Source organism: Pteronotus mesoamericanus, unplaced genomic scaffold, assembly GCF_021234165.1.
Source record: "Pteronotus mesoamericanus isolate MK-2021 breed Mesoamerican mustached bat unplaced genomic scaffold, CSHL_Meso_final contig_32, whole genome shotgun sequence".
In the NCBI taxonomy this organism is placed as follows: Eukaryota; Metazoa; Chordata; class Mammalia; order Chiroptera; family Mormoopidae; genus Pteronotus; species Pteronotus mesoamericanus.
Window position 1 is genome coordinate 15,062,326 of NW_026555134.1, and position 264,736 is coordinate 15,327,061.

The window sequence follows — 264,736 nt, forward strand, 5'->3', positions numbered from 1 at the left end:
GGGAGAGAAACATCAATATGTGGTTGCATTTCAAGCACCCACTGCTGGGAACCTGGCCTACAACCCAGGCACGTGTCCTGCACTGGGAATCGAAACAGCAACCCTTTGGTTTGCAGGCCAGCGCTCAATCCACTGAACCACACCAGCCAGGCTGGGTAGCCCATTTTGGGTGCCCACTTCCAGTGTGTAGCACAGGGAAGCATCCTCTCTGGGGTGCCCTGAACTCCAAATTTGTTTCTTCAACCCTGAGAAGTCAGCTGAAAGCTCCACTCACTTTCTTAGCTGTTTAGCCTCCACATGGATCAGTAACTGCTTCAAAGAAAAAGCTGTATTTCTTCTCCTTAGGGTCTTGCCCCTACAAATCATTGTCACTAATGGGTAAGTCACCAGTGACAATGACTTCAAAGAGCAGTTGTATGAGTGTGTTTCTGTTTTATTTTATAAGATTTTATTTGAGCTAAACTGATGACAATTGCTGTGAAGCAGGATCTCAAGTGCTCCTCTGTTTCATTTTACACTGAAACGGTGGGTGCAGGGGAGGTAGAAGAGGGATAAGAGGGATAAATGATAATGGGGAAAAGAGTACTAAAAAAAGAACTATTTAAAAAAATAAAATAAACCCTTATCTCCAATTTTATTCATTCTGAGCATCACACAAAAATCAGGTTTTCGAGTTGGAGGGTCCTCAAGAATAAATCTAATCTAATTAAAATCCCATCTACTTTTCTGTACATAGCTGGATATATCGTGCAGTTGAGAAGCTTAAAGGGAAAATAAGTAAACTTTCATGTGTTATGAATTCAGTGCTGTCAAAAATAACTGGTTTAAGCCAAAGAGTGCCAAATCCTTTTCTTAGGTTTTTCACGAGATTCAAATGATTGAGCTTGGGAATTCTATTCTTGTTTACTGGATTCTCTTAGAGGTATGAATGTTAAGTGACTTTCCCTAGGTTTCCCAGATGGTAGGTCACTAAGGATGGAGGCTGACCCAGGTGTAGGTGATCTAGTCCCGAACCCATATAGTTGCCACAGTCCCATGCAGCACCTCTGTAGATGACTTGGGTTTAGGTGATCAGTGGTGGCAGAGAGACATATCAGTGGTTGCATCAAGAGTGGCAGTGAGCAGGACCACAAGACAAACAGTAGCCTTTTCTACATGCAACAACATTTTCTCATCCCCAGGAACAAATAGGCACTTTAATGCCATGTCTACTTTCTAACCAAAAACAATTGCTGAGCTTGACTTCAACTACTCTGTGACCAGCTGGACATGGTGAACAGAGCTCCTCTGGACACCTGCAGCCTCTGGACACCTCTGGTCTCATAGGAAAGAATCATTCAGGACAGGAACAACAGTGAGATCTCAGTGCGCATCTGGCTCTCAGTGGAGAGACCTCACAGAGCCCAAATTCCTGAAGAAAACTCACCTCAGTCCAGTCCTTCATGCAGGACCCAGTGGCGGCTGAAGCAGCTCTGGCAGGCCTCCGGGCAGAAGTCAGCTGTCCCATCTGTCTGGATGACCTGAGAGACCCTGTCACCATCGAATGTGGGCACAACTTCTGTCGCTTCTGCATCCAACAGTCCTGGGCTGACCTGCGGGACAGGTTCCCGTGCCCTGTGTGCCGTCACCGGTGCCAAGAGAGGCACGTGAGGAGCAACACCCAGCTGGGAAGGATGATCGACATCGCCAGGCTCCTCCAGATCACCAGGAGCAAGAAGAAGCGGCAGGAAGACAGGCGCTTGTGCGAGAAGCACAACCAGGCCCTGACCCTCTTCTGTGAGGAGGACCTAGAGTTGTTGTGTTCCCTGTGCACTCAGCCCCCTGACCACCAGGGCCACCAGGTGAGGCCCGTGGATGAGGCCGCCGCTCATCACAGGCAAAAGCTCAGCAGTTACATCGAGCCCCTGAAGAAGCAGGTGGCAGACATTCAGAAACTAGTAACCACCCAAGACAGGAAACTGTTAGAGCTGAGAGAGAAAGTGCAAAACCGGAGAAGGAAGTTAGCCTCTGAATTTGAGCACCTGACACAGTCTGTAGAACGGGAGCAAGAGGCAGTTCTTTCAAGGTTAGCCGAAGAGGAGAAGAACATCCAACAGAAACTGAGTGCCAACACAACGGCGTTTGCCGACCACATTTCCAGCCTGAACAGCCTGCTGAAGGTGGTGGCAGAGAAGAGCGTGATGTCAGACGTGAAAATGCTGACGGGCATCCGGAGTGTCTTCCACAGCTGCGAGAGCCTGAAACCGCCGGCTGTGTATTGGTTCCAGCTCCGGAGAGAAGGGTGCTGCCTTCCTCCGCAGTGTTCGGCTCTGCAGAAGATCGTGCGGAAGTTTAGAGAAGAAGTCACCCTGGATGCTGAGACAGCGCATCCTAATCTGCTTGTGTCCAAGGATAAAAAGTCGGTGACATTTGTGAGGAAAAAGCAAAGGGTTTCTCGGAATCCAAAGAGATTCGCAGTCGACCCCGCTGTCCTGGGTTCGGAAGGGTTTGATGGTGGCCGACATTACTGGGAGGTCCAGGTGGATGACAAGCCTGAGTGGGCCGTGGGCGTTTGTAAAAGCTCCCTGACCAGGGAGAGGAAGCATCCCCCACCAGGGCACAACCGATGTTGGGCAATTCAGCTGCAGAATGGTGATTATGTGGCACGAGGGTCTGCCACCACCGCCCTTGTGCTGAAGGAAAAGCCCAGAGGGATTGGCATCTATCTGGACTATGAGTTGGGGCAGGTTTCGTTTTACAATTTGAATGACATGTCTCACATCCATTCTTTCATGGATAAATTTTCTGACGTGCTGAAGCCTTACTTCAGTACTGGGTATGATCCTAAACCTCTTACAATCTGTGCTGAAAGAGATTACGAAGGATGACCTGTGACTTTGCTTCACTGTCTTCCTGTGATTTATGGACAGTAGCTAGAATTTTATGCACCTATCAGTGAATCTAGCACCCATAAAAAAATTTTTAATGATTATTTGACACAACATACATGAAGAAAGCTTTTCGTATTTTGTTTTCTATTTTTAAAATTTTTCTTTCAATAGCCATAGAGATGTGGGAACTAACAAATGTAGGGGTTAATTGTATAAAGTGTTACCGAAATTTAACAATGAAGTATATAAATTGTACTTTCATGGCTACAATAAATTTGTAAACATTAACCTATTTCCTTTACCTATGCATTCAGTTGCTTCATAATCTCCTTACACTTTCCAGGTAGGAGAGAAAATAAGTGTGGGGAGACAGTTTTCAGTGGGTGTCCCGAGTCTCTGCTGTTTTGGGGGGAAGGAACCGAGTGCTCTAGACAATATTTCAAGGCACAATATTATATGAGAACAGCCTGGGAAGATAGAGATGGTGTCGTCATACAAAGCAAAGGGCAGATTTGTTTACTGTCCAGTATAATGAAGTAATGTCTCCCCAGGGCCAAGGTCAGGCAGAACTGCTGCCCTCTATAAAGGATGGAGTTTTGCTTATTACTCATGGGGTATCCCAATTTAAACTCTTGCCTGAAAAATAGAGGTTAATGTCTGTCACTCCAACTAATTATGAAGATCAGGTGAGGTGATTTATAGGTGTACTTTGTCACAACTGACAGAAAAATGTCCACCTTTTATTATATCTATCAGAAATAACAGATTGCCTTGGCTGGTTAATTCCGGGGCCTAATAGCTTTTATATTTTTGATTTGGAAAAGTCAGTAAGGAATTCCCATTTCTTTCCCACTGTTGGGGAAACTTGTTTCTACATCTTCACTAGGTTAAACTGGCTGCCACTTTTCTCTCCCTGGTTCTAACATTTAAACCTATTTCTGCTATTCCTGATTTACATTGGTTTTGACTATGGTGCATATATTATTTTTATGATGAAGAGAAGCTGTACATATCGAAAAAATGGATTAAAACAAGAACTAAAAGAAAAAAAGACAAAAATGGATTAAAACACATAGGTACAAGAATAACAAAATGAATCTCTGTATGTAAAACACGTAGATTAAGAAATAAAACATTACAGCAATGGCTTGTGTGGCTCAGTGGGTTGAGTGTGGCCTGTGAACGGAAAGGTCACTGGTTTGGTTTCCAGTCAGGACAACATGCCTGGGTTGCCGGCCAGGTCGGCCAGTTGGGGGCGTGAGAAAGGCAACCAGTCCATATATGCCTGGCAGACTGAAGTGTCTCTCCCTCCTATCCCTTCTCACTGAAAGAAAAGAAATAAAATCTTTAATTAAAAAAAAGAAATAAAATGCTACACAGTACTTAAGAGGCCCCTGTGGATACTTCCACTCTATACCACCCTCTTTTCCTTCACCCTTGAGTGGGCATCCAGTTTCCTTATTAACAATTCTCCTGATTTAAAATTTGTTTTTTTAAACAGCATGGTTCAATTTTGTAAATAAGATGTTATATATCATTTGTGTGCATGTAGTGTTACTGCCAGAGGGAATTCTTTCTCCCACCTTGAGAGACTTAATTTGATCTTGCTTCTCTGTCAGAGCACATTACTATTACTAAGACCACACTCATGTTTTTCAGAGAATTTCCTCCCTTATTCTTCTTTTTTCTTTCTTTTTTTCTTTTAAGATTTTACTTATTTACTTTTTAGAGAGAGGGGAAGGGAGGGAGATAGAGAGGGAAAGAAACATCATTGTGTGAGAGATACAAAGATCAGTGGCCTCTCACGCGCCACCGCCAGCGGGATAGCCTGGCCAGAGCACCCCCGCTCATTCTTGACCCCGACTTCCATTCTCTTCCTCACTTTGAGCACCCATTTGATTGCATTTCATATGTCTTTAAGAATGATGTGTAGATTCTTATAAAATAGGAAATACTGCTTTGTGTGTAAAAGTCTGCTGAATTTACTCTTATGTTCATGTTATATGCATATACTATGTAAGAATTTAACTTATTTTATGTTGGGCTTTGCCTTTTACTTACTGGCAGACACTTAAGAGTATTGGTGTTTGCCCTGACTGGTGAGGCTCAGTGGGTTGGGCATGGTCCCGCAAATTAGAAGGTTGCCAGTTCAATTCCTGGTCAGGGCACATGCCTGGGTTGCAGGTTAGGTCCCTGGTTAGGGGCATGCAAAAGGCAACCATTCAATGTTTCTCTCCCTCTCTCTCTCCCTCCCTCCCTTCCCCTCTCTCTAAAAATAAATAAAGTCTTTTTTAAAAAAGAATAATTGGTATTTGCTTTTCAGTAACATGTGAATGGTATTCATACTTTATTTTTCAGTAACTTTTTTTTTGCCTATAATCTACCAGCATTTACCAATAACAATATATTTCATTCTTTTATCAAGTTAGCTGATGAATACAAGATGTCTACAGTATTATTTCCTACAGGATTCCACTAAGTTATACTGGATTCACATGAACACAACAATGTTTTCAGCTACAAAACCTTTTTCCCTCCCACAGTTAAATCTTATTTTAATCTTGTTATGCAAATTTGAAAGTTTATGCAAAGTAGAGATAATAGGATAATGACACTCCCAGAGTCATCATCAGTTTAACAACTTAATCACTTTAAATTCTGTTCTATATGTATCAAATAAAAAGAACTGTTTATGTCTCCAGAATTTCCTTATAAAATCGGCTGGCATCTATGAACCACTGCTTGTTTCATATGGGCTCCCTCACTGTTCACTTTCTGTCAAGAAAACCGTTCAACAGGTAACCCAGCTGGGAGGTCTGGGTTGAAATCTTTTTGGCTTTCTCAACTTTCTCTGTTTCTTGGTTTGCTCATTTAAAAAAAAAGTAAATAACAGAAGCAGTCCTACGCGGTTATGATGAAGAAGATTCCAAAGTTCTGAGATCAGGGCCAAGGAAGTAAATAACAGAAGCAGTCCTACAGGGTTATGATGAAGAAGATTCCAAAGTTCTGAGATCAGGGCCAAGGACACGGAAGTGCTCACTGTCGTTACAGGAGCAACCCCCACCAGCCCTCTCCATCCCTTCCCCCCTCCTGCCCCGGCCATTTCCTGGAGGAGCTGGTCTTTGCTGGGTGGAGTCCTCACAGCCACACCCTCCCATCTATACTCAAGTTTGTGTTCTGTGTGTGGCTTCCTGCATTGATAGAGAATCTGTGGCAGAGTGTCCCTGTTCCGGAACTCCCCTGCTCCAGGTAAGCAGGGAGATGGGATGAAGTGGGTGCCGGAGGCTGGAGCATGGTAAGAGGCCTGGCCTCCTGAGGAGGTACTTGGTGTCCCAGAGAGATCATGCCTCACCAGGGAATCCAGGAGCCTTGTCCACAGCTGCCTGCAATGTTTGCTAAAAACACAGATCCCCAGCCCTGACCAGTATGGCTCAGTTGGTTGGGTGTTGTCCTCCAAAGAGAAAGGTTGCCAGTTTGATTCCAGTCAGGGCACATGCCTGGATGGCGGGTTTGGTCTCCAGTTGGTGTGCATGGAAGAGGCCATCAATTGATATGTCTCTCTCACATCAATGTTTCTCTCCCTCTCCCTTCCCATCTCTGTAAAAATAAATAAAGGAATCTTAAAAACAAAACAAAAAAGAACACAGATAACCAGATCTCACCCTTTCCTAAAGAGGAGCAATATCTGTGTGTTACTATGCGCTCAGTGGTGTTGGCCTGAGGCCAAGTATGAAATCCAGGACGTCTCTGTGAGAGAGGTTTGTGTAGGTTGGAGAAATGGAGGGATGAGAGCTATGGGGCTGCCCTCTCTGATTCTCAGGCCCCATATGGCCTTGACCAGCCTTACAGAGGGCTAACTAAGGCGTAGTTTGCTCTAAGCCACAGAGCTTATGGTGCACCGGGAATCTAATGCAACAAATATTTAATGAGTTCCTATTAGGTGTCAGGCCCTGAGCTCAATGCTTAAGGATCAATTATAACAAACAACGATACAGGCTCAATGTTTTGGTGGTTAGTGTGGAAGATCACTACAATGATTAACTTTTATAGAAACTGTATGTGTGAAACTAAACCTTACAATTGGACGTTGGGGGATGGGGCACATGAGCTCTGAAAGAAGAGGAGGAGCTAAGGAGGGAAACTGTTGGCAAAAGCTTTCCTGGGCTCCAGGTCAGCAGTATTCAAATGCCCTGGGGTCAATTACGTCTCAAAAAAAAAAAAAAAAGGGGGGGGTGGTACTTTCAAGCCTCCTGGAGAGAACAGGTTATATCAGTAAATAGAAGTTATACCTAGTTTATACTGTGTAGAGAAAAGTTTATGGACAATTGAAATAAAGTTCCTAACATCGTCCCATTGCTCCCCCGCCCAAAAAAAAACTCTGGGGCCAGAGGACGGTCAACCTGGAGAAAGTTTAGGAAGAACTGGGGCTGAAGCCAGCCTAGAGTGGGCTTGGTGCTAGATACGGGACAGACCACGAGGAGTCTCGTGGGCTTGGTGAAGGATCTGGGGAAGCCTGGGCACACCCTAGCCCTGTACCTTTGTACAGCCCTGTACCTGTGTACAGGCAGAAGCCTGGTGGACGCTCGTCCCGGGTCACAGGGTCATCCTGCAGAGCCCACGTGGCTGAAACCCGAACTGCTGTAAAACAGGTTTTTGATAAGTTTGGTGCAAGTGTATTTGGCAAAACATCACCTGACATGAAGATTTTTATAGTCTTTATTTGCCCCACTTGGTTTGAACACACACACATTCTCCTCCATAATTATTGTGTTCAATTGGGAAGAGCTTCCCTATGTCATTCCATGGATATTTACATAATATATGATCTATGTAGCACATTCATTTTCTAAAATACAAAATTCTAAATATTGTAGTCCAGTGGTCTAGGGGGAAGAGAGAATAGCTGGGCCTGGACTGGAGTGGAGTGAGAAGTAACCTGCTTTTTTCAATCTACAAAGTATTGTGTGCCTCTTTCTATATCAATACATTTGGCGCTACCAACTTTCTTTAAAATCTGCTTGTAGTCTCTTGAACAGAATGTGTTTAATGTGTTTGTAATGTAGTTTATTCAGCCACTAATGACAATTGATACTTCCAATATTTCTACTTTTTTGAAGTTTAAAACCATATGACGAGAATGTCTTCAAGTGCACTTTTTTTGTTGTTTTTTTGTATATATTTTTGAGTATTCAAGTTATGTATGTTTTATAAAACAAGGTTCAACTGAGTAAATTTTAGAGATTTTATTAGCTTTATTCATTGATTCAACGGGGCACCGTGCAATCAGTCTTGCAGAGAGAAAGGGGCTCCGAGGAGCTGCACAAAATGAAAGGCTTTTACAGGCAGAGGGCAACAGGAAGTTGGAGGCAAAGAAACCAGTCGGGTCAGTTATTTCAAGGCTCCTTTCCTTGAGATGGCATGGGTCTCTCCCACAGCTGACCTCGTGAGTGCTGATCAGGTGATTCCTGACTGACTGGTTTGAGACTCCATTTCTGGGAAACCTGAATCTAGTTAAGACTTGGTTTGATGACTTGGGGCTTAGCATAAGTAACTTATTTGGGGGTCTGTTTTCCTGTTCTTAACATGTGCTTTTTAGAATTAGTGTTAGTGGAATTACAAGGGCAAAGGAAAGATCTTTTTCAATTGCTGATGGATAGTTTAGCATTACTTCCTTAAGAAAAAAAGGTTTCTACTTCAATTGTCGACAGTGCTGGAATCACTACCATACAGAGCTAAAATGGGGCATTAACGATGTTTTCAGTCCTACCAATACAGTAAGCATAGCAAAAGGGGAAGATTTGTGATTCTTAGGTTATTAATAAGTTTCTGCATTTTTTTCCCCATAATTGTTTCTGCTTTTTCTTCATGGGAAGTTCAGTTTTTTGGCTTTCCCTTCTTGTCTTAAAGGTATTTATTTAGAGATGATATTTTACTAGTTAATACTGAAAATATTTTTCCCAGTTTTATGTTCAATTTGTATGATTTAAATGTTATTTCCTGGATTTCATTTCACAAATGAGATTTTGTGGCACTCTGTTTCATGGGAGCAGAATAAGTCTCTACATCAGGGTTATTTGGGACATAAGGATTATTTGGGGCTGGTTATTTTTGAAAGGTTGTTGATACTGAGAATCTCTGAAAACTCTGTAGAAGTTGTCTTTTTGTGAAGGAGATTTACATTTATAAGGGAAATCTCCATTTGTAAGTGTTCTTTACTCAGAAAGAGGATGACACAAAAGCTCTAGAAACTCTATCAATGGAGAAGGCACCGCCTTAAATCTGCCTATCAAGCTTACTTTTATTTACTCTGCTGGATAAGCTCCCATAACTGTCCCACCCCAACATCTTTTGTTTTCAGCTGAAGATAATATTTAAAACATGATGGTGTAGGCTATTTAAGGAAGTTCGTTTTCCTGAGTTTCTTTCTGTATAGGAGGTATGTATGTTATTCACAGAGATGTCTCAGTTAAGAACCTAGGAGGGTACAGGGAAAATTGAATTTCTGTATCCAGCACATGAAAAGGATTGAAACAAACCAACTAAATATGGTAAATGTAAATCCTGAGCCTTCATAAATTCTATGATTCAAGCCTCAGAATTGATAGGGGTTTCCTTAACTTCCATATTCTCATAAGACAAAAATGTATAGTGATATTCCTACATACCTGATTCTAAGAGTTTGGAAGTGTAGGGGAGGAAAAAATTTTCCTATCTACACTCCTAGGTCCTGTGGCTGATCTAAGAATTACATTGATGTAAAATAGATTAACAAGAGGTAAAAAACCCATTTTAATTACATTTTTTATATGCAGAAACTTCACAAAGATTTGAGATTCAAACGGTGGCCAGACAATTGAGGCTTCATCTTGAGGTGAGGGGAAGGGCTGGGCCTGGGGCTCGGGTTGGGGGAGGCACTGCACCTGAAGGTGAGAGGCGGAAGTCTTTAGTCAGCAAGCGTTCTGTTAAGCAGGTGTCTCGTAGGTGGAAAAGTTATCTCTGGTAAGAGCACTCTTCCTGCTAGAAAGGCCCCCTTTCTAATGTTACTTTTCTTTATAATTGCTGGTTCCCCCCCAAAGTGGGAAATTTTATACTTTTGGGGGGGCAGTTAAGGAGGAGTTAAGGAACTTTTCCTGAGTCCACTGGGTCTTGATTGCCTTCAGCTTAAAATAATCCACATCCAAAATGGCATATTTGGGGGCGGCATGTTCTAGACCCCTTTAGGATGTAAAATAAATTTTCCTAAGTTACATGGATAGGTTGCCAAGTGTGGGTTTTAATTTGGATGTGATACATCTATCTGTCCCAGAGCCTGTGCCCTTTCCACAGCCCCAGGTGGGGTGAAGGGAAAGTAGATGGGACAGGGGACAGTAGTTTCCAGAGGCCAGGAGTAGATAGGATGCAATGACAAAGGCACAAGGATGAAAGACTGGGGTTATGAGAGGATAATTGTGTTTGACTGGAATGTGGTAGTGGGACCCTTTGAAATAAACTCAGGGTGGTATTTTTTTTTCCTTTCTTTTTTAAATAAGAAATAACCTCATTCACAGCAACTAATGATTGGAGATAACAAATGACTGTTCTTCTGACCAAGAAGGCTGCTTAATTCCCTCTGAGCTTCCAAATTCTGGAGGAGCAGTTGTCCAGCCGCACTGTGACTGTCTGCAGGCTGAGGGAAGGCTCCTCTTGGCAGCTGGAGCCCTTAAAGGTCTGAAAGGACTTGAAAGGTCTGAAGACTCACAGGACTTTGTCGACTATCAGCCAAGTGAGGACTGAGATTTTCGGGTGTATCTACTTCTTGCTGCAGAGCCCCACTTCCTGAAGAAAACCCACCTTGATCCAGTCCTTCATACAGGGCCCAATGGCAGTCGAAGCAGCTCTGGCAGGCCTCCGGGCAGAAGTGAGCTGTCCCATCTGTCTGGATGACCTGAGAGACCCTGTCACCATCGAATGTGGGCACAACTTCTGTCGCTTCTGCATCCAACAGTCCTGGGCTGACCTGCGGGACAGGTTCCCGTGCCCTGTGTGCCGTCACCAGTGCCAAGAGAGGCACCTGAGGAGCAACACCCAGCTGGGAAGGATGATCGACATCGCCAGGCTCCTCCAGATCACCAGGAGCAAGAAGAAGCGGCAGGAAGACAGGCGCTTGTGCGAGAAGCACAACCAGGCCCTGACCCTCTTCTGTGAGGAAGACCTAGAGTTGTTGTGTTCCCTGTGCACTCAGCCCCCTGACCACCAGGGCCACCAGGTGAGGCCCGTGGATGAGGCCGCCGCTCATCACAGGCAAAAGCTCAGCAGTTACATCGAGCCCCTGAAGAAGCAGGTGGCAGACATTCAGAAATTAATAAGCATTCAAAGCAAAAAACCATTAGAATTGAGAGAGAAGGTGGAAAACCAAAGGCTGGAATTACTCTCTGAATTTGAGCATCTGCGGCAGTTTTTAGAACGTGATCAGGAATCAATTCTCTCAAGATTAGCTGATGAAGAAAAGGCTATTCAAAAGAAACTCAGCACTAATATAACTGCATTTTCAGAGTACAATTCCACGCTCAAAGGTCTACTAAATAAACTAGCAGAGAGCAGTGTGCTGCCGGAAGTAGAATTGCTATTACAAATTAAAAATTTCTACAAGAACTCTGAGGAGTTCAGCCCATCAGTCTTTTCAGTTCAGTTAAGGAGGGAAGGCTGCAGTTTTCCTTTCCAGTATTCTGCTTTGCAGAAAATTATAAAGAAATTTAGAGTAGATATAATTCTAGACCCTGAAACAGCACACCCTAACTTGATCGTCTCTGAGGATAAAAAATGTGTGAGATATACAAAGAGAAAACAAAACGTTCCAGATTTTCCAAAAAGATTTACAGTCAACACGGTTGTCCTGGGTTTTCCCTTTTTTCATTCTGGCAGGCATTTCTGGGAGGTAGAAGTGGGAGACAAAATCAAATGGGCTATCGGGGTTTGCAAAGACTCTCTTTCTACAAAGACGAGGAGGAGCCCATCGGCCTGTCAGGGATGCTGGACGATTCGGTGGCAGGGAGACAGTTATGATGCCCCAGGAGCTGGCACGACCCCTCTTCCGTCAGAAGTGAAACCCAAAGGCATCGGCATCTTCCTGGATTACGAGATGGGTGAGGTCTCATTTTACAACATGACCGACAAGTCTCACATCCACACTTTTACTGACACTTTTAATAGACCCCTTAGGCCTTATTTCTATGTGGGACCTGATTCAAATCCTCTCAGAATCTGCACAGGAACAGATTATGAATGAAAACTTTCTAACGGGCTGGATCAGTTTAATAATTTTTTTTTTTAATGGAAGGTGGGTATTTTTTTTAATTGAATTTACTGGGGGACATTGGTTAATAAAATTCATTGGTATATAAAATAAAATTATATAGGTTTCAGGGGTACAATTCTATAATACATCATGTCCTACGTACCTCGCCCCAGAAGGTGGGTATCAATATGACAGTAAACCAATCCCCTCTGAACAGCAGCACCACTCAAGAACAAAGTTGCATTTTGTTTCAACAACACAGGACAGGTAGCATCAAGACCCTCCAAGATCAGAGGCTGCCCACCTCTTCTCCCATGTCCTGCCATAGACTTGGTTCAAGCTATACACGGTGCTTGTGATGTTCCGTAGCTGTCCGCCTCTCTTCTTTACTCATGAATTTGCCTGGAGTTCCTACAGCCTCCGTCCCCTGCGGGGTACCCTGACCTCCTATAGTACCTTTGGGCTTACTGCCGTATTTCACTTAGCCCAGACACACTGGTCCTCTGTAAGCTACAAACCAGGGTCTTATCTCAGTAAATTGTTGTATCCATGGTGCTAGCACAGTATTTACCTGATGAACAGCATGCTTAACATTTTAAAAAATCATTTTATTTCTTTTTGAATTCATTGGGGTGACATTGGTTAATAAAATTCTATAGGTTTCAGGTGTACAGTTCTGTAACACACCATCTGTACATTGTATTGCGTGTTCATCACCCCAACTCATGTCTCCTTCCAACGCAATTTATTCCACATATACACATGCTCAACATTTAAATTGCTTTGGTCATTCTTTTGTTTCGCTAGTTCTAGTACTTAGTTTCATTTTCTTTTATTGTTTGAAATGTTCATTACTGGGTTCAAAGAGGGGTGGTGGTCACAGAGCTAGCACATTAGAACCTGAGTATCCTAATTTTTGAACTAACCCTTTTTCTCTGTAAACCAAAGTTCATTCTAGAAACCTTAGAAACAGACTAGATTCACATTGAATTTAAAAATAAATAAGAATTAATTATCTACCATCGGTGTTTTCCTTTTGAAAAAGAAAACAGCTGCCCTGGCTGGTGTGGCTCAGTGGATTGAGTGTTGCTGGTTTGATTCCAAGTCAGGGCACCTGCCTGAGTTGCAGGCCTTTCCTCAGTAGGGGGTGTGCGCAAGGCAACCACACACTGATGTTTCTTTCCCTCTCTCCCTCTCTTCCCCTTTCTAAAATAATAAAATCTTAAAAGGAAGAAAGAAAACAGCTGACAGCAAATCATAGAGACTGATTTCCAGAGAAGGCAATGGTTTTGAGACATACCAAGAAGGAAGGAAAGGAGAAAAGAAGGGAAGGGGAAGAGTCAGGAAACTTGGAGACAATCTAAATTTTAAAAATATGGTTTGGCTTTAGTCTGTGAATCTTGTCATTTTGGGGATTCAATGGTCTTGCCTGCAGGTGACACACCATCGCCTTTCCCTTAGTAGAAAACTAGAATGCCCCACAGGCTGCATCTAAAGGAAACAGGTGTTTGCCCTCCAACGGTGCATGTGACCAAATGGCTACATTCCTTGCCAGACAGTTGTGTCTAGTTAAGGGTTTTCAAACCAAACATTAGTTATTCAGCTAAATACCAAGGATAATAAAAATAAATTAGCAGCATACTTTATCCCCTCCCCTCATGTTACGCTTTCAAAAGAGTTTCTAAGGCAGCATGTTAAGGTGCCAATAGCAACTGATAAAAGGGGCACCCTAAGAAAACAGAAGTAATGCCATTTACTCATAAAAATGCTTCACTTTATCTGGAGAATGAGATATGTTTAATATCTGTGTAGTTGATAGGACATTTTATTCCCATCATAATTTTTAAGTTATAATGGAAATAAAATGACCAAGTCTAAGAGATGGGTCCTTTTTTCTTTTTAGACAAACTTAAAGCCACAGAAGATCCCTTTCCTATCACTGAACTTATTGCTACAGTGAAGGTATCGTTAATACTGAAACACATGGCATTGTCCTGAAGAAAGGGCAAAAATAAAGAGAAAGTTTAAGGTCTTCTAAGTTATTTCAGCTGTTGCCACCAGAAAGTGCTATAGATGTAACAGCAATGGTTAGTCTAACACTGGTCAGTCTGACATTGATCCAAGTAATCTTCATATCTCATTTCTGGAGAATGGAAAATTGTAGGACTTTGCATAGTAAATCACCTCGTGAGAACTTGATCCTACAGTGAAAAATTCTTTGTAAAAGCTACAACGGCCAAGCTGCCCTCCAGTACTACACAAGCATATGAAATATATGCCAAGGCTCCATGGAAAGAAACATTAACACAAGAAATGATTTCCCTGTCAGTTTAAAAGTGGGAAAAACTTATTTGATCAAATCCCTGTTTTAAATACATTGGCACGTCAGACTCCCTCTAAATAGCCAGATTACTATAAGACTCAGGTCACATGGAAGAAATGTTGGCCCAGAAGATGTTTAAACTTTGCTCCTGGGATAAACCAGGCAGTTAAGAAATTTCAAAATGTGCAAAACAGACATCCTCCTTTAGTTACCAAGACTACAAATCACCTTTCACACAATCCGTAAGCCCTATATATTAAACAGCCACACAGGTGAGAACCAAATTCAGGTTTCCAACAAAAATGATAAGCTGTTCCTTGGCAAAGCTGCAATTTGCTATGACAGTTTGTCAGGCATTCAGTCTTAAATTAGTCGGGATCCCTCTGCAATTGCTGTCTTGACCTTGAACTCTCACATTCTACTTGGATGAGAGCCTAGGTCAGAGGAAGTGGAAGCCAACAACCGCTTACTCAACAGGGCATTGTGTCGCTTCAGGTACACTATAATGTCTCCTTGCTTTTCAACAATTTCTTCTAGGCTTGAAGTAGTCCTACAAAGAATCAAGATATTAATAGGTTACATATATTCACCAATACTCATTAGTCTTTGCAAATGGGTCCTTATCAGTTGAAGACTGGTGAAAGTACAGCATAGTGTTTGTTATTTTTTCTTACATGTTATATAAGCCAAGGCAATATTCCAAAATGAGATTCTTTCATTTGACTAGGTTTCACCACAGTCAAAAGGAAGTACCGTCAAAATCTAATCCTAAAAGCTCATGTGCACAGTCATAATCCCCAAGCAGAATGGTTTCTAGATTGTGAGTGGAATAAAAACTCAATTCTCTTTCTCGACTATTACACCCTGCCCAAAGCTTACCTGAATCCAGTCTCTGAAGTAATACTGCTGGGGTAAGCATAGACTTTTTCTTCTTCAAGTATATCAGGCTGTGGTTTGGCTTTATTAAATTTTCGAATCTTCACTAAAATAATAAAGTCATTGTCAGGTTATCTATAAAAATTTTTCTATTTCCATTTATTCAAATTACATTAATTGGCTATTTTCAAAAACATTAATATGCATAAAAATGCTTCATAAAGAGAATAAACACATCTGCTTATTGATGCACTCAAACATTTGAAAGTCTACTGTGCGCCAAGTCTGCACCAAGCCCTGGGAACACAGTGATTATTGTCATTATTGATAATAATAACAGGTATCATTTTTTTGTGGACTAAAAACACAGAAGGCAGAGATGAACTGTTTTACATGGAACTCATTCAGTTCTCAGAACCATCCCAAGATGGGTGCTTTTATTTCTCTTTATTTTCTATAATCAAGTAAAGAGCAGCCCAAGGAAGCTAGACAAGTATCCAGGGCTCTAATCCAGGAAGCAGGACCCCAAAGACTGCTGTGCACACTACCCTATACAAAGAGCTACTAATCCAGGGAAAAATATAAATAAGCCTGCATTCCAAGACAGTACAAAAAGGACCGTAAATTGGAGCTTGCACAGGGGCTAAGACAGACCTGGAAAGCAGTCCCTTACTCAGCAGGAATGGGCCGGGGGTTGGGGAGGATCAGAGAGGAGGAAGTGGGTCGGGTTTGAGCCCAAGCTTGGCTGAAACCTGAATTAATCACAGGTAAGTGGAGTGGAGAAGATGATGTTTTAGGCGAAGAAGGGGCCAGGACAAATACTTAGGATTCTGAGAAGGGGAGAGAGGGAGCAAGTAAGGGTATGTGTGTGGCAGAGTATGTGTTTTCTAATGAATGATATATATTCAAAACTTACATTGGGACAATAGCTTTAACACAGAATAAGGTAGCTTTAGGAACATAAAACAAGCATCTTTACAACGTAATGTCTCAGGGCCCTAAATTTCCTACCTCTTCTGACTTAAAAAAAAGGCAGTCCAGATTATGCCTTCAATAGAGTAGGGACTTGGGCACTGCTAGTTTGGAAAAACTCACCGTATATCAGCTTGAACTAAAAATACTTACTTTACAAATAACTCCATGAGCACTAGCACAGGGTTCAAACACCTAGCAAGCATCACTTCTCAGGAGTATTATGCTGGAGGGTTAAGTTAACAAGTGCTCTATTGTGTGTCTGTCATTGTCAGACATTCAAAGTAATGCTCAGGTAGAGTAAGACAAAAGTCCAACAAAGCTAATCAGCAGTTCTTCGGCCATCTGAATTCTTTGAAGCAAAATGACTTTGTTATTGTGTTGTATCATTCAACTATGACCTGTTTTGTTTCCGGTGAGCAGGGGTGGGCACAGACAAGGGGTGAAGCCAGAAAGGTGGGCAGGGCAGATGTGAGTGGCTGGTGTGCTATGATAAGGCATTTGGATTTTATCCTGAGAGCAAATGGATCTCACCATCATCCCTGAAAAGCAGGGATGGGTAGGCGCCAGTTCACGGAAAGCCTTTTATGCCACACTAAGATTTCAGATTTTCTTCCTTAGGCCCTTAGAAAACTCTGAATAGGAAAGTTGTTAATGATTAGATTTACATATAAACACAATCACGTTGGCAAGAGTAATGAACTAAAGGACAATTTTACCAGCTACTAGATGGCTGATGGCTGAGTAGCCTTTATTGAATCTGCTTATTTTTAAATGCATGGAGAGCTCATCAAATTTAGTATCTCAGAACTGTTCAAGTTTTATTTTTCTAGCTTTCCTTATATAGGCAGTCAAGCAAATTAGTGCTAGATAAGAAGAGTCCATCTTGGTTTCTAGAGATTCAACTACTTGCAATGCAAATAAATTAGTCAAGGTCAGGTTAGAATTAGTGTATCAGAGAATCATGTCCTAAAGAGTTACTCTTAACATTTATCAAAACTAGCTATCTTTTGAAGTATAGAGAAGCAAGAAAAATTCATTTATCAGGAACCAAACTTAAATTTTCTGTGACATTGAACAAAAGCAGCATCTGTCTCCAGAAGCGACTCCCTAAATCTCTCCTGTCAGAGCCAAACAGTACATTTAAAAGAAGATTATAATTTAAAAAGTACGCCTATTACTGAGGGTGTGGTTGCACTTGAACCTTCTAAAGAAATTCAGTATTTGCAGAAACCCTAAACTAAGTAAATTTATGATTATAATAATTATAGAAAATCTATTTACAAGCCTGAATTACCAATTGTCACGTTTTCTTAAGTTAGGAAGTTTGTTAACTTGAGATCTAAAAGGACAATTTTTCATGGTGTATTCAGATAAAACATTCAAAATTTTATGTAAATTAAGATAAATTATGTTTCTAAGTCTTTGATTATACACCGAAGCAGTTCTTTCCAATTAGAAAGACAATGGATTCAAATACAAGGTAGCCCTGGCTGGTGAGGCTCAGTGCATAGAGCATCAGCCTGCAATCCGAAAGGTCGTCAGTTCAACTGCCAGTTGGGACGCATACCTGGGTTGCAGGCCAGGTCCCCAAATTAGGGCGTATGAGATGCAACCACACATTGACATTTCTCTCTCTCTCTCTCTCAAATAAATAAATAAATAAATAAATAAAATCTTTAAAATAAGTGGTACACAATAAAGGGAAATCCTCTTTTTTTGTTCAAGTTTAGGTGTCTTGTAGCTAGTATAACTGTGCCTCAAAATTAGTTCCTTTCAGAATTCTTGGGATATCTGCTTCCTTTGCCTGTTCTTAAGTGGTCTCAGGTTTTTGTCTTTTTGTTTTTAACACTACCTGTCTTGTTAATAGCACAATTAATTTTAAATGCTGCAGCAAATCCTTTAAAAACAGTACAGTAAATCCTAAGGAAATATATCTTAGACTACATTTTAACACTATTAATTTCCCCTTTTTAGATGATGCCACTCACATGATTTTTGAAATATTGTCACCTTCTATGTCATAGAACATTCTATATAGATATTACAGAAAATATTTGACCAAAGGCTTGCACCCCTTATAGTAAATAAAAGTTGAAGAGTTACTATAAAGTAACATGCTAATTGAATTCTATGCTCAGATCTAACTTATAACCCCATTAACAACACTTGACAGACATATGTCATAGAATGAAACTGATTAATCAAGATAATGCAAAGGTTCATTCTTTCACATGGATTACTTTCCTGAAATATTGAGCTGTTTCCTATATACTGAAAAATTAACCTTACTTTAAAATTAGTCTCATGCTTTTCTGTTAAATTAAGTGAGTGGTGTGCATTTCTTTTTTTAGTAAGGTTCAAATGTAACCTACCTAATATAGCCAATCATTAGCTGATAACGGCAGAAAAATTTGTTAAAGTCGATTAAGATGTGACACCACTCACATTTATAAGCTAGTTACTCCATTCCTATTCTAAATACGTTTCTCTGGGTCCTCAAGGAGATATACACACACACACACACACACACACACACACACACACACACAAATCAGTAAAATAAAACACAAGTTAAGACTCATGTGACTTATTCCTTCATAACTAGAGAAATGATTTCTTTCACAATGGACAGATAAGGTGTTTGTCACAAATGACTGTTGCTCAATGGCACAAAGTGAGCTACTGCTGTGGACAGATTTTGCTGCAAGTCAACATTGCAGCAGGAATGAAATCTAGATTTCTCCAGGGCTAGAACTTTTTTCTGTTAAAGCATCCTTTCATCTACTGCTCATATTAATATATCTGAAGCTTACTTTAATTTTACCACTGAGTTTTATTTTTATTTATATATATACTTTTAATCACTGAGAGTTTTAAAAGAGAAGAGACAGACAGATGGACAGACAGACCAACCCTCAGATAGCTCTATATTTGGAAAGAAGTGGGTTCTTAAATGATCTCTCCCAAAGCAATTTTGGGCTTACTGCAGTTTTTGCATGCATTATTTATTTACTTAATTTATAGCCTATTACTTTTAATTTGAAATGCCAGATCTACATTTCAGTTGCATTTGAGGAATCTAACATTTGTGAGCTTTTTGGAATTTTCTGTTTAAAATGGAAAGCCTTCACTTTACTTGACAAAAATCTTGTGGATGGCACAAAATTATAAATGTGACTCTCCATTATCTTCCTGTTGGTTTGAAATGAGAGGAGTTTGGATGTGGTCAGCAGTGACAGACACAGGTACTCAAAAGGTTCTCAGCCACGTAGAATATCTGAGAACAACCTCCTTGTGGCAAAGATAATGGGAGGGGCTTTAAGCCGGGCTTTGTCAGAACAGCTTTGTTGTATTTCTCACCTGTGTAGATGAGCAGACATGTCAGGGAACAGATCAGCTCCAGGGCCAGGATGGCCAGAATGAGGTCAAGGTACAACCTGCTGGGCTCCGGGAAGGAATGCTGTATGCACAGTATGAGGAGAAGCGCTGTGTTGCCTGAGAAGAAGGAACATCACCGCGGTGTTAGCCAGAGCCCAGCGTGATACCCCAGGGCCACACCCAGCCCCTTTTATGTGTGGCAGTGAAGGAAGATAAAGGATAAAACCCCCCAAATTGTTCATCTTTTGAGGGGAATAAAAACCAAAACAAAACATCAAAGAGTTAATGATGTCTCCTAATACAAATATATAAGAATCTGGACCCCTTAAAGACTAAGGAATGATTTTTTGCTTTAGAAAATTATTACGAATGACATTCCTTTCAGTCTTTTCTGAATTTAAACAAGGATGTGGTTTTTAGAAATTTGCATTATCCCAGTTCTTTTGGATCCACAGGCACTTGAGGACCGTCCTATGCTCGCGGCAGACCTGCCTGCCATGAGGGGCACTGTGGCGCTCCGGACACTTGGATGAAAATCCAGGACACACTGCTAAGCTTGGAAAAATGACTTACTACCTCTGCTCCTTGACCTTCTCATCTGAGAAATGGGGTTAACACTACCTTCCTCACAGTGCTGTTGTGAGGAATAAGTGAGCTAACGTGAAAAATATTTAGAATGGTTCCTGGACTGTAAGTATTCAATAAACATGACTCATTTCCCCACCTTGCTCAGAAGCCCATTATTTATTTTTCAAGATCATTTAAACCTCACTCGGCACTTTTATTCTGAAGACAGTCAAAGAAAAGTTTAGGGGTCAAAGTGATTCCTATAGCAACTTACCTTATGATTTCCTAAACCTTATTTAACATATTTATCTAAGTCGGATTATAGGGGAAGAAATGCTTATTTGATTTATCTTCTACTTCTTGGTACAAAAGAGATGATTGTGAGCCAAAGAGCCATGTTTGAATGACCTATCAGAAATCACTCTACACAAAGCTATGTTCTAATGAACCTCTCCCCTTACACTCACGAATGACCGGTTACAATATATTAGCATGTTGACAGATTGCTAAACTTATAAATTAGTTTTGTTAACAAGACAAATATAATTTTACAACATGGAGGGGATAAAAAACCTCTACACAGAAGCACACACAGTTTTCAGAGGATTTTTGACGTGATGCATCACCTGCGTGTCAGCAGCCTGGTGGGTCAGGAGGAATAATGGGGATCGCCACAGACACAAAGTTTGCAGCAAGGGGCACACTGTAAGAAAACATCCCCCCACAGGGCACATGCTATGGACATTATAAAAGCACCCCCCTGGGGGAGGCCCTGCCCAGCACAATATCAGGAGTTCACGCTAAGATCACCCTGCCTCTGGTTACTGCAGCAGCCTAATCATTTTTGTTCCAACCAAATGCACAATCCAGCTATAGCCTGACTTATCTTTCTAAATTACACAAACCTCAACTAGCCCCTCTCCTTCAAAGGCTCCCTCCCCTTCAGCATCCCTCAGGATCTGGCCCTGGCCAGCCTTTCCAGCCTCGCCTTTCACCGGTCACCCCATCCCAGCTCACATCTGCCGGCTGCTACTTGCTTACTCTGCCAGGACTCTACAAATACTTCCCACCTGACAACAATATACGATCAAGGTTTTCTTTGTTTTTTGGTTTTTTAAATCGTTTTATAATCACCGACATACACCTAGATATTTCTTTATTTCACTTGTCATTTAAAAAAGATTCTAAGAGTTACTGGAATACTTAATATTCATTCAAAACACCAGGAAGAAACAAGTTCCTAGGGGCAGGGGAGGTAGCACAGTGATGAGGTGCGGTGCGTGAGCTCTGAGAGCCTGGAGGTCCCGGCTCCAGTGACAGGTCTGCCACCTTTTATGAACTAAAGCCATTAATTCAGTCTGACCCCAGACTCCTCTTTAAATCTGGGGAAATAATACTTGTCACATGAACCCTGTTGTAGGAGGAAGTGAACTAACAATGCCGAAGTAGGTATTGCATTCGATAAATGGCAGATAATAAATGGTAGGTACTATTATTATAATAATTCTGGTTTTGTGAAACCTGTCCTAATTCCAGGCATATGCCATACGGTCTCTCCTCCAAAACAAGTCCCCATGGCTGACTCACAGTCTCAGGCCCCACTACGGTGAGACCCAGTCTGTTCTCACTTGTGTAACACGTATTTGATAGTTTAAAAATGTGTTTGGATCTAAGGAAGGAGGACAGATAAAATAAATATTTTCAACTGAATTTGGAAGCAAAGCCAAGCCCCAACTCCAAAAAATGAATGTAATTTCCTCTCTCTAGAGAATAACAAAAAGTATCAGGATGAAGCTAATCAATATCTAACAATACCCATCACATGTGATTTAAAAAATGGTTATACTCTTCATTAGCTGGAGGGTCTATGATTTACCTTCTTTTTCTTCAAGTAAGAAAACAATATACTTAAGAAAAATAAAAACAAGGTAAATACCTGCCCCAGCCTCTTTGATTTCTGGGTCCTTGTATGAATGACATACAAGTGATGCCATCTGTGATTAAACTAAGGGTCCAATTGTTTAGAAACAGATTATGGTCAAGAGCCACATGTTCAACAAGAATTTGAAAGACAGAGGAAAGATAAAGTGAGATACTCTTTTGATGGCCTCAAAAATTCGAGTCCTAAAAAAAATACTATCCCCAGAAAATCACTTAAGATTGAACATTATTTTGGTCATAAAGAACATAAGGTTTTTCAGTAGTTTAAAAATAGGCTTCTGTCTATTTTCTGCCCCCTGGCCTCCGGAAAGGTGATAGTGACATCTTATGGCCAAGAGACAGTGCTACACATCAAAAGTTGAACGAGTAAAATCACAGTTCCTCAGGGAGCAAGCAGTAAATGCCGCCCCCTTCTGGACGAGTAAAATTCAGCCATCTCTATAAAACGCTCTTTCTCCGCTATGGTATGGTCCTCCACCTTCCACTAAAAACCTCAGAGTGGATGAACTTGCAGTTTGCCCTTAAGGAAATGTACTAACAGAACACAGAAGAAAAATAAAAATAAAATTCTGTAGAGCTATTTTTTCCTGGTGAAAAATATTCATTTCTAATCTGGTTTAAAAATGTTAAATAAATTTATTCTGGACTCACATTCCAAGATGGTCTTTTAAAATGATAGAAACTTAGGCAAAACTACCTAAAGGAGTTCAGTTTAATTCCATTAAGCCTTTAACATGTACAACAGTAAAGAGAAGCAGGCACTCATGCATCCTAAATCCTGTGTGGACTTTCTGATCTTGCCCTCATAATTCGTTTTTTTCTTTTCATTTTGGATAATGCACTTTATTATTTAACAGTCTCTCTTATTACAAGACAAGTACTGAGCTTTACTTAAAATAGAAGGATTCCCTCTTCTTGTCTTACAAGTATAAATAGCAGCAGCATTTTTATCTCTTTAGATGAATAAGGAAAAGCGGGAAGGCATTTCTACATTTCACACAGGAACTCATGGACACCAGGATCATAAAAAGGGGAACAAAAACATGCCAACTCAAAATATAACTTATTAGCATAAGGATGATTTTAAGCTGGTTATTTTTAAGAAACAGCAGACACAGGAACATGTCTGAAAACAGAGAAGTTATCCATGCCTAAGACTGTCTCCCTCTCTGTACCAGGAAGAGAAGGATGACAAATAAATAAATAAATAAATAAATAAATAAATACTTTTTATTTTAAAAAAAGGATGACTCTAAATCTCAAGAAACTCTTATCAATGGAGAAGGCACCTACTTACATCTGCTTAACAACCTTACACTTGTTTACTGCACTTTTCTCGGCAACCTCCCATAACTGCCTCCGCACCCCCAGTATCTTCTTTTGTCTTTAGCTGGCAATGGTATTTAAGGTGGTTGCTTGGGCCATTTTGGGGAGTTACACAGATATCCTGGGTATCTCTCATGTATATAGGAGGCATACATGTTATTAAACTTGTTTGGTTTTCTCCTGTTAATCTGTCTTTTATTACAGTGGGGTCTCAGCTCAAAACCTGACAGGGTAGAGGGGAAAATGACATTTCATCGCCTAAATAATAAACACAGATTTCAAAGAAAAGTTAAACTTCAAGACATTCAGATGATCCGAACTTAGTGGCCACTATATATATCATTCTCACAAAAATGAGAAAAACCTACAGTAAGTTCTTATTTAACATTGTGAATAGGTTTCTGTGACTTTAAGCAAAAACAGCGTATAAAGAAACCAACCTGAACATAGGCTATTGATACAAACAAGAGTTAAGTTCCTATGTCATCCTATCACCATTTCAACAAAATGACATTGAATGAAATGACATTATTCAAGGCCCTGCTGTATTTGATTATAAAATCAGTCTTCACATTTTCTGCCTGCAGACTCTTTTGTTACTCAGCCACGCCACAAACAAGCTGAGAGAGACAACGGGGCTTACCAGTGGAGTGTATCGTTAACGCAAGTCTTTTAAGATGCCTTGTCGATCGGTAGATCATGTTATAGCCTCGGTTTCTTACTTTGCTGTGGTGATATTGAATGTAGCGTTCAAGAAGGAAATGCAGAATCCATAAAATGACTTTTCCGAGGATTATGACCGTTTGAACTTTTAGCGGGTTGGTGTAGTTTCCTGGGCACTTGTCCTCATTTGGATTAGGGTAAGAACAAAGCACACCTGTTAAAAATGCTAAAACAACAAACACAACCTGGTGGAAAGGAAAGCAGTAGGTTAAATATTTGATATTTGTATTTAAGAAACATTATCATCATCCCAGCATATACTCTTAAAACTATGACTCTTGCTATCCAATTTTTATAAATGAATTAAAAAAATATTTTTACAAACATTTAAAACAAAATTTGAAGAAAAATTTGCAGATAACTTGGAAAACAAATAAAATCACATGCACAAAAAAATCACTCCAAATCTGACCTTCACAGAAATAGGTACTGAATGTTAAACAGTTTTCTGCCTACTTCTCTTTTACTGAAGAAAGTAAAAACAGTTAATTTAGTGTCTTAAAGGTAACTAATAAAAAGCATGATTTAAAAAAGAAAATAGAAACTAAAAATAAAAAAGTTTATTTCTAGTTTCAGTGTTAAGAGAACAATAAAAACTATCCAATTAGATTGACAAAAATTTAAAAGACAGGTGCCAAAATACAGGCAAACAGACATTCTCATATAATACTGGCTGGTCTGAGAATTGCTGTTGAAAAATAATTGGAAATATCTTGACCCAGCTGGCTTACCTTAGGATCCCATCCCTCAGAATGAAAAGCACTAGTACCTAGTACACATGGATATGAATATTTACAGCAGTATTCCCCATATTTGCAAAACTTAAAAATTGCCCACTATGTGTCCATCCAGTGGAATGCTTGAATTACGGTATATCCACCCATATAACAGAACATTACTCAGCCATAAAAGAATTAACTAAATCTGTGTATTAATTTGGATGGATGTCTATGACATGTTAAGATTAATAAATCAATTGCACATTAGTAGTTTAAAGTGCGGTTTCCAGACCAGCAGCGCCCGCAGTACCAGCATCACCAGAGATCATGTTAGAGATGCAAATTTTCCGGCCCCAACCAATAGGGACTGAGTCAAAAGCTCTGGGATGTGGCAGGGCAATCTGTGGTTCAAGAAGCAGGACAGGAAGTCTGATCCATGCTGAAGTTTAAAAAACACTGCTGTAAAGTAAAAACTGAAGTATTATCCAGTTTTTGAAAGAAATCGGGTAATACTGCAAATAGGTCTACAATAAATTCTTTGAAGTAGAGATATGAATGAAAAAAGAGGGCACATTTTAAATGTTGATAAATATAACCAAACTGCCCTTCAAAGAGCTTGTATGTTTTTTAAGAACATCACCTCTAGATGGATCACTTTCTCCCTGCCAACTTACATGTACTAACAAGAGAAGATTTGCTATGATGACTGTAGGAAGAGGGTGGAACTTGGGTCTAAAATGAGCATGTAATGAATAATGTGGGTGATGCTGGGTGTCCAGAAGGGGGTCATCTTCAATACTTTGGGTTGGATCCAAGGAGCCCTGGGGTGCAGAAAAAAGAAGGCAAGCTGTAATTACCACTTTCTGGATTGTGTTTCTAAGACAAAGTAACTAAACTATAAAACTTTAGTAAGCATTATACAAGTTGCAGGCCAAAAAAAGCCATTATCCCTATCTAGAACCAATTTTGAAAATATACCACCTTGGCTGGTGTAGCCACACCAGTGGATTGAGTGCCGGCCTGTGAACTAAAAGTTCATCGGTTCAATTCCCAGTCAGGGAACATGTCTGGGTTGTGGACCAGGTCTCCATTTGGGGGTGTGCAAGAGGCAACCAATCAATGTATCTGTTGCACATCAGTGTTTCGCTCCTTCTCTTTCTCCTTCCTTCCCCTCCCTCTAAAAATAAGTGAATAAAATCTTTCTAAAAAATTAAAAAATGTTTATCTATCATAGGCCTCTAGATAACTAGTATACAAATCATAAAAACAACAGTTATTAGAACAGGTAGAGGACATCTTAATTCATTCATTGTGAAACAAGGTAATACATAATGAGATTAAAGCAAATAATTTTCCTCAAGCCACCAAAGCTTAGATTATTTATATTATCGATGAAACAGCTACATATGGTTGCAATTCTTCAACTATGTGTCTGTGTTTCATAAAATTTTGGAAAGTTTATTAAGAGGTCTTAAACTTTCAGTTACAATAGAAATATTTTAGAGTGCTCATAGAAACAGATCACCCTGATAGACCTTGGAGGAGACTTAGTTTATAGCTGTCAGATTCTCAATGAAAACAACTACTTGCGATGTCACTGAAGTAGTCGGCAAAAGTTCAGCTGCAACTTAAAAATCTAGTCATCACGTTTAAAGGTACTGTCTTGATAGAAACAGTACTTTCTCATCTCTGGTACATACAACAATCTCTTAATTTCAGATTCTTACAGAAAAATGTTATATATTAGGCACTTTGCCCAACAAAAAAGAACATAAGACACACTCCAAAAGGAGATTACATTTTCATTGGGGAGGTTTAAAGGCATGCAGGACTAAACAACGTACTAGAGAATATAGTACATGGGATACTATAAGGAAGTAATAATAAATTAGCAAATGACTAGCACAGACAATGCAACAGCTTAACTAGGTATACCAGAATGAAAGGAAAATGAAGCCTTAATGCTCAAAAGGGAAGCCTGAGAACAGGATCAGGAGACAGAGGATAAGGGTTTTTTATTTTGGAAGGGGTAAATGATAGTGCGACATGGCTCTTGGCCACTGGCATTACCTAGATGATTCAGTAATCTGAGCATAACCCAGATCCTTGATTTCCAATCTCAGGCCTGAAGAGCTGCTCTGCAATTGTTTAAAAAGATTTTATTTAATTTTTTAGAGAGAGGGGAAGGGAGGGAGAAAGAGAGGGAGAGAAACATCGATGTGAAACAGAAATACCAACCGGTTGCCTCCCACATATGCCCCAACTGGGTACCAAACCCACAACCCAGGCATGTGCCCTGATGGGGACGGAACTGGCAACCTTTCGCTTGGCAGAATGATGCCCAATCAACTGAGCCACGCGGCCAGGGCTGCAATTTTTTAAATTCAATGCCTGAACAGCTTCCTGTTTAGTTTGCCATAACTCATGGGGCAATTCTGAGTATTTCCAGTCCCTTTAAAGACTCCTTTTCCTCTAGCTCTCCCTCAGTCAGCAGATGTCCCAGCCTCTACAGCTCTTCCCTTAGCTAATGTTCCACCCTGACTTCCAGGCTCAGTTAGGGCTATTCCCACAGGGGGCCTTCCTGGGCAGCCAAGCATCTGGATCATGCCACCCCACCATGCCTTCCCATGCACTTGGTGCTCACCTCCTCTATCATACTCTCCTGTGATGGTCTTCTTCCTTATCTGTCTTGCCCAGTAGCCTTTACGAGACCCACCGTCTCCCCACTTCTTATGCCTTTGTAATGCTAGTGCCCAGCAGTGACTCAAGGTCGACACTCAGCCAACACATGATAAATGAATGAATGTTCCAGACCTGTCCTTGCAGTTCCCTAACTCGGTAATGCTATTGTCAGAATCAGGAGAGATTGTCAAGAGCTGTAGGAACAATCAGCTCTGACCAGAGGCAGTAAGTGCTGTGGCTAAGGGCAGGCTCCTAAGGCAAACTGCCTTGGCTCAAAACTTATGTTCTCTATAAAACTTGTCCAGCCAAGTGTTTTCTCTCTACTTTAAAACTCCTATAAAACACACTGCCCTTAATATTAATTTGGGATATTTCTTATGCTGCCTTGTATTGTCTTCCCTGACTACATCAAAGGGGCTGGGGCCCCCAGTACCGTTTCTTCTCTCTGTTACTCATTACATGTTCAGTAAATACAATGTTTTTAATGGCTATATCAAATATACTGCCCAATGGGTCCTACAGGAAATATGGCAAAACCATAAAAACAGTACCCCATCATTCTCCAACTTACCCCCTGCAAGTGAAAGGTGAAGGCAAGATGCCTCCTGAAGCCAAATAATTCCTTCATTTTCAGTATGAATAACTACATTACTACCTGTAGAAGATACCTGTTGTTTTTGTCCACAGCATATCTCTTCCCTCTTCTTTTGCAACAATAACTCTATTTCTTTGGGGACCCACCATCTGCCTCTGCATTAAGTCTCAATGGGAACATCTTTCAGTACTTTTCACCCTCCTCTGTCCTCAGGGTGGTGATTGAACCAAAGAGACTTGGGCAATCCAACTCTGTGAGCAGCAAAGCAAAGGGAGGCCATGATTGCGGCAGATTCACTCCAGGGCAGACCCCGAAAGGACTGGAGCTGCCCTTGTGTTTTTTCAGAGGCCTTGATGTTTATCCAGCCCGTTTCAAATAAATCCCTATCTTCCTTCAGTTAGCCAGAGTTGGTTCCACAGCTTGCAAACAATTAACCTTAACTCTCCTAAAAAAAGCCTTTGCCTCTTCCAAGTCACTGAAGTGTCTGGGCTTACGACACAGCAGATAATTTTGGGGTTTTTACTGAATGATAGAATTCATATCCACAAAATACCAAAGCAGCCAACTTGCTCAGGTTGAAAGTGATTTAACTAAGTAACTGTTGGTGAAACAGATTTCTAGGATTGTATTCGTTCTACAGCTAATAGTTGCAGATCCAAGAACCCTGGGGTAGCTTAGCATCAACCAAGAAACTAGTTTTTTCCATATATTGTCAGTTCATGAATCCCACCCTTAAAAATTTAGAAACAATCAATAAAAAAAAAATACATACGAGTCTCAAATCTACTTCCAGGTTTTAGTTAGTGTTCCATTTTCTCCACTGGGGGGAAAAGGGGGAATTTTTAGTCTTATTAGAAATTGTTTAGTCTTAGTCAAGATAATTTAACTATGGTCACTATTTACCAAAGAATCTAAGCTCTTGTAGGCCTGGAACTGTGTTTCATGTGTCTTGCCTGATGCACCTCATTCAGTGAATAGGATTACAGTAATATTTCTATTAATTCATTAATACAAATAAGTGGTTTAATGTAACCGTCGACTTTGCATTTAGCAAGGGCAATATTTTTATTTTGTTCCAATAGGGCAACCCAGTTAATTCTGGGCACATTACATTTCCCTAAAAGTTTTTTAATATACTTAAGCAAAGATTTTTGCAATTATGCTATCACTCCATACTATATACACTGTAAAATAGTGCACTGGTTTTTTATTAATCTCGTTTGGATCCATTAAAAAAGGAGGCTTAAAAATCCTTTCATTCCTACCAATCCTAGATTCAAAACATCAGGGCATTGTTTCTCTCCAGCGTTGCTTTCTGGGTGATGATAGCGACAGGTCTGGCCGGCGGCTGGCCTGCGTGTTGCAGCTGCTCCAGGTTCAGAGCCCTCTAGAGCCGAGGCTGGGGACCCGCAAGGAGGGGAGATTCGTCCCCTGTGCCCCAGGGGCGACAGAGCGGAGCCCAGAGGCCAGGCGCCCAGAGACACGCCCGGAGCCAGTGCTGTCAGGCCAGGAGCCAGTGCTGTCAGACCAGGCGCTCATCACGTGAAGCTCTCAGTTCCGGGATCAAAGATGCGCACCGCGCCTGGGCTGGGAGCCCGCCTGGGACCTCCCGCAGCAGCGCAGCCACCACCCAGCAGCCCAAACCGGAGCATCGCAACTCCACCCTGCCCTAGTGCCTTTTCTTTCAACACCACGCAAAGAGACAGCTTCGCGCAGGAAGCACCGCTTCCTGCCGTGGCCGCACAGGGTGGCTTCCCCGCGCAGTCTCCGCCCAGCGTGCCCAGCACAGGAAGAAGGAGATTCCTGGGCTAGCTGCCCGCCACTTTTGTAAACTCACATCCTCCAGTCGGGTCCTCGCCGCCATTTCCCGACGCTTGAGGCCGAAGCCCTGGCCAGCAGGCCTCTCCACCTGTTCCCCGGCGCCGAAGGCCCAGGAAATTCACCACTTAAAAGAATCTGCCTGCCCCAACTCCAGACACACCCACTCCTGTGCCCGCCCCGCCTCCGGCCCTCTCCGGGCCCCGCCTCCTTACTTCCGATTGGCGGAGGCAGAGGGAGTGGTGTGCCCTTCCCCAAGGCCCGACCTGTGGGCAGCTGCAGCGGCTGGGACCCGGTTCTTGGAGATTGCAGCCTTCCCCGCTCAGGTCTGCTATTGGCCAGAGACTTGGGCATTAAGTGATGTATTCAAAGTCCAATAATTTAACTATTTTCGGCCGCTACTTGCTTTTTAAAATGTTAACTTTTTTTCGGTCTTCCTCAGTTTTTGTTTGCAGGCATACCTCCATGCATGAGTAGAACCACCGGCAGAATTTTAGGGTTCCTATTTTTAGGTCAAAACATCAGTAGAGGGACACGGACAGAATAAAGATTCTAATTCCTATGACGTATTTATGGATTTCACCAATGCGCATGAGTAAAGAAACTAAATTAGAGGCCAGTCTCACAGACTGCTATTCAGTAGCTCCCTAATCTGGCTCTGATTTAGTTCTGAATAAGTAGACTTCACCCTCTTTCAGGAGATTCACTCTCCTGAGTCTGAGTCTTTGCTTGTATAACACGTCTAGGAGTAAAAAGGTTTTATCCTTTTTCAACTTGAACCTTATATTTCTTTTATATGTACTCGCCCGTTGATGGATTATTTAGTAAATGATGTTGGGAAAAACAGCTAGCCGTTTGGAAGAAAATGAAGTTGGATCACTCCCACATTCCTTAAGCCAAAACGAATTCCTAAATTCAAAGATTTAAACATAAAAATAAATCAACAGAAGTTCTAGAAAAAAAATCAGCATAGTTTTACAGCAAAAGCTTCATGCATGACCTCAAACTCCAAAGCACTAAAGAAAAAAGTGTAATAAATTTGACTGCATAAAAATATTGAAACTTTTTCTTGTACGCCAATTTACAATGATAAAAAAAGTTTGAAATTTCTACACGAGACAGAAAAGCAACATAAAGTTAAAATCTAAGTCCCAAATAACTGGAAGCAATGTAGCTATCCATTATTTGTGGAATAGTTAAGTAAACTATGGTATCCATACTAGGATATTATCCAGCAGTTTAAGAAAATGAGGTAGATCTATATATGTTGTTGGGAGGGGAAGCTCTACAATATAGGGTGTCATAAAAGCACGTTGCAAAATAATAGTCATGCTATAATTTTATTCATGAAAAAGAGTACACATAATGCAAAAAAACAAATATTTTGATATTTTGATATGCTAATGTATGCTATGAAAGTATACAGAACTAGAGAAATTAAGCAAGAAAAAGAAATAAGTCATTCAAACTGGAAAGAAAGAAGTAAAATTACTCACACAAGACATATCTTAAAGAAAATCTTAAAGAATGCACAAAAAAAGTCTTAGTGCTAATAAACAAATGAACAGCTAATAAAGAGTCTGGCAATTTTTCAAAAAGCTAAGCATAGAATGCCATAAGATCCCGCAATTCCAACCCTTGGTATACCTGTAGTGGTGATTGTTGCATAATATTATAAATGTAAATAATGCCACTGAATTGTACATTTAAAAATAGTTAACATAGCAAATATGTTATAAATATCTTACCACAATAAAAACACAGTTTGAAAAAAGTTTAGTATATACACAAAACCTGCTTATCATAGAATTATGAATCATACAATTATCTTAACTCTAACTCACATGATAAAGAAGTAATTTCATTATTACACAAAAAGCATATTCCCCTGCTTTTAAAAAATATATATTTTTTAAAAAAGACAAATGACAAAAGCAAGTAGTTCACAGAAATAGAAAGGCAAACAGCATAGAAAACGTATGTTTATCCTTACAATTTTAAAAATACAAATTAGAACAACAAAAGATGTCATCGTATCAGATTGACGAAGATGAAGAGTATTAGTGAGAGTGGGCATGCATACACTGTTAGAAAAGGTGTGAATTATTGAAATAATTTGAGGAAAATTTGGCCAAATCTGTCAAACCTACCAAATCAACATTTACTCAAGTTTTTAAGTACTTATCCTTTGACTGTAGGATTTTTCCTGCAGTTATACTAAAAAAAAGGGAGAAAGATATTTATCTATGATCATTTAACCTTATTTGTAAAAACTTTCTCTTTATCAAAAACAGTAACAATCTAAATACCTATCAACAGGAGACTAGCCAAATAAAATATTGTACCAATGAAAGTTGCCATTAAAAAGCATAAGGGTAGATCCATGTGCATGGATCTTTATGTACTACAGAATGACAGCCACGTAGAAACATTTCACTAAGAGTTTCATGTTTGTACCTTATCCCCACAACTAAACTGCAGACACTCTAAGATGTGACCCATCACACACAGCCCAGAAGCGCACATGTGTATGTAGCAAACGGTCACTGACTTGAACTCAATCAAAGAGAAATGAGGGGAAAGGTATAAAAATAAGATACTAATGGAAGGTGGGGGGTGAGATAAATAGAGCAAAAAAGCTATGATAGAAGGAGAGATATGAGGAGGAGGAGGAGAGATGAAAGAAATGGAGGAAGAACAGAAAAGAGCATGTGTAAAAATTGAGGAGAGAGATGTGAGGCCTGAGGGTCATTGGACTGGGCAGTCACACATGCTTTGTATTAATTAGATCAGGATATGGATAATAAGCCCTGGCTTGTGTGGCCCAGTTGGTTGGGTGTCATCCCGCAAAGCAAAGGGCGCCCATTTGATTCCTGGTCAGGGCAGCTGCTTAGGTTGCCGGTTTCGTCACCGGTCAAGGCACTTATGAGAGGCAACTGATCTATGTTTCTCTCTCACATCAGTGTTTCTCTCATTCTGTTTCTTCCCCCCTTCCCCTCTCTCTAAAAATACATTAAACACAATTTTTAAAAAAGATATAGTTAAGATGTATGTGGAAGACGAACAGGGCTCATAGAGGGCACAGGGGAATACATTCTGTAAGTTGTCTGAGGCAAGTGCAGGGGAGGCCTCAATCAAATCACACAGACATTACATGCGGACAGTGAGTGGCAGAGCTATACCAGCCACTGAGCAAATGGTGACATGGGTGACAGGATCCTCAGCTGGGTCTTCCCCACATTGCCTGGCCGCCAGGAGCAGTGGATATCTCATTTGAGCAGATTTCCCATTTGGGTAGGTGTGCTGTGGATACTGCCATAACCTTGCAGTGTTACTCCCAAAATGCCCCTGGGTCTGTGGTAGATTCACTGTCTGAAGTATAAGCTTTAAACCCCCAGGGCAATCAGAGAAGGCCTAAATGGGGTAAGTGGGGACAGGGGGAGAAAGAGGCAACTACTTCTCAGACCCCTGCTTTATGGGGCACCTCAAGCCTGAGATAATAACCAAAGTGTTTCATATCAAATTGGTCTGAATTAAAAAGCCTTTTTCAGAATATCTATAAGACATACTTCCTTTGATCCCAAGTTATACGACTTACATTCTCTGCCTTCCATTGCCAAATGCTTGGAAGCTGTCTTGCTGTTTTAAAGAGTTCCCTTTTTCCGAGCACCTTGCCCAAGTCAGACTGTCCTCCCAGAAGCAACATGCTGTAGGGCAAAGGGCCTTGGAACCAGAAAACTCAGCTCAAATTCTAGTTCTACAACTTACCGCTCACCAACATCCACCCCCCCTCACCCCCACGCCGCCGCCTCACTTTTCTTAACTATAAAATGATACTTCTCTCCTAAGGTGACCATAAGTATTAAATCACGTATCGAATCCCTACAGGAGACTTGGCACAAATGAGGAACTCGTGAAATTTTGGCTTCCTTCCTGTTTTCCCCTCCCCTCCCCCACCCCACGTCTCTAGCCTGAATCAAGTAGAGAGGAGGGGCCAGGTACACACAGTTCTCTCCGTGGGCACCAGCACAGCGCTGCATGTAATTAAGTACTTAATAAATGCTTTTTGATTAAGTTCAGCATCCTCATAGCAGGAGACAAGCACTTTGCTCAATCACTCTGATTAGATGTTTCTCCTTGGCAGAAATTCAGATGGCACCAATGCTAAATTCAGAGTGTTGTTTTGGAAAATCACATAATGATACTTCATTTTTCTGAAAGACGGAGTGATAATTCCCACACCTGCCTCACAACTTTGCTTTTATGCCGTTGGACAGTCAGATATCTAGAAATATGAGGGCCTGCTTTTTAGTTCATAACATAAATACTTCTTTAACAGAGAGGCAAAGAGATTGAGAAGCTAGGGCTAGTCAGAGAGACCGATGTAGCCATTTGTCACTTGTTACCGCCACCCACCCCTCCAAAGGAAAAGAGGGTCAGTTATGGAGCTGAGGCTCAAAAGAAACTCAGATGTTAACTGGGATCTCTTTATCTTCCTTCCCTTCACCGAGTTCTGTTGCAATACAAAAAGTCCATTTACACCAAGTGTTAATGAATTCTGTAGAATTTTCTGAGTTTTTGGGAAAGTGTAGAGCTTTCTGTTGTCCTACTGGCTCAGCCTTTTTCCTCTCCTCTGCTTTTCTCTCCTTCTCAGGTTTAAAAAAAAAAAGTTTCTCTTTGCTTCAGGCTTGAGCAGGCCCTTGATGCCCCACTCTCCTCCCCAAGCAGCTTGTGAAAGTATTTCTTCAAACAAACCCAGAAGTCTCCCTAGAAAATCTCCACCTCGTCATCACCTCTTCCCATTTCACTTCCACACCACACCCCCTACTCCACACTGGTTGCTGTTCCCTAGGAACATACAATGAGGTTTGGGCAGGACGGAGTGTCCGTCCCAGTGTTTTAGGGACTGCAAGCTATCCAGAAGCTTTAAGAAACTGACTTGTTTCACTATAGCTGAACAATTTGGTTTCAAGTTGCCCCAAACCACACTTGCATTTGGAGGTGCAGTTCTTATCTAGCCCACTGAGTAGTGCTGTTCCTCTATTAGTAAGATGGAGATCGTGTACTAGGAGGTACAATCTTTCTCATCAAAGGGGACAAATATTCAGTGAATCTGGCTAAGCATTTAAAGATAGATATTTGTTTCCTTTTAGTGACATGTATGAAGAGGCTCTTTAGTGGATACTAAATAAGTAGGCTATCATTTGGATAGCACCAGGCATTGTGCTTGCAGGTTGATGTGCCTGAATACCTAAAGACAGGATTTTTAAATGTGAGACCTTAAGTAACATGCCTCAGCTATCACCACGATCATCATTGCTGTCGTCATCATCATCATCATCATCCTCATCGTTAAGGTCAGACTCTTAAGTACTCCATTAAGCTGTCGCTGTATACCTGGATACTCCTTTGTGCAGGTGGCAGGAACATGAAGCCAGATAACATAACCAAAATTCTTGTGTATGTTTGCGTGTGTGTGTGTGTGTGTGTATCTGTTTTCCTTTAACAAAATGCTTTTCTAAATCCTTTTTTTGTGTGTGCATGTTTGTAAAATTCTTTAACTGTGAGTTTGAGAAGACACATTGAGTGTCTTGATTTTCCCTTTCTCAAGGAGGAGAGCAGAGAGAGGAGAATAATATTTATTAAATGCCCACTACATGTTAGGTATTATGTTGCTGTCTTAGAAAACTTATCTCATTAAATCACATAACCTTATGAGGGAAGTGGTATTATGGTCATTTTACAGAAAAGGAAACCACAGCTCAGACAGACCAGATGACTTGACCAAATTCACACAGCCACACCAAGATGTAAACTCAAGTATATGTGACACCAAAGTCATGATTTTCACCGTACAAACACACAACAACCACAACAAAGGAAAATGCAGATATTCTGATGGAAAACAATGTTTTCAGTTTTCTGAAATTATTTTAAAATCAAAAGATTAGGAAACTTGAATAAGGTTTCTATGTTGTCAAAAAATCAATGTTGCCTGTTTTTTTCTTTTTTTTAAAGTAATTTTCTCTGATATTATCTTTATAGAGTTCTTAGACAATTGAGGAATTTAAACTAAATGCAAAGAATATAAAACTTTTTCAATGCAGATTTTCAGTTCCAGTTCATTTTTCTAACTTTCAAGCAGATATCACATTCAAATGGACTCCATAAATTTTAGGGAGGTTACTTTTTTCTCTTGGGAGATGTTAAATGACCTTTACATGCTAACATATCTTAAGGATAGAGGAATCATAATTTTTGTTTCTCTGCATTAAGCTGTCTTAAGGTTATTGAGAAAGACAAGGTTAAAGAGGGAACAGAAGTTGTTTCATACAAAGAAATATGACTGATTGTTATTAAAATATTTCATTTTCCCCATTGTTTTCATGTTACATCTAGGTGCCTAAAGGACTTGTGGGTATTTGATGCATGTTACAGACATCCTTGGCAATTTGGGGGACTATTTTAAGTTACATATTTCTGCTAACTAAATAAGAGGGATGAAATCAATCAGAAGCAAAGCTAATGTAGAATACAGGTATTGCAAATATTCTCCTTTGCTTCAGAAGTTTCATAGTTTTACGTTATCCACCCAAACTAAACTTTAGACTTTGTAAGTTGCAATCCATCATATACAGCCCAGAACTGAACATGCAACAAGTGGTGGTCAAGTTGAACTCAGTGAAAGAGAAATAAGAGGAAATGTGTAAATATAAGACACTAATGAAAAGTGAAGAGCGGGATAAATACAATCAAGAAGGTTAGGAGGAGACATATGGGAAGGTGGGAAGGAGAAGGAGAGGTGAGAGGAATGGCATCAGGCATATGAATGAAACTATTTTGGATTTTCAGTCCCATTCAAGCGTCTAGACGGCTGCATCCAATGCCGCATGGAGAACCACCCAGGTAAGTCCACCCCAAAATGCAGAACTGTGAGCAACTAAATGGCCATTTTAAATCACCGAGTTTTGGATAGTTAGTTATAATAGCAACAGATAACTGAAACAGAGATCTATATAGAGAGTTTTATATTTCAGGTATGGCTAACTGATCAAACCACCTGCACATAACAGTTATAAACCCTGGGGAAAAAATTAAAAACAACTACCTGAGGACCATGGACACTGGACGAAAGCAGTAAATTTTTGGAGAAGAGCTCAAAGTTGGAAGAAGAGACTATGACAGGGTGACTTTTTATTTTCAACTCTGCCCTAAGTGCGGACCACAGTCGTAGCAGGGCACAGAGAAACTAAAGCTAAAAGAGAAATCTAACTATCTTTCTGATCTAGAACAAACTTGGTTGCAAGTTGGGGAAGCCAGAGCATGACAGGAGAGTTCCAGAGGGGAAAGTTAGAGAAGGGAGCCAAAAATTTAGTGTATAAACTTTGTCCAAGGTGCTAGCTGACTCCTGAACTATGTATGTGTGGTGTTAGACTGCAAGCAGCAAAGCTAAAGATAAAAGAGCTGCGTTTTGAGCTGCCACCCACTACAGGTGACATAAAGTTTGCATTGAGCCTAATGAAGTTGACTGTGTGCTCCGCAAAACTGTCAACATTGTTGAGGGAAATATATTAGAATCCGGAGTTTCTACAACATAACATCTGCAACATCCAGGATATAACAATGCTTGACCAGGAAAATAAGAGCTATTCTCAAGGGAAAGGCAATAAATAGAGGTCAACTAGGAGATGACCCAGATGTCAGAATTAAAAGGACTTTTTAGAGTAGCCAGAATAACTATGAGGTAAATGAAAATATGCTTAAAACAGAGATCGGAACGAGATTTGTACGCAGAAGAAAATAGGGGCAAAAGAGGGACAAATGACATACACACATAAGTTCTTCCCTTTTCTCTGTCGGGCTCACAGAAAACATTTGGTTATCCTTTCACCCTTGGCAAGGGTGAATATCTTGGCAAGGGAAGTGCATTCTTGAAAATGCTTCTATTGATAGAAAAGTTAACATTTCAAGGCAGAGAAAAATGGGTCAAATTTGAGTGGGTTGGGAGGAGGAAAAATGCAGAGAAGCAGCATGATATGGAATTGAGACTATAGCCTCGTTTAAAAGCATCAATTCTTTATATAATGTTAGGTATATCATTTAACTTTTTTGAGCCTCAAATTTTCTCATTCGCAAATGGGGATATTAATAACACTTGCTCCAAAGGGTTGCTGTAGAGATCAACCAGATAAATAAAGTGTGTGTAGTAAATTTTGTAAAGTATTGTCTTAGACATGTTAGTTAAACACAACTCTAAATGTAGTGCAAGGCATAATAAGTGTTTTTATTTTGAAGAACATTTGAGAATAACAAACAATAACATAAAAAGAAAATAAGTGTCCTGGCTGGTGTGGCTCAGTGGATTGAGCACCGGCCTGCAAATCAAAGTGCCTGTTCGATTCCCAGTCAGGGCACATGCCTGGGTTATGGGCCAGGTCTCAAGTACGGGGCGCTCAAGAGGCAACCACACATTGATGTTTCCCTCTCCCTCCCTTCCCCTCTCTAAAAATAAATACATAAAATCTTTAAAAAAGAAATAAAGAAAGAAAATAAAAGTGGTTCCAGCAATGTTTTCTGTCAGACCATTTTGGAGAAATTTCCCCCCCTTTTTTTTCCCCCACTACAAACCCAATTATAGAAATTTAATTTAGCTGTTGAGAAATATGATTAACTTTAAGTGTACTTTACAAAGAAAAGTTGTGGCTTTTTTGCTTGTAAAGAAATCTGACTTTAAAATACATTTTTTATTGTATTTTTCTCACACATTCTGATCTGGTGCTGTGAATTTTGTATCTTTATGTATTTCCTGATAAAGTTTCAGCATGTGAAAATATTAGCTACCTCTCTCCTTTATTCATGTTAAATAACTAATGTCATTCGATGAGCAAAAGGAAGTGAGTTTATTTTAAGCATGATTTTATCAACTATCTGTTTAAACTAAGAACATGTTTAATCCAAGAAATTTATTTTGGAAACTGGTAAATGTCAACTACTCATTGACATTTCTATAAGGGTGTCTGCTTCTTGAATATTAAGATTATCATAAAGACTGACTATTACACACTCTAAATACCTACTTACAAGGTACTATCCAAGCAGCACTTCGACACCCTTTTTATTCACTCCAAATTGGAGTAAGATGAATATTGGAAATTTTGCCTCCAGAAAAGGACATAACACTTTGTCCTTTATTGAAATTAAACTATTTCCAGTGGGAGGATATATAAAGTTTTCACCATAATTTGTAGCTTGATATGAGTTAAATCTTTGCCTGAGGACATGGTGAGAAGAGAAAAAAAAATCAAGGTGCCTCTCCTATAAATTACAGACTTGTGTATTTAAATACTTACCTCATATTGCCACTTAATGTCTAAAGGGCATGTCAAAGTTAAAATACCAAAAAAAAAAAAAAAGGAAGAAAGAAAGAAAAAGAACTCCTGATTTTCTACCCTTCTCCTTATGGACTTCTTCATATTATAAAATAGAAAAATATCTTTCAACCAGTTTTAAGGCCAAGAAACTTAGGGATAGCCCACAATAGAACCAACAGTAAAATCTAATGGTTTCTGTTGTAAAATATATTAAAAAAAATCTATTTCCTGCTACCTCCTCTACCACTCCCCTCATCCAAATAACTATTACTGCTCACCTGGACTATTTCAATGGCTTTCTAATTAATTTCTCTGTTTCAGTCCTTACCCTCATCCCAATCTATTTTTTAAGCATTAGCCAGAGTGATCTGTGAAAAGCAAAAATAATATCATGACACCGCTCTGTTCAAATGTTCAAACAGCTTGCCATCTCACTCTGAATAAAGTCAGGAGCCCTTCCCACGGTGTTTAGGCAACAAGAGCAAAGCATGAGAATTCACTTTAGTCTGGGAGATTCTAGATCTATACCCACAGAATTCACACAGAGTCATGATAATCCTAGGGCATCTGGGCAGGCATTAAGGCAACATGCCTCAGAATTGATATGATGAGACAAAACCCAGAACCTCCACATCCTAACATTAAAAGGAGAATTTCTAGAGAGAGGGAATAACTAACCAAACCCATTTGCTTCCTTGAATTTTTATTTAAAATTGGAACCTTCCTGCAATTTATTTAACTGCTGCTACCACCAGACTGGAACCTTAGGTTTTCTCCTTTTGTAAATGGAGACACTATTAGTCCCACCTCACAGCATTGTAATAAAACTATACGTGAGTTAGTATGTGTAAAATGCTTGGAACGAATCCTGGTGCACAGTAAATACTTAGTAAATTTTAGCTGTTATTATTACAACAATTCTATCTCAGTACATAACTCTTACAATTGCGTTCATGGAGTATAATTTTTTATCTCAAACAGTAGCTAACTCCATGTACCCGTCATGGCTCAGAAGCAGTTATTTCCATGAGCAAGGATAAGGGCTAGGACAAATTCATCCCAAAACATTTTGATGAGAAAGTAGCATGTTACCTGAACTCTATGCACATAATGAAGTACAAAATCATTGCTTAATCCTCCGCCTCTAAACTTACTTTAATATTGGATGGGAGCATTGATACCATTTTAATTAATTTTAAGAGATTAGTGAAAATCATTTTTAAAGAATTCTTTTTCCATTGTGTTTCCTTAAAAGAGTCTTTGAAATAGAGTCTGACATGGTGAAAACCTCAGCGCTGGGCTCTAGGTGCACCAAAGGCTCACCTGTCGCAATTCATTTAGGAAACCCCATCCTGTTGTTCTGCCACATGGCAAGAGCTCAAAAACTTCCTGTCCCACTTGGAGAACAAAGAGAAATGTAAGCTCTGTGATCAGCAGTTAACAAGCAAAGGAGAACGAGGGTGTTGTCAGAGAGATAAAAAGTCCATTTTGTTTCAGGGGCCCTTAATAATTTAGTTTTGTTCTAAGATTTGCCTTTGACATCGATTTCAATGGAAAGTGCTGAATTCTAGGATGGAAAGTTACAGGTTGGATACACTCTGGGCCAATCCTAAGGCAGGTGAAGTGTGGCTTAAATACTTTTCTATGCCCCTCTGAGAACTTCTGTCCTTTTTTTAACACCCCTCTTTCCTCTTCTTCCTTTTGTCTGTTCCTCAGTCTGATCCCCTATTACTCTATCATGACTCCAAACACTAATGCTACAATACTTTCTATAGTTGCTCAGGACCTAGTACCACATAGTCCACTCTTTGACCATTGCCGACCTTCTCACCACTATGCCTTCCCCCATCAACTGTCCACATTGAAAATAATTTACTCTTTTCCATCATATTTCATCTCCTCAAGTCTTGATGAGTGCCTGCTACTCAGTGCATAAGTTAACTAAAGGAGTGAATAGTCAATGCTGGGTTGTTTTTTTTTTGTTTTTTTTTTATACCCCTGTAAAATATATGTGTTTATTAATAGGGGTGTCCAGAATTGGCAATGATACAACTAAAGAACCAATTTCTCTAAAAATGGAATTATAAGAATTATAAGAACTATTATAAGAATTATAATAGTTGGGGAGAGATTTTTTTTCTGTATTGTATGATCAAGAAATTTAATTTTATTACATCATGTTCTAACTTGAACATGTATTACCAACTTTGGCCAGAATTTTGTTGTTGTTTTTACTAATTTTTATTGAGTTTTAATTCATATACCATTAAGTTCCCTATTTGAAGTGTATAATTCAGTGGTTTTAAAAATTATATTTATAAGGTTATACAACTATCACCATTATTGAATTCCAGAATGTTTTCATCACACTAAAAGGGAAAATATTTTTGAATAGGCAACTCTTTCAAGATATGTCTCTGAACATGCCTACTTTGCTTCATAAGACAGTGCCTAGAAAAATAATTAGTTTGAATGCTTTTAAGAAGATTTAGAATTCTTTTTTTTTGGATAAGTTTTTATTTTTTTTTAACTTTTAATTCATGTTTATTCTATTACAGTTGTCTCAATTTTTCCCCCTTTACCTCTCTCCACCCATCCCACCCCCCACTCCCACAGTCAATTCCTACTCTGTTGTCCATTTCCATGGGTCATTCATACATGTTCTTTGTCTAGTTCCTTCCCCTTCTTTCCACCATTGTCCTCTTTCCCCGTCCCCGCTGGTCACTTTCAGTTGGCTCCACGTTTCCATGACTGTGGTTTATTTTGTTCATTAGTTTATTTTGTTGAATATATTCCACTTATAGGTAGATCATATGGTATTTGTCTTTCACCAGCTGGCTTATTTCACTTAGCATAATATTCTCCAGTTCCATCCATGTTGTCACAAAAGGTAGGAGTTCCATCTTTTTTCCTTCCTTCCTTCCTTCCTTCCTTCCTTCCTTCCTTCCTTCCTTCCTTCCTTCCTTCTTTCCTTCCTTCCTTTCTTTCTTTCTTTTTTAAATGCATATTGATTTTATATATTTTTTAAATGTCAAAGTACATTATAAAATATTTAAAAATTTAAAACCATTATAAATTCTCAGCAATTAAAACAACATGACACCAGCACAGAAATAATCAAGTAGATCAATGAAATATAATGAGCACTCGAAGATTTAGAATTCTTTTGATTAAGAGGAATAGTCAAGGCAATCACACAATAATACCTTCCTACAATTAAACTGATTACATTTACTATTTGAATTGATTGCATTTACAATTAAATTTATTACATTTAAAAGAATACTGTGATGATAAGTTGCAAGTATTTTGCTTTGCTAAAGAAAAGCAAGCAGATCGGATAAGGGCAGAAGGGGAGAAAACATCCTTTCCTCACCAGTTTAAGATAATTAGCATGTTCTTTATTTTCAGGTAGGGTGGTGAAAAAGGGGAGGGGGGATTTGGGTTGTATCATTTAGAACTCTCTTGTCTGCAAGCAGTAGAAACCAATTTACCTTGAACAAAGACGAGAGATAGAAATGGAGAGGAAGCTGAAGAGGGAGAGGAAGAGGGAGAAGGAGAGAGAGAAATGGAGAAAATGAGAAAGAATATATTGTAAAGATATAGGCAGGGACACATGCTGGTGGACCAGAACTGGAGCCTGCAGCATCTTAATGAACCAAGGAAATAGTTTGTACCATTTCTCATCTGCTACCTTTACATGCTGACCAGCTTTCTCTGTTTCCACATGGCACAAACCTGGTTGCCAGAAACATCTCAAATTTGTAGTAGCCTGTAGGTCCAGCCACCTGGTGAGAGAGTTTTCCAATTCTCAAGCTTTGGGAATGGCCCAGTTTTGGGCCGTTGTCCCCAGCAGTGCCAGTCTGTTGGTGATAATTTAGATAGACTTCAGGAGTAAGAAGAGCAGGAAAGAGTTCCCAGAAGAGAAATGTGGGCAAATAGGTTTTCACTATAGCAAACTTCGTGTTCTCTAACTAGGGTGGTTTCTGTTGGAAATTCCTACAGTTGCCTACCTTTACCACCACTCACCTTGGGAAAAGAAATATACCCACTGCCTTGTTTGAAAATTAATTACAGTGCTCAATGTAATACTTCCAATGCTCAACGTCTTATCTCATGAAGAAAGTGGTGGCACTTAGTCATATGTAGTAGTAAAAAATGCAATGCAGAGTCTATTCGACTTAGCCTTTCGATGAACTGCTGTGAAGACTGACTAGGAAACAGCATTCAGGAGAAGATAACAAAGGCTCTGTTACTGACACAGTCTCAGATATCCATGTGAGTTTTCCATCCCGTCATTTAAATAATGAAGACCTATTTGGAGTTGAAGCCAATGCTTCTGATACCCAGCTATAAGCTTGAAAGGCACTAGAACAAGTCCTGTTAAGATTTTGCAGAAAGTATTCTTTCTGGGATTCTAGTAACAGTACTTGAAAAAAGACTTCTGTGATTGTCATATTTTGCCTTAAAAAGGGTATTTAAAAGTTCTATGAAAAACAAATGGCCAATAAGAAATTTATAAGTGTGCAACCTCAGCCATAATAAAGTCCATGAAAATGGAGCGAAAACCACTGGTTTCGTCAGCCGTTTGGCAATACATTTAAGAAAATGATCATTAGTCATTATTGATGCAGATGTGTTGAAATGGGCACTGTCAGGCTCTGCTGAGGGGATGAAAACTGGCACAAACTTCCTAGGTAAATTAGGCTGTCCCTGTTGAGTGTTTTTTTTTTTAAGTTTTAGAAAAGGGATTTATCCCCAACACACACACACACACACATATACAAATATTATGGCATTGTTTCAATAAACAGAGAGAATCAAATGTTTCAACCAAAGAGAAAGGAAAAAAGATCAAAATATCAAGTATGAAATGATTAAATGGCTGAGTGAATTAAGGCTTAGTAACACAACAGAATATTATGCCACTGTTTGATGACACGAAGGTATGAATACCACTCCCACTTCTGCTGATGCCCTGCTTGCTGACACCTTCAGTGCCTGCTGGATCCCTCCTGCCTGGCTGCAGTTCCCTTTTTGGCTACTACTGGGTGAACCTCTCTGGTGTGTCTTATGCCTGGGCAATTCTCTATTCTCCTGATTGTCATGACCACCTAACTAAATCAGCAGCTTTTAGATATAAAGGTCTAGCATTCATTTCTCACTTTTTCCAGATTTATACCACAAACTCCTTGTAACAGTTTCCCTTGACTATTGGCACTTGAAGCTTTACACATCAGTAATTGGCTGGGTCATCTTTACCCCACACTCCCAACATTTCCACTAGTGACTAGCATCATTATTGCCCTGGTATACTTGATATAAAATCTTGGTGTATATCTTTTGACTCATTATTCATTCTTCATTCATGGTCTGAATGCTTTTTCTTTCCAGGGCTTTGAGAATCTTCCTGTGCTTGATATTTCTAATTCTCATATTCTTTTGCTATATACAGCCCCACTCTCACTGTATTTGATACATCATTTTTCCACTTCCTTTTATGCTAAATTCTTCAAATGATTTCTCTTAAACACTATTTTCCTCATGGCTTTTCCCTTTCAGATTTCTACAGTGGCATTTGGTATGCTTAATCACAACAAATTAAAAAACCTCCAGCTAATCAAGACTGCTCATTCTCTTCCTTCTTTATGTGCTTCCCAAGCTTATTTTATATTATTTTCTATATTAGTTCTTGCACTCCATCCAAAACTACCTACTTTCTTTTTCCTGTGCTAATACTCAGATACTGTTCAAGGAGAGATGGAAGACATGAACGATCTCTGCCTGGGCGATCATATGGGAGCTCACGGGGGTCGGTAGTCATGGATTAGCATCCCAGTTAGTCCTTTGAGCTGTTTCCCCACTTAAAATCAGTAGAACCAGCCCTAGACTTCTCCTTGTGAAAGCCCTCAGATAATGCATAAGAAAGTGTTTTATAAACTGCTAGCTAATATGCAAGTATAAAGGAGCTCAATGACTTTGACAGCTAATCAGCCTCAAAGATGCTGTGGTCTCTCCTCGATGCGATCTGATTTTGAGTGAAGTAGCAGGTATCACATAATTTCTAATTTAAATATTTTAGAGATTTTTTAAAACTTCTTGGGAAAAAACCCAAAAACCTCTGATTTGCAGAGGTCCCTCTGCTTGGTCCCTGCCTTTAACTTGAGAATATGTTCTCTGTTCAGCATCTTGGTTCATTATGACAAGTAATGTTGGCTCCTTAAAAGTTGGCAAGCAAAACTCTTGTCTCTGAGTATATTTAAATCTTTCTTGGCTCATGGTCATTTCCTCTTGGGTGTTGAAATGAAACCATGCCTTCCAGCCTTTCTGAAATAGAGCTGTAAGAACGACTTGTGATGCTCCCATTTTGACAAAATGCTCTTCATAAATCACAGGTGTAATGGGCTGTGGTCATGGTCAACAGCTCTTCAAGGTCTCTCAGACCCCCTGCTTTAGTTTTAGATCCTAATTATTTAGATTGTTTTTCTACTTCTCTCTTCTTCTTCTTTCTTGGTGTTAATTAACTGAGGATATTTCCCTGACGTTTTTTTCTCTGTTACTTTCCTAATGCTTGCATTTTTTTCCTGATAGTTCTGACAGACCATCTGTCAAAATTTTGGTGGTTTCAGAGCAAATCCATGCTGTTTTTTTCCTCTCTCTCTCCTTTTATAATTGCACAAACAATACACAAGTACATTTTCATTATAAGTAGTCCACACAAAACAGAAGTTTAAAGAGTAATATAAACATACTTAAGAAAAAATAGTGAGAAAACAAAAGTAAAGCCAGCATCATTGCAGAGAAGGATGTATTTGTGTGTGTGTGTGTATGTGTGTGTGTGTGTGTGTGTGTGTGTATGTATCTGGACCTATTAGAAGTTCTGTGCATTTTCTGACCCACCTAGAACCTCTTTCCTGGAGCGCCTTGGGGCTGATCCGGGCTGCCCGCTGGGCCAACCCCAGGGAACTGGTGTGCAGAGGCGGAAGGAAAGCCAGCATTACTGTATAACTCTCAGAGTAAAAAACTGAAGCGAGAAAAGTGAATATCTAGTCTTGAACATGCAAACTTAATAAAATCAGAAACACAAAAACGTTTGTTTTATAGGTCTGGCTGCAGTATATTGACATTTCTATACAATATTTAGTAGACTCATGAAATGACTGGTTCTGCTACTCAATAACCATTATAATGATTCTCCAAACATTAAGACTGAGTTCAGTTTGATTAAGTCTTTTCCATGTAGTTCTAACCATTGTTTTCATTTTCACAACTACTGTCACCCACGTATTGCCATGTGAATATTAAATACCTAAGAGAAGTGCTGAGCAATTGTTTATGAACAATTGGTGAATAAAATGCATACTTGAAACCAATCAGTGTAAATTAGTGGCCATATTGTATTTTAGAAAATATATTTTTTCTCTCACAGTTGTTCCAGGGGGCTTGGTTTATCGGAACAATGCCCTGAGCCCTCCATTCTGTCTGTACATATGGTCTGAGGCAGTTATTGAAAGCGCAGTTGCAGGGTAGGCTTCATTGCAATTCGTAGGCTCTGTTCTCATTTGAAGGAATGCAAGCCAAACATAATTACTCCAATTCACTGGACTCTGGCTGGATTTCTTGCATAAAAAATAATAACAGAAGGCAATCAAACACATGAACAGACTGAGTAAAATTGTAGCGTGTTAACCCAGAAAGAGAACACACCTAAATACCACATTCATGATTGTGCTATTTCAGAACATGTCAGCTCTCAAAAAGTGTTGTGGATGTATTATCTTCAGGAAAACCTGGCTTAATTTCATAAACATATATAAATTGTCTATATATATATAAATTCCAACAATACATTCATGAAATTAAAGCAGTTTTTCCTTCTCACTTTCCTAATGAAGATACTGTTCCTTGTATTATTTTTGATTGTTGTTCACCAAGTAAAATCAGCAGAGATTTTGCCATTTTTAATTATCATGTAAAAAACTCACCTGGCTTTCAAAGCCAGGAAAATAACAGTGTAGATTAGAGTCACATGTTCATGTATATGTTTTAAAAAATGTTTTTTTGTTTATGGATTTTGAGAGAGAGAGAGAGAGGAAGGGAAAGAAAGAGAGGAAAACATCAATTTGTTATTCCATTTATTGATGTATTCATTGGTCGATTCTTGTATGTGTCCTGACCAGGGACTGAAGCTACAACCTTGGTATATTGGGATGACACTCTAACAAAGTGAGCTACTTGGCCACAGCTCATGTATATTTTAATCACAAAGTACCTGAACTCTAGTTTGTTGTATGAAAGTTAAGAGGCTTAGGACCCTGAAGGCTCAGAGGCCCAGAGATCAAGTCCATGTATGTTGGAAAACTGGGCAGAAACCAGACAGAATCATGTTTTCCATTGTGTCCACAAATTCTGCTCCTGTGCACGCCCGGCCTAGGCAGCTCAGTGCATATTCACTTCCAAACCCACCTAGGCTTTCTTTATGCTTGTTTTTCCTAATATGTAAGCTTGGTGACTAAATTTCTTACTTTTCCTGTACACCCATCTCTAAAACAAGACAAAAAGGCAAGTGGAATGAAAGGACTACATTGCCAACCTTCCATTTACGGAGAAAACTGGCAAATAATTATAGGGTACACACTTCATTTCAAATGCTGTAAATTGTCAATTCTCTCATTTTGGCTTTTGATACAAAACTAAAATACACTTAAAATACATTTGCCCACAACTGGTTTACCTCAAATGAGTTTCCTTTTATAAAACTGTTTTATGGAACTGGTATATGTTGTCAACACACCAACAAAGATCTTAAAGCACATATTTCACATGAATCATTTGTAGAGTAATTGTGTGCTTCATTGTGACTATCAAGACAGAAATAAATCTAACTTCAAAAATATTTAGAAGATGCCCTGCATGTTTATGATATTTCTCTTTCCAGACATTTTTTTTCTAGACAACATATAGGGAAATTAACAGGTAAGGATAGTAAGGGAGTGATGAGATATTCTACATTTGGAAACATTAATTTTTTCCTTTTGAAAGAAAGTATTGTTTCAGAGAGGAACTAAGATCTCTTAGAATTTGTAGAGCTGCTATAAATAGATTATTCAGTGCTACTTCTTTTGCCAAGTTAGTGCGATTTTCTTTTTTCCCCTGGGCTAGTTTCACCCCCATTTTCTACTTTTTCTTTTTGGTAAAAGTGGATTTTCTTCTTCAGGCACTAAAACCTTCCATTTTTTATTTTGAACTATCAGAGATTTGGTTTATAGAAATAATTTAAAAGATTTTATCAAAATTTTTTGATAGGGTAGTGGGGAACATTGCTCAAATATGTGATAAAGATAAATATTTTCAATGGGCAAATCATATTTTTTATAATGTAAACACTTGCTTTGACATTTCTATTCTCTAAATTCTGAGCAAGTAAAAAGGTTCTGAGAAGTTAAGCATTTATAGTTGGCAACAATAAGCACATTTATGGTAAGTATCACTCCATTAACAAAGATCTAGGTTTTACCAACCATTTGCGTCGCCAAACAAACCCATCAGCCTCAGCCATCCAAGGCAGACCCAGATCCAGTAGAAAATCAAATTTGGTCATCTTAAAATCTTTAAAAAAGTAGTAGATTCTATATTTCTAAAAAGTCTAAACTACATGTTTGGTTTTCTTAATGACTTTATGAGCACTAAATCCATCTTTTTACTGCAACACAATTAGAACTGTTAGAGGTGATTATGGATTTCCTGAGAATTCAAGTTGAGATTAAATACCTTTGACTCTTTTTTAATACCATTGCTTCCTCCTTTTTTCTTCCCAAGATCACCATCATATCCCATCTCACATTTGCTTGACACTTATGATATGCCAAGAACTACATAAATGACAAAATTTCTTCCCTTAAGATAAGAGCTTAGAGCAGCACCTTATTTTTGCTGTGGGTGTTTTGGGACCATTGTTCTCTACTGCATGTCAGTATTAGTAGGAAATACAGGAGCTGTATCCAGCGAAGCAGGGGACGTGTTATGTATGTGTTACACAGGCTGTTCTGAAAGGAATGGTGAGCAAGGGCTGTTCCCACCAGTGTCTGTAGTGTTGAACTTGAATCAGGTAAAACATTGGCAAAAATAAGAAGCGGGCTGGGGGATGACAGGATCATGGAAGCAAGAGGGGACAGAATAAGCATCTGATGTCTAAGAGTAAGAAAGACAAAAGCAACCCTTCACAGCTGGAAGCTGGCGGGGTACTGCAGCTGGACCTTAGAGTTGGTGGCACTCGCAGCAGTTGAGTATAGCGTCTCTCAGAGCACCAATGTTCGACAAGGTCACTCTGTACTGGTGATGAAGTAACTGAATCTGAGCTCAACAAAAACAAGGTCACTGTGAAATCATAAAAATGATCAAATGCCCTGTTTCCCAGCAGAGTTCCTTCTGGCTCTGTACCAATTGCAGCTTTAGCCCCACTTCATTTCTCCTGTCTTCTAGGTAAAAATAACTAAGATTTCCCCATCATAGAATTGCTCTGACTTCCCAACAGCACCCAATCTATGGCAAATACCTACTTTTTCTGAACCCTCCCTAAAAATATGTAACACAAGCCAAATTTCCATAGAAAGTTTCTTCTAACTCTCTCTTAATGAGATGTCCCGTAGTTCCCATGCAGTATGTGGTCTCTGTGGTTCCCATGAGCCTGGCCAATAAACCCACATTTGTTTGACCTACAGAGGTGTTACTGGTGTCTTTGGCTGCGGTGCATCACCAACAGGCAGACCTAGATTTAGAGATTCTATGTACTTGCTTTTCAAAATGAAGTCACTTGAGCCTGCTTTTAAAAATGAAGTTTCTTAGAGCCCCAGCCAGGTAGCTCAGTTGGTTAGAGCATTGACTTGATATGCCAAGGTTGTGGGTTCGATACTGGTTGGGCACATACAAGAAGCAACCAATGAAAGCATTAGTAAGTGGAGGAACAAATCGATCTCTCTCTCTCTCTCTCTCTCTCTCTCACATGCACTCACAATGTTTTAAAATTGTGGTAACAGATTTAACATAAAATTTAAGATTTTAACCATTTTAAGTGTACAATTCAGTGATATTAAGTACATTCACAATGTTGTGCAGCCATGAGCACAATTCATTCCCAGAAGTTTTTCATTGTTCCAAACAGAAGTGCTATATCTATTAAATAATAACACCTCATCTCCTCCTGTCCCAAGTCCTAACCTCGAATTTACTCACCGTCACTGTGATTTTGCCTATTCTAGGAAACTTATAGGAGTGAAATTATAAAATAGTTGTGCTTTTGTGTCTGGCTTATTTTACTTATAATATTTTCAAGTTTCATCTGTGTTAGAGCATATATCAGAATTTCATTCCTTGTTCCAGATCAATACTATTCCATTGCATGTATATAGCACATTTCTTTTATTCATTAAAATGAAGACTTGGGTGGTTTTTTTCTTTTTGTTTTTTTGTCAGTAATACTACTATAAACATTTGTATACAAATCTATGAGGTCTTTCTGGAAAAAGTCCACAGCCATTGTTGATATAATGAAAATGGATTGTGTGGCATTGATGTAACCTGGCAGCCAAGGAGAGTGGACTGGAATGCACATGCATGAACAATTATGACACTGTACTAGTCAGTGGGGGCAGAAGATGCCATTGAGGGAGCATGTGTACTGGGTGGTCGTCACGTTCAAATTGACTGAGCCAGTAGAGTAATGAATCTGCATCAGATTTTGCGTGAAGCTTGAACATTCCTCCATGGAAACTATTCAGATGATTGAAAAGGTTGCAGCAAAGGGCAACTGGTGACTGGCTGTTTTTCATCATGACAATGCACCTTCTCATGCATGACTTCTCGTGCAGAGCTTTTTGAGGAAACATCAAATCACCCAGGTGACTCAGACCCTGCAACCCAGAATTGGGGCCCTGTAACTTCTGGCTTTTCCCAAAACTAAAATCACCTTTGAAAGGGAAGAGATTTCAGACTGTCTATGAGAGTCAGGAAAATACAACAGGGCAGCTGATGGCGACTGGGAGAACTAGGTCAGGTCCCAAGGTACCTACTTTGAAGGGGACTGAGGTGCCACTGTCTTACGACCAGTGTTTCTTGTATCTTCTACAACAAATGTCTCTATTTTTCATATTACATGGATGGATAACTTTAGGACAGACTTCATATTTTTCGGTTCCTCTTTTCAATTCTTTTGCATATATACCTAAGTGGAATTGCTAGGTTGTGTGGTTATTCTAAGTTTAGTTTTTGAATAATTGTTAATACAGAAAAAAATCTTAAAATTTTTGCCCACTAATAATGAGTAAATAGTGATCTAACCTTTGATGACATATTTTATAACATTTTCCCCATGAGATACTTATTATAACATAATAAATACTCTAGCAACCCCTTATTAGATTGATAATCAGGAATCTTATCCCTCTTTTTAAAGTTTCAATAATAGATTCCAAGTGTATTTGGACAAGGACATATCTAGCCCTACATAAAATATTCTACTACTACCACTAGTAGTGGAAACATTAATGCTATAAAACTGTACTGTTAATAAAAAGCAAAAATTACCCATGCTTTATTTGTTTCTCAAAACATACATGTAATGCAGATAGCAGCCCTAACAACTATTAAATAATAAAACATTTTAAAATGGTATTTCAGTAATTAAATCCAAGTTTCTCAAAGACACACGGCTGCATCTACAGTGATTGCAGGTGAGGGCAAACACAGCGGTAGAATTTCTCCTGTGTGAGAATTTAAATCAGTGGTAGTGTACCCTATAGTACTGTAACTTCCAAATTAGCCGGTGTTCATTAACACCCTCTCCTGAATTGGGAATGAAGTATTAAACACGCACTTGATTACATTTTCCTGAAAGATCCCTAGACCAGATCTCGACTGAGTGATTGCACGAAGCAACATGAACCTTTTAGATAACAACAACGACGACAACAACAGTGAAAGCCTAACATGGGTCTTGATTGGAGTCTTTCAGGGGCTCAGTGAGGAGCCGGCACATCAGCCTGGTTCCAGCGTTTGAGGGTAGGACTGCAGCCTTTCCAAGAAGAGAATGAAGCCTGAAGAAAATCGTTATGGGTTAGAGCACCCTTCTCTAACAATCATGTCATGGTTCTCCCACACGCCTCCCTCCTTTTTACCCTTTGTACGTGCTTCCCACCCACCCGTCCACCTGCCAACCCACTCCAGATTTGTCATTACCTCTGTAGTAAGGGCAGAAAGACCCAGAAAGTCAGCTGGGTTTGTGCAAATGTGTTTAAAATGTATATCTTATCTTCTAAAATGTAAGGCCCTTTGTTAGCATAATTTTGTAGACCAAGACAATGAAACTATCTAAAATTAAACTACTACAGGTTTATTGTTGCATTAGTCAAGAGATATAGGCTTTGTTTCTCTTACAGTAAAGCAAGTTTTTAACAGGGGTTTTCAAAATGTCTAGGCTAGTCTTTGGAAAGAGGGAAAAAAAAGAATAAATCATAGTTTCTTATCTGTGGCTTTAATACTTTTCTCTCATATAATTAAAAAAACTTTATTGAGATATAATACACATATAATGAAATTCAGCTTTTTAAATCATACGATTCAATGATATCCAGCGTAATCACAGAGTTGTGCCACCATCTCCACTATCTAATTTCAGAACATTTTCATCGTTCTAGAAACCTTGTACCCCCCTAGCAGGCACTTCTTGTCTCCTACTTCTCCTAGTCCCTGGTAACCACTAATCTATTTTCTGTCTCTAGATCTGCTTATTCTGGACATTTCATACCAATGGAGTTATACAATATGTGACCTTTTGTGACTGGCATCTTACATTTAGTATAACATTTTTAAGATTTTTGTTTATGTTGTAAAATGTATCAGTGCTTCATTTCTTTTTATTTCTGAATAATATCCCATTGTATGGATATAACACATTTTGTTTATTCAGACATCAATTGGTGAACATTTGGGTTGTTTCCAGTTTGAAGTTATTATGAATAATGCTATGGACATTTGTGTACACTTTTTTGTGTGGCCATATGTTTCAATTCTCTTGGATATAAACTTATGGGTTTTTTAAAAAAGATTTCATTTATTTATTTATTTTTAGAGAGAAAGGAAAGAGAGAGGGAAACATCAAATGTGTGGTTGCATTTTGTGTACCCCCTGCTGGGGACCTGGCCTGAAACCCCGGCATGTGCCCCACACTGGGAATCGAACTAGCAACCATGTGCTTCTCAAGCCGGAGCTCAATCTACTGAGCCACACCAGCTAGGGCTATAAACTTATGACTTAAGATTTTAATGTTATTAAACTATTGTTTAAACAAATTCATATAGATTATTTCACTCTCTAGGGGTGAATTCTCATGTGATAGTATTTTCATTTTATAACACATACAATACCTTAAATTAATTAAATTTGAAATTACTGCTTGAAATAGGACTACAAAGAGGTGGGACTGTTAAGATACATCATTTACAATCAAATTACAAATGCAGAAAATAATCTTGTAGATCTTAAACAGAATCCAGAAGTACATTAAAAGACTGCTATTCCATGACTGAGTGGGATTTATGCCAGAAATGCAAATGTAGCTTATAGCTTTAAAAAAACTATTAATATAATTCACCATATGAATAAGTCAAAGGAGACTGTCTGATCATTTTGACCAATTGCAAAAATGCATTTAATAAAATTTAACATCCATTTCCAATGAAAACACTTAGTGCAGTAGAATTTGATGAATAGTTCCTCAATTCATTAAAGTCCAGAGTAAAATAGAGGTGCTGCTAATATATCAGGCCAAGAAGTCAAATGAGAGCTGGAATGGAGGATGAAAAAGTATCATTTTTGTAGGTTATTTAAAAATATATATACAAAATTAATAGTTGGCTTATAGACAGAAAATACCTAGTTATAAAATATACTGACAGAAATATCAATTTAAATAGCAACAAAAATTATAAATTACATAAGAGAACCTTAATAAGCAATGCTATATGAAGAAAATGATCAACCTCAATTGAGGTCTTACTCCAAGTACAATGCTTTAACCACAATGTTGGATATTAATCAATATGATAAAGATAACATTTCAAATAAGTGGTTTTAAAAAGAGATCATTCTGGAAGGGTTCAGGACAACAGGTCAGTCATCTGGAAAAACGAAACAGATCAAGATTTCATCTGCTTATATGCAAATACCTTCTAGATGAATAACAGATGTGAGTGTGACAGATGAAAAGTTGGAAATAGCAGAACAGAAAGAATAGACAATATTTTTCCCTCTGGAATATGGATGGCCTTTTAAAGCTATGCCAGAAAAATTCAGAAACCAAAAAGGATAAGGTTTATAACTTTGACTTTTAAACTTTTGTGTTGCAAACAACCAAACCAAAAGAAAAAAAAAGAACTTACAATTCACTGTAAAAAGAGGGAGGGCCCTGACCAGTGCGGCTCATTTCGTTGGGCATTGTTCTGCCAAGGAAAGGTGCCAGTTCAATTCCCAGTCAGGGCACACGCCTGGAATGTGGGTTCAGTCTCTGGTTGGTTGCCTCTTGATGTGTCTGTCTCACATAGATGTTTCTGTCTCTTTCTTTCTCTCTAACTTCTCTTCTCTCTAAAAATAAATTGATAAAATCTTTTAAAAAGAAGGGAAATGATACATGAGAAGCTGGAAAAATGTTTTTCAACATGACACAAAATAAAGAGCTAAAGTGAAAAAAATATATATTATATTTGTAGGGAGGAACACAAATTAAAGATTGCAAAAGGACATGAATGGGAAATTTACAAAAAGAAGAAATTCAAATGGTCAATAAGCATAGATGTTTAGCCTTATTAGAAATCAAAGACTAGCCAAATAAGATATCAATGAAGTATTATTTCATGGTTCAATTAACAAATATTAAAAAGGTTAAAAAAATTTGGAGCTGGGGATAGTTTCAAGAAATGGATAGTTTGTGCCCGTTTTGTGGGAATGTGAATTAGTACACTACTTCTAGAGGATAGTTTGGCAATATGTATAAAATGACCCCAAACCCCATATATAGGAATTTATCCAAAAGAAATAGACGAATAAGTGAGAACAGATGTAATTGAAGGATGCTCATTGTGATTTTGTTTATAATAGTAGAAATTCAAAAACAGCCTAGACAAGTAACTTATAGTGCATGGATTTAGTAGAATACACTGCAGCCTATGAAACAGGAAAGTAGCTCTGTATTGACAGGAATGGGAAGATGTCTGGGGCAAATAATTGACTGTAAAGAAACATGTTTCAGAATGGCATGCACCATGTGATCTTATTTATGTAAAATTGCAATTATCTACAAATGTGTAAGTGTGCATTGAAAAATGTGTGGAAGACATTCACCATACTGTAAAATGTTTTCTCTGGTGATAAGATTTTAGGTAAATTTTTATTTTTTTCTTTGTATTTTTCTGTTATGTGAGAATTTTGTTTCTCATGAATTTATATCATTTTAAAGAGAGTAATCTTGCTTTAATATATTGACCCTAGATGCAGCCCCTTTCAGCATGGCAATGCATATGTTAGCAGCCTGGCACAGATATAGGAGTAGCCATCATGTCAAGGACATTTCTTCCCTAAAACACCCTCAGTCCTGAAGAAAAATGTAAAACAGCTCAGTGGCTAGAGGCGGTATTAGAAGTATTTAGTACACTTGACACAACATGGTTCAGATAGAGTTGGATAACTCTACACCCAATAATATGGCCTCCAAAAGTTCACAGTGTTCAGGCACCCCTTTAAAACATGCTACCGGAGCTCTGACTGGGGCGGCTCAGTAGGCTGGGCCTCATCCCTCAAAATGAAAGGTCACTGCTTTGATTCCCGGTCAGGGCACATGGGAGAGGTAACTTGCTGATGTTTCTCTTTCACATTGATGTTTCTCTCCTCTTACTCCCTCCCTTCCCTGCTCTCTGAAAATTAAAATCTTTATTTATTTATTTACTTTTTAAATACATTTGTCTCTGCCTCCCTCCACCTCTTTCCCTTGCACCCTCCCTTCTTCCCTCCCTCAGCTCTTCCCCTTTGGTTTTTTCTATGAGTCCTTGCTATATGTTCCTTGACTTTCCCCTTCCCTTCCCTTTCCCTGCCCCCCGCTTCCCTCTTGTCTCTGTTGATGAAAATTAAAATCTTTAAAAAAGTTCTATCACCAAATTATTGCATTTATACTCGAAAGTTATATTCATTATTTAGAAACTTAAAAAACTTGCCCTAGCTGGTGTGGCTCAGTGAATTGAGCAGCGGCCTGCCAACCGAAGGGTCATCCTGTGTAGGGCAGATGCCTGGGTCGCAGGCCATGTCGCCAGCAGGGGGTGCCTGAAATGTAACCGTACATTGATGTTTCTCTCCCCCTCTTTCTCCCTCTCTTTCTCTCTCTAAAAATAAATAAATAAAATCTTTAAATAAAAAAAAAGAAACTTAAAAAACTTGAATTTGCACATATTCCATGGTAAAACATAAAAAAATGATGTATCACAAGGCCAGGAAAAACATCATTGTAAAACCCCATTGACTCCCATGAAGGAAACAAACATTTGCAGTCAGAGGCCAAAAAATTGTATCAGAGCAAAGCCAAATATTGCATACCATTGCCAGAAACATATTTCTGGCAAAGAAACAGGGATTAGAAATTGAACTATCAAATATAGTTCAAGAGGGTATTATGTTCCAGAGGGAATGGTTTAGAAATATATTTAGTCTTCCATTCCCTGACCTGAAGATTTCTGAACACCAGCAACTATTAGGCAAGATCCCCTAATAGTGGAAGCAATAAATGCATACTTTATATTTCTTATAAATAGTCACATATACTTATTTAGGAGTTATTTTATCATGTAATAATGCCAACAGGCATACTGTAAAGAAAATTTTGTCTTAAATCACCTTCCTTGACACTATATATAGTGTCAAATTTTATATTATACTAAAACTTGATTGAGAAATTTTAGACTCTACTGTCTTAAATTTTCTTTCCAGTTGCAGCACTGTTACACTGTTTACTTTGGACAAACTTCTTTACTTGTAGAAGATTTGGTCAGCCTAGTCGAGAGAGAGAGAGAGAGAGAAAGAGAAAACACATTACTCCATAGGGAGGAAGTAGGATTAATGAGATATTAATAAACCATATTTAAGAAAAAAAGGAAAAATACTGTGGAAATGCTTATCGCACACTGATAACTAAAAGGAAAAATATAATGCCACAAAAGAAAACCATGTGTAAACTAATATTTTCAATGTTTCACATTCATAGATGAATTCTACCTCTGTCTTGCTAAAGAAAAAAAGAAAGAAACAACAAGAAAATACCACTTACTTAGCTTTTGAAACACCAAAGTTCCCAAGGTCAGAGAAATGCTAACAGCGCAAGATCACCACATGATTCCCAATGTTGTTCAACCCTATCCATTCATTAGCCTCTAACTTCTGGATCTAATTTTTTTTTTTTTTAAGGAATGCATAAGCTAATTTAGTATAAAAGCTGAAATGCAGAATCACATATTTTGGAAAATGATTTGAAAATAGAAAGCTGATCAAACAGCTTTCTAAATTCTGTCTGGCATAATTCGAAGCACAAGATCATTGTGGGCTGCTAGTTTTTGTTACTTGAATAGATTATTGCAGTGTTCTAGTACCAACTGTAGAAGCTCTTAGAAACCTGGACATTTTCCCTAGGCATCAATTAATTCACTATTTATAGCCTAATTCATAATTTAATGCAATTTGAAATATCTAAAACAATAATGACTTACTCTTTAGAATTAAAAAAAATTTTTTTTTTGGCAGATTTACTAACAAACTCCAAGGAGCAGTACAGTTGGACCAGTGATTCTCAAAGAGGGCTGTGTGGGAGAGCAAAGAGCCAATCTCTGTCCCCATGATTCCTCACTCAGGGATGCATGACAACCTCTAGGTGTATGTGAGTGAAAAAGAACTCAGTATTAATATTGTATATCTGGGGGAAACATTCTGATTTTCGTGATAAAACTGTAGATGGTAAAAAATTAGGTGTATAGTTTAAAAAAGATTAAGAAGCACTAATAAACACTAAAAATTACTGTAAAGGAAGGAGTGTTAATAAAAGCTGAACATTTAGCTGGAAGCTTAAGAAAACTTTCTCGGTAAAAGAGGTGACAGAGGGACAGGGAGGATCATGCAGTACCCAGAGTGTTCCAGTTTCCTCCCCCATCCCATACTTGTCTAGTTCATGAGCAAGCTGTGAATTTGGAAGGCTTACTCTGTGACTTGATTAGTTTTATTAAAGGCCGAGTTAAGTTGAAATCTTTGGCATTGTGTTTCAGAACTGAAATAGATAAATATAATGCTTGCTAAGTGAAAATTCCAAAAGTTTTTTAACTGGGTTTAAGGTGATTGGAAAAGTTAAGAGAAGCCTTGGTAATAAGAACACTAAGAAAAATTCACTTGACTTTCAAGTTTGTGAAGAAACTCAGAATTGCTAACCGTAAATCATCATTGAATTGAAGGTATAGAAATAAATAAAAATGTCATTCACCACAATGAAGGGGATTTCACATTTTAAGGTAACAAATCGATTGCTGCCAGAAACAGGAAATACAAATAATGATAAAAAACATGTTATTTGGGGGCAAGTAGCACAGCAGGCACATGCACGTTTTCATACCCTGACCATTCACTACACAATAATTCATTGAACTGTTAGAGAAATACACTCTCTAAAGAACAAACAGGAAAATTCCACCTATATCCCACAGAGGAAGACATTTTAGCATATAAACAGAACCACTCCTGGAAGGATGATGCTCATTTTTTTGTGTTTCCCCTGATCTTTCTTTTCAGGCAGTGCGGTACAGTTGGGCCCCAGAATGGCACAATTTGGTCACTGTGCATGAGGTTTGTCTGATGACTTATCAGAGTTAAAATGTCCAAAGTAATTCTTCATTTGCTATCCCTCCTAAAATGCTGTGTTAAAAATTATTCGTAGGTGGGTAAAGAGTGCTTAACATAGTGAAAACTCTAATTTAGAATAATTACTTGAAAGACTCAAGTAAATTAAAGTCTGATTTATGAAGTTCTTTTTCAGATCTACAAGTTTGTATTTTAAAGTTTTCTTGGAATATGGGCTAATTTCCACCAAACTTTCAAGCAGAGCTTCTTTTTGGACCTGTTTTAACAAACAAACATCATTTAAATTTTTATTTATCATTTACATGCAAATAAATGTTGTCCCAGAATTTCAAGAGTGCTTGAAAGGACTTCCTGAGAAAGGTTGTTCCCGCTGGATTTTTTTTCATTAATAATTTATTTAGTAAACATTTGCATTAGAGAAAATACAAAGGTCATGATCTTGCCATGTTAGAATTTTCCCATCTTCTTAAATACTAGGTTTATTTAATGAGATATCACTAGAACCATCATCATTATTATTATCACACAAGAATTGGAATTGTGCCATATGTATAAACCTTGTGGAAGGCAGTCCAGACAGCAGTTCCTTATGGTTTGACTTTAGCTATTTCTAGAACATTCAATTCAACAAAAAACAAGACTCTGGAAAATTTTGTAGAGTTTGGGTTGATTTAACTAATTAGTGTTTATCTATAATTTTTTTCCATATAAGCAAGGTGTTGGGAGGTGGTGTAGACAAAGGTAAGGATCCAAAGCATTATTAGAAAGTGATAATGAGAATGAACCAGAGCCTACTAAGGTTAGAGGGTGAAGCAGATTCACTCAACAAAGTCCAAGCTGGAGCAGCTACCCCAGAAACCTATGAGCATGAGAATTATATCATGAGCCAGTAAACTGTGGTGTGGTTTATATGCACTTATGGCAATGGCTGATAAATATACTTATGTAAGCTGTGATCACTTCACTATTAGCTCAAAGAGAATAGCTGGGAGGAAATCGAGAAAGACAAAAAGAGGCATAGAAAAGGTGAGTGGGAAAGATCTTGATCAAGATCCATGCAAATATTGTATTAACTAAAGTTCAGTTGAAGTCTGTGTTGCATGTCACCTTCCAGATCCTCAAATCCTAATGTTATATTGGAAGATACTGGATCCCGGGGAGATGGAGTTACAAGCTGACACCATGGCAGAAGCAGCTTGCTATCTTTCCCCATTCACCATGTCTGCCATGAGAATCCTACTCAACCTTCAAGATTCAATTCAAAAGCCACCTCCTCGGTTTCCCTTTCCTTGTTTTTCCCAACTAAAATGGTCTCTTTCAGCTCTGAATTTCAACAGATTCTTGAACTCTGAATTAGAAAGAATGATAATGTGCTATTTCCTTTCCTTTTCTCTGGCTTATGTAAGAGAGGGAAAATTTCCCTTCTTCCTTTCTAGGTTCTTTGGCCGATCTAATAATTAAATTGACGTAAGACAGATTAACAGAAGAAAAACAAATTTAACTTTGTATGTGCAGAACCCATAAAAATATGAAAAAAAGAATCACAGAAGGTAGTTTTTATACCTTTTAGACAAAGAAACAATAAATTTGTGAAGAATTGACAAGACCTAGAAGTTTGGGCTTGGGGTAGTAAAGTATTGGAAGTAACATGTTTGTTTATACAGCCTTCTCCACCCTAAACCCCCTGATTCTGGTGATAAGGATGCCTCTACCTTCCTGCTTTCAGGGGGACAAAGGAGGATCAGAATGGTTTTCCTGCACCAGCTGTTTCTCAAGCAAATTTAATTCAAATTAATCAATACGCCAAAGTGGCTTATTTTGGGTTGGCATATTCTGCTCCCTTCACTTACTATTCTCTTTGTGTCCTGTGCTTGGGCTGCTTCACAGCAAAGGCTGCTTGAGCTTGAAGGGAGAGAGACTCACCCTGAAGAGCACAGCTGACGTGTATGCATGTCGGGAAGGGTGTTCTACTTAGAGTGTTCTTTCACTGGAGGGAAAAGAACAGGGGAAAAAACTACGTGCATTGGCATTATTCTTGCTTCCTTCTTTTCAATAAATGACCTTCATAAATTCTACTTGTTTTATTTCTCCCTGTTCCCATGAATCCAGACACTAAATTATTGAAAGTTTCCACCTCAGAGAGTTCTATTGGCTCCATGCTATGATTCAGAAAAAGAAAGAGAAATGCTGAGGACCAGTGGTAGACCAGAAAGCCAGGTGACTTCAGCTTTTCTGTTTCCTCTTTGAATGACAAATAGTAACAGATGTAACTGAAACCTGTTATTATGACATTGCTAGGTGACATTGCTAGGTGTCACAGAGCAAAGGTAGTCAGGTGCATAGCCAATAATTGATAAATTAAAAGCAAGAAAGAATGGATTTATAACTTGTGCTATTATTATTATGCTGAAGAGAACTTACTATGAAATTGTGTTTTAAAAGATGGTTTATACCTAAAGGACAAATTAACAGCTTGGAGAAAGAGATATATTCTCCTATCAGTGAGCTCTTGTGAATTCAAAAACCCTAAGGAGTGAGTCACTGAAAAGATCCCAACAGATAGCATATGGTTAATCTGTTTTTTTCTTCTTCTGGGAAATCAGATGTGAGAGACTTGAAGTAAAATATAAAGTCCAACACTCATCAAATATCTGGAGAAATTTGTGGTAGAAACAGCAAGAGACCACAACAAAATAAAGCAAGTAAGTGGGCCTAATTGCAAGAAATAGGGAGAATGTGTTTTAGTTGCTACAAAGCCCTGGAAGGCAAAGGCTGTGGTCAAGTTGTCAACTCCGTGAGAGCAGAAGTTGGGTTTTATTTACCGGTGCATTCTCTTTAGCACTCAGCAGTGCAGAGTTGGTGTTCATTGTTTGCTGCATTAAAAGCTTTAAGACCTACTTGGTCTGGACAAGGCAATCATGTGCCTATCTTCTGAGACTCTGCCAGTCTTTGGCGTTCTTTGCACTTCACGAAATTGGTGACAGGAAAGCAGATGCCCTCAATCTTTTGTACTCTCTGTTCTAAGCCTGGTTCTTAAAGCAATGTCTTTCCTTTTTTTTTTTTTCTGGTGAGGAAAAAAGTGATGACTTTTCGGTAAACAATGTAAGCCTCCTTTACCTCTAAAGATGACAAATCAAAAGGCCGCTAGGGCCCCTGCTTTACATGCCAAGAGTCTATTATAGGCATACTTTGGACATACCGCAGATTCAGTTCCAGATTACAAGTCATAATCTTTTTTGCTGGTACCTTAAATTTGTAGAAACACAATGTCTGTGAAGTGTAATAAAGTGAAACATGGTAAAACAAAGTATGACTGTACTGGCTGAAATTTGGCCCTAGAGTTTAATGATTTCATTCCCAAATCTTCAAGGCACAAGGCAATTTAGTCCCTCTGACTAAAGTGCCTGTCCCTCTTTTCCTTCTGTAATCTTTCTTGTGTTTCACAGTAACAGAGCCAGACAACTCTATCTAGAGAACCTATTTTTTTAAAGTAAAGTTTTTGCAATCATAAAAGCACTATAGTTTATTGTTAAGAGTAATGATGGAGAACTGTATGGAATAAAAAGGAAGAGTTCCAACCCTTTTCCATCCATTCACAATACATGTCTTGACCTTGAGAGATTCAGATAGTTTATGTCAGTACCAATATTTGAAAAAAAGAAAAACCTTACATTCAAAACAATTCTGTCTACAAGCCTTCCAATCATTCATGTTACAGTTTTGATAAAATGCTGGTCAGGTACTATAAAGGATGTTTAAGTTACTATGCGTAGCACACCCCATGTGTGGTAGAGACTGCCAAATGTACACCTTATATTCTTCTTCGTACATCCTGGATTCCTGGGCAGAGGGAGTATGACGTGGGCGTGTTTCGTGTGCTTGATATCTATAAATATACTCAGAGGCTGTTCAAAGCTGCTCACTGTTATTTCAGCTTATTCACTATTCCCAGTTTTTACATACACCCGCACCCTCACCAAAAAGGAGTAAAACTGAATTTTACTTCTGCTAAGATGACTATGATTCCAGATAAACTGTTATAAAACGAGACATATTTTTTTAGGTGTACCTCCCCTCAAAGATTCAAAGTTCACTTGTAGCTTGTCTGCAGCCAGGTGTACGACACTGTTTTCACTCCATTTTCTTGACCTCTGGTGTTGAGTTCCTGAGGCTGACATCTGTCTGTTTATGCCTCTACCTGCCTTCTGCAGTTTGGGTCAGAGTTTGCTTTCTCCCAGCCTATGACTCTGACGGCATTTCTTTTTGTTGCTGTTCCAAGTGCTATTTCATAACATCAATTTATTATAATACTAAAAACTGTTTTTTAAACATTGTTGGATAAACATTTTAAAAGATTTCCAAGAAAGGGAAGTTTGATAGCACAAATTTATTTGATCAGAGACATTGTCTATACAGGGAATCTAGGAGCTTTCTGTTTATAAAATGAATTTGGCATTATTTGTATTTTTCCCTTTGGGATATATAAATGAAGAAAAATGGTAGAAAAGATTCAGTACAGCAACCTTAAAAAGTTGTCACATTTAATCTATCAATTTTCGTGAGAAGACCCAAAGAGGTTTATAGGATGGGTGACTTAGATATGCCCCCAATCCAATATAAGGATTTAGGAAACTCAGCGAGCTGATGTCACATTCTTGACCACCTGTGGTCACCTGTGGTCAAACAGGCCGCACAGGGCATTAAGCAACTCCTGAAGCTCTCTCTGAAATCTAAACTTCAGGCAAAGCAGACTTTGTTTACGTCTTCTGACTCTATTTCTTGGCTAAGGCTTTTCTGTCTTCTTTTTCCAGGAATCCCAACCCACAAATCCTTCATCTTCAGCTGGCTGCTCTACTTACTGCTACAGTCTGTACTGACCTGGAGGACAGGACCTTGACAGTGTTTAAGGTCTGTCACTCACCCCTCTGTTCTCACTCACATGGCTTTTCCTCGTGTAGAGCTTAGTGGCTAAGAGCACAGTCGCTGGAGCCAAATTGGATCCAAATCTTGGCCTTGCCTTGTATAGATACATAGATACAGGTATAGATATACCTATAGGTATACGTATAGCAAGGAACTATTACCATGCAGAAACTTCATTTCTTTAAGCTGAGCTTTTCTCCTTCTTTCTTTTTGATTCAAAGTGGCCTTGTCCAGAGACTAGGGACATCCTGACTCACCTACCTCCCTCTCGCTTGCATGTCTCCTTCCTTAAACATAAAGCCCTCAGGGCGATGAGTTTCTGGTCAGTATCAAATGACCTTAGGAACAAAGCCTTGAGTCTGTTGACCACAGAGACAGAGTTTTAGTCAAACTAAAGATAACATCTAGGCTTCAGTTGTGTTTCGCTCCTAACCCAGAGAAGTTGAAAAACTCCACCGACCAACCACGCCCTTGAGAAACAAGACTGAGAGTTGCCATGGCTGACATCTTGACCAAATGCAGTGATTAACTACCCCCGACCCTAGCACTGACCAATCAATACTATACAACCCTAACTCCACTACGATTAATGATTTCCCCCCTATTTAACCCATCCCCTAGAAGCCATCAGGGAGCCAGATCTTAGAGTAACAATTCACCTGTGCTTCTGTGTTTGGTGCATTTCTTAAAAAAAAAAAACAACCTTTACTTTCTTTGCTGTAAATTCCTGTTCATGGTTGTTTGGGCTTTGATGTGTGCAGGCAAATGAGCTCCTTTCATTTGGTAGTTGAACTGGCTTATGCAGCTGTGTGGACTAGCTAGGCAAGTCCAAAATCCCCAGGGCAGGCTGTCAGGAGGCAGGCTAGAACTTGCCCACAAGAGCCAAGGCTGCAGTCCCTAGATGGAATTTCTGGTTCTTTAGGAAAGCCTTGGTTCTGTTCCTAGGGTCCTTGAACTGATGGACCCAGGTTTTCTAGGATAACATTGACAGCAACACCTAGATTAGTGTTTGCATAACTAAGGACTATAGCCCAGCCAACTGGCACATAAAATCAACCATCAACCTTCTAATATCTTAAATAATTTATAATTTTCTAATTGAGTATGTCCATTGTCTGTCTCCCCAACTAAAACATAAATTCCATGAAGACTGGAGGTCTTTGTTTTGTTCGCAGATATAGTCCATAGTTAAGCTTTCAGTAGATATTTTTTGAATTAAATAGCATCGCATCTCCAGTGAGTCTTCTCTGACAAACCATTGCCTCCCAACATACCCTACATACCCTAAGATAGCTGCTTCTCTTCTCATTTATTTCTTTAGTTAGCTAAGTCTGCCCACTTTAATCAGACTCGTCTATCCTCCTTACAAGAGATTAAGGAGAGCACCAGAAATAACTAAATATCTTGTGATTTTATTTATTCAACTTATTTCTTTGCTCACATTACCCTCTTATTTGCATCTTATTCCTTTAGCTTTTTCTTCTACTCTACTTTGACCAGCTGGCAAAAATAAAAGGAAGGATTGCTACGATTAAATTTACATATATAAAGAACACTTACACAAAAGGCCACAAGGCAGTGTTATTTGACATCTTCACCTGCAGAAACAGTCTTTCAATTTAGCAGCGTGCACCCGTAAAATCTCATCAGCTTTTATTAAGTACCAAATACGTCAATGTTGTGTAACATATTGAGGCCACAGAGAGGAAAGCCAAGGTCTCTGCCTTCAAATTGTTTTTACTCTAGTGTGGAATTATGAACTAATATCCTGGGGACCAAATCTAGTCTTTTATTCATTATTAAGCCAACCCACACATTGTTGATCTATGTAGTGTTTGATATTTAGATCAGGGATCAACAGTGGAAAATCAAAAGATTTCACGTAAAAATCTGAATTTTGGGCTTTCCTTGAAGTATCAGAAGATCTAGCAACATGGCCTGAATTTCTACATGGCACAAGCGGCTCAGATCTGAGGAGTAGCTCTTTCCTCCTCCTGGGCATGGGCTCTTCCTCTCAGTTCACCGTCTTCTCTACCCCAGTGTTCAGGTCAGACGCCAGTTGCTCTTATCATCTCACACCTGGCCCGATGGGTCATTCAAGTTACTTTTCTGGCCTCTTGTAGGCATTCGGTTGTTGAGTTCCTGGTCTAGTGGTTTGCATTTGATAATGCACTAATAAAAACACTTTTTAACTCTTCAAAAATAATTCTGCTTCTATGATATAATTTGATATTCGTAATAAATTGAAGAGACATGCAGGCTAAGTATTATTAGTTCTATTTTTCACATGAGGGAATGAAAAATTGGAATGACTAATTTCCTAGCCTGGGTGTAGAGATGGTTCTGGAATTCAAATTTCCTGATGAGCCATCTTAAACCTAAAGTGTACTGTGGAGGGGTCACAACTCCACCCTAACTTTCCCCATTACTAGATTTCAGACCGAAGTAGTCAAAGATTGGGGAGGGAAGAAAAATTAACACAAAGGTACATTTGAAATTTTACTATTACATAAGACTGAATTCTGGCTCTGACCTGGTAGCTCAGTTAGTTAGAGCATTGCCCTGATATGCCAAAGTTGCAGGTTCGATCCCTAGTCAGGGCACATACAAGAATCAACCAATGAATGTATAAATAAGTGGAGCAACAAATTGATGTTTCTCTCTCACTTTTTCTTTCTCTCTCGCTCTAAAATCAATAAATATCTTATAATGTAGCAATTGTAGTGGTTCCATAACAGTCCATTACATAGTGGTATAATAATATTTGGCCAGTGACTTATTGGTCAATTTAAATTCCCAATTTATTGTTATATAAATATACTTCGCATTAAATGTTCTGGGAGATGACTCATTGCATCTATGATTACTTCTTTAAGATAAATTCCTAGAAGTGAAATTGCTGTGTCATAAGGCACATCTATTTCTTAAAACTTTTGACACCACCTGGTCAGGGCATATACAAGATTAAGCAAGTGAAAACAAAAATAAGTGTAAGATCCCCTTCTCTCTTTCTCTGTCTCCATCTTCCTCTCTCTAAAATTAATTTTAAAAACTTCTGATGCGTGTGTAATGTCTCCTTAATCAATGCTCTTCCTTCTAAATTTTCCCAACTGCTAATTTGGTTTGTCTGCTTCAACCAGATAAATCTCACTAAAATAATGCTTGCATATTTTAGTTCCTTGTTAAAAAGCCTCAGTGTATGCTAGCTGATTACCATATTTTGCCATGTATAACGCACACCCATGTTTTTGGCTCAGACTTTCAGGAAAAAAATCTTTTGTTTTAACTTTTTAATTCAATTTTTTAAATATATTCATATTTATAAACAAAACCAATTCTCGTATTCCAGGTCATTATTTTGCATACCAGTATTGTTATTGCTATCTAGAATAATGCTTTTAATGTATAAGCATAAATAAAAGAAATAAAAACACTTATATAGATATAGAATTAGTACGACTCATAGTCAATGTGCATCCTTATTTTTCCCTCAAAAATTTGGGCAAAAAGTGCACATAATACATGGCAAAACACAGGTAATCAATTTCAAAACACTCTCATCTCGGCACTGGGAGTCTTCTAGGAAAACACCTTGACTCAGTGGTCCAACCTCATACTGCTTTTCAGCTCCAGTTAGGACAGACCCACAGTTTCTGCCAGGTCCACCGTTTATTTTTTTCCTTCCCTCTATGAGGAATCGTCTCCCCTTTCCTTCTCTACTAATCTAAATCCTGTTTGTTTCGTAAAACACAGATCAAATTACACCTCTTTCAGAAAATATTTCTGGGATAACCCAGTCTCAATTTATCATATCCCCCTACAATCTAGGTAGGTATATGTATAATTTCCTCAGGGTGGGCAAGCTGCTCCCAGGCAGGTTATTTTTTGAATCTTTCTCTAAAGCCAGCGCAGTGGTAGGTGCGAAGTCTTGAAAAGAACTGTAAAAGTGTGGGATGAGTTAGTGCAGAAAGTTCTGAAGCATGCCCTGGGCGCTTTTAGAATCAGTGATACTCCCATATGAAATCAAGTGAATGGACCCGGTAAGCTTCCACAGTGGCTTCAGCCATGCTTTTCTAATAATGTGATTATAACTTGTTATTGATGAAATATAAATCATTTCCAGCTTGTCCTTTGAAAGCCACCTCCACTTACTTGCAAAAATTATTTGGTAGGAAATTCAGTAGAAGAGGAGTATCTCTCAAAGGTGATTTAATCACCACAATTACCAAAGTAGTGGTGGCCACATGACATGGATTTTGAAAACCACTTTAGTGAGATTCCATTGTATAAAGATATTTTTGTTCACAGCTGATGTTATAAAATAGAACCAATGAATTTTAAAATTATCCTAGACACTGAACATTAAAGAAACTTCAGTTCATTTAAAAATACATAAATTATTTTTTCCCACCCCCCCAAAGTATGGTACTTCACAGATCCAAAAATACTACACATTCAAATAAACTGTAATTATGAACATATATAGCTTTCCAGGGTTAGAACTTTAAAAATGAATTGTGCTAAATAAAATGCATGTTACTGCAATATGTAAATATGCTTTAAAGTAAATCATTATAACTAGGCATGTAATACTATGATTTTAGGAAGGTTTAACCAGGAACTAAAATACAAAAGGGTAAAATTTCAGCAGCTTTTGACTAACATACGATGAACATATATCCACCACAACCCAGTTCTTCAAGATCTTCCTCACATCCTGAGGTTTAAAACGGAAGCCTTCTTCTCGGACAAGGTAACTGGAATGAAATATTGTGGAAAGGAAAAAGTACAAATTGAAACAAAAGGTGTGAAAAACAGAAAGAGAGGATCTATAAATACTAAGGATGTCTGGTCAGGTAAATCCATTTTTAAAGAACTAATTTTTGCGCTGGACTGTTTGACTTAGCTGGTTGAGTGTTGTCCCTGGTCCAGGCACATGATCTATGTTTCTCTCTTGCATTGATGTTTCTCTCCCTCTCATTCTCCCTCCCTTCCGAGAGAGAGAGAGAGAGAGAGAGAAGAGAGAGAGAGAGAGAGAGAGAGAGAGAGAGAGAGAGAGAGAGAGAATGAGAATATGAACCAATTTTTACTGGGAAAGTAGTGGCTTTGTCTCTTGCTCCCTAAGGATTAGAATAAAAATATGATTTCCAAAAGAGTGTGGTTTGGTGAGAGGAGAGGGAAAAATAGCATGTGGTACTAAGATGCACTGGAGTATCTATCTGGCAGGGTCATATTTAATCTGATGCGTCAGCCAAACTTCTGGTGTTCAAAACCTTCCCTGAAATTTGTATCAGCTAGGATCTTGGAGGTATTGGCAACTGGCAGCTGAGTTCTCCCTGCCTGGGTTCCCCATGGCTATAGCAAATTGGCAGCAAGGCTTCCTTAGCAGCTGCTAATGAGCTGAGGATACCCTACAGCATGATTCCACTTATGTAAAACAAATACAAACCCATGCATTGCTATATGTACCACATATGTATGTAACTGCATAGACAAATGTTTGAAAAGATGTACATAAAACGTGTTATCTCTTGGGATGGGGTTCAGGGGAGGTCCTTTCACTTTATGGTTTGAATTTTTTTTATTGTAAAAATATAATCATATATTATTTGTCTAATTTTAAAACTTAAAAGCAACACTGGGTGCCCACCTATGCACAGAGAAATGTGGAGATTACACAGGAGAGTTTATGTCTTAAAACAAAGTAGCTCACCACGGAAAGCTGCGTTACCAGTTTCTTCAGGGGTCAATAACTTCAGGAGCGATTCTATCTTTGTACAAAGTGTGCTTGTCCTGGTTTATTTACAACTTCCTGCTGGACATTTTATTTGCATATCTTGCTATCGCTGCAAACCCTGCAGGCCTAAAACCATACATATTGCCATGTATCCCATGTGACTTTCTTCTTTTTATTAATTCTATCACCATACCCTCAGGTTCAAAACTTTGGGATATTTAACTACCTCATCTTCCTTGCCCCCATATCAAATTAGTCATCAAGTCCTGTTTATTCCATCTTTGCCACTTGGCATTTCCATTTTCATTTATAGCACACTATAGTTGGCCCTTGAACAGCCAGCATTTTAACTGAGTGGGTCCACTTACACATAGATTTTTTTCCAATAAATATATACAGCACTGTAAATGTATTTTTCTTCTTTATGAGTTCTAAATAATATTTTCTCTAGCTTATTTTATTGTAAGAATACAGTATACAATATATATAACACACAAAATTTGTGTTAATTGAATGTTTATGTTATTGGTAATGTCAACAGTAAGCTACTAGTGAAGTTTTGGGGGGAGTCAAAAGTTATACAAGAAAAAAATAAATTACCGTATTTTGCTATGTATAATGCACACTCATGTTTTTGGCCCAAACTTTCAGGAAAAAAAAATCTTTTATTTTTATTTTTTAATTCAATTTTCCAATTGCTTTCCTAGCAAGTTCATCATAAGTTCAACAACACCAATTATCATATTCCAGGATATTATTTTGCATATGGATATTTTTATGGATATTTTAATGCATAAGCATAAATAAAAGAATTAAAAACATTTATATGGGAATGGAATTAGTACTACCCATGTATAATGCACACTCATATTTTTCCTCAGAAATTTGGGCAGAAAGGTGCACATTATGTACAAAAAAGTGCAGCAAAATACAATACCTGAGAACTGAAGGAGAAAAAAGTTACATGGAGTTTTGATTGCACATGAGATTGGTGCCCCTAACCCCTGCATTGTTCAAGGGTCAACTGTATTTCAAGTTTTATCATCTCACACATGAACTCTTGTAATAGTTTCCTAACTAATCTTCCTGTTTCCAGTCTCTCCCACCTGTCAATGATGTTGCACATCAATGCTAGATGAAAACTCTTGAGAGAAGAGTTTGTTTAACCTACCACCTGGCCAAGCACACACGCATGCACACATGCAGACACACTCCTTGCATACTTGTCTACTTACTTCATATAAAGCCTAACATCATCCAAGAATCCCTAGAATCTGACCTTAGCATTAACAAAGGGCTATATTTCTTTTTTTTTGGGGGGGGGCTATATTTCTTATTATCCCACTCTTGGAATCATTTATGTAAATCCTCTTTTACTATCCACCAAACATACTTTTTTTTCCCACTGTGAGCCTTTCTCTTTCTCAAGTGCTCAAGTCAGTATTTATTTGTGAAGACTCCGTTGTCTGCTATTTTTATTTAATTAATTTTATTGAACTCATTGGATTTATTTCTTGTGTCTGAAGTTGATTACAAGTTTCTTAAAGGCAGAATCTTTGCCTTAAGCTTTTCATTATTTCTACCTGTCCCGTACCATTCCCCATCTATTACAATGTATTCATCAAAGGGATCATTCAATGTTGGCTAATTGACTAAAATCAAAGAGACCTTCTCTTTGTCTGTGCCTTCCTTATTTCTGGGGAGCATTGATTTTATGCTTCTAAAAGTAAAATAAGAGTAAAAATTAATATAGAGATGTAGTGTATAGGTGTTAAAATACACATTGCATGAATTTGAGTTAGAACGTATGTTCCTGGAGGTAAATGTTTTGGTTGGTCTATACAATGAATTGTGCCAGCTGCTTCATTCGATAGTATTTGTTACATGCATATTATGTGTGAGTAATTTTCTAAGCCCTGGGTATATGGCAGTGACCAAACAGACTCAACCCCATGCCTTCATGGAGCTTACATTCCAAGGGAGAAGACAGACAATAAATGAAATACATAAGTAAAATACATAGTTTTTCAAGTTGTGGTAAGTGCTTTGAGGAAAAATAAACCAGAAAAGTAGTTTAGGGAGAGCTGATGGTACAGGGGGTTGTTGCAACTTAAAATAGGGCAATTTTTATTTTCCATATCTGGCGTAGAAAAAAGTTGATGTAATATTTACGTATAATGCAATTAAGATTGGCTTGAATCAGTTTGCCTCAGAAAATGTGACTAGGAATATTTTTCTCATGACTTAATTTTAGTTGGCTTTTAACAAAAACTTCAAAAATGGCAGCTTAGGTTCAATTTTAGTTCAATGAAGAATACTTCTCATACATATGCAGCCTGGTTTCAATTCTATTTCTTGGGTTGGATTATTACCAAGATCTTAACAAGGAAAATGAAGAAATATGGATGCCTGAGGAATTGACTAACCATTTATACCTGCATTAAACATGCTTCTCTGCATCCAGAAGCTGACTAAAACCAGATTAAGAACCAGAAAGGATTTCTTGGCAAAGGATCCTTACTTGCAAAAATAATTCCAAGGCTTGGGCTGAGCTCAAATTTTAGGATTTATGTGGATTTATCTTTTCATATTACCATGGGTATAATTTGAACAAATAACACAAACTCCCAGAGGTTTGGTCTCAAAAGGTCTAGAGTTTAAGAAGAATATTTTTCATCCCCTCTCTCAGCATTGTCCTTTATTATAGTAAATCACTTTTTCGTTAATAGTACAGTAATACTTTTATTAATGAAAATGACACATTTTAACATCACAATTTGTCATAAAAATGTTGTAATTAAAAATAACATACAAATCACTGGAATAGATTCTAGGAGGGAAGATAACAGGGGATAGGATATAAAGATTCTATTTGGCTAAAATAATACTGAGGGAAGTTACTCCATTATATTAAAGCCATTATATTAAAGTGCAATCCACTAATCATTCTGTTAACTGACAGTAGATAATTTCTAAGTCTGATTGAAAAGATAAATGGAGGACACCGAAGACCTTCAGATTGTGAGGGTTAAAGGTGATAAATTGATGCCAAAAAGAAAAAAACCGAAGACTGGGGAAAGTGACAATGCCAAAAAGCAAACATTTCACAGTTTCGCTTACAGTCCATGCTGTTAACAACTGTGATGGACAAATCCAAGCTGTGTGTTGAAGTGTGTGTGTGTGTGTGTGTGTGTGTGTTGTGTGTGTGTGTGTGTGTAGCTTGAGATGCATGACAACAAGCTAATAATGCTTCCATAATTTATCAAGAATTTTTAGTTGCTTTTATTCTTGCCCCTAGCATTGCTGACTGTGTAGAAAGACATTTAGTCCTAGATAATTCCATAATGAGGTATTACATCACCAGACTACATAAATAGATATCATATAACTGTATACAAGTAAAAATAGATTAAGTAAATTTCCTTTTAAAAAAAAAACACAGAGAAACTGCCTACCTGATATGCATTAGTGTGAGGTCTATTTTTGAATACTTCCTGTACTAATACTTCCAATACATGTTCACAGCAAACAACTTGCTTTCACTTCTCCAGGAATTTCTGATACAGGATAATGAGCAGGTGTGCTGGGCTGGAAGTAAGGTGGGTATCTTTTTTTTTGAAAGTAAAGTTTTTATTCACTCTCCAAGAAAGGAGGGGAGCATGGTGTGGAGAGACAACGCCAGCTAAGGTGGGTATCGTCAAGATAATGAAAACAAGGAAACAAGCATTTGTAGAGTAAACTGAACTCAAAGAAATGAAGGGCTCCTTCAATTAAAGATTTTCTATTTGTCTGGAGCAGAAGACTCCCATCACCTTTAACACCTCAAAACTTGTAATAAATACCTTAGTATATTGACACATCCGTTTGCTGGGTAGCACAGTCTCACAAGGATATTTTGAAATGCTTCATATTATGCACACTAAGCTGCTTCCAAATCAAAAGAATAAAAGCAAAAACCTTAATTTAAAATCAGAAAAACAACTCAAGTAATCCATTTTAGGCTAACTCTTTAGGATAGAAGACATTTTGGAAGGCCTCCACCTTCTCAAATACCCTATTTTTGAATGAGTGATGCTTTTCATACTTGCTATCTTTACACTGGAAGGGATTACAAAAACATGATCTTTTACAGTCTTTGGTAAAATTAAGTCCTTTCTTCACATGAGCAAGTCTCAGTTCCCAGATTCTTGCCATGTGTGTGTCTGTGCCTGCCATGTCATGCCATGCGGTTCTGTTGCAACATCTGATTTCGACGCAATCTGAGTAATTTTTGCCGCCAGCTACTGTCATGGACTTGTTCCTCTGTGTGGTTTGATCCTTTTTTAAAAAATGAATTTATTGGGGTGACATTGGTTATTAAAATTATATGCTTCAAGTGTACATTTGTATAACATATTCTCTATGTATTACATTGTGTATTCACGACCCCAAGTCAAATCTTCGTTCATCACCATTTATCCCCCCTTTTTACAAGTGATATTTTGGTTACTTACATTAGCTTTAAGCTATGGTTACTAACTTGGCTAAGGAATTCTTCTATTTTACAGTATAGAAAAAGATGGGCTTTTCTAAGATCTTATTCTGTGTTGGGGAGTGAAGGGCTCATCTAAAGAATCACCAGTGAGTCGATGGAGCTAATAATCTTAGCAGGAGATGTCAAACACCTGTACACGTCCAATGAGTTCGTATGCCAGGGGAAATAAAAATAAGTTTTTGGTGGTCTTGGGTATCAATTCCTAATCTTTCATGTTCTTTACTTGAGAAAATGGTGAAACTGACATACAGAGGTAGACATATTGAAAGATTTTCCCCCACAGGTGGATTTCTGTTCATCCTCACAATCATTGTTGTTGTGGGTGCTGAGACCAGAGGTAAGTGCTGAGGCTGCATCTGGCCGAGTACCAATTTTGTGAAGTTACTTGGCCCACACAAAGATGAAAATGGAAACCTTGGCCTTATAAATTGTTACAAATCTTAGGCAGGCCTGCTTATGTCTGAAAGCCAGGGGTTTTGTCACTGTCTTCTCAGAAAACAACAAAAACTCAGTATAGATTAATTAACATTTTGAAATTGCTTCAAGATTCTTGGATGAGATGGCTGATTAAATCCAAGCCTAGGCTACCAAGACACTTCAGATCCTCCTCTGGCTGCTCCTGTCTCCTTTGCTGAACCCCCACCATCTTACCACCTTAATGTCGGAGTGCCCTAGTGCTCACTTCTTGGTCCCTTTCTTTTCTCCAGTTGCATTATCCAGTTATCTCAACCAGTTCCATGGCTTTAAAAACCATCTATATGCTGACAATCTACACATTTCAGTCCACCCCAAATACATACATCTGTCTACACCTACCTTCACATGGATGTTCAACAGGCACCTCAAACTTGCCATGTCTCAATGAGAGTTTACACATACTCCTCTCCCCTACCAAATCTGTTTCTTCTCTATTTTCCCAGTCTCAGTAAATGTCAACTCCACTCTCCCAAGAGTCCAGACCAAAACCCTTGGGCTCATCTTTGACCTTGCTCTTTCTTTTATACTCACATCTAATCTATCAGCAATTCCTGTGTGCTTTATCTTTTAAATAGAGTCAGAATCTGACTGCTTCTCTCCATCACTCTGACTTTATTCCAGGCCTTCTGTGTTTTTCATCCCACTAGGCTAATCTCCTTGTTTGTTATCTTGCTTCACTACATATATTGCTCATATAGCAACCAGTCATCTTTAAAAAAATTATTATGAACCTTTTGAAACATACACATAAATACTCATAAATGGTGATCAGCATAATCCGGACTGTAACAGACCCCAGTGTTTCTGATTCAGTAGTTCTAAAGTGGGCTTGGAGAACTCGCATTTCTAACAAGTTCCCACATGCTATTGCTGTCCAGCGGGCATACTTGGAGAACCACCTGCTACATTGGTCCTCGCGTTCCTCAAGACAAGATTTTTGCGTAGGAGTCTCTGCACTGCTCTTCCCTGTGTCCTGAATCTCTTTGCATTACTCGAGATTCATTTTATGCCATCTCTGATGTTATCTTTTGAGAGGTCTTCCCTGACCACTCCATGCTATTTTAGATAGCATCCCATCCTTTCACCCTGAGCAATTTTCTTCATGGTAGGCATTGTTCCCTGACTCCCTAATCGGTCTAGGTGGACAGCTCCACACGCGCGCAGAACTGGTTTTGCTCTCTCTCGTATCCCTGGCACCAAAACCTTGCCGAGTACGTGCTCACTTCACTCGAACGGGTCATGTACTCGGGAAGGAGGCCCAGCTTCTTGCTTGGGACACTAGATAGGCAAATTCATTTCTTCTTGCCTCGATGTCCCCATTTGTAGAAGAATTGGTTGGTCATGCTTATCTTTCCCACCTTCCTGGGCATAGGCTCAAATCAAAATAATGTGAACAACCTGTGAAGCAGAGCAGCAAGTGAATAGCGAGCGCTATTACGCTGTGCTTTCGGGCGCCCTTTTCCTGCACAGACAACACCCCTGTTCAGTTTCCTAGCGCTCCCGCCCGGGCGACCCACAGACCCCACTGCAGGAGCCGTGGCCCCAGTCCCGCCCCGCGGGCCCGTGCCTCGGCACCCCCGCCCGATTCCAAGAGCAGCAGCCGCCGCAGCAGCAGCCGCCGCCGCCGCCGCAGCCGCCGCAGCAGCTCCAGCAGCAGCAGGAGGAAGGGGAGGCGCCGAGGGAGGGGTCCCGGGCCGCCGCGGGAGGCCGCCTCGCCGTCCCGTCACGGCGTCGGCGCCGGCGGGGCCGAACCCGGAAGTGGCCGAGCCCGCGCGCCCGCCCGTCTCGCTGTCGCCGCCGCCCCGCACTCGGGCGAGCGCGGTAGCCGCGCAATCAGACGGAGCGCGCCCGGCCGAGCGGGCCATGGCCGCGGGGGCCGCCGCCGCAGGTGGTGGCGCTCAGTGAGGCGGATGGAACGCGGCTCGGCGGGTGGGCAGTGCCGGCGTCCGCGGCTGGAATGGTGCTGGCGGCGGCGGTCGGTGCCTGCGTTCTGAAGCCCGAGAGGAGCCACAATGGAGACGCCGCCGTTGCCTCCCGCGTGAGTGATCGGGCGGGCGGGCTGTGCCGCTGCGGTGCAGCTAAGCGCGCCTCTGCGGCGCGTGTCGCTGGCCGCGAGCGCTGCTCGGGGACGGCAGCCCGGTGATCGCCGGCGTTGGACGCCGGCAGCCGCCGGGGAGCCGGGGGCGGCGGGAGGTGGGAGCTGCAGGGCGTGACGAGGCGCGGTTCCCGCAGTCCCGAGGCGGTCGCGGGAGGAAACTCAGCCTGGTCAGGCTGTGACTTAACACGCTGCCCAGAATTTCCTGGGAAGGGTCTTGCCGATCCCAGGCGAATAGGAGAATCGGGATGGGTCTGTGCCTGGGGACTCCCCATCCTGTGTATACCTCCGTGGAATGGACGGGCTGCTGGTGCCCAGCTGGCCGACCCCTTTCCAAGGGATGGAAATAGGATGCACGGGAGTCCGTTGAAAAAAAGGATACTGGAAAGTACCAGACGCCCGGCGTCTAAATGAATTGATCTTAGGTTGCTTGCTTCTCCAAATTTCTAGTAAAATTAATTGAGGAGCATTTACATTAGTGAATGATCCGCGGCTGTTCAGGGCATGTGACCTCTTTTACCTGGCACTGCAGAGAATTGTATCCAGAAATCAGAGCATCTTCTGTTTCCTTGGTACCCTGGGCAAATTAGTAGTGTAGCGACCTGCCAGGCACAGGTGTCTTTTTTCCGTGATACCCAAATACATTGAAGATTACCTGAAACAAAATTACTTTGCAGAAATAATAACAGCTGAACAATTACATGGAAGATACTGAAGGTACTGCATTATGGAGTACAAGATTTTTTAAAAACATTTTGGTACAAGTGAACTATATAAATCCCTGAGTTCTGAAATGTTCGATTTTGATTTGCTTTCCTTAGTTTAATCTTTATGAAGGAACAAAAGACTTTTGAATCTGACTTTTCAAACCGCAGAGACACCTCATTTTGAAGAAAGGCTTACCTTTTCGTGAGAGTCATTCATGGAGCCTTATCGTTTTTTACTGCACCCAGCCTCTGGCGGTTCTTTGGTAGCATTCCAGCTAAAGCATGGACATTAGGCTAGGGTTGAATAATGTTTTGATGTTTAGTCCTAATGTTGAGAGCTAATAGGATTCTGGAACTACAATCTCTAAAAGTACCTATGGAATTTTTAGCTTGAGTGGAACAGGTCATGGGGATCTAAGAAGCAGATAACTCTTGAATTAACCTTCCCGAACTGGTGGGAACGAGGGCTCGGTTGCTTCATGATCACTGTGGCTTTGAGGGCTTTGTGATCTGGTTTTGTTCTTTAGCAGGTTCAGGAAGGCTCCTGACTCCTAGGAAACATGATGGTGGACTGTTAACATCAGCAGCATGAGCACAGCACCAGCGTGAGTTGTGTCCAGGCTCAAGAGGCACCTTAAGGCAGGAAATGTTATCTGTAGCAGCAAGCCCCCTTTACATCAGTTCTCTGCAATCCCTTCTTAGTTCTTGAGCCGAGTGACCAAAAGGAAAGACCAGGGAGATCTCAGAATGCAGGTGAAAAAAGGGTGTGGAAAAGCAGGCTCTATAGGGAGGGAGTAGATACATAGACAATGATTTACATAGAAATAGTTTAAAATGCTGAGTGAGCACTTTGTCACGTGTATGACTGTCTAACCACTATGGTGTACACCTGAAAATAATACAAAAAACAATATTGAATGTAAATTGTAATTGAAAAACAGAGCAAAAGATGAAATATTTGTGTGCGTGCAGAGGTGGGTAAATGGAATCTAGGAAAGATCAACAATAGAGTTTTGGGGTCTAGCACAGTTCTTTGGTGTTGAGACTCCATCAGTAGCGCTGGAACAAACGGTAAGTGGAGAGGTAATGGAAAGCCCTGGAATGCCAGCAATGATGAAAGAATCGTTAAAAGTTCTTTTTACGACAGGTGGCCAAAGTTGGTGAGACTTTTGCATTGTTCATTTAATAATAAATACAAATAGGTTTTATTTTCACTTGGTCGGTCTGGGATTAATTCTCATTCCAGAGCTACTCAAGAGTGTTATTTACCTTTCTGCTTCCACTCCCACTAACTTGTTTTTTTCCTCCTACTCTGAATCATGGGTGCTGAACTTGAGAAATGCAGGCAGTGTCTTTGGGAAGTAGCTTCTTCGGGTTTCCCTGGGCTGGAGCTAGAGTAGGACAGGGGCCAGTGGAAATTATTGGGAGGGCTCAGTTTTTCATAAGGGTAGATTTGTAGCCTGAACTTAAAGGCGAAGCAAGATGTTTGACATGGACTTAAAGTTCCTTGGATGGTGTGTTAGGAAACTGGGACTCAGATCCTCTTTTGTGAGTGTCTGTTTATTAATTTGTTTGTTCTGCAGATATTTGAACGCCTGTCTCTCTGTCTGGCACTGTGTGTGATACTTTTGCTTATACTTCTCTTCTAGCAGTCAGTTTTACATTGATTTCAAATCTCACCTGTTCCCTTCTTGGAGGAATGGAGGCGACTGTGCCTCAGGTTCCCTTGTTCCTTCAGTGTGGGCTTGTTCATCTTAGGTTTTGATCTCTTCTCACCTTTCCACTCCTCATCTTTTTTAATTACCGTATAGATTGTCATTGGGCTTTAGTATCTCTGCTTACTGTTTTTTTGCCTCCTTGAGTATATGTGGTATTTAAGTGTGTTGCATTTTGAAGTCTGGGTGATGTTAAGGCCGTGGACATGTGCTTTTTGATCTGAAAGGTATGCAGCTAAAAATTCGATGTAATTAGTAAAGGAGTTTCAAGCCATAACTGAGATGTACAAAAGGAAATGTAAACTGATAAGCTCTGACCTCAGGAAATTTTTATATATTCCGGCTTTTGGAATTATTTTTAAAAGGCTTTTCATAACTGTTAGGTTAAGGGAAGACAAAGAGGTATAGGACAGAGTTCATCCTTTGACTGCCCCTCACTGAACCGTTTTCTTGGCCTTTGTTTTCCTCCTGGTTTCTCTTTCACAAGTTGACTTTCTACAGATTTTGCTTTTTAGCTTTTTCTTCTCAAAACTAAGCAGATATACTTCAGATACAACCATATTTTTTTTTTTTTCGGTTGAATCCACTTCACTGGAGACTTTTGAACTTCAGAGGTGTTCAAGCATGGGCTGAAAAACATCTTGTTGACCGTGTTCTCAGGGATTTAAACAGAAGATTGTTTGGGTTATAACAGAAGTTCTCAGATTTTTGAGTTTTACTGACTTTTAAAATTGAAGTCCAACATAGAATTGCTAAGTTTTTTGTTTTGCCAAGTAAAGAAATTATTGATAATAAACTAATTATCAACGGTCATATTTTGTAAAAGAAAGAACATTTTAGTGCCCCTTCCCAATTTAAAGGAGGACATAATCTCAGAGTAAAGAATAGTTCTTAAATGGCATAGATTTAGTTTTAGGAAAACTTTCTACATTGCCCTCATTTTATCACTGGCCAGTTTAAAGTTTATTGAAGCCTGACGTTTGTGATTCACTGGGCCAGGTGACCTTTAGTGCTCTTTCCAATTCTAAGATTCAATTCCTGTGGTTATCTCAGTATCCATTTTTTTTTTTTTATAGCCCATTGGTTATCAAGGTTGAACTAGTTTTTTGTTTATTTAGTCCTAAGTAAATTGGGCATCTCTCAAATCACAGGTGAACCTCCTCAATGATAGACAAGGACCTTTAAAATATTTAGGAGCAATAATGGTCCAGAAGAAAATGTTGAAAGAAGACATATGAATCCATGTGTATTGAAAGAAGTGTCATATATAAAGAAAATTTCAAACTGCATTTGGGAACTTGAGAAGTAGATTCTGGAATAGGTAGATTCACTTATGTAGTCTTAAAATTTTCTGATGCTGGGAAATCACTGTTTTCCCTCCCACGAAATACCCCCAAACCTCTTATTTCTAATTTATATTTTCTAATGCACTTAGTAGGTATTTAATAAATATTAGTAAGTATGCTTTTGTAAATGTGACTCTAAATTTACTCATCTGTGGCTGTTACGGAACCGCACCAGGAGTGTTTATGAAAATAATTCAACTTCTTTCTTAAGATCAAGGTGCTATGGAGAATGAAAATTGCCTTTCAGGTGCTTTTCTAGAGAATTCTGCTGAATTCTAAGTGTACCTACTGTTCATAAAGATGGAGGTCAGGTTTTTTGTTCATATTTATTAGGCATCTGTGATGGTCAGCTTTTGGAAATAATCTCAGAAAACAAAACGAAGTTCTTTTCCTCATGGTTGAAACTGACAGTAAACAAATGCATAACACAATTATTGTAGTGGATGGGTTAATATAATTTGTCTTATGGACTTTCTTCATTTCAGACTCTTGGCATTTGCCAAAGTATTTTTTGGACCACTTCTGTTCACTGATTCTGCCTTCAAAAACAAGCCTTTGCTTTCCATGACACTATTTGTTCTTGATTTTCTTCTCTAGTTTTTAGGTTGCTAAATGTGATTTATTTATTTTGTTACTTTATCTCTCTTAATCTTGTCAACGACCTACCTTATAGTATATGTCTCTTATGATTATCTTTTTTCAGAAGTTAAATTACTTTCCCAAGCTTACCATAGAGCTGCCAGGAGGAGCTGGGACTCTCTTGGTCACTTTTTTGTCTTCCATGGCTTTTCTTGTTACTGTTTGTTGGCAGTAGCTGTTTCTCACAGATGCAGGACTTGGCCAAGTCTTCTTTCCAATCAGCTGTTAACCACCAAGTTGTGGCTCCATCTGTATCTTAAGACCAGGCTCAAGAGCTGTGTTTCAGACTTGAATTTTGAGCTTCCTTCAGAACACCTAGTCTTAGCTCAGCTCATATCTCAGATTCAGCAGTTCTAAGACTGAGTTCATAATCTTTGTTCTCAAACTGATTTCTCTTTATAACATCACCACTTATTCAGTGGAATAATCGGTCTGCCCAAAGCCTTCGAATGGTCTTTGATTTCTCTCTTTCATCACCTTCCACATCTTATCAGCTCCCAGGTACTGTAGAGCCTTGGTTTCAAGTGTCTCCTCTGACTGCTACTATTTTGATTAACAGATTTCATCACTTGATACTTGGATTTTTTTTTCTGCTATTGAGTTTTGTTTTCTCTCCTCACCTTTCAGCCCACCTAGTATTTGATTCCCCAACATCTTAGAGTCACGTCAAATCACTTACCAAAACCAGCTATCTCAGCCAGGTAGTCAAAGCCCTCCATCATTTTGGCCATATCTTACATGTTCAAAATCTGCTTTATCACACGCTGGGAGTCTCCAGCCATTTTCCATCCTGCCTGCAGTTAAACCAACTTGGAGTTCTCCCAAGAGTTGGAGCCTCATATCCTTCACAAAGTCTTTCCTCTTTCCTTCAACTCATGCCAGCTCTCTTTGCATTCCCGTAGTATGTACAGTCAGTAGCCTGTCATCTTGCGCCTGTGTACTAACTTGTGCTCTTCCCCGGTGGTTTCAGATGTGCCTCCTCAGATGTAACTGAAGAAGGCTCCTGTGTTCAGCCTCCTTTATATCCCTCTCCTGCTTAGCAGGGCACGGAGTGGGCATCTAGGCAGTGTTTACCTACTTGATTTATTAACAGCGGTAGTTGTCTGTGGTATTAGTAATAATTTTAATTGACTGTTGCAATTAAAGATGAGGAAGGCCAAATCCATAAAAATAATCTCCATATTCAGTTTAGCTCCTAACTTCAACATTTTTCTTCTTAACTCTGTGTTTACATCTGTGCAATGTTTAGTATAGCTCCCTGAGGCAATGAGGTGAGGTGTTATTATCTTTGACTTTCATGTTACATTTTATATTGGACATATTTGTGGAATAACAAAACCTTGTTTTATAATTAAACAGTCCAAAGCCCAGAGAGGCTAAGTAACTAATCCAAGGTCAGTTGGTTAGTATTTGGCACAGGCAGGCGTACAATTCAGGTCATCCAGCTGATTCTGGTGCTCTTTTAGCACCTTTGCATCCAAGTGCTGGAAAATGGAGCCCAGTGGACAGAATTGCCTCGTCATATTGCCACCCTCTTTTACCAGCCAAGTGAGGGCAGTACTAGGAAAAGTGGCAAAAGGAAGGCCAAGTGATGGCAGTACTAGGAAAAGTGGCAAAAGGAAGGTCAGAAATATGACAACAGACATGGAAATGTTTGAAATGGATCATCAACCTCCTCTTTTAGCACCTTACAAATATCCCATTTGACAGTGCTTTGTTAATTGTTTATAACATATCCTTTAAAATAAGAATGATCTTGCATAAAGAATGCTTGTACCCTGGTCCCTTTCCTGGTAATAGTCACTGTCAGGGACAAAAAGTGCCTGATTATGCGCTGTTTGTCGTGTAGGTGGGAGGGAGAGAGCTGGAGCTGAACTGAAGTAGAGCTTTATACAGCTCTATTGTTCTACTATCTGAGAGCAATTATACTCCAACTTCCTTCAACCTCTCCACCTCAGACATCTCAACCACCTCCTCCTGCCAAAAGCTTTCTCACACATTTAACAGCCACATGGCCAAGTCCTAGGGGCCTGAGGAAGGATGGCATATAATATCTCAGTGCTCTGCTTTCATTGCTAATCCATTTTAGTAACGTTGGGCAGTTCCAGTTTTTCTAGATATCTCCTTTCCAGCTCTGGAAAATTGGAAACATAACTTTTAGCAATATATGTACTGTACTGATATATTCAGTGGCATCATTATGATGTTATGTGAAAGGTGTCCTGTGATTGGATAGGAGGTGTGTTTTAATCTCACAAGATTCTTCATATTCAGTTCTAAAACTACACACTGAAGGTACAATTCAAGTTCTTACATGTCTGTAGGGAAGACATTAACATTTTTAAGCTGTATTTATTTGGTAATATTATCATATGTTTATAGGTTACAGTTAGTCTACTGGTTCTGGACCTAATAAAAGTTTAAATTCTAAATAAACACTTGAAGAAAGTCTGTAGAGCATGTCTCTTTGTCTTTAGCTAATTGCAAAAATTGAAACCACAACTCTACCACAAACCAAGACATGTTTCCAATAGAGAAAGCCCTCTACTTATACAACCTCTAAGAAATATAGTGGTTATTCGGGTGAGAGGAGGGATATGAGAGTGCTTTGTTGGGGAACTCTAGAGTGACCTAACAAATATTAGTTATGTCATTTCCGATATCCCTGACTTGTATATGGGAGCAATGTTAGTATAATAACCAAGTTTTGCCAGGAAGACAATGAGCAAATTTAACTAGGAAGACAGCAGAGAAAATCAAAGTGGTATCATAAAACAATGGAGAAACTTCAGAGCCATACAGCATGGATGGTGACTTTGAAAACAACAGCTGCTGACGTGAACTTGGCAAAAATTTGTGAGTAATGGTGGGTGACTCATTGCAGGCAGGGGAGTCTCGCAGCTTTTGAGGTGGAGAGGCAGAAGGGAGAACAGAGATGGTGGCCACCAAGGGGCTCAGTATTGGTGTTCTGAATGGGAGAATGTCTGGTCCCCTGCTAAATTTTGCAGCTGTGTCATTCACATGAAGTATAGCATTGTTTCCACCAGAAAACATTAGAAACATAACCGGCCCATATTTTCTAGTGTTTGTTCTCAGTCTGAGATGATTGTCCTGGAGTGGGAGTTAAGTGGGCGGTGGGGTATATATTACATCACTTCAAAAAATTATGCAAGCCTCCTTTCACCCCTGCTCCTGGAGATGCTGTCATTCTGATACAGTCAGTACTATAAAAAGCGCTTGCCTGAATCTTCATGTGAAGAGGAATGGTTAAGTGTAGCTTGAAAAAATTGCTTGGGTCATCCTGATTCTTCTGTCTCCATTGGAATTCAGTGTTCTCAAGTGAATGATGTACATATAAAAAAACCTGGACCTAATTTTTAAGGTGTCCACAAAATTCTTGCGGTAGGTTTAAAACCTTTGCCTGGTTATGGAGTCCTGACTCTCTGAAGGAGACAACCCGGTCTCTGTTTGCTTCTTCGTAGAGAATTCAGTTATTTTCAGTAATGTGTTCTTAGCCAGAGTTAGACAGGTACCTGTTCTGTCCTAACAGGTGTCGCTCAGTTTCTTAGGCATCATCCCGCAAAGCAAAACATGGCAAGTTTGATTCCAGGTGAGGGCACATGCCAGAGTTGCGGGTTTGCCTCCCCCGCCCCCACATTGTGTAGTGTACGAGAGGCAGCTGATTGATGGTTTTCTCTCTCTTTCTCCTTCTCTTCCCCTCTCTCGAAAGAGAAATAAATAAAATCTTAAAAAAAGAAAAAGAAAGTTACCTGGCCCGAGAAGCCATCCTTGCCCACAGCTGGGAATTTGCAGAAGAGCCAGTCATTGAAAGAAGAGCCTTAGAATTATGTATTACAAAATATAGCAGTGGGCTGGGAACCAAGTCCTTGGATGCCTCAACTATTTTAGAGCAGGTTTTGTAACAAAAGGCCATTGGATAGTATTAAGACCCGGTATGGGATGTAGAGTTAAGGAAAGACTGAAAAGTGAAAAACCTTGGAAAAGTACCTTCTCCAGATATTTTAAAGACAGTTCTCAGAGTGAAGAGATTTTCGGGAAAAGGCCAGCTAGCTCTTTGCTTTAAAGGGAAGCAGGGACAAGATGTAACGCTGCACTTACAGTGGTATAACTTGAAGGGTTACCTTCCACTTAGATGCTTCCTAGTATATGTTCATTTTCCACATCTGTAGTTTTAGACATGACGTGTAATGTTCTGTTACTCATTTCTGCCTCTGAACGAGAGGCCATCTAACACAAAACCACATAGGCAGTGGAAAATTATGGAGAGGGCCTTTAGTGTTGCAAGTGTGTGGCAGGGAGCTGCCTTTGTGTGGGACCTGTGTGGCGGGGAGCTGTGTTTGTAAGTGGCTTTCAGTACGGAGAACACTTTAAAAAATTTTAGTGTTATTTCTTACTTATTTCTTTAAGCCTTTTAAGAAAAAAAAAAAGCCTTTTAATAAAGTCTTTTTTTTTTTTTGGCAGCGTTTCTGGAGCACATTAAAAAAAGTGGGAGCTGAAAGTAGCTATAAGGAAGCACCAACATAGACATTGAATGTTACATGGTAGCCGTCTTAAAGTTAATTCTCTAAATGCAAGAAGTTTTAATTTCTAATTTCTTAAGCAAATGTAAATATTCTTGACTCTTGATGATATTTGTTCTAGGGCAGAGTTGCTTTCTCTTCTATTCTGAGTGTTTTGTGGAAAGCCCTCTATGATAGTTTGCTAATCCTCAATGTTATATTTTCTGTCTACTGAATACTCTTAAGTTATTAGACTAGAAGCAGGTATAAACATTATTAAATTGCTTTATATATGTGGACCTTCAGTGTTACATGGTTGGTTTGTGTAGGTTACATGTATCTGCATAGTTCCCCCCTTTTCCTATTGTTTTCTTTATGCAAGAATGGTATGAAGTGGCATCATTAGAAGATGTCTTATACCATAAAGTATTTCCCCAGTCCACTCCACCAGATCTAGATGTTTGCCATCTTTTGATTTCTAGACTTACTAATTCTTTTTCTTAGGCCAGGTGTAACTCACCGCTCTATGCAGGCACACAGAGACACACAGACACAAGCACAGAAGCGAGAGGCCACCGGGAGCAGAGGACACTATGCTGTTCTCTCCAGCTGTGGGCTCATCTCCTGGAGGCAATGCCTTGCCCTAGGTCGTTTGTAAGGCCTATTTAAAAACTCTCAGGTGGCGGGGAAGCAGGACTGATGCTCACTTCCCCTAGGCAAGCTCTGGAATAATCAACTGTCTCAGTGTGGATGGGGAGGTGGTGTGGGTAGCCGGAAATAAGGAAGGTTACATTGGAGGTTACCTTAATATTTGGGTACCTGAGTTTCATGCCTTCATGTACCATCTAGGTCAGCAATTTTCAACCAGTGTGCCACAAGAATTTTAAAACATGCAGTACTCAACTATTTAGTCAGGGGCACTGACCTCGTTTCCCTTAGAGTGTCAGATAAAAAAATGAAAGCAGCCAACACAACAGTAGCTGTCCAGTGTGAATGAATCAGAATCATACTTATCTTTTTTGTCAGATCAGCAAAAAAAGATGTCTTTTGGTGTGCTGCGGAATTTTAGTAATTAGTTTGTGTGCCATGAGATGAAAACGGTTGAAAATCGCCGATCTAGGTAATGACTGATTTCCACATTGCTGTCTGTAGCTAGATTTTTCTCTCCAACTCTAGGCTCTAGTATCCATCTGATACCTTTTTTGACATCTTTATGTTGAGGTCTGGTATCTCAAAACCAACCTGTATAAAACTCAGCTCTTGATCTTCTTACCCCTAAACCAGTTCTGCATGCAGCCTTTCCCATTCAGTGAACAGACACTCCATCCTTCCAGTTGCTCGGACCAGAAACCGTGGAGTCATTCTTTCTTGGACATGCTACATGTGAGCAGAGCTCGCATTCTGTGAACAGATCTTGTTGTCACTACCTTTAAAATATGTCAGAACTGAGCCACTTCTCACCACTGCTCCTCTCTCCACTGCTCCTGCCCTGCTCTGAGAGACTGTCATCTCCTACTGCATCGCCCTCCCAAAGAGCTTCCCCGCTTTCATCTTTGACCCATATAGACTATTCCCAACCAGCAACCAGAGTGATCCTTTGAAGACATAAGGTGGATGGTGTCATTCTTCTGCAGCGCTTCCCTGTGTACCTCAGGGTAAAAGCCAAAGTCCTCCCAATGCTCTGCAAGGCCCTGCATGATCTGCACTGCCCTGTCCGTGCTGGTGCCAGCCCTGGTCTTGTTGCACACTCTTGACTCTCTTTACCTTGCCCCTTTCCTTTTCTTCCATAGCTCTTATCATTTTCTAACATGCCACCTACTTTAATGATTTGTTACGTATATTATCCTTCCACACACATACTAGATTGCAAGTTCTGTGAGGACAGGAATCTTTGTTTTGTTCATGGATATATTCCAAGTGCCTAGAATAGTGCTTGGTACATAGTTGGCACTCAGAAAAAATTGCTGGATGAATTAATGGAAGATGGTATTTAAAGTTTCCAGTTAGCAATCATTGTGCCTTGGATAAAACTCATTGGCTATGATACTGCCACTGTGCAAAGCTGAAAAGATAATACTTAAAAAATGAATCAGCCTTTCAGAAATGGGTCAGGAAAGGAAGAGGTATGAAGAGAAATGCAACAATAACTAATGATGTTTGCCTGTTCTTATGTGATGTATATATGAGTATGATCTTCAAAGGCTTAATTTGGTATCCTGATTTTTTAATTTAATGGATTTACTTAGGTATAATTTACATGCCATAAGTTTTACTCATATAATTGTATGATTAAGTGATTTTTAGTGAATTTCTAGAGTCATGAAACCACTTTCTCAAAGTTCCCTTGTGTTCATTAGCAGTTAATTCTACCTCCACACTTGGATCAGCCTCCAGGTGCCCTGATTTTATTTGCTGTTTTATGTTTCTCAAGTCTCAAAAGAATTTATGCAGTAATACCAATATAACCTTGTGCCCTTAAAAATTATAAATTTAAATATAAAATTAAATATCCAACGCTAAATGTAGGAAATGGTATGAACCTTAGTGAAAAGGATGAGCCTGAGCGTCCAACAGGCCTCTTACTCTATCATTTACCGAGCTACCCGAATTATTTTTGGCCTCAATCTCTTCATCTGTTAAATGGGGATAATAATAGTAATTAGCTTAGAGAGTTGTGAGGATTAAGCAAACAGTGAAAGAAAAATACTTACTATAGTCATTGCCCTACAGTCAATACTCACACTCTAGTTAACATGATTGATGTCTTCATAGAGTAGGTTGGAACTAGTATATGGGATAAGTAACCTTACGAATGGAGAGCAAAATTCAAATCAGATGCTAAGTTTCTGAAATTTGTGTAAAATATGATCCTGTTCCTGCTTGGTGTGTAAATACTGTGTAACTACAACAGATTGTAAAAACAGGTTAATTTCCAATGGAGGAGATCATTTCTTAGCATTTTTATTTGGAGGTATCCGCTGAACCACGTTTCCTGAGTTGTCAGTGCTCATGTTTGACGGAGCTTTGACACCAGGGAGGTAATTATCCACTTTCCTGGTAAAGTCATAGTGACCATCAGAACATGTTCTAAATTGTGTCTTAATCTTGCATTTGGATGTATTGTGAGGCTTTCTCTAAATAAGTGTGGCAGGGGCAGTCCTTGTGTCTCCTGCAGCCCAATAAGCCTGAACTAAATTATCTTTAATAAAGATTTTTTTCTGTTTTTCTGTTCTTTTCTTTTATGTACAGATGCACAAAGCAGGGTCATCAGAAGCCTCTCGATTCAAAAGATGATAATACTGAAAAACACTGCCCAGTGACAGTGAATCCTTGGCACATGAAGAAAGCTTTTAAAGTCATGAATGAATTACGAAGGTATCATTACATTAACCTGGAAACATGGGTGTCTTCCCTTTATTTTTTAGATGTTTACAGTAAATATACTCCCCTTGCCTCAGTATTGTTTTGTTTGATACAGAGAACATTAAAAGCTTTTTCTGCAAGTGTTTTAAAGGAAGAAAGAAAGCAAATAATTATCAGAAGTGGGAGTGGTGTAAGGCTACTCTGCTCAGTGTGGCAGCCACTAGCATGGTGGCAGTTGTGAGCTGAGATGTTCTGTAAGTTGAAAATACATAATGGATTTCCAAGAATTAGTACAAAAAAAAGAATGTAAAATACTTACTAATAAGCTTTTTAAATGTTGATTACATTTTAAATGATAATATTTTGGATAGTGCGGGTTAAATAGAATTCTTGCAATTTATTTCACTTGTTTCTTTTTTATTTTTTAAATGTAATTACTGGGAAATTGTGACTTGCAGTATATTTCTGTTGGACATTGGTGGTGCAGGGTTTCTAACTTGTTATTGCAAAGACTATGGAAAGAAAACTTTTAGATGGAGGACAATGTAACACTCTCCTTGGTGGTGGTGGTAGTAATTTTGGGGCCTGCCCATTATTTAGGGAATTCTCAAATGTGTTAAGAGTCACTGTAATGAAAAGAGTGATCTTTAAAGTGGATTGAAATATGAGTAGCTTTTCTTTTTTTAATTAAAAGACTAATGTATGTGTGAACAATATTGGTTTTGTTACCATTTTATGAAAGACATATTTTTTTCTCATCATTTCCTTTGGTAAAGTCCTCTACATGTATTTAAAAGCTTGGGCTAACAAGGGAGTGACTTAAACTTTCCCTTGATGTCCTTATGCTGTGTCTTCTTAAAAGTTCATCTTCAGGTCTATCATTTGTTTATTTGTTCTTTAAATTAAGGAGTCAATAAATAATTATCTGCCAGTGATGGGAAGACAGTGGTGAGCCAAAGCAGACACGGTTGCTGTCCTCATGAGGCTTATGGTTGACTGCAGGATGCAGGCATTAGTCAGTCAGAGAGTTTCACAGATAATTTCAGTGACAGTAAGTGCTTTAAGGGGGCCTGTGGAGGCAGATAGCAGAGGCCTATGAAGGAAGGCAGGCTTCCCTGAGGAGACTGGAATAATTGTGCTGAGATCTGAAAAAGAATAGCGGTAAAGCAGGGAAGTCCTTATGTGGTGGGAGAGATGAGAGAACAGTGTTCCAGCTGGGAATGGCAACGCTCAAGTCGCTGGGAGGGAGCTGGCCTCCCTGGAGGCCCGCTGGGTAGCTGCGGCGCAGGCGGTCAGAGAGTCACGGCAGGAGGGGAGGCTGTGTGGGTGGCTGAGGGCCAGTGTTCCTAGGGCCTTACGCGTTTTGGTCTGTCTTAGGAGTTAATCATGGGAGAAAGCCGTGGGAGAGTTTTCAGCAGGGTTATGAGATCAGATTTGTATTTTGAAAAGAACACACTGGCTTTTGGGTGCAGAGTAGATTGAAGAGAGAGAGACAAGAGTAAGTTAAACTGAATATTGGATGTTTGATTTGCTTCCTAGTCTTGCTCTGACATTTTCAATAAGTAGGTTTTCATTTAGCCTTTGTGAAAAAATATCGCTGGGATTACCCAGCACGTGTGGCCTTGCTGTTTGAATATTTTAATCTCATTGCAACAATAATTATTAGAATCTAAAATGCAGTGGTTACTAAGTGGAACTAAAAGAAAAGTTAAGAAAAATATTCAGGTTATTTTATGACTGAGATCTTTAGTGGCTTTCCTTTTTCTTTGAAAAGTTTAGAAAGACTGACTTTAAATAGTTGTACTCACATTTTGCCCCCCAATCCAGGCGGTGCAGTAGCTGCGACCTTCTGCTGCTGGTGTGTGAGCGTGTCTCTTCGAGCCTTAACTGTAAGGGGAGGGGAATGGACAGGATGAAGCCTAAGGTTCACTGCAGCGTGGGCATTCTCTGAGCCTAGGAGATGGTCTGCCTGCTTACCTGCAGGTCACGTGGTATTCTTGCCTTGCCCTAGGATTATTTAGCTGTAGCCTTCACTTACCTATTTGTTTCATTTTGGGTGTGAACTACATGGCTATGAAATAGTACTTTCTTGTTGCAGCTGACTTTCAAAATGAAGAATGGCCTTTGAATAGCTGGAGAGTGTTGGCTGCCAGATCTACAACTGGGATTGTTTTAACGAAGTCATCAACTGCTTGTGTTTTAAAAAATGAACCCTCTTTGGGATTCCTTAGAATCTTCCCCGCTCCCCTTTTTTTGTATTTAATACCATTCTCTTCTCTCTTACCCCTTAGAGTCAATTTGAATAATAAAAAAAAAAAAAAAGTCTTTGAAGAGGCCTACTCCTTGTGCAACTGAAAATCACTTCTTACACACTGTGCTTGCATCAGCCTCCTGCTGCCAGGAAAGGGTCGCTGAGAGTGACTTCCTGACTGCTAGGAAAGGGAACTTCCTTGTTCTCAGCGCCCTGCACTTGGGCTGTCCCTTCAACTTGGTACAATAACAGCTGTACGCCAGAGAGTATTTATGAGCTTTTAGCTGATGGAAGTGAAATTTAAGGAGTAAAAGTTACTTTTCTTCCAATTTTGGTTGGTAGAAAGTGTGGTCATGGGAGTGGGGAGACAGTTTTGTAAAATTTCAGTTATAGAATTAATATAGTTTATAGAAAAGAAATGTTACATTTTCTTTAAACTAGGTTTTTGTTTTGTTTTGTTTAAGACAGGAGGCTCAGATACAGCTCTCTGTCCCAGCTCAATGTAAGCTTGAATGACTTTAAATTATTTGGATTAGAAATCGTGCAGTCACTTCTAAGCAGTGTATTTAGCAGGTATTTGCATACACCAAGTTCCCCTTTAAGATCATCGAGCATGCCCAAAAGGCTGGGGGCCGAAAAACAGTGTCAGACTTGCCCGTGCCCTTGCAAGTGTCTTGATTGCTGCAGGAGATGCCAGAGAGGAGGATGAGGTGGTGGAAAACTGTTTGCAAGATGTGGGTGCTGCAAAGGATTCTCACAGGATAAATCCACAGCGATCCGCAAAGGTGGTGTCAGCTGGGCCTGGTGGGAGTGTAGTAGGGTTCATACAGAGGATGGGAGAGAAAAGGCAGTCCCTGGTCTGGATAGTTACACGAGCTAGGGAGGGGATAAACATAACCTGTTGGATAAAGTGAATCAAGAATTCGTACCGGGAAGTCTGTAGAAAAGGCTCGGAAGCAAGAGAAGCACAGTCCTGTGGCAGGTTTAAATGGTGTGGTGACTTGAGACCTAATCCTGTGGGTAGTAGGAATCAGTAAAGGTGTTTGAAAGGTAGTAGCATTGTAACATGAATGATGTCAGAGGAACAACCTGGCAGTGTAGTAAAAGGACAAGTCGAGCACAGCAACGTATCTCTGGTGGGAAATTCATTTCTTTAAATTTTCCAAACAGGGGTTGGGGGTGGGGGACGAGTTTTTCAAAACACTAGCATTTTCAAAATTAAGCCAATGCATCTTTACAGAGGGCTTATTATGCAACGCACTGTATTGGGTTGCTGAGGAGGCAGAGAAGCAGACTAAATCCCAGACCTAAGTTTTATTGAGAACCTTAGACTGTGAGTTTTTTGAGATGTCCAAAAAAAAAAAAAAAAAAAAGCTGTCAAAGGTAGCATTTTGCCTTTAAATAAATTTTAAATAAAACCCACTTCGATTTTCTAGGATATGGGATAAGACTGTATTGGAGCTTTAAAAATTTCAATGAGTATTAGTGGGGGCCAACCTATTGTTTAGAAGGAAAATAATTTTGATCCTTAAGTTATATTTAGGACTTCGAAGTTTTCAGTAGATAAGTCGTATGAGACAATTCAAATGTTCACTTACAGATAAGCCACAAGTATTTAGTTATTCAGTTATAACAGCAGATCTTACATTCTAGAAGATAATTTAAATGAAAGAGCTCTCTCTTAAAGGAGTGCTTGTTGTATTTTTCCCCCAGGACTTTTAGACATTGTGGCCCTAGATCACTACTAGGATAAAATTATCTGCTGTGCATCTGTGAAAAATTTGAGTTGTGGTTCTTTGGTTATTTGTATTTTGTTGCTTAGCTGGCAAATGAATTAAATAATAAACTTAAGTGGGCTTGCTTTTCTCCTCATAGCTTTATATCACTGTTTCTACAAGAGATTTTAGGAAATTATATAGGATATGAAATTTTTATTGCTCAAATGTGTATATTTTTCTATAGTAAGACACTGTCAGGTTCTTTTGTTTCTGTGTTGTGTTAGAGTAGAATATAAAACATTCCTTGAAGTACAGAAAAGTTGGAAAGAACCCCCGGATCAAGCGAGCTTGTTTAGAAAGTTGAAGAGATATTTTGAAGTTTACAGTCTCAGTGTAACTGGTAATCTTCTACAGTGATTTTTCAGCACTTGGGATTGATCTTTTTTTAAAATGGTGCTTATTGAGCATGGACAGAATCATTAAAAAATTTCAAAAATTGAAGAATGGATGGTAGGAAATGAATTGACTAACATAACTTCTACTTCCTGTTCTCTTCGTGTTGCTGAATATTTAGCATGTGTGAGACACTGTGCTGCTTCTGTTAGCCTCAGCATCCCATCCTAAGTCAGGAAACCAGGAAATCTTAGTTTGGCTTATTTTTTAAAAATTATTGAAGCTAAGAGTATCTACCTTGTGATTTATTTCACCAAGTTGAAAAAAACCCACTTTCAATGAGGACGTTCCCTTTGTACATATTCTGTGTTTTCTACCAGGTTGTGGAGCTTTTCACTCACACATTTAGAAACTCAGCTCTGCATTAGTTTTCCCTCAAATCTTTTAACTTCCTTCTCTCTACTGTGCTCCCTCCCCACCACCTTTTTTCTGTCCCTAATGCCTTCTTTTACTTTATTTCTATTTATTCTTTTCATCTGCTCTCAGTGGTGACCAAGTATTCTTGCAGGTCCTCAGATCAGGAGATCTTCCCTTCCCTTCCCTTCCCTTCCCTTCCTTTCCCTTCCCTTCCCTACAGACAGTAACATGCTTTCTGCCATGTCTTCCTGTGGCTCTGATTTGTCAGCTTTTACTGTTACTCTGCTGTCTTGAGTCTATCTGAAAAGATTCTCTCTTCTGGGGCCCCTTATTTAAAACAGTTTCTCAGTCACTTAAGTAGGTTTCCCTGCAGCTTTCTAAGTTGACTGTCACTGTTGCTTCTTCTTGTTTGAAAGTCTCAGTGGGTGCAGATCTGTTGAGGCTGTGCTGTTCTTCAGGACTATTAGTGTGGTGGATCTTACTACACCCAACATCTAGGTTTTCCTTGTGCTGAACTGCTACAGAAATTCAAATTGAAACCGTCATGATTTTAAAAAGAAAAAGAAGACAAACAGCAGTGGCCCTTGGCTTAGAGTTTTGTTGTTCTTTGATTTTATTGACATTTTAGCCAGGTTGCATCTGCCTTGCCTGTTAAATGACGTTGTCGATTCGAGGAAGTTTTGTTAAAATGACTAATTTAAGTCAGCCATCAGGTAGCCTTTTACCTTTGAAACAGCTCACCTCTCTACCCCACCTCCTTATGTGCCAGGGAGCCAGTACTCGGTGGTGCGGCTGTGTTCCAAACAGCAGCACCACATCTGGCTCACCCTGCTTCCTGACCAGCTTTTAATTTCCTTGGCTTTTGACCTCTTCCCCCCTGCCCCTCACTTTTTAAAAAAATGTCTTTCCTTGTTTCTTTGTCCTGACACCTGATGCTGTTCCAGTATGTCTTGGGGCACATTCCTAGGCTATGGTTTGTGTTTGCCCCATGGACTCTGACTAACGGTACATCTCGCCAGCCTGGCCCCTCAATTGTTACTTCACTTCCATGCCATGTGGTAGGAAGTGCCTCCAGATTTTCCCTGGCACCCGGGAAAGAAAGGCAGACAGATGCCATGTCATCTGCCTACCACCCCCACTTCCAGGAGAAAGTAAATTCTTGTTTCATGTGACTACTAATTATTTTTGATATCTCAGAGCCTGAAGGCACATTTTACCTTGAGAAGATAATATGCACAACAGTGATAGGTTTTCTAGTCCTAAGAATTCATTCATTTAAAACCAAATAATGTCTTGGCATGTTGAGGCATGTTTTATTAATTTTCAAAGCAGTTTTTTTCCTGAGAAGGGCCCATTCTCATGATGTCATTTCATTCAGGAGATGGAGCACCTTTCATTTTTCTGTGCCACCTGAGTCTTACGTAAGGTAACCCCTGTTCTTCAGATTTGAGCTTAGAAGCAACTTCTTCCCAAAGGCCCCGTGAAGTTGGGCTCGGTGGCTCCTGTGCACTCCCAAACACCAGATGCTTGCGTCATCTTAATAGTCATAGGTTCATTTTGTAATTACCGCTTAGCTTGTCTGTTTTCCCTGCGCGACTGTACATTCTTTGCTGTCATAGGCATTATCCTGTTTATTGTGGTAAACTGACATAGTGCTTGGCGCACAGTAGCCACTCTGGTTATTTGCTAAATGAGTGAATAAGTGCAAACTTTGCTGAATAACAACTTTATCTCATTCTGAAAGCTTTCTTTTCCTACAGTCCATTCCCTTATTAGATTTCAAGTAATAGGAACATAAACTCAAAAACGTACCCTGTAGACTGGTTTCAAACAAGTGTCTCTTATTTTTATTGCCAGACTTTTTGTTTGTAGCCTTTCTCTTCTCACCCCGTAGTAATTCAGTTCGTTGATTTGTAATGTGGCTCTTTGACTCCCTGTGACCTCACCCAAGGCGTGGCTGCATGTTACTAGTTTGGGAATGCTTTTTCCTTATTAGTTAACTAACATCAGCTAATAAGGCAGTAAGACCAAGCTAATTATGCAACACCCAGCAGGTATTACGCTACAAGGTCTGGATCAATGAGTAATTGTAATTGAAGCTGAATGGAATTGATGATGTGATTTTGAGGTGTTAAAGTATAATTCCACTCAAGTTCCATCTTGAAACTAGAGCAAGGAGAGGGATGACTGACAAAAGGAAAACCTACATTAAAGATGCCGTGGGCTGAGGTTTGATTTGAGTCCAGATCCCGTGGTCACGGTAGGAAGACGCAGATGCCCCTCTCGAGAGGCTTGTGCAGTGGCTCTGCCGACTGCCATCCCCTCCCCTCCTGCTTTGCTCACGCCCTCTTGTCTCTTCACACTTCTTGTTCCACAGGTCCCCACTGGACTTTGCTGCTTCAGGTCTCCATGCAACAGCACATTCTCTTCTGTCGCTTAGAGTTCTCCTGCTCCCTCTTCTTCCAGCTAACATTTACTTTTTTTTAGAACTCAGCTTAAGGTCAGTAGCGGCAGGAAGCCTTTTCTGATCACCAGTCTGATTTAGATGCTCCCCTATTCCCATAGCATTTTTACAACTTTTACATTTTACAGTTTTCCACTCTGTCCTGTAATCTTTGATTGTCAGTCCTTTTTCTGGTCTCCTTAAGCAGAGATGATCCTATAATGCCTTGTTGAATGAGCAAATAAACTTTGATTTTTCTAAATACTCTTGTAGAGTGGTGCTCAAAACCCACTAAAATCAGGCCTTTTATAAACTAGAACTATAAAAAAAAATAGTTCTTCGTATATAGTATGTCAAATAATAATTTGGTGTTATTTATAATTTATATTTTCTATTGCCTGTTTCATTAAAACTTTAACAGGTCTTAAAAACACAAATTCAGATGGTTTTGTGTAGCGGTTAGGAGACCTCTGGGGCTAGACTCTATGGGTTTGAATCCTGATATTGCCGCTAGTGGGGACTTTAGGCTCGTTACTCATCTTTAACCCTGGCTTCCATGGCTATACATTTTGGGAGTAAAAGTCCTAATTATACCTACCTCATAAGATTGTGGTGGGGTCTAAATGAGATACTACATGAAAGTGAAGCTTTTGTGTTGTACCCTCCTGAAAATACTGCTGACTTTTCTCACCCTAGTTATTTGTGAACCCATGGAATGGATAGAATTGAAGAGTGCTTTTCCATTCTCGGAGCAGATGGTAGACATTGTCAGATCCCGATGGAGGAATCACAAATTAGTGATGTGGAGGAATGACAGATGAGTGAACCATGGTGGCACCTTTCCTCACTGTAATGGAGGACCTGCCGGATGACTCATGCAGCATCGTGAGCCATCACGTCAGCACCACCCATGAGCGGTACCTCAGCCTAAAGGGCACAGGGGGCTCGTCGCCCGTGAGGCCCAGGACTGCAGCCGTCACCGGTGCAAGAGGGCGCTGCGCTTCTTACAGTTTCTCCTAGGCTGGAGGGAGGACAGGTGCCAGTAGGATCTCTGAAAAGTTTTGGTGTGAACTCCACAGAAACAAGTTTGTAAGCAGTGTGGGAAAGTGGAAAACTTCCAGGACTTGGTGAAAGTCTTGTGAAAATGTTACTTAGAAGACTAGAAACTCACAGAAGCAGGTGGGCCGCGCTTGGAGGATGTAGGAGGAATAGTAGAGGCAGGGCCACGCATGACCTATGGATGCTATAAACATAAATTCCATGCTCAGGTATTTGAGGTGTGTTGAAAGGATTTTTGATTTCACCACACCTGTTTCAGCCGTTGATGCCATGACTCTGAGTAAGGTCAGTTTTAGAGTTGGCGCCTTCTTGTTTGGAATAAACATCAGCAACGTTTTTTGCCGAAAAGACATTTTTATGGAGCTGGAGGATCTCACTGAGCAGCTTGCATAGTATGTAAAAAAATGTCTACCACTTGTTTGTGAATGAATTAAAGTGGATAGTTTAGAATTGGAGGTATGTTCACTAAATAATGGTTTGTTTAAGGAAAAATAATGGTTTAAGGTAACAAAATTCTTTTTAATTTTATAATAACCCAAGGTCATTTTAAATACGTATTTTTTTGGCCATCAACCCAGTTTAGTTTTCTACATGTTTTATCGTGTCTTCCTCTTAATGTCAGGCTGCCATCTGCCATTTCTGCTGATGCTGTTCTTAATTCAAACACGCACTTCTTAAACAATCCATTGATGGTTTGCCGCCAGTAATCAGTAATCAAGTGTGGAAATATTTCTCTGTTAAACAAAGGCAAGATTCTGAGTGAGGCCCAAGGCAAGTTGGCCTTTGTCATGACAGTTTTTGTGTACTTCCTGTGTGGGAATCCTCTTCTAAAGGATGGTAGTTTTCAGTCAGCCTCAACCTCAGGAAAGTGGGCTCTTACTGTAACATTTTTGCATAGAATGCTCAGGACACTTATAGATATGATTAAATTTTTTTCTCTTTGCTTTGCAAACAGTCAAAATTTGCTGTGTGATGTCACGATTGTGGCTGAAGACATGGAAATCCCTGCTCATCGAGTGGTGCTGGCCGCCTGCAGTCCTTATTTTCACGCCATGTTTACAGGTATGAAATATTTTAGCTACGGCTTGTTGTTTTAGATCTGGACAGTGTATGAGCACTTCCTGCCCCAGTGGCTCATTGTGCTGTTGGGGAGATGAGATGTGCACAGCTAAATACGTGACAGTGAGGGAAGGCCTGTGCGCCCAGAGCAGGGATGCAGAAGGGAGGGCTGTGACGGGCAGCATCGGGGGAGGGGGCTGCTGTTCCTTGAAAACAAATGGATATCAAGGGCTTACACAGAGGAGGACAAATGCAGAAGGCCACGCGGAGAGAAAGAACTTGGTGTTTGCGGAGCAGAGAGATTTGGAGGCTACCTCACTTTTCAGCCTGTTGCAGTCTTGCCGTCCCTGAACCGAGTGCAATAATCCAGGATGTAGGGAGGGCGGCAGAGGGGCTGTGGGCCAGGCTGGGATGGCGAGTTGGGAAGGCGCTTCCACTGGGTGCTTTGGCAAGGCAATACAATAAAGGGGGGGCTCGTCAAATTTTCGTGTCCTGGTGGGCCTTTCCGTCTCTGGTTTGCATCTTTCTTGTTACCCCTGCCCCTTCTAAGCAGAATCTCCAGGCTTGTAAGAGGAGGGCTCGATTTGAAATGTATTGGCTTCATTTAGGAATTCCCTAGTGAAGTGCTGTCTCTGTAAGTGGTCCTTCAGCTGACACTGCTATTGCCACTTCTGAATTCCTTGCTGGAATTGTGGACCTTTGGGATCATCAATCACTTCATCAGTCTGCGCTTTACTCAGTCACTTTATCAGTCTGTCCTTCAATTTACCCATCTGGGAAATTGGGAAAATAATAGTATCACTCAGTTCTTAGGGTTTTGCAAAAATGAGATTATGTATGAATTTCTTAGTACTTAGCACATAGAAAATATTTAATATTGGCAGTAATTATCATGGTTGTTATTATTAATATGTTTTACTCTCAATTCCTAAATGTCTTTATATTGTGTAAGAACAGAAGATTAAGAAAGCTTCGACTAGACTTTTTTTCTTCTTTTATGCACCTTCTATCATCGTTTTCACCCCTTCCCTCGTAGACTTCATGTCCCAGTATGTTTCATTGATTTGTTACTTTTTATTGCTGAATACATGCCATGGTATGAATATACCACATTTTGATTATTCATTCACCGGTTGATGGACATTCAGATTGTTTCTAGGTTTTGGCTATTATGAGTAGTGCTGCTGTGAACATTTGTGTATAGTTCTTTGTGTAGACAAATATTTTCATTTATCATGAGGGTAGGTAGATATCGAGTAGAATTGCTGGTTCATATGGTAAAATTATATTTAAATTTTTGCTATGCTGTTTTCCATAGTGACTGCACCAATTTATTTTCCCACCAGCAGTGCAGAAGGGTTCCCATTTCTCCAACTTTCTTGACAAAACTTGTTACTCTTTCTTTTTAAAAAAAATTGTAGTCATGGGTTTTCACTAATGAGTGTGAAATGGCATCTACTATAGTTTTATTTTGCACTTCCCTAATAACTAATGATGTTGCACATCATTTCATGTGCTCAGTAGGCTAGACTTTTATGGTTCTTCATTAACAGATGCTGTTTACCGATCTGGCAATCTTTGAACTTTTTCTTCTTCTGAATCCACTGAATAACAAACAGTTTGGCAGAGATTAGGTAAAGAAGATACAGAGATTTGGTCTAGGTGGTGTAGTTTACATACTATATTAATTTAAAATTTGCTAGAATATGAGTCCCTTTATTTCTTTTCTTGGTCTGTAACATTGTTAAAGTGTATTACAAAAAATATAACGAAGGTCAAGTAGACCTTACATATTTCCATTCTGTCATATGCCACGTGTTTATGTTCTCCTGCTTAATGGATAATAAGAAGTGTTTACAGTGGCACAGGGCGTCACCCTCCTTGTTTTGCTGTGACTCACCTCTTAGAAAATGGAGAATATGCAGATGATCCTTTTTGGCCCGTTTTTAATCTCCCATAAACTGTAGGTGAGTTTTTTGTTCAAACTATGTCACCTAAAAAGGAATCTTGTTACTCATCCTAGAGTTTTTGGATAGAGAAGGGAGGTGAAAAGTAATTCTGTGATATAGTTCCATATTTTTACTTTGAAGTATGGGTCTACTTAGAGCAAGGCCAAGTTAACTGTTTACTTAAGAAAGAATGTATCAAGCTCCTCTCTTTTTTAAAGTTACTTGTTTGTTACAAATGTGGAATTTAAAAAGCTGTTTCACTTACAAATGAGAGGCTAAAGTATCTAAAATGTAGTGGGGAAGTATTGAATTTTAATTTCTACCACTGGGCTTCATGAGTTCTGATTAAAAGTTTTTGAAATGGAAATGTTTCTATTCTCACTTACGTCTTTAAGCTTTTACAATTCGAAGGACGCGATTTCTTCTCTCAAACAAAGTAGAGATGGTTCAGTTCACTAGTGAAATTGCTTGGCTCCTCCAAGAATACTTGGTGGATGTCAATAAATGTTTGTTGATGAAATCCTTCATAGCTAGAATACCCGTGTTCAAGACTAATTTAAGTGTTATTAATTATGTTAAAATGCTACATCTTAAATTGGCACTTGTTTAACATTTCATTCTTCTAGTCATTCATTCATCCATCCAGTATTTACTGGGTATTTACCATATGTCAGCCATTATATGATACAGAGATAAGAAAGACATCGTCCCTCCTCTCCCGGAGCTTAAGAATTCAGGTGGGGAGAACTAGGTATCGTTATGATAGAGTGGCTTTGCAGAAGGTACCCACGCGTACTCAGGGTGAGAGCCTAGCACAGCCTTGGGTCACCGCCCAGTGAGGCTACCTGGAGAGATTCCGTAGGGATTAGACTGTGGAGTGAGGGGGGTGGGGAGATGAGGACCAAGCTCAACAGACACATCTTGGTAGGAAATCGCTCAGTGTACAGGGAAAAGGACAAAAAGCTCCTTCTTGGTGTATTTTAAGACTAGAAGTGGGAGAAAGAGAGGAGGCTGGATAGCAAAGCAGGGGTGGACGTGGAAGAGGCCTGCATGCCTGGGTGGGACCGTGAAGGCTTCTGGGTGCCACTGCCAGAGCTGTGGAGTCCGTTCCGGAGGGAGGGAAAGAACAAGGAGGCTCCTGCAGTGGCGTTGGCAGAGGTGAGGGGGAGCCCCAGCAGCTCCGTGGGCGAAGGGATGGAGAGGCGAGGGGGTTGATGTGAGAGCTGTCTGAGGTTAGTTCTGCAGGCTTCGGTGAGTGACGGCATGGATGGGTGGCTGAAGAAGGGAGAGTCCAGGGTGATCCTCAGGTTTTCAGTGATGGTGTCTGTGTGGATATCCTAGTGTAGCTTTTACATGTTCAAAAACACAGAAACCAACCTTCTAATCCAAGAGAGTGAGTACAGGAAGTTAAAAATGATACAAGATGAGCTCTGTACAGTATCACTGGCTATCTTTTAAAAAGGCATTTTCAAAAATAAATCTTGCAAAACCATACTGTTTAAAGATTTTCTTTATGAACATGGCAAAGGGCAATAACTAAGGTACTATGTTAAAATAACAGAAATAGCTTTCACAACTCTTTAGTATATGTTTTGATTCTTAGTGGTTACTAGAATTTTTTAAACTTACAATGCAATCTGTGGTTGTAAATATGAAAAATAAAGATTAAAATGTTTCTGAAGCTGTGTATGATTGGGGTTGAATTTGCCAAAAGTGGATATACATTTTCCTGGGGAGAGACAGTTTATATTAAAAATGATGTAAGGAATATATGAATTAGTAAAGTGCATCTTAGAGCAATGTTTTAAAAACTATAATATTTAAAATATTAAAATATTTAAAGTAATATTTAAAATATGCTTGGTAGGGGACTTGGTAGGTTTTTCAGTTATATTTGTAAATATTTTTCTCTAAGCTAAGTCATGCCTAAACCCTGAGGAGTGAATTCCTTCCTTGGTAAAGAGGTGCGGGCTTTATGTGCGCGCAGCCCCAGGCTGCGGACGGCTGTGCACATCACAGGGGCCCTATGGGTCAGTTGGATGTGGCTAATTCTAAAAGTCCATGTGGGAGCCCTGGTCAGTGCGGCTCAGTTGGTTGGAGCGTTGTCAGGTAATCGAAAGGTTGCAAGTTTGAAACCTGGTCAGGGCTTATACCTAGGTTGCGGGTTGGATTCCCGGCCCAGGGGCATACTATGTCCAGTCGGGGGCGTGCGTACAAGAGGCAGCCAATCAGTGTTTCTCATCCATGTTTCTCTCCCTCCCTTACTCTCTGTCTAAAAGCAATGAAAAAATATTCTTGGGTGAGGATAAAAAAATAAATCAATGAAAGTCCACATGGGAATCACCAAAATATCTTTACTTTTGGCACAAAAGAGCTTCTGGATGATACAAATCTAGTCTATCCACGAGACCCAGAAGGACAGTAGAAGATGCCTTGTATGCAGATAGAGAATGGTTTCCCTCTGTTCCTCAGTCCTCCTTTTTTCCCCTTTTTCTTTAAGGGGGGAAAAGAAATGCGCTTTAACAGGAGACACATAATCCAGTCTCCTATCTTCCTGCTATATAGACATAAGTACCCTTTTCTCTTAACTAGCTCCTTCCCTTGTGACACTGATGGATGTTCCCCCTACCCATCCCCCTCCTGGGAAGTAGGATAGTTTTTGAGATACTTTAGCTCTCAGGAGAACAGCTTCTTTCTGAGACCTTGTCAGAGATAATCCCCAGGGGAGCATGCAGTTAAATGCGCATCACTATTATTTCTTTTCTCCCAGGGTTTGTGTTTGCAAAGGAATTTTGTGTAATGATGGAGTCCCTTAGGCTTTTCTTTTTCTTTTTAAATTAAATTTATTGGGGTGACATTGGTTAATGAGACCATATAGGTTTCAGGTGTACATTTCTGTGATACCTGATATGTATATTGCATTGTGTGCCCATCATCAAAGTCAGGTCATCGTGTCACCATCTGTTTGGTCCCTTTTAGTATACCCTCCACCCCCTTTCCACTGGCAACCACCATACTGTTGTCTGTGTCTATGAGTTTTGATTTTATATCTCACATATGAGTGAATTTATATGGTTCTTAGCTTTCTGACTGACTTCTTTTGCTTAGTGTAATAGTCTCAGGGTCCATCCATGTTGTCACAAATGGCAGTGTTGAATCTTTTCCTGTGGCTGAGCAGTATTCCACTGTATATATGTACCACATCTTTATCAATTTATCTGTTGAAGGACGTCTTGGTTGTCTTCGTGTCTTGGCCACTGTGAATAATGCTGCAGTGATAGGCTTTTTGCTGACAGTGCACTGTATCTGAAAAAGAAATGAACTTTTAAGAAACCTAGAGGTCATCGTGTTCCTTTTGTAACAAAAGATGCCTGATTAAGGTGAGGGTGAAGGACACCAGCATCAGTTTTCATGCTGCTGCTTTTATCTTTAAAATCTGATGAGTTTTAGAAACCTGTCTTTCTGCTCTCGACACAGTTTTTAGACTGCCCTTGTCGTTTTTAGTTGAAGTTTTCTTTCCCCACCATTTCATTGCTTATGTCTGGCCATGTCAAGGGCCATTTTGCTGTCTACACATAAACCTGCTTCCTCTTCTCCTAAGTCCCTTTGGTTTAGGGACCATCCCTTCTCCTTTCTGCTTCCCTGTTTCTTTCCACAAGAGAGGATCTTATTTATGATCCCCGAATTCTTAATTAGTTCTGTGGGTTTTGGGAGAGAGGTCCTTTACCGCTTTCAGCAGGCAGTGATGTAGAAGGGTATCTGGCTTTCGTAATAAATTCTGGTATGGAAATGATTTCAGGATGAAGTTAGTCCCCTTTAGCACAGGGGACTAACGGGACTGGAACTTGGGCTAGAAGATCTTATAACGAGCATTTTCTGTCAACTAACCCTTCTGTGGTCCCTCTTTTGTCTTGCATTCCCGCAGCATCTTATGTAACCTCGTTCAGACTGTGTCCTGCATGACCGTTGTGCCCTCCCGATGATGGCAGAGCCTCTGCGCCCAGCGCAGACCGTGCACGGCCACGGCAGGCACTGGTGTGCTTGTTGAATGGATGCTGCTAACCAAATGGGTCCTTCTCAGCAACCGTTCATTGCTGTTCACAGCCAGGGGGTGACCCTGTGACTCTTCTGGTCATGAGCAGAAATGCAAAAAGAAAACAAAACTGCTCAGAAGAATGCGCAGTTTTCCCCCTCCCCTTTGCCCCCCCCCTGCAAAAATAAATAAATAAATAAACAACCAACCCATGGACAGCATCAGTTGCTGAATCTGTAAGGACACAGGTGTTATAGTTTATGCAGTTAGACATGTGGCACATTCATTATTGTGATGGGATTTTTTTCAGGTACAAGTGGTGACAAGAGTACATGTTATGGTTTGCTCAGGTGAGCCTGTAGGGGAGGTAGGGGAATGTTTTAGGCCTGCAAAAAGCGGCTGATAAGTTGCTTACTGAATACAGTGAGTGGCAAGAAAATAGATGAGTCTGTCTTGGCATTGATACTTCCTCAGCAGGATCCCGCCGCTGCGTCACTCTCACTCCTTTGTGTTTTAGGTGAGATGAGTGAGAGCCGAGCAAAGAGAGTCCGAATAAAAGAGGTAGATGGCTGGACCCTGAGGATGCTCATTGATTATGTTTACACTGCAGAAATCCAGGTTACAGAAGAAAATGTCCAGGTAAGATAAACACTGCATACCATTCAGTGCTTTATTACATGCCAGCTTTTTAAGTCAAAAGTACATACCACCCAGAATACATCTTGTACCAAAGTAATAGGATTCATTGTTAAAACTGTATTTTTCAGAGACATTTGGAATGATTTATGTCTTTTTAATAATATTTCTGATTTTAGTATTTTTTATATTCTTCAAGTTCTAAGAGGCAAATCCTTTTGTTCTCTGATTGACACGTGCTCTTTTATGAAAACACTGTCATGCTCACTTGTAACTGCTGATTGATGCTACCCACATTTGTCTTTATTCCCTTGAAGGTTAAAGTCACAAAGGATGTTTTTGACTACCAACAGCCTTTACTTCTTTTATTATTTTAGCATTCTCTTTAGATGCTTCTAGAGTTCAGCTAAAATTAGACATTACATCTTTTCTATAAAGATCAAATGTTTTATCTACATGATGTAAATGAATAATACAGATGTATGTGGAGTAGAAAATAAAAGTTTGTCTCTGAAATTGCCCTTCCCCTCATGCCAACCTCAACCCACTTACATTGACCCACTTTTCTTTCTTCAGATGATAGCCTCTGTTTGCTGTGCATTCTTTCAGACCATTTTCTATGCAGTTACACACACATGCGTACAATTTTCTTGACATAAATATGTTTTTACTATACCTGTTGTTGTGCGGCTTGCAATTTTCACTGAACAAATAAATTGTCTCGGAGTTCCTTACACATCCATACATATGGGTCTGGCTCATTCCTTTGTGTGGTACCCCAAATGTTAATCAGCAATATGATTTTTCACCTTTACAAAATGCTGTAGTGAATAACATTTTTGCACCTGCATCCAAAAATTTCTTGGGATAAATTCCTCAAAATGTAACTGGTGGGCCAAAGGGTACATGTGTATTTTAATTTTTGATAGATATGCCAAAATGCCATCTGTATAAAAGTTTATTTATTTATACTCCTTCCAACAGGTAAACTGTGTTCTGAGGGCCACAAGAAGAATTAGGTCTAATTACTTAAGAAATAATCTCTAAATTCTACTTGCACAAATAAGAAATTACGGATTCAATCTTTTGTCCCTTTGAACTTAGTTGAAATGTGCTATAAAATATTTGAATGTGGAGATTGATATCTTTGCACTTTAACTTGATAAGACTATTATTAGATCTGAAATATTAGATCTGAATACTTTTATTAGATCTGAAATATTGGCAGTCGATGGTGATCTTTCCCAGGTGGCCTCATCAACGTTTGCCTGGAAGTCTTGTCCGTGAGGTCAGGCGTTTTAAAAACCCTTGGCTGGTATTGAAGTCATGTAGAAAGCTGTGAATCCGGTGCTGAGTGAACTTTTTTTTTTAACGTGGCGGGGAGTGTTTGGTATATGTCATGTGATGACAGTCCAACATGCTATCTCATTCTGGTCTTTTTTGTACAGTTATGCTGTTTGCTGGATTCTGTGGCATTATTTTCAACGAGACCTTATCTAGGGTTTCTTTTTCTCCTCCTTTTAAATAATTTAAGTGCATGGGCCTCATTGTGTTTTATAGCTGACCTTCAGCAGATGAATTACTGATTGTTTTCTTGGATTCACACTATGCACCACGTGGGGGAAATTGGAAAAGATGGTGGAGGCCTAGGATACTAGACTGTGAGTTCAGCCTGGAACGCTGTTTGTAGTAGTTCTTGTGCTGGAGGACGCCGCTCCGGTTTCTTTTAATAAGTATCATGTTCTAGTCCTGAAGTTTTAGTCATCACAGCCTTTCAGAAAACCAAGTCTTGCCAGGCTAATTTGCCTTTCATGTATATTGTGTAGCTTTTACAGGAATACATTCAGAGTTGTATTTGACCTACTTATTAAATGCTTAACTTTCATATAGTTGCTTCGTGTGTGTGTGTGGGAAGAGGGATACCCCTTTTCAGCATAGAGGGTATCTTGGTATGTAAAGCCTTACTTTGTATTTCAATGAGAAACTTGTTTTGGAAAGGACAGTTTGGAAATAAAATCAGTTAAAATAAGCTCCCTTTTCCATACTTTTTTTCAATGAAATACAAGTAACGGTTTATCTATCATTATTTTTGTCTGCTTATATGTTTGTTGTTAAATCTTTCTTGTAAGTGCCGTTCGCACTAAGGAAAGGAGCAGTATGGTGGAAGGTGTTTGGTGTTCTTACTCATGCTCAGCTGAAGCTTGGAGTGTCCCCAGTGTAAGCTCTGCTCTGAGTGTTTCTGCCTTGAGAGTGGGAACAGAACTGTCTGTAATTCAAAGTCTTATTATTTTGGGCATATTTTCTCATTAGACTTAGAATCAAATGTCTTATCAGGTGTCCTCCCTTTTGTAAGATTCTGTTTTAGGAATAAAGTGAAGTGCAACATTAGGAGAGCAGGTAACTTAGTCTTTTACTTCGGGATTGCATGTTTTTATATAGGATTATAGTACCGCGGAACGCTGAGGTCCAGCTGTGTGCAGAGAGTCAGTGAGTGACAGAACAGGACCATAACCTTGCTTTCCGTGGTTCCTAGTGTAGGGTCCCTTCTGTGATACCTTACAGCTTCCTTATTGCACACAGTGAAAACACATACATAATAGCTGTTTGAAGTTAAGGTTGTTAACTTTGAATCAGAATGAAGGGGTGAAGTAATTTGAAAAATTAACTCCAAAGAAGGAACAATTGTTACTGTATTATACAAGTAATAGAGCTTTAATTCTTGGCTATTTAAGGTTTCCCTGTTTGTGTGTATGTTACTGTTTTTTGTTTGTTTGTTTTACATTTTTAAATTTTGGTTTTGAATTTGGGTATTTGATTTACAGTAAGGCTGGGAAATAATTTGAGCCAAGTAAATTAAAGTTTGTTTATTTTTTATAAGAGAAATAAAAGAATGTATACCATACCATGATCATGCTTTTAATTGAACTTTTTGTTGTGGTTGTTCTTGAGTAATTTAAAGTTAACTGGTGTCTAGAGTTCTCAGTTAAATTTTATAAACTTTATGAATCTGGGGACAGGCAGTAAAGCCAAAGGCTTTTAAACTTTTTGGGGTATGGTCTGCTTAGAGAATCAGATGAAAACCTGTGGATCCTTTCCCAAGTAAAGTGTACGTAAGCATATATGCACAAAGTTTTGCATACACTTTGGGAGAATTCATATACTTTGTTGTCTCTCTGCCTCCATCACTGTTAAGAATATTTGGCTTTATATACATATGAAGGGTGTCACATGAATTTATTTTCAGCTGTGCACTAGACAGTTTACATATTACTAGCAAATGAGATAGGTATTACTCCATTTTGTAAATGAGGAAGCTCAGGAAGGTTAATTAATTAGTTCAACACCACGCAGCAGCTATTAAGTTGTAATTGATTAGTGTTGCTTAAAAAGAGTTTGTAAGTTAAATAAAACTACTTTTATAACTGAAAAGTTTTTATTACCCAAAAACTATGGAAGATTTATTCTTCATTTTATCTGTTGATTATCATTTTTGGAAAGTCCTAAAGGAGCTTGAATTTCTAAAAACATTTACTTCATTGCTAAATTTGTGATTTTGTTACATACATTTTTACTTCTTAGCTTTTGGGTATTTGTTTCAGCTTGCTAAAGGTAGGTAAGAGTTTTTCACTTGATGTAAGTGTGAAAAGCAAAGGTAGGGATGTTAATAGTGACAAATATGAGTAAATTCTTTTATTCCCAACTATTGTGAGTGTTCAGCCAGCCACAAATCCTGTATACATTATAACTTTTATCATCTCAGAAGATTTTAATAAACATCTGATGATTTTGAATGGATGGGTTTTAAACGGCTCATGAAACTTAACATGTTGCATAAATTGAAATTATTTAATATAGAAAATTTCATCCTTTTAAAAAGGGAACAGTATTTATTTATGTATTTATGTATTTATTTATGGAACTGAATTTAAATGAGAGTGTTTCAAGAGACCTTTAAAATTTATTTATGGTAAGGAGCCACGAGAGTGTTTAACACAATCTCAGTACAGGAGAAAATTCAACATACTGTGTCCATTTTACTGGTGGTGTAGGGCAGGTTGGTTTTGTTTGTTTTAGAAAGGAAGTGACAGCAGTATATTGTTGTAGGGTGTTCCATCCATGAATCGTTCCTAAAAGGAGGCTGTCACTGGAAGGGCCTTCTTTTGCAGGAGGCCTGTGGATGTGGTTGACCGCTTAATCGAGAACAGCTGTTAAAGTGGAGCAACCATTAAGAAAGAATACATGTAGTGTATACTCTAGATGTTTCATTTTAATCCAAAACGCATAACTGTGCAATTGTATGCCGATTTTTTATTGTAAAACTAAGTATGGTCAGCTGCTTGGAGAGCCATGTGCTCTTTCTTGCACATACCACATCATAATGGTGCATCCATTCTCATCTTCCAGTTTTTTTTTAAGTACAGTGAGAACTGAGATGCTTGAAATGTCAGTGCAAAGTCATCTTCAAATTATACAATTTCTCTTTCATTCCTTCCATGTCTAATTTGATTAAAAAGTTTCTTTTTGCGTTACCACATTGGTCAAGTGGTTCTAAAGCAATCAACTTAGTCTTCATAGAAACAGCTCTTTTTACACTCACATTTTATTGGATTACACCTATTTATTTAGTAATAATTGCAGGTGTCATAAACAGACTTGGGAGCAAGCCCAACATGTATAAGTTGATAAAGTGCAACTCTGGTCGAGGGGCAGAAATGTGCAAGCATATCAGAGAGTATACTTTACAGAAGGGATGGGGAGATTCGGTTGCCAGCAGTCAGGTGCATAGGTGAGCAGAAGCTGGTAAAGAGTGCTTTCGCTGCATGCATTTCTGCATTGTTTAGATAAACATTGACATGAGATTCCCATGAGATGAATATTTATCTTAAAAATGGATTTTGAAGACACCCTATCAGTTAAATAGACATCGGTGGAGTATCTGCTAAGTCCTCGGTCTTATGCTAAATCCTGATGCTACAAAAAATTAACAAGGACAAAACAAAATAAATAGAGTATAGACTTAGACTGGATTTGAATTTTGGCTTTGCTAGTTAAACACCATGTGGCCTTGTCCCATGGTTATAACTGGTGTATGAGCAGGTGAGACATGCTGGGACTTACTAAATGCTTGGTTGGAATTGAGGTGTGAGTCAGAAATGAGTGGGGCCAGGAATAGAGGCGCTGATATAGGGGAGCGAGCACCCAATAAATATTTTTTAAACTAAGGGCAGCATGCAGTCCATGGTAAAAAGTTCAAGGTTGAGTGACAAATTAAGGTTTAAATAGGGTGCTGCAGGGTGGTGTTAATGGTAATAGTCCTCATAACTTTAATTAAACTATTTGATTAGAATATTCATTCTCCAGTCACACTAATGAAGTCTTTTACTCTCTATATAAGTTAGGAATACAGAACATATGAAAATAAAAAAAAACAAAAAATGACAACACATACCTGGACAACAGTGGGGAGATTGTGGGGGCGGGGGAGGGTGGATATAGAACATGGAAGGGGATAAATGGTGATGGAAAGATATAAAATTAAAAGATTAAAAATGAAAATAAATTTAGTATGGAGGAAGCCATTGAGGCCAGCCTGTTTGAGAAAATCTAGAGGCTTATTAAACTTGATGGACATCAAACTGGAAATAGTTTTTTAACTTTGTGTTTGGAGGTACTCTGGAAGCATTAGTAATTAAGCGACTTGTGGTTTTATATTGTATAAATAATATACAATATGTTGTATATTGGATGTATAATTTTGAAAATGTATGTCTACACAATTGAATCATTTTTGTAATTCGTGTTTTAAGCAGGTTCATGTGGTACATAAAAGGCATTATCCTGATGAACAAAAATATGACTCTATCTTGATTTATGACGTAGCATGTTATAGCAAGGTGGTAGTAATTGGAGCAGGGATGAGAAAAGTTGGAAATACACCGAAGTCCTTATTAGGTGGATTTTTTTCCCTGGCTCTTTGGTCTTTACCTCATGTTGTTTAGGTGCGGCACCTGAGTGGGATAGTGAGTTTGTATCAGACCTCTACTCAGTGGTCAGAGTACTCTTTTTTTCAAACTTGTTTATGTGGTGAGAGTCCAGCATTGTTAAGTAACCTGTGGTTCTGGCATATTTGCTTTGAGATCAGCCACAGTTTTTATAAACCCTAGCATTGTTGACAGACAATTTTTAAAAATATTACCTTTTGGACCTTGATGTCTTAATCCTTTTGTCAGGTTAGTAAAATTCATGTTTCTGAAGATCATCTGGTTTCAGGATACTTGTGCCTTTCTGTACGATACAGAATTTATGAAACCTTTATTTTTTTATTTTTAAAAAATGTTCCTTTTAAGAGATTTCATTTATTTGTTTTTAGAGAGAGGAAGGGAGGAAGAAAGAGAGGGAGAGAAACATCGATGTGTGAGAGAGACATTGATCACCCCTTGCGTGCCCTGAACTGAGGACTTGGCCCTCAGCCCAGGCATGTGCCCCAACTGGGAATCAAACTGGTGACCCCTCAGTCCTCAGGACAATGCCCAACCCACTTAGCAATACCAGTCAGGGCAAAACTTATTTTTTGTAAAAAAAATTCTGTAGCTATATAACATATATTGTTCTATAACATATTCACAAGCTGCTATTTTAAATTACCTTTATGAATACAACTGTAGAAATCTGGTCATGGAAATACATTTGATTTTGTTTACTTTTTTATTTTGGATTCTATCAGATAGGATTATTTCCTACTTAAAATATTATTTCCTAACATACAAAGGCCTTCCACTGCCTTCTAGTAAACCTGTTGGTGTGGGCTTAAAGCACTCATTTTTTTTTTCCCCTAGTGGGGTATAATTTACATACCATAGATCTTAACTGTTCTATTTACTAAGTTTTAATAAGTGCTTACACCCATTAACCCACACCTAAATCAAGATATTCAGCATTTATAAATTCAAACCTCTTCCCAATAAATCCCTCACCCCTGACCTCAGGCAGCCACTGATAATAATTTCTACTCTGATAGATTAGTTATGCGCTTTGTTGAACTTTTTACAAATGGGATCGTACAGAATGCATTCTTTTGATGCTTGCTTCTTTGGCACAGCATAACACTTGCAAAATTCACCTGTGTTGTGGCATTTTTCAGTAGTTTACTCCTCTTTATTGCCGAGGATTCTGTTGCACAGATTTATGTAGCATGTTGATGGACATGTGTTTAAGGTTTTTGGCTGTTAGGAATAAGACTTAAAGCGCTTTGCTGAGGATCATTGAGAACAACACATATTGTATAATTAAGCTCCATTTGGGGTCAGGGAGAGGCATCAGTAAGATGGATGAAGTAATTTAATTACCTGTTAAATGTGATTTTTTTTTAAATTATTTTGTTTATCCTGTGTTTTTCTATCATGTGTTTTCTCACTTTTTATTCTCCAACAATAATTTGATCTGATCTTATAATCTTTCTCTTTTTCATGTCAAGCATAGGCTTTGAGAAATAAAGGTGGGAGATAGTGTATAAATAGTTATTACAGACAGGGTTGGGAGGAGAGAATATAAAATACTATCTTGTGAGAAATAACATACAACTGAAAAGAAGCTGTTTGTCCAAGAAGTAAGAGTGTGTAATGTGTGTGTGTAGGCATGTCTATCTGAGTGCCTGTTTTGATGTAGCATAATATTTAAGAATACAAAAAATTTTTAAAAAATTATCTGCAGCCTCTTCAGTCTTGGGAAAAAACTTGGAATAAACTTGGTAATCTTTGGGGGCCTCTGAATAATATAAATCAATTGAGAAAGAAGATGAAAAAGGAGAGGTATGGAGGAAAAGGCAGGAGGGAGAGAGGGAAGAGAGGAGAGGAGGAGGAAAGAGAGAGGGAGGAGTTGCACGTAATAAACACAGGGCCCTGGAGCTGTTGGGATTACTTCCCTTGGTCTAGGGGGTGGCTGCCGCAAAAAGGAGACAATGAAGATAAATTATTTGAAACCGGTATTTGTCAGTTATTTCGGTAGCCATCATTCACAGTTATAAATACATCCACGCAGCACCTTTGAATAGCCAGACATGTCATTAGTCCCTCATAGTAACAGATTTACCTCTTAACCTCTGTTCTTTGAATTAACTAATAATCTCAGTCCCTTAAAAATGTACTTGCTTATTTTAATATTTTAAAAAATATTTTTGAAGCCCACTGAAGGTAATTGTTGGTCCCAGTTTTTTTTGCTTTAGACAGTGGGTTCCTGCCTCAATCTTAACATTCTTATTTAACCAGTTTAAATAGAATAGTCAATAAAATATACTTAAAAAAAAAGAAACAAACAAAAGGAACCAGCCTTAATGATGAATTCCTTTCCAGAAGTCCTAAAAGCCTCATTACAGAAGGAGATTGCATGACCTCAAAATAAAATTACTATACCAGTTCCAAAATCAAAAAAATAAGTAAACAAACTCTGTTTTCGGAAGGTGGATGTCGAGACAGTGATAGTCTGTTAGTCTGTTTTTTAATTATTCATGAAATTCTGAATTTGTGGAAAGAAAGAACCCTGGATGATCAAATGGAGATTCAGAAGGAAATTTTGATCTGTAGAAGTGAAATGCATGTTCGGTTAGTCGAGAGACTGTCAGTCTTTTTTTTTTTATTTTTTTATTTGTAGTAATTTTTGAGAGCAGGGACTAAAGGAGAAGAGATTAAAATGAATTAATTTAGATAAATGATAGTAGAAATAGAATAAAATATTTATTTGGGAAGAAGGGGCTGCCTACTTTCCATATTCCAGTCACTTTGCTAAGTACTGACCTTGTGTAGTTTATGTAATGTTCATGACAGAGGATTGATTTTTACAGATGAGAGAATTGCAGCTCAGAGGGGCTTAGTGATTTTCTAGGGTCACACCGCTAGCATGGAGCATATCAGCCTTCAAGGATAGAGTTCTTTGACTCTAGAGCCTGTGGTATGATTTCATTCTCCATTCTTTTCATACTAATTCTGTTCTGCTCCTGAGGCTAGGAACTCAGAGACAGATTCAGGGATAATGTTTACGGCTCCTGAGCCCTTCAGTGCTCGTGGACTTTGAGATCTGAAGGCCACTTTGAAGGGCAGGAGTGCTAGGACGGTGCACTCTGCACATATGTATACTAAGCGTAAGCACTAGCTGTTAGGACCTAGGTTCTAGGATGGCTGGTATATATATTCTGTTTTGTTCACTACCATATTCCTAGAACCTAGACTGGTGATTGGTATTTATTAAAGCTGAATAAATATTTGTCAGATAAATAGCAAGGGATTGCCCGTGAGAAGCGGCCAGCCCTGTTTGATTCATGGAAGCTGAGCCAGGGAGGAGGTCCTGGCAGGAATGGGACAGGAAGAGAAGAGCCTGGGAAGAAGCACTCTGCATCTTCTGGGCAGGAACCAAGGACAGAATTTCAGCCTCCGGGGAAACTGGTCAGTGCACAGCACAGTAGGGCTATGTTACTGATACCCATTGGATGGACCCTCATTAGAGGTAGCGAGGGGCATGTGGGCTTGAACTGGGTCTGGGGAACAGAGGATCACAATGCCCAAGGTCGTGTTAGGACTGGGTTAAGCTGCTTAAGTTAAGGCCCAGACATTCTCTCTAATTAGAGGCGGGATTGGATACAGATTCAGTGCTGCAGGCTGGGGAACCCTTGGATGAAAGGGCAGGGAGCCTTGCTGTCTTAGAAAGATCAGTGGACCGTTTTTTTCACTTTCTTATGTCTACTCTGTGTCAAAAAAGAAATCTTGTGGAAATGTTTAGTTGTTTGTTCTTTCTGTCTCTGTCAACATACTTATTTTTCAATTTCCTTGAAATTAAGAGAACTTGATGTCCATTAAGTTTTCCTAATATGATTAAAGCTGTGTGTCCATTTAATTTGATAATATGAATGTATATCACAAATATTTTAGAAATATTAGATTTATAAAAACCATTATTAGCCTTCATTGTCTGTCACTGTTTATAACTTTTCATCATGTGTATTCAACATAAGTTACTTAATTGTTGCCGTAAAGATTTAACATCTTCAGTTGTTTCTGGTTTTTTCCCCCCCTACTCTTATAAGTAATGCTAAAATAAAATTCATGGATTGTAACCTATTTCAGTTTTGTGAACTAGTTTCTCAGGGTAGGTTTCCAGAAACATACTTCCAGGGTTAAAGTCTAGTTTACAGTGATGATAAAAATGTGCTAGGGGCCAAGGCTTCCTGTGTATACCTTGACCTGAATGTATGTGTCGTTTAAAAAAAAAATGTGTCAATAGTGATAAAATGTGCCCTCTCATTATTTTAATTCGTGTTTATCTGACAATTAGTGAGGTATCAAATATTTTTCCCATGTTCGTATGCTGTGTCTGTTCTTTTCCAAATTGGCGCTGATTATATCTTTACTTTGGAAATATTTGGTTAAAAACGAAAGCAATCTTATGCTCATTGTGAATGGTCCAGATAGAATATCACCTTGTGAGGGAGAGAGGAAATCTGGTATTCCATGGTCATAGGGTTGACTGTTCAATTTAATTGAAGAAAAAAGTCCTTACATTAGAACTAATATACTACTTTGGTCATGTGCTAGGCACTGTATTGAATGGTTGACCATCTAATTTGACTTTTTCAACAACTCTACAAGATAGGTGCTGTTTTCATTATATATTTGAGCCACTGTTGAATAAGTTGGCCATTTAGAGAAACCTTGGGTTAAAAATAATGGAAAAAACATCTGTAAAAGGATAGTATAGGAGAGGTAGCTTTCGGGCAGGCCCCACAATTTTTTTTTCCCCAGACTACCTTTCCTTTTCCCCTTCATTTATTATACCATTGGAAATGACATTACTTACAGATGTATTCTGCTGAAGAGTTGGCCTGTTAAAACTTTAAATGCCTCTGGAAAGGATTTGTCCTGAAAGGTGATGCACTATTAACCATTAATCTGAGTGATTAATAAGATGGTTTTCCTTTTGACCCTGCTGGCAGTAGCTATCCCGAGGGATTGACGTTGGGGAAGGGTTAAGGGGGAGGGGAAGGGAACCTAGGTGTATTTAGAGGATGAAACACTTAGCAGTCAGGAAAAGCAGATCTGGGTAGAGAATCATAGCTGGGTGCACAGAGCAGAGGCCTGGCTCCTGGCGGCCGAGGTTTCGAGCTTTGAGATGTAGAAGTGCGGTTGAGGTGGCAGGATGCCAAGGGCAAGCACTTCCTGTTTTGAAACTGTACTGGGCCAGGCCTGCCTCCCAGAAAGAGGAAGGAAACTTCTTTCTTCTTCCCTGCACCCCATACCCTCTGAGGTCACAGCAGTAAGGCAGTAATATTATGTTCATTGATATTGTCGTGTGCAACTACTTTTAACACTGCTTTTGTGAGTAAAGGTTCAATGAGCATCAACAGCCAATTGAGAAAATAAATTTGTGAAACATGACTTATTCATAAACTGGGGATCTAATGCAGATCATAGAAGATGTATGTTATTGAAAGTTATCGGTTATATATCATAATGAGGCTCTTTTAGTTCAACGTCAGATAGCTTAAGTGTTGGGATAATTTCTTCCCTCTGCTCTTAGTCTTTGGACAGCTACTTCCTTGTTTCTTTTCACATCCTTTCTGGCATGCAAGTTCCTTCCATGTTAAACAAACAGGTGCTTCTGATATGAATATAAAATAGCTTGGAAATTAATAAAAATCTGCTTTTAGCAGTGCACTTACTGTAAATAGTGACTGAATTGTGAATTTCATGTCTGCGTTTTTTCATAGACATCTGGAAATCTTATATATGGAGCAATCAGACCCATTGGTCATATCTTCCCATAAACACACTGCTAATGGCTAAGGATTTAAGAGACTTACTATATAAATTATTTCCCCCAATGGAATAAATAAATACCAAAGCTGGGAATAAAGTACAGATCCTAATAGCCAAGCAGAAGGAATGTACTTGTCTAAGTGAAACAATTTTATGTGTAATTTGGCTTGTCAAACAACATGAAGTAGATGAAAGCATCTTACTTTAAAATGTGCAGCTGGTGTAAGAGTGTCATCTGGGTGCTAATTGTTTGGCTCGGCTGTCTTCCGTGTCTAGTGTTCTACTTGTCTTCGCTAATCAGCGGTAGCTTTCCCCCTACTTCTTTGCTTATTGCAGAAAACATCTCCACAGAATAAAATTTTTAGGCTTTTATGTGTCTTATGTTGGAAATCAACATCTAAATGAAAATATTTTTTTTCTATTTAACAAAATGATAGCATTCAAAGTTGTTTATTTAATTAGCTGGCCATGTTCTTTTACTCCATGTTTCTCCAAGCCCTTAAGATATTGCTGTTCACATGAACAAGAAGAGTGATGGGTAGAGCTTACTTATTGTATAAAACACGAGCTTGATGATCAAAGGCAGTTGAGACTCATTACTCAGAGGACAGGCCAAACTGAGGCACTCTCTGTTGAGTGGTGGGTGCTCGTCGCTAAATAAATAGCTCCGCTTACCCATTTCTGCACTGGCTAGAATTATAAAGACCCAGAAAGGAGCATTCCTTTATTCCTTCTTCTTGACTTTCATTTAAATAATTTGTGATCACAGAAATGGTATATATTCATTAAAGAAATTTTAGAAAATAAAAATAAAAAGAAACAGAAAGCCCTCATACTATCTCCAGAAATAATCCTTCTTAATAATTGTGGTATAGTCCTCTAATACTGTCTGTGTTTTTCTACATGTATGTTTACAAAAAAGGGGGTTCATACGGTATATTCTGTTTTGTAATTAGCTTTTTATACTAAATATATTGGGAACATTTTTCAAGTCTTAAATATTTGTCTACAGTATCTCAATACAAAGTTCAATTTTATTGATATTATAGAATTCATCTGTCTCTTGTTATTGGACATTAAGTTCTTTTCATTTTTAAAATTATTTTTTGGGAACATAGATGTTTATTGTATTTTCTTCATTACCACTTAGTCCCCTTACACAGCACTGTAATCTTATTTTTATAACTAAGTATATCTACATTCAAGTTTGTCCCATGGTTCCCCTGGAAGCAAGGCTTTTGGGTGGCTAGTTTATTGGGTAAGTGATCCAAGAGAGCAATAGTGAATGAATGGGGAATTTAAATTGGAAAAGAGGGAAAAGCAATTCAAAATGAGGTGTAGTTCTGGCCACGGCTAAATGTAGCATGTTTATTTTCACCAGGACCTTTTGAGGAGCCTTATGAAGTTTGTCTGAGAGCTTGGGGTGTAAAAAGGGGAAGTATTTATCCATCATCCTCCTTTGGACCATTGGTGATTGGTCAAGGGTGGTCCCATTTTTCCCTCTGAGATTCCAGATTCGGGAAGTGTAAGTCCCCAGTACTTTCCTGGATGGGAAGCCAGAGAGAGGTTTGGAAGAGGTTTGGTGACATCTTCATAAAGGTGATCAGTGTCCACTTGGACTTGGTAGCTGCAGTGGCATCCTGAGCAAGAGCGGGTTTGCAGTGGGATACAAGTGTTCCTTACCAGTTTGTGTTTCTGGGTGAAAGGACATCTAAAATTGTATCTCTTAAATGTTTACAAGAGTAACAAATTACTCTATATTCAGGTTGATTCATTTATTAGGCACCTGGATATTCTTCTAGTTCCTGAGGATACAACAGGAGGTAAAAGAGATGTTACCCTACTGTTAAAGAGTGGAGATTCTTTTTCAGGGAGAGACAGTACACATGGGAGCAAATTCATAAAATCATTTTTGACAGTGGTAAGTGTTATGAAGCAGATGAAATGGAGCAATGTTTTAGCAGTGAGCAGAAAAGGTCTGAGACCATGGTGAGAACAGCAGGGTCTAGTGGAGAAGCTTAGGGGCAATGGAGGAGACCTAAAGGAGAAGCATGTAGGGAGGAGCCTGCAGGAAGGAGAGTTGACCTGGGCCTCAAGACAAACTCCCTGCTTTACATTTTTTCTTAGGGCATGGAAGACCCAAGAGGTATGTTTAAGCTTCTGGAATGTGGCTCTTCCTTAGTGTATACACTATATGGGAATTAATCACTTTGATTTAGATTCTTAGACTATATCATTAACATTCAGAACATATAGCAAATATAATTACTTTTTCTTTGATGTTTTAGAAAACATTTCAAGATCTTAGAGTACCTTAAGGTTGTTTTCATCAGTCTCAGGGTTAATACCAGGAAAGCATATGAAAAAATGAAGCCAATGTAAATTTTCCGTTACATTATAATGTTTTGTGGCGGGGGGTTTATTGCATCAATGTAATTTACCTCATACAAGAAACAGTACTATTCAACTCTGTGTGCTCTACAGAGCTCAGAAAAATTTGGTTTAGAGATATAAATTTATTCTCCAGACCTCTTGTTTATTCTTCAGACCTCTTAGTTACAATGCCCAAGATATTTTTGTGACTTAAATAGGAAATTAAGAGACTACCTCTTTACATTGCCAGGTTTTTGTCACGTTTGTTACTAATCCTATAGTTTATCCACTTTGTAGAAAATAAGCAATGAGATATGCTAGCCCCAGATTAAAGCACATTCTTCCCAGAGACATCTGATCAAGATGGCAGCATAGGTAAACATGGCTAGCCTCCTTGCACAACCACATCAAAATTCCAACAAAATTATAAAACAACCATTACACAGAACTGTCAGAAATCCAGTTGAATAGAAGTCTGACAGCTACAGAATTTAAAAAAAACACATACATCCAGACTGGGAGGAGGGGCAGAGACAGAATGGGTTGGTACCACATCCATGTGTGGTGGATAAAAATTCAGGAGTGATATCTTGGGAGCAAGGCGTCCCAGCCCCACACCAAACCCTCCCAGCTCAGGTCCCAGTGCCAGGAAGCTAAGACCCTGTAACTTCTGGCTGCAAAAATCAGCAGGGATTGAGTCCGTGGAAGAAATTTTTGGAGTCCCAAGCAGTTTCTCTTAAAGAACCCACACACAGACTTACTCAGACTCACTCCCTCTGAGCTCCAGCACTGGAGTAGCAGCTTGAAACGCACCAGGGGCATACAGGAAGGAACTGAAATGTCTGACATCAAGGTGAGACCTGGGGGACAGCTTACTCACAGAGAGAAAGGCGGGCAGAGGCCATTGCCCCTTTTCTGAACCCTCTCCTCACAGAGCCACAGAGCCAGCAGACAGGTGCCATATCTGAGACTCTACCAACCTGGCTAACACTGGTTGCCCTGCCTGGAAGATCCCTTGAGGCTCCATCCCTCCCAACTTACAGGTTCACTCAAGCTGTTAAAAGTGGCTTTTCTCTATGAATGGTTGGTCTTGGCTTGTGCTTCACAACTTTCTAAATCCTCTCAAACAAGCAACAGCTGGCCACAGTGAGCCCCAAGCCCCCATACCTCTTGCTAAGTGGCCCCAGGTCTGGCACTAGCAGCAGCCAGCTTAGATTCACAGCTTGGCTTTGCCTGGGAATCTCCAAGCCTAGCACAAGTAGCAGCCATCTCAGATTGCTTTATAGCTCATTCAGGGTGGTCCTGGGCAGAACACAGTTTGGAGCTAACCTTGGCCTGCACCACCGGGAAACCCCAGGGCCAGCATACTTAGTGGACAGCTACAGACTATATTGGAGCACCACCACCCTGCCCCTGCCCCTGCCCAGCTGATCCTCCACGGAGGGCGGAGGTTGGTTGTCAGTGGTCACAGCCAGTCCTTGTAGCTGACTGGCCTGGGTAAATACCTCCCATTGACCTGCCAAAAGTAACCAAGGCTCAACTACAAGAGGAGGGTGTACTCAGCCCACACGAAGGCAGCACCTCGAGTACCCAGCTTGGGTGATACTGGAGGCTGTGCCACTGGACCCTACAGGACACCTACTGCATTAGGCCACACTACCAAGACACAGAGTCGAAGCAGCTCTATCTAATACATAGAAACAAACACAGGGAGGCTGCCAAAATGAGGAGACAAACATGGCCCAAATGAAAGGACAGATCAAAAGTCCAGAAAAAGAGCTAAACAAAATGGAGATAAGCAATCTATCAGATGCAGAGTTCAAAACACTGATTATAAGGATGCTCAGGGAACTTAGTGAGGACCTCAACAGCATAAAAAAGATCCAGTCAGAAATGAAGGATACATTGATTGACATAAAGAACAATTTACAGGGAAACAGCAGTAGAATGGAAGAAGCCAAGAATCAAGTCAATGATTTGGAACAGAAGGACGCAAAAAACCAATCAGGACAATCAGAATGCTTGGAGTTCCCATAAGACTGTCAGCTGATTTCTAAAAAGAAACTTTGCAGTTTAATGGGGATAATGAGGTATTATTACTTGCCAAGATTTTAGCACAGTGCCTGACATGGTAATTACTCAGGAAATGGAAACAACTCTTAAGAATGCATTGTTGAAATTATTATTATCTTTATTACTCTTACTGGAAGAATAATATTGGAGATTTAGAACTCAGATAAGCACATTCTGCACCTTGAAATGGGGCTCAAGATAATGGAATGGACAATAAACCAAAGAGTTGGTGAATTTGATTTTAGCTTCAGCTTTCCCCTGGCTAGCTATATGACTTGGTTAAGTCATTTGCCTCTCTTGAGGGTTTGGTTTCTTCATTAGACAAATAAGGAGGTTTGATTTGATTTGATTATCAAAGGCTGCCAGCTGTTTTGAGTGGTTCTGATTGTGGGATATGGGTCATCACAAATTTGGAGCATTTTTTATTTTGTTTGGTTTACCTGGCTATCCAAATAATACACAAAGTAATCTAGAATGTTGATGTGGCCATAGCTGCTTTCTTGTTTTCATCATGAGTGACTAATGGTCACCAGGGGCCATGTTAGTAAGCCTGGGACAATTTTGAACTGTTTTTGAAGCTATATGTAATTAATTTCTTAATTAGGAGCTGTTGATGTTTAGTGCTAGTAAAATTGCATCATAAAACTGAGGCATTTTTGAAGAATTTAGTGTCAAAAGGAAAAGATGAATAAACTTGTTTTATACATGTGACTAACATGTAAGGTATATTTCATATATGCTTGCCAAGCAGGGAGGCACTTGACTCATCATTGCCATCTATAAAAAATTCCTAAGAATTTCTAGCCGCATGGCCTACAATTAAAATAACTTTCATGTTCTTGATTTACTTGTTTTATTCTTTCCAGATCTGAGATTATATAGTTTTATGCATTTCAGTCTCTTGATAAGGTAGATCTGGATTTGGTAGTGATGAAGTTGAAATTAAGCAAGATAAGAATTTTAAAGCCTTTTATGGGTGCTTTTTAAAATGGATGCGTATATAAGTGTGAATGTATATGTGTATGCTGGTATAGCATGAGCCGATCACTAATTTTTTTCACTTAAGAAATTATCCCACTTGTACAGTTTTCTTATTCTTTTGAATGACTGCAGAGTAGTCCATTGAATAGATTCTTTTAAGTAACCAGTGTCTTTATGATAGACATTTAGGATTTTTTCTAACATCTACTATACCTACAATAATTCTCTAATGATTGCCTTGTACACATGAGAGTTTGTGCGTTAGTGTATCTGTAAGTTAAGTTGGGTCAGAGGATATGGGCATTTGTAATTTTGATTGAAATAGAAAATTACTCTTCATGGAAGTTGAACCAATACAGGATGGGCAAAAAGTAGGTTTACAAGTTATATGGAAAATAATACAATAATTAATAACCAATAATACAAGAATAAACTGTTTTGTGTTCTCACAACTGTAAGCCTCCTTTTGCCAATCTCTGTATACAGCCACAGTGCACGAGTGAGCCTGTTTCTGCGCAGTCACTTTTTTCCCTCTAAGTACCTCTGTCTTTCTGTACTATCAAGTAATTTGAATACTCCTGTACTACACTATGTTTTCTCTGGGAAAATGCTAATTAGATGGGTGCTCATTATGTGCAAATTTCACAGAGATTAAATCTTACACTGAAGACCACTTTCTTAACTCTACTTACGGCTGAATTAAATGGCTGCATTGTTAGGCAACTTGGAGTGTACTTTACGTTGCTTCAGAGCACAATTATACCAGTGTAGGAAATCCTTCAATATGCAAATTATCTCGACTAAAGTCTCCCATGGAGATTTATTCTCATAACATAAGGAAACACACTATGCATATTATATAGAAGGCTTGGCTATAAATAGCACTTTATTTTTTTTTTAATTCAGAAGGAAAAGGCATTATTTTTAGATACTGTTTTTATGTTATCAAAAAAATGAATATTAGTTGGTGGAGGCTGACTGAAACACAAGATATCCTCTTAGTCCTTTATTCATGAGCATTTGATTATGTACGTGGTGGCGCACACACACAGCCTGTAGATTTGACAGTTAAAGCTTCTGTGGATTCTTTAAGAAAACAGAGTGGGTCATGTTACAGAAAGACACGGTGCACTCTTTCTCTTCCACATTTAGGACTTTATACACAGATTTAAGAAAATTGTAAAAGATATTCAAAACTATTATTTTTTTTTTCTCTTTGGGCTGCATATTCGCTGATACGAAAGTCATTATTGAAATGAACAGACGTTTTATTTATTTTTTTTATGCTAATGCGGTCCTTTCTAAAATTGACCACTTTTCTAATACTGAGCTTTTTTCCCCTGTTTGCTTTTATAAAAGAACAGATGTTCAAGAACTTCTTTTTATGAAGTTTTCCTTCTGAGTTTGACTTTCAGATATCTTCCTTAACACATCACTGTAGTAATTCACTTATAAGGAAAAATGTTTTTATTACTGACCTATTTGAAAAGCAGCTGTAGTGTTAGATGTAATATTTACAGTGAAGATACTGGCTAAGTCCCATAGACTGCCCCATTAAAGAAAATTAATTAAAGAAAATTTCTTGGAGTTATTCAGATAAAAACACAAAATAAAAAGTTATTATTAAGCAATTAGCTTTTATGTTTTCTTTTTCAGCATATATGTTACCTTCTAGAAACACTATCTGCTTATAGCTAGACACTGTGGAATTTAAAGTTGTTCTAGCCCCTGAGGAAAGCTGTTCGCTGTGTTGTTCAGACAGTGGAAGGACAAAGTGAGGTTTTGTTTTGGTGCATGTTACTCTGGGCTCACCCCTGCTCCACAAATCACTGAAGCTCATGCCTGTTCAAGCTAAGGCAACAAAATAGTTTTCCCTGAACCATAGTACCCCCTAGCATCCTAACAACTTTACGTTTTTAAAACTCCAAGGAACATTTCGTTTATGCTTTTAAGAACAACTATTATATCTGGTATGGTCTAATTTCTATGTATTCTTAAGACTAAGAAGAGACCTTTGAAAGAGTCCGTAGACATTTTTGGGAATGTGAAGAAGCATCACTCTTTTTTTTTTGCAAATAATTGTTACATTACTTTTCTGTGTTTGTGTCTGGATGCAGATCATAAACTATGGCTAGACGTCTTGTGCTCTATGTAGAAATGATAGTGACAGGGTTTTTCCAGCCTATTGCCTAACCATGCTTAACTGTGTGTTGCAGGTGCTTCTCCCAGCCGCTGGCCTGTTACAGTTACAGGATGTGAAGAAGACTTGCTGTGAATTTTTGGAATCTCAACTTCACCCTGTCAACTGCTTAGGAATTCGGGCTTTTGCTGATATGCATGCGTGCACTGACCTCCTGAACAAGGCCAACACCTATGCAGGCAAGTCAAATAGACATCCGCTGAGTTAGAGACCAGGAAGAATCTGGTAATCTTGAGTTACGCAATTAATCTAGAGTGATTTCTGGAAAGTCATATCCCATTTCTGGATCTGGGCTTTATAAATATACATTAAAAAGGTTATAATGGTAGCACTGCATAATTGAAGCGTGCTCATAAAATTCTGAACTTAAAAAAAGAAAATCCCACCAGAAATTGGTATTCGGCCTAAGTAATAGAACAGCTAGTTTTATGCAAGTATTGAATCCTTGTGTGTTTTTCTTTCATATTTTTAAATACTCATATAAGAAAATATTTACATATGGAATGAAGTCATTTTATCTCTGTGGCTTTTGACACCCTCCTTTTGAATCCATTAAAACAATCTTGTGGCTTAAAAATCTTCAAAGCAATCAAAATAGATGCCTTTGGGTAGAGTAGAAAAGTAGATTCAATATAGGCAGCCTCTCTTAGACAGTGGTTTCCAGGATCTTGTATGTGTGGCAGAGGGAGGGCTCATTGCTGTTGTCAAGGAAGCCATAACTTGGTTGCTATGTAGGACCCTGAGATTCCCCCATCTCTTCAGCCAAGGGGGAGAAATTCTTGTTATGGCTTTGGATGCAACTAAAGTACACAGAAGTAACCAATAACTTATTTTTCTTTCAGTTTGTAAACTTAAAATATTTTAAAAGTGATTATTAGGAATTTTCTGTTTCTTTAACCATCTTTCTGGGAGGTATATCTTGTGGAAGTTATAGTCCACCATCAGTCCTCTGTATCTGTGAGATCTAGTAGGGTGAGTTACTATAGGACCTTCCATGACCACTGCCTCTTAGTGAGCTCTGTAACCCCTCCTTCTCCAGCCTTCAAACGTGAGAGCCCCTCTTCTAAACTATGCTTCACCGCGTTTACTCTGATGAGTAAGAGACATTTTGACACATAGACCTGGGGGGTGGGTGTGGGGGTGTGTGTGTGTGTCTGTGAGTGATGAGTAAGAGACATTTTGACACATAGACCTGGGGGGCGCGGGGAGGGTGGGGTGTGTGTGTGTGTGTGTGTGTGTGTGTGTGTGTGTGATGAGTAAGAGACATTTTGACACATAGACCTGGTGAGAGGGGTGTGGGTGTGTGTTGGGGGGGGGGGGTGTGCACACATGTGTGCACATGCAGGGCACTGGAAAGGCAAAGTATTTCCAGGTTTCCTGTTGCATTTATTGAAGAAATAATGGTATAAGGTAGTTAGTTGAAAACAAAAAAACAACGACAAGAAATGCTTCAGTAAAACACAATAGGTCTAGTAAATTTAGCTTTATAGATTTCTACTGGGTGGCCTGATTTAGCCTATCTACCCTTTGTAAAATTGTTTCAGTAGAAAAATGTGGTCCAAGTTCCACAAAGCTTATTTATGGATGAACTTTTAGGACACAACCCTTTTGTAAGTTGGGGAATACCTGTCATATTAATGATATTCACATAATCCTTTTGAGTGGGATGAGGCATTTTAAGAAAAATCAAGGACAAATTTGAATCCATTCGTGTGTTCCCATACAACCAATTCTGTTCTTCAGCAAATAGAAAATATTCCTTTTAAACTCGTAAGGTCCATTAGCTGCTACACATAATGTGCCTGTTTTAAGTAGTTTTTATTAGGAAAATCAAGGAAGCGTATATATTTTTTGATAGTTTTTTCCTGCATAAAGCAATCACTAACATATCTTTCTTGGGCTGCTAGTTGTCTCTAAAGTGCTTGATAAATGTTACTGACTCTTAAGAGATAGGAAGAGGGGCTGGGAAGAAAACAAATAAAGCAGGATTAATTGAAAAGATGTCCAGATATATGTTTTACATGATGTGCTAGAACTCATAGTTTTACTCTGTCAGACACAACTCATTTACTGTGCTTTCAGGAAATAGGTTTTTTAATTTCTTTTTTTAATTTAAAGTCTTATTATAGTATACTACAAAATATGAACAATTTTCCACCAAAATTAGAGCATCTCCATATTTTAGTTTGTAGAGTCCTTCTTTGTAATTATGCCAAGATTTTTTTGTGGAAAAGTTATTGTCACTTTCCGAAAAACTATAAAGAAAAATTGGGTTTTTGTCTTTTTAAAAAGATTTCATTTACTTTTAGAGAGAAGGGAAGGGAGGGAGAAAGAAGGAGAGAGAGAAACATTGATTGGTTTCCTCAACCGGGCCTGCAGCCCAGGCATGTGCCCTGACTGGGAATGGAACTGGCGACCTTTCGATTCGCAGGAACAATGCCCAACCCACCGAGCCACACCTGTCTGGGCCCATTCTCTTCTTGCTCCGAACTCTCATTAATCTGTTGATGCATCCCAGGCTTGTCCAGGCACCTCACACTGCTCTTTTCTTAGCCTTTCCTCTGTGCTTGCGCACTGGTCAGCTGTTTTGTATGTCCAGCTTTTACATGTGTGCCTTCTCTTCCATTGTCTTAAGTGAAGCTTTGCTTTCCCCCGACACTGCATGTTGGGGCAATCTTCTTTAAGGGACCATTCCCCTGACTCACTGGGGGTTTGTGTAGAAGGGTGTCTGTCTCCTGCAGACCATTGGTCTGTCATTGTCACCATGCTCAGTTCTGCACTGCTGGCTGGTTCTCATTCTGCAGCATTCTCTCTGTGGCCCATTTTCTCTCTGGGCCTTCGGGCATACTTCTGTCTTTGGCACTTAGGTTGTCTCTTCCCACTACTCTTGATTTTCCCTGCCACCAGCAACTTCCAAATACGTTCTGGCTCCTTTGAGACCCCCTTTCATCGTTCCTTGTGACTACCACCTGTCCTCCAGAAATCTGCTTGCCACGGTAGACCACAGTTCCAGAGCATGAAGTACCTTGTTGGTATTTGGAACTCCAAGGTCTCATCTTTTGTGCTGAACATGTTCCTACCTTTTCCTGTGCTTATGTTTCTTCATAAATATATACTCTCTGGTCCCAGTTTCCCCAGCTATCTCTTGGCTGCTCAGTTAAGACCCAGTGGTCAGTCACTTGAGAGCTACCTTCTTTATGTGCCTGGCACTGCCCAGACTGCTGAGGGTGACAGGCTCAGTACAATTGAATCTCTGCTTACAAGGAGTTTATAGGCCAGTAATAGTCAACTTACACCCAAATTTAGTGTATTCAGATTATGCTTCATTCTCTGTAAAAGCAGTTCTCATAACAGTTTCTTCTGCAATCACTCCACTTCAGTCGTTTGCCCACTTTTCTATAATTTAGGCTAGGAATCACTGCTTGGGGTAAACATCTGTCAAAATAGGTTCATGATTTTGGAAGCCGCCCTTTTGAAATGAAACTTGTGTTGAGACAGTGGTTTTAACAATAGTATTACTAGTTTTGAGACAGTGGTTTTAATAACGGTATTACTAGTTTTGACTATGTGATATGCATACCAAAGAACAGATGATGATTATTCAGGATCTATTGCAATGTTAATTGACTGATACAGAAGATTTTTTTCTTTGGAGAACTGTGAAAGCATTTGGTATATAGCAGTTTTTTAAAAAATCAAATTTACCATCTTAATAATTTTTTAAAAGATTTTATTTATTTATTTTTAGAGAGAGGGGAAGGGAGGGAGAAAAGGAGAGAAATATCAGTGTGTGTTTGCCTCTTGTGTCCCCTCTACCAGAGACCTGGCCTGCAACCCAGGCATGCACCCGACTGGGAATCGAACTGGCGACCCTTTGGTTCACAAGCCGGCACTCAGTCCACTGAGCCACACCAGCCAGGGCTGATGTACAGTACTTCTAGATTGAATTTATGCCAACTTAAATGACACTTCTTAAAAGAATGAACCATTTTTATATTCTTGCATTCATTATGGCCCTCATATATGCCCTAGCAAACTACATGCAGTCTCTGTGTTCTTCTTTATTGACAGTTTTTCCAGGTGAGATGAGAGAGCTGTTTTGAGGTTTCACCGGAAGTGTCTGCGTTAATGGAACTGCTGGAGATGTATATATGAATTTTTTTCCCTAGAAACTAATAGTATTCAGGATCAAAGAATTATAGAGTGTTAAAACTTGTAGGGAACCTTAGCATTTATTTCTCATCTCAGCTTTGTGACATGTATTAGGCTTCTGTTGACCAAACCAATTCAAAGATTTTAGGGTTTTAGTTGATAGTACAATATATTCAACAGAAATCAATAATGTAATTAATTGCATCCCAAAAGATGCAAAGTGATGATTACATTTTGTTCTGTCCAGATCAGACCATATTCATGAAATTGAGTTCATTTTCAGGTTACATTTTTTGGTAGAGGTTGAGGAACTGAATCCCAGAGAAAGCCTCAGAAGCTCAGAAGCAGGGCTGTTGGAAGGTATTTCTCTCCCAAAGGCAGTTAGTGAAGATTGGAGGAGGTGACCAGCACTTTAAATGCAAAGACAGCATTGCAAAACTCCAAGGAACATAAAAGTGAAGGACATATTACACCATAGAAGGATCATCATAATCTTCAAGTAACTGAACCCAAAGATATGAAAATCTATGATTTACCCAATAAAGCATTCAAATAGCTATTTTATGGAAACTCGGTGAGCTACAAGAAAACACAGAAAGACAGTTTAACAAAATTAGGAAAATAATACAACAAAGGGAGAAGTTTAACAAAGAGAAATCATAACCCACAGAAATTCTGGAGCTGAATAAGTCAATGAATGAAATAAAGAATGCATCAGTGAACATTGTTTGCAGACTGGATCAAGCAGAAGAATCATTTAGGTTGAAGAAAGAAATTTTGAAACTATCCAGTCAGAGGAGAACAAAGGAAAAAGATTGAAAAACAATAAGAAAGCCTCTAAGACCTATGGGATACCATCACAAGGACCAATCTGTGAAGCATTGGAGTTTCAGAAATAAAAAGGGGCACAAAGCTTATTGAAAGAAAGAATGATCGACAACTTCCCAAATCAGGGAAGAGATTTGGATGTTGAAGTTCATGGAGCTTATAGGTTACCAATAAAAATCAACTTAAGAACCCTTCTCCATTCTTTTTCATGTGGATATCCAGTTTTCCCAATATTATTTGTTGAACAGACTATCCATTTCCCATTGAGGGGTCTTGGAACCAATGTTGAGATCATTTGCCTGGAGGAAGTACAGCTCTGTTTTTCATTATTGGGTTAAATTAAGAATATATTAAAATGTATATATTCTTTTTTCCCCTGACCAATGTGGTTCAGTTTGTTAGGCATCATCCTGCAAAATGAAAGGTCGCTGGTTTGATTCCCAGTCAGGGCACATGCCTGGGTTGCCAGTTCAGTCCCAGGTTGGGGCACATGCTAGAGGCAACCAATCAACGTTTCTCTCTCAAATCATTGCTTCTCTCTCTCCCCTTATATCTTTCTTCCCTTCTCCTAAAAAATAAATTATTAAAAAGAAAAAGAGAAGCCTCTTCTTTTTTTTAAGCAGTTCAAAACTATGATAATGGAATGTTGGTGTTAATAGAGTTCCTTTTTAATCTCTAAACAGAGCAACATTTTGCAGATGTCGTACTTAGTGAAGAATTTCTTAATCTCGGCATTGAACAAGTGTGCAGCTTAATCTCAAGTGACAAACTTACCATATCTTCTGAAGAGAAGGTAAGTATATATTTCTTTTCCCCGTGTACAGTGATGTAGTACTTTTTTAAATTCCATTTTGTTTTGTAATTTTGTGATCCTGTATGTGTAATGCTGGCCAGTGATATTTGATCTGGAAGTGAAGAAACTCAGTTGACTTGATTGTCTGTGTAAATTACTGTGTTTCTTCACTCTTGAGGAGGTTTCCTAAACTGTTACACATTAGAATTTTGTACTTGACCTCTACAGCAAGAGCTTGCACATATGAAACTGTCTGAAAGAAGTGTCTTTTGGGAACCAGGTTTCTTCCCACAGCTAGATTCCTGTAAGAATGTGATCTAAATCTAGTATTTCTCAAACCAAAGTAATTTCACCATGATGTAAGTTGGAAGAAGTTTTCCTGGGTGGCACAGTTAAGCTGCTTCCAGACCAAACATCCTTGATCATGCTCTTCCTTTAGACTGGTCCCCTGTTACTCACACCTAGGCCTACCAGGGCTCTGCCCGCCCTCCCAGAGGACTGTAGCTGCTTCGTTGCTTGCAGCCTTCTGTCTCTCCATGTTTGGGGTTGCCTTTTTCAGCCACCTATGCCTTTCATATAGATGGAGGGAGTGGCTTCTCTTAGTGGGTTTTTTTCCTTTGGGTAGGTTTTATAGCTCATATGTGTCAGGGCATGAAAGTGTATGAACACATTATGTTTGGAGGAAGTAAAACTGGAGCCTTTCTTTTGTATACTTTGTATGTAAAGTTGTGTAAACTTTAATTCTATTCCTCAGGGGTATTCATTCCACCTGAGGCTAGAAAGACACATTTAACTCTAATATTTACCATATAAAAAATATCTGAAAATTGTTTGTGAGGTGTATAATCTTAGCACTCTAGAAATACAGAGAAGAAAAAGGCATTCCCATTCACATTTGATAGTCATGTATTGAGTGCCTACCGTGTGCCAGACACGGCCATAGAGACTTAGGTACAAGAAGATTAACAAAATAGAATTCTTTGCTCATAGGTTAGAGGGACAACCCGTGGGGAAAATGATGACAGAATGCTGGGTACTGAAGGAGATTTAATCATTCCTGTGATGGTGTTGGGAATGGGAGTTCAGCTTCGTGCAGATGTCTGATCCGAGTTTTTAAAAATGTGTTCGAGTTTGCCATGGAAATAAAGATGGGTGGGAATGGGAAGGGCATTCCGGGAGTGCGAACAGAACATGCAGGTGTGAAGATGTGTGAAAGAATAATTGCGTGTAGTTGCTTCAGTATGGTTAGAGTTTAGAGTATGTTTGGCAGAGTGGTAGGAGAAGGGATGGGAAGATGACGTAATAAAATGTATTCTCGGTCATATTAAAGAAAATTGACTTCATACTAGTAATGAAGAACCTGTAAGAGGTTTTAAGCAACAGGAGAATACTGTCAGCATACCTGCATTATAAAAGTGCCATGAAGACTCTTCTGGTTTTCTATTGCTGCATAACAAGCTACCCCAAAATGTAGTGACATAAAACAACCATCTTATGCTCACAATTCTGTAGGCAGAATTCATGCAGGGCATATAGGGATAGCTTGCCCTTTCTCTGCAGGGTTGGGGGAGTCAGCTGGGGTGGTTTGAATGACTGGAGGTTTCTGGAATGGTTCTGCTGGGGCTCTAGCCCTTTTGCACGTTCCATCTTGTGTCTGAAATATCCATGATGGCTCCTTCACTCACTTGTCTGGCTCTTGGGCTGGGGGTTCGTTGGTATCTCTCCTTCCCTTTCCCTCTCTCTTTTGCCCCTCCTTCTTTCTCTCTGTGGACAACTTCGGTTTTTCTTAGCTTAGTGATCTCAAGTAATCAGACTTCTTACATGACCTCTGGCTTCCCTCAAATGAGCATTTCAAGAGACCAGCGTGAAACCCAAAAGGCCATGACTCAGTGTTAGAAGTCCCACAGTGCCACTTCCACCACATTCTGTTGGTTGTACAAGGCTAGCTTACATTCCCTGTGGGCAGTTACCTCGTAAGGTGTGGATACCAGGAGATGTCTTTTATTAGGGGACCAGCTTTGGAGACTGACTATCGCAGTGGTAGTGTGCAGAATGGACTAAAAGTGGGGTGGGGGTTAGGTAGGAGGACGTTGAAGTCATATCCATGAGCAGTAGGATCTGATGGGGAATGGTAGAATTGGGTGGAGAAGAGAAGGCAGAGCTGAGAAACAGTAGATAGAATTGACAGGCCCCTCTTCTCTAGCACCTGGCACATAGAGGCACTAGATGGATTTGTTGACTGAATGAATTAAAGAGGCATGTTAATTACAATGTAGATTATTTTTAGTTTTTTGCTCTATTCCTGGATCAAAGTGACCTATTTTTTGCTTCCAATAACCCATTTACATATCAAACATTTTCTGCAACCTTTTAAAGATTACTGGGTTATATATTCAACAGTCTGCAAGGAAATTATGTAGTCTGATCCCATCTTCATATTAGTTTGTTAGCTTTTTCATAGGTATATATTGTAAGTTGTATGCCCTAATTTATTTTTAATTCAAAATACTACATTTTAATATATTCTATTGTGACAAAAGAGAGTTTTTATTTATTTTTCTTATCCTCACCTGAGGACATACTTACAGATTTTAGAGAGAGGGGAAGGGAGGGAAAGAGGGAGGGAGGGAGAGAAATACTGACATGAGAGAGAAACATGGATATGTTGCCTCTCATACACACCCCAGTCAGGGACCCAACCCTCAACCTAGGCATGTGCCCTGCAGAAATCAACCCTGCAGTCTTATGGTTTACGGTACACACTCCAGCCATTTGAGCCACACCAGCCAAGGCACAAAAGAGAGTTTTTATCTATTCTTCAGAATCTCAGTTTAGAAGTAGATGGTCCAACATTTGTTTGTAAATCTAGAGAAAAAGCCAAAGATAAGTTGGTTATAAGGACATGTGATTTTCATCCCAGAATGTCTTTGATTTATTATTTTGGTTGCTTTATTCCAAAGGGACTTGAGATTTAAATGTAGACAAATAGAACCAAATTCAATTTGGAAAGGTTATCAACAGTGAATTAGATTCTGTATCATCAGATTATCACAGCTACCACTCAAGTTCAAGATTTGATAATGGACTTGGTGAAATGCTTAATAAATACCAAATGAAAGGTACTCACTAAATATATAAAAGTACTATTAAAGTACTGATTAAATTAAAAGTAGAACTACCATATGATCTAGCAATCCCATTTCTGGGTATATGCCCAAAGGAAATGAAAACAGGATTTTGAAGAGGTATTTGCATTCCCATCCACGTTCATTGCAGCATTATCCACAATAGCCAAGGTAACGGAAACAACTTAGTGTCCATCAACAGATGACTAGATAGATGAAGAAGATCTGGTGTGTATATATACCGTAGAATATTGTTTAACCATGAGAAAAAAGGAAATGCCACTTTTTTTTAATCTGTCTAACAATGTAACATATGATTAAGTTGATATTTCAAATCAATGGGTAAAATAAGGCTTATTCAACAAATAAGGTGCATGGACCACTATTACCTGAAATAAAAGAAATAAAGAGCCCTGTTTCACACAGTATACAAGAAATATTCAGGTGAGTTAAAAATCAATATGTAGAATCTAAGGAATTTTAGGAGAAAATACAAACTAATATTTTTCTTACCCTGAAGTAAAATATTCAAACCCAGCTATAAAGTAAAATATTGTCTATGTTACTATATTAAGCACTTAAGGCTGTCCAGTAATATACATATAAAAAAAGTTAAAGGACAAGTATTAGAATAGGAAAGTATTTGCAGCACATCTAAAAAAGGGTTAATGATTTGTTTTATATTTTGTTTTAGGGAAAAAAATTCTACAAATATTGAATCAAAAAATGGATACAAATACCAAAAAGTCATTTAAAGCTTTATAAAAATAATAGAAATAAGCAAGAAATACAAAAAAACAGGTTTAGTTTCAACAAATAGTAAAGGAACAATTAAAATAACACATCATTGTCACAATCACAGTAATACATATTAAAAAATATTGGTAATATCAAGTATTGGCAACTGTGAAAGGAACTGAGTATTCATAGACTCTTTTTCCTCATCTTAAAACAGTTCTTTAGCATATTTTGCAGTGCTCGTTTGGTGGAGGTGTATTCTTTTAGTCTTCTTTTGTCTGCGAAACTCCTTATTTTGCCTTCCATTTGAATTGTGAGCCTTGCTGGGTAGAACAGTCTTGGTTGCAGGCCTTTGCTTTTCATTACTTGGAATATTTCTTGCCACTCCCTCTGGCTTGCAGTGTTTCTGTTGAGAAGTCAGCTGCTAGCCATACCGGGGCTCCCTTATATGTTACTACCTATTTCTCCTTTACTTCTTTTAGGATTCTCTGTTTGTCATTTGATATTTGTCATTTTAATGATGATGTGTGTTGGAGTGGGCCTACACTCCACTTGAGGTTCTTCTTGAGTGGGACCCTGTGTGCTTCCTGGACTTATGTGACTTTTTCTCTCCTCCATTTAGGGAAGTTTTCCATCATGACTTTTTCAAACAGGTTCTCTATGCCTTCTCCATCCTCTTCTCCTTCCGGTATCCCTATTATGTGGATATTACTACGTTTCAGGTTGTCCTGCATTTCCCTCAATGCTTCTCCATTCTTTTTGAGTCTTTTTTCATTTTCTTGCTCTTTCTGGGAGCTTTTTTCTACCTTGTCTTCCAGCTCGCTGATTCCATCCTCGGCTTCATCTATCCTGCTTTTGATTCCTTCGATTGTGTTCTTCAATTCAGAATTTGTATTCTCCATTTCCTCTTGTCTCTTATTGATAGTTTCTATGTCCTTTTTCATGCTGGTATAGTTTGCAGTAACTTCCTCATAGTTTCCCTGTAGTTTTTGGTAATTCTTTCTGAGCTTACTGAGCTCATTGAGCTTCCTTGGAACCGTTATTTGGAACTCAGTTTCTGATACTTGCCTCTATTTCATTTAGTTTTCTTTGTGGGGATTCCTCCTTTCCCTTTGAGTGGGGCACATTTCTTTGTCTTCCCATTATTTGTGAGACTCTTCTTTTTTGCTTCTGGTTCTTAAGTTGATCTGTCTTGATTTCCTGACTTTGTGGTGTGAATTTCTATGGTAGGAGACCATTGTTTTTACTTTCTGGATCTGCCTCTGATGATGTCCAGTTTCATCCCTGTCTGATTTTAGGCAGTCTGATCGAGACTTCCAAGAATCTACTGTTTGTGGCTGTCTCCTTCAGCTGTTAATCTAGTCACTCTGCAGCCAGCAGGCCGCCTTAGACAGCTCAGCGCGAGGCCGAGTTGCTCCTGGGGGCGGGGTTATTGGGTCCTCTCATGCTGCTGCCCTGTGTGGGAGGAGTCAGCTCTGGGATCCCACGGACTACTCTCTCCCTTCTCTCCCCAAAGCCTCCGTTGCCAGTCTCTCCTCCAGTGTCTCCAGACCGCTCTGTGCCCCCTTTATCCAGAGATCTACCATCTGTGGCCGTCACTCTGCATTCAGTAGGCCGGAAATACCACTTTTTGCAATGGCATGGACCTTGAGAGCATTATGCTAAGTGAAATAAGTCAGACAGAGACAAATACTGTATGATATCACTTGTATGTGAAATCCGAATAACTCATAGAAACAGGAGAGTGAAGGTTACAAGGGATTTGGGTTTTAGGGTAAATGGGGAGATGTTGGTCCAAGTGTACCAACTTCCAGTTATAAAAGATTAATAAATTCTGGGAACCTCATGTACAGCATGGTGATTATAGTTAATAATATTGTATTATATACTTAGAAGTTGCTGAGAGTAGATCTTAAATGTTCTCACCACAAAAAAAAATGGTAATTCTGTGACATGATGGAGGCGTATATTGGTAATCATTTTGCAATATATAAATATATCAGTATTTTAAGATTGTATGCTTTAAACTTACACAATATTATGTCAATTATGTCTCAAGAAATCTACAAAAGATAAAGTATTTACTAAATACCAAGTGAAAAGAAGAAATAAATTGAATGGCTTTTTAAGTATATCAAAAATCAGGATTTTGAAAAAAATTGAGCCATGAATTAAACTTTGATGTCTTAACAAAAGTTGTGTTATGCAGTGTAGTCTCATCATATTTTATTCCGTTGCTTTGGTACCTAACTCATTACTTCCCTTTTCTCCATGTTTTCTGTAAGGTATTTGAAGCAGTAATTGCTTGGGTGAACCATGACAAGGATGTAAGGCAAGAATTTATGGCTCGGCTGATGGAACACGTACGGTTACCTTTGCTCCCCCGGGAATATTTAGTTCAGGTAAAAGCATATGCAAAACATGTGAATACATGGAGCATTGTGGCACTGGGCTGACCACATGTAGATCTTTGTTACAAAATGGTAAGAGTTACAGGATACAGATCCATGGGGTGCAGGGCCTTAGCAGCTGCTCGCTCTCAGGCCATCCCCGTTCTTGGAATTTTGTCTCCCCTAGAGCTGATCAAGGTGGTATTGTGGTCACTTAGGCGCAAGTACACGAATGCACCCGTGGCTCTGCCGCCCTGCTCTGCATTTTCCTTTCAGTAGCCTCTTTTGATGGGCCTGCAGATGCAGAATTTCGGTCTTCTCTTCAAATACTGTTTAATTCTACTTCGGAATCTCGGAGTGGCACATATTTTAATTGCTATCTTTATTTCTAAGCTGAGGAAAACCAGATTGTTTAAAATAGATAGGTATAAATGGATCTTTAGTAGTCTCTAAACAGATTTTAAGTTTACTTTTTTATTATTAGTCTCTAAACAGATTTTAAGTTTACTTTTTTATTATTAACATCCTACTAGGAACATTTCAACATTTTTATAATTAAAACCATTTGAAGAAACATTTCTTTATTAAGAGATTAGATCTGAGCATTGTAGGATTTCTCAAAGCCTCATTATTTTTTATGATCTGTGTAATCATTGGCACTCTGCTGTTAAGAAAATAAACAGAAAAAAATCCTGTTCTGCCTTTGAGGTCAGAGATAGCAAGGACAAGACTTATTTATGGTGTAAGGACATTGTTATAAAGTATTTTGAATCCCTTTTCTGGATATTTTATTTGCCATCCTGAGTTTGAAAAAGGTTGTCTTTAACTTATCAGTTTTGCCTCCCCCACCTGAAGGATTCACCTAAATTTTTTTTCTTGTTTTTTGTACTGTTTGGCTTGATGTTTAAAGGTTAGAAATAGGTGGATATCGTATTATCTAAAGATTATTTTGTAGCTGATATTGAAGTATATAATTTTCATTGCAGTTCATTATTATTTATACATATTTTTTTCTGCGGACCAGTTATTTTAGCATTTTTTGGCTTCATTCATTTTTCTCAGTGACATTCTAACTATAACTTTTAGACTGAATTAGAGAGGATAGGTACTGCTTTTTTTTCTTCTCTTTACTTTTTTTTTGGTCAGTATTATCACGAAATAGCTGTCCCCTCTTGGGGTTGTGTGATTTCTTCTTACAGAGGGTAGAAGAGGAAGCATTGGTCAAGAACAGCAGTGCTTGCAAAGATTACCTCATTGAAGCCATGAAGTATCATTTGCTGCCCACAGAACAGCGTGTATTAATGAAGAGTGTGCGGACCCGACTGAGGACACCCATGAATCTTCCCAAAGTAGGAGCTATAATTCATACTTCTTATTACCTCATTTGAAAGGCTCTTAGTGAGGCTGCTAATATTTTTTACTCATCTGAATTTCCATGCTTTATTGTTTTTAATTTCCCTGCAACAGACAATGTATCTAGGAATTCCTTTCTGTGTATATAATTCAACCTCTCTATTATTTTTGTCTTTGGAAGGTGGGGATTGTTTGGTTCATTTAATTTTTATAAGCTGCATGATGTCACTCTTCTGGAATAAAGGCAGCTGGTTTTTGTCCCTTTTGAGTTTTATTAGTTCGAGTTATAGTAGAAGGGAAGATCACGTTAGGTAGAAAGATTTCTCTGTAAACCATGTGGGTTGGGTAATGACTGAAAACCAAGTAGTTTCACAGAATTGCATATTAGAGCTAAGGAGGGTAAAATAGCTTGTTTAGTTTATTTTTGGTTTATTCCCTGTTATATGCTATTTGATGGTTCATCCACACATCTTATGGAGCCATTTCAGTGTAGATTTCCTGTATGACTTTCCAGATCTCCAGTGTTCATATTTTCCTGTGTGGAAGTTTCCATATTCTACCTTTATATTTTTAGTTGAAGCCATTTGTGTTTTACTCTTTTAATTTTCCTTATGGAAAAACCCCTCATTTCTGTCTCTCTGTTTGCAGTTCCTTTTCTCTTTGCACGTTTACGGTACTAGAAGACCAACACTCTAAGCACCATTTTGTCTGTGGTCTAATCAGAATGATTCATGATATAATGCTTTTATCTGTGTATTAATTTTTAGCTCTTGTGTATGGTTGGGGCAGCGATGGATTAAGAAATAAGAATTACTCTGTTATTCATTGCTTTCTTACCTGATCTTTGGTTGTTAATCTATCCTTTCCATTAAATTATGTCTTTTAAATTCTTTTACTTTAATGCTCTTATTTAGTGTTTTTTCAAGTTTTATTTTTAGAATCTACATTTTTAATTGCTTCAAATCTGTATTGGTATGGTATTGTTTTTTTCTGCTTTACCTAGTGTTAACAACAGTTCTGGATTTAGAACTAACAGCATATTTTGCCAGTGTGCTATTTACTGCTTTTTCTAGATCATTAGTAAATAATTTAATTTAGAATGACCTCAACATTCTCCCTGGTGACACCACATTAAAAATACCCACTCACTGACATAGCCCCTTTTTAGAAAATTTCAGTCCATGTGCTTATATTTATTATCGAAGCCAAAAATAAGCGATTTGGCATATAATGTCTGATGAGATTCAGGGTGAAATAGATTCTAATTTGGCATGATTTTTAAAAATATCTCTCTGTGTGTTACTCAACATTTTGTTGGATCCTAGAAGTTTGAAAGCTTTTCTCAAAATATTCTACATTTTACTCACAGTTATCACTTTAAAGGTATTTACAAGGCATTCACATCCTACCCTATTTCAAAAAATTGGTATTTGCCTTTTTTAAATTTTCTGATCTCTCCTCAGTTCTCCAAGATTTTTCAAAAATAATTGTAAGTGGCTCAGTAAGTACCTTAGCTAGTTCCCTTAACACCTTAGTGTGCATGCCATCTGGGTCTGCTGATTTTATAATGTTTACATTTTCCAAATACCCTTCTACCTGCTTTTATAAGTAGCCATCTTTATAAGTCTTCATTATTTCATATTTGTCCATTTTATTTGGTGTCAGTTTTTGCTCTTACAAAAACAGATTTATAAAAATTGTTCGAAGTCTTAGATCATTTAAATGACCACTTCTTTTATGCTAGTCTTTTCAACGTCCTTTTAAAGTTCATTTTATCTTTAGTACTTTTTAAACAATTCATCGTTGTAAAAGATCTCTTTTAACTTGTATACTTCCTCTTCTGAATTCTTTAGTTTATATATCGTTAGCTATGCTGCAGAGACTTTGGGGATGAAAACGAATTCTTCAAGTATTTTATTTTCTTTTTTGTCACGTTGTGATCATCTGTTAAGTCGACATTGTTTCTTGTCTTCTCTGGCTGTAGCGTTGGAATAGTGCTTCCATCTGTATTGTATTTTTGGATCTCTCAGTTCTTCAGCTTTTATTTTGTGGTGGTCACACTGATCCATAGCGATTCTCTCTTTATTGTGCTCTGGCAGGGAGAGCAGCAGAAGTGGCAGAGTGAGATACATTGTTGCTTTGACTGTGCCTGTGCATGGTCCTTGTCAAAATTTATTCATCTACATGTTTTTTGAAAAGGTGCTTTTGTTAGAGGCTGTTTCAAAAGCATTGTTTGTCATTTCAGAGTGGTTATATTCAAGGTGAATTCTAAGTATGTAGGTAGGAATGAAACAAAGATTGATTTCTTATGCTCACATATTTCATCATAATGATGCATTATATCATAGTAATAAGTCACACCAGAGAAAATGTGGCATTAATGCTGAAGAAAGTATTGCATCGTTTTGATAACATTTCTACCACCACAGTGACTTAGTACTTTTTATATTAGGCTCTGATTCTGTGGACACATACTAATTTGCATGAATGATTCTTTTTATACCTCAAACATTAGTTTTGTATCTTCAGTAAACAGTATTGGGATTGTTTAAGGTACCTTGGACGTTGTAATAAAAAGCTGTATGTTTTGCTACTGTACTTTATTGTTAGTTTTTCCTCTTTGGAATCTATTTATAAATGCTATTATATTATTTCTTTGTATATATTTTTATGTTTTATTCAGGATATTTATTGATATTTGCAACTAGAAAATTATGGAACTTGTTTTTTTTTTTTTGTTTTTGTTTTTTTAGGGGGGCAGTTTTTAAACTAATATCTATTATGTGAAGAAAACAAATAAAGTTTAATTGACCTACATTTCAGGATAGTCACTTGAATTTAACTCCCTACCCCTTGCCTTTCTTAAGTATGTCACATTTAACTTTTCCATACATAAGGTCTTCCTGGTTTTCTAATTCTTTACATTAGTGTAATTAGTTTAGCGTTTTCAAATGAAATTGGGTGTCTTTTAGAAATAACTGGGGTGTCAGAGTTATGAGCACCTCTTCTGATGCAGTAGCGCAGTGGTCTTTAGCAGTTTTTTGATCTTATGCAAATCTCCCAGCTTTCTCGTCTTGCCATTAAACATTCTTTTTTTTTGTCCCTGTTGTCTCTGATTCCTGGACTCACAAGCCCTCGCCTCATTTTTCTTCTTTGGAATGTATAAAGGACAGGCACTACTACCACCCTCTGTACTCAGGAGCACGTTTTCCTTTTGGTCCTCATTTTGATGTTGCAAAAGTGAACTATTACATGGAATCCATGAGAGTCAAAGCTTGAGGAACAATCAGTATTGAGAAACAATATTCTCAAGGATTATTTTGAAAAGTATTTCAGTTGATCTTTAGCGCAGATGTTTACCAAGCCTCTGTCAACTATTGTCTAACTGTCAGGCAGAGTTTAGAAGTTTAAACACAGAGCTTATATAAATCCCTACATACAGGGTTCGTTGTACTGTATATTTTACTTCTGTGATTTTTTTTTTTCCCTTTGGTGATAGATGGGAGGGTATTGCAGATTTTTTTGTTTTGTTTTGTTCTTTCTTTTCTGTGTTTTTATTCAACACTAGAAGAGGGGCAGATCTGAAAAAAAAATTATGTAACTGGTCCGTGTTCAGTCTTCTTTTTAAGACCCATAACATTCCTTCTACTCTCCAGTTAATAAATTACTAAAATAGGCTTCATTTTGGAAACTTGGGGTTTACTCTGATTGAGGAATGATGTTTTCCATGTATGCATCTTCCTGTAGCTTTAAGTGCAGGTAGGTAGGTCATTGCTCAGTCAAGGTTGCAAACCTCCCCTTTTTGTATGTGTAAGTCATTCCGTCTTCCGTTTTTTTGATTTTGTTTTGTTTCTTTTGAACATCTGTTTTCTTTCTATCATCACCTCATCTTTCTCCCAAGGTCCTTTGTCATTCTTTTCAGTATTCCATACAAGACATCATTAACTTTAATGTTCTTCTGATTCGAAGGCTGTGTTTTTAGTGTTGCCAAAGTGTGCCTGTTTGCACTCATTGAAAGACAAACACATTAACTACTAAATTCCATCATTCGCACAAGGTTCCACCCCCTCCTGGAAGCTTTCACTGATCAGTAGCAATTAATGTCTACAGTAATCATACAGCTTTTTGGTCATATGTAATTGTATATTGTTCTACAATTACTTTATAGGTCTTAACTCCTTAGTGAGATCCATAAGCTCTTGAGGGGTAGAGACCATGTCTTAACATATCTTGTGTATAATACCTACCACAGTTCTGGACAAATACAGATGATATGCACTTAGTAAATAGTTGTTGGACTGAGTTAAATTGAAGAAATATATAGACCTCATTTATTCTCAGCCCGAGACTATTGTACATTCATTTATTCATTCATTATGAATCCTAGTTTCTCTGTTACTTGTCCTATTCATTTTTTTGTGGGGCATCAGAGGAGGTCTCTTTATTTGATATGCAGGGATCTGTGCTCTCTTATGAATTCCAGTTCAATTTCTCCTCCTTTTTCAATAGTTCCCCCCGACCTCTGCCCATCTCTCATCTCTCTTTTAATACCTTACTGTCTGTTTCACCTCACCTACCCACTAACATAAAGTTCACCTCTGTGTGCAGATGCCTAATCCCTGATCCTTACAAAGCCAGGATCTGACTACTAGCAAGCCCTATGACATACTGCAGCCTTGCCAGTGCTGCCTGCCTGCTGTTTTTCGGCTTAAATACTGCTTTTGCTTGAAGGATCAGAAACTTATCTTAGTTTCTGAAATCCTTATTTTTGACTAAATGTGCTACAGAATAGAATTGTATTCTAACCTGTGCCCCCTTTGTTGATGTTTATTAAATGTCGATTAGGTGGTTGTTTACCCCCGGCTCGCCCTCCCATCTTCATCCTAACACTCTCCACATCAGTGTCTTTGTTAGACATTTAACTCCCTGAATGCACAACGGTTGGTTGTTCAAGTGCTTTCATTTCTGCCCTTCCAGTTGATGGTGGTGGTTGGCGGCCAAGCCCCGAAGGCCATCAGAAGTGTGGAATGCTATGACTTTAAAGAAGAACGGTGGCACCAGGTAGCAGAGTTGCCTTCAAGGAGATGCAGGGCAGGTAAGCCATTCCCTCCTGCAGGGTCATTGGGAGCTTCTCTCTCAGGTTTTATTTTATGAATCAGAAGAATTTTCATTAGCAAAGCTTTGATAAACCGGTGGTTAAACAGTGGCTCAGGAGCCTCATACAGCTCATTGATGGGGATAGCTGCTCTGTTTTCATCTTTAACACATCTTCCTGATTCACTAGTATAAGGTGCAATAACTAGCAATTTGCTGGATATTTTCTTAATTGCTTTTGCTGACAGGTTGAGAAAGGATTCTTTAGGTTGGGACCTTTAGTTCTAGGAGATTCCCAACTTAGTTACAAGCCACAGTTGCCTTTATCCAGGCACCCATTTCATAAACATTTGTTAAACTAGACATTATATAGCAAACCTGCAGTCAGAAAAGGCAGTTGCCAACTCTGTGGATTCTTCCTGGAGCTCATACTTGGATCCATTGTTCCTAGCTCCCCTGGCAAAATGAGTTCCAAGTGTGATGGAACATTTCTTTCATGGTAGTGTACTTGAACAGCATATCTTGGAGACTGTTACATATCAGCGCGGAGTTACCTCATTTTTTAAGAGCTATAAAATAGTTTTTTTAGGGGGGAGTTCTGGATATAGTATGATTTTTACTGGTTTTTAATTGAACATTAAAATTGTTTTTAACATTATGCTATGAACAGGGCTACAGTGAATTGTCATATGTCATTGTGTACACATGCTAATATGGCAGAATAAAACTCTAGAACTGGAATTACTAAAAGGTATCCTAAAAGGATACCCCAGTTATACACTAACCTTAAAATATGAAGATGCCCTTTTCCCTATACTCCTAACAACACGTTGTAATTAAATATTTTGAGTTTTACCAGTCTGGTAGGTGAAAAATGTGATCTCATTTTACTTTGTACTTCTTTTATTATGAGGAAAGGTAACATTTCTCTGAATTGTCAGTTCATGATCTATGCTATTTTTTAATTGCTTTATTCATTTGACAGATGCATTTATATGTTAAGGAAAGTAGCCTTTTTGTCTGTCATATATGCTGTGAATATTTATATTAACCTTTCTCATTTGACTTTACTAAAGCTGTTTTTGCCATGTAGAAATTTTTCACCAGTATATGAAGTCCTGTACATCAGAGGTTTGTCTGTGGACTTAAGGATTTGTTTCGTGTGTAGGAAAACCTTACTCCAAAATTAGTTGTGTGTGTGTGTGTGTACATACACATGTTTTTTTTTAAAAAAATTTTATGTTGAAATAATTTTAACACAATTTTCAAGAATTCCGAAGGTAGTAAAATGAGTCCTAGTATACTCTCTTCCTATCTTACATAACTGTGAAATAGTTATCAAAAACTAAGAAATTAGTATTGCTACATTACTGGTAACCGTAGACTTCTCTGTGGAGTTTTGACTGGGGCTTGAAGAAAGCAGAAGGGGCGGTGAGAGGAGCTTCTCGGATGAGAACAACAGCATGAAAAAGCTCATAAAAGTGGGAAGGTGGTTGGAAACCTTAGGTCTAGCAACATGATTTCTCTGTCTGGGGATCACCTGACGCCTCATTGGCCTGGGGGTCGGCTCCCTTTTTCGTAGACAATTAGAGAGTAAGTTGTTCATGCTTTGTGGGTTATATGGTCTCTGTTACAGTTACTAAAATGCAACTGTAGTGCAAAAACAGCATAGACACTATATAAATGAATGGTTTGGGCTGTGTTCCAATAAAACTTTATTTATGGATGCTGAAATTTGAATTTTGTATAATTTTTTGTGTTACAAGCATTTTTTAAAATATTTTTAACCACTTAAATATGTAAAAACCATTTTTAGCTCATGGGTCCTACAAAAATAGCCTGCAGGATATAATTTATTGACTCCTGATTTAGCCCACTAACGTGACAAACTGGGAGCACGTTATACAAATTAAGTATAAACATATAGAGTAGAAGATTCAAAATTTAAGGCCATGGGAGATGTGCACAGATTAGAGGAGCTTGCTCATTATTTAAGTCTGTAAATAAGTCTTTGAAAATGCCAAGAGTCAAAATAGGATCTCAGCCCATCCCATTGCGTTTTTTAATAATCCTAGAAAGGAGGACAGTTTAGTCCTTACATATAGTCTTATTATTGAATAGCATTTCTTAGGACCTATTCAGTCAGGATTCTCTTCAGGATAACTTATATTCTGACAACACCTATAGACATATTGGAAAGCAGTCCTTAGGCAGTGGTGGTAGTTTGGTCACATATTCCTCATAAACTGCTTTCTTTCTTTTGCAGGGATGGTCTACATGGCTGGACTGGTCTTTGCTGTAGGTGGCTTTAATGGTTCCTTACGAGTCCGCACCGTAGATTCCTACGACCCTGTAAAAGATCAGTGGACCAGCGTGGCTAACATGCGAGACCGGAGAAGCACTTTGGGAGCTGCTGTATTAAATGGATTGTTATATGCTGTGGGAGGCTTTGATGGGAGTACAGGTGAGTTCCTTTTCAATTTTTTCACATTGCTGTTAGAATTAACATAGTGATCGTGTTTCTAGAACAAATCATGGCACAATTAGGAGATATCTGTTCTAGCAAGTATTGTTAAGTTTAAAAATTCCATCAAGAATTCCTTTGTGATATGAGTGGTAAGGATATAAATTTTCCTTCTTATACATCAGTATCAGTCATCTTACTAAGTTAAAAAGCTAAGTAGCTTGGGTATGAGCCCTCTGGAAAAGAAATTATTGCTGTTTATCACTTAATCAATATGTTTACACTCCATCATTTTTTTCTCTTTTAATTTTAGTCCAGTTTAACATATCTGAAGTATTGTTCCCTAACAATTTATCAATATATAAAGGAACAATCATGTTACATTTTTTTTCTGGAGGAGGAATGAAGAGCATTATGCTTTATTACAGGTTTATCGTCTGTGGAAGCATACAACATCAAGTCCAATGAGTGGTTTCACGTGGCTCCCATGAACACGAGGAGGAGCAGCGTTGGTGTCGGCGTTGTCGGAGGTAGGTGCTGCTGCTTCCTGCAGGTGAACATTTTCATGTACACGTGGCTTCTTGTTAGGAGTGGCTCTTCCAGTAATCTAAAAATCAGTCCTCTACACTGGACAAGCAAGTGGTCATTTCAACGGGGAACCTAGTAGCTCTTGTAAAATTTTAATTATTCTTTTAAATTAGCTTGTGTAAATAAACTAACCTCTATAAGGCCCTCCTTCTTCCACTCTAGCTTCCCTCTCCTCCACTCTCTTACTGTCTTCCTTCTTCTCTCCCTCTTTCTTTCCTCCTTTCTCTTTCTCTGTCTCTCTGCATATGTAACCTATATGGAACTGTTAACTGATGTTAATGCAATTGTTTGGGGAACAAATCAGACAGCATATATACAAAGAGCTGTTTAACATTTAAGGGGTGGGTTGCCACAATTATTTATTTATATTCTACTTTGTCCCCCCAATAAAATTTAAGAAAGGCTATAAGTATTTTTTTGGTGTGATTCTATCTATCTATCTATCTATCTATCTATCTATCTATCTATCTATCTATTTCTTGGGTAAATTTGTAGGTTGCTGTGCCCTCCCCACTGTGATTCTATCTATCTATCTATTTATTTATTTATCTATTTATTTATTTATTGGGTAAATTTGTAGGTTGCTGTGCCCTCCCCGCTGTGGGTATAGTTCTCTGCACTATTTTTTTAAACAGCTTTATTGAGAGATAAATTACATGCTGTACAATTCACCCACTTAAAGTGTGCGGTTCAGCATGCACCCATGACAGATCATTTTAGAACATTTTTATTTCCCCGAAAAGCAGCCCTACTCCCCGTAGATGCCACTCCCGTCTTCCGCAGCTGTCAGCAACCACTACTCTCCCTTCTGTCTATAAATTCCGCATTTCTGGACGTTTCATACTATTGAAATCATACAGTAAGTGGTCCTTTGTGACTGGCTACTTTGACTTAGCATAATGTTTTCAGGGTTCATTTGTGCTGTAGCATTTACTGGTATCTCATTTCTTTTGGTTTAATTTGTTTTTTAATTTACTAAGATGTCTTTGATATCTAATTCCCTTTTCTAGGGTGTTGCTCACTTAACAAATAGTGTTATCCAAAGACATAATGAGTGTGTTTTCTATTCTGTCAGATTATTGATGAAAGTGTTAAATTAATGTCATCATATATTATTGATGAAAATGTTAAATTAATGTCATCATATATACTCTGCAGATCTTCATAATGTGATTTGGTAACTCTATGTATCCCCGTTAGGCAAGATTTTTATAGTCCATAAAAATCAGTAACACTTTACAGGGAAAGCCTGTTACCATGGAGGAAAATATATTATCTTCTGACTTGAAAAAATAGCACTTTTGTGAACGTGGCTTTCTTTGTGATTCCGTGTTTAGGTTTGCTGTATGCTGTAGGGGGTTATGACGGAGCCTCCCGGCAGTGTCTGAGCACGGTAGAATGCTATAACGCCACAACAAACGAGTGGACCTACATAGCGGAAATGAGTACCAGACGGAGCGGGGCAGGTGAGAGGGAACCTCAGTTAGTAATTGAAGCATGAAAATGATGGAAAAAGAGTTAAACAAGTGAAATGATTCCTTGACATCTCTTTATGTTTTCAGAAAATGTATACTGATTCTAGTAACCTTTTTAGAATATGTTTTGAATTACACAAGTAGGGGTAGACAATTGCACTTAAATTTCACTTGGTAAAATTTCTGAATGCTATATCAAAGGTTTCTTTTCTGTTTCACTTAATTATTTATATTATTTGACATTCTTTTTAGTCTGTTGTTTTAGTGCTTATTGAGGAACTTGTTTAATAATCAAGTCTTTTCATAGTCATTTCTTACAAATTCTGTGTTTCAATACTTGTTACGTAAAATTTCCCGGGACTGAGAGACCAAAGAAAGAGGCTCACAACACCAACACTGCATTAGAGTTTAGTAAGGAACTTACATACAAGGTGCGTCTCGGGCTGCAGCGAGAGGACACGGGTATCCTCCCTGCTACCTGGCACGCGCTAAGTGGTTGTGACCCATGCCAGATAAGGAGAAAATGCCTTACGTGCTGCCCGTGGGGACAAAGACCTGTTCTGGGATCCAGCACTTTTGGGTTATAGGGGAGGCGTCAGTAGTCTCTGAGGGAATTCACGAGAAGGAATCTCTGTTCTGGGAACAGTCTCTCCTCCGCAATACTGGTTTGCTTTTATCATGAAAGTTGTTTTCAAAACGATGATGTAAATAGCCTTCCCTCTCTGTTCATCACCTGCCTACTATATTTATTCTATTCAGCGTGCCTCTTTTTTTTTAGAGTAATAGTTCTTATTGAGATTCTCATTTGTCTGTTCATTTCCCTTTCTTTGGTTGTATGCTTTAATATGTTTTCCTTTTTTTAAATATCCACTTACTTTTACTATGAATAATAATTTCAAAAGTTTGAGTTACAAGTTATTTGAATAAACCCAAATATGTTATAAATCTCTAGCCCCTTTTACTCTACTATAGTTTGGTTCTTTGTTTTGTAGGTGTTGGTGTGTTAAACAACTTACTGTATGCTGTAGGGGGTCATGATGGGCCTTTAGTACGAAAAAGTGTTGAAGTGTATGATCCCACCACCAATACATGGAGACAGGTTGCAGATATGAACATGTGCAGAAGAAATGCAGGTATCTGTCTAGTTTACAATTACACAATTTATATGAATTGTATTTATAGTTTTACTAGAACTTACCAGTATCACAGTGTATTTCCATTGTTTTTTTACTGAATCTGGGTTCTCTAATACACTAGCTCTTTAAAGGCAGGTCTTATGTAATAATCCTATCAGCATAGAGTAAATGCTTAGCATAGTGTATGGAACAAAAGCAGGTTGTTGTGATGCTTGAGTTAATTTAAAATTTCTCCTTGTTGCAATTTTTGATGATGAATGTAGAGACTAAATCAGAAGAAAAGCCCTCTTTATTTGATATTGGAATTCTTTATTCGATACTTTCATTCTCAGCACAAACATTTGTGCGTACTATATATCATGTACTAGATATGCCAGTTCTTAGGGAATTTAGTTTAGTTAAGTAAATATTTATAACAGATTAAAAGGCTAGTGTTTATCTGAATCTGGAGGGGAAGCCCAAAGAAGCAAACCCTGATATAATACAATTCAGGATTTCTAGGAAATGGAAAAGCTAAAACAACAACAAATAATTTTAGGAAAACTGAGGTCTTTAGGAAATTAAATACTTGAAAAGAAGATCCATGCAAGGGACATGGAAATGGAAAATAGATTTAGGGTGGCTAGACAGTCTTTCAGGAAATGCTTTTGTTCTTTAAAATGTCATTATCTTCATGCCATTTTCCATTGTCCAAAATAAGTTCTTGATGATTTTCAAACTCAGTGTACACCATTGGGTGATATTACAAGATGCACACCCCCAAAAATGCTCTTCTTAATTTCTCTTTAATTTAAATGTGATTATTATGGGAAATTAAATATGTGAGACTGCAAAGACTGTCAACAACAGAACAGAATTTATAATTAATTCTACATGAACTCGCACCTCATTCAATCATTTGTACTTGGTAAGGTCCTAGAAATCTCTCGGCTGTTGATAGTCTGGAAACATGGTAAGACCTACAAGTCTGGGCCCCAGGTAGAATGCGTGCTTGACCCCAGTGCATAGTTAAGTTAGAAAAAGTCACAGTAGTATGTGCATGTGCCTTCCCTGGATTAGGAAATTTATTTTTCCTAATTATTTGCAATTTGAACTTACTTCATTGTTTTCCTGGAGATTATTTGGAATAAACTTATTTTTCCTCCTACTCATGTTTCATTTTCAAATCAAAGTAAGCTCATTTCTGATGGCTAGAAGAGTAAGGAGATGATTTGTATATGTAGAGCAATCATTGCCCTGCTCTTGCTTTTCAAGTATTTGAACTACTTTAAAATGGTATGAATTTGCTTCCTGCCAAGAGACTGGAATAGTAACACAGTTGAGTTTGAGTAGGGAAGATCCGCTCTATTTGTACAGAAGATACTATTGCTAGTGCGCTTTGAAATGCTGTATATAGAGTGGGCTCATTGTTATGTTAAAAATCTGCAAGGACCTGTTAATTATGCCAGCAGAACTATCCAGGGTACTGCAGAGACTGGTGCAGCAGCATCCCTCTGGATCTTTTGATGTCTTCTAGTACCACTTCATGATAGCTCTGAATCTTGTTTAGAATGATTAAATATGCTTTATAAAAATAGGGAAATACAGGTGTTTATCTTTTAGCTAAGCAATTTTTTTGGTAAAAATTTATATTAAGAAAATTTATATTATATTACATAAGTATACAAAAAAGTATGCAGAGGGGTCCTTGTTCATTTTAACATCATTGATAAGAGCAAAAAACAATCCTAAAAATAATTTAATATCTATTAGTAAGAAAAATAATATTTATTTCAAAGACAATAAATTATGGTATTGTCATATATGGAATACTGTGCAGTCACTTATGTAGATCTATATTTATTAATATTAACTTGGGGACATGTCCAAGCTATGTTTGGTGGGAGTGGGTGAGTAATAAAGTAGAATGTATATTATGGCCTATTTGGGGGTTAAAAACTAAGTATCTGAGGATGTGTGTGCATGAGGAGGATTAAAATAAAGTAAGGGTATTTTGAAAATTAAGTAAAATAATACAAAAATAAAGCAAGTACTATATAAATGATACCAGTAGGAGCTAACGTGACATTAGACTCTCACGTATAAAAAGAATAAGAATTCTTTCTTGGTCACCATCTTCTTTTCTTGCCTCCTTCAAGGAAGTGTCTCTGGATCACCTCACCAAGCATGTGCAGGGATATTCATATTCATCCAAATTTTAAAAATAATTGCTTTCTTCTCTAATTTTTTTAAAGGCGTTTGTGCTGTCAATGGTCTGTTATATGTAGTTGGAGGAGACGATGGTTCCTGCAACTTGGCCTCGGTAGAATATTATAACCCAACGACTGACAAATGGACAGTCGTGTCATCTTGTATGAGCACAGGGAGAAGCTATGCTGGTAATAACTGTCTCATTTTCTGATAGTCTTCTATTACAGTACAAAAAAATACACCATTATGATTTTTGCATTAAGAATCTTATTCTGTTCTAAGAAGAAAGTCTTTTCTCAAAATGTATTTTAATTTGTTGTTCTTAAAATAATATTGGATACATATTTTCTGAAATCAAGCAGTATTTTGTCTTCCCACAGTCACTTGTATTTGAAATCACAGATCTTTCCATTGCAGGGGCATAAAATAATTAACATGGCTAGTATCTGTGTGCAGTGGAGTGGAACTCACTGTGTCAGATCCACAAGAAATACCACCCCTACAACACCCTGGCAGGTCTCCCTTGTGATGGTGTCACAGTGAGACTAGGGGGTAATTTTTCTTAAGCACAGCACGAGACAAACGATAAAATACCATTTTGTCCATCCTCTTAGTAAGACAAATTGTAATTATCTTTAATAAATATAATGAATCTTTAAAACTGTATGTTACATATTAATTATTCTGATGATTGATATTTATATTGCTTTAAATATTAGAATTTTTCAATAACATTCTAATATTGATCCAGTTGTGGAGAAAAAGGTTTATATTAATTAACCATCACAATTGTTTATGTATTATCCAAAACAATACCTAATAGAACATTGTACATAGGATCCCAGAATAGCACGCCTGTAAATTAGGAAAAAAAATTTTTTTAACACTTTTATTGAGATATAACTGATATTGAATAGCTTATATTTAGATGTACAATTTTATTAATTTTGACATACGTATATATCCACGAAATCATCACCACAATCAAGATAATGAAAATATTTATCATCCCTAAAAGTTTCTTTGTACCCCTTTGAATATTAGGTGGATTTTAGTATTTCCTGAACAAAATTATTCTTTCTTAATTGTAACTGCAAAGAGCAAAGGAGTAAATCTGGATTAAAAAGTCTGATGTTTTGATCTATAATTAAACAGATTTCACTGTCATTTAGATTGAAGTGATAGTACTTTTGATACACTATGCATTTGTTCAGTATCTGTGGCTTGAGTAATAAAATAAATTCAGTATTTTCTCAGACACACAGAATGCTGCCTATAACTTCTTGTTTATTTCTTTGTTCAGGGGTCACAGTTATTGATAAACCACTCTGAGCCTGAAGGACATTTTCAGCATATTTCTACATGAGAAGCAGACTTCAACAAGTATTTCTGAAGTGACTGAGAATCTAGCACTTCTCCACTTGCAGCTGCACTTTAAGTCTCTGCAGAAGATAAGATCGTCTGCCTTTATAGGCCTCAGATTCTGAAGATTATTTTTGGTAGAAGCACTGTGTAGGCTTTTTCTGCAATGAGCAGCAGCTGACTGAATTTTAATAAGACACATGGACTGCAGTACTTACTGTGTAGTCCTTAGACAACAGTTGCTTTCATAAAGACGAGTTATCAACCTTGAATAACTATGCGTTATTTTGTGAAGAAGGATAAAGTAATATGTGTGGTTGTAAAATTAAATTTTATCTTTCTTTATTTCCTTCTCCTGAAAATCTGTATACACAGGAACTGAAAATCTGAACAGGTATTAAATTGTATGTAAGTATACAAATTAGTTGAGGGATAAAACTGTTTGCTTTTATAAAATATCTTTGATTACATGAGTATACTAACTGGTGTGCATACAACTGTGTGTCTATATGCTTTCCTTTAAATATGTTTGAAAAGATGTTTGAAACTTGATTATACTATTTATAATTGGCACAGTACTTTGAATTATGCCAGTACTACATTGTAAAACAGAGTTGTATTTTTTGATATTTAACAATGCTTAACACTTTAAAATGCCACTTCTGAGGAATGAACATGGTGTAACACACTTGAATATGTGTGATGCCAAACTTTTTTAAATAAAATGTAAATTATGCTTATTTATTATTTTCTTTGGTTTAATCTTGGTCATGTTTTGGTGTGTATTTTTACTTTTTTTCTTAAAGTAACACTTTGGCATGATCATTATTGCAGGTTTTTGATGAATATAATGAATGTATGGAATTCAACTGAATTTGCATGGTCTTAAGAATTTTTTCTGTGTGTATAAATTTAGCTGCAATTAACAGAAGAGAGAACTTTCTGTGAGTAGCCATGTGTGTTGATAAGATACAGTTTTTCTGAGATCTTGAATTAATCTCACTTTAAAAATGACCAAAACACGTCTTTCTGGAATTATCTTTGAATAAAAGTTTGTATATTATTTGTTTCACATTGTCCTTGTTTTTATCATTTAGTTTGATATTAAGAAAGTCCCCTGTTTGGTTTTTCTATTTTTTTGTAAAATGTGCATTTTTTTTAACTTCACAATTCAGTATTTTTAATTTGTTGCCAAAGTAACCTCTAAGGCAGGTCTGTTAAATCAATAACTGTGAAGTCATTGAAAAATGTTCTCCAAGAAAAAGTTACCTCAACTGTCAAGGAAAAGGCTCTCAAGGATTGGTGAAATTTAAAGTTTTTATATTCCTTTGTTCCTAATATGGGCAGGACACAAGATACAGATAACACAGATAACACTGAACCAAACTCCTGAAGGGACTTAACCCAACTGTGTCAAAAGCTGCCTCACCTTTAACCAAGCCTAAACAGCCTGAACTGCATCCTGACGCCATAGTTGAGATTGCAAAAATTCTCTGCTTTGTTAATGACCTGGGACCACAAGAGGTATATAAAACCTGCTGTTAATCAGTTGCTTCAGAAATTAACAATCCAGTATCAAGTATGCCAAGACCCAAACCTCCATTTTCCACATACAAATTTCAGTAGCACTTACATAGAAAATACTAAATTCAATAGGTCAACTAATGTAATTATCTGAGGATACACACATGCACACACACATATAGCTGAGGTTATATATAGCTTTTAAAGTGGGTTTATTTTCTCCTTATAAAAGGAATACATACTTTAACTAGAAAGTACAAGAAAGTAGAATTTAATCATAATCCTACCACCTCAAATACAGTACATTAATTTTTTCCTTCAATTTTCTTTTTTATTTGTAGCATTTTAAAAAACTTTACAATAGCTTTAATGAGATATAAGTCACATACCATACAGTTCACCCATTTAAGGTGTATAGTTCAGTGGTTTTCATGTATTCACAGAACTGCAACCATCACTGCACAAGTAATTTTAGAACATTTTCAACATCCTCAAAGAAACCCCATATCCATTAGTACTCACTCCCTGTTTCCTCCAAACCAACAGCCCTAGGTTACCACTAATTTATTTATACTTAGGTGGATTTTTCATTGTAAGTGGAAATAAGATTAAGTTTATCAGAAAAAGAAAAAAGCCTATGCTCAACTTATGAAAACATGAATTTCTGCCATAGTGTGGCTCCAAGCCCATCCATCACCAACAAATGTGAGGGAGGGTTTAATGAACTTGGAGCGCTGCTAGCTGTTTCTGACAGTGGCAGCGAGAAAAATGTGTCATGTTATCTTTTCCTGATCACTTCCAAAGCACTAATGTTTCATGAAACTCTCCATGAATCTATCAATTAAAGATTTATCTAAACATTTTTAAGCTTTTTAAAAAATAGAATCTATTAGGGTAACAAAATCTGAAGTACTTAGCATGTCAAATACCTCTTTTTCTTTCTTTGAAGCTTTAATAGCTATGGAATAAAATAGTTTGCCAAGACTTGTCAATAGCTAGATTCATAATTATGATTTCAGGGCCTTTGAATATGTGCTCTTCCTAACACCAGCCTTTGCTGGTGTTTCCAGTTGGAAACACCTTAGTTTGGGTTTTTTTTAAAGGTACTTAAAAGCACTCCTTGCTTGTTTGGTTATTGCAAAAGAGAGGCCAGAGGTTAAGGCAGAGAGTTGTCTTAGACATCTTGCCAAGGAAGACAGCACGAGGTTTGAGCAGAGCTCAATGCTAGGTCCCAGGACCTGCATCATGAAGAAACTGCTGCCTATCAGGTGCTTGGTGTGACCTTAAACGCATTACTTAACTTCTGACCCTTATCTTGACTTCCGTAAAATAGCAACAGTAGTATGTATGTCACTTACCAAGTTAAGATATGATGTATACTAATGTACTTGAAATACAGAGGACCCTCGATAAATTACCGCTATTGTTGCTCTTCTCTGAACCTCCCATTTCTTCATTGTAGGGAAATAAGTGAGTGGAGCTGCCATATCTGTATTTCCTTTCAGCTCTGAATGACCCCCCCGCCCCACATACATATACCTGTTCTGATTAAATATACCTACTGTGATGGGATTCTAAGCCAGCATTTACTGAGCACTTCTTGTATTCCAGGTACTGTGCAAAGGGCCTTAATCCACGATCTCATTTAACTGTCATAACGCTCATTGAGGTGTAGGTATACTCATTTTTCAGAAGTAGCAGATAAGACTTCGAGAAGTATCTTACCCAGAAGCACACTGCTGACAAGTGACAAAGCCTGGTAAGTCTGGACCCACAGGGCATGCTGTTAACACTACTTGGCAGAGGGCAGAGGGATGGGGCAGAGGCAAAAGTGGGCTGCAGTGCAATCATACCCACAACCACCCCCAACTGGAGGGGAGCAGTGGACCTTGGAGCACAGTGGTCCTAATTTGGGGGAAGGGGCGGGGCCTTGACACTCCTGCAGCAGCCGGTCCCTGGACTCAGGCTGCACGCCTGCCAGTCCTTACGAAGGGGACCTGAGTGGTGCATCACGCCATTCCCTCCAGGACACTGCTCACCTTCCATGTGCACAGACCTTCTAAAGACAGGGCTCTGACTCTGAGCCCCCAAGGGACAGATTCCATTTCTCTTCATTTGCTCTGAGCTCTCTGTCGTGATACTTTACAAACAATGTGGCCATCAGAGTACATGGGACAAGTAAGAAGAGTAGTAAGTCACTGGACCTAAGGAGGGACATCCTTCCAGAGCGGACTTCTTCAAACAGGTAAAACACCTGAATTGATGGGTAAGGGAGACGGTTATTTCAGGCAGAAGAACCAGTTTGACCATACCGAGGGAGGAACAACAGCATTCTATTTCAGAAATTACTATATATATATATATATATATATATATATATATATATATATATATATATATATATATAGAAAGTGCTCTCAACTAGCCCAGATGGTGTCCTTGTGGGAATTGTTAAAAGACACTCTTAAGTGAAAGTGTAAATTCGTATATTATTACACCATCAGTGCATACTGCTCTTGTACCCTAGTACGCAGTATTTTAGTATTGAGAGGAGATTGAGATGAGGCTAGAGCTGTAGATAAAGTTTTAAGTTTCAACCCTCTGCCCAGCCCCTTGGCGCTCACCGTCCTCCACAGGTACGCAACCCCCGGATACAGGAGTAGCTACGTGCCATCTAGTACGTCAAATCATTTTCTAAACCTTTCTGAGCCTTGGGTTTGCTCATCTGCCATTTGGGCATAATAGTATTGCCGCAGGAGATACAATGTGTTTGAAATTCTCCGTTTTTCATATATAGGGGTTTATCAAAGGATACTTGGGCTGGGGCCACAAGAATTACCTAAATCCAGGGCAGACCAGAGGAAGGCGGGGTGTCCGCAAACAGAGTCAAAACAGATTTTAAAACTCATGCTATTCTCTCCCCGCGTTTTGGCCACGTGGCTGCTGCAAAGTTTACATCTCAACGCCGCAGGGACGGCGCTCTGGTACGCTCTCCCTGACGCGGAACCTGTGCCCACTACACTTCGCGCGGAACCTAAGTTGCCCTGGCGACGACTCCTCGCGTCCCGCACTTAGAAGCCTCTGTGCCCGCCCCCTCAGAACACTGCACACTACCGTGCTGCCCCGCCTCCAGGCGCGCTGCGGCACCAATCACTGACTGGGCGTCCCGGTCTCACTATCCTCACTCCATTCGGAGCGCCAATGGCTGGCACCGCCAGGGATTCGTTTGCGCGAGTCGCAGGAGGCCGGCAACCGTATAGACCAATCACAGCGTCGAGGAGGCGGGGCAGGAGCCTCGCAAGCCAATAACAACAAAAGGAGGAGCCGGCCTAACCCCTCAGCCAGAAGAAGCGAATTCCTGGTCCGGCACCAGACCGAATTTGGGTGGTGAAGGTGGTGGTCTCCGCGCGAGCGTCCAGGTAAGGGATCGGAAGAGAAGATCTTAAGTGAGGAAGCGGGGGCGTGCGGTCTCCGGGCCTGTGCACCGCGGGATTGACGGGGGGGTCGGGAACGAATGCACGCTCAGGGCCGGGTAGGGGCATCCTTACCCAATGTGAGGGCGGCGAGGGGCAGGAGGAAAAATGGTGTGAAATCCTTAAACGATGGTACTGGGCTGGGGCTTGTCACTTGCTCTGTGAAAGTCTACAGTCATCCCGAGACTGGACGTATTAGACGAGAGTTACAGCACAAGTTGACGGAGTGATTGAGGAAAGTTCTACAAAATAGAAGCATCACAGGCGGAGATTGGATGTGTCTTGTCTGTGCGATGCTTCTATTTTGTAAGACTCTCAATCCTCCTGTATAACTCTCGTCTAATACGTCCGGTCTCGGGATGACTATGGTTGAAACCTTGACCCCGCCATCGTTTAAGAATTTCACGCCATTTTCCTTGCCCCTCGCCGCCCTCCCCCTGGATGCCCTACCAGGTGCATTCCCGCCCCCCCCCCGTCAATCCGCCCGCACAGGCCGGGTTTAAGGTCTTGCTCAGGTCACCTGGACAATAAAAGGCCTTCACCACCCCAAATTCGTCTGAGTGCTGGACAAAATTCTGGCAGAGACAGGCCAGCTCTCCTGTTGTTGGCTTGCGGGCCTCTGCCCCGCCTCCTCGACCTTATGCGGGGTGCCGGCACTCCTGCGACTCCGCACAGCCTCGAATATGGAGTGAGAGTGGTTGCCAGGACATAGTCAGTGATTGGTGCCGCAGGCAACGCGGGAGGGCATGGGCACAGAAAAGACTCTAAGGCGGGACGCGAAGAGTCGTCTTGAAATCTCAGCAGGTTCCGCCTTAATGCTAATTAATTTCCACGTCAGGAAGCCTGCCAAACGCCGTCCTGCAGCGTGAATCTAAACACTGCAGCAACCCGCGTGAGTTTTTAAGACTGTTTTGTCTGTTTGGACCTTGCCTTTCTGGTCTGCCACTGGATTTAGGTAATTCTTGTGGCCCCCAGCAAGTATCGCTTTGATAGTATATATGAAAGGCGAATTTCCAAGGCGCATTGTATCTGCTGTCTGTGTACTTTGGCCTTTTGATGAACAATTTCAGAAAGGTTTGGAAAGTGATTTGACGTATATGGCGCGTAGCTACTCTGCTCGGGGTTGCATTGGAGGCGAGCGCTGGGGCAGAGAACAAGGCATATCTACAGCTCACAACCTCTCAGCCTCCTCAGCCTTGCGTACTGGGAATACAGGCGAGCCATGCACTGTTGAGTGTGACCAATATGCAGATTTACACTTTCGCAAGTCTTTTAACAATTCCCTGAGACACCATCTGGAAATTTGAGCACTCTATATATATATATATATATATATATATATATATATATATATATATATATATATATATATAATTTACAGTAAATATGTGTCCTCACGTATGGTCAAACTGGTTCTTCTGCCTGAAATCTTTGTCTCCTGCACCCCATCCAATTCTGTTTGAAAGAGTCACTCAGAAAGTCCCTCTGCGTCCAGTGACTGCTGCTCAGCATGTGTCTGATGGCCACATTGTTTGTAAGTATCCCGACAGAGCTCAGAGCAAATGAGAATGGATACGCTCACTTGAGGCTCAGGAGTCAGCCCTGTTTGCAGAGGTCTGTGCATGGAAGGTAGGCAGTGTCACCAGGGGAATGACGTGCACCCTCAGGTCACATGTGGATTGTGCGCCTGAGTCGGGACGACAACCTGGGCCTTTTCCCCCAGATTAGGACTTGCTGTCAGCTCAATCACTGCTCCCCTCCCAGTTGGGAGTGAGTTGTGGGTATGTTACTCTGTGCCACACACATGTTTATCCCTCTTTCTGCTTAGTGAACGAGCGTAGCTGAGTCCGGGCTACACTGCTGTGCGGTGTATGCTCTGGGCAGATATATAGGATAACCTCTGCTCGCTTCTGCCAAAATGGTATGTACGCCTCAGTGGGGCGTTACTTGTTGCAGTACCTGGGAGGCTAGGAGTGGCATCACCCGGCTGTTATATTTAATCAGAATAGAGATATGTGCTCCCACACAATGAATGGGGTCAGAGAGAGCAACGTAAGCACTCGGGAGTCGAGTTGCGCCAGTAGGCATACGTATCTTAGCTTGTAGTGACATACTGACCCGCTATTTTGCACTTGAGTCAGTAAGAGTCAGGAGGGTGCGTCACACCAAACACGCCTGATGGAGACAGGCGAGTTTTTCATTTCGTGATGCAGATCTGGGACCCCAAGCGTGAGCTCTGCTCAAACCCTCATTATATCTTTCCTTGGCCAAGATGAGCAGAGACTCTCTGCCTCCCAACCTTCCTCTAAGCGCAACCAACAAACAAACAGGGAGTGCTGAGACATACCTTTAAAAAAAACCCAAGGCTAGGTGACATTTCCCAACTGGAAACACCAGCAGAAACAATTGTTAGAAACATATTCCAAAGGCCCTAATCACTTCAATTAAATGAATCTAGTAATTGATAATTACAACCTTCAACAAAGCTTTCAAGAAGAAAGAGGTATTTGATGTGCTAAATTACTTCAGACACATTACCTAATAGATTCTATTTTAAAAACTTAAAATGTTTAGATAAATCTGAATTGATAGATGTGGAGGACTCATGGAGACATTGAGTGCAAGTGATCAGGAAAGAATAACATATTTTATTTTCTTCGCTGCCTGCTGTCAGAAACAGCTAGCGGCGCTCCAAGTTCCTCCCTCCCCTCACATTGTGTGATAGACAGGCTAGTACACTATAGCAGGAATTCATGTTTTTCATAAGTTGAGCATAAAACTCTTTTTCTGATAAGCAATCTTATTTCCACTTACAATGAAAATCCACCTAAATATAAATAAATTAGTAACCCTAAATTATTTAATTTTGGAAACAGGGAGTGAAGTACTTAATGGATATGGGAACTGAAAATGATTCTAAAATTAAATGCATTGATACACCAAAATTGCGAAATTTATACCTTAAATGGGTGAACTGCTATGTTGTGACTTATATCTCGACTATTGTAAAAGTTTTAAAATACTACAAATAAAGAAGGTGAAGGAAAATTAATATACTATATTTAGTGGTAAATTATGATTAAATTCTACTTTCTTATTACTTTCTAGTTAAGTGTATTCCTTTTTATAAGGAAAATAAACCCACTTTAAAATATATAACTCAGCTATATGTGTGATGCGTATTGTCCTCGAGATAATTTTATGTTATTTATTGAATTTATTATTATTTTCTATGTAAGTGCTACTGGAAATTTGTATGGAAGATGGGGTTTAGTCTTGGCATACTGAAGCTGCTGGATTGTTAATTTCTGAAACAACGATTGGCAGCAGGTTTTGCTGCACTCTTGTGTCCCGGAATAGATAACAAACGCGAGTCTTTTGCAGTCTCAACTATAAGCGTCGGGATCTGCATTCAGCTGTTTGGAAACTGGTTAAAGTGAGCAACTGGCTGATTGGGGGTAAATCCCTTCGAAGTTTGGTTCAGTGATCTTCTATCTTGTGTCTGTATTAGGAACAAAGGAATATAAAACTTTTAAAATTTCACCAATCCTGAGCCTTTTTCGCCAGTTGAGTAGCGTTTCTTGGAGAACATTTTTCAGTGACTCACGGTTGTGATTACGCCTTTTAGGTTACTTTGGCAACAAATTAATGCAATTGTGAAGTTAAAAAAAATGCACATTTACAAAGATAGAAAATTGCAAACGGAACTAACAATATCAAACTAAATGACAAAAACAGGACAATGAACAAATAATATACAAACTTTTATTCAAAGATAATTCCAGAAAGTGTTTTGGTCATTTTTAAAAAAAAAGTGAATTATTCAAGATCTCAGAAAAACTATGCAATATATCAACACACATGGTATTTTTCACGAAGTTCTCTCTTCTGTTAATTGCAGCTAAACTATACGCAGAAAATTCTTGAAGACCATGCAAAATTCACAGGGTCATACATTCATTATATTCATCAAAAACCTACAGTAATGATCTCATGCCAAAAATGTTACTTTTTTAAGAAAAAGAAATAAAAATACACGCAAAAAACATAATAATAAATAAGCACATAATTTTATTTAAAAAGGATTTGGCATCACACATATGATGACTAGTAATGTTACACCATGTTCATTCCTCGAAGTGGCATTTTAAAGTGGTAAGCGTATTTAAATATCAAAAATACAACTCTATTTTAATGTAATACTGGCATATTCAAAGTGCTATTGCCAATATAAATAGTATAATCAAGTTTCAAACATCTTTCAAACATATTTAAGAAACATATAATTTTTACACAGTTATATACACGCAGTGAAAATATACTCATGTAATCAAAAATATTTTATAAACAAACGATTTTATCCTCAACTAATTTGTATACTTACATATACAATTTAATACCTGTTCCGGAATTTTCGGTTCCACCTAGTAATATACAAATTTTCAGGAGAAGAAATAAAGAGATAAAATTTTAATTTTACAACCACACATGTGCTTTTATCCTTCTTCACAAAATGACGCATGAATTATTCAGGGTTGGCTCTTTCGTCTTTATGAAAACAGCTGTGGAACTACACGGTAAGTACTGCGGTCCATGTGATGTAAAATTCAGTCAGCTACTCATTGCGAAAACACTGCAATGCTTCTACCAAAAAATAATCTTCAGTCCCCGAAGACTATAAGGCGATCTTATCTTCTGCGAGACTAAGTCAACACTAGTGAAATTAACACTCAGTCACTTCAGAAAGTAAACTATTTGAGAGTCTGCTTCTCATGTAAACTATGCTCCTTCGAGCTCAGAGTGAATTTATCAATAATGTGACCTGAATGAAATAAACAAGTTATAGGCAGCATTCTGTAATGTCTGAAGCTGAATTTACTCAAATGCAGAGACTGAACAAATGCATAGTGTATCAAAGTACTATCACTTCGAAATCTAAATGACAGTGAGCTCTGACACAGTATAGATCAAAACATCAGATCAGATTTACTCTTACTCTTGCAGAGATTACAGTAGAGAAGAAAGGAATAATTTCAGGAAATACTAAAATCCACTGTGTAAGTACAAACTTTAGGGATGATAAATCCTTTTCATTATCTTGATTGTAAGTGATGACTACGTGGATATATAAGTAATAATGAAAATTAATAAGATTGTACATCTAAATAAAGCTATTCAATATCAGTTACTATCTCAATAAAGTGTTAAAAAATTTTTTTTCTAATTTACAGGCGTGTAATTCTGGGATCCTGTAACTGTGTTGCAATAGGTATTGTTTTGAATGAATACATAAACAATTGTGATAGTTAATTAATATAAACCTTTTTCTCCACAACTGAATCAATATTAGAATGTTATTGAAAAATTCCACAATATTTAAAGCAATATAAATATCAATCATCAGAATGTGTATATACGGTTTAAAGATTCATTATATTTATTAAAGATAATTACAATTTGACTACTAGAAAGGACAGACAAAAATCTTTAATTTTATCGTTAAAATCTTATTATATGTAAGAAAATTACCCTAGTCACTGTGACACCATCACAAGAAACCTGCCGGGGTGTTTAACTTGAGTGGCTGGATCTATTTTTTGGTGAGTTCCCATGCGCGTGCAATGAGATCTGTGTTTCAAATACGAAATTGTAATGAGGAAGACAAAAATATAGCGATTTCAGAAAATATGTATCAATATTATTTAAGAACAATAGGAAATTAAAATACATTTTGAGAAAGACTTCTTCTTAGGAGTAGAGCAGATTCTTAATGCAAAAATCATAATGTAGTATTTATACTGTAATAAACTTATCAAGAAAATGAGACAGTTATTACCAGCAACTCTCTATTATCATACAGATGACCGCGACTGTCGTTTGTCAGTGGATTCTTCTGCGAACCAAATTGCAGGGGCCATCGTCTCCTCAACTACAGCCATTGGCCTTTTTTAAGCCTTTAAAAATTAGAAGAAAGCAATTGGCTACAGAATTTGGATAGTATGAATATCACCGCATGCTTGAGGTGATCAGGAGCACTCCTTGAAGGAAGACAGAAAATTGTGACCAGAAGAAATTCTTATTCTTTATGCGTGAGTATCTAACGTTAAACTCTACTGTATCATTTATATAGTACTTGCTTTTATTTTTGTATTCCTTTAGCAATTTTCAAAGTATTTTGTCCTCATAAATGCGTCTCGAATACTGGTGCAATAGACATGATATACGTTGCCAGCGACTCCGCACTTTCCACCGAACATAGCGGACATGTCCTGAAGTTAATATTAATAAATATAGATCTACAAAAGTGACAAATATTTATGATGATATATAATTTGTATTAACTTTGAAATTAGTATTATTTTCTTACTAATAGATATTAAATTATTTTTAGGATTATTTTTACTCTTATCAATGATATTAAGAACGAGGACCCCTCTGCATACTTTAACTTCTTATGTAATATAATATAAAATTTTCTTAATAAATTTTTGCAAATTGCAGCTAAGATAAACCTGTATTTCCTATTTTTATAGAAATATGACTATTTCTAAAACCCAAGTTCAGAGTGAAGTGGTACTAGAAGACAAAAGATCAGAGGAGATGCTGCTACCGTCTGCAGTACACAGTTGTTCTAACAGCGCCAATTAACAGGTCCTTGCAGGTACAAACAATAGGCCCCTTCTCTGGCATTTCAAAACGCATAACAATAGTATCTTCTGTACCAAATAGGCGGATCTTTACTCAAAACTCGGCTGTGTTACTATTCGGTCTCTTTGGCAGAGAGCAAATTCATACCATTTACAAAATGGATTCAAATACTTGGCTGGAAGCAGAGGCAATGATTGCTCACTGCTAGGTACCTTCTTCAGCCTGCATCGAAATAATTTTGCTGATTTGAAAATGTAAAACAAGTTTGTCCCAAATAATCTCAGGAAAACAATGAGGAAACAAGTTCAAATTGCAAATAATTAGGAAGAATAGATTTCCCAATCAGGGAAGACACATGCACACTACTGTGACTTTTTCTAATAACATGCTGGGAGTCAAACAGCATTCTACCTGGGGCCCAGACTTGTAGGTCTTTACCATATTTCCAGACTATCAACAACTTAGTCTAGGGTTCTGGCCACAAATGATTAGATGAATGCGAGTTTGATAATTATAAATTCTGTTCTTGATTGTTGACGGTCTTTGCAGTCTCACATATTTCACAATCACATTTAAATTAAAGGAAAATTAAGGGTGTGCATCTTGTAATGTCCGCCCAGTAACTGAGTTTGAGAATCCATCAGAACTATTTTTGGACAATGGAAAATAATGAAAGATAATGACATTTTAAAAGAACAAGCATTTCAGACATACCGCCCTAAATCGGCCACCGACCATGTCCCTTGCATGGGTCTTTTCGAAGTATTTAATTTCCTAAAGATCTCGGTTTTCTAAAATTATTTGTTGTTGTTTTAGCTTTTCCATTTCTAGAATCCTGAATTATATTATATCGGGGTTAACTGAATTTACAATTTAAGATAGACACTAGCCTTTAATCTGTTATAAATATTTATACAACTAAACTAAAATTCAGAAGTAACTAGTACATGATATATAGTGGCAGCACAAATGTTTAACGAGAATGAAATATCGAATAGAAAATTTCAATATCAAATAAAGAGGAACTTTCTTCTGATTTAGTCTCTACATTCATCATCAAATTTGCAACAAGGAGAAATTTTAAATTAACTCAAGCAGCCCTGTAACTTGATTACCTATGCTAAGCATTTACTTTTCTAATGCTGATAGGATTATTACATAAAGACCTGCCTTCATAGTGTAACCAAGAACCCGAGATTCGATGAAAACAGTAAAATGATACTGGTAAAGTTCTAGTAAAACTATAAAATACAAAAATATAAATTGTGTAATTGTAAACTAGACAGATTACACCATTCCATACGCACATATTTGGCCTGTCTCAGTATTAGTGGTGGGATCATACACTTCAGCGGCACATGCTGAAACATCATGACCCACAACATACAGTAAGTATTTGCTTACGCAACACCTACAAAACAAAGAATTAGTAGAGTAAAAGAAGTAGAAGATTTATAATATTTGGGTTTATTTATTCAAATAACTTGTAATCCAAACTTTGAAATTATTATTCATAAGTAAGTGGATATTTAAAGAAACATATTAAAGCATGCAACCAAAGAAAGGAAATAGTGAACAAATAACAATAAAATTTGTATAAAAGAATTGCGTAGTAAATAGAATAAATATAGTAGGCAGGTGACGGAAGGGAGGCTGTTATCATGCGTTTTGAAAACAACTTTCATGATAAAAGCAAACCAATGTGCGGAGGAAGACTATTCCCAGAACAGAGATTCCTTCACCGTGGAATTCCACTCAGAAACTACTGAGCGCTCCCTTCTGTTTCTAAGGTGCTGGATCCCAGAACCTCTTGTCACCCGCGAAGCGTGGAACATTTTCTCCTTATCTGGCATGGGTCACAACCGCTAGCGTGCGCCGGGAGTAGCAGGGAGGATACCGATGTCTAAACTGCAATAGATACACCTTATGCGTAAGTTCATTACTAAACTCTAATGCGAAGTGTTGTCTTGTGAACTCTCTGGTCTCGCAGTCGAATTTCGTAGCAAAATATTGAAACACAGAATTTGTAAATGATATGAAAAAGACTGATTGACAAGGATTCTCAATAGCTTACTAAAAGGCTAACGAACTAAAAAAGAATGTCAAATATATAAATAATTAAATTGAAACAAGAAGAGGCCCCTTTGTGCATTCAGAAAATTTTACCAAGTGAAATTTAAGGTGCAATTATCTACCTATTATTAATAAATTCAAACATATTCTAAAAGGTTACTGGAGCAGTAGCATTTTCTGAAAGCATGGGAGATGTCGAAATCATTTCCTTGTTTAATTCTTTCGCTCATGCTATTACTAGCTGAGGTTCTTCACCCTGCCCTTTCCGTGAAGTACTACATGGAATTTTTTCGTTTGTTGTAGCGTTATGGACCCTTCTTATGACTAACCGAGTTTGCGAGCTCGATCATAACCCCCTACATATACAACAAACCTAAACGGAGATCTAAAAAGCCGCGTTCTAAGGGGTATTTTCAGATTCAGAGAAAGATATATTTTTATCCATGTACCCTGTAAAAGTGTTGCTGATTTTTATGGACTATAAATCTTACTTCTGAGATTATAGAGTTCAAATCACATTATGAATCCTGCAAGTATATGATGACATTAATTTAACATTTCATCAATAATATATGATGACATTAATTTAACATAAAATAAATAATCTGACAGAATAAAAACATATAGATCAATCTTTGGATAACACTATTTATTAAATTGAAGAAGCACCCTGAAGATTAGATATCAAAAACATCTTAATTAGATTAAAAAACAAATTAAACAAAAGAAATGAGATACTTATTAAATGCTACAGCAAGCCAAAAGCTGTTATGCTAGGTCAGGGTAGCCAGTCACAAAGAACACCACTGCATGATTCAATATGAAAGCGTCAATCTCGAATTTAGACAGAAGGAGGCAGTGGTTACTTGACAGCTCTTGGGAGGCGGATGAGCATCACGAGAATAAGTACTGAAATAAAATGTTCTAAAATGTCTGTCATGGGTATGCTGAACTTGCGCAAGTGGGTAGACTAGCTGCAACATGTAATTTATATCTCTCAATAAACTGTTTAAAAATAGTGCGAAGAATACTACCCACGGGCGGGGGGGCACGGCTATTACAAATTTGCAATAAATAAATAAATGAATAAATAAATAAATAGATGAATAGATAGAATCACAGTGGGGAGAACTGTAACTACAAAGTACCCAGAAAATAGATAGATAGATAGATAGATAGATAGATAAGAATAGATAGATAAGTCCACGCAAAAATATATAACCTTTCTTAGAATTTTATTGGGGGGGACAAATGAAGATAACAAATAAACAATTGTGGCAACCCACCCACCAAATATTGAAGCAGCTCTTTGTATATGCTGTCTGTTCCCCAAACTATTGCATTAACATCAGTTAACAGTTCCATATAGGTACATGCAGAGGGCAGAAGAAGAGGGAGAGAGGAAGAGAGACAATGAGAGTGGAGGAGGCAGAGTGAAGGAGGACGCAGGTGGTTATTGCACAGGCTAATTTAGATAATTAAAATTTACAAAACTACTAGATTCCCACGTTGGTGACCCTTGCTTGCCAGTGTAAGAGGACTGACCCACTCTAACAAACGCGTGTACCTGAAAATGTTCACCTGCAGGAGCAGCACCCTACCTCACGACAGCGCGACACCAACGCTGCTCTCACCAAGTATTCATGGAGTACTGTCAAACCACTCATTAGACGCGATGTGTATCTCCGCAGGCGTTTCAAACCTGTAAATAAAGCATAATGCTCTTCATTCCTCCTCAGAAAAATATAACATATTGTTCCTTTATATATTGATAAATTGTTAAGGAACAACTAAAAATGATATATTAAACTGAACTAAAATTAAAAGAGAAAAATGATAGGTGTGTAAACACCTTGATTAAGTGATAAACAGAATATTCAACAGCTACTTAACACAGCAGTAAAGATGATACTGATAAGAAGGAAATTTATATCATACCCTCATATCCTGAAATTCTTGATGAGACACAAACCTTGTACACAGCAAAACAGATATCTCTAATTATGCCATGATTTATTCTAGAGCTCACGATCTCCCATGTTAATTCTAACAGTATGAAAAAGTGAAAGGAATATAGTAGCCTCCACAGCTCCATTTAATCAAGCAGCTCCTTCTCGATCTCACCTATCTGCCGCTTCAATCCCTTGTCTTGCAGGGTGGGAGTAGCAAGAATCTCACGGTCTTGATTAATGAGAACCGTGTCACACCTACAGCAAAGGCCAGTCAGCCATAATAGACCATCCTACAAAAAAAGAAAGAGAGCAGTTTATGAGAATATGTGACCAAAACTACTCACCCTATACAAATTTACTCAATATAATCTAGGTGTTGTCAGATATAGGGTTATCCTGAGAATCTGACTGAGATAGATCACAAGAAATAACTGTTCTAACTGTAAAGACTATATGTGAGACTAAAACTGTCACTCCTTTCTAAGTTATTAAAAAGCATGGGCTGAGATCCCTATTTTGACTCTTGGCATTTTCAGGAACTATTTGCAGACCCAAATGGCGAGCTGAAACTCATACAATCTGTGCGCATCTCCCATGGCATAGAACTAGTCTTTTCTATATGTTTATAAAAACATTGATTCTTGTCACTCCCAGTTCCCAATTTGCGTTAATTGGGCCCCCAAAAATCAGGAGTCAATAAATTATATCATACCGAATATTTTGTGGGACCCCATGGTAAAAATGGTTTTACATATTTAAGTGGTTAAAATATTTTAAAAAATAAATACAAGAATATACAAAATCCAAATTTCAGCATCCATAAATAAGTTTTGTAAGAACACAGCCCAAACCATTCTCATTTATATAGTGTCTATGCTATTTTTGCACTACAGTGCATTTTTAATACAGCACAGAACCATGCAGCCCACAAAACATGAACAACTTACTCTCCTAATTGACTGCGAAAGAGGCCGACAGGTGATCCCCAGGCAGAGAATCATGTTGCTAGACAAGGTTTGGCCGCCTTCCCACTTTTATGAGCTTTCATCTTGTTGTTCTCATCAGCTCTCACCTTCTGTAAGCCCCAGTCAACTCCACTGAGAAAATGATTATAATAATGGCATCTAACTCTTGATTTTGACAACTATTCACAGTTATGAATAGGAAAGTATCTAGGACTCATTTACTACCTTCAGAATTCTTGAGAATTAATGTTAAGACAATACTAAACATAAAATTTTTTTAAAAAGCATGTGTATGTACACACACACACATACAACTATTTTTGGAGTAGGTACTCTACACCTTGAAACAAAATCATAAGTCCACGGGTCTCTGATGTACAGGGACTCATACTGGTGAAAATTTTACACATGGAGCAAAAACAGCTAACAAATCAAATGAAAAGTTAATATAAATATTCACAGCATATATGACAGACAAAAAGACTACTTTCATAACATATAATCATCTATCAAATAATTCAAACAGATGAGCTGACAATTCAAATCTTATATATAACAAAAAGTACAAAACAAATGAATCACATTTTCACCTACCCAGACTGGTAAAACTCAAAATATTTAATTACAGCGTGTTAGAATTATGAGAGCTTCATATTTTAGGTTGAATGTATAACAGGGTATCCTTTTAGATTTAGCACAATACAGTTCTAGGATTTCTTCACCATATTAACTATTTTTAATGACATATAATTAATTACTAGTAACCCTATTCCTTATAATGTAAAACAATTTTAACGTTCAGAAAAACCAGTAAAAAATATACTATATCCAGAACTCCTAAAAAACTGTTTTATCTTAAAATGAGGTAACTCAGCGTGGCAGTCTCCCAAGATAATGCTGTTCAAGATACACTACCATGAAAGAAATGTTCATCACACCCAGATTTTACCAGAGGCAAGATGTGGATCAAATGATATGAAACTCAGGAAAATCCACAGAAATTAGCAACTGCACCCCTGGCTACGAATTTTTGCTATATAATATCTAGTTTAACAAATGTTTATGAAAATAGGTACCAGACAAAGGAACGGCTATGCTGGCTAAGTTGGGAATCTCCTAAAACTGGGGTCCCAACTAAAAGTCCTTTCTCAACCTGTCAGCAAAAGCAATTGAAATATCCCGGCAAATTAACAGTTATTGCACCTTATACTAATTGAATCAGGAGAATAATGTTAAGATGAAAATAAGAGCAATATCCCATCAATGGCTGTATAATATAAATGTTACAACCCGCAGTTAATCAAAGCTTGTAATGAAAATTCTTCTATTATGGAAATAAAACTACGGAAACTGCAATGACCCTGCGGGAGAATGTACCATCTCCTTGAAAGCTCTTTATACCAGTGCGAATTATATATCAAAAATCAACATTAAACTACAAATAAACCCGTGACGCCACCGCAACTGGAAGGGCAGAAATGAAACGCTGAACAACCAGCGTTGTATTCGAGGGATTAAATGTCTAGCAAAGGCGCGGTAGTATTGAAGTGAATGGGAAAATGGCGAGTAAACAACCGCACAATCACGACATTTAATAAACATCAGCAAGGAGAGCACGAATTAGAATACAATTCTCTGCCTTTTATTTGAATAAAACAGGATTTCAAGAACTAGATAATTCTGATCTTAAAGCAAAAGCGATATTTAAACTTACGAAAAACAGCGAAGCAGCTTACTATTTTAAAGGCAAACGATATCATAGGGCTTGCTAATGATCGGATCACAACTGCTCAAGGTCGAGGTCGCCTCTACAAACTATGTTAGTGGAGTAGGTAATTGAAACAAGATATTAAAGGAAGTGAAGATGGGGCAAGTGAGAAATGAGGAGGAAAATTGACACAGGAAATTCATAAAACGAGATATCCCTGCATATCAAATAAAGGGGACCTCCTCTTGTGCCCCGCAAATAGGACAATTAACAGAGAAATTAGAGATTCATGTGAATGAATAAATGAATGTACAATAATCTCGGGCTGAAATAAATTCTATATATTTCTTCATTAACTCAATCCCAACAACTATTTATAAGTGCATATCATCTATATTTATAGAACAATAATGTAATATACACAAGATATGTTAAGACATGAAATATACCCCTCAAGCTTATGAAATCTCACTAAAAGACCTATAAAGCTAATTGTAAAGACAATAATACAATTATATGTATCAAAAAGCTGTATGATTACTTAGACATTAATTGCACTGATCAGTGAAAGCTTCAGGGGGGGAACCCTGTGCGAGATGATGGAATTTAGTTAGTTAATGTGTTTGTCTTTCATTGAGTGCAAACATGCACACCTTGGTAACACTAAAAATACAGCCTACAAACATTAAAGCTAATGACGCTTGTATGGAATACTGAAAAGAATGACAAAGGACAACGGAGAAAGATGAGGTGATGGAGTAGAAAGAAAACAGATGTTCAAAAGAAACAAAACAAAATCAAAAAAAAGACGGAAGGACCTTCCACATACAAAAAGGGGAGGTTTGCAACCCTTGACGAGCAATGACCTACCTACCACTTAAAGCTACAGAAGATACATGGAAAACATCATTCCTCAATCAGAAGTAAACCCCAAGTTTCCAAAAATGAAGCCTATTTTAGTAATTTATTAACTGGAGAGTAGAATGTTATGGGCTTAAAGAAGACTGAAGACGGACCAGTTACATAACAGATCTCGTCTCTTCTAGTGTTGAATAAACACAGAAAAGAAAGAACAAACAAAAACAAAAAATCTGCAATACCCTCCTACCGATCACCAAAGGAAAATCACAGAAGTAAAATATACAGTACAACGAACGTTGTAGGGATTTACATAAGCTCAGGCGTTTAAACTTTAAACTGCCTGACAGTTAGGACAACAGTTGCTGACAGAGTGCTTGAAATTGCTAAAGATCAACTGGAAATATCAAAATAATTCTTGAGAATATTGTTTCTTGAATACTGATTGTTCCTCAAGCTTTGACTCTTGGATCCATGTAATAGTTCACTTTTGCAACATCAAAAGAGACCAAAAAGGAAAATGCTCCTGAGCACAGAGGGTGGTGTAGTGCTGTCTTACATTCCAAAGAAGAAATGAGGGACAGGGTCAGTCCAGGAATCAGAGACAACAGGGAAAAAAAAAGAATGTTTAATGGCAAGGAAATGGGAGATTTGATAAGACAAAAAACTGCAAAATCCACGCGCTACATCAGAAGAGGTTGGTTACGTTATTTCTAAAAGACACCCAATTTCATTTGAAAACGCTAAACTAATTACACTAATGTAAAAGAATTAGAAAAACCAGGAAGAACTTATGTATGGAAAAGTTAAATGTGACATACTTAAGAAAGGCAAGCGGGGTAGGAGTTAAATTCAAGTGACTATCCAATGTAGGTCAATTAAACTTTATTTGTTTTCTTCACATAATAGATATTAGTTTAAAAACTGCCCCCCCTAAAAAACAAAAAAAAAAAAAAAAAACAAGTTCCATAATTTTCTAGTTGCAAATATCAATAAATATCCTGAATAAAACATAAAAATATATACAAAGAAATAATATAATAGCATTTATAAATAGATTCCAAAGAGGAAAAACTAACAATAAAGTACAGTAGCAAAACATACAGCTTTTTATTACAACGTCCAAGGTACCTTAAACAATCCCAATACTGTTTACTGAAGATACAAAACTAATGTTTGAGGTATAAAAAGAATCATTCATGCAAATTAGTATGTGTCCACAGAATCAGAGCCTAATATAAAAAGTACTAAGTCACTGTGGTGGTAGAAATGTTATCAAAACGATGCAATACTTTCTTCAGCATTAATGCCACATTTTTCTCTGGTGTGACTTAGTACTATGATATAATGCATCATTATGATGAAATATGTGAGCATAAGAAATCAATCTTTGTTTCATTCCTACCTACATACTTAGAATTCACCTTGAATATAACCACTCTGAAATGACAAACAATGCTTTTGAAACAGCCTCTAACAAAAGCACCTTTTCAAAAAACATGTAGATGAATAAATTTTGACAGGACCATGCACAGGCACAGTCAAAGCAACAATGTATCTCACTCTGCCACTTCTGCTGCTCTCCCTGCCAGAGCACAATAAAAGAGAGAATCGCTATGGATCAGTGTGACCACCACAAAATAAAAGCTGAAGAACTGAGAGATCCAAAAATACAATACAGATGGAAGCACTATTCCAACGCTACAGCCAGAGAAGACAAGAAACAATGTCGACTTAACAGATGATCACAACGTGACAAAAAGAAAATAAAATACTTGAAGAATTCGTTTTCATCCCCAAAGTCTCTGCAGCATAGCTAACGATATATAAACTAAAGAATTCGGAAGAGGAAGTATACAAGTTAAAAGAGATCTTTTACAACGATGAATTGTTTAAAAAGTACTAAAGATAAAATGAACTTTAAAAGGACGTTGAAAAGACTAGCATAAAAAGAAGTGGTCATTTAAATGATCTAAGACTTGAACAATTTTATAAATCTGTTTTTGTATGAGCAAAAACTGACACCAAATAAAATGGACAAATATGAAATAATGAAGACTTATAAAGATGGCTACTTATAAAAGCAGGTAGAAGGGTATTTGGAAAATGTAAACATTATAAAATCAGCAGACCCAGATGGCATGCACACTAAGGTGTTAAGGGAACTAGCTAAGGTACTTACTGAGCCACTTACAATTATTTTTGAAAAATCTTGGAGAACTGAGGAGAGATCAGAAAATTTAAAAAAGGCAAATACCAATTTTTTGAAATAGGGTAGGATGTGAATGCCTTGTAAATACCTTTAAAGTGATAACTGTGAGTAAAATGTAGAATATTTTGAGAAAAGCTTTCAAACTTCTAGGATCCAACAAAATGTTGAGTAACACACAGAGAGATATTTTTAAAAATCATGCCAAATTAGAATCTATTTCACCCTGAATCTCATCAGACATCATATGCCAAATCGCTTATTTTTGGCTTCGATAATAAATATAAGCACATGGACTGAAATTTTCTAAAAAGGGGCTATGTCAGTGAGTGGGTATTTTTAATGTGGTGTCACCAGGGAGAATGTTGAGGTCATTCTAAATTAAATTATTTACTAATGATCTAGAAAAAGCAGTAAATAGCACACTGGCAAAATATGCTGTTAGTTCTAAATCCAGAACTGTTGTTAACACTAGGTAAAGCAGAAAAAAACAATACCATACCAATACAGATTTGAAGCAATTAAAAATGTAGATTCTAAAAATAAAACTTGAAAAAACACTAAATAAGAGCATTAAAGTAAAAGAATTTAAAAGACATAATTTAATGGAAAGGATAGATTCACAACCAAAGATCAGGTAAGAAAGCAATGAATAACAGAGTAATTCTTATTTCTTAATCCATCGCTGCCCCAACCATACACAAGAGCTAAAAATTAATACACAGATAAAAGCATTATATCATGAATCATTCTGATTAGACCACAGACAAAATGGTGCTTAGAGTGTTGGTCTTCTAGTACCGTAAACGTGCAAAGAGAAAAGGAACTGCAAACAGAGAGACAGAAATGAGGGGTTTTTCCATAAGGAAAATTAAAAGAGTAAAACACAAATGGCTTCAACTAAAAATATAAAGGTAGAATATGGAAACTTCCACACAGGAAAATATGAACACTGGAGATCTGGAAAGTCATACAGGAAATCTACACTGAAAATGGCTCCATAAGATGTGTGGATGAACCATCAAATAGCATATAACAGGGAATAAACCAAAAAATAAACTAAACAAGCTATTTTACCCTCCTTAGCTCTAATATGCAATTCTGTGAAACTACTTGGTTTTCAGTCATTACCCAACCCACATGGTTTACAGAGAAATCTTTCTACCTAACGTGATCTTCCCTTCTACTATAACTCGAACTAATAAAACTCAAAAGGGACAAAAACCAGCTGCCTTTATTCCAGAAGAGTGACATCATGCAGCTTATAAAAATTAAATGAACCAAACAATCCCCACCTTCCAAAGACAAAAATAATAGAGAGGTTGAATTATATACACAGAAAGGAATTCCTAGATACATTGTCTGTTGCAGGGAAATTAAAAACAATAAAGCATGGAAATTCAGATGAGTAAAAAATATTAGCAGCCTCACTAAGAGCCTTTCAAATGAGGTAATAACAAGTATGAATTATAGCTCCTACTTTGGGAAGATTCATGGGTGTCCTCAGTCGGGTCCGCACCTCTTCATTAATACACGCTGTTCTGTGGGCAGCAAATGATACTTCATGGCTTCAATGAGGTAATCTTTGCAAGCACTGCTGTTCTTGACCAATGCTTCCTCTTCTACCCTCTGTAAGAAGAAATCACACAACCCCAAGAGGGGACAGCTATTTCGTGATAATACTGACCAAAAAAAAAGTAAAGAGAAGAAAAAAAGCAGTACCTATCCTCTCTAATTCAGTCTAAAAGTTATAGTTAGAATGTCACTGAGAAAAATGAATGAAGCCAAAAAAATGCTACAATAACTGGTCCGCGAAAAAAATATGTATAAGTAATAATGAACTGCAATGAAAATTATATACTTCAATATCAGCTACAAAATAATCTTTAGATAATACGATATCCACCTATTTCTAACCTTTAAACATCAAGCCAAACAGTACAAAAAACAAGAAAAAAATTTAGGTGAATCCTTCAGGTGGGGGAGGTAAAACTGATAAGTTAAAGACAACCTTTTTCAAACTCAGGGATGGCAAATAAAATATCCAGAAAAGGGATTCAAAATACTTTATAACAATGTCCTTACACCATAAATAAGTCTTGTCCTTGCTATCTCTGACCTCAAAGGCAGAACAGGATTTTTTTCTGTTTATTTTCTTAACAGCAGAGTGCCAATGATTACACAGATCATAAAAAATAATGAGGCTTTGAGAAATCCTACAATGCTCAGATCTAATCTCTTAATAAAGAAATGTTTCTTCAAATGGTTTTAATTATAAAAATGTTGAAATGTTCCTAGTAGGATGTTAATAATAAAAAAGTAAACTTAAAATCTGTTTAGAGACTAATAATAAAAAAATAAACTTAAAATCTGTTTAGAGACTACTAAAGATCCATTTATACCTATCTATTTTAAACAATCTGGTTTTCCTCAGCTTAGAAATAAAGATAGCAATTAAAATATGTGCCACTCCGAGATTCAGTAGAATTAAACAGTATTTGAAGAGAAGACCGAAATTCTGCATCTGCAGGCCCATCAAAAGAGGCTCCTGAAAGGAAAATGCAGAGCAGGGCGGCAGAGCCACGGGTGCATTCGTGTACTTGCGCCTAAGTGACCACAATACCACCTTGATCAGCTCTAGGGGAGACAAAATTCCAAGAACGGGGATGGCCTGAGAGTGAGCAGCTGCTAAGGCCCTGCACCCCATGGATCTGTATCCTGTAACTCTTACCATTTTGTAACAAAGATCTACATGTGGTCAGCCCAGTGCCACAATGCTCCATGTATTCACATGTTTTGCATATGCTTTTACCTGAACTAAATATTCCCGGGGGAGCAAAGGTAACCGTACGTGTTCCATCAGCCGAGCCACAAATTCTTGCCTTACATCCTTGTCATGGTTCACCCAAGCAATTACTGCTTCAAATACCTTACAGAAAACATGGAGAAAAGGGAAGTAATGAGTTAGGTACCAAAGCAACGGAATAAAATATAATGAGACTACACTGCATAACACAACTTTTGTTAAGACATCAAAGTTTAATTCATGGCTCAATTTTTTTCAAAATCCTGATTTTTGATATACTTAAAAAGCCATTCAATTTATTTCTTCTTTTCACTTGGTATTTAGTAAATACTTTATCTTTTGTAGATTTCTTGAGACATAATTGACATAATATTGTGTAAGTTTAAAGCATACAATCTTAAGATACTGATATATTTATATATTGCAAAATGATTACCAATATACACCTCCATCAGGTCACAGAATTACCATTTTTTTTTGTGGTGAGAACATTTAAGATCTACTCTCAGCAACTTCCAAGTATATAATACAATATTATTAACTATAATCACCATGCTGTACATGAGGTTCCCAGAATTTATTAATCTTTTATAACTGGAAGTTGGTACACTTGGACCAACATCTCCCCATTTACCCTAAAACCCAAATCCCTTGTAACCTTCACTCTCCTGTTTCTATGAGTTATTCGGATTTCACATACAAGTGATATCATACAGTATTTGTCTCTGTCTGACTTATTTCACTTAGCATAATGCTCTCAAGGTCCATGCCATTGCAAAAAGTGGTATTTCCGGCCTACTGAATGCAGAGTGACAGCCACAGATGGTAGATCTCTGGATAAAGGGGGCACAGAGCGGTCTGGAGACACTGGAGGAGAGACTGGCAACAGAGGCTTTGGGGAGAGAAGGGAGAGAGTAGTCCGTGGGATCCCAGAGCTGACTCCTCCCACACAGGGCAGCAGCATGAGAGGACCCAATAACCCCGCCCCCAGGAGCAACTCGGCCTCGCACTGAGCTGTCTAAGGCGGCCTGCTGGCTGCAGAGTGACTAGATTAACAGCTGAAGGAGACAGCCACAAACAGTAGATTCTTGGAAGTCTCGATCAGACTGCCTAAAATCAGACAGGGATGAAACTGGACATCCTCAGAGGCAGATCCAGAAAGTAAAAACAACGGTCTCCTACCATAGAAATTCACACCACAAAGTCAGGAAATCAAGACAGATCAACTTAAGAACCAGAAGCAAAAAAGAAGAGTCTCACAAATAATGGGAAGACAAAGAAATGTGCCCCACTCAAAGGGAAAGGAGGAATCCCCACAAAGAAAACTAAATGAAATAGAGGCAAGTATCAGAAACTGAGTTCCAAATAACGGTTCCAAGGAAGCTCAATGAGCTCAGTAAGCTCAGAAAGAATGACCAAAAACTACAGGGAAACTATGAGGAAGTTACTGCAAACTATACCAGCATGAAAAAGGACATAGAAACTATCAATAAGAGACAAGAGGAAATGGAGAATACAAATTCTGAATTGAAGAACACAATCGAAGGAATCAAAAGCAGGATAGATGAAGCCGAGGATGGAATCAGCGAGCTGGAAGACAAGGTAGAAAAAAGCTCCCAGAAAGAGCAAGAAAATGAAAAAAGACTCAAAAAGAATGGAGAGGCATTGAGGGAAATGCAGGACAGCCTGAAACGTAGTAATATCCACATAATAGGGATACCGGAAGGAGAAGAGGATGGAGAAGGCATAGAGAACCTGTTTGAAAAAGTCATGATGGAAAACTTCCCCAAATGGAGGAGAGAAAAAGTCACATAAGTCCAGGAAGCACACAGGGTCCCACTCAAGAAGAACCCAAATAGGCCCACTCCAACACACATCATCATTAAAGTGACAAATATCAAATGACAAACAGAGAATCCTAAAAGAAGTAAAGGAGAAATAGGTAGTAACATATAAGGGAGCCCCGGTATGGCTAGCAGCTGACTTCTCAACAGAAACACTGCAAGCCAGAGCGAGTGGCAAGAAATATTCCAAGGAATGAAAAGCAAAGGCCTGCAACCAAGACTGTTCTACCCAGCAAGGCTCACAATTCAAATGGAAGGCAAAATAAGGAGTTTCCCAGACAAAAGAAGACTAAAAGAATACACCTCCACCAAATGAGCACTGCAAAATATGCTAAAGAACTGTTTTAAGATGAGGAAAAAGAGTCTATGAATACTCAGTTCCTTTCACAGTTGCCAATACTTGATATTACCAATATTTTTTAATATGTATTACTGTGATTGTGACAATGATGTGTTATTTTAATTGTTCCTTTACTATTTGTTGAAACTAAACCTGTTTTTTTGTATTTCTTGCTTATTTCTATTATTTTTATAAAGCTTTAAATGACTTTTTGGTATTTGTATCCATTTTTTGATTCAATATTTGTAGAATTTTTTCCCTAAAACAAAATATAAAACAAATCATTAACCCTTTTTTAGATGTGCTGCAAATACTTTCCTATTCTAATACTTGTCCTTTAACTTTTTTTATATGTATATTACTGGACAGCCTTAAGTGCTTAATATAGTAACATAGACAATATTTTACTTTATAGCTGGGTTTGAATATTTTACTTCAGGGTAAGAAAAATATTAGTTTGTATTTTCTCCTAAAATTCCTTAGATTCTACATATTGATTTTTAACTCACCTGAATATTTCTTGTATACTGTGTGAAACAGGGCTCTTTATTTCTTTTATTTCAGGTAATAGTGGTCCATGCACCTTATTTGTTGAATAAGCCTTATTTTACCCATTGATTTGAAATATCAACTTAATCATATGTTACATTGTTAGACAGATTAAAAAAAAGTGGCATTTCCTTTTTTCTCATGGTTAAACAATATTCTACGGTATATATACACACCAGATCTTCTTCATCTATCTAGTCATCTGTTGATGGACACTAAGTTGTTTCCGTTACCTTGGCTATTGTGGATAATGCTGCAATGAGCGTGGATGGGAATGCAAATACCTCTTCAAAATCCTGTTTTCATTTCCTTTGGGCATATACCCAGAAATGGGATTGCTAGATCATATGGTAGTTCTACTTTTAATTTAATCAGTACTTTTATAGTACTTTTATGTATTTAGTGAGTACCTTTCATTTGGTATTTATTAAGCATTTCACCAAGTCCATTATCAAATCTTGAACTTGAGTGGTAGCTGTGATAATCTGATGATATAGAATCTAATTCACTGTTGATAACCTTTCCAAATTGAATTTGGTTCTATTTGTCTACATTTAAATCTCAAGTCCCTTTGGAATAAAGCAACCAAAATAATAAATCAAAGACATTCTGGGATGAAAATCACATGTCCTTATAATCAACTTATCTTTGGCTTTTTCTCTAGATTTACAAACAAATGTTGGACCATCTACTTCTAAACTGAGATTCTGAAGAATAGATAAAAACTCTCTTTTGTGCCTTGGCTGGTGTGGCTCAAATGGCTGGAGTGTGTACCGTAAACCATAAGACTGCAGGGTTGATTTCTGCAGGGCACATGCCTAGGTTGAGGGTTGGGTCCCTGACTGGGGTGTGTATGAGAGGCAACATATCCATGTTTCTCTCTCATGTCAGTATTTCTCTCCCTCCCTCCCTCTTTCCCTCCCCTTCCCCTCTCTCTAAAATCTGTAAGTATGTCCTCAGGTGAGGATAAGAAAAATAAATAAAAACTCTCTTTTGTCACAATAGAATATATTAAAATGTAGTATTTTGAATTAAAAATAAATTAGGGCATACAACTTACAATATATACCTATGAAAAAGCTAACAAACTAATATGAAGATGGGATCAGACTACATCATTTCCTTGCAGACTGTTGAATATATAACCCAGTAATCTTTAAAAGGTTGCAGAAAATGTTTGATATGTAAATGGGTTATTGGAAGCAAAAAAATAGGTCACTTTGATCCAGGAATAGAGCAAAAAACTAAAAATAATCTACATTGTAATTAACATGCCTCTTTAATTCATTCAGTCAACAAATCCATCTAGTGCCTCTATGTGCCAGGTGCTAGAGAAGAGGGGCCTGTCAATTCTATCTACTGTTTCTCAGCTCTGCCTTCTCTTCTCCACCCAATTCTACCATTCCCCATCAGATCCTACTGCTCATGGATATGACTTCAACGTCCTCCTACCTAACCCCCCACCCCACTTTTAGTCCATTCTGCACACTACCACTGTGATAGTCAGTCTCCAAAGCTGGTCCCCTAATAAAAGACATCTCCTGGTATCCACACCTTACGAGGTAACTGCCCACAGGGAATGTAAGCTAGCCTTGTACAACCAACAGAATGTGGTGGAAGTGGCACTGTGGGACTTCTAACACTGAGTCATGGCCTTTTCGGTTTCACGCTGGTCTCTTGAAATGCTCATTTGAGGGAAGCCAGAGGTCATGTAAGAAGTCTGATTACTTGAGATCACTAAGCTAAGAAAAACCGAAGTTGTCCACAGAGAGAAAGAAGGAGGGGCAAAAGAGAGAGGGAAAGGGAAGGAGAGATACCAACGAACCCCCTAGCCCAAGAGCCAGACAAGTGAGTGAAGGAGCCATCATGGATATTTCAGACACAAGATGGAACGTGCAAAAGGGCTAGAGCCCCAGCAGAACCATTCCAGAAACCTCCAGTCATTCAAACCACCCCAGCTGACTCCCCCAACCCTGCAGAGAAAGGGCAAGCTATCCCTATATGCCCTGCATGAATTCTGCCTACAGAATTGTGAGCATAAGATGGTTGTTTTATGTCACTACATTTTGGGGTAGCTTGTTATGCAGCAATAGAAAACCAGAAGAGTCTTCATGGCACTTTTATAATGCAGGTATGCTGACAGTATTCTCCTGTTGCTTAAAACCTCTTACAGGTTCTTCATTACTAGTATGAAGTCAATTTTCTTTAATATGACCGAGAATACATTTTATTACGTCATCTTCCCATCCCTTCTCCTACCACTCTGCCAAACATACTCTAAACCCTAACCATACTGAAGCAACTACACGCAATTATTCTTTCACACGTCTTCACACCTGCATGTTCTGTTCGCACTCCCGGAATGCCCTTCCCATTCCCACCCATCTTTATTTCCATGGCAAACTCGAACACATTTTTAAAAACTCGGATCAGACATCTGCACGAAGCTGAACTCCCATTCCCAACACCATCACAGGAATGATTAAATCTCCTTCAGTACCCAGCATTCTGTCATCATTTTCCCCACGGGTTGTCCCTCTAACCTATGAGCAAAGAATTCTATTTTGTTAATCTTCTTGTACCTAAGTCTCTATGGCCGTGTCTGGCACACGGTAGGCACTCAATACATGACTATCAAATGTGAATGGGAATGCCTTTTTCTTCTCTGTATTTCTAGAGTGCTAAGATTATACACCTCACAAACAATTTTCAGATATTTTTTATATGGTAAATATTAGAGTTAAATGTGTCTTTCTAGCCTCAGGTGGAATGAATACCCCTGAGGAATAGAATTAAAGTTTACACAACTTTACATACAAAGTATACAAAAGAAAGGCTCCAGTTTTACTTCCTCCAAACATAATGTGTTCATACACTTTCATGCCCTGACACATATGAGCTATAAAACCTACCCAAAGGAAAAAAACCCACTAAGAGAAGCCACTCCCTCCATCTATATGAAAGGCATAGGTGGCTGAAAAAGGCAACCCCAAACATGGAGAGACAGAAGGCTGCAAGCAACGAAGCAGCTACAGTCCTCTGGGAGGGCGGGCAGAGCCCTGGTAGGCCTAGGTGTGAGTAACAGGGGACCAGTCTAAAGGAAGAGCATGATCAAGGATGTTTGGTCTGGAAGCAGCTTAACTGTGCCACCCAGGAAAACTTCTTCCAACTTACATCATGGTGAAATTACTTTGGTTTGAGAAATACTAGATTTAGATCACATTCTTACAGGAATCTAGCTGTGGGAAGAAACCTGGTTCCCAAAAGACACTTCTTTCAGACAGTTTCATATGTGCAAGCTCTTGCTGTAGAGGTCAAGTACAAAATTCTAATGTGTAACAGTTTAGGAAACCTCCTCAAGAGTGAAGAAACACAGTAATTTACACAGACAATCAAGTCAACTGAGTTTCTTCACTTCCAGATCAAATATCACTGGCCAGCATTACACATACAGGATCACAAAATTACAAAACAAAATGGAATTTAAAAAAAGTACTACATCACTGTACACGGGGAAAAGAAATATATACTTACCTTCTCTTCAGAAGATATGGTAAGTTTGTCACTTGAGATTAAGCTGCACACTTGTTCAATGCCGAGATTAAGAAATTCTTCACTAAGTACGACATCTGCAAAATGTTGCTCTGTTTAGAGATTAAAAAGGAACTCTATTAACACCAACATTCCATTATCATAGTTTTGAACTGCTTAAAAAAAAGAAGAGGCTTCTCTTTTTCTTTTTAATAATTTATTTTTTAGGAGAAGGGAAGAAAGATATAAGGGGAGAGAGAGAAGCAATGATTTGAGAGAGAAACGATTGGTTGCCTCTAGCATGTGCCCCAACCTGGGACTGAACTGGCAACCCAGGCATGTGCCCTGACTGGGAATCAAACCAGCGACCTTTCATTTTGCAGGATGATGCCTAACAAACTGAACCACATTGGTCAGGGGAAAAAAGAATATATACATTTTAATATATTCTTAATTTAACCCAATAATGAAAAACAGAGCTGTACTTCCTCCAGGCAAATGATCTCAACATTGGTTCCAAGACCCCTCAATGGGAAATGGATAGTCTGTTCAACAAATAATATTGGGAAAACTGGATATCCACATGAAAAAGAATGGAGAAGGGTTCTTAAGTTGATTTTTATTGGTAACCTATAAGCTCCATGAACTTCAACATCCAAATCTCTTCCCTGATTTGGGAAGTTGTCGATCATTCTTTCTTTCAATAAGCTTTGTGCCCCTTTTTATTTCTGAAACTCCAATGCTTCACAGATTGGTCCTTGTGATGGTATCCCATAGGTCTTAGAGGCTTTCTTATTGTTTTTCAATCTTTTTCCTTTGTTCTCCTCTGACTGGATAGTTTCAAAATTTCTTTCTTCAACCTAAATGATTCTTCTGCTTGATCCAGTCTGCAAACAATGTTCACTGATGCATTCTTTATTTCATTCATTGACTTATTCAGCTCCAGAATTTCTGTGGGTTATGATTTCTCTTTGTTAAACTTCTCCCTTTGTTGTATTATTTTCCTAATTTTGTTAAACTGTCTTTCTGTGTTTTCTTGTAGCTCACCGAGTTTCCATAAAATAGCTATTTGAATGCTTTATTGGGTAAATCATAGATTTTCATATCTTTGGGTTCAGTTACTTGAAGATTATGATGATCCTTCTATGGTGTAATATGTCCTTCACTTTTATGTTCCTTGGAGTTTTGCAATGCTGTCTTTGCATTTAAAGTGCTGGTCACCTCCTCCAATCTTCACTAACTGCCTTTGGGAGAGAAATACCTTCCAACAGCCCTGCTTCTGAGCTTCTGAGGCTTTCTCTGGGATTCAGTTCCTCAATCTCTACCAAAAAATGTAACCTGAAAATGAACTCAATTTCATGAATATGGTCTGATCTGGACAGAACAAAATGTAATCATCACTTTGCATCTTTTGGGATGCAATTAATTACATTATTGATTTCTGTTGAATATATTGTACTATCAACTAAAACCCTAAAATCTTTGAATTGGTTTGGTCAACAGAAGCCTAATACATGTCACAAAGCTGAGATGAGAAATAAATGCTAAGGTTCCCTACAAGTTTTAACACTCTATAATTCTTTGATCCTGAATACTATTAGTTTCTAGGGAAAAAAATTCACATATACATCTCCAGCAGTTCCATTAACGCAGACACTTCCGGTGAAACCTCAAAACAGCTCTCTCATCTCACCTGGAAAAACTGTCAATAAAGAAGAACACAGAGACTGCATGTAGTTTGCTAGGGCATATATGAGGGCCATAATGAATGCAAGAATATAAAAATGGTTCATTCTTTTAAGAAGTGTCATTTAAGTTGGCATAAATTCAATCTAGAAGTACTGTACATCAGCCCTGGCTGGTGTGGCTCAGTGGACTGAGTGCCGGCTTGTGAACCAAAGGGTCGCCAGTTCGATTCCCAGTCGGGTGCATGCCTGGGTTGCAGGCCAGGTCTCTGGTAGAGGGGACACAAGAGGCAAACACACACTGATATTTCTCTCCTTTTCTCCCTCCCTTCCCCTCTCTCTAAAAATAAATAAATAAAATCTTTTAAAAAATTATTAAGATGGTAAATTTGATTTTTTAAAAAACTGCTATATACCAAATGCTTTCACAGTTCTCCAAAGAAAAAAATCTTCTGTATCAGTCAATTAACATTGCAATAGATCCTGAATAATCATCATCTGTTCTTTGGTATGCATATCACATAGTCAAAACTAGTAATACCGTTATTAAAACCACTGTCTCAAAACTAGTAATACTATTGTTAAAACCACTGTCTCAACACAAGTTTCATTTCAAAAGGGCGGCTTCCAAAATCATGAACCTATTTTGACAGATGTTTACCCCAAGCAGTGATTCCTAGCCTAAATTATAGAAAAGTGGGCAAACGACTGAAGTGGAGTGATTGCAGAAGAAACTGTTATGAGAACTGCTTTTACAGAGAATGAAGCATAATCTGAATACACTAAATTTGGGTGTAAGTTGACTATTACTGGCCTATAAACTCCTTGTAAGCAGAGATTCAATTGTACTGAGCCTGTCACCCTCAGCAGTCTGGGCAGTGCCAGGCACATAAAGAAGGTAGCTCTCAAGTGACTGACCACTGGGTCTTAACTGAGCAGCCAAGAGATAGCTGGGGAAACTGGGACCAGAGAGTATATATTTATGAAGAAACATAAGCACAGGAAAAGGTAGGAACATGTTCAGCACAAAAGATGAGACCTTGGAGTTCCAAATACCAACAAGGTACTTCATGCTCTGGAACTGTGGTCTACCGTGGCAAGCAGATTTCTGGAGGACAGGTGGTAGTCACAAGGAACGATGAAAGGGGGTCTCAAAGGAGCCAGAACGTATTTGGAAGTTGCTGGTGGCAGGGAAAATCAAGAGTAGTGGGAAGAGACAACCTAAGTGCCAAAGACAGAAGTATGCCCGAAGGCCCAGAGAGAAAATGGGCCACAGAGAGAATGCTGCAGAATGAGAACCAGCCAGCAGTGCAGAACTGAGCATGGTGACAATGACAGACCAATGGTCTGCAGGAGACAGACACCCTTCTACACAAACCCCCAGTGAGTCAGGGGAATGGTCCCTTAAAGAAGATTGCCCCAACATGCAGTGTCGGGGGAAAGCAAAGCTTCACTTAAGACAATGGAAGAGAAGGCACACATGTAAAAGCTGGACATACAAAACAGCTGACCAGTGCGCAAGCACAGAGGAAAGGCTAAGAAAAGAGCAGTGTGAGGTGCCTGGACAAGCCTGGGATGCATCAACAGATTAATGAGAGTTCGGAGCAAGAAGAGAATGGGCCCAGACAGGTGTGGCTCGGTGGGTTGGGCATTGTTCCTGCGAATCGAAAGGTCGCCAGTTCCATTCCCAGTCAGGGCACATGCCTGGGCTGCAGGCCCGGTTGAGGAAACCAATCAATGTTTCTCTCTCTCCTTCTTTCTCCCTCCCTTCCCTTCTCTCTAAAAGTAAATGAAATCTTTTTAAAAAGACAAAAACCCAATTTTTCTTTATAGTTTTTCGGAAAGTGACAATAACTTTTCCACAAAAAAATCTTGGCATAATTACAAAGAAGGACTCTACAAACTAAAATATGGAGATGCTCTAATTTTGGTGGAAAATTGTTCATATTTTGTAGTATACTATAATAAGACTTTAAATTAAAAAAAGAAATTAAAAAACCTATTTCCTGAAAGCACAGTAAATGAGTTGTGTCTGACAGAGTAAAACTATGAGTTCTAGCACATCATGTAAAACATATATCTGGACATCTTTTCAATTAATCCTGCTTTATTTGTTTTCTTCCCAGCCCCTCTTCCTATCTCTTAAGAGTCAGTAACATTTATCAAGCACTTTAGAGACAACTAGCAGCCCAAGAAAGATATGTTAGTGATTGCTTTATGCAGGAAAAAACTATCAAAAAATATATACGCTTCCTTGATTTTCCTAATAAAAACTACTTAAAACAGGCACATTATGTGTAGCAGCTAATGGACCTTACGAGTTTAAAAGGAATATTTTCTATTTGCTGAAGAACAGAATTGGTTGTATGGGAACACACGAATGGATTCAAATTTGTCCTTGATTTTTCTTAAAATGCCTCATCCCACTCAAAAGGATTATGTGAATATCATTAATATGACAGGTATTCCCCAACTTACAAAAGGGTTGTGTCCTAAAAGTTCATCCATAAATAAGCTTTGTGGAACTTGGACCACATTTTTCTACTGAAACAATTTTACAAAGGGTAGATAGGCTAAATCAGGCCACCCAGTAGAAATCTATAAAGCTAAATTTACTAGACCTATTGTGTTTTACTGAAGCATTTCTTGTCGTTGTTTTTTTGTTTTCAACTAACTACCTTATACCATTATTTCTTCAATAAATGCAACAGGAAACCTGGAAATACTTTGCCTTTCCAGTGCCCTGCATGTGCACACATGTGTGCACACCCCCCCCCCAACACACACCCACACCCCTCTCACCAGGTCTATGTGTCAAAATGTCTCTTACTCATCACACACACACACACACACACACACACACACACACACCCCACCCTCCCCCCGCCCCCCCAGGTCTATGTGTCAAAATGTCTCTTACTCATCACTCACAGACACACACACACACCCCCACACCCACCCCCCAGGTCTATGTGTCAAAATGTCTCTTACTCATCAGAGTAAACGCGGTGAAGCATAGTTTAGAAGAGGGGCTCTCACGTTTGAAGGCTGGAGAAGGAGGGGTTACAGAGCTCACTAAGAGGCAGTGGTCATGGAAGGTCCTATAGTAACTCACCCTACTAGATCTCACAGATACAGAGGACTGATGGTGGACTATAACTTCCACAAGATATACCTCCCAGAAAGATGGTTAAAGAAACAGAAAATTCCTAATAATCACTTTTAAAATATTTTAAGTTTACAAACTGAAAGAAAAATAAGTTATTGGTTACTTCTGTGTACTTTAGTTGCATCCAAAGCCATAACAAGAATTTCTCCCCCTTGGCTGAAGAGATCTCAGGGTCCTACATAGCAACCAAGTTATGGCTTCCTTGACAACAGCAATGAGCCCTCCCTCTGCCACACATACAAGATCCTGGAAACCACTGTCTAAGAGAGGCTGCCTATATTGAATCTACTTTTCTACTCTACCCAAAGGCATCTATTTTGATTGCTTTGAAGATTTTTAAGCCACAAGATTGTTTTAATGGATTCAAAAGGAGGGTGTCAAAAGCCACAGAGATAAAATGACTTCATTCCATATGTAAATATTTTCTTATATGAGTATTTAAAAATATGAAAGAAAAACACACAAGGATTCAATACTTGCATAAAACTAGCTGTTCTATTACTTAGGCCGAATACCAATTTCTGGTGGGATTTTCTTTTTTTAAGTTCAGAATTTTATGAGCACGCTTCAATTATGCAGTGCTACCATTATAACCTTTTTAATGTATATTTATAAAGCCCAGATCCAGAAATGGGATATGACTTTCCAGAAATCACTCTAGATTAATTGCGTAACTCAAGATTACCAGATTCTTCCTGGTCTCTAACTCAGCGGATGTCTATTTGACTTGCCTGCATAGGTGTTGGCCTTGTTCAGGAGGTCAGTGCACGCATGCATATCAGCAAAAGCCCGAATTCCTAAGCAGTTGACAGGGTGAAGTTGAGATTCCAAAAATTCACAGCAAGTCTTCTTCACATCCTGTAACTGTAACAGGCCAGCGGCTGGGAGAAGCACCTGCAACACACAGTTAAGCATGGTTAGGCAATAGGCTGGAAAAACCCTGTCACTATCATTTCTACATAGAGCACAAGACGTCTAGCCATAGTTTATGATCTGCATCCAGACACAAACACAGAAAAGTAATGTAACAATTATTTGCAAAAAAAAAAGAGTGATGCTTCTTCACATTCCCAAAAATGTCTATGGACTCTTTCAAAGGTCTCTTCTTAGTCTTAAGAATACATAGAAATTAGACCATACCAGATATAATAGTTGTTCTTAAAAGCATAAACGAAATGTTCCTTGGAGTTTTAAAAACGTAAAGTTGTTAGGATGCTAGGGGGTACTATGGTTCAGGGAAAACTATTTTGTTGCCTTAGCTTGAACAGGCATGAGCTTCAGTGATTTGTGGAGCAGGGGTGAGCCCAGAGTAACATGCACCAAAACAAAACCTCACTTTGTCCTTCCACTGTCTGAACAACACAGCGAACAGCTTTCCTCAGGGGCTAGAACAACTTTAAATTCCACAGTGTCTAGCTATAAGCAGATAGTGTTTCTAGAAGGTAACATATATGCTGAAAAAGAAAACATAAAAGCTAATTGCTTAATAATAACTTTTTATTTTGTGTTTTTATCTGAGTAACTCCAAGAAATTTTCTTTAATTAATTTTCTTTAATGGGGCAGTCTATGGGACTTAGCCAGTATCTTCACTGTAAATATTACATCTAACACTACAGCTGCTTTTCAAATAGGTCAGTAATAAAAACATTTTTCCTTATAAGTGAATTACTACAGTGATGTGTTAAGGAAGATATCTGAAAGTCAAACTCAGAAGGAAAACTTCATAAAAAAGAAGTTCTTGAACATCTGTTCTTTTATAAAAGCAAACAGGGGAAAAAAGCTCAGTATTAGAAAAGTGGTCAATTTTAGAAAGGACCACATTAGCATAAAAAAAATAAATAAAACGTCTGTTCATTTCAATAATGACTTTCGTATCAGCGAATATGCAGCCCAAAGAGAAAAAAGAAATAATAGTTTTGAATATCTTTTACAATTTTCTTAAATCTGTGTATAAAGTCCTAAATGTGGAAGAGAAAGAGTGCACCGTGTCTTTCTGTAACATGACCCACTCTGTTTTCTTAAAGAATCCACAGAAGCTTTAACTGTCAAATCTACAGGCTGTGTGTGTGCGCCACCACGTACATAATCAAATGCTCATGAATAAAGGACTAAGAGGATATCTTGTGTTTCAGTCAGCCTCCACCAACTAATATTCATTTTTTTGATAACATAAAAACAGTATCTAAAAATAATGCCTTTTCCTTCTGAATTAAAAAAAAATAAAGTGCTATTTATAGCCAAGCCTTCTATATAATATGCATAGTGTGTTTCCTTATGTTATGAGAATAAATCTCCATGGGAGACTTTAGTCGAGATAATTTGCATATTGAAGGATTTCCTACACTGGTATAATTGTGCTCTGAAGCAACGTAAAGTACACTCCAAGTTGCCTAACAATGCAGCCATTTAATTCAGCCGTAAGTAGAGTTAAGAAAGTGGTCTTCAGTGTAAGATTTAATCTCTGTGAAATTTGCACATAATGAGCACCCATCTAATTAGCATTTTCCCAGAGAAAACATAGTGTAGTACAGGAGTATTCAAATTACTTGATAGTACAGAAAGACAGAGGTACTTAGAGGGAAAAAAGTGACTGCGCAGAAACAGGCTCACTCGTGCACTGTGGCTGTATACAGAGATTGGCAAAAGGAGGCTTACAGTTGTGAGAACACAAAACAGTTTATTCTTGTATTATTGGTTATTAATTATTGTATTATTTTCCATATAACTTGTAAACCTACTTTTTGCCCATCCTGTATTGGTTCAACTTCCATGAAGAGTAATTTTCTATTTCAATCAAAATTACAAATGCCCATATCTTCTGACCCAACTTAACTTACAGATACACTAACGCACAAACTCTCATTTGTACAAGGCAATCATTAGAGAATTATTGTAGGTATAGTAGATGTTAGAAAAAATCCTAAATGTCCATCATAAAGACACTGGTTACTTAAAAGAATCTATTCAATGGACTACTCTGCAGTCATTCAAAAGAATAAGAAAACTGTACAAGTGGGATAATTTCTTAAGTGAAAAAAATTAGTGATCGGCTCATGCTATACCAGCATACACATATACATTCACACTTATATACGCATCCATTTTAAAAAGCACCCATAAAAGGCTTTAAAATTCTTATCTTGCTTAATTTCAACTTCATCACTACCAAATCCAGATCTACCTTATCAAGAGACTGAAATGCATAAAACTATATAATCTCAGATCTGGAAAGAATAAAACAAGTAAATCAAGAACATGAAAGTTATTTTAATTGTAGGCCATGCGGCTAGAAATTCTTAGGAATTTTTTATAGATGGCAATGATGAGTCAAGTGCCTCCCTGCTTGGCAAGCATATATGAAATATACCTTACATGTTAGTCACATGTATAAAACAAGTTTATTCATCTTTTCCTTTTGACACTAAATTCTTCAAAAATGCCTCAGTTTTATGATGCAATTTTACTAGCACTAAACATCAACAGCTCCTAATTAAGAAATTAATTACATATAGCTTCAAAAACAGTTCAAAATTGTCCCAGGCTTACTAACATGGCCCCTGGTGACCATTAGTCACTCATGATGAAAACAAGAAAGCAGCTATGGCCACATCAACATTCTAGATTACTTTGTGTATTATTTGGATAGCCAGGTAAACCAAACAAAATAAAAAATGCTCCAAATTTGTGATGACCCATATCCCACAATCAGAACCACTCAAAACAGCTGGCAGCCTTTGATAATCAAATCAAATCAAACCTCCTTATTTGTCTAATGAAGAAACCAAACCCTCAAGAGAGGCAAATGACTTAACCAAGTCATATAGCTAGCCAGGGGAAAGCTGAAGCTAAAATCAAATTCACCAACTCTTTGGTTTATTGTCCATTCCATTATCTTGAGCCCCATTTCAAGGTGCAGAATGTGCTTATCTGAGTTCTAAATCTCCAATATTATTCTTCCAGTAAGAGTAATAAAGATAATAATAATTTCAACAATGCATTCTTAAGAGTTGTTTCCATTTCCTGAGTAATTACCATGTCAGGCACTGTGCTAAAATCTTGGCAAGTAATAATACCTCATTATCCCCATTAAACTGCAAAGTTTCTTTTTAGAAATCAGCTGACAGTCTTATGGGAACTCCAAGCATTCTGATTGTCCTGATTGGTTTTTTGCGTCCTTCTGTTCCAAATCATTGACTTGATTCTTGGCTTCTTCCATTCTACTGCTGTTTCCCTGTAAATTGTTCTTTATGTCAATCAATGTATCCTTCATTTCTGACTGGATCTTTTTTTATGCTGTTGAGGTCCTCACTAAGTTCCCTGAGCATCCTTATAATCAGTGTTTTGAACTCTGCATCTGATAGATTGCTTATCTCCATTTTGTTTAGCTCTTTTTCTGGACTTTTGATCTGTCCTTTCATTTGGGCCATGTTTGTCTCCTCATTTTGGCAGCCTCCCTGTGTTTGTTTCTATGTATTAGATAGAGCTGCTTCGACTCTGTGTCTTGGTAGTGTGGCCTAATGCAGTAGGTGTCCTGTAGGGTCCAGTGGCACAGCCTCCAGTATCACCCAAGCTGGGTACTCGAGGTGCTGCCTTCGTGTGGGCTGAGTACACCCTCCTCTTGTAGTTGAGCCTTGGTTACTTTTGGCAGGTCAATGGGAGGTATTTACCCAGGCCAGTCAGCTACAAGGACTGGCTGTGACCACTGACAACCAACCTCCGCCCTCCGTGGAGGATCAGCTGGGCAGGGGCAGGGGCAGGGTGGTGGTGCTCCAATATAGTCTGTAGCTGTCCACTAAGTATGCTGGCCCTGGGGTTTCCCGGTGGTGCAGGCCAAGGTTAGCTCCAAACTGTGTTCTGCCCAGGACCACCCTGAATGAGCTATAAAGCAATCTGAGATGGCTGCTACTTGTGCTAGGCTTGGAGATTCCCAGGCAAAGCCAAGCTGTGAATCTAAGCTGGCTGCTGCTAGTGCCAGACCTGGGGCCACTTAGCAAGAGGTATGGGGGCTTGGGGCTCACTGTGGCCAGCTGTTGCTTGTTTGAGAGGATTTAGAAAGTTGTGAAGCACAAGCCAAGACCAACCATTCATAGAGAAAAGCCACTTTTAACAGCTTGAGTGAACCTGTAAGTTGGGAGGGATGGAGCCTCAAGGGATCTTCCAGGCAGGGCAACCAGTGTTAGCCAGGTTGGTAGAGTCTCAGATATGGCACCTGTCTGCTGGCTCTGTGGCTCTGTGAGGAGAGGGTTCAGAAAAGGGGCAATGGCCTCTGCCCGCCTTTCTCTCTGTGAGTAAGCTGTCCCCCAGGTCTCACCTTGATGTCAGACATTTCAGTTCCTTCCTGTATGCCCCTGGTGCGTTTCAAGCTGCTACTCCAGTGCTGGAGCTCAGAGGGAGTGAGTCTGAGTAAGTCTGTGTGTGGGTTCTTTAAGAGAAACTGCTTGGGACTCCAAAAATTTCTTCCACGGACTCAATCCCTGCTGATTTTTGCAGCCAGAAGTTACAGGGTCTTAGCTTCCTGGCACTGGGACCTGAGCTGGGAGGGTTTGGTGTGGGGCTGGGACGCCTTGCTCCCAAGATATCACTCCTGAATTTTTATCCACCACACATGGATGTGGTACCAACCCATTCTGTCTCTGCCCCTCCTCCCAGTCTGGATGTATGTGTTTTTTTAAAATTCTGTAGCTGTCAGACTTCTATTCAACTGGATTTCTGACAGTTCTGTGTAATGGTTGTTTTATAATTTTGTTGGAATTTTGATGTGGTTGTGCAAGGAGGCTAGCCATGTTTACCTATGCTGCCATCTTGATCAGATATCTCTGGGAAGAATGTGCTTTAATCTGGGGCTAGCATATCTCATTGCTTATTTTCTACAAAGTGGATAAACTATAGGATTAGTAACAAACGTGACAAAAACCTGGCAATGTAAAGAGGTAGTCTCTTAATTTCCTATTTAAGTCACAAAAATATCTTGGGCATTGTAACTAAGAGGTCTGAAGAATAAACAAGAGGTCTGGAGAATAAATTTATATCTCTAAACCAAATTTTTCTGAGCTCTGTAGAGCACACAGAGTTGAATAGTACTGTTTCTTGTATGAGGTAAATTACATTGATGCAATAAACCCCCCGCCACAAAACATAATGTAACGGAAAATTTACATTGGCTTCATTTTTTCATATGCTTTCCTGGTATTAACCCTGAGACTGATGAAAACAACCTTAAGGTACTCTAAGATCTTGAAATGTTTTCTAAAACATCAAAGAAAAAGTAATTATATTTGCTATATGTTCTGAATGTTAATGATATAGTCTAAGAATCTAAATCAAAGTGATTAATTCCCATATAGTGTATACACTAAGGAAGAGCCACATTCCAGAAGCTTAAACATACCTCTTGGGTCTTCCATGCCCTAAGAAAAAATGTAAAGCAGGGAGTTTGTCTTGAGGCCCAGGTCAACTCTCCTTCCTGCAGGCTCCTCCCTACATGCTTCTCCTTTAGGTCTCCTCCATTGCCCCTAAGCTTCTCCACTAGACCCTGCTGTTCTCACCATGGTCTCAGACCTTTTCTGCTCACTGCTAAAACATTGCTCCATTTCATCTGCTTCATAACACTTACCACTGTCAAAAATGATTTTATGAATTTGCTCCCATGTGTACTGTCTCTCCCTGAAAAAGAATCTCCACTCTTTAACAGTAGGGTAACATCTCTTTTACCTCCTGTTGTATCCTCAGGAACTAGAAGAATATCCAGGTGCCTAATAAATGAATCAACCTGAATATAGAGTAATTTGTTACTCTTGTAAACATTTAAGAGATACAATTTTAGATGTCCTTTCACCCAGAAACACAAACTGGTAAGGAACACTTGTATCCCACTGCAAACCCGCTCTTGCTCAGGATGCCACTGCAGCTACCAAGTCCAAGTGGACACTGATCACCTTTATGAAGATGTCACCAAACCTCTTCCAAACCTCTCTCTGGCTTCCCATCCAGGAAAGTACTGGGGACTTACACTTCCCGAATCTGGAATCTCAGAGGGAAAAATGGGACCACCCTTGACCAATCACCAATGGTCCAAAGGAGGATGATGGATAAATACTTCCCCTTTTTACACCCCAAGCTCTCAGACAAACTTCATAAGGCTCCTCAAAAGGTCCTAGTGAAAATAAACATGCTACATTTAGCCGTGGCCAGAACTACACCTCATTTTGAATTGCTTTTCCCTCTTTTCCAATTTAAATTCCCCATTCATTCACTATTGCTCTCTTGGATCACTTACCCAATAAACTAGCCACCCAAAAGCCTTGCTTCCAGGGGAACCATGGGACAAACTTGAATGTAGATATACTTAGTTATAAAAATAAGATTACAGTGCTGTGTAAGGGGACTAAGTGGTAATGAAGAAAATACAATAAACATCTATGTTCCCAAAAAATAATTTTAAAAATGAAAAGAACTTAATGTCCAATAACAAGAGACAGATGAATTCTATAATATCAATAAAATTGAACTTTGTATTGAGATACTGTAGACAAATATTTAAGACTTGAAAAATGTTCCCAATATATTTAGTATAAAAAGCTAATTACAAAACAGAATATACCGTATGAACCCCCCTTTTTTGTAAACATACATGTAGAAAAACACAGACAGTATTAGAGGACTATACCACAATTATTAAGAAGGATTATTTCTGGAGATAGTATGAGGGCTTTCTGTTTCTTTTTATTTTTATTTTCTAAAATTTCTTTAATGAATATATACCATTTCTGTGATCACAAATTATTTAAATGAAAGTCAAGAAGAAGGAATAAAGGAATGCTCCTTTCTGGGTCTTTATAATTCTAGCCAGTGCAGAAATGGGTAAGCGGAGCTATTTATTTAGCGACGAGCACCCACCACTCAACAGAGAGTGCCTCAGTTTGGCCTGTCCTCTGAGTAATGAGTCTCAACTGCCTTTGATCATCAAGCTAGTGTTTTATACAATAAGTAAGCTCTACCCATCACTCTTCTTGTTCATGTGAACAGCAATATCTTAAGGGCTTGGAGAAACATGGAGTAAAAGAACATGGCCAGCTAATTAAATAAACAACTTTGAATGCTATCATTTTGTTAAATAGAAAAAAAATATTTTCATTTAGATGTTGATTTCCAACATAAGACACATAAAAGCCTAAAAATTTTATTCTGTGGAGATGTTTTCTGCAATAAGCAAAGAAGTAGGGGGAAAGCTACCGCTGATTAGCGAAGACAAGTAGAACACTAGACACGGAAGACAGCCGAGCCAAACAATTAGCACCCAGATGACACTCTTACACCAGCTGCACATTTTAAAGTAAGATGCTTTCATCTACTTCATGTTGTTTGACAAGCCAAATTACACATAAAATTGTTTCACTTAGACAAGTACATTCCTTCTGCTTGGCTATTAGGATCTGTACTTTATTCCCAGCTTTGGTATTTATTTATTCCATTGGGGGAAATAATTTATATAGTAAGTCTCTTAAATCCTTAGCCATTAGCAGTGTGTTTATGGGAAGATATGACCAATGGGTCTGATTGCTCCATATATAAGATTTCCAGATGTCTATGAAAAAACGCAGACATGAAATTCACAATTCAGTCACTATTTACAGTAAGTGCACTGCTAAAAGCAGATTTTTATTAATTTCCAAGCTATTTTATATTCATATCAGAAGCACCTGTTTGTTTAACATGGAAGGAACTTGCATGCCAGAAAGGATGTGAAAAGAAACAAGGAAGTAGCTGTCCAAAGACTAAGAGCAGAGGGAAGAAATTATCCCAACACTTAAGCTATCTGACGTTGAACTAAAAGAGCCTCATTATGATATATAACCTATAACTTTCAATAACATACATCTTCTATGATCTGCATTAGATCCCCAGTTTATGAATAAGTCATGTTTCACAAATTTATTTTCTCAATTGGCTGTTGATGCTCATTGAACCTTTACTCACAAAAGCAGTGTTAAAAGTAGTTGCACACGACAATATCAATGAACATAATATTACTACCTTACTGCTGTGACCTCAGAGGGTATGGGGTGCAGGGAAGAAGAAAGAAGTTTCCTTCCTCTTTCTGGGAGGCAGGCCTGGCCCAGTACAGTTTCAAAACAGGAAGTGCTTGCCCTTGGCATCGTGCCACCTCAACCGCACTTCTACATCTCAAAGCTCGAAACCTCGGCCGCCAGGGGCCAGGCCTCTGCTCTGTGCACCCAGCTATGATTCTCTACCCAGATCTGCTTTTCCTGACTGCTAAGTGTTTCATCCTCTCAATACACCTAGGTTCCCTTCCCCTCCCCCTTAACCCTTCCCCAACGTCAATCCCTCGGGATAGCTACTGCCAGCAGGGTCAAAAGGAAAACCATCTTATTAATCACTCAGATTAATGGTTAATAGTGCATCACCTTTCAGGACAAATCCTTTCCAGAGGCATTTAAAGTTTTAACAGGCCAACTCTTCAGCAGAATACATCTGTAAGTAATGTCATTTCCAATGGTATAATAAATGAAGGGGAAAAGGAAAGGTAGTCTGGGGAAAAAAAAATTGCGGGGCCTGCCCGAAAGCTACCTCTCCTATACTATCCTTTTACAGATGTTTTTTCCATTATTTTTAACCCAAGGTTTCTCTAAATGGCCAACTTATTCAACAGTGGCTCAAATATATAATGAAAACAGCACCTATCTTGTAGAGTTGTTGAAAAAGTCAAATTAGATGGTCAACCATTCAATACAGTGCCTAGCACATGACCAAAGTAGTATATTAGTTCTAATGTAAGGACTTTTTTCTTCAATTAAATTGAACAGTCAACCCTATGACCATGGAATACCAGATTTCCTCTCTCCCTCACAAGGTGATATTCTATCTGGACCATTCACAATGAGCATAAGATTGCTTTCGTTTTTAACCAAATATTTCCAAAGTAAAGATATAATCAGCGCCAATTTGGAAAAGAACAAACACAGCATACGAGCATGGGAAAAATATTTGATACCTCACTAATTGTCAGATAAACACGAATTAAAATAATGAGAGGGCACATTTTATCACTATTGACACATTTTTTTTTTAAACGACACATACATTCAGGTCAAGGTATACACAGGAAGCCTTGGCCCCTAGCACATTTTTATCATCACTGTAAACTAGACTTTAACCCTGGAAGTATGTTTCTGGAAACCTACCCTGAGAAACTAGTTCACAAAACTGAAATAGGTTACAATCCATGAATTTTATTTTAGCATTACTTATAAGAGTAGGGGGGAAAAAACCAGAAACAACTGAAGATGTTAAATCTTTACGGCAACAATTAAGTAACTTATGTTGAATACACATGATGAAAAGTTATAAACAGTGACAGACAATGAAGGCTAATAATGGTTTTTATAAATCTAATATTTCTAAAATATTTGTGATATACATTCATATTATCAAATTAAATGGACACACAGCTTTAATCATATTAGGAAAACTTAATGGACATCAAGTTCTCTTAATTTCAAGGAAATTGAAAAATAAGTATGTTGACAGAGACAGAAAGAACAAACAACTAAACATTTCCACAAGATTTCTTTTTTGACACAGAGTAGACATAAGAAAGTGAAAAAAACGGTCCACTGATCTTTCTAAGACAGCAAGGCTCCCTGCCCTTTCATCCAAGGGTTCCCCAGCCTGCAGCACTGAATCTGCATCCAATCCCGCCTCTAATTAGAGAGAATGTCTGGGCCTTAACTTAAGCAGCTTAACCCAGTCCTAACACGACCTTGGGCATTGTGATCCTCTGTTCCCCAGACCCAGTTCAAGCCCACATGCCCCTCGCTACCTCTAATGAGGGTCCATCCAATGGGTATCAGTAACATAGCCCTACTGTGCTGTGCACTGACCAGTTTCCCCGGAGGCTGAAATTCTGTCCTTGGTTCCTGCCCAGAAGATGCAGAGTGCTTCTTCCCAGGCTCTTCTCTTCCTGTCCCATTCCTGCCAGGACCTCCTCCCTGGCTCAGCTTCCATGAATCAAACAGGGCTGGCCGCTTCTCACGGGCAATCCCTTGCTATTTATCTGACAAATATTTATTCAGCTTTAATAAATACCAATCACCAGTCTAGGTTCTAGGAATATGGTGGTGAACAAAACAGAATATATATACCAGCCATCCTAGAACCTAGGTCCTAACAGCTAGTGCTTACGCTTAGTATACATATGTGCAGAGTGCACCGTCCTAGCACCCCTGCCCTTCAAAGTGGCCTTCAGATCTCAAAGTCCACGAGCACTGAAGGGCTCAGGAGCCGTAAACATTATCCCTGAATCTGTCTCTGAGTTCCTAGCCTCAGGAGCAGAACAGAATTAGTATGAAAAGAATGGAGAGTGAAATCATACCACAGGCTCTAGAGTCAAAGAACTCTATCCTTGAAGGCTGATATGCTCCATGCTAGCGGTGTGACCCTAGAAAATCACTAAGCCCCTCTGAGCTGCAATTCTCTCATCTGTAAAAATCAATCCTCTGTCATGAACATTACATAAACTACACAAGGTCAGTACTTAGCAAAGTGACTGGAATATGGAAAGTAGGCAGCCCCTTCTTCCCAAATAAATATTTTATTCTATTTCTACTATCATTTATCTAAATTAATTCATTTTAATCTCTTCTCCTTTAGTCCCTGCTCTCAAAAATTACTACCAAAAAAAAAAAAAAAAAGACTGACAGTCTCTCGACTAACCGAACATGCATTTCACTTCTACAGATCAAAATTTCCTTCTGAATCTCCATTTGATCATCCAGGGTTCTTTCTTTCCACAAATTCAGAATTTCATGAATAATTAAAAAACAGACTAACAGACTATCACTGTCTCGACATCCACCTTCCGAAAACAGAGTTTGTTTACTTATTTTTTTGATTTTGGAACTGGTATAGTAATTTTATTTTGAGGTCATGCAATCTCCTTCTGTAATGAGGCTTTTAGGACTTCTGGAAAGGAATTCATCATTAAGGCTGGTTCCTTTTGTTTGTTTCTTTTTTTTAAGTATATTTTATTGACTATTCTATTTAAACTGGTTAAATAAGAATGTTAAGATTGAGGCAGGAACCCACTGTCTAAAGCAAAAAAAACTGGGACCAACAATTACCTTCAGTGGGCTTCAAAAATATTTTTTAAAATATTAAAAGAAGCAAGTACATTTTTAAGGGACTGAGATTATTAGTTAATTCAAAGAACAGAGGTTAAGAGGTAAATCTGTTACTATGAGGGACTAATGACATGTCTGGCTATTCAAAGGTGCTGCGTGGATGTATTTATAACTGTGAATGATGGCTACCGAAATAACTGACAAATACCGGTTTCAAATAATTTATCTTCATTGTCTCCTTTTTGCGGCAGCCACCCCCTAGACCAAGGGAAGTAATCCCAACAGCTCCAGGGCCCTGTGTTTATTACGTGCAACTCCTCCCTCTCTCTTTCCTCCTCCTCTCCTCTCTTCCCTCTCTCCCTCCTGCCTTTTCCTCCATACCTCTCCTTTTTCATCTTCTTTCTCAATTGATTTATATTATTCAGAGGCCCCCAAAGATTACCAAGTTTATTCCAAGTTTTTTCCCAAGACTGAAGAGGCTGCAGATAATTTTTTAAAAATTTTTTGTATTCTTAAATATTATGCTACATCAAAACAGGCACTCAGATAGACATGCCTACACACACACATTACACACTCTTACTTCTTGGACAAACAGCTTCTTTTCAGTTGTATGTTATTTCTCACAAGATAGTATTTTATATTCTCTCCTCCCAACCCTGTCTGTAATAACTATTTATACACTATCTCCCACCTTTATTTCTCAAAGCCTATGCTTGACATGAAAAAGAGAAAGATTATAAGATCAGATCAAATTATTGTTGGAGAATAAAAAGTGAGAAAACACATGATAGAAAAACACAGGATAAACAAAATAATTTAAAAAAAAATCACATTTAACAGGTAATTAAATTACTTCATCCATCTTACTGATGCCTCTCCCTGACCCCAAATGGAGCTTAATTATACAATATGTGTTGTTCTCAATGATCCTCAGCAAAGCGCTTTAAGTCTTATTCCTAACAGCCAAAAACCTTAAACACATGTCCATCAACATGCTACATAAATCTGTGCAACAGAATCCTCGGCAATAAAGAGGAGTAAACTACTGAAAAATGCCACAACACAGGTGAATTTTGCAAGTGTTATGCTGTGCCAAAGAAGCAAGCATCAAAAGAATGCATTCTGTACGATCCCATTTGTAAAAAGTTCAACAAAGCGCATAACTAATCTATCAGAGTAGAAATTATTATCAGTGGCTGCCTGAGGTCAGGGGTGAGGGATTTATTGGGAAGAGGTTTGAATTTATAAATGCTGAATATCTTGATTTAGGTGTGGGTTAATGGGTGTAAGCACTTATTAAAACTTAGTAAATAGAACAGTTAAGATCTATGGTATGTAAATTATACCCCACTAGGGGAAAAAAAAATGAGTGCTTTAAGCCCACACCAACAGGTTTACTAGAAGGCAGTGGAAGGCCTTTGTATGTTAGGAAATAATATTTTAAGTAGGAAATAATCCTATCTGATAGAATCCAAAATAAAAAAGTAAACAAAATCAAATGTATTTCCATGACCAGATTTCTACAGTTGTATTCATAAAGGTAATTTAAAATAGTAGCTTGTGAATATGTTATAGAACAATATATGTTATATAGCTACAGAATTTTTTTTACAAAAAATAAGTTTTGCCCTGACTGGTATTGCTAAGTGGGTTGGGCATTGTCCTGAGGACTGAGGGGTCACCAGTTTGATTCCCAGTTGGGGCACATGCCTGGGCTGAGGGCCAAGTCCTCAGTTCAGGGCACGCAAGGGGTGATCAATGTCTCTCTCACACATCGATGTTTCTCTCCCTCTCTTTCTTCCTCCCTTCCTCTCTCTAAAAACAAATAAATGAAATCTCTTAAAAGGAACATTTTTTAAAAATAAAAAAATAAAGGTTTCATAAATTCTGTATCGTACAGAAAGGCACAAGTATCCTGAAACCAGATGATCTTCAGAAACATGAATTTTACTAACCTGACAAAAGGATTAAGACATCAAGGTCCAAAAGGTAATATTTTTAAAAATTGTCTGTCAACAATGCTAGGGTTTATAAAAACTGTGGCTGATCTCAAAGCAAATATGCCAGAACCACAGGTTACTTAACAATGCTGGACTCTCACCACATAAACAAGTTTGAAAAAAAGAGTACTCTGACCACTGAGTAGAGGTCTGATACAAACTCACTATCCCACTCAGGTGCCGCACCTAAACAACATGAGGTAAAGACCAAAGAGCCAGGGAAAAAATCCACCTAATAAGGACTTCGGTGTATTTCCAACTTTTCTCATCCCTGCTCCGATTACTACCACCTTGCTATAACATGCTACGTCATAAATCAAGATAGAGTCATATTTTTGTTCATCAGGATAATGCCTTTTATGTACCACATGAACCTGCTTAAAACACGAATTACAAAAATGATTCAATTGTGTAGACATACATTTTCAAAATTATACATCCAATATACAACATATTGTATATTATTTATACAATATAAAACCACAAGTCGCTTAATTACTAATGCTTCCAGAGTACCTCCAAACACAAAGTTAAAAAACTATTTCCAGTTTGATGTCCATCAAGTTTAATAAGCCTCTAGATTTTCTCAAACAGGCTGGCCTCAATGGCTTCCTCCATACTAAATTTATTTTCATTTTTAATCTTTTAATTTTATATCTTTCCATCACCACTTATCCCCTTCCATGTTCTATATCCACCCTCCCCCGCCCCCACAATCTCCCCACTGTTGTCCAGGTATGTGTTGTCATTTTTTGTTTTTTTTTTATTTTCATATGTTTTGTATTCCTAACTTATATAGAGAGTAAAAGACTTCATTAGTGTGACTGGAGAATGAATATTCTAATCAAATAGTTTAATTAAAGTTATGAGGACTATTACCATTAACACCACCCTGCAGCACCCTATTTAAACCTTAATTTGTCACTCAACCTTGAACTTTTTACCATGGACTGCATGCTGCCCTTAGTTTAAAAAATATTTATTGGGTGCTCGCTCCCCTATATCAGCGCCTCTATTCCTGGCCCCACTCATTTCTGACTCACACCTCAATTCCAACCAAGCATTTAGTAAGTCCCAGCATGTCTCACCTGCTCATACACCAGTTATAACCATGGGACAAGGCCACATGGTGTTTAACTAGCAAAGCCAAAATTCAAATCCAGTCTAAGTCTATACTCTATTTATTTTGTTTTGTCCTTGTTAATTTTTTGTAGCATCAGGATTTAGCATAAGACCGAGGACTTAGCAGATACTCCACCGATGTCTATTTAACTGATAGGGTGTCTTCAAAATCCATTTTTAAGATAAATATTCATCTCATGGGAATCTCATGTCAATGTTTATCTAAACAATGCAGAAATGCATGCAGCGAAAGCACTCTTTACCAGCTTCTGCTCACCTATGCACCTGACTGCTGGCAACCGAATCTCCCCATCCCTTCTGTAAAGTATACTCTCTGATATGCTTGCACATTTCTGCCCCTCGACCAGAGTTGCACTTTATCAACTTATACATGTTGGGCTTGCTCCCAAGTCTGTTTATGACACCTGCAATTATTACTAAATAAATAGGTGTAATCCAATAAAATGTGAGTGTAAAAAGAGCTGTTTCTATGAAGACTAAGTTGATTGCTTTAGAACCACTTGACCAATGTGGTAACGCAAAAAGAAACTTTTTAATCAAATTAGACATGGAAGGAATGAAAGAGAAATTGTATAATTTGAAGATGACTTTGCACTGACATTTCAAGCATCTCAGTTCTCACTGTACTTAAAAAAAAACTGGAAGATGAGAATGGATGCACCATTATGATGTGGTATGTGCAAGAAAGAGCACATGGCTCTCCAAGCAGCTGACCATACTTAGTTTTACAATAAAAAATCGGCATACAATTGCACAGTTATGCGTTTTGGATTAAAATGAAACATCTAGAGTATACACTACATGTATTCTTTCTTAATGGTTGCTCCACTTTAACAGCTGTTCTCGATTAAGCGGTCAACCACATCCACAGGCCTCCTGCAAAAGAAGGCCCTTCCAGTGACAGCCTCCTTTTAGGAACGATTCATGGATGGAACACCCTACAACAATATACTGCTGTCACTTCCTTTCTAAAACAAACAAAACCAACCTGCCCTACACCACCAGTAAAATGGACACAGTATGTTGAATTTTCTCCTGTACTGAGATTGTGTTAAACACTCTCGTGGCTCCTTACCATAAATAAATTTTAAAGGTCTCTTGAAACACTCTCATTTAAATTCAGTTCCATAAATAAATACATAAATACATAAATAAATACTGTTCCCTTTTTAAAAGGATGAAATTTTCTATATTAAATAATTTCAATTTATGCAACATGTTAAGTTTCATGAGCCGTTTAAAACCCATCCATTCAAAATCATCAGATGTTTATTAAAATCTTCTGAGATGATAAAAGTTATAATGTATACAGGATTTGTGGCTGGCTGAACACTCACAATAGTTGGGAATAAAAGAATTTACTCATATTTGTCACTATTAACATCCCTACCTTTGCTTTTCACACTTACATCAAGTGAAAAACTCTTACCTACCTTTAGCAAGCTGAAACAAATACCCAAAAGCTAAGAAGTAAAAATGTATGTAACAAAATCACAAATTTAGCAATGAAGTAAATGTTTTTAGAAATTCAAGCTCCTTTAGGACTTTCCAAAAATGATAATCAACAGATAAAATGAAGAATAAATCTTCCATAGTTTTTGGGTAATAAAAACTTTTCAGTTATAAAAGTAGTTTTATTTAACTTACAAACTCTTTTTAAGCAACACTAATCAATTACAACTTAATAGCTGCTGCGTGGTGTTGAACTAATTAATTAACCTTCCTGAGCTTCCTCATTTACAAAATGGAGTAATACCTATCTCATTTGCTAGTAATATGTAAACTGTCTAGTGCACAGCTGAAAATAAATTCATGTGACACCCTTCATATGTATATAAAGCCAAATATTCTTAACAGTGATGGAGGCAGAGAGACAACAAAGTATATGAATTCTCCCAAAGTGTATGCAAAACTTTGTGCATATATGCTTACGTACACTTTACTTGGGAAAGGATCCACAGGTTTTCATCTGATTCTCTAAGCAGACCATACCCCAAAAAGTTTAAAAGCCTTTGGCTTTACTGCCTGTCCCCAGATTCATAAAGTTTATAAAATTTAACTGAGAACTCTAGACACCAGTTAACTTTAAATTACTCAAGAACAACCACAACAAAAAGTTCAATTAAAAGCATGATCATGGTATGGTATACATTCTTTTATTTCTCTTATAAAAAATAAACAAACTTTAATTTACTTGGCTCAAATTATTTCCCAGCCTTACTGTAAATCAAATACCCAAATTCAAAACCAAAATTTAAAAATGTAAAACAAACAAACAAAAAACAGTAACATACACACAAACAGGGAAACCTTAAATAGCCAAGAATTAAAGCTCTATTACTTGTATAATACAGTAACAATTGTTCCTTCTTTGGAGTTAATTTTTCAAATTACTTCACCCCTTCATTCTGATTCAAAGTTAACAACCTTAACTTCAAACAGCTATTATGTATGTGTTTTCACTGTGTGCAATAAGGAAGCTGTAAGGTATCACAGAAGGGACCCTACACTAGGAACCACGGAAAGCAAGGTTATGGTCCTGTTCTGTCACTCACTGACTCTCTGCACACAGCTGGACCTCAGCGTTCCGCGGTACTATAATCCTATATAAAAACATGCAATCCCGAAGTAAAAGACTAAGTTACCTGCTCTCCTAATGTTGCACTTCACTTTATTCCTAAAACAGAATCTTACAAAAGGGAGGACACCTGATAAGACATTTGATTCTAAGTCTAATGAGAAAATATGCCCAAAATAATAAGACTTTGAATTACAGACAGTTCTGTTCCCACTCTCAAGGCAGAAACACTCAGAGCAGAGCTTACACTGGGGACACTCCAAGCTTCAGCTGAGCATGAGTAAGAACACCAAACACCTTCCACCATACTGCTCCTTTCCTTAGTGCGAACAGCACTTACAAGAAAGATTTAACAACAAACATATAAGCAGACAAAAATAATGATAGATAAACCGTTACTTGTATTTCATTGAAAAAAAGTATGGAAAAGGGAGCTTATTTTAACTGATTTTATTTCCAAACTGTCCTTTCCAAAACAAGTTTCTCATTGAAATACAAAGTAAGGCTTTACATACCAAGATACCCTCTATGCTGAAAAGGGGTATCCCTCTTCCCACACACACACACGAAGCAACTATATGAAAGTTAAGCATTTAATAAGTAGGTCAAATACAACTCTGAATGTATTCCTGTAAAAGCTACACAATATACATGAAAGGCAAATTAGCCTGGCAAGACTTGGTTTTCTGAAAGGCTGTGATGACTAAAACTTCAGGACTAGAACATGATACTTATTAAAAGAAACTGGAGCGGCGTCCTCCAGCAAAAGAACTAGTACAAACAGCGTTCCAGGCTGAACTCACAGTCTAGTATCCTAGGCCTCCACCATCTTTTCCAATTTCCCCCACGTGGTGCATAGTGTGAATCCAAGAAAACAATCAGTAATTCATCTGCTGAAGGTCAGCTATAAAACACAATGAGGCCCATGCACTTAAATTATTTAAAAGGAGGAGAAAAAGAAACCCTAGATAAGGTCTCGTTGAAAATAATGCCACAGAATCCAGCAAACAGCATAACTGTACAAAAAAGACCAGAATGAGATAGCATGTTGGACTGTCATCACATGACATATACCAAACACTCCCCGCCACGTTAAAAAAAAGAAGTTCACTCAGCACCGGATTCACAGCTTTCTACATGACTTCAATACCAGCCAAGGGTTTTTAAAACGCCTGACCTCACGGACAAGACTTCCAGGCAAACGTTGATTAGGCCACCTGGGAAAGATCACCATCGACTGCCAATATTTCAGATCTAATAAAAGTATTCAGATCTAATATTTCAGATCTAATAATAGTCTTATCAAGTTAAAGTGCAAAGATATCAATCTCCACATTCAAATATTTTATAGCACATTTCAACTAAGTTCAAAGGGACAAAAGATTGAATCCGTAATTTCTTATTTGTGCAAGTAGAATTTAGAGATTATTTCTTAAGTAATTAGACCTAATTCTTCTTGTGGCCCTCAGAACACAGTTTACCTGTTGGAAGGAGTATAAATAAATAAACTTTTATACAGATGGCATTTTGGCATATCTATCAAAAATTAAAATACACATGTACCCTTTGGCCCACCAGTTACATTTTGAGGAATTTATCCCAAGAAATTTTTGGATGCAGGTGCAAAAATGTTATTCACTACAGCATTTTGTAAAGGTGAAAAATCATATTGCTGATTAACATTTGGGGTACCACACAAAGGAATGAGCCAGACCCATATGTATGGATGTGTAAGGAACTCCGAGACAATTTATTTGTTCAGTGAAAATTGCAAGCCGCACAACAACAGGTATAGTAAAAACATATTTATGTCAAGAAAATTGTACGCATGTGTGTGTAACTGCATAGAAAATGGTCTGAAAGAATGCACAGCAAACAGAGGCTATCATCTGAAGAAAGAAAAGTGGGTCAATGTAAGTGGGTTGAGGTTGGCATGAGGGGAAGGGCAATTTCAGAGACAAACTTTTATTTTCTACTCCACATACATCTGTATTATTCATTTACATCATGTAGATAAAACATTTGATCTTTATAGAAAAGATGTAATGTCTAATTTTAGCTGAACTCTAGAAGCATCTAAAGAGAATGCTAAAATAATAAAAGAAGTAAAGGCTGTTGGTAGTCAAAAACATCCTTTGTGACTTTAACCTTCAAGGGAATAAAGACAAATGTGGGTAGCATCAATCAGCAGTTACAAGTGAGCATGACAGTGTTTTCATAAAAGAGCACGTGTCAATCAGAGAACAAAAGGATTTGCCTCTTAGAACTTGAAGAATATAAAAAATACTAAAATCAGAAATATTATTAAAAAGACATAAATCATTCCAAATGTCTCTGAAAAATACAGTTTTAACAATGAATCCTATTACTTTGGTACAAGATGTATTCTGGGTGGTATGTACTTTTGACTTAAAAAGCTGGCATGTAATAAAGCACTGAATGGTATGCAGTGTTTATCTTACCTGGACATTTTCTTCTGTAACCTGGATTTCTGCAGTGTAAACATAATCAATGAGCATCCTCAGGGTCCAGCCATCTACCTCTTTTATTCGGACTCTCTTTGCTCGGCTCTCACTCATCTCACCTAAAACACAAAGGAGTGAGAGTGACGCAGCGGCGGGATCCTGCTGAGGAAGTATCAATGCCAAGACAGACTCATCTATTTTCTTGCCACTCACTGTATTCAGTAAGCAACTTATCAGCCGCTTTTTGCAGGCCTAAAACATTCCCCTACCTCCCCTACAGGCTCACCTGAGCAAACCATAACATGTACTCTTGTCACCACTTGTACCTGAAAAAAATCCCATCACAATAATGAATGTGCCACATGTCTAACTGCATAAACTATAACACCTGTGTCCTTACAGATTCAGCAACTGATGCTGTCCATGGGTTGGTTGTTTATTTATTTATTTATTTTTGCGGGGGGGGGGGGGGGCAAAGGGGAGGGGGAAAACTGCGCATTCTTCTGAGCAGTTTTGTTTTCTTTTTGCATTTCTACTCATGACCAGAAGAGTCACAGGGTCACCCCCTGGCTGTGAACAGCAATGAACGGTTGCTGAGAAGGACCCATTTGGTTAGCAGCATCCATTCAACAAGCACACCAGTGCCTGCCGTGGCCGTGCACGGTCTGCGCTGCGTGCAGAGGCTCTGCCATCATCGGGAGGGCACAACGGTCATGCAGGACACAGTCTGAACGAGGTTACATAAGATGCTGCGGGAATGCAAGACAAAAGAGGGACCACAGAAGGGTTAGTTGACAGAAAATGCTCGTTATAAGATCTTCTAGCCCAAGTTCCAGTCCCGTTAGTCCCCTGTGGTAACTTCATCCTGAAATCATTTCCATACCAGAATTTATTACGAAAGCCAGATACCCTTCTACATCACTGCCTGCTGAAAGCGGTAAAGGACCTCTCTCCCAAAACCCACAGAACTAATTAAGAATTCGGGGATCATAAATAAGATCCTCTCTTGTGGAAAGAAACAGGGAAGCAGAAAGGAGAAGGGATGGCCCCTAAACCAAAGGGACTTAGGAGAAGAGGAAGCAGGTTTATGTGTAGACAGCAAAATGGCCCTAGACATGGCCAGACATAAGCAATGAAATGGTGGGGAAAGAAAACTTCAACTAAAAACGACAAGGGCAGTCTAAAAACAGTGTCAAGAGCAGAAAGACAGATTTCTAAAACTCATCAGATTTTAAAGATAAAAGCAGCAGCATGAAAACTGATGCTGGTGTCCTTCACCCTCACCTTAATCAGGCATCTTTTGTTACAAAAGGAACACGATGACCTCTAGGTTTCTTAAAAGTTCATTTCTTTTTCAGATACAGTGCACTGTCAGCAAAAAGCCTATCACTGCAGCATTATTCACAGTGGCCAAGACACGAAGACAACCAAGACGTCCTTCAACAGATAAATTGATAAAGATGTGGTACATATATACAGTGGAATACTACTCAGCCACAGGAAAAGATTCAACACTGCCATTTGTGACAACATGGATGGACCTTGAGACTATTACACTAAGCAAAATAAGTCAGTCAGAAAGCTAAGAACCATATAAATTCACTCATATGTGAGATATAAAATCAAAACTCATAGACACAGACAACAGTATGGTGGTTGCCAGTGGAAAGGGGGGTGGAGGGTATACTAAAAGGGACCAAACAGATGGTGACACGATGACCTGACTTTGATGATGGGCACACAATGCAATATACATATCAGGTATCACAGAAATGTACACCTGAAACCTATATGGTCTCATTAACCAATGTCACCCCAATAAATTTAATTTAAAAAGAAAAAGAAAAGCCTAAGGGACTCCATCATTACACAAAATTCCTTTGCAAACACAAACCCTGGGAGAAAAGAAATAATAGTGATGCGCATTTAACTGCATGCTCCCCTGGGGATTATCTCTGACAAGGTCTCAGAAAGAAGCTGTTCTCCTGAGAGCTAAAGTATCTCAAAAACTATCCTACTTCCCAGGAGGGGGATGGGTAGGGGGAACATCCATCAGTGTCACAAGGGAAGGAGCTAGTTAAGAGAAAAGGGTACTTATGTCTATATAGCAGGAAGATAGGAGACTGGATTATGTGTCTCCTGTTAAAGCGCATTTCTTTTCCCCCCTTAAAGAAAAAGGGGAAAAAAGGAGGACTGAGGAACAGAGGGAAACCATTCTCTATCTGCATACAAGGCATCTTCTACTGTCCTTCTGGGTCTCGTGGATAGACTAGATTTGTATCATCCAGAAGCTCTTTTGTGCCAAAAGTAAAGATATTTTGGTGATTCCCATGTGGACTTTCATTGATTTATTTTTTTATCCTCACCCAAGAATATTTTTTCATTGCTTTTAGACAGAGAGTAAGGGAGGGAGAGAAACATGGATGAGAAACACTGATTGGCTGCCTCTTGTACACACGCCCCCAACTGGACATAGTATGCCCCTGGGCCGGGAATCCAACCCGCAACCTAGGTATAAGCCCTTGACCAGGTTTCAAACTTGCAACCTTTCGATTACCTGACAACGCTCCAACCAACTGAGCCGCACTGACCAGGGCTCCCACATGGACTTTTAGAATTAGCCACATCCAACTGACCCATAGGGCCCCTGTGATGTGCACAGCCGTCCGCAGCCTGGGGCTGCGCGCACATAAAGCCCGCACCTCTTTACCAAGGAAGGAATTCACTCCTCAGGGTTTAGGCATGACTTAGCTTAGAGAAAAATATTTACAAATATAACTGAAAAACCTACCAAGTCCCCTACCAAGCATATTTTAAATATTACTTTAAATATTTTAATATTTTAAATATTATAGTTTTTAAAACATTGCTCTAAGATGCACTTTACTAATTCATATATTCCTTACATCATTTTTAATATAAACTGTCTCTCCCCAGGAAAATGTATATCCACTTTTGGCAAATTCAACCCCAATCATACACAGCTTCAGAAACATTTTAATCTTTATTTTTCATATTTACAACCACAGATTGCATTGTAAGTTTAAAAAATTCTAGTAACCACTAAGAATCAAAACATATACTAAAGAGTTGTGAAAGCTATTTCTGTTATTTTAACATAGTACCTTAGTTATTGCCCTTTGCCACGTTCATAAAGAAAATCTTTAAACAGTATGGTTTTGCAAGATTTATTTTTGAAAATGCCTTTTTAAAAGATAGCCAGTGATACTGTACAGAGCTCATCTTGTATCATTTTTAACTTCCTGTACTCACTCTCTTGGATTAGAAGGTTGGTTTCTGTGTTTTTGAACATGTAAAAGCTACACTAGGATATCCACACAGACACCATCACTGAAAACCTGAGGATCACCCTGGACTCTCCCTTCTTCAGCCACCCATCCATGCCGTCACTCACCGAAGCCTGCAGAACTAACCTCAGACAGCTCTCACATCAACCCCCTCGCCTCTCCATCCCTTCGCCCACGGAGCTGCTGGGGCTCCCCTCACCTCTGCCAACGCCACTGCAGGAGCCTCCTTGTTCTTTCCCTCCCTCCGGAACGGACTCCACAGCTCTGGCAGTGGCACCCAGAAGCCTTCACGGTCCCACCCAGGCATGCAGGCCTCTTCCACGTCCACCCCTGCTTTGCTATCCAGCCTCCTCTCTTTCTCCCACTTCTAGTCTTAAAATACACCAAGAAGGAGCTTTTTGTCCTTTTCCCTGTACACTGAGCGATTTCCTACCAAGATGTGTCTGTTGAGCTTGGTCCTCATCTCCCCACCCCCTCACTCCACAGTCTAATCCCTACGGAATCTCTCCAGGTAGCCTCACCGGGCGGTGACCCAAGGCTGTGCTAGGCTCTCACCCTGAGTACGCGTGGGTACCTTCTGCAAAGCCACTCTATCATAACGATACCTAGTTCTCCCCACCTGAATTCTTAAGCTCCGGGAGAGGAGGGACGATGTCTTTCTTATCTCTGTATCATATAATGGCTGACATATGGTAAATACCCAGTAAATACTGGATGGATGAATGAATGACTAGAAGAATGAAATGTTAAACAAGTGCCAATTTAAGATGTAGCATTTTAACATAATTAATAACACTTAAATTAGTCTTGAACACGGGTATTCTAGCTATGAAGGATTTCATCAACAAACATTTATTGACATCCACCAAGTATTCTTGGAGAAGCCAAGCAATTTCACTAGTGAACTGAACCATCTCTACTTTGTTTGAGAGAAGAAATCGCGTCCTTCGAATTGTAAAAGCTTAAAGACGTAAGTGAGAATAGAAACATTTCCATTTCAAAAACTTTTAATCAGAACTCATGAAGCCCAGTGGTAGAAATTAAAATTCAATACTTCCCCACTACATTTTAGATACTTTAGCCTCTCATTTGTAAGTGAAACAGCTTTTTAAATTCCACATTTGTAACAAACAAGTAACTTTAAAAAAGAGAGGAGCTTGATACATTCTTTCTTAAGTAAACAGTTAACTTGGCCTTGCTCTAAGTAGACCCATACTTCAAAGTAAAAATATGGAACTATATCACAGAATTACTTTTCACCTCCCTTCTCTATCCAAAAACTCTAGGATGAGTAACAAGATTCCTTTTTAGGTGACATAGTTTGAACAAAAAACTCACCTACAGTTTATGGGAGATTAAAAACGGGCCAAAAAGGATCATCTGCATATTCTCCATTTTCTAAGAGGTGAGTCACAGCAAAACAAGGAGGGTGACGCCCTGTGCCACTGTAAACACTTCTTATTATCCATTAAGCAGGAGAACATAAACACGTGGCATATGACAGAATGGAAATATGTAAGGTCTACTTGACCTTCGTTATATTTTTTGTAATACACTTTAACAATGTTACAGACCAAGAAAAGAAATAAAGGGACTCATATTCTAGCAAATTTTAAATTAATATAGTATGTAAACTACACCACCTAGACCAAATCTCTGTATCTTCTTTACCTAATCTCTGCCAAACTGTTTGTTATTCAGTGGATTCAGAAGAAGAAAAAGTTCAAAGATTGCCAGATCGGTAAACAGCATCTGTTAATGAAGAACCATAAAAGTCTAGCCTACTGAGCACATGAAATGATGTGCAACATCATTAGTTATTAGGGAAGTGCAAAATAAAACTATAGTAGATGCCATTTCACACTCATTAGTGAACACCCATGACTACAATTTTTTTTTAAAAAGAAAGAGTAACAAGTTTTGTCAAGAAAGTTGGAGAAATGGGAACCCTTCTGCACTGCTGGTGGGAAAATAAATTGGTGCAGCCACTATGGAAAACAGCATAGCAAAAATTTAAATATAATTTTACCATATGAACCAGCAATTCTACTCGATATCTACCTACCCTCATGATAAATGAAAATATTTGTCTACACAAAGAACTATACACAAATGTTCACAGCACTACTCATAATAGCCAAAACCTAGAAACAATCTGAATGTCCATCAACCGGTGAATGAATAATCAAAATATGGTATATTCATACCATGGCATGTATTCAGCAATAAAAAGTAACAAATCAATGAAACATACTGGGACATGAAGTCTACGAGGGAAGGGGTGAAAACGATCATAGAAGGTGCATAAAAGAAGAAAAAAAGTCTAGTCGAAGCTTTCTTAATCTTCTGTTCTTACACAATATAAAGACATTTAGGAATTGAGAGTAAAACATATTAATAATAACAACCATGATAATTACTGCCAATATTAAATATTTTCTATGTGCTAAGTACTAAGAAATTCATACATAATCTCATTTTTGCAAAACCCCTAAGAACTGAGTGATACTATTATTTTCCCAATTTCCCAGATGGGTAAATTGAAGGACAGACTGATAAAGTGACTGAGTAAAGCGCAGACTGATGAAGTGATTGATGATCCCAAAGGTCCACAATTCCAGCAAGGAATTCAGAAGTGGCAATAGCAGTGTCAGCTGAAGGACCACTTACAGAGACAGCACTTCACTAGGGAATTCCTAAATGAAGCCAATACATTTCAAATCGAGCCCTCCTCTTACAAGCCTGGAGATTCTGCTTAGAAGGGGCAGGGGTAACAAGAAAGATGCAAACCAGAGACGGAAAGGCCCACCAGGACATGAAAATTTGACGAGCCCCCCTTTATTGTATTGCCTTGCCAAAGCACCCAGTGGAAGCGCCTTCCCAACTCGCCATCCCAGCCTGGCCCACAGCCCCTCTGCCGCCCTCCCTACATCCTGGATTATTGCACTCGGTTCAGGGACGGCAAGACTGCAACAGGCTGAAAAGTGAGGTAACCTCCAAATCTCTCTGCTCCGCAAACACCAAGTTCTTTCTCTCCGCGTGGCCTTCTGCATTTGGTCCTCCTCTGTGTAAGCCCTTGATATCCATTTGTTTTCAAGGAACAGCAGCCCCCTCCCCCGATGCTGCCCGTCACAGCCCTCCCTTCTGCACCCCTGCTCTGGGCGCACAGGCCTTCCCTCACTGTCACGTATTTAGCTGTGCACATCTCATCTCCCCAGTGGCACAATGAGCCACTGGGGCAGGAAGTGCTCATACACTGTCCAGATCTAAAACAACAAGCCGTAGCTAAAATATTTCATACCTGTAAACATGGCGTGAAAATAAGGACTGCAGGCGGCCAGCACCACTCGATGAGCAGGGATTTCCATGTCTTCAGCCACAATCGTGACATCACACAGCAAATTTTGACTGTTTGCAAAGCAAAGAGAAAAAAATTTAATCATATCTATAAGTGTCCTGAGCATTCTATGCAAAAATGTTACAGTAAGAGCCCACTTTCCTGAGGTTGAGGCTGACTGAAAACTACCATCCTTTAGAAGAGGATTCCCACACAGGAAGTACACAAAAACTGTCATGACAAAGGCCAACTTGCCTTGGGCCTCACTCAGAATCTTGCCTTTGTTTAACAGAGAAATATTTCCACACTTGATTACTGATTACTGGCGGCAAACCATCAATGGATTGTTTAAGAAGTGCGTGTTTGAATTAAGAACAGCATCAGCAGAAATGGCAGATGGCAGCCTGACATTAAGAGGAAGACACGATAAAACATGTAGAAAACTAAACTGGGTTGATGGCCAAAAAAATACGTATTTAAAATGACCTTGGGTTATTATAAAATTAAAAAGAATTTTGTTACCTTAAACCATTATTTTTCCTTAAACAAACCATTATTTAGTGAACATACCTCCAATTCTAAACTATCCACTTTAATTCATTCACAAACAAGTGGTAGACATTTTTTACATACTATGCAAGCTGCTCAGTGAGATCCTCCAGCTCCATAAAAATGTCTTTTCGGCAAAAAATGTTGCTGATGTTTATTCCAAACAAGAAGGCGCCAACTCTAAAACTGACCTTACTCAGAGTCATGGCATCAACGGCTGAAACAGGTGTGGTGAAATCAAAAATCCTTTCAACACACCTCAAATACCTGAGCATGGAATTTATGTTTATAGCATCCATAGGTCATGCGTGGCCCTGCCTCTACTATTCCTCCTACATCCTCCAAGCGCGGCCCACCTGCTTCTGTGAGTTTCTAGTCTTCTAAGTAACATTTTCACAAGACTTTCACCAAGTCCTGGAAGTTTTCCACTTTCCCACACTGCTTACAAACTTGTTTCTGTGGAGTTCACACCAAAACTTTTCAGAGATCCTACTGGCACCTGTCCTCCCTCCAGCCTAGGAGAAACTGTAAGAAGCGCAGCGCCCTCTTGCACCGGTGACGGCTGCAGTCCTGGGCCTCACGGGCGACGAGCCCCCTGTGCCCTTTAGGCTGAGGTACCGCTCATGGGTGGTGCTGACGTGATGGCTCATGATGCTGCATGAGTCATCCGGCAGGTCCTCCATTACAGTGAGGAAAGGTGTCACCATGGTTCACTCATCTGTCATTCCTCCACATCACTAATTTGTGATTCCTCCATCGGGATCTGACAATGTCTACCATCTGCTCCGAGAATAGAAAAGCACTCTTCAATTCTATCCATTCCATGGGTTCACAAATAACTAGGGTGAGAAAAGTCAGCAGTATTTTCAGGAGGGTACAACACAAGAGCTTCACTTTCATGTAGTATCTCATTTAGACCCCACCACAATCTTATGAGGTAGGTATAATTAGGACTTTTACTCCCAAAATGTATAGCCATGGAAGCCAGGGTTAAAGATGAGTAACCAGCCTAAAGTCCCCACTAGCGGCAATATCAGGATTCAAACCCATAGAGTCTAGCCCCAGAGGTCTCCTAACCGCTACACAAAACCATCTGAATTTGTGTTTTTAAGACCTGTTAAAGTTTTAATGAAACAGGCAATAGAAAGTATAAATTATAAATAACACCAAATTATTATTTGACATACTATATACGAAGAACTATTTTTTTTTATAGTTCTAGTTTATAAAAGGCCTGATTTTAGTGGGTTTTGAGCACCACTCTACAAGAGTATTTAGAAAAATCAAAGTTTATTTGCTCATTCAACAAGGCATTATAGGATCATCTCTGCTTAAGGAGACCAGAAAAAGGACTGACAATCAAAGATTACAGGACAGAGTGGAAAACTGTAAAATGTAAAAGTTGTAAAAATGCTATGGGAATAGGGGAGCATCTAAATCAGACTGGTGATCAGAAAAGGCTTCCTGCCGCTACTGACCTTAAGCTGAGTTCTAAAAAAAAGTAAATGTTAGCTGGAAGAAGAGGGAGCAGGAGAACTCTAAGCGACAGAAGAGAATGTGCTGTTGCATGGAGACCTGAAGCAGCAAAGTCCAGTGGGGACCTGTGGAACAAGAAGTGTGAAGAGACAAGAGGGCGTGAGCAAAGCAGGAGGGGAGGGGATGGCAGTCGGCAGAGCCACTGCACAAGCCTCTCGAGAGGGGCATCTGCGTCTTCCTACCGTGACCACGGGATCTGGACTCAAATCAAACCTCAGCCCACGGCATCTTTAATGTAGGTTTTCCTTTTGTCAGTCATCCCTCTCCTTGCTCTAGTTTCAAGATGGAACTTGAGTGGAATTATACTTTAACACCTCAAAATCACATCATCAATTCCATTCAGCTTCAATTACAATTACTCATTGATCCAGACCTTGTAGCGTAATACCTGCTGGGTGTTGCATAATTAGCTTGGTCTTACTGCCTTATTAGCTGATGTTAGTTAACTAATAAGGAAAAAGCATTCCCAAACTAGTAACATGCAGCCACGCCTTGGGTGAGGTCACAGGGAGTCAAAGAGCCACATTACAAATCAACGAACTGAATTACTACGGGGTGAGAAGAGAAAGGCTACAAACAAAAAGTCTGGCAATAAAAATAAGAGACACTTGTTTGAAACCAGTCTACAGGGTACGTTTTTGAGTTTATGTTCCTATTACTTGAAATCTAATAAGGGAATGGACTGTAGGAAAAGAAAGCTTTCAGAATGAGATAAAGTTGTTATTCAGCAAAGTTTGCACTTATTCACTCATTTAGCAAATAACCAGAGTGGCTACTGTGCGCCAAGCACTATGTCAGTTTACCACAATAAACAGGATAATGCCTATGACAGCAAAGAATGTACAGTCGCGCAGGGAAAACAGACAAGCTAAGCGGTAATTACAAAATGAACCTATGACTATTAAGATGACGCAAGCATCTGGTGTTTGGGAGTGCACAGGAGCCACCGAGCCCAACTTCACGGGGCCTTTGGGAAGAAGTTGCTTCTAAGCTCAAATCTGAAGAACAGGGGTTACCTTACGTAAGACTCAGGTGGCACAGAAAAATGAAAGGTGCTCCATCTCCTGAATGAAATGACATCATGAGAATGGGCCCTTCTCAGGAAAAAAACTGCTTTGAAAATTAATAAAACATGCCTCAACATGCCAAGACATTATTTGGTTTTAAATGAATGAATTCTTAGGACTAGAAAACCTATCACTGTTGTGCATATTATCTTTTCAAGGTAAAATGTGCCTTCAGGCTCTGAGATATCAAAAATAATTAGTAGTCACATGAAACAAGAATTTACTTTCTCCTGGAAGTGGGGGTGGTAGGCAGATGACATGGCATCTGTCTGCCTTTCTTTCCCGGGTGCCAGGGAAAATCTGGAGGCACTTCCTACCACATGGCATGGAAGTGAAGTAACAATTGAGGGGCCAGGCTGGCGAGATGTACCGTTAGTCAGAGTCCATGGGGCAAACACAAACCATAGCCTAGGAATGTGCCCCAAGACATACTGGAACAGCATCAGGTGTCAGGACAAAGAAACAAGGAAAGACATTTTTTTAAAAAGTGAGGGGCAGGGGGGAAGAGGTCAAAAGCCAAGGAAATTAAAAGCTGGTCAGGAAGCAGGGTGAGCCAGATGTGGTGCTGCTGTTTGGAACACAGCCGCACCACCGAGTACTGGCTCCCTGGCACATAAGGAGGTGGGGTAGAGAGGTGAGCTGTTTCAAAGGTAAAAGGCTACCTGATGGCTGACTTAAATTAGTCATTTTAACAAAACTTCCTCGAATCGACAACGTCATTTAACAGGCAAGGCAGATGCAACCTGGCTAAAATGTCAATAAAATCAAAGAACAACAAAACTCTAAGCCAAGGGCCACTGCTGTTTGTCTTCTTTTTCTTTTTAAAATCATGACGGTTTCAATTTGAATTTCTGTAGCAGTTCAGCACAAGGAAAACCTAGATGTTGGGTGTAGTAAGATCCACCACACTAATAGTCCTGAAGAACAGCACAGCCTCAACAGATCTGCACCCACTGAGACTTTCAAACAAGAAGAAGCAACAGTGACAGTCAACTTAGAAAGCTGCAGGGAAACCTACTTAAGTGACTGAGAAACTGTTTTAAATAAGGGGCCCCAGAAGAGAGAATCTTTTCAGATAGACTCAAGACAGCAGAGTAACAGTAAAAGCTGACAAATCAGAGCCACAGGAAGACATGGCAGAAAGCATGTTACTGTCTGTAGGGAAGGGAAGGGAAAGGAAGGGAAGGGAAGGGAAGGGAAGGGAAGATCTCCTGATCTGAGGACCTGCAAGAATACTTGGTCACCACTGAGAGCAGATGAAAAGAATAAATAGAAATAAAGTAAAAGAAGGCATTAGGGACAGAAAAAAGGTGGTGGGGAGGGAGCACAGTAGAGAGAAGGAAGTTAAAAGATTTGAGGGAAAACTAATGCAGAGCTGAGTTTCTAAATGTGTGAGTGAAAAGCTCCACAACCTGGTAGAAAACACAGAATATGTACAAAGGGAACGTCCTCATTGAAAGTGGGTTTTTTTCCAACTTGGTGAAATAAATCACAAGGTAGATACTCTTAGCTTCAATAATTTTTAAAAAATAAGCCAAACTAAGATTTCCTGGTTTCCTGACTTAGGATGGGATGCTGAGGCTAACAGAAGCAGCACAGTGTCTCACACATGCTAAATATTCAGCAACACGAAGAGAACAGGAAGTAGAAGTTATGTTAGTCAATTCATTTCCTACCATCCATTCTTCAATTTTTGAAACTTTTTAATGATTCTGTCCATGCTCAATAAGCACCATTTTAAAAAAAGATCAATCCCAAGTGCTGAAAAATCACTGTAGAAAATTACCAGTTACACTGAGACTGTAAACTTCAAAATATCTCTTCAACTTTCTAAACAAGCTCGCTTGATCCGGGGGTTCTTTCCAACTTTTCTGTACTTCAAGGAATGTTTTATATTCTACTCTAACACAACACAGAAACAAAAGAACCTGACAGTGTCTTACTATAGAAAAATATACACATTTGAGCAATAAAAATTTCATATCCTATATAATTTCCTAAAATCTCTTGTAGAAACAGTGATATAAAGCTATGAGGAGAAAAGCAAGCCCACTTAAGTTTATTATTTAATTCATTTGCCAGCTAAGCAACAAAATACAAATAACCAAAGAACCACAACTCAAATTTTTCACAGATGCACAGCAGATAATTTTATCCTAGTAGTGATCTAGGGCCACAATGTCTAAAAGTCCTGGGGGAAAAATACAACAAGCACTCCTTTAAGAGAGAGCTCTTTCATTTAAATTATCTTCTAGAATGTAAGATCTGCTGTTATAACTGAATAACTAAATACTTGTGGCTTATCTGTAAGTGAACATTTGAATTGTCTCATACGACTTATCTACTGAAAACTTCGAAGTCCTAAATATAACTTAAGGATCAAAATTATTTTCCTTCTAAACAATAGGTTGGCCCCCACTAATACTCATTGAAATTTTTAAAGCTCCAATACAGTCTTATCCCATATCCTAGAAAATCGAAGTGGGTTTTATTTAAAATTTATTTAAAGGCAAAATGCTACCTTTGACAGCTTTTTTTTTTTTTTTTTTTTGGACATCTCAAAAAACTCACAGTCTAAGGTTCTCAATAAAACTTAGGTCTGGGATTTAGTCTGCTTCTCTGCCTCCTCAGCAACCCAATACAGTGCGTTGCATAATAAGCCCTCTGTAAAGATGCATTGGCTTAATTCTGAAAATGCTAGTGTTTTGAAAAACTCGTCCCCCACCCCCAACCCCTGTTTGGAAAATTTAAAGAAATGAATTTCCCACCAGAGATACGTTGCTGTGCTCGACTTGTCCTTTTACTACACTGCCAGGTTGTTCCTCTGACATCATTCATGTTACAATGCTACTACCTTTCAAACACCTTTACTGATTCCTACTACCCACAGGATTAGGTCTCAAGTCACCACACCATTTAAACCTGCCACAGGACTGTGCTTCTCTTGCTTCCGAGCCTTTTCTACAGACTTCCCGGTACGAATTCTTGATTCACTTTATCCAACAGGTTATGTTTATCCCCTCCCTAGCTCGTGTAACTATCCAGACCAGGGACTGCCTTTTCTCTCCCATCCTCTGTATGAACCCTACTACACTCCCACCAGGCCCAGCTGACACCACCTTTGCGGATCGCTGTGGATTTATCCTGTGAGAATCCTTTGCAGCACCCACATCTTGCAAACAGTTTTCCACCACCTCATCCTCCTCTCTGGCATCTCCTGCAGCAATCAAGACACTTGCAAGGGCACGGGCAAGTCTGACACTGTTTTTCGGCCCCCAGCCTTTTGGGCATGCTCGATGATCTTAAAGGGGAACTTGGTGTATGCAAATACCTGCTAAATACACTGCTTAGAAGTGACTGCACGATTTCTAATCCAAATAATTTAAAGTCATTCAAGCTTACATTGAGCTGGGACAGAGAGCTGTATCTGAGCCTCCTGTCTTAAACAAAACAAAACAAAAACCTAGTTTAAAGAAAATGTAACATTTCTTTTCTATAAACTATATTAATTCTATAACTGAAATTTTACAAAACTGTCTCCCCACTCCCATGACCACACTTTCTACCAACCAAAATTGGAAGAAAAGTAACTTTTACTCCTTAAATTTCACTTCCATCAGCTAAAAGCTCATAAATACTCTCTGGCGTACAGCTGTTATTGTACCAAGTTGAAGGGACAGCCCAAGTGCAGGGCGCTGAGAACAAGGAAGTTCCCTTTCCTAGCAGTCAGGAAGTCACTCTCAGCGACCCTTTCCTGGCAGCAGGAGGCTGATGCAAGCACAGTGTGTAAGAAGTGATTTTCAGTTGCACAAGGAGTAGGCCTCTTCAAAGACTTTTTTTTTTTTTTTTATTATTCAAATTGACTCTAAGGGGTAAGAGAGAAGAGAATGGTATTAAATACAAAAAAAGGGGAGCGGGGAAGATTCTAAGGAATCCCAAAGAGGGTTCATTTTTTAAAACACAAGCAGTTGATGACTTCGTTAAAACAATCCCAGTTGTAGATCTGGCAGCCAACACTCTCCAGCTATTCAAAGGCCATTCTTCATTTTGAAAGTCAGCTGCAACAAGAAAGTACTATTTCATAGCCATGTAGTTCACACCCAAAATGAAACAAATAGGTAAGTGAAGGCTACAGCTAAATAATCCTAGGGCGAGGCAAGAATACCACGTGACCTGCAGGTAAGCAGGCAGACCATCTCCTAGGCTCAGAGAATGCCCACACTGCAGTGAACCTTAGGCTTCATCCTGTCCATTCCCCTCCCCTTACAGTTAAGGCTCGAAGAGACACGCTCACACACCAGCAGCAGAAGGTCGCAGCTACTGCACCGCCTGGATTGGGGGCAAAATGTGAGTACAACTATTTAAAGTCAGTCTTTCTAAACTTTTCAAAGAAAAAGGAAAGCCACTAAAGATCTCAGTCATAAAATAACCTGAATATTTTTCTTAACTTTTCTTTTAGTTCCACTTAGTAACCACTGCATTTTAGATTCTAATAATTATTGTTGCAATGAGATTAAAATATTCAAACAGCAAGGCCACACGTGCTGGGTAATCCCAGCGATATTTTTTCACAAAGGCTAAATGAAAACCTACTTATTGAAAATGTCAGAGCAAGACTAGGAAGCAAATCAAACATCCAATATTCAGTTTAACTTACTCTTGTCTCTCTCTCTTCAATCTACTCTGCACCCAAAAGCCAGTGTGTTCTTTTCAAAATACAAATCTGATCTCATAACCCTGCTGAAAACTCTCCCGCGGCTTTCTCCCATGATTAACTCCTAAAACAGACCAAAACGCGTAAGGCCCTAGGAACACTGGCCCTCAGCCACCCACACAGCCTCCCCTCCTGCCGTGACTCTCTGACCGCCTGCGCCCCAGCTACCCAGCGGGCCTCCAGGGAGGCCAGCTCCCTCCCAGCGACTTGAGCGTTGCCATTCCCAGCTGGAACACTGTTCTCTCATCTCTCCCACCACATAAGGACTTCACTGCTTTACCGCTATTCTTTTTCAGATCTCAGCACAATTATTCCAGTCTCCTCAGGGAAGCCTGCCTTCCTTCATAGGCCTCTGCTATCTGCCTCCACAGGCCCCCTTAAAGCACTTGCTGTCACTGAAATTATCTGTGAAACTCTCTGACTGACTAATGCCTGCATCCTGCAGTCAACCATAAGCCTCATGAGGACAGCAACCGTGTCTGCTGTGGCTCACCACTGTCTTCCCATCACTGGCAGATAATTATTTATTGACTCCTTAATTTAAAGAACAAATAAACAAATGATAGACCTGAAGATGAACTTTTAAGAAGACACAGCATAAGGACATCAAGGGAAAGTTTAAGTCACTCCCTTGTTAGCCCAAGCTTTTAAATACATGTAGAGGACTTTACCAAAGGAAATGATGAGAAAAAAATATGTCTTTCATAAAATGGTAACAAAACCAATATTGTTCACACATACATTAGTCTTTTAATTAAAAAAAAGAAAAGCTACTCATCTTTCAATCCACTTTAAAGATCACTCTTTTCATTACAGTGACTCTTAACACATTTGAGAATTCCCTAAATAATGGGCAGGCCCCAAAATTACTACCACCACCACCAAGGAGAGTGTTACATTGTCCTCCATCTAAAAGTTTTCTTTCCATAGTCTTTGCAATAACAAGTTAGAAACCCTGCACCACCAATGTCCAACAGAAATATACTGCAAGTCACAATTTCCCAGTAATTACATTTAAAAAATAAAAAAGAAACAAGTGAAATAAATTGCAAGAATTCTATTTAACCCGCACTATCCAAAATATTATCATTTAAAATGTAATCAACATTTAAAAAGCTTATTAGTAAGTATTTTACATTCTTTTTTTTGTACTAATTCTTGGAAATCCATTATGTATTTTCAACTTACAGAACATCTCAGCTCACAACTGCCACCATGCTAGTGGCTGCCACACTGAGCAGAGTAGCCTTACACCACTCCCACTTCTGATAATTATTTGCTTTCTTTCTTCCTTTAAAACACTTGCAGAAAAAGCTTTTAATGTTCTCTGTATCAAACAAAACAATACTGAGGCAAGGGGAGTATATTTACTGTAAACATCTAAAAAATAAAGGGAAGACACCCATGTTTCCAGGTTAATGTAATGATACCTTCGTAATTCATTCATGACTTTAAAAGCTTTCTTCATGTGCCAAGGATTCACTGTCACTGGGCAGTGTTTTTCAGTATTATCATCTTTTGAATCGAGAGGCTTCTGATGACCCTGCTTTGTGCATCTGTACATAAAAGAAAAGAACAGAAAAACAGAAAAAATCTTTATTAAAGATAATTTAGTTCAGGCTTATTGGGCTGCAGGAGACACAAGGACTGCCCCTGCCACACTTATTTAGAGAAAGCCTCACAATACATCCAAATGCAAGATTAAGACACAATTTAGAACATGTTCTGATGGTCACTATGACTTTACCAGGAAAGTGGATAATTACCTCCCTGGTGTCAAAGCTCCGTCAAACATGAGCACTGACAACTCAGGAAACGTGGTTCAGCGGATACCTCCAAATAAAAATGCTAAGAAATGATCTCCTCCATTGGAAATTAACCTGTTTTTACAATCTGTTGTAGTTACACAGTATTTACACACCAAGCAGGAACAGGATCATATTTTACACAAATTTCGGAAACTTAGCATCTGATTTGAATTTTGCTCTCCATTCGTAAGGTTACTTATCCCATATACTAGTTCCAACCTACTCTATGAAGACATCAATCATGTTAACTAGAGTGTGAGTATTGACTGTAGGGCAATGACTATAGTAAGTATTTTTCTTTCACTGTTTGCTTAATCCTCACAACTCTCTGAGCTAATTACTATTATTATCCCCATTTAACAGATGAAGAGATTGAGGCCAAAAATAATTCGGGTAGCTCGGTAAATGATAGAGTAAGAGGCCTGTTGGACGCTCAGGCTCATCCTTTTCACTAAGGTTCATACCATTTCCTACATTTAGCGTTGGATATTTAATTTTATATTTAAATTTATAATTTTTAAGGGCACAAGGTTATATTGGTATTACTGCATAAATTCTTTTGAGACTTGAGAAACATAAAACAGCAAATAAAATCAGGGCACCTGGAGGCTGATCCAAGTGTGGAGGTAGAATTAACTGCTAATGAACACAAGGGAACTTTGAGAAAGTGGTTTCATGACTCTAGAAATTCACTAAAAATCACTTAATCATACAATTATATGAGTAAAACTTATGGCATGTAAATTATACCTAAGTAAATCCATTAAATTAAAAAATCAGGATACCAAATTAAGCCTTTGAAGATCATACTCATATATACATCACATAAGAACAGGCAAACATCATTAGTTATTGTTGCATTTCTCTTCATACCTCTTCCTTTCCTGACCCATTTCTGAAAGGCTGATTCATTTTTTAAGTATTATCTTTTCAGCTTTGCACAGTGGCAGTATCATAGCCAATGAGTTTTATCCAAGGCACAATGATTGCTAACTGGAAACTTTAAATACCATCTTCCATTAATTCATCCAGCAATTTTTTCTGAGTGCCAACTATGTACCAAGCACTATTCTAGGCACTTGGAATATATCCATGAACAAAACAAAGATTCCTGTCCTCACAGAACTTGCAATCTAGTATGTGTGTGGAAGGATAATATACGTAACAAATCATTAAAGTAGGTGGCATGTTAGAAAATGATAAGAGCTATGGAAGAAAAGGAAAGGGGCAAGGTAAAGAGAGTCAAGAGTGTGCAACAAGACCAGGGCTGGCACCAGCACGGACAGGGCAGTGCAGATCATGCAGGGCCTTGCAGAGCATTGGGAGGACTTTGGCTTTTACCCTGAGGTACACAGGGAAGCGCTGCAGAAGAATGACACCATCCACCTTATGTCTTCAAAGGATCACTCTGGTTGCTGGTTGGGAATAGTCTATATGGGTCAAAGATGAAAGCGGGGAAGCTCTTTGGGAGGGCGATGCAGTAGGAGATGACAGTCTCTCAGAGCAGGGCAGGAGCAGTGGAGAGAGGAGCAGTGGTGAGAAGTGGCTCAGTTCTGACATATTTTAAAGGTAGTGACAACAAGATCTGTTCACAGAATGCGAGCTCTGCTCACATGTAGCATGTCCAAGAAAGAATGACTCCACGGTTTCTGGTCCGAGCAACTGGAAGGATGGAGTGTCTGTTCACTGAATGGGAAAGGCTGCATGCAGAACTGGTTTAGGGGTAAGAAGATCAAGAGCTGAGTTTTATACAGGTTGGTTTTGAGATACCAGACCTCAACATAAAGATGTCAAAAAAGGTATCAGATGGATACTAGAGCCTAGAGTTGGAGAGAAAAATCTAGCTACAGACAGCAATGTGGAAATCAGTCATTACCTAGATCGGCGATTTTCAACCGTTTTCATCTCATGGCACACAAACTAATTACTAAAATTCCGCAGCACACCAAAAGACATCTTTTTTGCTGATCTGACAAAAAAGATAAGTATGATTCTGATTCATTCACACTGGACAGCTACTGTTGTGTTGGCTGCTTTCATTTTTTTATCTGACACTCTAAGGGAAACGAGGTCAGTGCCCCTGACTAAATAGTTGAGTACTGCATGTTTTAAAATTCTTGTGGCACACTGGTTGAAAATTGCTGACCTAGATGGTACATGAAGGCATGAAACTCAGGTACCCAAATATTAAGGTAACCTCCAATGTAACCTTCCTTATTTCCGGCTACCCACACCACCTCCCCATCCACACTGAGACAGTTGATTATTCCAGAGCTTGCCTAGGGGAAGTGAGCATCAGTCCTGCTTCCCCGCCACCTGAGAGTTTTTAAATAGGCCTTACAAACGACCTAGGGCAAGGCATTGCCTCCAGGAGATGAGCCCACAGCTGGAGAGAACAGCATAGTGTCCTCTGCTCCCGGTGGCCTCTCGCTTCTGTGCTTGTGTCTGTGTGTCTCTGTGTGCCTGCATAGAGCGGTGAGTTACACCTGGCCTAAGAAAAAGAATTAGTAAGTCTAGAAATCAAAAGATGGCAAACATCTAGATCTGGTGGAGTGGACTGGGGAAATACTTTATGGTATAAGACATCTTCTAATGATGCCACTTCATACCATTCTTGCATAAAGAAAACAATAGGAAAAGGGGGGGAACTATGCAGATACATGTAACCTACACAAACCAACCATGTAACACTGAAGGTCCACATATATAAAGCAATTTAATAATGTTTATACCTGCTTCTAGTCTAATAACTTAAGAGTATTCAGTAGACAGAAAATATAACATTGAGGATTAGCAAACTATCATAGAGGGCTTTCCACAAAACACTCAGAATAGAAGAGAAAGCAACTCTGCCCTAGAACAAATATCATCAAGAGTCAAGAATATTTACATTTGCTTAAGAAATTAGAAATTAAAACTTCTTGCATTTAGAGAATTAACTTTAAGACGGCTACCATGTAACATTCAATGTCTATGTTGGTGCTTCCTTATAGCTACTTTCAGCTCCCACTTTTTTTAATGTGCTCCAGAAACGCTGCCAAAAAAAAAAAAAGACTTTATTAAAAGGCTTTTTTTTTTTCTTAAAAGGCTTAAAGAAACAAGTAAGAAATAACACTAAAATTTTTTAAAGTGTTCTCCGTACTGAAAGCCACTTACAAACACAGCTCCCCGCCACACAGGTCCCACACAAAGGCAGCTCCCTGCCACACACTTGCAACACTAAAGGCCCTCTCCATAATTTTCCACTGCCTATGTGGTTTTGTGTTAGATGGCCTCTCGTTCAGAGGCAGAAATGAGTAACAGAACATTACACTTCATGTCTAAAACTACAGATGTGGAAAATGAACATATACTAGGAAGCATCTAAGTGGAAGGTAACCCTTCAAGTTATACCACTGTAAGTGCAGCGTTACATCTTGTCCCTGCTTCCCTTTAAAGCAAAGAGCTAGCTGGCCTTTTCCCGAAAATCTCTTCACTCTGAGAACTGTCTTTAAAATATCTGGAGAAGGTACTTTTCCAAGGTTTTTCACTTTTCAGTCTTTCCTTAACTCTACATCCCATACCGGGTCTTAATACTATCCAATGGCCTTTTGTTACAAAACCTGCTCTAAAATAGTTGAGGCATCCAAGGACTTGGTTCCCAGCCCACTGCTATATTTTGTAATACATAATTCTAAGGCTCTTCTTTCAATGACTGGCTCTTCTGCAAATTCCCAGCTGTGGGCAAGGATGGCTTCTCGGGCCAGGTAACTTTCTTTTTCTTTTTTTAAGATTTTATTTATTTCTCTTTCGAGAGAGGGGAAGAGAAGGAGAAAGAGAGAGAAAACCATCAATCAGCTGCCTCTCGTACACTACACAATGTGGGGGGCGGGGGAGGCAAACCCGCAACTCTGGCATGTGCCCTCACCTGGAATCAAACTTGCCATGTTTTGCTTTGCGGGATGATGCCTAAGAAACTGAGCGACACCTGTTAGGACAGAACAGGTACCTGTCTAACTCTGGCTAAGAACACATTACTGAAAATAACTGAATTCTCTACGAAGAAGCAAACAGAGACCGGGTTGTCTCCTTCAGAGAGTCAGGACTCCATAACCAGGCAAAGGTTTTAAACCTACCGCAAGAATTTTGTGGACACCTTAAAAATTAGGTCCAGGTTTTTTTATATGTACATCATTCACTTGAGAACACTGAATTCCAATGGAGACAGAAGAATCAGGATGACCCAAGCAATTTTTTCAAGCTACACTTAACCATTCCTCTTCACATGAAGATTCAGGCAAGCGCTTTTTATAGTACTGACTGTATCAGAATGACAGCATCTCCAGGAGCAGGGGTGAAAGGAGGCTTGCATAATTTTTTGAAGTGATGTAATATATACCCCACCGCCCACTTAACTCCCACTCCAGGACAATCATCTCAGACTGAGAACAAACACTAGAAAATATGGGCCGGTTATGTTTCTAATGTTTTCTGGTGGAAACAATGCTATACTTCATGTGAATGACACAGCTGCAAAATTTAGCAGGGGACCAGACATTCTCCCATTCAGAACACCAATACTGAGCCCCTTGGTGGCCACCATCTCTGTTCTCCCTTCTGCCTCTCCACCTCAAAAGCTGCGAGACTCCCCTGCCTGCAATGAGTCACCCACCATTACTCACAAATTTTTGCCAAGTTCACGTCAGCAGCTGTTGTTTTCAAAGTCACCATCCATGCTGTATGGCTCTGAAGTTTCTCCATTGTTTTATGATACCACTTTGATTTTCTCTGCTGTCTTCCTAGTTAAATTTGCTCATTGTCTTCCTGGCAAAACTTGGTTATTATACTAACATTGCTCCCATATACAAGTCAGGGATATCGGAAATGACATAACTAATATTTGTTAGGTCACTCTAGAGTTCCCCAACAAAGCACTCTCATATCCCTCCTCTCACCCGAATAACCACTATATTTCTTAGAGGTTGTATAAGCAGAGGGCTTTCTCTATTGGAAACATGTCTTGGTTTGTGGTAGAGTTGTGGTTTCAATTTTTGCAATTAGCTAAAGACAAAGAGACATGCTCTACAGACTTTCTTCAAGTGTTTATTTAGAATTTAAACTTTTATTAGGTCCAGAACCAGTAGACTAACTGTAACCTATAAACATATGATAATATTACCAAATAAATACAGCTTAAAAATGTTAATGTCTTCCCTACAGACATGTAAGAACTTGAATTGTACCTTCAGTGTGTAGTTTTAGAACTGAATATGAAGAATCTTGTGAGATTAAAACACACCTCCTATCCAATCACAGGACACCTTTCACATAACATCATAATGATGCCACTGAATATATCAGTACAGTATATATATCGCTAAAAGTTATGTTTCCAATTTTCCAGAGCTGGAAAGGAGATATCTAGAAAAACTGGAACTGCCCAACGTTACTAAAATGGATTAGCAATGAAAGCAGAGCACTGAGATATTATATGCCATCCTTCCTCAGGCCCCTAGGACTTGGCCATGTGGCTGTTAAATGTGTGAGAAAGCTTTTGGCAGGAGGAGGTGGTTGAGATGTCTGAGGTGGAGAGGTTGAAGGAAGTTGGAGTATAATTGCTCTCAGATAGTAGAACAATAGAGCTGTATAAAGCTCTACTTCAGTTCAGCTCCAGCTCTCTCCCTCCCACCTACACGACAAACAGCGCATAATCAGGCACTTTTTGTCCCTGACAGTGACTATTACCAGGAAAGGGACCAGGGTACAAGCATTCTTTATGCAAGATCATTCTTATTTTAAAGGATATGTTATAAACAATTAACAAAGCACTGTCAAATGGGATATTTGTAAGGTGCTAAAAGAGGAGGTTGATGATCCATTTCAAACATTTCCATGTCTGTTGTCATATTTCTGACCTTCCTTTTGCCACTTTTCCTAGTACTGCCATCACTTGGCCTTCCTTTTGCCACTTTTCCTAGTACTGCCCTCACTTGGCTGGTAAAAGAGGGCGGCAATATGACGAGGCAATTCTGTCCACTGGGCTCCATTTTCCAGCACTTGGATGCAAAGGTGCTAAAAGAGCACCAGAATCAGCTGGATGACCTAAATTGTACGCCTGCCTGTGCCAAATACTAACCAACTGACCTTGGATTAGTTACTTAGCCTCTCTGGGCTTTGGACTGTTTAATTATAAAACAAGGTTTTGTTATTCCACAAATATGTCCAATATAAAATGTAACATGAAAGTCAAAGATAATAACACCTCACCTCATTGCCTCAGGGAGCTATACTAAACATTGCACAGATGTAAACACAGAGTTAAGAAGAAAAATGTTGAAGTTAGGAGCTAAACTGAATATGGAGATTATTTTTATGGATTTGGCCTTCCTCATCTTTAATTGCAACAGTCAATTAAAATTATTACTAATACCACAGACAACTACCGCTGTTAATAAATCAAGTAGGTAAACACTGCCTAGATGCCCACTCCGTGCCCTGCTAAGCAGGAGAGGGATATAAAGGAGGCTGAACACAGGAGCCTTCTTCAGTTACATCTGAGGAGGCACATCTGAAACCACCGGGGAAGAGCACAAGTTAGTACACAGGCGCAAGATGACAGGCTACTGACTGTACATACTACGGGAATGCAAAGAGAGCTGGCATGAGTTGAAGGAAAGAGGAAAGACTTTGTGAAGGATATGAGGCTCCAACTCTTGGGAGAACTCCAAGTTGGTTTAACTGCAGGCAGGATGGAAAATGGCTGGAGACTCCCAGCGTGTGATAAAGCAGATTTTGAACATGTAAGATATGGCCAAAATGATGGAGGGCTTTGACTACCTGGCTGAGATAGCTGGTTTTGGTAAGTGATTTGACGTGACTCTAAGATGTTGGGGAATCAAATACTAGGTGGGCTGAAAGGTGAGGAGAGAAAACAAAACTCAATAGCAGAAAAAAAAATCCAAGTATCAAGTGATGAAATCTGTTAATCAAAATAGTAGCAGTCAGAGGAGACACTTGAAACCAAGGCTCTACAGTACCTGGGAGCTGATAAGATGTGGAAGGTGATGAAAGAGAGAAATCAAAGACCATTCGAAGGCTTTGGGCAGACCGATTATTCCACTGAATAAGTGGTGATGTTATAAAGAGAAATCAGTTTGAGAACAAAGATTATGAACTCAGTCTTAGAACTGCTGAATCTGAGATATGAGCTGAGCTAAGACTAGGTGTTCTGAAGGAAGCTCAAAATTCAAGTCTGAAACACAGCTCTTGAGCCTGGTCTTAAGATACAGATGGAGCCACAACTTGGTGGTTAACAGCTGATTGGAAAGAAGACTTGGCCAAGTCCTGCATCTGTGAGAAACAGCTACTGCCAACAAACAGTAACAAGAAAAGCCATGGAAGACAAAAAAGTGACCAAGAGAGTCCCAGCTCCTCCTGGCAGCTCTATGGTAAGCTTGGGAAAGTAATTTAACTTCTGAAAAAAGATAATCATAAGAGACATATACTATAAGGTAGGTCGTTGACAAGATTAAGAGAGATAAAGTAACAAAATAAATAAATCACATTTAGCAACCTAAAAACTAGAGAAGAAAATCAAGAACAAATAGTGTCATGGAAAGCAAAGGCTTGTTTTTGAAGGCAGAATCAGTGAACAGAAGTGGTCCAAAAAATACTTCGGCAAATGCCAAGAGTCTGAAATGAAGAAAGTCCATAAGACAAATTATATTAACCCATCCACTACAATAATTGTGTTATGCATTTGTTTACTGTCAGTTTCAACCATGAGGAAAAGAACTTCGTTTTGTTTTCTGAGATTATTTCCAAAAGCTGACCATCACAGATGCCTAATAAATATGAACAAAAAACCTGACCTCCATCTTTATGAACAGTAGGTACACTTAGAATTCAGCAGAATTCTCTAGAAAAGCACCTGAAAGGCAATTTTCATTCTCCATAGCACCTTGATCTTAAGAAAGAAGTTGAATTATTTTCATAAACACTCCTGGTGCGGTTCCGTAACAGCCACAGATGAGTAAATTTAGAGTCACATTTACAAAAGCATACTTACTAATATTTATTAAATACCTACTAAGTGCATTAGAAAATATAAATTAGAAATAAGAGGTTTGGGGGTATTTCGTGGGAGGGAAAACAGTGATTTCCCAGCATCAGAAAATTTTAAGACTACATAAGTGAATCTACCTATTCCAGAATCTACTTCTCAAGTTCCCAAATGCAGTTTGAAATTTTCTTTATATATGACACTTCTTTCAATACACATGGATTCATATGTCTTCTTTCAACATTTTCTTCTGGACCATTATTGCTCCTAAATATTTTAAAGGTCCTTGTCTATCATTGAGGAGGTTCACCTGTGATTTGAGAGATGCCCAATTTACTTAGGACTAAATAAACAAAAAACTAGTTCAACCTTGATAACCAATGGGCTATAAAAAAAAAAAATGGATACTGAGATAACCACAGGAATTGAATCTTAGAATTGGAAAGAGCACTAAAGGTCACCTGGCCCAGTGAATCACAAACGTCAGGCTTCAATAAACTTTAAACTGGCCAGTGATAAAATGAGGGCAATGTAGAAAGTTTTCCTAAAACTAAATCTATGCCATTTAAGAACTATTCTTTACTCTGAGATTATGTCCTCCTTTAAATTGGGAAGGGGCACTAAAATGTTCTTTCTTTTACAAAATATGACCGTTGATAATTAGTTTATTATCAATAATTTCTTTACTTGGCAAAACAAAAAACTTAGCAATTCTATGTTGGACTTCAATTTTAAAAGTCAGTAAAACTCAAAAATCTGAGAACTTCTGTTATAACCCAAACAATCTTCTGTTTAAATCCCTGAGAACACGGTCAACAAGATGTTTTTCAGCCCATGCTTGAACACCTCTGAAGTTCAAAAGTCTCCAGTGAAGTGGATTCAACCGAAAAAAAAAAAAATATGGTTGTATCTGAAGTATATCTGCTTAGTTTTGAGAAGAAAAAGCTAAAAAGCAAAATCTGTAGAAAGTCAACTTGTGAAAGAGAAACCAGGAGGAAAACAAAGGCCAAGAAAACGGTTCAGTGAGGGGCAGTCAAAGGATGAACTCTGTCCTATACCTCCTTGTCTTCCCTTAACCTAACAGTTATGAAAAGCCTTTTAAAAATAATTCCAAAAGCCAGAATATATAAAAATTTCCTGAGGTCAGAGCTTATCAGTTTACATTTCCTTTTGTACATCTCAGTTATGGCTTGAAACTCCTTTACTAATTACATCGAATTTTTAGCTGCATACCTTTCAGATCAAAAAGCACATGTCCACGGCCTTAACATCACCCAGACTTCAAAATGCAACACACTTAAATACCACATATACTCAAGGAGGCAAAAAAACAGTAAGCAGAGATACTAAAGCCCAATGACAATCTATACGGTAATTAAAAAAGATGAGGAGTGGAAAGGTGAGAAGAGATCAAAACCTAAGATGAACAAGCCCACACTGAAGGAACAAGGGAACCTGAGGCACAGTCGCCTCCATTCCTCCAAGAAGGGAACAGGTGAGATTTGAAATCAATGTAAAACTGACTGCTAGAAGAGAAGTATAAGCAAAAGTATCACACACAGTGCCAGACAGAGAGACAGGCGTTCAAATATCTGCAGAACAAACAAATTAATAAACAGACACTCACAAAAGAGGATCTGAGTCCCAGTTTCCTAACACACCATCCAAGGAACTTTAAGTCCATGTCAAACATCTTGCTTCGCCTTTAAGTTCAGGCTACAAATCTACCCTTATGAAAAACTGAGCCCTCCCAATAATTTCCACTGGCCCCTGTCCTACTCTAGCTCCAGCCCAGGGAAACCCGAAGAAGCTACTTCCCAAAGACACTGCCTGCATTTCTCAAGTTCAGCACCCATGATTCAGAGTAGGAGGAAAAAAACAAGTTAGTGGGAGTGGAAGCAGAAAGGTAAATAACACTCTTGAGTAGCTCTGGAATGAGAATTAATCCCAGACCGACCAAGTGAAAATAAAACCTATTTGTATTTATTATTAAATGAACAATGCAAAAGTCTCACCAACTTTGGCCACCTGTCGTAAAAAGAACTTTTAACGATTCTTTCATCATTGCTGGCATCCCAGGGCTTTCCATTACCTCTCCACTTACCGTTGTTCCAGCGCTACTGATGGAGTCTCAACACCAAAGAACTGTGCTAGACCCCAAAACTCTATTGTTGATCTTTCCTAGATTCCATTTACCCACCTCTGCACGCACACAAATATTTCATCTTTTGCTCTGTTTTTCAATTACAATTTACATTCAATATTGTTTTTTGTATTATTTTCAGGTGTACACCATAGTGGTTAGACAGTCATACACGTGACAAAGTGCTCACTCAGCATTTTAAACTATTTCTATGTAAATCATTGTCTATGTATCTACTCCCTCCCTATAGAGCCTGCTTTTCCACACCCTTTTTTCACCTGCATTCTGAGATCTCCCTGGTCTTTCCTTTTGGTCACTCGGCTCAAGAACTAAGAAGGGATTGCAGAGAACTGATGTAAAGGGGGCTTGCTGCTACAGATAACATTTCCTGCCTTAAGGTGCCTCTTGAGCCTGGACACAACTCACGCTGGTGCTGTGCTCATGCTGCTGATGTTAACAGTCCACCATCATGTTTCCTAGGAGTCAGGAGCCTTCCTGAACCTGCTAAAGAACAAAACCAGATCACAAAGCCCTCAAAGCCACAGTGATCATGAAGCAACCGAGCCCTCGTTCCCACCAGTTCGGGAAGGTTAATTCAAGAGTCTTATCTGCTTCTTAGATCCCCATGACCTGTTCCACTCAAGCTAAAAATTCCATAGGCACTTTTAGAGATTGTAGTTCCAGAATCCTATTAGCTCTCAACATTAGGACTAAACATCAAAACATTATTCAACCCTAGCCTAATGTCCATGCTTTAGCTGGAATGCTACCAAAGAACCGCCAGAGGCTGGGTGCAGTAAAAAACGATAAGGCTCCATGAATGACTCTCACGAAAAGGTAAGCCTTTCTTCAAAATGAGGTGTCTCTGCGGTTTGAAAAGTCAGATTCAAAAGTCTTTTGTTCCTTCATAAAGATTAAACTAAGGAAAGCAAATCAAAATCGAACATTTCAGAACTCAGGGATTTATATAGTTCACTTGTACCAAAATGTTTTTAAAAAATCTTGTACTCCATAATGCAGTACCTTCAGTATCTTCCATGTAATTGTTCAGCTGTTATTATTTCTGCAAAGTAATTTTGTTTCAGGTAATCTTCAATGTATTTGGGTATCACGGAAAAAAGACACCTGTGCCTGGCAGGTCGCTACACTACTAATTTGCCCAGGGTACCAAGGAAACAGAAGATGCTCTGATTTCTGGATACAATTCTCTGCAGTGCCAGGTAAAAGAGGTCACATGCCCTGAACAGCCGCGGATCATTCACTAATGTAAATGCTCCTCAATTAATTTTACTAGAAATTTGGAGAAGCAAGCAACCTAAGATCAATTCATTTAGACGCCGGGCGTCTGGTACTTTCCAGTATCCTTTTTTTCAACGGACTCCCGTGCATCCTATTTCCATCCCTTGGAAAGGGGTCGGCCAGCTGGGCACCAGCAGCCCGTCCATTCCACGGAGGTATACACAGGATGGGGAGTCCCCAGGCACAGACCCATCCCGATTCTCCTATTCGCCTGGGATCGGCAAGACCCTTCCCAGGAAATTCTGGGCAGCGTGTTAAGTCACAGCCTGACCAGGCTGAGTTTCCTCCCGCGACCGCCTCGGGACTGCGGGAACCGCGCCTCGTCACGCCCTGCAGCTCCCACCTCCCGCCGCCCCCGGCTCCCCGGCGGCTGCCGGCGTCCAACGCCGGCGATCACCGGGCTGCCGTCCCCGAGCAGCGCTCGCGGCCAGCGACACGCGCCGCAGAGGCGCGCTTAGCTGCACCGCAGCGGCACAGCCCGCCCGCCCGATCACTCACGCGGGAGGCAACGGCGGCGTCTCCATTGTGGCTCCTCTCGGGCTTCAGAACGCAGGCACCGACCGCCGCCGCCAGCACCATTCCAGCCGCGGACGCCGGCACTGCCCACCCGCCGAGCCGCGTTCCATCCGCCTCACTGAGCGCCACCACCTGCGGCGGCGGCCCCCGCGGCCATGGCCCGCTCGGCCGGGCGCGCTCCGTCTGATTGCGCGGCTACCGCGCTCGCCCGAGTGCGGGGCGGCGGCGACAGCGAGACGGGCGGGCGCGCGGGCTCGGCCACTTCCGGGTTCGGCCCCGCCGGCGCCGACGCCGTGACGGGACGGCGAGGCGGCCTCCCGCGGCGGCCCGGGACCCCTCCCTCGGCGCCTCCCCTTCCTCCTGCTGCTGCTGGAGCTGCTGCGGCGGCTGCGGCGGCGGCGGCGGCTGCTGCTGCGGCGGCTGCTGCTCTTGGAATCGGGCGGGGGTGCCGAGGCACGGGCCCGCGGGGCGGGACTGGGGCCACGGCTCCTGCAGTGGGGTCTGTGGGTCGCCCGGGCGGGAGCGCTAGGAAACTGAACAGGGGTGTTGTCTGTGCAGGAAAAGGGCGCCCGAAAGCACAGCGTAATAGCGCTCGCTATTCACTTGCTGCTCTGCTTCACAGGTTGTTCACATTATTTTGATTTGAGCCTATGCCCAGGAAGGTGGGAAAGATAAGCATGACCAACCAATTCTTCTACAAATGGGGACATCGAGGCAAGAAGAAATGAATTTGCCTATCTAGTGTCCCAAGCAAGAAGCTGGGCCTCCTTCCCGAGTACATGACCCGTTCGAGTGAAGTGAGCACGTACTCGGCAAGGTTTTGGTGCCAGGGATACGAGAGAGAGCAAAACCAGTTCTGCGCGCGTGTGGAGCTGTCCACCTAGACCGATTAGGGAGTCAGGGAACAATGCCTACCATGAAGAAAATTGCTCACGGTGAAAGGATGGGATGCTATCTAAAATAGCATGGAGTGGTCAGGGAAGACCTCTCAAAAGATAACATCAGAGATGGCATAAAATGAATCTCGAGTAATGCAAAGAGATTCAGGACACAGGGAAGAGCAGTGCAGAGACTCCTACGCAAAAATCTTGTCTTGAGGAACGCGAGGACCAATGTAGCAGGTGGTTCTCCAAGTATGCCCGCTGGACAACAATAGCATGTGAGAACTTGTTAGAAATGCGAGTTCTCCAAGCCCACTTTAGAACTACTGAATCAGAAACACTGGGGTCTGTTACAGTCCGGATTATGCTGATCACCATTTATGAGTATTTATGTGTATGTTTCAAAAGGTTCATAATAATTTTTTTAAAGATGACTGGTTGCTATATGAGCAATATATGTAGTGAAGCAAGATAACAAACAAGGAGATTAGCCTAGTGGGATGAAAAACACAGAAGGCCTGGAATAAAGTCAGAGTGATGGAGAGAAGCAGTCAGATTCTGACTCTATTTAAAAGATAAAGCACACAGGAATTGTTGATAGATTAGATGTGAGTATAAAAGAAAGAGCAAGGTCAAAGATGAGCCCAAGGGTTTTGGTCTGGACTCTTGGGAGAGTGGAGTTGACATTTACTGAGACTGGGAAAATAGAGAAGAAACAGATTTGGTAGGGGAGAGGAGTATGTGTAAACTCTCATTGAGACATGGCAAGTTTGAGGTGCCTGTTGAACATCCATGTGAAGGTAGGTGTAGACAGATATATGTATTTGGGGTGGACTGAAATGTGTAGATTGTCAGCATATAGATGGTTTTTAAAGCCATGGAACTGGTTGAGATAACTGGATAATGCAACTGGAGAAAAGAAAGGGACCAAGAAGTGAGCACTAGGGCACTCCGACATTAAGGTGGTAAGATGGTGGGGGTTCAGCAAAGGAGACAGGAGCAGCCAGAGGAGGATCTGAAGTGTCTTGGTAGCCTAGGCTTGGATTTAATCAGCCATCTCATCCAAGAATCTTGAAGCAATTTCAAAATGTTAATTAATCTATACTGAGTTTTTGTTGTTTTCTGAGAAGACAGTGACAAAACCCCTGGCTTTCAGACATAAGCAGGCCTGCCTAAGATTTGTAACAATTTATAAGGCCAAGGTTTCCATTTTCATCTTTGTGTGGGCCAAGTAACTTCACAAAATTGGTACTCGGCCAGATGCAGCCTCAGCACTTACCTCTGGTCTCAGCACCCACAACAACAATGATTGTGAGGATGAACAGAAATCCACCTGTGGGGGAAAATCTTTCAATATGTCTACCTCTGTATGTCAGTTTCACCATTTTCTCAAGTAAAGAACATGAAAGATTAGGAATTGATACCCAAGACCACCAAAAACTTATTTTTATTTCCCCTGGCATACGAACTCATTGGACGTGTACAGGTGTTTGACATCTCCTGCTAAGATTATTAGCTCCATCGACTCACTGGTGATTCTTTACATGAGCCCTTCACTCCCCAACACAGAATAAGATCTTAGAAAAGCCCATCTTTTTCTATACTGTAAAATAGAAGAATTCCTTAGCCAAGTTAGTAACCATAGCTTAAAGCTAATGTAAGTAACCAAAATATCACTTGTAAAAAGGGGGGATAAATGGTGATGAAAGAAGATTTGACTTGGGGTCGTGAATACACAATGTAATACATAGAGAATATGTTATAGAAATGTATACTTGAAGCATATAATTTTAATAACCAATGTCACCCCAATAAATTCATTTTTTAAAAAAGGATCAAACCACACAGAGGAACAAGTCCATGACAGTAGCTGGCGGCAAAAATTACTTAGATTGCGTTGAAATCAGATGTTGCAACAGAACCGCATGGCATGACATGGCAGGCACAGACACACACATGGCAAGAATCTGGGAACTGAGACTTGCTCCTGTGAAGAAAGGACTTAATTTTACCAAAGACTGTAAAAGATCATGTTTTTGTAATCCCTTCCAGTGTAAAGATAGCAAGTATGAAAAGCATCACTCATTCAAAAATAGGGTATTTGAGAAGGTGGAGGCCTTCCAAAATGTCTTCTATCCTAAAGAGTTAGCCTAAAATGGATTACTTGAGTTGTTTTTCTGATTTTAAATTAAGGTTTTTGCTTTTATTCTTTTGATTTGGAAGCAGCTTAGTGTGCATAATATGAAGCATTTCAAAATATCCTTGTGAGACTGTGCTATCCAGCAAACAGATGTGTCAATATACTAAGGTATTTATTACAAGTTTTGTGGTGGTAAAGGTGATGGGAGTCTTCTGCTCTAGACAAATAGAAAATCTTTAATTGAAGGAGCCCTTCATTTCTTTGAGTTCAGTTTACTCTACAAATGCTTGTTTCCTTGTTTTCATTATCTTGACGATACCCACCTTAGCTGGCGTTGTCTCTCCACACCATGCTCCCCTCCTTTCTTGGAGAGTGAATAAAAACTTTACTTTCAAAAAAAAAGATACCCACCTTACTTCCAGCCCAGCACACCTGCTCATTATCCTGTATCAGAAATTCCTGGAGAAGTGAAAGCAAGTTGTTTGCTGTGAACATGTATTGGAAGTATTAGTACAGGAAGTATTCAAAAATAGACCTCACACTAATGCATATCAGGTAGGCAGTTTCTCTGTGTTTTTTTTTAAAAAGGAAATTTACTTAATCTATTTTTACTTGTATACAGTTATATGATATCTATTTATGTAGTCTGGTGATGTAATACCTCATTATGGAATTATCTAGGACTAAATGTCTTTCTACACAGTCAGCAATGCTAGGGGCAAGAATAAAAGCAACTAAAAATTCTTGATAAATTATGGAAGCATTATTAGCTTGTTGTCATGCATCTCAAGCTACACACACACACACACACACACACACACACACACACACACACACACACACACACACACACTTCAACACACAGCTTGGATTTGTCCATCACAGTTGTTAACAGCATGGACTGTAAGCGAAACTGTGAAATGTTTGCTTTTTGGCATTGTCACTTTCCCCAGTCTTCGGTTTTTTTCTTTTTGGCATCAATTTATCACCTTTAACCCTCACAATCTGAAGGTCTTCGGTGTCCTCCATTTATCTTTTCAATCAGACTTAGAAATTATCTACTGTCAGTTAACAGAATGATTAGTGGATTGCACTTTAATATAATGGCTTTAATATAATGGAGTAACTTCCCTCAGTATTATTTTAGCCAAATAGAATCTTTATATCCTATCCCCTGTTATCTTCCCTCCTAGAATCTATTCCAGTGATTTGTATGTTATTTTTAATTACAACATTTTTATGACAAATTGTGATGTTAAAATGTGTCATTTTCATTAATAAAAGTATTACTGTACTATTAACGAAAAAGTGATTTACTATAATAAAGGACAATGCTGAGAGAGGGGATGAAAAATTTCTTAAACTCTAGACCTTTTGAGACCAAACCTCTGGGAGTTTGTGTTATTTGTTCAAATTATACCCATGGTAATATGAAAAGATAAATCCACATAAATCCTAAAATTTGAGCTCAGCCCAAGCCTTGGAATTATTTTTGCAAGTAAGGATCCTTTGCCAAGAAATCCTTTCTGGTTCTTAATCTGGTTTTAGTCAGCTTCTGGATGCAGAGAAGCATGTTTAATGCAGGTATAAATGGTTAGTCAATTCCTCAGGCATCCATATTTCTTCATTTTCCTTGTTAAGATCTTGGTAATAATCCAACCCAAGAAATAGAATTGAAACCAGGCTGCATATGTATGAGAAGTATTCTTCATTGAACTAAAATTGAACCTAAGCTGCCATTTTTGAAGTTTTTGTTAAAAGCCAACTAAAATTAAGTCATGAGAAAAATATTCCTAGTCACATTTTCTGAGGCAAACTGATTCAAGCCAATCTTAATTGCATTATACGTAAATATTACATCAACTTTTTTCTACGCCAGATATGGAAAATAAAAATTGCCCTATTTTAAGTTGCAACAACCCCCTGTACCATCAGCTCTCCCTAAACTACTTTTCTGGTTTATTTTTCCTCAAAGCACTTACCACAACTTGAAAAACTATGTATTTTACTTATGTATTTCATTTATTGTCTGTCTTCTCCCTTGGAATGTAAGCTCCATGAAGGCATGGGGTTGAGTCTGTTTGGTCACTGCCATATACCCAGGGCTTAGAAAATTACTCACACATAATATGCATGTAACAAATACTATCGAATGAAGCAGCTGGCACAATTCATTGTATAGACCAACCAAAACATTTACCTCCAGGAACATACGTTCTAACTCAAATTCATGCAATGTGTATTTTAACACCTATACACTACATCTCTATATTAATTTTTACTCTTATTTTACTTTTAGAAGCATAAAATCAATGCTCCCCAGAAATAAGGAAGGCACAGACAAAGAGAAGGTCTCTTTGATTTTAGTCAATTAGCCAACATTGAATGATCCCTTTGATGAATACATTGTAATAGATGGGGAATGGTACGGGACAGGTAGAAATAATGAAAAGCTTAAGGCAAAGATTCTGCCTTTAAGAAACTTGTAATCAACTTCAGACACAAGAAATAAATCCAATGAGTTCAATAAAATTAATTAAATAAAAATAGCAGACAACGGAGTCTTCACAAATAAATACTGACTTGAGCACTTGAGAAAGAGAAAGGCTCACAGTGGGAAAAGAAAGTATGTTTGGTGGATAGTAAAAGAGGATTTACATAAATGATTCCAAGAGTGGGATAATAAGAAATATAGCCCCCCCCCAAAAAAAAGAAATATAGCCCTTTGTTAATGCTAAGGTCAGATTCTAGGGATTCTTGGATGGATGTTAGGCTTTATATGAAGTAAGTAGACAAGTATGCGAGGAGTGTGTCTGCATGTGTGCATGCGTGTGTGCTTGGCCAGGTGGTAGGTTAAACAAACTCTTCTCTCAAGAGTTTTCATCTAGCATTGATGTGCAACATCATTGACAGGTGGGAGAGACTGGAAACAGGAAGATTAGTTAGGAAACTATTACAAGAGTTCATGTGTGAGATGATAAAACTTGAAATACAGTTGACCCTTGAACAATGCAGGGGTTAGGGGCACCAATCTCATGTGCAATCAAAACTCCATGTAACTTTTTTCTCCTTCAGTTCTCAGGTATTGTATTTTGCTGCACTTTTTTGTACATAATGTGCACCTTTCTGCCCAAATTTCTGAGGAAAAATATGGGTGTGCATTATACATGGGTAGTACTAATTCCATTCCCATATAAATGTTTTTAATTCTTTTATTTATGCTTATGCATTAAAATATCCATAACAATATCCATATGCAAAATAATATCCTGGAATATGATAATTGGTGTTGTTGAACTTATGATGAACTTGCTAGGAAAGCAATTGGAAAATTGAATTAAAAAATAAAAATAAAAGATTTTTTTTCCTGAAAGTTTGGGCCAAAAACATGAGTGTGCATTATACATAGCAAAATACGGTAATTTATTTTTTTCTTGTATAACTTTTGACTCCCCCCAAAACTTCACTAGTAGCTTACTGTTGACATTACCAATAACATAAACATTCAATTAACACAAATTTTGTGTGTTATATATATTGTATACTGTATTCTTACAATAAAATAAGCTAGAGAAAATATTATTTAGAACTCATAAAGAAGAAAATACATTTACAGTGCTGTATATATTTATTGGAAAAAAATCTATGTGTAAGTGGACCCACTCAGTTAAAATGCTGGCTGTTCAAGGGCCAACTATAGTGTGCTATAAATGAAAATGGAAATGCCAAGTGGCAAAGATGGAATAAACAGGACTTGATGACTAATTTGATATGGGGGCAAGGAAGATGAGGTAGTTAAATATCCCAAAGTTTTGAACCTGAGGGTATGGTGATAGAATTAATAAAAAGAAGAAAGTCACATGGGATACATGGCAATATGTATGGTTTTAGGCCTGCAGGGTTTGCAGCGATAGCAAGATATGCAAATAAAATGTCCAGCAGGAAGTTGTAAATAAACCAGGACAAGCACACTTTGTACAAAGATAGAATCGCTCCTGAAGTTATTGACCCCTGAAGAAACTGGTAACGCAGCTTTCCGTGGTGAGCTACTTTGTTTTAAGACATAAACTCTCCTGTGTAATCTCCACATTTCTCTGTGCATAGGTGGGCACCCAGTGTTGCTTTTAAGTTTTAAAATTAGACAAATAATATATGATTATATTTTTACAATAAAAAAAATTCAAACCATAAAGTGAAAGGACCTCCCCTGAACCCCATCCCAAGAGATAACACGTTTTATGTACATCTTTTCAAACATTTGTCTATGCAGTTACATACATATGTGGTACATATAGCAATGCATGGGTTTGTATTTGTTTTACATAAGTGGAATCATGCTGTAGGGTATCCTCAGCTCATTAGCAGCTGCTAAGGAAGCCTTGCTGCCAATTTGCTATAGCCATGGGGAACCCAGGCAGGGAGAACTCAGCTGCCAGTTGCCAATACCTCCAAGATCCTAGCTGATACAAATTTCAGGGAAGGTTTTGAACACCAGAAGTTTGGCTGACGCATCAGATTAAATATGACCCTGCCAGATAGATACTCCAGTGCATCTTAGTACCACATGCTATTTTTCCCTCTCCTCTCACCAAACCACACTCTTTTGGAAATCATATTTTTATTCTAATCCTTAGGGAGCAAGAGACAAAGCCACTACTTTCCCAGTAAAAATTGGTTCATATTCTCATTCTCTCTCTCTCTCTCTCTCTCCGAAGGGAGGGAGAATGAGAGGGAGAGAAACATCAATGCAAGAGAGAAACATAGATCATGTGCCTGGACCAGGGACAACACTCAACCAGCTAAGTCAAACAGTCCAGCGCAAAAATTAGTTCTTTAAAAATGGATTTACCTGACCAGACATCCTTAGTATTTATAGATCCTCTCTTTCTGTTTTTCACACCTTTTGTTTCAATTTGTACTTTTTCTTTTCCACAATATTTCATTCCAGTTACCTTGTCCTAGAAGAAGGCTTCCGTTTTAAACCTCAGGATGTGAGGAAGATCTTGAAGAACTGGGTTGTGGTGGATATATGTTCATCGTATGTTAGTCAAAAGCTGCTGAAATTTTACCCTTTTGTATTTTAGTTCCTGGTTAAACCTTCCTAAAATCATAGTATTACATGCCTAGTTATAATGATTTACTTTAAAGCATATTTACATATTGCAGTAACATGCATTTTATTTAGCACAATTCATTTTTAAAGTTCTAACCCTGGAAAGCTATATATGTTCATAATTACAGTTTATTTGAATGTGTAGTATTTTTGGATCCGTGAAGTACCATACTTTGGGGGGGTGGGAAAAAATAATTTATGTATTTTTAAATGAACTGAAGTTTCTTTAATGTTCAGTGTCTAGGATAATTTTAAAATTCATTGGTTCTATTTTATAACATCAGCTGTGAACAAAAATATCTTTATACAATGGAATCTCACTAAAGTGGTTTTCAAAATCCACGTCATGTGGCCACCACTACTTTGGTAATTGTGGTGATTAAATCACCTTTGAGAGATACTCCTCTTCTACTGAATTTCCTACCAAATAATTTTTGCAAGTAAGTGGAGGTGGCTTTCAAAGGACAAGCTGGAAATGATTTATATTTCATCAATAACAAGTTATAATCACATTATTAGAAAAGCATGGCTGAAGCCACTGTGGAAGCTTACCGGGTCCATTCACTTGATTTCATATGGGAGTATCACTGATTCTAAAAGCGCCCAGGGCATGCTTCAGAACTTTCTGCACTAACTCATCCCACACTTTTACAGTTCTTTTCAAGACTTCGCACCTACCACTGCGCTGGCTTTAGAGAAAGATTCAAAAAATAACCTGCCTGGGAGCAGCTTGCCCACCCTGAGGAAATTATACATATACCTACCTAGATTGTAGGGGGATATGATAAATTGAGACTGGGTTATCCCAGAAATATTTTCTGAAAGAGGTGTAATTTGATCTGTGTTTTACGAAACAAACAGGATTTAGATTAGTAGAGAAGGAAAGGGAGACGATTCCTCATAGAGGGAAGGAAAAAAATAAACGGTGGACCTGGCAGAAACTGTGGGTCTGTCCTAACTGGAGCTGAAAAGCAGTATGAGGTTGGACCACTGAGTCAAGGTGTTTTCCTAGAAGACTCCCAGTGCCGAGATGAGAGTGTTTTGAAATTGATTACCTGTGTTTTGCCATGTATTATGTGCACTTTTTGCCCAAATTTTTGAGGGAAAAATAAGGATGCACATTGACTATGAGTCGTACTAATTCTATATCTATTAAGTGTTTTTATTTCTTTTATTTATGCTTATACATTAAAAGCATAATTCTAGATAGCAATAACAATACTGGTATGCAAAATAATGACCTGGAATACGAGAATTGGTTTTGTTTATAAATATGAATATATTTAAAAAATTGAATTAAAAAGTTAAAACAAAAGATTTTTTTTCCTGAAAGTCTGAGCCAAAAACATGGGTGTGCGTTATACATGGCAAAATATGGTAATCAGCTAGCATACACTGAGGCTTTTTAACAAGGAACTAAAATATGCAAGCATTATTTTAGTGAGATTTATCTGGTTGAAGCAGACAAACCAAATTAGCAGTTGGGAAAATTTAGAAGGAAGAGCATTGATTAAGGAGACATTACACACGCATCAGAAGTTTTTAAAATTAATTTTAGAGAGAGGAAGATGGAGACAGAGAAAGAGAGAAGGGGATCTTACACTTATTTTTGTTTTCACTTGCTTAATCTTGTATATGCCCTGACCAGGTGGTGTCAAAAGTTTTAAGAAATAGATGTGCCTTATGACACAGCAATTTCACTTCTAGGAATTTATCTTAAAGAAGTAATCATAGATGCAATGAGTCATCTCCCAGAACATTTAATGCGAAGTATATTTATATAACAATAAATTGGGAATTTAAATTGACCAATAAGTCACTGGCCAAATATTATTACACCACTATGTAATGGACTGTTATGGAACCACTACAATTGCTACATTATAAGATATTTATTGATTTTAGAGCGAGAGAGAAAGAAAAAGTGAGAGAGAAACATCAATTTGTTGCTCCACTTATTTATACATTCATTGGTTGATTCTTGTATGTGCCCTGACTAGGGATCGAACCTGCAACTTTGGCATATCAGGGCAATGTTCTAACTAACTGAGCTACCAGGTCAGAGCCAGAATTCAGTCTTATGTAATAGTAAAATTTCAAATGTACCTTTGTGTTAATTTTTCTTCCCTCCCCAATCTTTGACTACTTCGGTCTGAAATCTAGTAATGGGGAAAGTTAGGGTGGAGTTGCGACCCCTCCACAGTACACTTTAGGTTTAAGATGGCTCATCAGGAAATTTGAATTCCAGAACCATCTCTACACCCGGGCTAGGAAATTAGTCATTCCAATTTTTCATTCCCTCATGTGAAAAATAGAACTAATAATACTTAGCCTGCATGTCTCTTCAATTTATTACGAATATCAAATTATATCATAGAAGCAGAATTATTTTTGAAGAGTTAAAAAATATTTTATTAGTGCATTATCAAATGCAACCCACTAGACCAGGAACTCAACAACCGAATGCCTACAAGAGGCCAGAAAAGTAACCTGAATGACCCATCGGGCCAGGTGTGAGATGATAAGAGCAACTGGCGTCTGACCTGAACACTGGGGTAGAGAAGACGGTGAACTGAGAGGAAGAGCCCATGCCCAGGAGGAGGAAAGAGCTACTCCTCAGATCTGAGCCGCTTGTGCCATGTAGAAATTCAGGCCATGTTGCTAGATCTTCTGATACTTCAAGGAAAGCCCAAAATTCAGATTTTTACGTGAAATCTTTTGATTTTCCACTGTTGATCCCTGATCTAAATATCAAACACTACATAGATCAACAATGTGTGGGTTGGCTTAATAATGAATAAAAGACTAGGTTTGGTCCCCAGGATATTAGTTCATAATTCCGCACTAGAGTAAAAACAATTTGAAGGCAGAGACCTTGGCTTTCCTCTCTGTGGCCTCAATATGTTACACAACATTGACGTATTTGGTACTTAATAAAAGCTGATGAGATTTTACGGGTGCACGCTGCTAAATTGAAAGACTGTTTCTGCAGGTGAAGATGTCAAATAACACTGCCTTGTGGCCTTTTGTGTAAGTGTTCTTTATATATGTAAATTTAATCGTAGCAATCCTTCCTTTTATTTTTGCCAGCTGGTCAAAGTAGAGTAGAAGAAAAAGCTAAAGGAATAAGATGCAAATAAGAGGGTAATGTGAGCAAAGAAATAAGTTGAATAAATAAAATCACAAGATATTTAGTTATTTCTGGTGCTCTCCTTAATCTCTTGTAAGGAGGATAGACGAGTCTGATTAAAGTGGGCAGACTTAGCTAACTAAAGAAATAAATGAGAAGAGAAGCAGCTATCTTAGGGTATGTAGGGTATGTTGGGAGGCAATGGTTTGTCAGAGAAGACTCACTGGAGATGCGATGCTATTTAATTCAAAAAATATCTACTGAAAGCTTAACTATGGACTATATCTGCGAACAAAACAAAGACCTCCAGTCTTCATGGAATTTATGTTTTAGTTGGGGAGACAGACAATGGACATACTCAATTAGAAAATTATAAATTATTTAAGATATTAGAAGGTTGATGGTTGATTTTATGTGCCAGTTGGCTGGGCTATAGTCCTTAGTTATGCAAACACTAATCTAGGTGTTGCTGTCAATGTTATCCTAGAAAACCTGGGTCCATCAGTTCAAGGACCCTAGGAACAGAACCAAGGCTTTCCTAAAGAACCAGAAATTCCATCTAGGGACTGCAGCCTTGGCTCTTGTGGGCAAGTTCTAGCCTGCCTCCTGACAGCCTGCCCTGGGGATTTTGGACTTGCCTAGCTAGTCCACACAGCTGCATAAGCCAGTTCAACTACCAAATGAAAGGAGCTCATTTGCCTGCACACATCAAAGCCCAAACAACCATGAACAGGAATTTACAGCAAAGAAAGTAAAGGTTGTTTTTTTTTTTAAGAAATGCACCAAACACAGAAGCACAGGTGAATTGTTACTCTAAGATCTGGCTCCCTGATGGCTTCTAGGGGATGGGTTAAATAGGGGGGAAATCATTAATCGTAGTGGAGTTAGGGTTGTATAGTATTGATTGGTCAGTGCTAGGGTCGGGGGTAGTTAATCACTGCATTTGGTCAAGATGTCAGCCATGGCAACTCTCAGTCTTGTTTCTCAAGGGCGTGGTTGGTCGGTGGAGTTTTTCAACTTCTCTGGGTTAGGAGCGAAACACAACTGAAGCCTAGATGTTATCTTTAGTTTGACTAAAACTCTGTCTCTGTGGTCAACAGACTCAAGGCTTTGTTCCTAAGGTCATTTGATACTGACCAGAAACTCATCGCCCTGAGGGCTTTATGTTTAAGGAAGGAGACATGCAAGCGAGAGGGAGGTAGGTGAGTCAGGATGTCCCTAGTCTCTGGACAAGGCCACTTTGAATCAAAAAGAAAGAAGGAGAAAAGCTCAGCTTAAAGAAATGAAGTTTCTGCATGGTAATAGTTCCTTGCTATACGTATACCTATAGGTATACCTATACCTGTATCTATGTATCTATACAAGGCAAGGCCAAGATTTGGATCCAATTTGGCTCCAGCGACTGTGCTCTTAGCCACTAAGCTCTACACGAGGAAAAGCCATGTGAGTGAGAACAGAGGGGTGAGTGACAGACCTTAAACACTGTCAAGGTCCTGTCCTCCAGGTCAGTACAGACTGTAGCAGTAAGTAGAGCAGCCAGCTGAAGATGAAGGATTTGTGGGTTGGGATTCCTGGAAAAAGAAGACAGAAAAGCCTTAGCCAAGAAATAGAGTCAGAAGACGTAAACAAAGTCTGCTTTGCCTGAAGTTTAGATTTCAGAGAGAGCTTCAGGAGTTGCTTAATGCCCTGTGCGGCCTGTTTGACCACAGGTGACCACAGGTGGTCAAGAATGTGACATCAGCTCGCTGAGTTTCCTAAATCCTTATATTGGATTGGGGGCATATCTAAGTCACCCATCCTATAAACCTCTTTGGGTCTTCTCACGAAAATTGATAGATTAAATGTGACAACTTTTTAAGGTTGCTGTACTGAATCTTTTCTACCATTTTTCTTCATTTATATATCCCAAAGGGAAAAATACAAATAATGCCAAATTCATTTTATAAACAGAAAGCTCCTAGATTCCCTGTATAGACAATGTCTCTGATCAAATAAATTTGTGCTATCAAACTTCCCTTTCTTGGAAATCTTTTAAAATGTTTATCCAACAATGTTTAAAAAACAGTTTTTAGTATTATAATAAATTGATGTTATGAAATAGCACTTGGAACAGCAACAAAAAGAAATGCCGTCAGAGTCATAGGCTGGGAGAAAGCAAACTCTGACCCAAACTGCAGAAGGCAGGTAGAGGCATAAACAGACAGATGTCAGCCTCAGGAACTCAACACCAGAGGTCAAGAAAATGGAGTGAAAACAGTGTCGTACACCTGGCTGCAGACAAGCTACAAGTGAACTTTGAATCTTTGAGGGGAGGTACACCTAAAAAAATATGTCTCGTTTTATAACAGTTTATCTGGAATCATAGTCATCTTAGCAGAAGTAAAATTCAGTTTTACTCCTTTTTTGGTGAGGGTGCGGGTGTATGTAAAAACTGGGAATAGTGAATAAGCTGAAATAACAGTGAGCAGCTTTGAACAGCCTCTGAGTATATTTATAGATATCAAGCACACGAAACACGCCCACGTCATACTCCCTCTGCCCAGGAATCCAGGATGTACGAAGAAGAATATAAGGTGTACATTTGGCAGTCTCTACCACACATGGGGTGTGCTACGCATAGTAACTTAAACATCCTTTATAGTACCTGACCAGCATTTTATCAAAACTGTAACATGAATGATTGGAAGGCTTGTAGACAGAATTGTTTTGAATGTAAGGTTTTTCTTTTTTTCAAATATTGGTACTGACATAAACTATCTGAATCTCTCAAGGTCAAGACATGTATTGTGAATGGATGGAAAAGGGTTGGAACTCTTCCTTTTTATTCCATACAGTTCTCCATCATTACTCTTAACAATAAACTATAGTGCTTTTATGATTGCAAAAACTTTACTTTAAAAAAATAGGTTCTCTAGATAGAGTTGTCTGGCTCTGTTACTGTGAAACACAAGAAAGATTACAGAAGGAAAAGAGGGACAGGCACTTTAGTCAGAGGGACTAAATTGCCTTGTGCCTTGAAGATTTGGGAATGAAATCATTAAACTCTAGGGCCAAATTTCAGCCAGTACAGTCATACTTTGTTTTACCATGTTTCACTTTATTACACTTCACAGACATTGTGTTTCTACAAATTTAAGGTACCAGCAAAAAAGATTATGACTCGTAATCTGGAACTGAATCTGCGGTATGTCCAAAGTATGCCTATAATAGACTCTTGGCATGTAAAGCAGGGGCCCTAGCGGCCTTTTGATTTGTCATCTTTAGAGGTAAAGGAGGCTTACATTGTTTACCGAAAAGTCATCACTTTTTTCCTCACCAGAAAAAAAAAAAAAGGAAAGACATTGCTTTAAGAACCAGGCTTAGAACAGAGAGTACAAAAGATTGAGGGCATCTGCTTTCCTGTCACCAATTTCGTGAAGTGCAAAGAACGCCAAAGACTGGCAGAGTCTCAGAAGATAGGCACATGATTGCCTTGTCCAGACCAAGTAGGTCTTAAAGCTTTTAATGCAGCAAACAATGAACACCAACTCTGCACTGCTGAGTGCTAAAGAGAATGCACCGGTAAATAAAACCCAACTTCTGCTCTCACGGAGTTGACAACTTGACCACAGCCTTTGCCTTCCAGGGCTTTGTAGCAACTAAAACACATTCTCCCTATATCTTGCAATTAGGCCCACTTACTTGCTTTATTTTGTTGTGGTCTCTTGCTGTTTCTACCACAAATTTCTCCAGATATTTGATGAGTGTTGGACTTTATATTTTACTTCAAGTCTCTCACATCTGATTTCCCAGAAGAAGAAAAAAACAGATTAACCATATGCTATCTGTTGGGATCTTTTCAGTGACTCACTCCTCAGGGTTTTTGAATTCACAAGAGCTCACTGATAGGAGAATATATCTCTTTCTCCAAGCTGTTAATTTGTCCTTTAGGTATAAACCATCTTTTAAAACACAATTTCATAGTAAGTTCTCTTCAGCATAATAATAATAGCACAAGTTATAAATCCATTCTTTCTTGCTTTTAATTTATCAATTATTGGCTATGCACCTGACTACCTTTGCTCTGTGACACCTAGCAATGTCACCTAGCAATGTCATAATAACAGGTTTCAGTTACATCTGTTACTATTTGTCATTCAAAGAGGAAACAGAAAAGCTGAAGTCACCTGGCTTTCTGGTCTACCACTGGTCCTCAGCATTTCTCTTTCTTTTTCTGAATCATAGCATGGAGCCAATAGAACTCTCTGAGGTGGAAACTTTCAATAATTTAGTGTCTGGATTCATGGGAACAGGGAGAAATAAAACAAGTAGAATTTATGAAGGTCATTTATTGAAAAGAAGGAAGCAAGAATAATGCCAATGTACGTAGTTTTTTCCCCTGTTCTTTTCCCTCCAGTGAAAGAACACTCTAAGTAGAACACCCTTCCCGACATGCATACACGTCAGCTGTGCTCTTCAGGGTGAGTCTCTCTCCCTTCAAGCTCAAGCAGCCTTTGCTGTGAAGCAGCCCAAGCACAGGACACAAAGAGAATAGTAAGTGAAGGGAGCAGAATATGCCAACCCAAAATAAGCCACTTTGGCGTATTGATTAATTTGAATTAAATTTGCTTGAGAAACAGCTGGTGCAGGAAAACCATTCTGATCCTCCTTTGTCCCCCTGAAAGCAGGAAGGTAGAGGCATCCTTATCACCAGAATCAGGGGATTTAGGGTGGAGAAGGCTGTATAAACAAACATGTTACTTCCAATACTTTACTACCCCAAGCCCAAACTTCTAGGTCTTGTCAATTCTTCACAAATTTATTGTTTCTTTGTCTAAAAGGTATAAAAACTACCTTCTGTGATTCTTTTTTTCATATTTTTATGGGTTCTGCACATACAAAGTTAAATTTGTTTTTCTTCTGTTAATCTGTCTTACGTCAATTTAATTATTAGATCGGCCAAAGAACCTAGAAAGGAAGAAGGGAAATTTTCCCTCTCTTACATAAGCCAGAGAAAAGGAAAGGAAATAGCACATTATCATTCTTTCTAATTCAGAGTTCAAGAATCTGTTGAAATTCAGAGCTGAAAGAGACCATTTTAGTTGGGAAAAACAAGGAAAGGGAAACCAAGGAGGTGGCTTTTGAATTGAATCTTGAAGGTTGAGTAGGATTCTCATGGCAGACATGGTGAATGGGGAAAGATAGCAAGCTGCTTCTGCCATGGTGTCAGCTTGTAACTCCATCTCCCGGGATCCAGTATCTTCCAATATAACATTAGGATTTGAGGATCTGGAAGGTGACATGCAACACAGACTTCAACTGAACTTTAGTTAATACAATATTTGCATGGATCTTGATCAAGATCTTTCCCACTCACCTTTTCTATGCCTCTTTTTGTCTTTCTCGATTTCCTCCCAGCTATTCTCTTTGAGCTAATAGTGAAGCAATCACAGCTTACATAAGTATATTTATCAGCCATTGCCATAAGTGCATATAAACCACACCACAGTTTACTGGCTCATGATATAATTCTCATGCTCATAGGTTTCTGGGGTAGCTGCTCCAGCTTGGACTTTGTTGAGTGAATCTGCTTCACCCTCTAACCTTAGTAGGCTCTGGTTCATTCTCATTATCACTTTCTAATAATGCTTTGGATCCTTACCTTTGTCTACACCACCTCCCAACACCTTGCTTATATGGAAAAAAATTATAGATAAACACTAATTAGTTAAATCAACCCAAACTCTACAAAATTTTCCAGAGTCTTGTTTTTTGTTGAATTGAATGTTCTAGAAATAGCTAAAGTCAAACCATAAGGAACTGCTGTCTGGACTGCCTTCCACAAGGTTTATACATATGGCACAATTCCAATTCTTGTGTGATAATAATAATGATGATGGTTCTAGTGATATCTCATTAAATAAACCTAGTATTTAAGAAGATGGGAAAATTCTAACATGGCAAGATCATGACCTTTGTATTTTCTCTAATGCAAATGTTTACTAAATAAATTATTAATGAAAAAAAATCCAGCGGGAACAACCTTTCTCAGGAAGTCCTTTCAAGCACTCTTGAAATTCTGGGACAACATTTATTTGCATGTAAATGATAAATAAAAATTTAAATGATGTTTGTTTGTTAAAACAGGTCCAAAAAGAAGCTCTGCTTGAAAGTTTGGTGGAAATTAGCCCATATTCCAAGAAAACTTTAAAATACAAACTTGTAGATCTGAAAAAGAACTTCATAAATCAGACTTTAATTTACTTGAGTCTTTCAAGTAATTATTCTAAATTAGAGTTTTCACTATGTTAAGCACTCTTTACCCACCTACGAATAATTTTTAACACAGCATTTTAGGAGGGATAGCAAATGAAGAATTACTTTGGACATTTTAACTCTGATAAGTCATCAGACAAACCTCATGCACAGTGACCAAATTGTGCCATTCTGGGGCCCAACTGTACCGCACTGCCTGAAAAGAAAGATCAGGGGAAACACAAAAAAATGAGCATCATCCTTCCAGGAGTGGTTCTGTTTATATGCTAAAATGTCTTCCTCTGTGGGATATAGGTGGAATTTTCCTGTTTGTTCTTTAGAGAGTGTATTTCTCTAACAGTTCAATGAATTATTGTGTAGTGAATGGTCAGGGTATGAAAACGTGCATGCGCCTGCTGTGCTACTTGCCCCCAAATAACATATGTTTTTTATCATTATTTGTATTTCCTGTTTCTGGCAGCAATCAATTTGTTACCTTAAAATGTGAACTTCCCTTCATTGTGGTGAATGACATTTTTATTTATTTCTATACCTTCAATTCAATGATGATTTACGGTTAGCAATTCTGAGTTTCTTCACAAACTTGAAAGTCAAGTGAATTTTTCTTAGTGTTCTTATTACCAAGGCTTCTCTTAACTTTTCCAATCACCTTAAACCCAGTTAAAAAACTTTCGGAATTTTCACTTAGCAAGCATTATATTTCTCTATTTCAGTTCTGAAACACAATGCCAAAGATTTCAACTTAACTCGGCCTTTAATAAAACTAATCAAGTCACAGAGTAAGCCTTCCAAATTCACAGCTTGCTCATGAACTAGACAAGTATGGGATGGGGGAGGAAACTGGAACACTCTGGGTACTGCATGATCCTCCCTGTCCCTCTGTCACCTCTTTTACCGAGAAAGTTTTCTTAAGCTTCCAGCTAAATGTTCAGCTTTTATTAACACTCCTTCCTTTACAGTAATTTTTAGTGTTTATTAGTGCTTCTTAATCTTTTCTAAACTATACACCTAATTTTTTACCATCTACAGTTTTATCACGAAAATCAGAATGTTTCCCCCAGATATACAATATTAATACTGAGTTCTTTTTCACTCACATACACCTAGAGGTTGTCATGCATCCCTGAGTGAGGAATCATAGGGACAGAGATTGGCTCTTTGCTCTCCCACACAGCCCTCTTTGAGAATCACTGGTCCAACTGTACTGCTCCTTGGAGTTTGTTAGTAAATCTGCCAAAAAAAAAATTTTTTTTAATTCTAAAGAGTAAGTCATTATTGTTTTAGATATTTCAAATTGCATTAAATTATGAATTAGGCTATAAATAGTGAATTAATTGATGCCTAGGGAAAATGTCCAGGTTTCTAAGAGCTTCTACAGTTGGTACTAGAACACTGCAATAATCTATTCAAGTAACAAAAACTAGCAGCCCACAATGATCTTGTGCTTCGAATTATGCCAGACAGAATTTAGAAAGCTGTTTGATCAGCTTTCTATTTTCAAATCATTTTCCAAAATATGTGATTCTGCATTTCAGCTTTTATACTAAATTAGCTTATGCATTCCTTAAAAAAAAAAAAAATTAGATCCAGAAGTTAGAGGCTAATGAATGGATAGGGTTGAACAACATTGGGAATCATGTGGTGATCTTGCGCTGTTAGCATTTCTCTGACCTTGGGAACTTTGGTGTTTCAAAAGCTAAGTAAGTGGTATTTTCTTGTTGTTTCTTTCTTTTTTCTTTAGCAAGACAGAGGCAGAATTCATCTATGAATGTGAAACATTGAAAATATTAGTTTACACATGGTTTTCTTTTGTGGCATTATATTTTTCCTTTTAGTTATCAGTGTGCGATAAGCATTTCCACAGTATTTTTCCTTTTTTTCTTAAATATGGTTTATTAATATCTCATTAATCCTACTTCCTCCCTATGGAGTAATGTGTTTTCTCTTTCTCTCTCTCTTTCTCTTTCTCTCTCGACTAGGCTGACCAAATCTTCTACAAGTAAAGAAGTTTGTCCAAAGTAAACAGTGTAACAGTGCTGCAACTGGAAAGAAAATTTAAGACAGTAGAGTCTAAAATTTCTCAATCAAGTTTTAGTATAATATAAAATTTGACACTATATATAGTGTCAAGGAAGGTGATTTAAGACAAAATTTTCTTTACAGTATGCCTGTTGGCATTATTACATGATAAAATAACTCCTAAATAAGTATATGTGACTATTTATAAGAAATATAAAGTATGCATTTATTGCTTCCACTATTAGGGGATCTTGCCTAATAGTTGCTGGTGTTCAGAAATCTTCAGGTCAGGGAATGGAAGACTAAATATATTTCTAAACCATTCCCTCTGGAACATAATACCCTCTTGAACTATATTTGATAGTTCAATTTCTAATCCCTGTTTCTTTGCCAGAAATATGTTTCTGGCAATGGTATGCAATATTTGGCTTTGCTCTGATACAATTTTTTGGCCTCTGACTGCAAATGTTTGTTTCCTTCATGGGAGTCAATGGGGTTTTACAATGATGTTTTTCCTGGCCTTGTGATACATCATTTTTTTATGTTTTACCATGGAATATGTGCAAATTCAAGTTTTTTAAGTTTCTTTTTTTTTATTTAAAGATTTTATTTATTTATTTTTAGAGAGAGAAAGAGAGGGAGAAAGGGGGGGAGAGAAACATCAATGTACGGTTACATTTCACGCACCCCCTGCTGGCGACATGGCCTGTGACCCAGGCATCTGCCCTACACAGGATGACCCTTCGGTTGGCAGGCCGCTGCTCAATTCACTGAGCCACACCAGCTAGGGCAAGTTTTTTAAGTTTCTAAATAATGAATATAACTTTCGAGTATAAATGCAATAATTTGGTGATAGAACTTTTTTAAAGATTTTAATTTTCATCAACAGAGACAAGAGGGAAGGGGGGGGGCAGGGAAAGGGAAGGGAAGGGGAAAGTCAAGGAACATATAGCAAGGACTCATGGACAAAACCAAAGGGGAAGAGCTGAGGGAGGGAAGAAGGGAGGGTGCAAGGGAAAGAGGTGGGGGGAGGCAGAGACAAATGTATTTAAAAAGTAAATAAATAAATAAATAAATAAATAAAGATTTTAATTTTCAGAGAGCAGGGAAGGGAGGGAGTAAGAGGAGAGAAACATCAATGTGAAAGAGAAACATCAGCAAGTTACCTCTCCCATGTGCCCTGACCGGGAATCAAAGCAGTGACCTTTCATTTTGAGGGATGAGGCCCAGCCTACTGAGCCGCCCCAGTCAGAGCTCCGGTAGCATGTTTTAAAGGGGTGCCTGAACACTGTGAACTTTTGGAGGCCATATTATTGGGTGTAGAGTTATCCAACTCTATCTGAACCATGTTGTGTCAAGTGTACTAAATACTTCTAATACCGCCTCTAGCCACTGAGCTGTTTTACATTTTTCTTCAGGACTGAGGGTGTTTTAGGGAAGAAATGTCCTTGACATGATGGCTACTCCTATATCTGTGCCAGGCTGCTAACATATGCATTGCCATGCTGAAAGGGGCTGCATCTAGGGTCAATATATTAAAGCAAGATTACTCTCTTTAAAATGATATAAACTCATGAGAAACAAAATTCTCACATAACAGAAAAATACAAAGAAAAAAATAAAAATTTACCTAAAATCTTATCACCAGAGAAAACATTTGACAGTATGGTGAATGTCTTCCACACATTTTTCAATGCACACTTACGCATTTGTAGATAATTGCAATTTTACATAAATAAGATCACATGGTGCATGCCATTCTGAAACATGTTTCTTTACAGTCAATTATTTGTCCCAGACATCTTCCCATTCCTGTCAATACAGAGATACTTTCCTGTTTCATAGGCTGCAATGTATTCTACTAAATCCATGCACTATAAGTTACTTGTCTAGGCTGTTTCTGAATTTCTACTATTATAAACAAAATCACAATGAGCATCCTTCAATTACATCTGTTCTCACTTATTCGTCTATTTCTTTTGGATAAATTCCTATATATGGAGTTTGGGGTCATTTTATACATATTGCCAAACTATCCTCTAGAAGTAGTGTACTAATTCACATTCCCACAAAACGGGCACAAACTATCCATTTCTTGAAACTATCCCCAGCTCCAAATTTTGTTAACCTTTTTAATATTTGTTAATTGAACCATGAAATAATACTTCATTGATATCTTATTTGGCTAGTCTTTGATTTCTAATAAGGCTAAACATCTATGCTTATTGACCATTTGAATTTCTTCTTTTTGTAAATTTCCCATTCATGTCCTTTTGCAATCTTTAATTTGTGTTCCTCCTTACAAATATAATATCTATTTTTTTCACTTTAGCTCTTTATTTTGTGTCATGTTGAAAAACATTTTTCCAGCTTCTCATGTATCATTCTCTCTTCTTTTAAAAAGATTTTATCAATTTATTTTTAGAGAGAAGAGAAGTCAGAGAGAAAGAAAGAGACAGAAACATCTATGTGAGACAGACACATCAAGAGGCAACCAACCAGAGGCTGAACCCACATTCCAGGCGTGTGCCCTGACTGGGAATTGAACTGGCACCTTTCCTTGGCAGAACAATGCCCAACGAAATGAGCCGCACTGGTCAGGGCCCTCCCTCTTTTTACAGTGAATTGTAAGTTCTTTTTTTTTCTTTTGGTTTGGTTGTTTGCAACACAAAAGTTTAAAAGTCAAAGTTATAAACCTTATCCTTTTTGGTTTCTGAATTTTTCTGGCATAGCTTTAAAAGGCCATCCATATTCCAGAGGGAAAAATATTGTCTATTCTTTCTGTTCTGCTATTTCCAACTTTTCATCTGTCACACTCACATCTGTTATTCATCTAGAAGGTATTTGCATATAAGCAGATGAAATCTTGATCTGTTTCGTTTTTCCAGATGACTGACCTGTTGTCCTGAACCCTTCCAGAATGATCTCTTTTTAAAACCACTTATTTGAAATGTTATCTTTATCATATTGATTAATATCCAACATTGTGGTTAAAGCATTGTACTTGGAGTAAGACCTCAATTGAGGTTGATCATTTTCTTCATATAGCATTGCTTATTAAAGTTCTCTTATGTAATTTATAATTTTTGTTGCTATTTAAATTGATATTTCTGTCAGTATATTTTATAACTAGGTATTTTCTGTCTATAAGCCAACTATTAATTTTGTATATATATTTTTAAATAACCTACAAAAATGATACTTTTTCATCCTCCATTCCAGCTCTCATTTGACTTCTTGGCCTGATATATTAGCAGCACCTCTATTTTACTCTGGACTTTAATGAATTGAGGAACTATTCATCAAATTCTACTGCATTAAGTGTTTTCATTGGAAATGGATGTTAAATTTTATTAAATGCATTTTTGCAATTGGTCAAAATGATCAGACAGTCTCCTTTGACTTATTCATATGGTGAATTATATTAATAGTTTTTTTAAAGCTATAAGCTACATTTGCATTTCTGGCATAAATCCCACTCAGTCATGGAATAGCAGTCTTTTAATGTACTTCTGGATTCTGTTTAAGATCTACAAGATTATTTTCTGCATTTGTAATTTGATTGTAAATGATGTATCTTAACAGTCCCACCTCTTTGTAGTCCTATTTCAAGCAGTAATTTCAAATTTAATTAATTTAAGGTATTGTATGTGTTATAAAATGAAAATACTATCACATGAGAATTCACCCCTAGAGAGTGAAATAATCTATATGAATTTGTTTAAACAATAGTTTAATAACATTAAAATCTTAAGTCATAAGTTTATAGCCCTAGCTGGTGTGGCTCAGTAGATTGAGCTCCGGCTTGAGAAGCACATGGTTGCTAGTTCGATTCCCAGTGTGGGGCACATGCCGGGGTTTCAGGCCAGGTCCCCAGCAGGGGATACACAAAATGCAACCACACATTTGATGTTTCCCTCTCTCTTTCCTTTCTCTCTAAAAATAAATAAATAAATGAAATCTTTTTAAAAAAACCCATAAGTTTATATCCAAGAGAATTGAAACATATGGCCACACAAAAAAAGTGTACACAAATGTCCATAGCATTATTCATAATAACTTCAAACTGGAAACAACCCAAATGTTCACCAATTGATGTCTGAATAAACAAAATGTGTTATATCCATACAATGGGATATTATTCAGAAATAAAAAGAAATGAAGCACTGATACATTTTACAACATAAACAAAAATCTTAAAAATGTTATACTAAATGTAAGATGCCAGTCACAAAAGGTCACATATTGTATAACTCCATTGGTATGAAATGTCCAGAATAAGCAGATCTAGAGACAGAAAATAGATTAGTGGTTACCAGGGACTAGGAGAAGTAGGAGACAAGAAGTGCCTGCTAGGGGGTACAAGGTTTCTAGAACGATGAAAATGTTCTGAAATTAGATAGTGGAGATGGTGGCACAACTCTGTGATTACGCTGGATATCATTGAATCGTATGATTTAAAAAGCTGAATTTCATTATATGTGTATTATATCTCAATAAAGTTTTTTTAATTATATGAGAGAAAAGTATTAAAGCCACAGATAAGAAACTATGATTTATTCTTTTTTTTCCCTCTTTCCAAAGACTAGCCTAGACATTTTGAAAACCCCTGTTAAAAACTTGCTTTACTGTAAGAGAAACAAAGTCTATATCTCTTGACTAATGCAACAATAAACCTGTAGTAGTTTAATTTTAGATAGTTTCATTGTCTTGGTCTACAAAATTATGCTAACAAAGGGCCTTACATTTTAGAAGATAAGATATACATTTTAAACACATTTGCACAAACCCAGCTGACTTTCTGGGTCTTTCTGCCCTTACTACAGAGGTAATGACAAATCTGGAGTGGGTTGGCAGGTGGACGGGTGGGTGGGAAGCACGCACAAAGGGTAAAAAGGAGGGAGGCGTGTGGGAGAACCATGACATGATTGTTAGAGAAGGGTGCTCTAACCCATAACGATTTTCTTCAGGCTTCATTCTCTTCTTGGAAAGGCTGCAGTCCTACCCTCAAACGCTGGAACCAGGCTGAGGTGCCGGCTCCTCACTGAGCCCCTGAAAGACTCCAATCAAGACCCATGTTAGGCTTTCACTGTTGTTGTCGTCGTTGTTGTTGTCTAAAAGGTTCATGTTGCTTCGTGCAATCACTCAGTCGGGATCTGGTCTAGGGATCTTTCAGGAAAATGTAATCAAGTGCGTGTTTAATACTTCATTCCCAATTCAGGAGAGGGTGTTAATGAACACCGGCTAATTTGGAAGTTACAGTACTATAGGGTACACTACCACTGATTTAAATTCTCACACAGGAGAAATTCTACCGCTGTGTTTGCCCTCACCTGCAATCACTGTAGATGCAGCCGTGTGTCTTTGAGAAACTTGGATTTAATTACTGAAATACCATTTTAAAATGTTTTATTATTTAATAGTTGTTAGGGCTGCTATCTGCATTACATGTATGTTTTGAGAAACAAATAAAGCATGGGTAATTTTTGCTTTTTATTAACAGTACAGTTTTATAGCATTAATGTTTCCACTACTAGTGGTAGTAGTAGAATAAAATTATGTAGGGCTAGATATGTCCTTGTCCAAATACACTTGGAATCTATTATTGAAACTTTAAAAAGAGGGATAAGATTCCTGATTATCAATCTCATAAGGGGTTGCTAGAGTATTTATTATGTTATAATAAGTATCTCATGGGGAAAATGTTATAAAATATGTCATCAAAGGTTAGGTCACTATTTACTCATTATTAGTGGACAAAAATTTTAAGATTTTTTTCTGTATTAACAATTATTCAAAAACTAAACTTAGAATAACCACACAACCTAGCAATTCCACTTAGGTATATATGCAAAAGAATTGAAAAGAGGAACCGAAAAATATGAAGTCTGTCCTAAAGTTATCCATCCATGTAATATGAAAAATAGAGACATTTGTTGTAGAAGATACAAGAAACACTGGTCGTAAGACAGTGACACCTCAGTCCCCTTCAAAGTAGGTACCTTGGGGCCTGACCTAGTTCTCCCAGTCGCCATCAGCTGCCCTGTTGTATTTTCCTGACTCTCATAGACAATCTGAAATCTCTTCCCTTTCAAAGGTGATTTTAGTTTTGGGAAAAGCCAGAAGTTACAGGGCCCCAATTCTGGGTTGCAGGGTCTGAGTCACCTGGGTGATTTGATGTTTCCTCAAAAAGCTCTGCACGAGAAGTCATGCATGAGAAGGTGCATTGTCATGATGAAAAACAGCCAGTCACCAGTTGCCCTTTGCTGCAACCTTTTCAATCATCTGAATAGTTTCCATGGAGGAATGTTCAAGCTTCACGCAAAATCTGATGCAGATTCATTACTCTACTGGCTCAGTCAATTTGAACGTGACGACCACCCAGTACACATGCTCCCTCAATGGCATCTTCTGCCCCCACTGACTAGTACAGTGTCATAATTGTTCATGCATGTGCATTCCAGTCCACTCTCCTTGGCTGCCAGGTTACATCAATGCCACACAATCCATTTTCATTATATCAACAATGGCTGTGGACTTTTTCCAGACAGACCTCATAGATTTGTATACAAATGTTTATAGTAGTATAACTGACAAAAAAACAAAAAGAAAAAAACCACCCAAGTCTTCATTTTAATGAATAAAAGAAATGTGCTATATACATGCAATGGAATAGTATTGATCTGGAACAAGGAATGAAATTCTGATATATGCTCTAACACAGATGAAACTTGAAAATATTATAAGTAAAATAAGCCAGACACAAAAGCACAACTATTTTATAATTTCACTCCTATAAGTTTCCTAGAATAGGCAAAATCACAGTGACGGTGAGTAAATTCGAGGTTAGGACTTGGGACAGGAGGAGATGAGGTGTTATTATTTAATAGATATAGCACTTCTGTTTGGAACGATGAAAAACTTCTGGGAATGAATTGTGCTCATGGCTGCACAACATTGTGAATGTACTTAATATCACTGAATTGTACACTTAAAATGGTTAAAATCGTAAATTTTATGTTAAATCTGTTACCACAATTTTAAAACATTGTGAGTGCATGTGAGAGAGAGAGAGAGAGAGAGAGAGAGAGAGAGACATCGATTTGTTCCTCCACTTACTAATGCTTTCATTGGTTGCTTCTTGTATGTGCCCAACCAGTATCGAACCCACAACCTTGGCATATCAAGTCAATGCTCTAACCAACTGAGCTACCTGGCTGGGGCTCTAAGAAACTTCATTTTTAAAAGCAGGCTCAAGTGACTTCATTTTTGAAAAGCAAGTACATAGAATCTCTAAATCTAGGTCTGCCTGTTGGTGATGCACCGCAGCCAAAGACACCAGTAACACCTCTGCAGGTCAAACAAATGTGGGTTTATTGGCCAGGCTCATGGGAACCACAGAGACCACATACTGCATGGGAACTACGGGACATCTCATTAAGAGAGAGTTAGAAGAAACTTTCTATGGAAATTTGGCTTGTGTTACATATTTTTAGGGAGGGTTCAGAAAAAGTAGGTATTTGCCATAGATTGGGTGCTGTTGGGAAGTCAGAGCAATTCTATGATGGGGAAATCTTAGTTATTTTTACCTAGAAGACAGGAGAAATGAAGTGGGGCTAAAGCTGCAATTGGTACAGAGCCAGAAGGAACTCTGCTGGGAAACAGGGCATTTGATCATTTTTATGATTTCACAGTGACCTTGTTTTTGTTGAGCTCCAGATTCAGTTACTTCATCACCAGTACAGAGTGACCTTGTCGAACATTGGTGCTCTGAGAGACGCCTTTACTCTCAACTGCTGCGAGTGCCACCAACTCTAAGGTCCAGCTGCAGTGATTCCCACGCCAGCTTCAGCTGTGAAGGGTTGCTTTTTGTCTTTCTTACTCTTAGACATCAGATGCAATTCTGTTCCCTCTGCTTCCATGATCCTGTCATCCCCCAGCCCGCTCTTTATTTTTGCCAATGTTTTACACCTGATTCAGTTCAACACTACAGCACACTGGTGGGAACAGCCCTTGCTCACCATTCCTTTCAGAACAGCCTGTGTAACACATACATAACACGTCCCCTGCTTCGCTGGATACAGCTCCTGTATTTCCTACCTATACTGACATGCAGTAGAGAACAATGGTCCCAAAACACCCACAGCAAAAATAAGGTGGTACTCTCTAAAGCTCTTATCTTAAGGGAAGGAAATTTTGTCATTTATGTAGTTCTTGGCATATCATAAGTGTCAAGCAAATGTGAGATGGATATGATGGTGATCTTGGGAAGAAAAAAGGGAGGAAGCAATGGTATTAAAAAAGAGTCAAAGGTATTCCAATCTCAACTCGGATCTCAAAATCCATAATCACCTCAACAGTTCTAATTGTGTTGCAGTAAAAAAGATGGGATTTAAAAAAGTGCTCATGAAAGTCATTAAGAAAACCAAACATGTAGTTTAGACTTTTTAGAAATATAGAATCTACTACTTTTTTAAAGATTTTCAGATGACCAAATTTGATTTTCTACTGGATCTGGGTCTGCGTTGTTTGAGGCTGATGGGTTTGTTGTGACGCAAATGGTTGGTAAAGCCTAGATCTTTTATTAATGGAGTGATACTTACCATAAATGTGCTTATTGTTGCCAACTATAAATAACAACTTCTCAGAACCTTTTCTCAGAATTTAGAGAATAGAAATGTCCAAAACGAAGAAGTGTTTACATTAACAATATATG

General features: G+C 38.6%; 5 protein-coding genes across 6 annotated transcripts; 3 read left to right on the forward strand and 2 right to left on the reverse strand.

The window, feature by feature from the left end:
• The first annotated feature begins 1,442 nt into the window (after positions 1–1,442).
• On the forward strand, positions 1,443–2,867 carry LOC129072518 (tripartite motif-containing protein 75-like). The gene has a single exon (XM_054575985.1). It carries the CDS (start codon positions 1,443–1,445, stop codon positions 2,865–2,867), a length of 1,425 nt encoding a protein of 474 aa, XP_054431960.1.
• Positions 2,868–10,701: 7,834 nt separating this feature from the next.
• On the forward strand, positions 10,702–12,225 carry LOC129072593 (tripartite motif-containing protein 75-like). The gene has a single exon (XM_054576115.1). It carries the CDS (start codon positions 10,729–10,731, stop codon positions 12,133–12,135), a length of 1,407 nt encoding a protein of 468 aa, XP_054432090.1. The 5' UTR covers positions 10,702–10,728; the 3' UTR covers positions 12,136–12,225.
• On the reverse strand, positions 12,153–30,222 carry TMEM192 (transmembrane protein 192). The gene is made up of 6 exons (XM_054576116.1): positions 30,087–30,222; positions 25,647–25,793; positions 24,174–24,438; positions 19,679–19,813; positions 15,347–15,449; positions 12,153–15,017 (listed from the first exon to the last, which is right to left on the reverse strand). Exons 1-6 carry the CDS (start codon positions 30,111–30,113, stop codon positions 14,879–14,881), a joined length of 816 nt encoding a protein of 271 aa, XP_054432091.1. The 5' UTR covers positions 30,114–30,222; the 3' UTR covers positions 12,153–14,878.
• Positions 30,223–76,837: 46,615 nt separating this feature from the next.
• KLHL2 (kelch like family member 2) lies at positions 76,838–153,519 on the forward strand. 2 transcript variants are annotated; one of them, XM_054576118.1, is made up of 15 exons: positions 76,838–77,079; positions 89,313–89,438; positions 98,663–98,769; positions 105,266–105,387; positions 124,829–124,991; positions 130,476–130,585; positions 136,734–136,850; positions 138,038–138,187; positions 143,169–143,286; positions 145,552–145,749; positions 146,178–146,279; positions 147,675–147,803; positions 148,805–148,945; positions 151,183–151,326; positions 152,442–153,519. In XM_054576118.1, the coding sequence occupies exons 1-15, from the start codon at positions 77,054–77,056 to the stop codon at positions 152,468–152,470; spliced, it is 1,782 nt and encodes a 593-aa protein (XP_054432093.1). In that variant the 5' UTR covers positions 76,838–77,053; the 3' UTR covers positions 152,471–153,519. The 2 variants fall into 2 exon arrangements, with proteins under 2 accessions (XP_054432093.1, XP_054432094.1); XM_054576119.1 differs by lacking the exons at positions 76,838–77,079; positions 89,313–89,438; positions 105,266–105,387 and having other exon boundaries at positions 98,680–98,769.
• A 3,655-nt stretch (positions 153,520–157,174) lies between these two features.
• On the reverse strand, positions 157,175–236,706 carry LOC129072519 (kelch-like protein 2). Its single transcript, XM_054575986.1, is given in 12 exon segments — positions 157,175–157,501; positions 167,820–167,920; positions 168,343–168,460; positions 175,391–175,431; positions 175,434–175,539; positions 176,723–176,839; positions 182,984–183,093; positions 188,566–188,728; positions 208,162–208,283; positions 214,774–214,880; positions 224,106–224,231; positions 236,465–236,706. Coding segments are annotated over 12 exon segments (1,464 nt in total). The 5' UTR covers positions 236,491–236,706.
• Positions 236,707–264,736: the final 28,030 nt, after the last annotated feature.

Excerpts from the sequence above, each read along its gene's own strand:
- LOC129072518 (XM_054575985.1), top strand. The coding sequence starts at position 1,443 with ATGCAGGACCCAGTGGCGGCTGAAGCAGCTCTGGCAGGCCTCCGGGCA.
- TMEM192 (XM_054576116.1), bottom strand. The coding sequence starts at position 30,113 with ATGGCGGCGAGGACCCGACTGGAGGAT. Across the intron at positions 25,794-30,086 it reads CGAGGACCCGACTGGAGGAT|GGCTCCTTGGATCCAACCCA; the intron begins GTGAGTTTACAA and ends TCTGCACCCCAG. Across the intron at positions 19,814-24,173 it reads GTTAACGATACACTCCACTG|GCAACACAGCGCTTCTCCTC; the intron begins GTAAGCCCCGTT and ends CCTTCTTCTCAG.
- LOC129072593 (XM_054576115.1), top strand. The coding sequence starts at position 10,729 with ATGGCAGTCGAAGCAGCTCTGGCAGGCCTCCGGGCAGAAGTGAGCTGT.
- KLHL2 (XM_054576118.1), top strand. The coding sequence starts at position 77,054 with ATGGAGACGCCGCCGTTGCCTCCCGC. Across the intron at positions 130,586-136,733 it reads CCATATCTTCTGAAGAGAAG|GTATTTGAAGCAGTAATTGC; the intron begins GTAAGTATATAT and ends GTTTTCTGTAAG. Across the intron at positions 146,280-147,674 it reads TGGTGTCGGCGTTGTCGGAG|GTTTGCTGTATGCTGTAGGG; the intron begins GTAGGTGCTGCT and ends TTCCGTGTTTAG.